The sequence below is a fragment of the Ceratotherium simum genome, chromosome 22 (assembly GCF_057802395.1).
Source record: "Ceratotherium simum simum isolate JZ-2026a chromosome 22, ASM5780239v1, whole genome shotgun sequence".
Classification (NCBI taxonomy): Eukaryota; Metazoa; Chordata; class Mammalia; order Perissodactyla; family Rhinocerotidae; genus Ceratotherium; species Ceratotherium simum.
The window spans coordinates 12,285,748-12,568,495 of record NC_141921.1 but is presented as its reverse complement, the minus strand read 5'-3'; the positions used below and the strand labels follow the sequence as shown (position 1 = coordinate 12,568,495).

Here is a 282,748-nt window from a genome sequence, read left to right as displayed (position 1 = left end):
CTCCCTCGCTTGTCCTGGCCCTGGCCCTGACTCTCCTGCTTGCTGGAAACGTGTCTGAGCCTGAGCCCTCAGGCAGGGCAGGTCCCCAGCTTCCTGGCCTACTTCAAATTCCTTTCAGGGCGATCTGCCTTCCCCAGGCCGCCTCCCTCCCGATTTTCCTACTCCTCCAGAGGGGCTTTCCTTCTGGTTGCACGCCCAGTGGCACCTGCACTCTGTACCAATGGTGTCCCTACCTCGGTGGGGCCAGTCTCAGGGCAGACGTGAGGCCCCACACCGCAGGGCTGACTAGAGGGCCCAAACCACATGGACACCCAGTTTGGGATGACCGCGTAGAAGCTGCACTTTGCCATGATTCCCTGTAACTGCTGTGTCCTTTTGCCTCATATCGTTCATAAAACTACCCGCCATCTGCCCCAGCTTCCTCCCTCTCCTGCCCCTTTTCTCTTTTTGGTGACTGATATTCTTGTGCTTTGAGACGTGAGGCTGCAGGGTGGGGTGCCTCTCTTTCATTCCTTCACTGGCTCATTGATTCACTCTTGGAGCTCCAGCGTGGACAGCCCAGCCCTGTGCTGAGCGGTGCTGGAGCTCCGCCAAGCCTGGCTCCCGTCCGGAGGCTCCTGGGCTTGTGGGTGGTGGACATCGACACAAACACATCTACTCTCCAGGTGGTCAGGGCTGGGGGCAACGGCAGACAAGGGGGCCAGATGCTGCCGAGGGGCAGGGGAGGTGGTCACTGTGGCAAGTAAGTACCCACTGCGTCCACTTCCACCACTGTGCTCTAGCCCAGGCCACTGCCTCTCGTCTGGACACTGCAAAAACCTAACTGGGCTCCCTGCTTCCATCCTCACCTATCCCCCAGTCCCTTCTCTATACAAAGTGTAAATCAGATCGAGTCACTTCTCTCCTTAAGACCTTCCAATGGCTTCCCACCCCACTGAGAATAAAAGCCTGTCTCCTCGTGTCTTGCAAGGCCCTGTGGGGAGTGGCCCTTGCCCACCTCTCCAGCCTCCTCTTGGGTGTCTTCCTCATTCATCGTGCTCCAGACACATAAGCACCTTGTGGTTTCTTGATCATCTCAAGCTGGTCCCTGCTTCAGAGCTTGTGTGTTAGCTGTTCTCTGCTTAGAACACAGGCTCCTGTGTCACCTTCCCTGATCACCACTTGTAAAACAGCTCCCCTGACACTTTCTAACATGTCACCCTTTGTACTCTATAGTGTTGTCACTATCTGGAATCATATGTTTTTTTGTCTCCTCCACTCAAACAAGCTTCCTGAGAGCCGTACTTTGTCTTGCTCATCACTACGTTCTTGGCATTTGGAATGGTACCTATAAGGTGCTCAGTTAATTCCGCAAACATTAATGAGCATCTGCTAGGACGAGGCTCTGTGTTGGTGCTGGAACTGCAGTGATGAAGGAGACGGACTAGGTTCTTGTCTTCTTGGAGCTTACGTTCTGGAGGATGTGAATGAAAGGAGGCAAGGAGGCAGGCAGGTGTGCTAGTGAAGACCCTAAACATGTAATGCTTGGAGTGATAAGGTGACTTTTGATCAGGAAAAAGGGGGAAGGGCATTCTGAATGACATTTACCAAATACTATGAGCCGTCTATCTTCTGGCACTTTATAGTCATTATGTCATTCCCCTGTTAACCCTGTAGGCATTTTTGTCCCCATTTTACAGAAAGTTTATGTACCTTGCCCAAGGTCGCACAGCTAGAAGTGAGGGAATTAGAATCGAAAGCTGGGTCAGTCTACGTTAGAGCCTATGCAGCGAGCTCTTCCTGGGGTTCCATGATGCTGAGGCACAGAGGAGTGACAGCATAAGCCAGCCCGCTCCTCTTCCCTGTCTGACCACTGGTCCCGTGGCCTCAACACCCTCTAAGTCATGTGGCTACTGCCTGTTCTCAGCCTTTCCCCCAGCCCTGGGTCCACTGCCACAGCTTCTTGCCTGGCCTCCCCTGCCTCCAGACTGGTCCTCTCCAGTTGTCCTTCCTGTGGCAGTTGGGTGACCTTTCTAAATGCAAATGTGATTTACACCTAAAACCTTTAGTTTCTAGTATCGCTGTGCTCAGTCCAGACTCCTGCTATGACCTACAAGGCTGTGCTTGACCTGACGTGCTGCTGGCCACCCTGATCTCCTCCCCTTCCTGAGCGTCCACATCCTGGGCATGTGGCCCTCGGGCAGTGCTCTGGACGTTGTACCCGCCTCCCATCGCCATGCCCTCTGTTCATGGTGCCTGGAATGCTCTTGCTCATGTCTCCACCTAAGCACCTCCCCCTTATCCAGGGCAAGAGTTGTCTTTCAACTGTCAGGCTGTGTTGAAAGGGCTTCTTTGTGCTTCTGTTTGTGCTCAAAAGCAGGGACTGTGTCTTAATAATAGAATCCAACATCTCCTAGGCTGTAGAGTTGATAATCCATTATCTCATTGGGAAAAATGGGCATTATTACTAACATTTTATAGATGGCAAAACAAGTTCAGAGAAGGTTGCTGATTGGTCCAAGGCCAAAGACTTGAACCCACACGCCCAACTCCAAACTCAGTGTACTTTCCTCGTTTGCACAATCATCTCAAGAACCCTCTGGATGCCAGATTCTGTGCTATGTGACCACGAACACTGGACACAGAAGCAATGTCCATGCACTGTGCTCCTCTGCTGGTGTCTGTTTACAGCAGGTGTCTATTTACAGCAGGTGTCTGTTATGTCCCTGTCCACCCTCCCTTCCTCTCCCTGGGGTTGTGATATTGGAGTTTAGGGCACATCCAGAGAACCATTTGCCATTTGCCCCTCTTAGACACCATCTTTTAGGGTTGCCCCAGGGCTCCAGCCTGTTGAGAGCCTTTGAGATCCTGGCTCTGTTGCCCACTCTTTCTGCTCTGCCTCCCAGCTTGTCCACCCACAAGTCTGAGCACTGGACCTCTCCAACTTCATCCAAGCCACCAATAAATATAATGATATATATAGTGATGAGATCAGGGCCAAGAAAGGAGCCCTGGGATGTGTCATTCCAGACCGCGTGCTTGAGAAACCTGATCTGCACTCCTAAGAGACCCACGTAATTGGGGGCTGGCCCCGTGGCATAACGGTTAAGTGCATGCGCTCTGCTGCTGGCAGCCCAGGTTCAGGTCTGGGCCCGCAGCGACATACTGCTTGTCAGGCCATGCTGTGCCCACATAAAGTGGAAGATCAGCGTGGATGTGAGCCCAGGGCCAGTCTTCCTCAGCAAAAAGAGGAGGATCGGCATGGATGTTAGCTCAGGGCTGATCTTCCTCACACACACACAAAAAAGAGACCCACGTAATCAAGTCTTGAGCCCCCCAACCAGCCTTGCCTGGGCCCTCCCAAGTTTCCCACACATAGATTGGGAGTGGCAGCCCTTAGGCAGGTGAGGTCACTTGGGGTCAGGGCTCTGTGAAGTTTGCCCTTATATGTCCAGCACCCAGCATGATGCCTAGTACTCAGTGAGTACCCAGCTAAGGCTTGCTGAATGGAGGAGTGGGTGACTTGTTATTAGTGAACCCATTTTGGCTCCCCTGATCACTTCCTTCTCTTGTCCCCAATAGGAAGTCTCCCAATCAGTCCCTGCCCTTTTCACGGTTGTCTTATTTACTGCCATGATCTTAATTAGTGCCCATTAGGACAAATACATTGCAGTCTATATTCAACCTGTAGCTTTCTGCTGGTCTGTGAGTCCTCATCCATCCACTTCCCCCATCTCCCTACTCCTTACCCCTCCATCCCTCCAATAAATACATTGAATTCCTCCCACAGTATGCTCAGGGTAAACAATCAGAAATAAGAAATAGTCCCTTCCTAAATGGAGCTTTCGTTTTGCTAGCAAACAGACATCAAATTACACAAAAACACTTGTTAGAAGTGCAATAAAACAGAAGCACTGCTTTATTTTATGAGCATAAACCAACTGGGACCTGATCCGGCCTGGGCTGCGTGTGTGTCAGGGAATGCTTCCTGGAGGAAGTGACATTTAAGCCAAGAACTGCATTGTCACAGAAGCCTGATCTAATTGGACTTCCAGTCCAGAGAAGGTCAGCTTGAGCTAGCAGAAGGTTCCAGCTGGAACCTAAGCCCCTAGCCCTTGGTTCAGTCTGTAGTTCCATTTGTTAGGTCTGCTGGTTCAGTCCGCAGTTCCACGTTGGGACTACTGGTAGTTTAGTCTGCAATTCCCCATTTTTGAGTGAAAAACCCCAGCCCTTGGTTTTGTCCCCAAATTCTACATTGGGAACTGCTGGTGGGAGCTGCAGTTCCCCCATTTGTTTGGAATCAGTCCTAAGTCCCCATTCTTTGGGGTCTGCTGGTTCAGTCCTTTCCCCAATCCTCAGCTCCACATTGGGAGTTGCTGGTGGTATGCACAAGGCCTTCTGTTGGCCAGTTCACAGTAACATCTCATTGGTTACCACTGGCATGTTAATGTGCACATGAGCTAAAGGCTATTGTTAATGGGGATCTCGGAAGCCAAAAGCTGCAAAAATTGGTGGGCATAGGTTGAGCATTTATTTATTTATTTTTTGTGAGGAGGGCTAGCCCTGAGCTAACATCCAATGCCAATCCTCCGCTTTTTAAAATTTCTTGAGGAAGACTGGCCCTGGGCTAACATCCGTGCCCATCTTCCTCCACTTTTTTTATATGGGACGCCGCCACAGCATGGCCCAACAAGTGGTGCGTCGGTGCGCGCCCAGGAACGGAACCTGCGATCCCCAGGCCGCCGCAGCGGAGCGTGCGCGCCCAAGTGCTGCACCACCAAAGCTGTGAAAGCACTCACCACCTGACCCAAAGACTCCCGTGTTAGGATAAGTTGGTCACAGAATGGGTTAGATTGACACTGTATCATCCACTAGCCTCAAGAAAATTTCGGTGCAACGAGGTGCACTGTAAACACGACACAATATCCAGCCCAGCAGCATGTCCCCCTTAGGCATTAGTTTGGCTCCGAGAGACCCAGAGACTTAATTAAAAAAGAATGGGATCCTTAAATTCCAAAGAGTTGAGCATGTGACTTGGCACACCTGCTTATTTTATGTCTAAGAACTGTGGTCCTGGAAGCTATAAATATCTATAAAAATGGAAAAATTTTACTAAAAACAACCTAGAATTACAATGGCCATTATGAGGAAGGTTCCAATTAGATTAGATCATTTAAGAAACGCACTTGAAAGCAAGGGTTCCCAATTCAAACAAACAGAATGGGATGCCTATTTTAATTGACATGCAGAAGCTTCCAAAAGGTTTCAAAATTCCAAAACAACTTCATTGAAACATTCATTGCAAAAGGCTAATGAAAAAGCTATAAAAGGTACCCAAAACAAAAAACTGTAAGACTGATGTAACTCCTGCTGCTCCCACTATCCTCCTTTATTTGAGTACCCACTCTAGTAGTCCCTTGTCTGAATTTCCTTTCCACTCTAAAGAAATTATTAGTCAGTTACCTCTTAAAATAAGACCACCTGAGGCTGCAGTCAATCCTTTTCAGGTATCTTTTACTCCTTGGTCAAAGGCCAAACTAAGGGCCATAGTTAGAGAATCTCCTAAACCTGGGGAGGATCCTCAAAAGTTTTTATAAATGGATTATCTCCTGAGATTATTCGATTGAAAAAAAGGCAGAAAATAGGATGGGAAGCCACCAGCCTGAGCACTTTGAAAGGACTTTGGAACAAGACCTTAAATAAAGTCTGTCAAGTTAGTGGCCTTATATCTACCTGCAAAGGGCGCCCCCCCCCCCCCCCGTATGGGCCCCTCCCAGAATTGATGGGACTCTGAGAGATCTTCTGGTAAACTGCTACGTTATTCCCTTAAACAGCCAAGGCAAGCTAAAATTAAAATTAATAGAAAACCTCACCAAATTTTGGTAAATACCAGAGCGACACTGTCTAAACCTCACTTGGAGCCTGTAGATGGGATCCTGGGAAAACTGGCAGAAGCCAGCTAAGAGTGAGAATTCTTACCAGCAACAGCTCTCCCAGATCTCTGTCTGTAGTACCTGGTAGAGAGAGGAAAATAAAATATCTTTTGCACCCTCATTGGAGATGCCTCTTAAATCCAAGGGGTTGTTCAGTACTGCCAGAAATAATTACTGTTTGTCCTGGCTGAAAACTGACAAGATATTTGAAAGGATTTACTAAAGCTTTCCAAAGACAAACAAGCTCTAAATCCAGAACATAAAAATCTTTTGATTTCTATCTTAGTTGGAAATCTCCCTGATATAAAAATGCAAATTGAAGATAACGTGGCGGGATGAGTGGATGAACCTATGATGTCATTCAAGTTGCACCCAATTCTTGGAGAAACTAAAAACAACCATCCGTGTCTTATAAATCAAGTCTTTACAGGACCAGAAGTGTGACTCCAGAAACAACTCAAAGTCCACTTATTCTTATTCTTCACTCTCCAAACCTCCACTATTTATCTCAAAAGGCTTGTATGTATGATGGAAATTATGGCCTTAGGGAACAAAAGTCCTTCTTGAAGAAGCTTGCAGTATTTCCCTGTGCCTTTGAGATATAAATGTTCTACCTGATCTTCTCTAAGAAACTCTTATCTTCTTATCTAGGCCATCTCCTTGAAATGCAAACTTCAGGGAGGTAATTCTTAATAGAAGGGGAAAAAAAGGGAAAAGAGGATTTTTGTGTGTGTGTGTGTGTGTGTGTGAGGAAGATTAGCCCTGAGCTAACATCTGAGGCCAATCCTCCTCTTTTTGCTGAGGAAGATTGGCCCTGGGCTAACATCCGTGCCCATTTTCCTCTACTTTATATGGGACGCTGCCACAGCATGGCTTGACAAGTGGTGCACCTGTGCACGCCCAGGATCAGATCTTGTGAACCCTGGGCCACCCAAGCGGAGCACGTGCACTTAACCGCTGCGCCACGGGGCCGGCCCCGGGAAAAGAGGGTTTTTAAAATACAAACGCTAGGGCCGCCCCGTGGCGTAGCGGTTACGTGTGCGCGCTCCGCTGCTGGCGGCCCGGGTTCGGATCCCGGGCGTGCACCGACGCACTGCTCCTCCGGCTATGCTGAGGCCGTGTCCCACATACAGCAACTAGGAGGATGTGCAACTATGACATACAACTATCTACTGGGGCTTTGAGGGAAAAATAAATAAATAAAAATATAAAATACAAATGCTATAGAAGCTCCTTTGCCCCAAATCTAGTCCACAGTCTCCATATGATTAGTTATTGAGGACAAATACAAATCTTAACAGCCTTCTCCACAAATATTACTAAAAAGCTTTAACCATCTGAGCAGTAACCTTAATTATTCCAACTTCCAGAAACAAAATTTAGATCCAACTTCTTTTATTGTACCTGACTCATGGCTAAAATTTTAAAACAGAAACCATAAGGTCTCTGCCTGTGTCTGGCTGTATGTTTATGTGTGTCTATATGTATGTGTTATAGATGTGTGGTATTATCTACCTCTGGATGGTATTGCCAAAATTAATTTGCAAAGAGCTCTATTTAATTGGCTAAAGAAAATTAAGTGCTTATATGAATTAAGAATTCCTAAAACTCTTGGAAATATAAAAACTTAACCCAAATGTTTTTCAAGTTCACATGATTTAAGATTAATCTTTAGTAAATAAAAGCTAGTTTAAGATTGTTGGTGTAATTAATAATTTCATTTATTTATTTATTTTTTCCCCCAAAGCCCCAGTAGATAGTTGTATGTCATAGCTGCACATCCTTCTAGTTGCTGTATGTGGGATGCGGCCTCAGCATGGCCCGAGGAGCAGTGCATTGGTGCGCTCCCGGGATCCGAACCCGGACCGCCAGCCGTGGAGCGCGTGCACTTAACCTCTAAGCCACGGGGCCGGCCCTGTTGGTTTAATTAAAATAGGCATGTCATTAGAGTTATCAGCACTAAATATAATACTTTCATTCTACCTGTGTTTACTAATCAAATAAGTCATGTTATCTCTGTTACAAAATTTGTCAGCCAGAGAAATAACTTAAGATGATGGCTGACTTTGTCTAATGAAGTTGTTGTAGATAATCTAAACATAACTGTTAAGAACAAATGATTTAGGGCTGGTCCCGTGGCTTAGCGGTTACATGCGTGCACTCCGCTGCTGGCGGCCCGGGTTCAGATCCCAGGCGCGCACCAACGCACCGCTTCTCTGGCCATGCTGAGGCCGTGTCCCACATACAGCAACTAGAAGGATGTGCACCTATGACATACAACTATCTACTGGGGCTTTGGGGAAAAAATAAATAAATAAATAAAAAATAAAATGATAAGCTACATGATTTAAAAAAAAAAAAAAAACAAATGATTTAAATAGATGTTAATGGCATAACAGTTTCTAGGTGAACTTTTCAGCAAATAGTTTCCAAAACCTTTTGGTTACTCAAACCTTAAAGTTTTGCTAAGTTAAGTCAAATGATGAGTTAAGTCAAATTCATTGAATATCTAGATCATCTCCAAATAAAATAAAATACTGAAACAATACTAAAAATAGATTGGCTTCCATTTATAGAGGAACTAAAGATATTTGGGTCTATTGGTAAACATGTTTTGTGTCACATTGGACAATTTACTATAAGGAAAATATATTTTTAGGAATTATGAAATGTATTCATCAATTTGTCAGTAACAGGCCATTCACAATTGTTTAAAGCTATGAGAAATAATGAGGGAAGAAACATCTCTGTATGCAAGGAAAATATGATGTGTGTTTTTGGTAAGAGAAGGTTGAGGAATGGAGCTGCATTTTGGTGAGGGAAAAGGACGTAATTTTGCCCTAAAGTGGGGCTGGTTATTTCAGAATGGGAAAGAGGAAAAACAGGACAAAATTTGAAAGTAAAAAAGAAAGTTGTAGAAGGTATGTGAAAAAGGAATCTTGGGAAAGGAATTTTACGTGTGGTCCAGCTGGCTAAAATTAAAATGAATTTACTTGAGTAAAAAAAATATGAGTTTTAATATCAGAAATACACTAGTGTAAAATTAAAAATAGCTTTTCTCTCTGTTAAAAGGACAAAGTTTTCTTGGACTTTTGGTCTGCTTTTGATAATAGATCACGAAAGGTTTTTCTTTATCTTTTAAGTAATCTGCCTAGAGAACAAAGATTCTGTGTTATCAAAAATACAAATAGTCCCGACTGACTTACCATGTTTCAACTTACAATTTTTCGACTTTAGGATGGTGTGAAAGTGATACATGTTCAGTAGAAATCATAATTTGAGTTTTTTTGTGTGTGTGTGAGGAAGATCAGCCCTGAGCTAACATACAATGCCAATCCTCCTTTTTTTGCTGACGAAGATTGGCCCCAGGCTAATATCCATGCCCATCTTCCTCTACTTTATATGTAGGATGCCACCGCCGCATGGCTTGATAAGTTGTGCGTAGGTCCATGCCTGGGATCCAAATCTGTGAACCCCGGGCTGCTGAAGCAGAGTGTGTGAACTTAACCACTATGCCACTGGGCGGCCCCGCATACTTTGAATTTTGATCTTTTCCCATGCTAGAGTTATGTGGCATGACACTCTCTTGTGTGGGCACTGGCAGCGAGCCACAACTCCCAATCAGCCATGCAATCACGAGGGTAAATAGCCAATGCACTTACAATCGTTCTGTACCCCTACAACCATTCTGTTTTTCACTTTCAGTATAGTAGTCAATAAATTACATGAGATATTCAACATCTTATTATAAATTAGGCTTTGTGTTAGATGATTTTGCACAACTATAGGCTAATATAAGTGTTCTGAGCATGTTTAAGGTAGGCTAGGCTAAGCTATTATATTCAATAGGTTAGGTGTATTAAATGCATTTGTGACTTATGATAGTTTTGGCTTAACAATGGGTTTATTGGGATGTAACCCCACTGTAAGTTGAGGAAGATCTGTAGTTTCCTGTGCTTCCTGTCATCTTTATTAGGTCTTTGAGTACTTAGGAAAACTGAGACTTTTCTTTATTAAAAGAGCTAAGGTTTTTACAACTATGTAACTTTTTGTATTTGCCTGGAATTCTTTAATTGTCACTTTGGTTAAATAGATAACTGGGTGTCGTTTCACAGTGACCTATGATCCTATTTGACCAAGGGTTTAAAATCTTTTGATATCTTAGACAAACTTCCCCCCAAAATCAAATTCTAAATGATGTCTTTTTGACCTGGAAGTAACTTTGGAATTTTCCAAGGGTCCCTAGAACCTCTCAAAAGAATTGTTCTCTCTTCTTATAAAAAGAGAAATGTTAAACTAATTAGGCTTATTCGATATGTTAAATTTACATGGGAAGCATTGCCAAATAAGAAGTATTCTTTATGTTGTATTTGTATAGGTATGTGTTATAAGGGTTCCAGAAATTGTATGAAATTCTTGGAAATCTCATATGTCCTGTTTTAATGTTGTCAGTCATAATTCAAATTACTATCTTAAAATGTGTGTCACAGGGCTGGCCCAGTGGCGTAGCAGTTAAGTTCGCATGCTCCACTTCGGCAGCCCGGGGTTTTCAGGTTTGGATCCTGGGCGCAGACCTACTCATCGCTTGTCAAGCCATGCTGTGGTGGTGTCCCACATAAAGTAGAGGAAGATGGGCGTGGATGTTAGCCCAGGGCCAATCTTCCTCAACAAAAAGAGGAAGATTGGCAACAGATGTTAGCTCAGGGCTAATCTTCCTCACACATACAAAAAAATATGTCACAAAAATAACCAAATTTCCTTGTCAATTCTGTTATAATGAACTCTCATCTGAACCTTAACTATGGCCATTTTTAAGTCTTTGTCATTCACAGAGAGTTATTGTTTTACACTGATGCTTTTACAAAAGTGTTCCTATAAAGTACTTCTTCAAGGAGATGCATGGAAAGGACTTTGATGAGTATAGGTTTCTGATAACTTTAAGATCATAAAACTGATGTGGGTAAGAATTTCCAGAACTAATGGAAAAACTGGATCCAAGCAGAACAAGTATTAATTACATGGGACTAAATGAGCTGAGAAGGATGATTATAATTTTTATAACTTCTTGTTTGAAACATTTCAGGTTCCTTAATGTTTTGTTTTTCCGGATTTAAGGAAAACTTTTCTCTTAAGCTATCTATGACTTACAGCAGTTTGGTAAAGTACACATTTATAAACAAAGATGAAACATTTACTTTTTCTCCCTACCTAATCCCTCCAGAATTTGGGAATTTTTGAGTATTCTTTTCATGGCAACATAGTTAGTTACTTGCATAAGTTCAGTGAGAGTCTGTTCACCTTGTAACAGGACACAATTGGAAACATTGGCTATATTACGAAGGCTTTGACTGGAATGTATAGTTGAGAGAAATGAGCATAGACTCAGATATGACCAGACATTTTTAAGGAGCTAAAATTGATTTAATAAAGGCCCTTGGAAAAATCGGCTTGGTACCTTGCTTATAGGGTTCCTGGCAGCCTTACCAGGTAAAATCTGATAGCCAGTCCTTGGCTTGGTTTCCTGGCCTCAGAGGCTTTTAAGAGTTCAATCTGAGATTCCTTATGAAAAGTTCTAGCAAAGCCGTCTTAAAAAGAGCTTATATGGTCAATCACTATTCTTACTCCACTTATGTAAATAATTGAGCCAAGTTTAATGCAAACAAATTAGTTTTATGTGACTATCTATGGTAAAAAATGAGGGTAATCGTAGAGAGAAAAATTATGTTTGCACCTTTGTAGATATTAGATTCTAATCTTTTTTTTTTTTGCTGAGAAATTTTCGCCCTGAGCTAACATCTGTTGCCAATCTTCCTCTCTCCCCCCACCACCCAAAGCCCCAGTATGTAGTTGTCTATTCTAGTTGTAAGTCCTTCTATGTGAGCTGCTGCCACAGCATGGCTACTGATAGACAAGTGGTGTGGTTCTGTGCCTAGGAACCACTGCCAAAGTGGAGCATGCCGAACTTTAACCACTAGGCCATCAGGGCTGGCTCTCTAATCCTATTAATTGACTTTGAGGCTTTGTTATATACCTGTAAACTGGACTAGATCCTGAATTCTTCTAGTTTCCTCAAATATCTGGCTACAACTCTCCACTAACATTTCTAATTGTCTTCCACCCTTCTGATTTGGAACCACTGAGAATAAAGAATACCCTGAATCTCCTTGGGGCTATACCAGGTCCTCCTCACTACCCAGATGGCAGCCAAACTTCAGGGACTCGAGCCTTGGCTACACATCTCACAGCAAAAGAAGGCTGCACCTGACATCTTGTCCTGTGCAGATGCTGGAGAAGAGGAAGAGAAAGAGCTGACATTGATGTAGGCTGCTTCTACCCGAGATGCCGGATCAAGACTTCCTACTTTAAAGATGAAACCCTTTCTTCTTTTCTTTCTTTACTCTGGCATTGGCGTGGAAAGATAATGCCATCATCCATATCTCCCAGGCCATTGCTAAGGGGGATGAACTTTCAGACTGCTGGATTTGTCCTCAAAACCTCTGATCTGTCCATTAACAGTGCCACCTTAGCAGAAGTGGTTTGTGCCCTGACAGGATTTATCTTTGTCTGTGGCGGTTATCATTCTCCTTGGGCCTATAAATGCCTAGATGGCTGGTGTATAACTGAGTAATGCCTCTTAGTTTATCTAACTGTGCCCCTAACTGTGTGCAAATGAACTGAGACACTTCATTGGTCAGCTCCCCTGAATTTACACTGTCGAGTTAGAAAGGACCTATCAGGAGGCACTCATGATTCAGAATTCACTTGCTTTGGCAGGTCCCTACTTCCCTGGTTAGGAGTGAGTACAAATGAGGTTATGATCAGAAATCTCTCCTTCACTTTCAAAAATATTGCAGGATCTGCTGCCAAAGTGACAGCTGCCCAACAAAAATCCTTGGACTCTCTGGCCAAAGATGTTCCTTTTTTTTTTTTTTTTTTTAGTGAGGAAGATCAGCCCTGAGCTAACATCCGTCGCCAATCCTCCTCTTTTTGCTGAGGAAGACTGGCCCTGGGCTAATATCCGTGCCCGTCTTCCTCCACTTTATATGGGACGCCACCACAGCATGGCTTGACAAGCAGTGCGTCTGTGCACACCCAGGATCCGAACCTGTGAACCCCGGGCTGCCGACGCGGAGCACGCACACTTAACCGCTATGCCACCAGGCCGGCCCCCAAAGATGTTCTTAATAATAAGATAGCCCTTGATTATCTTTTCGCTGAACAAAGAGATGTCTGTGCTGTGGTCAACACCACTTGCTGCACCTGGATTAACACTTCTGAGGAAGCTGAAATTCAGTTACATAAGATCACTGAACAAGCCACCTGGCTTAAGAAAGTGACTTCTTCAGTAGGGCCTTTCTTTGACTTCTTTGATTCTGATTGGTTTGGGTCTTGGGGACCATGGCTCTAAAGTGCACTCCAAAGATTGAGAATTATTCTACTTATAATAATCATAGTAGTCTCCCTGGTGCACTGTATTCTCAAAAGCTTTATATGCGTGTTTGCAGCCACTAACCATCAAGCAAATGATCTCCCTAAGACCGGAACGTCAGAAAAGGAATGAAGAGGATGACCGACTTAAAAACGTGAATCTGAAGTTGTGACCTGTGAACATCACACAGATTCAGCAAAAAAACCGTCATGAGGGCTGGCCCCGTGGCTTAGCGGTTAAGTGTGCGCGCTCTGCTGCTGGCGGCCCGGGTTCGGATCCCAGGTGTGCACCGACGCACCGCTTCTCTGGCCATGCTGAGGCCGCGTCACACATACAGCAACTAGAAGGATGTGCAACTATGACATAGAACTCTCTACTGGGGCTTTGGGGGGAAAAATAAATAAATACAATTATAAAAAAAAAAAAAAACCGTCATGACCTGTGAATACCACACAGAGGATCAGCAAAACTGCGAGAACTACAGAGCAGTAGCTGGAAGTGACGCTAATGCCTTAAATTTTGATCACATCCCTCACTTAAGCTGAGAGTCTGATCAAAAGAGGAGAATCGTTACAAAAAGAAACAACAGATCCAAAATGGAGTCATTTGTGCTAAGCCCCATGTCAGCAAACCAAGACTTAATAGCTAACCTAACTGCAGTCTCAGCCTCTCCCAGGAATGTAACCTCTAACCAGTCAATCTGGAATTACCAGGCCAGCACTAGTGAAGTAATCTGCCTGATGATAGATCTTTGTTGCCTCCCAAAAGAAGGTGACCTTGCCTGAAACAGTCCACTCTTTTCTAGAAACTTCCTTTTTCTGCCCTCTTCTCCTATAAAAGCCTTCCATTTTGTATGGCTCCTTGGAGATCCTTCCTATCTGCTAAGATGGGATGCTGCCCAATTCATGAATCATTAAATAAAGCAGTTAGGGCCAGCCCCGTGGCTTAGAGGTTAAGTGCACGTGCTCTGCTACTGGCGGCCCGGGTTCGGATCCTGGGCGCGCACTGATGCACCGCTTCTGCGGCCATGCTGAGGCCGCGTCCCACATACAGCAACTAGGATGTACAACTATGACATACAACTATCTACTGGGGCTTTGGGGGCAAAAAAAGGAGGAGGATTGGCAATAGATGTTAGCTTAGAGCTGGTCTTCCTCAGCAAAAAGAGGAGGATTAGCATGGATGTTAGCTCAGGGCTGATCTTCCTCACAAAAAAAATAAATAAATTAAATAAAGCAGTTAGACCTTCAAATTAACTCAGTTAGACTTTGTTTTTCAATAAGGCCCCAGATGTGGGAGGGTGTTCTAGCAGTGTAGCTGACAAATAAGCAGGCATTCTTGAGGAAGTATTCTTGAGGAGGCAGGTGATGCATCCACACAGGCCCCACGATGCCTGGGGTGGCTTGGCTGTTTTATTGCCTGGTGTTGCTACTCCTGCTGGCCCTGCTGGAGGCTGTTCTGCTGGGGGCCGCCCTGCCCTTCTGGCAGCATGCTCCAGCATGGAACAAGATCTCCAGGGCACAGAAGTGGAGGGAGGTGGCGCTGCAGCAGATGGAGGCCCTGGCACAGGGCCTCCGGCAGCAGATGAGTGGACATCAACCCCTGAGGCTCCCAGCCTCAATCCCAAAAGGTGGATCTCACCTCAGGACAGGGCCCCTCCCATTGTCCCATCCCCTTCAGAAGACAGGGAGCCCAGGTAGGCAGTCTCCCACCCCAGGTCTCCCCACATTGGCTCCTCGTGTCGCTGTCCATTCCTCCTCCATCCACGTCCTTTGAGCCCCTTGAGGTCCGGGGCAGTGTGTTTCCTCTGTTCTCCCAGTGCCTGGCACATGGCTCAGTAACCTGGTGGGTGTTCACTTGGGTGATTTGTTGAAATAAAATAAACCAATGGAGGCAATTGGAGGCAGGAGGCCAGGCCTCTTTCAGCCCCTGCGCACCCCCAACCGCACTGAGACAAGAACCCTGGTCTAGTGTCCCTCCCATCCCCCACCCCATTGGGTTCTGCAAATGTTTGCTGAGCACCTGACAGACGCAAAGCACCGGGAGTCCCTAGAGGTGGGGGTCCTCCCAGGAGGCTATGTGTCTTAAAAGGGGGCTTTGACAGCTTGGATGGGGATATTTCAAGGCCTTGAGACAGTCATTGTGGCTTGGCTGGGATTTGCAGGTGAAGTGACTGAGCCATGGGTGTGTCAGCAAAGCCTGCCCAGAGTGGCAGAGAGAAGGGTGGGAAGGAGGGGCATGGAGACAAAATTACACTGTGCCTGGGGATTGCTGTGTGGCCTGGAGGATGTGACAGCCCCTTTCTGGGCCTTGGGTTCCCCAACTGCCCAAGGAGGGGTGGGCTCACAGTATCTTAGGGTCCCCATCTTTGGTTGATGGTGGCAGACTCCCTCTGGGGGCCCCGGGGGTGGGGTGGGGGACAGTGCCTGAGGTGCTGTGCCCATGCTCTGGAGCTCATGAGTGTCCTCTGCCGTCCACTGGATGGTGATTGATGGCCCCCATGGGCAGCTTCTCTGCCCATGCTGCTGCAGTTCCTGAGAATGTGTATTAATATTAATTGGGGCTAATTAGTTGGATAAATCAATCTGCCCCCAGAGAGCAGCTGCCCCTCCCTGGTTGATGAGGAGGAAATCTGGGCTACCGGGGTTGCCGTGGAGAATCAGCGTGATGGAGAGGACTCCTGCGCTTGTGGAGGCCCCGTCTGTGTGCAGTGGGGGGTTGAGTTTCCTTTCCTGCAAACACCAGGGCTGCTTGTGTGTGCCTCTTGCTAGTGTTTCATTGTGTGCTGGTTGAGTGTGTGTTTGGTTATGTGCCTGTGGTATGTGCACCTGGCTGGGTGTGTATGTGTTGTGTTACTGGTTAGAGTGTATGCAGCCAGATATGTGTGGCTGGTTTGGGTCTGAATGTTTGGTTGAGTGTGTACGTGTGTGGTCGTGTGTCTGATGTGTGAGGACGTCTGGTCCTGTGTGTGTTTGGGCGTCTGGTGGTATACCTGTGGGTGTCTGGGATATGGAGCTATTGGGCTGGGTCCCTGGTGGGGGCATGTGTGTCTGATTGGCTGGAGGAGTGGAAGGGGTTTGGAGTGAGGCCACCCGCGGTGTCTCCAGCCTCCCCTCAAGGCTACGGGCCTCTTGGCTCTCAGCGCCTTATTCTCTCCCCAACAAAGCTACACAGGTCTATCCTGGGCACCTTCCCAGTGCGGTCACTCCTCCGCCAGGGATACCCTCAAGGCCTCAGGTGTCCAGCTTTATGTCCCAGGGAAATGGCAGGCTGAGACACAGGTCAAACCCGTGCAGGGTTCAAACAAATCCAATTCAGTTCAGTTTAGCAAAATTTCACAGAGGGCTCCTCTGGGTCTTGCCTTCTGCTGGACCCTGAGGACAAATTCATTATAAGGATGAATCTGACATCTGACTCAGACTTGCCTTAAAGATGGTCCCAATCTGGGTGAGGTGTGGTGGAAACAGAGCTTTGCAAACCATGACAGGAGGCAGTTCAGCGGAGTGTGGTGAAGGCCAGATGCCCACCGGGCTATAGGACTTGGCAGAAGGGGTGATTTGTTCTGTTTTGGAGAGGGTCATGTGGTGACAGCTTCACAGAGAGGTGGTGCCGGAGCTGAGACTTGCAGGATGTGTAGGAGTTTTCCAAAACAAGGAAGGAACAAGAAAGGCAGTACCAGACAGAGAAAAGCCTGAGATAAGGCAGTGTTTCTATAGAACACATAGAAAACAGTATTCGGAGGATCCACTGGGGAGAGCAGACAAGCCACTCACGGCTGAAGGCTGCTGGCCAGGAGGCTCTGGGCACCTCAGGTGGAAACTGGCCATCATGAGAGTTGAGGGTTTTTATGATATTAAATTATTTTACAACCACTTTGGAAATATTAATAATAAATCAATTTACTAACAACTTTACTATATATTTTCTTTGATTTTCACACCATGATAGGAGGCAGCCCCACTTGAGCGTGGAGAAGACAAGATGTCCATGGGGCTACGGGACTTGGCAGGAGGGGGTGATTTGTTTTAAATTAAACCATATATTAAAACGGCTTAAAAGGGATATAAGTTGAGGCTCAATTCTTTCATCAAATTATTCTAATAATTTCCAAACAATTTGTTGATTTTTAAAAAACTGTGGGGACCTTTTGATGCGGCTATCGTTTTTGAAGATGTCTCTATCTTTCAAAGCTCTCCCAAGAGCTTCCCCTGGCCTCCTCTCCCCAGCTCCCAGAGAGGCTGCCATTTCACAAGTGGCCATATAAAGACAGCTACAGGGGAGCGCCAGCCTCGGGGCTTCAGACGGACACTGGGCACTTGCCCACAGGGGCGCCATCACGGGTGTCATCTCTCCAGGTGGATATGTAGGAATCGGGGCTGGCATGCAGTCTTGGTGGTGTGCCTGTGGCCCGGTGAGTGCTGGGATGGTCCCTGGCAAGGCCTACTGAGGGGTCGTTAGGGCTGGGGGGAGCAGGGCAAGGGATGGGCACAGGCTGGCTGTTCATAGTCCCTGAGGGAGTCAAAGGCTGTGCCTGGAGGGTCCCTGCTGGCCTGAGCATTAACCTTTTATTTGCTGGACTGTGAGGAGAGGGTGGAGTCCCAGGGGAGGGGCTAGGGGAACTGAGGCGGTGGGGTGCTCAGGAGAGTGGCTTTTTGCTAAGTGATTCAGAAGGATTTCAGTATTTTAGCTACGGTGCAGCTGTTCAAGTGCATTCTAGCTGAATGCCCGCCTGTCCTAGGGGATCTATGTCTGGGCCCTCCTGAAGGTCCTCATGGCACACAAGCTGGGAAGTTCTGAGCCGAGGCACCAAGATGGCAAAACGGCACAGCGAGTAGAGCAATTGGGCAGTGTGGCTAGAGCGGCAGGATGTTGGGGGGGCGCAGAGGAGGAGGAAGCTGGTGAGATGGGCCCACTGGGACCCGGGCAGGGGAACAGCTAGTGCAGTGCCTGGCACCCAGGAAATGCTTCATCAAAGAAGCTTCCTTCCCCCACCCCCCAAGATCCATTAGAAAATGGCAATGAAGATACAGAGGACCTGGGTTTAAGTCTCCCCATGGTTATAACCTTGGGCAAGAGAGTTAACTTCTCTGTGACTCAGTTGCCCTCATTGATGAAATGGATATGGTCATAAGAACGCTTATCCAAGGGTTTTTGTGAGGATTTAATGAGATGGTGCAGGCAAAGTACTCAACGTAGTTCCCAGCCACACAGTAAGTACTCAGGAAAAGTGACTATTGGTGTATCTACATATGACACATTACATGTTTATGGTGAAAGCCTTGTAAGCCATACTGAGGACAATGGTGTCGCAACTTTATTCTTGGGGCAATTGGGTCAAGATGGTCAGATTTAGTTTTATAAGATCTTAAAAGGATCACCCAGGCTATAGTGAAGAGATTGGGCTGGAGGCATAGAGACTAGAGCCAAGGAGGCTGGCGAGAAGGCTGCTGAGAAAACTGAGAGACAAAGAAGGTTCTAGGCAGAAAGGAGGCTGGAGAGGCAGAGGTGGGATATATGAAGGAGGCAGAACCACCTATCGGCAGTGTGTGTGGGTAAGAACATGGTCACTGGGGCTGGACTGCCTGGTATGGATCCAGGCTCTGCCACTTACTAGCTGTGTGTCCTTGGGCAAATAGCTCTCTGTGCCTCAGTGTTTTCTTCTTCTGAGAAAATAATATGATCTACCTCCTAGCGTTATTGTAAGGAGTAATATGAGCTGTTCTACGTAAAATGCTTGGAATGGGGCCTGGCACATATTAAGTGCTATAACACATCTTACTTGTGATTAAGTGTTAGCTATAATGACTATTATCAGAACTTGGCTGTGAGGGAGGGATGCAGGAGGATTCTGAGATTTATTGTTTTGGTGACACGAGTATCACCAATTGGAAATTTCATGAAGAAAAACAGCTTTGACAGAAAAATGATGAGTTCTGGGGTGTTTGTGGATATGTGGGTGGGTAAATGGGTCTGAGGCCTGGCAGGAGATAGGCCTGGGCTGGAGAAACAGGGTGATCTGGGCATCCTTACGACACATCTGGCCACTGAGGTCACCCAGAGAAGTGGGCAGATGGGGAGAGAGGAGGCCAAGCCCTGAGGAACACCAACATTTACAGGAGGGAAGAAGGGCAGAGGAAACTGAGAAGGAGCCACCAGAGGGCAGGAGGAAGCCAGGAGAGTTGAGGGCACAGAGAGTTTCCAGAAGTAAAGTGTCTAAGAGTCAGATGCTGCTGAGAAGGAGAGTAAGATGAGGACTGAGAAGAATCCAAGAGATTTAACAACCAAGAAGCCCCCAACCTCCCAGGGAAATCTCTTTGTCTCCCACCCCTCCCCTCCAGGACCAAGAAAAGCCCACCATGTTTTCTTCTCCCCCAACCCTCATGCCAGCTTGTAGGCACCAGGGGCTCAACTGGGGTTGAGGAGGATGAAGGGAAGACAACTTCGCCTTCCTGAATGCCTGCCGTGTGCTAGGTCATTGTCATGTCACACTTGCCCCTGACAGAATTCCTGAGGGGCTGGTGTCAGGCCTCCCCTCATGCCCTAAAGGACTGGGCTCAGAGCAACTGGGGGCCTTGTCTGTGGTCACCTCACATGGCTGACTCATGATTGACTTCCAGTCCTTTCCTCTCTGAGGAGATCCAGGCCATGGGAGGGGAAGGGATCCACCCCGGGTTCCCAGCTGAGTCGCGGTGTGGTCAAGGCTGGGTTCCAGCTCTCCTGCCACCCATGCTAGACTCTTGTCCTTCCCCAAGGTCAGACCAGTAGGGGTGGGGGGGCTGGATAGGAAGGAAAGGTCGGATGCTGGGGTGCCCCTTGAAGGCAAACCACACAGAGCTGAACTTCCTTATAGAGTCACTCCCGCTCCAGCTGTGTCCTTTCTGGGTAGCAACACGAGGGGCAGGCCCTCCTCTGTGCCAGGCCCTGGCTGGGCACTGGGGAGGCAGAGACACAAGGGAACATCTGTGCCCTGTAGGGCTTTCATGCCAACCTGGAGACAGACCAGGAAATGTTTCTAATGCTAAGGATGAGCATAGGGACATGTGCTGAGCACACAGATGTGTGTGCAATGCAGTGTGAGTGTGCGGGAGTGGGCCTGAGTGCATGAGCCTTTGTTCCTGCTCGTCCACCCCATTTCTGCGGGAGCCACACCCGGACCCCAAGCCCATCCCGGAGCTGCCTCTGGTGAAGCTGGTCCAGAAGCTGCCAGCTGAAGAGCTGAGTCTGGAGAGCGTCCTCTGTGGCTACTTAGAGGAGGTGGGGGTCAGGGCTCAGGATCCAAACCTGGGGCTCTGGGCTGGAGTGGGGGATGTCACCTGTCACTGTTCCACGGAGAGCAGCTGGGGGGGAGGTGTAACCCTGTGGTGCTGCAGCTAGCTTGGGAGGGGTCTCATGTCACAGTCATCTGTCACTTCTATTCTGCTGTCAGTCAGGCTGGGGTGCCTGAGTGCCCTATCCCTGGCCTTGCCCTGGGCTCTTTTTCTGGTCTCCCTCGATGTCGCTCAGGCACTGAAGGTGCACCAGGAGGTGAATCACCTGACGGATTTCCCGGGGGAATGTGAAGAGCAGCTGCAGGCACTGAAAAACCTCAAGAAGAGCGAGAGAGGCCTTCTCTATGGGGTGCCCATCAGCCACAAGGACACCTACGACTGCATGGTGAGCCCTGTGGTGTACATGCACATGTGTACATGTATATGCGTGTGCACACAGCCACTGGGCCTGTGAGCATCTGAGGGTGTGACATTGGGCAAGTTACTTAATCAAGGATACAGGGCTAGAAAGTGGCCAGCGGGGATCTGAACCCAGCAATCGGGTGCCCAAACGCAAACTCTTAACCACCAAGTTCTTCTAGAAGCCACCCAGGAACCCTCCTAACGGTGCAGCGCTTGTATCTCAGAGGGTATGAGAATGTATGTGACTGGGAGTGGAGTGGGGGTGAGAGTCTGTCCACTTGGTGATTCCGCCCTGACCCCCATGGACTGGAGTTAATGTCACTTCCCTGCTGGGCCATGACTCTACATGTGGCCCGGCTCAGTTCCTAGAGAAGCCAGCGGCCAAGGACCGGGTCATTGTGACAGTGCTCAAGGCCCAGGGATCTATTCCCTTCATTAAGACCAACATCCCCCAGACGCAGTTCAGGTCTCTGAAGTGGGCAGGCTGGGGCTAGGGCTGGAACTGGGCCCAGGGCTGAACCAGCAACTTAAAGTCCCGATTTAGGGCAAAGAGTGAGGTCGGGGCCGGTTATGCAGACCTCAAGGACCCAGGTTCTTGGGCAAGTCTTTTCTGCTCTCTGAGCCTCGGTTTCCTCATCTTATACTGTGTGGGTGGATTCCATGACCTCTAAAGGCCCTCAGGCTCCGAGGTTCTGAAAAGTTCCGTCTCTGTTTCTATCCCAGCTTCTCTCTCTAATTGTTCTTCTCCCCACCTATTCGCTCTCTTCCCCACTCAGCCTTTAGTCTGTCCATTTTGGTGAGGAACCTGTTCCCTTCTGACAGCAGAGCTGTGGGCTCCTTGGTCCTTATTCTAGGAGCCGTAGTTGGTGTCTGCTCTCAGCTTTGCCTTGCAGCAGCAGCCCCTCACCTCAGCCGGAGGTCTCAGCCCCAGGGAGGAGCTTCTGAGCTGAAGCGGCCCTGGGGCTGACTCCTGAAGATGGCCAGCCTCTATGGGGGGAGGGCAGTCTTCCTCATTTAAACTTCCATCGCCCAGCCCCTTTGCTTCTGCTTCCCTCAGCTTTGAAAGCAGCAACGCCATCTATGGACAGACTCTGAACCCTTTGAACTTAAAGAAGATCCCTGGGGGCTCCTCAGGGGGTGAGGGAGCTCTGCTGGCAGAAAGAGCTTCCATCCTGGGCATGGTTCCTGACACAGGTGGCAGTGCCTGCACATCAGCCAGCTGTTGTGGTGTCCATGGCCTCAGGTACTCATTGGTGGTAGTGGGGTAGACTCAGCCCAGCCTAGAGGAACCAAGGGGCTGGGAGTAGAGGGGCCTGCTCCACACATCAACTCTCATCCACTCAGCTCAGTCCTAAGGGAAGTGAGTGAAGGTAGGAGGGCTTCAAATAACTCCTGCCTCAGCCACAGCTCAACACACCATGACTGGTACAGGTGGCAGTGGAACAGACCTTCCACTCATTCACTAATTCATTCTTCTGTACATCTATCCATCTACGTACCCTTTCCCTTATTCATTCATCAATCCATCCGCCTATCCATATATCCATCCTTCATTCATTCCTCTACCTATGCAGTCATCATCCCAGTCTCTATCCATCAAACAATTTCACCATTCATCCACGACTTAGTTTATTTAACATATATTTATTGAGTGTTTACTCTGTGCCGGACACTGTACTAGGTACTTGGGATACATCAGTGAACAAAATGGACAAATATCCCAGCCCTTGAAAAACTTACACACATCCTTCCTTCCATTTGTTTATTCATTCATTCATCTCTCCATCCATCCACTCATCTAGCCATCCATCTATCAATCCATATTTGCCTCCATTCATCCATGCACCCATTCATCCATCCATATTTCTACTAATCTTTCCATTGATCTTGCATTCATCCATGCATCTACCATTCATCCACCCACCTTCAACCCCACTCTGAGTACCTACACTGTGGTGGCCCCTGTACTGGGGACACAGAGCAATCTCAGACCCAGACCCTGCCTCTGTTGTACTCTTAGACATCCAAATGGCTTAGTCAGAAAGTGATTGGGGCTCTAAGACAGGGTCAAAGCTTGTGGGAACTCACAGGATGAAGCTGACATTTTCTTCAACAGAGATTTATTAAAAGTCTAGACTTTAAACTTTCAGAGGCAGGGCAAGGGAAGGGAAGGCTTCTTGGAGGAGGCAGCATTGGAGCTTGGTTTTGAAGGATGAACATGCAGAGATGATGTGGCATCTAGAAGGCTGTAATTGTAAGCAGTTTACTTTGCCTGGAGCAATATGTGTGTGCAGAAGGGCTAGAAGGGGAAGCTTTGGAAGGAGTTGGTACTTTAGATCCTTGATGGCAGTCAAAGAGATCAGACTTTATGCTGTAGGCAGTAGAGAGTCATGGGAGGTTGAAGCAGCTCCTATTCCTGTGTGTTGGGCCTTGGAGGAGTGCATTGGCTGGGGGCTCAAGCCTCCTTTGTACCCTAGCCCTTCCCTTCAGGTGCTGAGCTGGGCCCTGTGTGGGTGGGGTTTTGCAGCTACTCTGGCATCGTCTCTGCTGTCAAGGGCAAGAAATCAGGTAAGCTCCCGTCTGTGCCTGTGGCCACACCCATTCAAAGACAAACCTATCAGCCTTTCTCCCAAGGATATTTCACTCAGCCCCTATCTCAGACAGAGCAACCCCACTGGTGATCAAGGCTTCTGGGAGAAGGGACTGCATGGCTCCCACCTGGCCTCCCCTAGTCCAGTGACTCTTGCCCCACTGAGAAGTGCTTCTTGCTATCTAGCTTTAATCTCTCCTGCTCTCTTGATGTTCTGCCCGAGATGAGATTCTCCCTTCAGGCACCAGAGCTGCTTTGGCTGGGCTACCGACTCCACCTGTCCTCAACCCCTGACCTGGGATGGCTCCAGGGCCTCTTCCTTTGGCCGTGGGCTCCATCCTATGAGGCCAGGCAGTGGGGGTCCCCAGAGCAGAAAGGATGAGAGATGTCTGCCTTCCTCCCCTTGATTTGTGCAGTGACCACAGTGGCTGGCCCCATGGCCCAGGATGTGGAGAGCCTGGTTCTGTGCCTGCGAGCCCTGCTGAGTGAAGACATGCACCGGCTGGACCCCACTGTGCCTCCCTGCCGTTCAGAGAGGAGGAGAGCTGGGTGGGGGAGCAGGCCTGGAGGGCTCCTTCCCCTCCTCTGCCCTCATTCCTCGTTGACCTGTCTGCTGCCTGACAATCCCCTGTGAAGACCTCCTTTCTCAGTCCAAGATGCAATGAGCAAGAAGCCCACATGCTCAGTCATGTTTGACTCCCACCCCTGCTGGATGCCAGCTGCTTTGGCCTCTCGACTACCTGGAGCCATAGCTGATATTTTCCCTGGAGATGGACTCCATCACCACATACCCAACACACACAGGCAGAACACTCAGCAGGAATGTGGCTTAGAGATCTTGGTGTCTAGTTAAGCTGGACTTCTAGGGAACCCTGGCCAAGTTGCATCTGTTCTCTGGGCCTCAGTCTCCCCATCAGGACAATAAAGAAGTTGGACTGGAAGATTGCTCCAGGCCCTTCCAGCTCTGGCTGTCCTCATTTATTCATTAATTCATTTGACAACATTTACTGGTACCTACTAGGTGCAGGCTCTGTGTAGTTTGTCCTAATGTCACTCTATAGAATGAGCATTGCTTTTCCCTCTTATAGGCGAGGAACTGAGGGGAAATGAAATGACTTGCCTATGATCATATAGCTAGTAACTGGCAGGGTTGGGCTTTGTACCTAGCCCCGTCTGGCTCCAGAACCCTCGCATAAGGAGAGTCTCTGTCTACCATTCAGCCAGTGTCTGTTCATCTGGTTCCCTACACACATCCCAGTACAATCAACCTGTGATCACTGTCTGTCTCCATCATTTGCGTCTGTTGATCTCTCCACCTTCATCTTCTCCTGACAGTTCTTTAGCTTACAGATATTTGTGTCTATTCATCTATATACTTACCTGACCACCAACTCAACTCCAACCATCCATTCATCCACCCACCTATCTATCCATTCAACCTTCTGCCCACCCACTCATTCACCATCTCATCCATACACCCATCCACTCATTCATGAATCTATCTACTATCTGTCTACCTATCCACCCCAACCACCCAGTCTCTCATGTCCTCATCCATTTATTTTTCTTCCAGGGGTTTCTCCAGAGGACCTAGAGCTTGGAAAGTATATAAGGAGACTCCAAAGGGCTCTTGGGGAGCCCCTGTGGATTCCCCCGGGTGAGGACAGCTGTGGCCCAAGGCCCCAGCCTACAAGTCTGGCTCATGGAGAGAGTGAGCCTACCTTGTCCCCAGCCCAATCTCCCCTCAGAGCCCCACCCAGCCCCTGTTGCCCCCAGGTATATTCCAGTAACGGGCCCCTTCAAATTGGCTTCTATGAATCAGACAGCTTCACCCAGCCATCTCTGAGCACGGCCAGGGCTGTGAGGCTTACCTCCAGGCTGCTCCAGGATGCAGGACACCAGGGTAGGCTTACTTAACCCTGGGAAGGGAAGGAGTCCAACTGGTGAGGATGCTGGGCTGGGTCATTCTTGGAAAGAAAGGAAGTTATATCTGAGTTTGGGCTGTGACATCATTGCGTTTCCTCTAAGCTTCCTGGAGAAGACTGATGGGGTGGAAGTCAGGGCAGGCTGGGCCCACCCTGTGAGTAAGGCATCAAGATTTTGTGCCTTCCCGCCTCAGTGGTGGGGACTCAGGGACTCACTCCTACAGCTCCTACGGCCTGGGTTTCTGTTGCCTCCATCAAATGGCTGCGGGAGCTCTCTGTCCTCAAAATCACCCTCTCCCTTGTCCCCAAGCCCCCCACCCCTGGTGGCTTGTCCTGGCTCTGCCTCCCCTTTGAGAATTGCTATTGGCCACACATGTACTGTGTGATCTTGGGCCAGTCTCTTAACCCCGCTGAGCCTCAGTTTTCTACCAGATGGGCGGCTGTGAAGACTAACTAAGCTCACCGATGTAAAGCTCTTGGTGAGCCTGGGGCTGGACCCCAGTGAAGCAGGCAGGAAAGGAAGACTCCTGAACTCCGCCATATCTTGGTGTGGGGTGAACGAGTGGGCATGGCAGCACAGGGCCAGCCACACAGGCCTCCCCGCCCTGCTGAGCAGCTGAGGTGGACAGAGACGAGCCGTCATGTGGGATCTGCCCTTCAAATTCTGGGGAGGGACACCGAGAGAAAACAGCATAGCGGGGGAGGAGCTCCAGGCCCTGACTCAGCCTCTGTCCCCCAGGTCATCCCCTTCTCCATCCCCCGCCTCCAGTATGCTCTGGAACACCTGCTCATGGGGGTCTGTATGCAGACGGAGGGGCCACCGTTCTGCAGAAGCTGTATGTTTGTGGGGACTCAGACACGGGAGATGGTAGAAATGGGATGGGGGAGGGGGCTGGAGGCAACCTTAGCCCTGGGGGGACCTGTGGGCCTGGGCTGGTGGGATGCCTCTGGCTAATTGTGTGACCTTAAGCAGCAAGTCACCCATCAGGCCCCGTCTTCAGGATGCACCTGTTCCAGGGATGGTGGTGGTGGGAACAGAAGTGTTTCTTTGGGTCTGACCTCCCTCTGCGGCTTATGTTTGGAGAGTGTGGGAGCCAGCCGAGGGCTGAAAGGCTGTAACTGACCAGATATGTGACTGTGGTTTCTCAGTGAGGGGGACATTGTGGACCCCTGCATAAAGGGGTGTCAGCCAGCTCCACCTGCCGGACCTACTCAAGTGTTTCTTGGCCTGGATCCTGAAGTACATAGTGAGTGTGGGCCCAGGGTGGGGAGGGATTCAGAGTCGGAGGGACACAGAGAGAAGAAGGGGCTCAGAAAGGGGAGGAGGGCTCACACGGGGGTAGGGCAGGGCCAGAGAGGAGGATGAGGCCCAGAGAATGGTGGTGGCTCAGAGATGGGTTAAAGAGGAAAAGGAACTGAAAGAGAAGGACGGGGGCTTCAGAGAGGCCCTGAGAGGGGGAGGGCATCTCAGAGAGAGGAAGAAGTTTCAGAGAGAGGGAAGGGGATTTAGAGAGGGCGGGGAGGCTGAGAAGGGGCTCCGGGCTTGGTGAGGTGGTGGGGGCTTGGGGAGGAGCAGAGGGCTCCATGTCAGTGTGCCAAGCAGTATCACTCTTCCTGGACCCCTGTCCTGGGCAGGCTGGTGTTGCCCTGCAGTTCTGAAGTTGGTTTCCCCTCTCTCCCCACCTCTAGGAGCCCTGAGCCAGCCAGAATTTGGAAGAGATTCATGGAGTGGGATGAGTGACCAAGTCTCCTTAGGTCCAGCTCACAAGAGTTTTCCATGGGGTGGTAGGAATTGAGTGAGGGGCATGTGGCTAGAGTTGGTGTCCACTGGGGGTGAGGGCTATTTAGACTTTGGGATTTAATTAGGGTTTTAGGATCATGCCTGACATTGGGTTAAATTTAGACTTTTGAGTGGGGTTGGGATTGGGGCTGGTTTGGGGCTGGGGTTTGATTTGGAGTTAAGCTGTGAGTTCAGGCTAGGATTGGGTTAGGTTGGGGTAAAGGTTGGGCCTGAGTCGAGGTTAGATTTGGGCTGGGGGTGAGTTTAAGACTGGGGCTGGGGTTGGAGTTGGTTTGAGTTGGGGTTGGGTTAAGGTTGGGATTGAGGTGGGGATGTGGTTGGGGAGGATTCTGGTTTGGGCTTGGGTTTGCTGTTGGGCTTGGCCTGGTGGGGTTTGGAGTTGAGCTGCTGGTTGGAATTGGGGCTGGAGTAGCCAGAGGGCTGACCTGGGCCCTCACAGGTTGGGGGAAGGAAACTGTGGTTCTAGGGGGAGCCTGTCAGTCCCTGTGGCTGGTAGGGGGGCCACTGACCAGAGGACGTATACTCTTGGGAACATTGGACAGGCAAGGTGTCTTGACCAGGGGACAATACATGATGTTGTTTCCAGCCCTTCAGCTGATTTGCAGCCTGCATCGAGGCCAGGCCCTGCCTCTTGGGTGTCAGGTCCCCTTTGTATAAAAAGGGGTCCTCCCGTGCTGACCTTTAGACTTCTCAGAGTCTTCCTCATTCCCCAGGACCCCCAAGAAACTGGGGGAGCAGCACACAGCACTGGAGATGATGTGAGCCTGGGAAGACCTCAAGGGACTGCCAGGGCAGGGGCAGCAGAGTCCTCAGTGGTGACACGAGTGGCCAGACAGGGTGTAGAGTTCTGTCCTGGCCTGCAGAGGAGGCCCGGCTGGACCTGGATGGAGAGGCCTGGTGAACTAGGAGGTTAATCTAGTCGATCTCCCTAGGGCCAGGACAACACGTTGTCCCCAAATCACTGCAGCCTGAGACTCCCCTTCCTATCCCTTCACCTTGGCTCTGGGGAAGACTCTGCCCCTCCCCGGATATCTCAGTCTGCATCTCCTAGTCTGGGAAGTCTTCCTGGCCTCTAACTGGACTTGGCCTGGCAGCACCCGACCTTGTCCTGCAAACAGTGACTTCTGCCAGTCTTATCTCTCCGGCCTCCCACCGTCCCGACAGGAAAATCAGCAAGAGTTCATAGCCAAGTGGCAGTCCCTGGATCTGGACGCGCTGCTGGCACTGGCTCCGGACCCTGCCTTTTACACAGGCTATTCTGCCAAAGCACTAGGTGAGAGGGCACTGGGTCTTGGTGGGGCTGAGACTGGGGGTCCAGGACTTCTGAGTCCTGCCACAACCTTTATGGCCTTGACCTCTTCTCCATTCACTACTTTTTTTGAATTTCTTTTTCTTTCTTTTTTTTTTTTTTGTGAGGAAGATCAGCCCTGAGCTAACATCTGATGCCAATCTTCCTCTTTTTGCTGAGGAAGATTGGCCCTGGGCTAACATCCATGCCCATCTTCCTCTACTTTATATGGGATGCTGCCACGGCATGGCGTGACAAGCGGTGCATCAGTGCGCGCCTGGGATCCGAACCCGTGAACCCTCGGCCGCCACAGTGGAGCCCGCGCACTTAACCGCTATGACACTGGGCCGGCCACTTTTGAATTTCTTAAATTGAGATACAAGTCAGATAACACAAATTCACCATTTTAAAGGGTACAATTTAGTGGTTTTTAGTATATTCAGAAAGTTGTGAAACCACCACTACTATCTAATTCTAGAACATTTCCGTCACCCTGAAAAGAAACCCTGTAGCTGTTAGCAGACAGTCCCAATTTCCATTCATTTTTTATATGAACTTTATTGAAGTATAATTTACATGCAATAAAATTCACCAATTTTCAGAGTGTAATTTGATGAATTTTAACAAATATATATAGTTGTATCACCACCCCATAATCAAAATATAGAATATTTCCATCACCCGCCAAAGTTCCCTCAGGTCCTTTTGCAGCCCCCCTCTCCCTCCCCCTCCCCCTGGCACCCACTGATCTATCTGTCATGATAGTTTTGCCTTTTCTAGGATTTCATACAAATGGAATCATAAGGTATGCAGCTTTTACGTCTAGCTTCTTTCACTTAGCACATCCATTCACTTTTAAGATGCTTTCTGCTGCCCCACTTTAAAAGGTGTCTTTGGCCCAGCCCCCCTGAAATGCAGGCCTCAGCACAGGGCGGGGTCGGAGGCATCACTGGGTCCCATGCCCAGCATAGGTGGAGGACTCAGAGGTGATGTCACCGCAGAATGAAAACCTGCCTCAAGCCTAGCCTCCTCTCCCCTGGGCCCCACAGTGGCTGCCCAAAGGGGCATCCCCGCCCCTGGCTCTGCTTGGATGTCCTCCGGTGACATCCCTGCCCCTTCTTTGATGCTTGCTCCCTGCACATAGGTGGCTGCTGCTGAGGAGCTGTTGCACTGCACACCCCAGCCATATTGGAGCCCAGTGCACTGGGGGGCATGGGCTGAATCCTCTGCCACCCATTAGCTAGCTGTGTAGCCTGTGACAAGCCACCTAACCTGTCTGCCACCTGGAGTTCCTCATTTGTACACAAGGAATAGCAATCCCAACCTCACCGGGGTGGAGAGGATTTGGAGAATCAGCAGTGTAGAGCAGCTAGCACAGTGCCTGGCACTGAGTAAGGCTTCGATGATGCTGACTCTCCTTCCCTCCACTGGGGGGAGGGCCAGAGGCCGTTTAGGTCCACTCAGGCACTGAACCTGCTATTCCAAGCTCAGAGGGCTGCAGTTTCGAGAAGGACCCCAAGGGGGCGCTCCCCACACATTCTTCCTCACCTGAGTCTTTCCCAGCTGATAATTTCCTGGGCTTACCTGGATCTTCCTGCAGGGAGCTCCTCCCGCACGGGCCTGTACAACATCCTGCACTCCCCTGTTGGCGTGGTGCCGGTCACCACCGTGACGCTACAGGACGAGGAGGAACTGGCCTTCTACAAGGGGTACTTCAGAGAGAGTGCCAACAAAAGTTTCCAGGAGGTCAGTTTCCCTCTCCGTGCCTCTCCCCCAGGGCACAAACCAGGATCAATTCTTGCCTCAGTCCCCACTGGGGAGGGTGGGTGGGGCTGGTCATTCCTAGTGTTTGTCCTTTATCACTTTTTTATTTTTTTATTTTTTTTTTGTGAGGAAGATCAGCCCTGAGCTAACATCCATGCTAATCCTCCTCTTTTTGCTGAGGAAGACCGGCTCTGAGCTAACATCTATTGCCAATCCTCCTCCTTTTTTTCCCCAAAGCCCCAGTAGATAGTTGTATGTCATAGTTGCACATCCTTCTAGTTGCTGTATGTGGGACGCGGCCTCAGCATGGCCAGAGGAGCGGTGCGACGGTGCGCGCCCGGGATCCGAACCTGGGCCGCCAGCAGCGGAGCACGCGCATTTAACTGCTAAGCCACGGGGGCTGGCCCTGTCCTTAATCACTTCTGCTGTGGTTTCACCCCATCCCTGAGGACACACCATTTGACCTCCAAATCAGCCTTTGTCCTTGTCAGAGGAGAATGCTTTGCAAAACCAGTGCTCTCCTTGACAGTTCTGTAGGGAAAGTTGATCCCAGAGGCAGGGAAGGTGGAGCAGGGGAAAGGCCCCTGGTTAGGTGCTTACTGTGTAGCTGGACTAGACACTGCCCCTCTCTGGGCCTCCGTTTCTTCTCCAGGAAAATGGGAATTCAAACATCTACCTTGCAGGGTTGTGCCAAAGGTTAAACCAAAAAAGAGTGAAGCAATTAGCATAATGCTTTGTATGTAGAAGCCTTCAAGAAATGCTACTATTACTAATTCAGAGGTGGCTTCACAAAAGGAAATATTTCCACGGGCCTATTTAATGCATGGTCTAAAATAACAACCCTGACTTGGGTGAGAGAGGGAAATAGAGAGGCAGAGACTGACTCACAAGTATGCATGTGTCTGAGTCAGACATTAAGTAACTTACTTTTTCTGGAAATTGATTTTAGTGCTAGAGTTACCCAGTGGAACTGCTGACCTGAATTCTGAGAAAATAACAATCATGATATTATCTAATGTGTTTTGAGCTCTTACTCTGTTCCAAGAGCTGTTTAAAAGTGCTGTATATATATTAAATCATTAAATCCCATAACTGTCCTGTGAGGTTTTGCAAATGAGGAAATGGAGGCACAGACAGATTAAGGGACTTGACCAAAGCCACATAGCCAGTTGAAGTAGAGGAGCCACGAATTGAAGCCATGTGACCTGGCTCAAGAGACAAAGGCAAACAAGGACTTATATGATATCATCATAAAGCAATGAAAACATGTTTGAATTCTTACAAGTATGTCTGGATTTCATGGCAGGGACTCAGGCTCGGCCCCCATGTTCGTGGGCCTGTGTTGGGGGTCAAGGCACCCCTTTCACTACACAAGTGTAACCAGGCTCTGGATCAGGGAATTGCACACTCTTCTTTCCTTGCTGAGAACGTTGGGTGGATACTCAGTTTTATATTTCATCATTATAGTCAGCCCTCTGGACAGGGAGCAAGTTTTACATCTTAACCCTGGAGAATCGTAGACAAAATCAGAATAGTTTTTCCAAGTTTCACTGAGAGCTGAGGAAGCCTGGGACTCTGAGATCCAGGACAGCTCTACCTTAGTATAGATTGGGGATGAGATATCTGGATTAATGCATACCTGCGGGTGGTGAGGAAGGTGCCTGTGAGCAGGAAGCAGGCTGAGTCCACAGACCCTCTCTCTGTGGGAGGCTGTGGGAGGATCTGTGGGACTTCCGGTGGCTGTGTGGTGCATCGCTTTGCCGTGGGAAGAAGAGCTATGTCTCCAGTCCATGGAGGTGGAGACCTTGGCAAAGAACCAGAGGGGACCCAAGTGACAGGCCACTCCTTCTCCTGGAGGCCTTCTTAGATCCTCATCCAAGTCTACTTCCTTCCTTCTCATGAATACCATATCTGACTCATGCCTCCTCCTCCCAGAAGCCCACCGGATTCCTTTTCTTTGTAGTCCCTCCTTCTGAGTGCTCAATTCATGAACTCCTCAGATCAGCCCAAGATGGGGAGCAGGAGGAAGGGCTCAATAAACATTTTCTGACTGGCTGGCCTCATGATCTCTGGTCTAGGTGTGGCTGTAGCCTCCTGGTGGCCTTCTGCCTCCAGCTGCTCTCCTCCAGCTCAGTCCCCAGATGCTATTCCAGACTGCAGCAGAAGGGAAAGAACCCCAAATTGAGAGGCTGGAGACCTGTGTCCAAGTCCTGGCTCTGCCACTGGCTTGCTGTGTGATGTTGGGCAAGTTACTTCCCCTCTCTGGATCTCAGTTTTCTCATTTACAAATTGAGGTGGTTAGATCTGATAAGATCCATGGTACCTGCCAGCTTGACTATTCCATGAGCTGTGATTCCTAGGCACTTCCCTGATCAAGAACGTGCTATGGCTCCTACTGCTGTCTAGAGAAAGTTCCAGAGAGCAAGGAGGGAGTGAAACCCAGTCACAGCAGACCCCGGATTGGCATCCAGACCCCGGCTCACAGTCCAGTGCTTTGCCCACAAAGTGCTAATTTCGGCCTGACACTTGGCAGCTCCTGAGATCCTCCACAGCCTCCTGCCATGGCTCCACCACAGCACAGCCTCTGTTCATTCCCTCAGACTGAAGCCTTCTTGCTACCACGAGCACACCTTGCGCTTCTGCCCCTGTGCCTCTGTTCATGCTGTTCCCTCCACCTGAATATCATCACTATCTTCTCTGTCCTTCAAGCCCTATGTCAAATGCCACTTCCTCCAGGAAGCCTTCTTTGATCCCTCCAACTCCCCCATGACCTTCTCTTCATCTGAACTCTCTTGAGGTCCTCTCCTGTCAAAACTTACCCTTCCTCTATCCCATTTCTCTTCGTAGCCCTGCTTCCAGTCAATGAGGCAAACTAATGAACTTATTGCTCCCTGTGCTTGACAGCACAGACCTTCTGGATCTAATATCTCAATGCAAAGGAATGGAATTCATCCATTCATCCATCCTTCCATCCATCCACCCATCCACCCATCCACTCATCTATCCATCCATCCATCCATCCATCCGTCCATCCTACATTTGTGGAGTACCTCCTCTGAACACAAACGATGGAATTTTGGGCCGAAAAAGGCCTGAGGTTGACTAGGATGAAGACCTCAGGAATCACACCGGAAGGGCAGCCCTGACTCCATCTACAACAGAAAGAACTATCTGGGGTGTCCACATGCAGGCTGGGCAGGGCTATTGCTGACCTCACTGTGGCCTCCACTTCTCTCCAGGCTCTACCACCGAGTCTGAGATCTCTGCTGGAGAAGGAGCCTCATGGTTTCCCCTCAGTCAAGGTTAGGAGGGTTCCTGCTGTGTCCTCCCTCATACGCTGTCGGCCTAAGAGGCTCCAAGAAGGTGGGGCAGAGAGGTTTTCCACGCCTCCTGTCTCCTCTTGTGCCTCCCACAGGCTGCAACAGTCTGGGCACCAGGGGGCAGCATTGAGCTTCACACAGCCCAGACATTTCTGTGCCTTCTGCTCTCAGACCCACTGTCACCAGGACTTTCCCAGTCTAAACTCCACTGCAGATGGGAAAACTAGAGGGTGGGGAGAGGGACATAGGGGGACTAGGAATAAGCTGGGTCCTTTGGCTGTGGGTTAAACATTTGCAGATTTTAGGAGATGGGGGTGGACTTCTGTTTTTGGCAGAAATTAGCCCGGGGAAAGGGAGGGAGCAGCAGATACCAGCCCAAGGGGCAGAGTAGATGGGAAGCCCCATCCTGGGGCCAGGCCTCCTTCCCTCCTTCCCTGATATTTGGGGTCAACAACTGCCTTCCTCCCCACCTTCAGCTCCAGCTCTTGCGCTGACCTCTAACCTCTCACTGCCTGCCAGCACCATCTTCAGCTGAAGTCACTCCCTGGTCTGTGGGACTGTGGGCAGGTCACTGGCTCCCTCAGAGCCCCTTGCTATAGAGGGCTCTCTGAGGGCTGTGTCTGGGGTGTATATCGGACGTCCAGGGCCAGGTGTCACCACCTTCTCCCCTTCCCACTCCTAGTTCTTCCTCCATGGAGGACATGATCTGGGCCTGCACACATCCAGCTCTGGCTCTGCCTCCTCTGTGGCCTTGGGCAAGTCGCCCAGCTTCTCCAAGCCTGCTTCTTCTATATGATGGAAATAATGATTACTCCTGCCACAGCCTCAGGGTGAGACATCCACAGAAGGTGAAGGCCAGGTGGGAGAGGACTGGGGCTGCCCCTCCTCAGCCTGGGGGCTGCTGCGGGTTGAGAGGCCAGTCCAGGTCTGGGAGTCTGTGTCCAGAATTCACAGGGCAGAGCCAGCTCCTCACGGGGGAGCCTATCTGAGAGCAATAGGGCGGGTCACTCTGTGGGAGGAATTTAGCTCAGAAACAGGAGAAGGGGGGACGGTTCTGAGGCCCCTGACTAGGATCCTTTGGGAAGGGGGCGCCTTGAGTTCTGGCCTTGTTCCTACACTGTGGCATGCAGGTAAGACCTATTCCCTTTCTGGGCCTGTTTCCCCTTTGGCTGCACGGGGAAGGGGTGTCCGCGTGTCCCCCTCAGGCCCCCATGCATTTCGAAGGCTCTACCAGTCCCCCGCTTCGCCCCCCACCGGCCCAGGAACTGTCCCGGCCTCACCTTATCGACCACACTCCAACGTCGTCACCCTGCCCGGTCTCGGGTGGGCGGGACAGACAGGCCCCGGTGGAGGCGCCCCCTTCTCTCTGTGCACGGATGGACTGACGGACAGACGGCCCTGGACGCCACCAGCCCAGAGTCCGGCTCCCTCCCCGGCCGCTCAGCTGCCCGCCTGGGCCGCCCCCCCCGCCGCGCCTCCCCGGGCGCCCGCATTAAAGCGCATATGCAAGCCATGAATTATCAACTGAAAGGAGTCAATTACCGGCTCTAAAAACGAGTGTCTGCGCCCGGAGCGCCCGGGGCCATCCGCCTATTTACGGAGCGATTTCCTCCGCCCCCCTCGAGAGGGAGAGAGACAGGGAGAGACGGAGCCCGAGACCGGGAGGGAGAGAGCCATGGGGAGAGAGACCGGGAGAAAGAGAGCCAGAGACTCCCAGAGACTGGGAGACGTGGAAGGGAAGAGAAGGAGAGACGGAGAGGAACACACAGAGTCTCAGACGAGGCAAAGGCAGATTGGGTCCCACGTCTCCGCAGAGCAGGGGGGAGAGGTGGAGCCCCCAGGACCTCAAAGGCCCTGTTCGCCCTCCCCCCGTGTGGGGGAGGCTGGACTGCTGGCTGGGGCACTGGAGGATAGATCTGGGGCTCGGAGTGATAGGGTGGGGAGGGGCCTGTCCTGGCTGGAAACTGGGGAGCCGGCTGCAGCATTGTCCAGTGTGAGGTGAGCTGGACAGCACGACCTTGAGAAGAGGGAGGAGGGGGTGAGGAACAGGAACCAAGTGAGGATAGAGCCTGATGTGGGGTGTCTGTGGGGCCCCTCACATTGAGAGAAAAGTGATGAAACCAACCCCAGTGGGCTGGGGAAGTCCTGTCTGCCCCTCAGGCTCTCACCCAAGCTGTTCCTTCTAATGGAAGTGCTTTTCATGCTGTGCTCCTACTCATTCTTTGACTCCAGGCCTCCCCAACTGTTGTGCCTGCCTTAGCCTCAGCACACACCCCACCCTATTCCATGAAGGCCTAACTCCTCCACCTGGCGGTGAGTACCACAGGGGTAGGGCTGCCCAGGTCAGTATTGTGCCTTTCAGAGGGAGCTATGTAAGTATTTGCTGAAGGAAGGAAGGGAGGGAGGCAGGCAGGCAGGCAGGCAGGCTGGCCCAGAGTCTGGAGGGAAAGGCCGAGTGTGAAGCACACTGTGCAGATCACATGGAAGGCTTCAAGAACCTCAGTGCTGGGGTGAGGTCACAGTACCTGAGGGCAGCCCTTGCTAAGCAGGGAGTGCGGGAGAGGAGGGGAAGAGCAGGACAGGGAGGTAGGGGTTGGGGGAGCTGAGGCCTAGCTCACTAGCACCAGCAAGTTGCTGCCAGACCCCCAGGGCTCGGGGTCTGCCCTGAGTGCTTCAGGGCCTTGGAATCCTAGGCCTCTTCTTGAAGGGGTGGGGACATGGAAACCCCAGGAACTCTGAGGAAGGGACAGGGTGGAAACTAGGATAGAAGGAAGAGTCTGGGCTTGGGAATCTGAGCCTCTGGTTCCTTATCTATAAAATGGGGCCAATGCTATCCACTTTTATGTGACTGTTCTCACAGCTGCATAGCACTTTCTCCAAGAGGGAAAGACCCTGCCCAAAGAATAAGAATAGCTACTATTTATTGAGGCTTACAAGGTGCCGAGCACTATGACTAGTGGATTTTCTCTCTCTTCCTCCCAACAGCTTTCCGAGGCTGTGAAGTCTCTTTGCAGACGAGGAAACCTAAAGGGGCAGGGATTGGGAAGCGCAGCATCAAGTTTTGAAGCCAGGTCTGACTCCGGAGCCCCCTTAACCCCTGTACCGTGGGGCCTCCCAGACTTGGCCCTCGTCCCCTCAGCCCTTCCAGTCTGGCTGAGCCCAGATCTACTGATGGGGCAGCTGCACAGTGGGCAGGACAGCTCAGGTCCAGCAGAGGCAGCCCCTGGGGTCTTGTTCCCACCATGGTGTGGGCCGGGCATCGGCCTGACAGATCTGCAGCCCCGCCATGCCATTAGTGGGCAGCCAGAGGGGGTGTCTGCAAGCACCAATGCTGGGGTTCCTGTGGCCGCTCGCCTATTAGTGGCTGGTGGCTTCACAGTGATTTATTGGGGCTTCTTCATTTCCCCTTGGTCTGCTATAAACATATTTATACCACCAGAGTGACCGATAAATTTCCCTTATGAATCCCGTTATCTCCCCCATTAACCATCCGTCACCTTTTATGCAGCCACAATGGGCTGGGCCAGGGCACGGGGGCTGGGTGGGAGGCTGGTGGCCCGCGCAGCCCGTGGGCCCAGTGAACTCTTCACCTCCCCCACTGCTCCCCACACAGAGCAGCTGCTGCTGCCTCAGCTGCCTCTAGGATGAGGATATGGGCCTCGGAACAGACTGGACCAGGCGGGCCCTTTCAAATGTGGCTTCCTCCTGGGTCTCAGAATAGGGAAGTCCCTCTTGGGGCTAACTTGTGTCTCTCCCACTGTAGCTCTGGCTTCATCTCTTCTAAGGGAGCAGGGGTCTTCTGAAGCTGCTGCTCTTCCTCCTCTCCCCACTCTCAGCTCTCACCTTCATCCCTCTAAGTGCAGCAGAAAGCCAAGACAGTTAAATGTGGTACCAGGGGGCCAGATGCGAGCTGGCATTAGCCGAGCACCTCTGTGCCAGTCACTTTACATCCGTGATCTCATGTGATACTCCCCACAATCCTGGAGCCAGACATTTATAGCTCCATTTGCCAGGTGAGGAAATAAGGCTCAGAGACATTAAATGAAGAGCCCAAGGTCACCCAGCCAAGGGGCAGAGCTGTGATTTGGGGCCTTTCTGGCCCTAAAGCTTGTGCTTTCAACTGCTGCATCCTACCACCTCTTCAGATGCTCTGGGCTAGGAGCGGCTAATCCAAGAATGTTCCAGCAGAGAGGGCTACAGGGCAGGGGAGCAAGGCGAGGGAGGGGAGAGGAGGGGGCCTCAATGGGCTATGGGCAGGGAGAAGGGGCAGGGCTGTGGAGTGGGGGGGTGACCTCTTTCCTTCCATTTGCGGAATCTTGGACACCTGTTCAGAGTCAGGCCCCAAGCTACTGGGGATGGGGGGCAAGGTCTCTAAGAGCCCTAAGGTACCTGTCCTGCCCACATCTGGCAGGACAAGGGGCCCAGTACATGGCCTGGGCTAGTGGACAGGGCCTGGCTCAGACCTTCTCAGCTGGGACACTGTGGTGAGGCCCCTCCCTTCTCGAGGCCTCAGCCCTCTGCCTGTACCTGGGCATGGAGGGTTCTGCCCTTTGAGTACCTGATAGATCAGCTTCCTCAGGAGAGGGCTGTATGTATGTGGGACACCTGGGAGTCCTATCTCCTCTACCTTCACCCAAAAGTTGGTCAGAACTGCCGAGAGCTCTCCTGGAAGTAAGATGACCCACACTCTCCAATGGAGAAGAACCTTAGACTTAGACCAAAATTCACCCTGAGCCCTGGCATTGCTTCTCTGGCCCAAGGAAGATGGGCATAGGTGGGTGTTACTATGCCCATTTTACAGACAAGGAAACTTAGGCCCAGAAAGGGAAGGAATCTGAGCAAAGAACTGAGCCCTGGGTTAAGGAATGGTGACTGGGAGGGGACTCAGCAGCATTTGAGCCAAGAGGTGGCAGAGTGGGGCTGAGAAGGGGAGTGGAGTGTAGTCTGCTGGGTCTGGGGTGGCCACAGGTGGGGTCCTGGTGGGGGCTCAGCTCTCGAAAGGATGCCTACTCCTGTCTCCAGTAGTGCATTCTGGGTGGTCCAAGGGTGGCTAGAGCAGAGAGGATTATAGGCTTAACACCCCAAGGAAACAGATTCTCCTCTGACTTCAAGAGGATATGGACAGGTGATTCTGGCCATTCTTCTGCCTCCCGTGGTCCAGAGGGAGGAGCTGTTGGGGGTGGTTACAAGATCTAGTCCGTCTGCTTGCTGGCTCCCCACACCTCAGCACCTGCGGGGACACAGCCATGCTAGGAGGAAGGAGACCTGCTGTGCAACCTGGAGCATGTTCTGGCCCTTTCTGAGCCTCATCCCTTAGAAAATCTCCAGCCTAGACTCCAGACTCCATGCTACCATATGCCATGGGGACACTACTCCCCTCAGACCAGAGCTCGTGAAGTGGGGACCAGGATGGAGACCAGCAGGCACCACAGCCAGACACTCTGGTCATTTCTCCCACACTGGTTCTCAGCCTTTCTCTGTCTCCTGTCTCACCTGCTCTGCTCCTTCCCCTCCTTCTGTTTGCCCTCTCAGTCCTACCAGCTGTCTGTCTGTCTGTCTGTCTGTTTCTCTTTGGATTGGCAGCCCCCTCCCCCATGTCCTTGCCTCTCTGCAAGGTTGGAGGGAGGGATAGGGCGGGGAGAGTGTGTGTGTGTGTGTGTGTGTATTTGAGAGAGAGCACAAGAGCTCCCTCCCTCTCCCTTTCCGCCTCCTCCTGCTCTCTCCTCTCCCACACTCACACACACACTCTCTCTCTCAGTCATTTTCAATGTCATAAATTTCCACGTCTCTCTCCTCCACTCGGCTATTACCTGCGCCTCCGTCACCAGCCATGCTCTGGCTCCCAGATGGGCTAGGCCATCTCTGCTCTGCAAATGACTCAGAGAGAGAGGCAGGGAAGGAGGGAGAGAAAGGAGCAGAGAGACACGAAGCGAGATTGAGAGAGAAAGCGAGTGAGCAGAAGACAAGAGACTGAAGCAGAGAGGGAGAGAGAGCAGCAGCCCTGAGAGGCCTCAGCCCCCTCCTCCCTACTCCTCCAAATACAAAAGTTATCACCAACAGGGAGCCTGCCTGCCAGGGTCTCCAGGCACCAGGGCAGGAGAGGGTGGTGCTGAGCCTGGGGGTGGAGTCGAGTCACCCAGCTCTGCACCCACCCCCACCCCGTCCCCCCTCTGTGGGACTTGTTGCAAGTCCTTCCCCTCCTCATGTTTCCCACGGGCCTCCACGTGCCAGCTCTGTGCTAGTGGTGAGTGGGACACCCAGTATTCCTCCCTCCAGCGGCTCACAGCCTGGGGCAGACAGACTGGGAGGTGAGCCCCCTGCTGTACAATGTGCTAGGATCCCATCGGGACAGTTGCGGATGGAGGTGGTGTGCAGACTTCCCACAGTTGAGAACGGGCTGCCCTGGGAGCTATGCCTCACCCTGCAGAACTGGAGCTCCTCCGGGCCCAGAGGCTCTCGCCTAGACCTGGGCAGCTCACTGCCAGTGTGCACTGCCTCCTCCTCGCCTATCCTCACAGGAGCTCTTAGCTTTCTCAAGACTGGTTCTTCAGATGAGAGCAGGGCTGGGAAAACTTGGGTGGTCTTGGGAAGCGAGCATTTCCAGGAGACCCCATAGGATGGAGAGGGAGGCAGAGGGAGGTCCGGGCGGGAGCAGAAGGATTGGGGAGAGTGTGGACAGGGAACCTAAGGCCCCAAGATGCTGCCAGGAGTGACTCGATGGAGCGCCAGCTGCTGCTGCTGCTGGGATTAATAATGCATGTGTGGGAGCTGCTGGTGGCGCTGGGAGGACATGGACTGGGCCTGATGCTGATACCAGGACCTCTTGAAAGGTTTCCTGCATATATTCTCAATACCTCTAATTTCCTTTAAAAATGCAGATAGGATCATGTCCCTCTCTTGGTTCAACCCTCCAGTGGCTCCACATCCCACTGAAAACAAAACCTAAACTCACTCTGGTTTGAGGCCCAGGCCGTGCTGGCCCCACCCTCCCCTCCTGCCTCTCCCCTTACTTCTCTCCTGACAGGGCCTAGGATGCCCAGGGCCTTTGCATGCTCTGTTCTCCTCTTTCCATAGGGCTGGCTCCTCATCCCTCAGCTCAGATGTCAGCTGCACAGAGGAGCCAACCCTGACCACCCCATCTCATGATGGGTCACCCCATTAACTCTGTTGTGGCCTTCTGAATATTTATTTTGTGGCACTGTTTACACTCTGTCGTTATTTGTTTACTTGTCTGTTTACTTGTTTAGTGTCTGTCTCGTCTGATGGATTGCACCTTTTATGAAGTCAGAACCATATTTGTCCTGTTCATCAAAGATGGTATCTGCCACATAATGAGCCCTCAAGAAGTACTTGTGGAATGAAGGAATGAATGAAGGGTGTTGATGTAGGCGCATCCTCCTCACCTTGGCTTGGATTGGGCCTGATGTTGGGATGGATGTTGATGCTGGGCCGATGGTCTCAGGGTTGCTGTCCATCTGGCAAATTTGAAATCCGGTGTGATAGATCCCATTGCAACAGAGAGAGGCATCTTGCGCTGATGGTGGGAACTTAGCCTGTGACCAGGGTCAGGCCTCTTAACGAGTTTTCTTCAACTAAAGCCCACATACTGGAGTCCCTCCCTCTGTGGGTAAACATACATATACCTCACAGGCACACACACTCACCATGGGCACACTCATACCCCTGCACAGAGTGGCCTAAGATAAGCCACACTCACATGCAAACCCAGAATCCCCCATAGAAGCCTGTACACACTAAGGCCCACAGAGGGACAAGCCACACAGAGGGAATTACCCACATTCTTGCACATGCCAGACACAACCCACAGCTATATTTGTGAACAGATGTACACAGATACACACCTACAAATATGTACATATGTGTGCAGACACAGTCATAAAAACCAACATAATTAAACACCAAAAATGACATCAATGGAGAATACACCTGGTCACTTGCTCACTGACTCAGAAGTCCACTCCCTGGAGCAGCACCTGGTTCTGAGCTGCCCTCCAGCAGGGGATGCACACGCTGAGTGATCCACCCTCTCCTGCCTCAGCCCTGCACCTCCGCCTGCCCACAGCCCAGCCCTCGGGGGCTGTGAGAGGCTCAGGCTCCAGCAGACTCAGTCAGCGGCCAGAGGCACGGCTCAGCTGGAACTGGGGTCAGGGTTTGGTCTGTGGCCAAGGTCAAGGTTCACTGGGTGACTGGGATCAGGCTCATTGGGGACCAAGGTCAAGGGTCAGTCAGAGGCTGAGATTTCCTTGATGCCCCGTGCCCTGCTCACAGGTGCATCCCCCATATGTGCCATCCCAAGGAGCTGCTGGCGGGAACGAGATGCAGGGTCTTCATCACGCGTGGGCCTCTGTGGCAGGCAGAGGTGGGGGGGCAGGTGGGGGGCCGGGCTGGGCAGATAGCTGTGAGGGACGTTTCCATCTCTGCGGGTCGGGCGGGCGAAGCCATTTCCAATCTGCTCTCTATCATTTTCAATATCATTAATCCCAGACACTCTATTTTCCATGCCTGCGCAGCCAGGCCCCCGAGTGTGCGCCGTGTAAAGTGACACATATTCATCACCAGCTCGTGGCGCCGGCGCCGACGCTGATACAATATTAGTGTTGCCCCCCCTGCTCGGGGCCCGCTCCGCCCGGCTCCCCGATGGCACGAATCCATCACCTGGACCCCGTGTCACTTTCCCCAGCAGCCACATTTGTTTGGGCACTTAGGAGGTAATTGTGGCACATTAGCCAGGACGGGGAAGGACGCTGGGCCCCCGGGACAAGGGAGGCCGAGGCATCTTTTGCCACAGCCCCAGCCCATCCTGGCCTGGTGCTGCTCCTGGGCTTGCTTCCAGAAACCTGGGTTCTTGCTCAGCCTTGGCGGGGGTAGCTCGAGGAAGGACTCTAGATGGGGGAGGTCAACTCAGGCCCCAACAGGAAGTCTCAGAAGCGTTCCCCGGCTCCCCTGTGATCCCCAGCATTGGAGCTTGGTCTAGATGGGGCCCCAAGCGTGGAGACAATGGCTTTGAAACCTTCTTGCTAACAGTCCGTATCCCAGCACTGAAACCCAGGACGTGGCAATGCCAGCCCTCCTGGCTCCATTTCAAGTCCCATAGGCGACGGGCCGGCCCCGTGGCTTAGCGGTTAGGTGCGCGCGCTCCGCTGCTGGCGGCCCGGGTTCGGATCCCGGGCGCGCACCGACGCGCTTCTCCGGCCACGCTGAGGCCGCGTCCCACATACAGCAACTAGAAGAATGTGCAGCTGTGACATGCAACTATCTACTGGGGCTTTGGGGGAAAAAATAAATAAATAAAATAAAATAAGAAAACACTTTGTTTAAAAAAAAAAAAAAAAAGTCCCATAGGGGATAGGGAGGTGGGAGGGAGGCAGGAGGCAGAAGACACTGCCCAGCCCTTGGGAGCTCAACTGTGAGGGAAAACCTGGCCCTGCCTGGGGACGCTGGGTCTGAGAGGGGAGGCTTCTAGTCTGAGGGTGGTGACATGGCCCAGCCCTCAGGAGCCTGGTCAGTCCAGGCGGAGGAGGATGTCACCTAGCCTGAGCAGTAGACAGTGGCCCAGGGCAGGTGCTTTTGGGAAGACTGCCTGGAGGCGGTGAGCCAGACACAGGGACAGCCTCTGGACACTGGGAGGCCTAGAGTGGCTGCAGGGGAGGGAGGGGCGGCAGTGGGGTCATTGATCTGGGCAGAGGCCAGACTGTGCCTGGGCAGGGTTCTCCCTCCTCAGTCAGTAGGGCTAACACCCATTAACCTCGTCAGCAGACAAATTGCCCGTCTTGTCAAATCCCCATTTAAAATGCAAACTCGATTTGACAGAGTAAACTGAGCGGAGGTGGGAGCGGATAATCCAGTGGAAGCTCATTAGCAGGGCCCAATGAGAGGGGCCTGCTGGGACGGCCTAACGAACCTGCCGTGATGGACCTCCCAGCCTTTTAACATCCCACCACCCGCTCAATACCCTTTCTCGCCTGCCCTCCTGCTCACCCGCCTCAAGGAGTCTGGGGACCCCAGCTGGCTATCACCACCTCTGGGAAGGTGCATCCAAGAGCTTTGGAAGCAGACAGAGCTGGGAACCAGCCTCTGCCCCTCTTCCTGTCCACTCAGTGGCCTTGGGCAGTGACAACAGCAACTGTGTCCCCCACCCCCACCCCCACCCCAGAGTTCCCACTGGGGTAAGGAGAATTTAAGTAAGTACTTGGTTTAATAAATACTAATAACTACCCAAGAAATATCTGCAGATAACTTAGCCCCTGGAGGGGAGGTGTCCTGGGGCAGGTGAAGGTCCTGCCCACCCAGTCACTCCTGTCCTGTGCTGCAGCCAGGCTGCGGCTACCTATTTCTAATTGCTGGAATAACAGATGATTAAGAGGCCCAGGAGGGCTGTCACTTCACCTCACTCCCCCCTCCTCCCCGGCACCCCCAGCTTGCTCCCTCACAGGTGCACGTGACTCCCCCCACCCCACCAGGCTGGGGCTGCACCTGGCCCTGCCGCCACATGGGGCGCTGTGCTGCCCAGCTGTGCTGGGAGCCGGAGATGGGTGACCTTGGGTGAATGTCCTCTTTGAGTCTCATGGCCTGTTCCTGGCATCACAGCAAGAGCCTCTTACCTCCAGCCTCTGCACTCCCCCCTAGTCCTTCACCGGCACAAAGGCAATTGCTCTGAATCCCACCACTTTCCCTCCATGACTCCTTACTACTCCCAAAGTAAAGTCCAAATTCTTCAGCTGGCATTCAAGGCCCTACACAATCCGGCCTCAGTTTACCCTTCCAGTCGCTCTCATGGCACAGCGTCTCCTGAGCTCTCCTGGGTCTCTGCCTTTGCAAGGCTGTGAGTTACCCTCATATCCTTGTCTGGCACCACCTCTGGACTCCACACCCACCCTAGGGGATCTTCTTCCTCTTCAGCCCCTCCCTGCCCCCATCCTTGCCTGGTTCCATCAGTGACCTGGAAGAGACCCCTGTGAGACCCTGGACCCTGTCAAGGGTGGGGATGGGTTGCAGAGGAGGAGAGGCTGGGGTGGAGGGTTCTCGGCCTCCCTCCAATTGTCTGCAGAGCAGTCCTCTTTGGCTGGCCTAATTCCCTTCAGAGCCCAGCTCCCATCTTCAGGGTGGTGCTTAGGGATCTGAGAGCCCAACTTTAATGCCTAAGAAAGTCGTGGGTGGATTAGAAAGCGAGGGGGATTAGGGCCAGAGCTGGTGGCTGATGCAGAAGTGGAGCCCCTCCTCCTGAGGAAGAGGAGGCTAATCCTGCTTAGCGACTGAGGAGCTGGCAGTGCTGAGGGGGGCCTTCTTCCCTTCCACTCAGGCTGCCTAGACCTGCCCGGCCCACCAGGCCCCGGCCCGGGCCCAGGCAGAAGCAGCATGGAGAAGACCCACCCACCCCCTCTCTCTTCCGAACTTTTGGTCCACTGGTGTCCCCCCAAACCACCTTGGCCTTTTCCCCCACACTGCCCCAGCCTTCCATGTGACCCCAAACCCTCTCATCCTGCTGTGCCCATCCCAGCTACCCTGTCTAGCCACCACCCCAACTTTATTTATTTTTTTTGTGAGGAGATCAGCCCTGTGCTAACATCTGCCAATCCTCCTCTTTTTTTTGCTGAGGAAGACTGGCCCTGGGCTAACATCCGTACGCATCTTCCTCCACTTTATATGGGACGCCGCCACAGCATGGCTTGCCAAGCAGTGCGTTGGTGCACACCGGGGATCCGAACTGGCGAACCTCAGGCCGCTGCAGCGGAACGCGCGCACTTAACGGCTTGCGCCACCAGGCCAGCCCCCCACCCAAACTTTTATAACTACCCACATCTCCATGAACTGAGCCACCCACTGAGACTCCTAGTGCCCCATCCGTCCGTGCTGCCCAGAAGGTCTGTAGTGGATGCTGCAGTGCTTCCTGGATCCCCCTCATTCCTGCAGCTGCTGGAGTGTTGGCTACTGATGGCTCACGGTCAAGTTCCTCCCCGGGGAGCTGCCCTCAGCTGCCTCACCCAAGGTTCTGTCCTTTCCCTGGGGCAGTTCCCAGAATGCCCGGTCAGTGCAAGAGTGTGAAGGTCTGGCCCCTCACCTCAAGTTTCCTGTGGGATTGGCTGAGGCCGTACCACATTTCATCCCCTCCCTCTGTCCAGTCCTGCTCCCCCACTGCTCCATCGGCCTCGTTCCCCAGAGCTCTGCCCCATAAACCTCCTGCACACTGTCCCCATCTCTGCAAGAAGTCTCACCCTTCACTTCCTTTTTAAAGTCCCAAGGTCGAGGATAGACGAGTAGGTCGGTCAGCAAAGAGCCTGGATTTAGGAGCTCCTGACCTAGATGTCCACAACTCAGCTGGGCGAGGACTGGCAGTGCCTTTCCGGGGGACTAATCTGGGCCCTTTGGTTTCAATGGTGCAGGCAGTCCCGTGGACTGAGGGGGGAGGCAGGTCCTGCCCTGGAGACCCAGTCTGGCATCCTGGCCTGAAAGGGGAGGCAGATTCCGTGTGGGGAGCTCATATTTGAAAGAGAAAGAATCGTGGTCTGACAGCTTAATTTGAGGGGGAAGGCAGGTCACTCATGTGAGCCTGGTCTGAGAGGAGGAGCGGAACTCTGGTTTGGGAGCCTAGTCTGAGGGGGAGGAAGGACCTACATTAAGAGCTGCATCTGAGCCGGCCCCATGGCTTAGCAGTTAAGTTCGCGCGCTCCGCTGCTGGCGGCCTGGGTTCGGATCCCGGGCGCGCACCAACTCACCGCTTCTCCGGCCATGCTAAGGCCGCGTCCCACATACAGAAACTAGAAGGACGTGCAGCTATGACATACAACTATCTACTGGGGCTTTGGGGGAAAAATAAATAAATAAATAAAATTATAAAAAAACAAACAAACAAAAAAACTGCATCTGAGGAAGCAGACTGGGCTCTGGACCAAGAGAAGAGGCAGAACCCTACCCAGACTGCCTGCTCAGTGCGGCCCTCCACCCCACTGTCCATCCAGGTCTTCCCTTCTCCAGGGATCAGCCAGCTAGCATGATGCCTGAATGTGGGAGGACTGGATTTCTAAGTTAATGACTGGGTGTGTGTGAGAACAGGAGGGATGCCCACCACCTGGCTCCTTAGCTCCTCTTGGCTTGAAGCTGTGGCACGTGGGGCTAGAGAACGTTCTAGATGCAGGACCTCTGAGAAATTCTGGTCCTACCGTAACTTGAGAGAGCAGGGGCAGGGAACTGGACGGATTGACCTTTGAGAGTCAATTTGGGATGTGGGGGTCAGTCGAGGGGGACCACTTCCACTCTGTTCCCTACCTTTGATGGACAAACGCTAATGACATTACCCGCGATTGACCAGAAACGAATAAATAATTCAGTCTGGCCTGAAAATGGGAGAAAAGTACTTAAATGCTATTGACAAGCCAGTCCTTGGCCTCATTATCCATGCAGACTCAGGCCTCCACATCGACCATGCCCCCCGATTCCTTCAAACCCCACTGTGGGCAGCCCCAGGCCTCCCTCCCACCCACCTGGCCCAAGCTGAGTGTGTGGAGGGAGGCCTGAGGAGACCAGGTGGAGGGTTGAGGCTTGAGGCTAGCGGTACCCCCAGAAGGGACAGCAGTCCCCCCAAGTCCTTCCCTTTTTCCCAAACACTGGCAGCGGCTTCTACGAACAGGAAGGGTGTCCTGGCTGGTGTCTCTCCAGCCCAGCCCCAGGTGCGCAGACACGGGGGACACAGGCGCGCACTCACACAGCCCAGCAGCTGCTGCATCCTCTTCCCGGACAAGAAGAGTAGAGACCCCGGGGGTGGCTGTCAGTCACTGTGCAATCGGGGAATACAAACTCATTAAACGTTTCCCTGCCTTGTCACAGGGGCCCGAGTCCCCGAGTCAGGCCTGAGGAGGAGGAGGAGGAGGAAGAGGAGGAGGAGGAGGAGGAAACCAATGTGCAGCTGATCCTTTAAAAGCACATCCTGTATCTCTAACCCCAGGAGAAGAGGAGGGGATTATCGAGCGGGGGGATTATCCGTGGACGGGCCTCAACGTGGGCTCCTCAGGACTTGGGATTTCCGGCTCCTGCAGCACACGGGGCTCCCCAAGCAGCAACTCTGCAGGATGAACCCTCTTTATGTTCTCTACGAGTCTCCCTCTCTCTTCCTTAGCTGCCTAGGCCTGACCCCCTTTAGGGTGCCTCCTCGGGCATCATCTGGTCTCGTCAGGGAAAACTGGAGAGCCCATTGATCCTCTGGCCCCTTCCCTGCTGCCAACACGGTTATGCCAGAGTCATGGAGCCTCCACAAGGTTTGAGAGTCAGAAGCCAACAATGCCCACTGGTCAGAGAACAGGGAGCCTCAGAGACCCGCCAGCTCAGCGGGCGAGATGCCTCCTTGCTGGATGGCTCCTGAGCAGGACTCAGTGGTGGAGAACTTGGGACGGAGGGCTGTGACCTGGGTCTGGAGTGCAGGATGCCTCAGTGGGTATGAAGGGCCTGGGCCATAAGGCCCCCTTCAGCACAGCCCAAACACTAGTTCCAAGAGGGACCCCATCCCTTTGTAAGCCAAATAACCTGCTCCTGGATGTGGGCAGAGGCAATGGGGAGCTAGCGAGACTTATCTCCTCACTCCTTTTGGAGACCAGACCACCACCCTGCAGTCTGTAGGGTTTGGGCTGGGGTCACCAGTCCTGGCCTCCCTCCTGGTCTCCTCCCTGCGGCCTGCTAGAATCCTGCCCCACTAGGGCTTGGTCTCAGAAATTCCCTGGCTCAGCTTCTCCTTCCACTTCCCCCACCCCACAGAAGTCCAAGAGCTCCTCAGCTTTCCGCCCCCCCCCCCGCCCTCACTGGACTGGGCTTATAAAACTCTGCATCCCTGCTCATCCTCCATTAGGCCCTTCCTCCTCGGTGGCTCGTCCCCCCTTGAGTCCCACGGGGAGTCATTTATCGGATCAACTGGCTCTCCTCAGTGCAAACATTCGCAGGAGCATTAACAAGCCTAAAACCCAATTAGGCTTCAATTACTCAGGCCTCAGCCAGATTTTCTGTGATGGGGACGGGGTAAGGAATGTGTTTGGGCTCTTGGGGACACTGCCTGGGTGATGGCTCCCCTCCCTCTTATGGGCCTAACACCCCCTACCATGCACCACTACTCCTGCCCCAGCCAGTCTGCTCCCCAGTTTCCTTCCTGCCCTGATCCACCTTCTTTCCTTCCTTCTTACTTGTCTCTCCTGTCTTCCCTTCCTTCCTCATGCCTGGTAAAAATATATATATATATTATTCTTAAATGTACATAACTAATATGTGGTTCGAAAAAACCTCATTGTCATGCAGAAGAATACAAAGTGACAAGCTAAATCCCCCTGCTGCCCCATAAATCCCACTGTCAGTAATTGGGAGTTCTCCTTCCTTCCAGATATTTGATTCTATACATTTACACACACACCCCACATAGTTTTTTGTTTCTTTTTTTTTGAGGAAGATCAGCCCTGAGCTAACATCCATGCTAATCCTCCTCTTTTTCCTGAGGAAGACCGGCTCTGAGCTAACATCTACTGCCAGTCCTCCTCCTTTTTTTTCCCCAAAGCTTCAGTAGATAGTTGTATGTCATAATTGCACATCCTTCTACTTGCTGTATGTGGGACGCGGCCTCAGCATGGCCGGAGAAGCGGTGCGTCGGTGCGCACCTGGGATCCGAACCCGGGCCGCCAGTAGCGGGGCGCACGCACTTAACCGCTAAGCCACGGGGCCAGCCCCCCCACATAGTTTTAAGTGTTTTTTTTTTAACATTTCAAATTGGGACCCTACTATTCATATTTCTCAATGACCTACTCTATTCACTGAACAATATATCGGCTGCATCTTTCCACGTCAGCAGGCACAGCTCTATCTCCTCCTTCTTCCTGGGTGCATAGTATTCCACGGGAGGGCTGCACCATGCTGTATTTAGCTAGGCCTTTCTTGATGGACACTGAGCTGTTTCCAATGTGCGGCAATGACGAGCATCGTTGCAGTGGCCACCTCTGTCCTTCCACTGCTGTGCACAGAGGCCGCTGTTGCTGTGGGACGGATGCCTAGAAGTGGGATTGTTCAGCTCCAGGGGACGCACAGTTAAACCTTGGATAATGATTGCCAAAAAGTCCTCTACCTCCAGAACCCCCAAAGTTATGCCAATCTGTCCTCCTGAGGCTCTATGTCCTCACCAACCCTGGGGAGTATCTTTTTTAAAATTATTTTTTTCAACCAAATAGGGAAAATGACCTCTGTTCCTTAATTTGTACTTCTCTTTTTCCTCATCCACTGTCTCCCTTCACCTCTCCCTTACTTCCACGTCTCACTCCCTCCTCTTCCTCATTCGCCTTTCTCTCCCTCCCTCTCCTCCTCGCCTCCTTCTCCCCTTCCACACCACCCTTCTGCTCTCTTCCTCACATCTTTTCCCTGCCTCTGGTCTCCTTCTCCTCCTCCCCTGGGGACTCCAGTCCTGTGGGGAGGGGCATCCAGAGAAGCTATTAGCTCTGCCCCCCTAATACTCTGAGTCCCACTCGCCTCTTAACACCTCCCTGAGCCAGGGCCTCTAAGCCTCATCTCACTCTCGTCTCCCTCTAATCACTAAGGCTTATTTCTGATTTTCTGAAGTGACAAGGAGCTGGGTTTGGGGGGAGGGAGGGCTGTCAGCTTGCATCTCCCAGGACTGAGGGAGGGAAGGATGCAGGGAGGGAGGCCTGGCTGGTGGGATGCTGCAGCAGAGACTGCAGCTAGGCCCTCCTCACTCTCTAGGCCCCTGTTCTGCAGCCCCTTCTACCTTGGCCCATGGTGCACATACTTCCAGCCTCAGGGTGTTCCTTCAGGCTATTTTCTCTTATTTCTTTTGTGAAATGGAAAGTGACTCCCCACCTTCCCCCAAGAGAGCTCCTGTGGACAGAGCCTTAGTCCTCTATTGTCCCCCCTCTTCTCCCTCCCCTGCCACCACCCTGCTGCAAACATCTCCCTCTGCCCTGCTCCTTGACCCTGAAGGTGGGCAATGCCTCCATGTTGCAAACCCCTTGTCTTCTGCTTCCTACCCTGTGGAAATCCGGGTCTCCCCTCCCCTATTCCCTATCCCAAATCCATCCCTCCAAAAGCTCAGTGCATTGACATAAATTTAATTAAGGACAGCAGCAAATCTCTTGTCATTTTAAAAACACTTAAGGTTTAAAATATGTACTGAGTAGCGGTCTCAAGAGAGGAGGGATGAGGGGGCCAGAACCAATTTCAGGAAGTTACACCTGGGCCCAGTTCTAGACCCACTGTGTGATTCTGGATGTTCCCCTTGGTGTCTCTGAGCCTTTCCTCATCAGTCCCCGGAACTTCTAAGAGGCTGGGTGGAACTCCCTCACTCCTGCCTGGAGTCTTCGCCCTGCGCTAATTTAAAGATTTTATTTATTTATTTTTTCCCCCCAAAGCCCCAGTAGATAGTTGTGTGTCATAGCTGCACATCCTTCTAGTTGCTGTATGTGGGACGCGGCCTCAGCATGGCCAGAGAAGCAGCGCGTCGGTGCGAGCCCGGGATCCGAACCCGGGTCGCCAGCAGTGGAGCGCGCTCACTTAACCACCAAGCCACGGGGCCGGCCCGCCCTGCGCTAATTTAATTACGTGGCCTAACCGGGCCCAGGCTGGGGAGGTGGTTAATGGCAGCTGCAGAGACAGTGAGTAATCAAGAATTAATTAAGCATTTCTGGGGATTCCCAAGTCTTGGCCAGCGATTCCTGGGAGCGTGGCTATGGCTGGGCAGGGTGTGGGGCCCCTCCAGCTTCCCCCCTGCCCTGCCCCTACCCCTGCCTCCTCAGGAGTGGGTGAAGCAACAGGCCCTTGGTGCAGCAAGGCGCTGGGCACACCACTGCTGGGTAAGGCAGTCTCTGATCAGCGGGACATGGAACCACACAGGCGCCAGCCCTGACAGGCCAATCCAGGAGCCAGCAGTGGAGTGGGCTGTGCGGAGCTGGACAGGTGCCTGTGCCAGGGGCTCTGGACGTTTCTGCTAAGGGCTCTGTCTGTGCTGAGGTTGGTTGATCTAGGCCAGCAGGTGAAGGGGAAATGTGGGGCCTCAGCCTCTGGGCTTCAGACTCCGGTGGCCCTGAAGTCTCACTCTCAGCTTTGCTACTTGCTAAGGGCTGCGTTGCACAGGGGCCTTCCCACCTGCCTTCCCTAGGCCCAGGGCCGGGCCCAGCTTCACGGAGCAGGTTCCTTCACAGCCTTGGAGTTTCAGCTAACAGCTCACCTCCTTCAGAAGCCTTCCTTGACCAGCGGTCTACTTTACGCCCCCCTCCCCCGCCCAGGCTCTAGCCCATCACGTGGCCTTGTTTCACTAGAATCAAGTTCCATGGAGCCATGGCCGCATCCCCTAAAACAGCGCTGGGCCCAGAGAAGCTGTTCGGAGAAGGAGATCTCTGAACCTGTTTCCTCACCTGTAAAATGGGGCTATCCATACTCCGCCGGCTCTAAGGTTGGGAGGGGGACTTAAAGCGAGGGCTCAGGAAGCGCAGAGCACGGTGCCTGGCCCAGACCTGCCTCAGGAACGGCGGTCGTGACAGGATCTCCCCGTCAGCGTCGCCGTCGTCACCAACATCATCAGGGGCGAATTTCACGCTCCGCCCTCCGGGCCCGGGACACCGCCGGGGTGAGGGCGCCCGCCGCCCCGCTCCTTCCCAGGCGCCCCGCGCCGCCGGCGCTTTGAAGTCCCAATCCGGCAAATAGAGTCAATCAATTATGAAGGGAACAATCTGGCGGCCCCTCGGGGAGCGGCGGCCGAGCGATCCCGAGGGATTAGGCCGCAAATCGCGCTGAGCCTCCCTAAGTGACAGCGAGAGAATCGCGCGCGGCGGCGGCGCGGAGCGGGAGGGAGCGCGGCGCTAACCCGATTATGCAGATCGGCGGGGGGCGCGGATTAGGCCGCGGGGGCGGCTTCGCCCTAAGCGGCTCGGGGATTTGGGAAAACTTTCCTCCGGCGGGCGGGTGGGCGGCCGGACTGCGCCCAGCGCTGAATGGAGAGACGCAGTCACAGCCACACTTTTCCAGGCACACAGTCACACACACACACAAACAGGCTAAGGGTCACACACCGGGGCCCACAATAACTGTACGTACACAAGCTCACAAACACACACACGCACTGGCTCATACTCTCCCAAGCCGCAGAAACACTTGAGAACACACAGGGGGGCACACGCGCACACACACCGAGGCTCAGCGTCACACATAGGCCAGGCCACGATCGCTCACACACTCATGCAACACTGGCTCACACGAGCATGCACACACACTCACAGACACAGACACTCTCTACCACTCACATACATGCAACCCTGCATTCAGATGCAGGGCCTCCCACAGGGACACAGCTCTATGAGGTCAGCCACACAACCGCTGTGCCATGCTGTGCCGTGCAGTGCAGACCACCGCCAGGGGCACGTCCTGGCCCTTGCGCTCTCACAGACCTCCCTGCCGCTCTCCTCTGGAAGGACCCTGAAGACAAGTGTGTGTTAGTATCTGTGAGCGAGCATGTGTGTTTTTGAGTGTGAGCCTGCCAGGATGGCCCCTGTCTCTGGAATCTGGGCCTACTGTTGGGCTTCTGCAAAGGGGGCCTTCTCAGAGCAGGTGGGAGGGATGGAGGCATGGCACTGTGTTGGAAAGTAGCCTGAGTCCCCCTGGTGACTCTGGCTGGGGAGTCCTCTCTGCTGGGCTGGGGGTCTAAGACTTTCCTCACAGGTCTGCTAGGCCTGCTGCTTGAGGTGCGGAGGCTGGGGAGAGAGGGCGCAGCTTCCCCTTACCTGTCTGGGAAGAGGGCACAGAGCCCAGCTACAAGCCAACCCAGGGCAGGATGTCAGGCAGGAAAGCCGCAGCCTCTTCTCATCTGTAAAGTGTTGAGGGTGTGTGATCCATGTGTCCGGGGAACATTCATGCTTTCATGCTCATGTGTGTCCACAGTCTGTGTGTGCCCAGGGTAATACGGATGCTTTTGGACGGTGTGTGTGGTCACTGGTATGTGTATCCGTAGCTTCACACTCTTCACACAAACATCACAGCCACACATAATGACTGTGAACACACACTGACCACAGACTAGACACATGAAATGACCACGAACACACACACAACACACACATGCACACTGAGCCCCTCAGAGAGGCCAATCATTTCCAGGGATAGACTGTGGACACTAAATGCAGTCACCACCTCAGTCCGCACAGCTGCTGCCAGGGTGGCAGAGGGCAGCTGCTGTGGCATGGAGGATACCCACCCTGAGCCCTAGGCAGTGCTACAGTGACCCTGGGGCTGACTCAGTCAGTGGGAGAAGAGGTCAGGGTTAATGAGTCTTTAGCAAGCAGGGCACTGGCTGCTTGCCCCTGTGCTGTGTGCATGTGTGTGCCTGTGTGTCCATCACATCCACTGTTGTTGTCACTGGGAAGAGGGTGCCTGTGTGTGCATGTGAGAGAGAGAGAGAGAGAGAGAGAGAGAGAGAGAGAGAGAGAGTTATCCTCAGAATCTGGGATCGACCTTGAGGTGGTCTGGGCTGACCCCTGGACCCTGGTCAATGCGTGGAGAGGGGGTTCTATGGTAGGGTGAAGATGTGCTCTGGTATTTCAGGCTGCTGGGGTGTTAGGGGGATATTCCCCTCCCTGTGCAACCATAGCTAAGCCCTGACCCTCTCTGGGCCTGGTTCCTTCATTGGCCTTCCCTGCTGCAGCCTTTCTGGTCCTGAATCCCTCAGAGGAGGAGCTGGAGGAGTCAGACCCCCAGGAAGAAATTCTCCTGGGCATCCCTTGCCCATTGGACAGGACTGGCCGGTTGGCCTGGTCCCTCACTCCCATCAAGGTGCCTGGCCCCCCGTGGGGCAATCAGGCCTGATTTCACGCTCAGGAAGGATTCCTCTGGCAGCCAGTGGGGCAGATCTGATTAGTTGGCTGCAGGGAGGGCTCAATCACAATCAATCAGCAGCCAGGCTGTGGAGAGGAGCCCTAGGCAGGGGCCCAACTCAAGGGTGCACAGGGGGAGGCCTGTGGGACTAGACGGAATGAGGATGGGAAAAGCACCCCTATACACCCAGGGAGGCTCCGGGTGGGGGCTCAGCAGCATCTCAGCGGTCCTTAGCTGGGCTGGGCCCTACTTCCCCCCAGGCCTGCCCTGGTCTAAATCCTGCTGCACCATTTAATGGAGGTGTATCCTTGGGTGAGGCCCTTAACCTTTGTATGCCTCAGGCCCCATCTTTAAAAAGGAGACAAAATAATACCTTCTTTATAGGATTTATATAAAGGAAATGTAAAGCCTGTAGCAGAGTAGCTGGCAGGTAGTAGGTGCTCAAGCTGTGGGAACTTCTATTGTTACTATTATTAGTTCAGAAGAGGCAGACTGCAGAGAGTCCAAGAGCCAGTGATACTTGACAGGAGGGAGGCTGGGGAGCAGGCAGACCCCTGGGATACACTCCAATTTCCCCTCCCCCCTTCAGGCTCATTACCTAGGAGAGCACAGAGGGGACGGGGAGCCAGCCTGGGCAGCCAGCCCTGAGGTGGGGGGGCCTGACCGCTCCCCCTCTCCGCTAGCCCCAAGGACGAGCGTATGAGGAGCGGCTGGGGAGAGGAGCCCACAGTCTGAAGTGGCTCAGCGGCGGCTCAGTTGTTTCAGGCCAGAAGCCATTGCCTTCCTGGAGAGAGGAGGCCACGGCCCACCTGAGGCTGCGGGCAGGGGTGAGCGGGGCCAGACTGGAGTGAGAGTCCAGACCTGCCTGGGGCCTCCTTGCCTCCCCTTTCCCCTCCTCAGACCAAGTGAAGCGCCAAGTCCGACCCGCTCCTCTCCAGTTTGGGCAGGTTCCACACTGGCCCTGGGGGTGGGAGTGGGGACAGCAAAGAGCAAGGGGGCCCTGCCCACAGCACCTCCAACATTGATCGCACCTACTGTGCACCAGGCCCCCAAGCATCTCCTGTATACTTTGTACCCTTGACACAGCTGGAAACCAGCAGGGACCTTTTCAAGAAATTCATTCAATGATCTAGGCTGGGAGGCACAGCTTGGCAGTGGGAATCAGAGGATTTTCATATAGCGGGGTGCAGGGGTGGCTGACTGGAGGGAAGGGAGGCTTGAGACCTTGCCTGCTGGGTTTACACAGGAAGCATGCTGTTTTATGAAGATTGCCTGCCTATGTGGGATGGCTCGGGACTGCTGGTGACTGAGGAGAGGGCTAAAGTGTTAAGCCCAGGGAAAGCATTCATCTGCCAAATTCCAGGCTCAGAACTCACTCGAGCTCAAGGTGGTGATCTCTTGAGTCACCCCCAAGGTGTAAAGGGGGATAAAGATGGGCTTAGGGCCGGCCCCGTGGCTTAGTGGTTGAGTGCGCGCGCTCCGCTACTGGTGGCCCGGGTTCGGATCCCGGGCGCGCACCGACGCACCTCTTCTCCGGCCATGCTGAGGCCGCGTCCCACATACAGCAGCTAGGAGGATGTGCAGCTCTGACATGCAGCTATCTACTGGGGCTTTGGGGGAAAAAAATAAATAAATAAAATCTTTAAAAAAAAAGAAGGGCTTAAACCCTGCGCTTGGGCTGTGTGCACATTCTTACCCAGGAACAGGATCCTGTCCAGCAGATTCTTTCACAGCCCGCATCCAGCGCATTCTGGAAGGGCTTCTTTTGCCTCTTCAGGAAGAGCCTCCCACACCTTTGCCAGGTGCTATGGACCCTCTGAGTTGCGCCTGATCAGGTGCTTTTCCCAGCTGCTACCACTGAGTCCTCTTCCACTTCATGCCCTTCCAGCTCCTATCCCTGCCTCTGCTGTTTTTTGGTCTCTCTGTGCCTCTATTTCTCTCTCAGTTTCCCCATGTCTGACTCTGTCTCTCCATGGGCCTCTGAGTCTGTGTCTCTGTCTCTGTCTGACTCCATATCTCTCTCTGCCTATTTCTGTGACTCTCTTTGGCTCTTGCTTGTCTCTGATTCTCTGTCTCTGAATCCTGGTGTTTCTCAGTCTGTGTCTCTCTGTCTCTGTCTCCAGGCTTGTCTTTCACTGGATAAGACTCCACGTGGCTCTCTGAGGTCTTTATGCTCAGATTCAAAGGCACTGTAGCTGAAGAGCTGGATGGACAGGGGAAGCTGGCCTATCCTGAGGCTGGGAGACAGGGCATCCTGGATGCTCAATGTCCCCACTGGGGGGCTTTATCCTCCAAAGTCTGCACTTGGACTCAGTCTAGGTCAGGCCAGGGACACTCTGAAAGCTTTCAAAGGCTTGGCCTCCCCCTTTACAATGTTGCAAGGGCACAGCTTTGTCTCTATTCAGAGTGGTAGCCAATCTCTCTGTACCCTCCCACCTCCCTTTTCCTCTATTTTTACCCCATGAGAAGCAGTAGAGATGGTTTGCGGAATCAGACAAACCCAGGTCCAAGTTCTGGACCTGCTATTAACAAGTTCTTTGATAATGGGTAAGTTATTTGATCTCTCCCAGTCAGAGACAGCCTCCTCATTTGCAAAATGGGAGTACGAACATTTCCTATGTCTCTGGATTGTGGTGAAGATAAAATGGGATCATGACAGTAGAGCACTTAACACAGAGCCTGACTCAAGAACTGGAAATCATTTTTATTGCATTTCCCTGTGTATTTGGTTACAGAACCCAACACAGGCCTAGGCCCATAAGAGTCTTGTTGAATGAATATAGATTTCTCTGTTATTCATTTCTTTTCTTTCCTTCTATCTTCTCTATCTCTATGCTTGCAGAGGATGGGTCATAAGAGCCTCTTGAGCACCCTCCATGTACTCAGCCTTGATCCTGGCTCTGCAAATGGTGACAGCTCTATAAACGACAAGGATCTAAATGTGTAGTTTGGCTCTGCAAATAGGAACAGTTTTTGTGAAGTCTTGGGCTCTGAAAAGAGTAACGTACTCTGTAAATTGTGGTGGTATCTGTAAAAGTGACAGGCTCAGAAATCAGTGATGGGATGTGCTCTGCAGATGGTAATGGGCTTTGCAGACACTAATGAGCTTGGCATATGACTTAAGGCTCTGCAAACAATAATGGGCCTTGTAAATAGGAACAGGCTCTGCAAATGGTAATGGGCTTTGTAAACAGTGATGGGTGTGGCAAGTTGCTATGGGCCCTGGAAAAATTGGAGACTAGCTCTTACTCTAAAGGACAAGAGTGGACCTGTGGGTCCCTAAAGAGCAAGGCTCTGTCTCAGTACCATGGACAGCAAGATTCTTCGCTTCCTTCCGGCCCCAACTAGTGCTCATCTGTCCATTTATTCATTGGTATTGGGTGTGTGTTGGGGAGTGGGGGTGGAGGATGTACTGGAGAAGAAATGCGACAAGGATAAGAATGATGCTGTGTCCCTCCCCTCAAGGCTTTCAGTAGGTTGAGAAGACAGACTTCTTTTTTTTTTTTAATAATTTTATTTATTTATTTTTCCCCCAAAGCCCCAGTAGATAGTTGTATGTCATAGTTGCACATCCTTCTAGTTGCTGTATGTGGGACACAGCCTCAGCATGGCCGGAGAAGCGGTGTGTCGGTGCACGCCCGGGATCCGAACCTGGGCTGCCAGCAGCAGAGCGTGCACTCTCAACCACTAAGCCACGGGCCGGCCCTGAAGACAGACTTGTAAGTAGCCGAATGGAGGGATTGTGTCTGTGTTGACATATCTGTTCTCAGCTCAGCTATTTGTGAGGTAGAAGGTGTCTTTCCACATCAGAGGCTCTCAGAATGCTAAAAGAGTGTTTAAACCATACTGGCCTCCCGAGGGAACTGAGAAGTCAGCTTTGCAAAGCACGTCTTGCAGGCTCCAGTCGACCTTAAATTCTAGCTTTGTAGCAATTTAAATTTCTCTGTCTGTCCTTTCCAGGTCTGGCCACATTAATGGGTCTGTATCACAGGGAACATTCACACATCTCAGAGCACAGGGCCTAGGGAGGGCAGAAGCAAGAATCTCTTCAGGGTGGGCTGTGAGTAACAGTGCTGAGGATCTGATGGAGGTTGAGATTGGCATGGGGATGATGATCATGGAAGTGGTGGTGGTGCTAATGTACTAATGAAGGTGGGGAGAGGGCTGGGGTGTTGATAATGGTGGAAGTGATGGAGAAGTGACGGCAACAGTCAAAAGGTAGCAAAGAGTTAGCCCTACTGTAGGCTACAGTAGGCAAAGAAGTGGCCCCTAATGGGAGATAGCTTGGCATAGCAGCTAAGAACACGTGCTGGATTCGACTTCTGGTTCTGACATTTGTTAGCTGTGCGACCTTAGGCAAGTTATTTAACTTTTCTGTGCCTCAGTTTCCTCATCTGTAAAACAGAGATAATAGTAGTGCCTACCTCATAGAGTTGTCATGAGGATTAACTGAGTTAATATGTGTAAAATACTGAGAACAGTGCCTGGCACATGGTGAACACTATGTAAGTGATGGCTGCTATTACTATTAAGGAGGGCAGTGGAGGTGGTGGTGATGAGGGTGGAGATGGTGGTAATGAAGTTGATAATGGTGAGAACAGGGATTAGAGTAACAATGATACGATTTATGGAGTACTAACTACGTGCATTGCACTATTCTAAGCACCTTATATGTCATAACTTGTTCAGTTCTTTTAACCCCATGAGGTAGCCAATATTATTCCCATTTTATAGACGATAAAACTTAGGCACAGAGGGATTGAAACATGTGATCGAAGGTAACACAGCTAGTAATTGGAGGAGCTCCAGAGCCTGTAGACCACTTGCTGAGTGGTGACGATGATGGAGGTGGGGACAGCAAGAGTGAGTGCTGGGTACATGTGGAAGATAGTAATGGAGGGGGCCTGGGCAGTGGTGGTGGTCCTGGAGGAGGTGCAGGGGCAGTGAAGTCCCGCCCTTAGAACATCCAATGCTCCCAGTGGGGCCCACAACTGCTGAGGGCAGGCTCTGCCAGGTTTCTCTGGGCAGGTGTGAGGGTTACTGGCCTTCTGTACTGTTCTGCTCTGAAAGCAGGTAGCAGAGTGGGGACCTCCCTTTCTGCTCAGCAGCCTGGTCCCAGGCAGTGAAGTGGGATGGAAACAGGCAGACTCTCGGCGCACTGTGTGGCAAAGGGGTGGACTAGGGCTTCCCATTTGTCCTCCACCCCCTTCCTGGGATTTGGCATCCTCTGACCCATAACCACCCACTCGTGCTGCCTGCCAGTGCCTGGTCTGCGCTAATAGAGCAGAAAGCAAGAGGAAAGCCTCCCAGCCCATCACAGAGCTCTCTGGGCCTTGCCTGCCCAGTGCTGACTCTGGCCTGCCTCCTGCTTGCTGCTGCGCTGAGAGGGGATGCCTTAATAGAGAATCCGCCTCTGCGCCACCGCTCCCCGCCCGCCAGCCCATCCCTATTATCAGCACCATCAACGGCGGCAAATGACACTCTCGGAATCTTGACTCCAATCTGATGCCTGGTCCCCGGGGCCGTGGAGAGGCGCAGGCCAGCCAGGCTGGGGGGCTCGGGAGGGGCTGCGCGGTAATAGGATGTGGCCAAGGATGGTCTATTAGCAGTGCTGCAACTGCTGAGGACCTCCCTCCCTGGCCCCTTGGCGTTCCCATCCCCGCTCAGCCAGGCACTGCAAGAGGCCTGCGTGGGGGCAGGGAGGAAGGCTGCTGGGGGCGGTGGGCTGACTCATCTTTAAGCCCGGACACCAGGCTCCCTTGGGGAACCTGGGGGTGGAGGGAGGGACGTTGGAGAAACGTGGCCACTCAGATACTTCTTTCTGACTGTGTGTCTGGGGCGGAAGAGCAGTAGGGAGCAAGGGGTCCGTCAGAGGGTGGGTGACTGTTCCCATTCCTACCTGGGAGCATCCAGGGTCTCCAAGGAGCATCCCATCCAGCCTCCCTTCTCCAGCCTCTTCTTGTACTCCCTCAGGCACCGGACGTTCAGCATCCTGGCCACTTGTCTCATTGCTTAGTGTTTCCTCATTTGGTGTCACGATTGACTTTTCTTGACTCGAGGGCCCTGAGAACCCTTAGGGGCATCACCCCAAAACCAAGACAACCTCACAGAACTTGGAGCAGAAGATAGGTTTTTGTTTTTTTTGTGTGTGAGGAAGATCAGCCCTGTGCTAACATCTGCCAATCCTCCTCTTGTTTTGCTGAGGAAGACTGGCCCTGGGCTAACATCCGTGCCCATCTTCCTCCACTTTACATGGGACGCCGCCACAGCATGGCTTGACAAGCGGTGCATCGGTGCCGGCCTGGGATCCGAACCAGCGAACCCCGGCCGCCGCAGCAGAACCCGCGCACTTAACCACTTGCGCCACCCGGCCGGCCCCCCAGAAAACAGGTCTTAAGTCTGTTTACATGGGTCCTCACCCTCCTCGTGGCCACAGATCTTCTGGCCTTTGTGTAATGTGTGTGTGGAAAGATCCGAGAGGCTGGGGGCAGATGGATGGACCCACCACAGGGCCCTGGAGAGGAAGGGGAGATGGTGGGCAGAGCCCTGGGTGACTGCACAACAGCCAGGTCCTAGCCCAGCTCATCTGCTGGGTGACCATGAGAGAGTTACACACTGCCCACTGTAGCCGGCCTCTTCCTGTCCCCCTGCCACCCCCCACAAGGACCCTTGCTGAGAAAGGAGGTAATGAAGTCAGCTTTTCTCAGGAGGCTGGGCAGGTGAATGCTTTGGGAGGCAGAAATCATGAATGTGAGGCTGGACAATCTGTAAGTGTGGTCTAATTAACACCCCTCCACCCATGCAGACACAGCACCAAGGGGATGGAGGAAGATGAGGCTAAGAGTAGACAGTGAGCTTGCCCCTCCCCTTCTGTGGGCCTGGTGGTCTGTGCTGGGAGACACCTTGGGGAGGGGGCTGGAAAACAGGGTTCTGTCCCACCCTGAAGGGCACTCTGGACGGCAGGCGAGCTGGACAGGGCTCCCTTCTGGGCTTCGCAACAGGAGAGTGGGGCTGGGCCTGCCTGAGCAAGGACTCCTGGCCCAGGCAGATGCTGAGGAGTGGGAAGGAGAGGAGCCCAAGGCCGGGCTCACAACCCCAGCCCCCTGCAGGTCCGTGCCTCTGACCACAGCACTGAACTCAATCTGTTCTGCCCACTGCCCCCACCATGCCCCATAGTCCAGAACCCACAGACGTCCAAGCTATTTGGCTCTGCTGAGTGCCTGCCCTCAGTGCCCCACTGGGGGCCTGGCCATCAGTCACAGGGCTGACTGGACATGCAGTGCTAGATGTGGACGAGCGGCTGGCAGGCGGCAGGGGGCACGGACTCCTGCTCACGAGCCCCTTGGTGGCCTCCGTTCACGCTGTACCTTCCCTGCTCCTTTGCTTGTCCCCAGTTCACCTGTGTCCTCACCTGTGCCCATTTCTCCTCCCCCATCACCTGTGTCCATCTCACCTGTCCTGTTCACTACGTCCTCTCATTTGTGCCCCTCTGATCTGTCCCCTCTCTTCTCCTCCATCAGATTCCTCTCCCCTGGGCCCTCCCCAGCCTCTGGGTCACAGTCTTCCTCTCTCTTAAGTGGTTTCCTGTGTGAGTCTCTCCTCCCCCTCAGCTCTTTAGGGGATAAAAGTCAAGATTCAGCCTGTGAAACTCCATCGCCTCCACAACCAACAACTGTCCCTACCTCAGCCGGGCCATCCCCTTTTCCAGTTAGCTGCCAGTGTGGAATTGGGACCCCAAGTTTCTTTGACCCAACCAACGGCATCTGGAGGTGGAGTTGTGAGGAGGGGGCCAAGTGTGATTGGGGGATGCATAAGGATCCTGGCTGGGGCACTGGCGGGGGGGGGGGGGCGGAGGGGGGGCGGAGAGCACACTTCTGAATATCAGACAGCAGGGGGCGACCAATCCTTTCTCTATTCTCAGAACCCATAGGTGTAATTACTGGTAGCTGAAATAACCCACAGGGGTAAGTGTTGAGTACACTATGGGTGGGAACCCTAGAGGGCCTTCAGGAGAGGGTGAGCTTTGTCCTAGTCTGAATTTGGCCTTGCATTGTTAGCTTTTGTTTTTTGGTGAGGAAGATGGGCCCCGAGCTAACATCTGTTGCCAATCCTCCTCTTCTTTTTGCTGCGGAAGATTGGCCCTGAGCTAACGTCTGTGCCCATCTTCCTCTATTTTGTATGTGGGATGCCACTGCAGCATGGCTTGATGAGCAGTGTGTAGGTCCGCTCCCAGGATCTGGACCTGCGAATCCTGGGCCGCTGAAGCAGATTGTGTGAACTTAACCACTAAGCCACCGGGCTGGCCGCAGCATTGTTACCTGTTTAAAGAAACTCTTACCTGTTCCCCAGAATAACTTCTCTATTTGAAATCCTGCAAGGGATGAATGAGCTTGGGCTAGAGGGAGCTGGAAGAGGTGCTGTCGAACCCCTGCGGAGGGCCACCTCCACTGTCCTCAACCCTCAGCGAGACTGGCATTCTGCCTTTTAAAGCGTCCCATTTGGAGGCAAGAAGGAGTAAGAGTCTCCCCTCCAGCCCCTCTAAGATCTCTCATCTACAAGCAGTGTCCTCCCTCTACTGGACTCTCGCAACTACAGCAGCTGGAGGAGGCAGCAAGTCAGCCCTTGGTGTCCCCACAGACTGTGGTGGGACAGAGAGAGGGAGGGCGCTGGGAGGGATGGACCTTCCCTGTGTGACAGTATGAGCGTGTCTGTGACACATTAATAAATTGTGTGTGTGTGTGTGTGTGTGTGTATGAGAGAGAGAGTGCGAGGTTTGTCTGTTCTTTTTCTCAGTGAAATCTGAGGCAGGTGCTGCAGTGCCGCTGTACACACACACACACACACACACACACACACACACACCCTCCCACACTTTGGGAAGGGGCTGAGCCTGGGTGTGAGGTCAAAGCAAGTGTGTGTGACATTGACTCTAACTAGGTGGAGCAGCCCCTGGGAGCCTGCACCACCACCCTCTTTGTCCTCAGTGCTCACCATTCAAGTTTGATCCTTAGGAAGGGAGGCACTGCCCCAGACTTGTATAATATCATAATAATTATGGATCTGGGATGGGACAGCATGAGGGGCCCAGAGTGGCTCAGAGAGGACCGAGGTTCTGGAGACAGAGGGGGCCAGGGAGGAGAGACTTCCTGAAGACTGCTAAACCCGATGGAGAGGCTCTTTCAGATAGCCCTGTGCCCTGGGCCAGGCAGGAGGGATGGCCCGGTGAGCTCATTTCAGGGCCCATAAACACCTTTCTGGGCCTCCCATTATGCTGGGAACTGGAACCGAGAACCTCAGTGCAACACCCCCTCCTCCCCGCGGCCATGGGAGGTTGGTAAATATCGTAATCAGATTAGTGGAATGGAGATGGCAGAAGCTATGGTGGGAAAATGCTCTGGGCTAGTCTGGCCCCCACCCCTCTCCTGGGAATCCAACCCTCTTGCCCTGCCCAACCCCTCCCCCATGGGCTCCAAAGCCATCCTGACTCCTCAGTGGCCTCCGACGGCCTGGGTGACCCCACCTGGCACCTGGCTCTCTCTGGGTCTGGTGGAGATTTCCGCATCCTGGATCTCCTCAGCCTAGGGAGAAAGCCCAGCCCTGCTGACACCCCCTCCCCCAGGAAGCTAGCCCCCTGCGCTGCTTTTCTCAGACCACTGAGCCCAGCAGGGACCCTGCCTCTTCCTCTGGCCATGATGTACTCACCTGTGAGACTGGAATGAGGCCTCAGGATTCCAGGGTGAACACAGCTGGAGGGAGTATCTGGTGGGAGGCTCAGGTTTAATCAGGGTTGAGTCAGACTCATTTCCCTCTTTAGTCTTCTCCATGGCCAAGCTAAGTACAGGTGTGGGCACATGGGTGCTGGGAAGCCTGGGCAGACAGAATGGAATGGGGCAAAGATAGCCGAATGTATTCCGTGGAACAGTAGGAGCATCAGGTCAGACGGAGAAGGGAAGGGCTGGGAGAACAGGGGTTGGTGTTTTATGGAAGTGGGGAACTGGGGGATGGGAGCTGGAGGTCTGGAAGGTTGGAGAGTTGAGGATTAGGGGCTGAGAATCTGGAGAGTAGAGATTGGGAACCTGAGACTTTGGGAGTCTGGGGCTTGGGACTGGCGGTGAGAAATTAGGAGACAGAAGATTGGGAGCTAAAGGATTTGGGTCTGGGATACTGAGGATTGGGATGTCGGAGGGCCAAGGATTTGAGATATAGGGGAAATTAGGGGCTGAAGGTTAAGAACTGGGGTGTTGGGGGACTAGGGTATCAGGGCCTGGAAAGAGGTTGAGGTGTTTGGGGCTGAGGAACTAGGCGGCCAGTGGAGCTGAACATGAAGAGAAAGGAGTGGAGAAACACATCCCAGGGGACAGGGAGAGGTATCCACGAGTGGACACAGGAGGAACCGTGGAAGGACCCGGGCCAGGCCTCTTTCAGCCCCTATGGCCGAGCTGGGGCCACTGGGGCGGGTAGCGGCCTCTCCTTTTCGGGCTGTCAGAGTGGGTTAGGCTTGAGGAATTGGTTCTCTGGATCATCTCCTGGGAGCCAGCCCCTCCTGGCAGCTTTGTTTGGCAAAAGCGCAGGGATTAGTGGGGCTGCCCCCACACTACCTCCCGACCGCCAGCTCCTGGCGCTTTCATCCCTGAAGGTCGCTAAAGCCGCAGTGCTTTGACATTAGGCCCCACAAAGGGGCCCCTTGTGCTCCAGCCAAGCCTTGGGGGCAGGGAGGGGAGGGAGTCTGGAGAACTCCGTGGAGACCGAGCCCCTGAGACAAATCCTTCTCTCCTTCCCTGGTGCATCATGAAGGTCCCTCTGGCCAACGGCTGAAGACCCCTCCTGTCTCCCTGCCCCCAGCTCAGAGACTGTGTCTCCAATGGACCCCGGCAAAGGGACATTTCAGGCTGGTTAGAGGTGACTCCCAGGCCTGCCTGGGAGGCCTGCCTCCCCCAGTGGTCATCAGCTTCCACCTGTGGTCATCTCAGGGTGGAGGTGGGTGGGGGAGTAGGGCAGGGATGGGGGAGTGGGCCCAGGGTAGAGGTCAGGGCTGGTCTAGATCATAGACTAAGAGGGCCGGCCCCATGGCGTAGCGGTTAAGTGCACGCGCTCTGTTGCTGGAGGCCTGGGTTCAGATCCCGGGCGAGCACCGATGCGCCGCTTGTCAGGCCATGCTGTGGCGGGGTCCCATATAAAAAAAAAAAAGTAGAGGAAGATGGGTATGGATGTTGGCCCAGGGCCAGTCTTCCTCAGCAAAAAGAGGAAGATTGGCATGGATGTTAGCTCAGGGCTGATCTTCTGCACAAAAAAAAAAAAAAAGAAAGAAAAGATCATAGACTAAGAAAGAAGATCTGTCCAACCTGCTCACTGAGCAGATGGGGAGACCAACCAGAGCTGGGGAGAAGAAGGGGCTCGTCCTGGGTCACACCAGGTTGCTGTGCTGGCAGAGGTGGCACAGGAGTGTGGTGAGCTGCCCCTGTCACCCAGGGTCTGAGTCCAAGCTCGCAGTCATCAGGTGCTCTTGATGAAGTGCTTCCTGCATAGAAGAGAGTGATATTTTAAAATGTAGGTTCCAGTATCAAGTTGCCAGCTATTAGTTTTGCCATTTAAGGGCACCGAGGGAAAACTACCAACTGCTGTCAGCATCATTTCCTAAAAGAAAGGATATTTTAGCATCAAGAAAGTTGAAAAGACATAATCCCAGAATAGAGAGGATGGAGCTTCATATTGAATAGGTGTAGGTTTAAGAACAATTTTCTACGAAAACCTTATTTTTCTCTTTTCACGGTGTTTGGGTGAAATGCCTCGGGACCAGGTGACTTCAGTCGGGGTGCCAGCTCCCAGGGGCTGAGGCTTTTAGGTCCAATGCATGCAGGTCTCCTAGATCCTGGTCTGCCTACCTCTCCACCCCAGGGCTGGGTGGGCCATCATCATTTGGGGCTGGCCCTGGGGAGCTTGGAGGAAGAGGCCCTGAGACTGGGCTGCTCCTCAGGGGCCCTGCTGAGAGGGCAGTCTTTGCCTTGTCCCCCTCATTGCCAAGGAGACACGAGAAGAGGAGGGGGAGGGAGCAGGCCTGACCGAGGTCGATAGGGGAAAATTTCTTCCTGTCCTCTTGCTCATAAAATGTTTGCGGCCCACAGATTGCACAACATTCCCAGAGAGGCCACAAAAGGCAGTGCTGGGCTGGCAGAGTCAGCTGGAGCTCATGGAGCCCAGCCTGTCTGCTCAGCCTCCACCGGGCCAGCCTGTAGGGCTGTGGGAAGCAGGGGCCCAGGTGATTGAGGTGGTGGTGGTGGGTATATGGGGTTAGCTTGAGGAACACCAAAGGTGCTCAATAAATCTCTTGACGAAAGTGTCCACAGGGAGGGGCTGCCAGGGAGAGGGAGGAACTGATAGTGTCAGCTGATACTTAGGTGGCATTTACCACATCCCAGGCACTATGCTAAGTGTTGACTCACTTAGTCCTTATGACAACTCTAGGGGGTAAGCACTCTTATTTCCCCCATTTTACAAATAAGAAAACTGAGACACAGAGGTTAGGTGACTTGCCCAAGGTTACACGGCCAGTGGCAGATCCTGGATTTGAACCCAGGGAGTCTGGTTCTGGGGTCCATGCATTTAATTACTGTGCATGTTATATTGCTATACTGTGGTGCTGAGCAAGGGTTACCACCGAGTCCCCACCATCACCTGGCCATGACCCCCCCCCTTCAGGACGCTCCATGGTTGTCCTGGGGTTTGGAACCATTCAGAGGTGCTTGTCAGGGGGCCGGCCCTGTGGTGTAGTGGTTAAGTGCATGTGCTCCGCTGCTGGCAGCCCAGGTTCGGATCCCAGGCGCACACAGACTCACCGCTTGTCAGGCCATGCTATGGCAGTGTCCCATATAAAGCAAAGGAAGATAGGCATAGATGTTAGCCCAGAACCAGTCTTCTTCAGCAAAAAGAGGAGGATTGGCATGGATGTTAGCTCAGGGCTGATCTCCTCACAAAAAAAAAAAAAAAAAAGAGGTGCTTGTCATTTTGCAGACACTGCAAGTGTCCCCTTGCCTACTTGTGGTAGTTTTAAAAATATGTCCACAAATTCTTTGATGCTTCTTCCTTTGAGTGGTGGAGCTTAATTCTCCTCTTCTTGAGTGTGGGTTGGACTTAATGACTTGCTTACAATGACTAGAACATAGCATAAGTGATGGGATGTCACTTTTGAGGTTGGGTTATAAAAGACTACAGCTTCCATTTTGACCTCCCTCTGTCTCTCGGATCCCAGCCACCACATAAAGAAGTCCAGGCTATCCTGCTGAAGAGGCCGCATGGAGGAGAACTGAGGCACCCTAGCTAACAGCCAGCACCAACTGCCAGCCATGTAAATGAGCCTGTTTGGAAGAGGACTCTCCAGCCCCAGCTGAGCCTTTGACGATGCAGCCCTGACCAATATACCTGCAAGCCATGAGGGACCCCAGGCCAGAACCACCCAGCTAAGCTGCTCCTGGACTCCTGACCCTGAGAAACTGTGATATAATAAATGTTTGTTTTAGGCCACTTAAGTTTAGGGGTAATTTGTTGTGCAGCCATGGATAACTGATACACTTGGCCAGTCTCATTGTCTGGAATGTCACCACCAGAGGTTCACCTACGGGCGGGTTAAGTCACTATCTCCTCCATGTCTCTCCCCAGCCCTGAGATAAATAACAACTGGTAATGCTGATTTGCTGAATCAGATAATGGCTAGAGAACACCTCCAATCTGGTTAGGTGACGTCATTCTGGGAATAGTGTGTGGCCACTTAATCATTCTGAACCCACCCAGGCCAAGGGTGGTCACTGAGGTTAGGTTTTGACAGAGTTGTGTGACTTCACAGCTTTCCTATATGGCAGCTTCCAGAAAAACCACCTCCTGCTTTAGTTGACAGCAAAGGGGCAGGGCTGTCACAGGGATGAGGACTTGAGGAGAGTGGGGCTCTGACCAGAGTAGGGCCCAGTTTCCACAGATGCCATCTTTGGGTCCTTACATTCCTGGGCTCTCTCTACTCCTTGCCCTGTAGTGGCCATAGCTGCATGAGACCCCCTCAGCATCTTCCAACCCCCATTCAGAGTCCCCACCCTTGACTGGCCACTGACCTGGAGTCAGAAGTTAGCACCATGTGACTGCACATCTCAGTGTCATGGCAGGTATGTGTGAGTTTGTGAGGGCGTGAGGTGGGAGATATTTATGTGCAGAAGTGTGTCTGGGGCCGGCCGGTGGCACAGCGGTTTAGTGGGCGCACTCCACTTTGGCAGCCCGGGGTTTGCAGGTTCGGATCCCGGGAGCGCACCAACGCACCACTTGTCAAGCCATGCTGAGGCAGCGTCCCATAGAAAGTAGAGGAAGATGGACATGGATGTTAGCTCAGGGCCAATCTTCCTCACCAAAAAAAAAAAAAAAAGAAGTGTGTGCTAGTGGCTTTTATGTAGCATGGGTTTGTGCACAGGTGCACTTGATTTGTGGTTTTCTGGGTGGGAAGGCGTGTATGGGGCACTATATTTCTGTGTGTGCCTGGGAGAGTGTACGTATACATGTGTGAGAATCTGTGTATCTGCATGAGAGCTTTATCAGAGTGGGGCCTCTATCAGCCAGTGTGTCTGTGTTTGCTGCAACTGGGATTTGTGTTGGTGTGTCTGGCTTTCCACTGGCAGGTAGCAGCAGTAGCAGGGCTCGGGCTGTGGTCCTTAAAGGGTTAAAGGAAACAGGCGCTGCCATAACTCTTAATCATAGCTTTGCAAGCTTAGCCAGTGCCCCTGTTGAAAAATGTTTCAAAAAGCAAAATAAATGATCTTTTAGTTACAGAAGTATTGATTTTGCCCACATCTAGTAATAAAGAGCAAGTCACCTGTAGCTAAAACTCTTGTAAAATATATTTTATACTCTAATAGTCTGCAGATAGAGTCACCCGCTGAGCACAGATGACAAATCTCCCCAACGCGGCCTGCGCCCCCCATATTTCACGTCAGGGACGCAGTGGTGGCGCAGGCAGCGACAGAGCTGGGCCTCCCCGCGGGTGAAGACATGGCCTGGTTGGCCAGAGGAAAAGAAAAAAGCCAGGTTCATGGCACATGGCCCATTCCCCTGCCCCCACCTGGGCGCTCAGCACCAACCTGAGGTTCGAGACTGCCTACTCTGCAGATGGAGCGCCCCCTCCTATATCCAGATCCCTCAGAAGGAGCTCCCCCAGGCTCTCAGAGCAGGCCCACAGTCTCTCCCCTCCACCCAGCCTCGGAGGCTAGCAGGGTGGGAACGCTGAGGCTGGATCTAAGAGAAAAGTGAACAACGGGGTGGGGGCACCTTTCTGGTTTGAAGTCCAGTTACTCTAGGTATGCACAGACACGTTCAAACGTGTGCCACATGCTGGCTCCTCCCAGGCCTCTATGTAGACACAAAGGGACACACTTAACCCCCAATGCACACACACACAGAATAACCCCCACATATATTCAGAGGGACACACTTGACACAGCCCCACCTGTGCAAGCACACCTGTACAGCACTTGGCTTTATCCATGCACCCAGACACACACCTAGGAGCCACCTAGTGCACATCCAGTCCCTTCACACACACCTGCCACATACCTCAACAACCAGAACCACTGTACCCAGAGAATTCTTTCAGGAAATAGCCTTTTGTCTGAAATGACCACATAGTTACTTTGCTTTTGGGGATGTGAATGCATCTCCTCTCCCTCATTATATATATTATATCTGAGTAAATCTAGCGAAACACATCCCCACTTGCATATATACCCCCCCACTGCAGGCGGGAGGGGAGCTGCTTAAAGCAGTACCCTGGTCTCTTGGCCTCCTTGACTTCCCAGAGAGGGTGCAGCCAGGGATGACGCCTGCAGGGGAGGCCACACATCTAGTTCCAGTCCCTCTTCCGCCCTCTCCTGCTGTGTGACCCTAAACAAGTCCCTGCAGTTCTCTGAGCCCCTATTTGGACCAGGCCCAACATTTTCCCCTGACCTTCATGGCCTCCCCTCAGAGAAAGTCCATGCAACTCACCTTGTCCCTGGTTCCTTGGAGAAGCCAGAGTGTCCCCCCACCTCCACAGCGACCCAGCTGGCCTTGGGCCACCCCACTCCCCACAGTAAGGTTACCTGGGGCAGAAGTGGTCAAAGGAAGCTCAAAGACACAGTAGGAGAGCCCCGTCCCCCCAAAGCTGGGAGAACATAGGGTTTTCCAATCCCTGACGGCAAGGAGTTGGGTGGAGGAAGGGAGGAGGGTGGACAGAAGTGGTGGAGTGACCTCTGGGAGTAACAAGGTGAGGGGATAAGTCAGGTAGTACGGGGAAAAGGCTGAGTGATGGTGGGAAGGGGCCAGGAGCACGTGGGGCATTTGGGGAGCAGCGCGGGGCAGGAGCCAGTCGGAGGGAGAGGACGGAACAGGTAGCGACCCAGCTAGGGGAGGAAGGAACGCACGGAGCAACTAACAGGGTGTGCGTACTTTGGGCGGTCGGAGAGGGCCAGGAATACGCCGGGTATCTTTGCGCGACGAGGGGCAGCATCCCGTCGAGGGCGGGGACCGAATGCGGAGCTGCCCGCACGGGGTTGGGGCGGGGGGAGGGCTCTTTAAGCGGCGGCCGCGCTAATAACCTGTCCAGGAGATGGCTCGTGGCAAATTGCTTTGTTAGTCTTGTCAGCGCGGCCGGGGCCGCCGTCAGCGCGCGCCATGGATCAAGATGATGAATCGCCGCGGACCGCGCAGATGCGGGCGGCCGGCGGCCCTGCCCGGGGCCGGGGGAGGGGGCCGCGGGGGGCCGGCCGCCGCCATTAACTCTCGAATTAGCTCTAAGCCGCCCACCCCCTAGCCACCGCCCCGGGAGCGCCAGCAGAGGGGGCGGGAGCGGGCCCGGCGCCCCCACCCCGAGCCAGGACTCGGCCTCCGGCCTCCCGGCTCCCTGGACGCGGAGGAGAGCCGGACCCCGGGGAAGGAGCGCCGAGGGGCCGGTCTCAGTCTCCCGGGCGAGCCTCTTCCATCAAATTGCGAGCCTTCCGAAATTTGAGGGTATCCCCTGCCCGTCTGGGAGCGCCTGGAGAGTGGCCCCATGGGGCATCTGCCCGGGAGGCTTCGAGTTCTCTCTCAGAGCATCTGTATGGGGCGCGGGGGGTAAGAAGGGGGTTGGTTTGGTATTGCTACTCTAAACGGAGACGGGAGCCAGAGACGGCAGGGCTGGGGCCTGCCCTGGGACTCTAGGGGCACCTCGGACCTTCACTGCCCAGATCTTTCTGCACTGACGGCTGGGACAAGTTACCAGGCCTGCCTGAAGCCCTGTGAGCACCCTGTTTTCTCAAGGTCCCACGTTAACCATCCCTGGCTTACCGACCACCTTGGTTCAATTTAGAAACATCTGCCCCGATACCCATGCACACAATCCACATAGTCTACACTCACATGTTACACACAAATGTAGGCGTGCATATGTGAATGTACTCATCACGAGATAAGGAATGTGCGCAAACATGCAACTGCTGCTGCCTCCACTGCCGGCCCCAGCAGCCCAGGAAAGTCTATCAGAGCGGGTCCCCGGCCAGTCTGGGGACGCCTTCCATTTAAACCCCTTGAAGGTGTCAGCCACAGCCCAGGGGCTGCGGGTGGGGAGGCTCCAGGAGCAGGTTAGGGAGGGAGGCCCTGAATCTTTTTCCATTTGTTAGCTCCTGTCTAGACGGTGGCACTTTCAGAATCATTTTGTTAAATTAGTAAAACCCACCCACATTGTGGCATGCCCAGCTCCCCATTGCCCCAGGCCTCCCTAAAGGATGCCTTCCCCTCACCCCTCCTACCTGGTTTCCCCTTGACTTTCTGTCACAGCTTGTGCGAGGGGTGGGGGTGGGGGTGGGGGTGGTGGGGGTGGTGGTGTTTGTGCCCCTTCCCCATAAGAATCCACAATCAACCCAGAGCCCAGCACTGTGCTGCAGTGTCTGTGGAAGCGCACGTGCTGGGAGTGCTGGGAATGTGACTGAGAGACGGCACTCTGCCCACGGTGTCCCCCTGTGTGGAGGCCTGTGCATCCCTGCGAGGGTGGGTCTGGCCTCCTAGTGTGGGCTTCTCCAGGTGTCTGGGAATTCCAGTCTGTGGAGGCCCAGTGTGCTCCATGAGGCTCAAGGCGTACTGGCCACCTAGCCACTACCTCCAGACCTCTGGGACTGGGACTGCTGGCATTGGTGGGGTCTTGGGATAGGAGGCAAGCAAGGATTTCCCCAGCTGGGCTCAGAGTCTGTGTGGCAGACAAGTTCCTTCAAAAGGGAGGTGCCTAGTTGGGCCTATTCCCCACCACCTGGAGCCCTCAGCCCTCAGCTCACCAGCAGAACCTGCACTATCCTCGACAGCCCTGCCCCCCAGAGTCTGTGCCTGGCACACCTGGCCCCAAGTCAGGCCCAGGCTGGGTTGAGGTCCTCACCCCTCCAGTCTGCCCAGCAGCCTGTCCAGTCTGAGGCAGGAACTAGGGAGGGATGGGTTGGAGTTGGGTCCCTGGGCAAAGAAAGATGAAGCTCCCTCCTGCTGGAAGGGGAGCCCCAGTTGAAGCCCCAATTCCTCTTGTGGGGAGTGCCCTCAGCAAACCCTCCAGGCACCACCAAGTGGGGATGGCTAGGGGCAGGAGGGACTCCCCATCTGTGCTACCATGGAAATGACTTCCGTGATCCCCCTTTGTGTGTCTCTAAATGTGACCCACCATATGTGCACCTGCATCCAGGTCTGTGTGTGTGACTGAATGACTGTAAGTGTGTGTAGGGGGTTACAGTTTTCTCCAGGACGATCTGTGTGCCTGTGTTTGTGTGTGGAGGGCAGCCAGATGGGGGCGCAGAGTCCTTCCCACCATTTCTCCGGCGCGTGGAGTGCCTGGCCGCTGTCCTGATCACCTAAGCCAGAGTCAGCCTTTGCTCCCCTTTCCTTCCCTCCCCTCCTCTCTCCTCCCTCACAGGGCCAGATCCCTGAAGGGAAATTAAAAGGTTATTTAAAGCCCCCCGCCTCCACCCTTCTTGTCCCTTTAAATGGAGCCTAAACGGTTTTGCTTTGGCAGAAGAAATCTTTTCTGGAGCTTTGGGGTGGGGGTGGGGGATCCTGGTGGGAGAGAAGGGTCTAAGCAGCCTAATCCTCTTACCGCCCCCTCCTCTCCCCTCCCTTCTGAGGCCCACCACTCCACCCCCCTGAGGCGCTCAGCCCCTAACTTTGCCTGGGGATGGACCCTCAAATCTGTCTGTGGACCTTTCTGCCCCGCCCAGGCCAAAATTCCTGAGCTCCTTGACCCAGGCCAGGACTAAAATCTATTGGCAGCATCTGTCAGCCAACACCTCCTGTCCTCCAGGCCTTTGCCCCCAAGCAAACAGCCCAGCTCCTAGGAGCCAGACCCAGGAGCTTCACTTACAGACCAGAGGGAATGCCAGGACCAGGGTCCAGCTGCTCCAGCCCCAATTGTCAGACCAGTGCCTACCCTGTGTCTGTTCTGCACCCAGCCACCTGGATTCACAACCACGCTTGAACTCACAGTTGCACAAGGATTGGTTATACACACAAAAAGGACTTATGGCCATATGAGACTCCACAGTTACACATGGACTTGTGGTCACAGGAGCACTGATCACAAGGACATGCTCCACATGCGACTCACAGTCGCTGCCACTGTGGCCAATGGCTGGCCTCACAGAATCCCAGCCATACAGGGACACACACCATACCCACTCCACACCCTACACACACTTGGACAACCGCCTCTCCAGCCTCCTCCACACAGCCACACGCAGAGCCTCAGTACAGTCACTGGCCACTCCAGCACTGCCAGTGGTGTGGGCGTTCATCTGCCCCTCTGGTGCACACCTGGACACACCTTTCAGGAGGCCGGCCTCCTGGCCAGAGCCAGCTCCAGAACGTCTTCTTCCTGTGAACCCGTGCTGCTTGGAGGGAGTGGGGTACTGGCAGGAGCGGGAGGGCCCTGGACCCAGGATTTTCCTCATGTGGGCCAGGCACCGTTTGTCTTTCCCCCTTGAGGCAGGCGCCTGTGCTGCGTGTGAAGCCGAGTCCCACGTCTGCTGCCTCCAGCTGCCGGGTGACCGGCTGCTACGAGCGCCATCCTGTGTATGGGCCGAGTGTGTGGGCGGTGAGTTCTGATTGCGGGTTGTGGGGTGGTGTGGTGGCGCGAGGGTGGTGTGGGACTGACACGGAGAGGGTGGGTGTGTGTGTGTGTGCGCGCGCGCAGCTCGGGACCAATCTTGGAGGGACGGTGGGGGTGGGAGTCAGTCAGGGCCGCTGAGAACCTAGTGCTAGGTGTCAGCCACGCCATGGCTGCTGACCCTAGTGCTAAGTCCCCAGCGGCGAGTGAGGCCTCGGAAGGGGAAGGTTTCTCAAGACCCCTTCTCGCCCCAGGGATTGGCCTGTGGCTTCTGTAGACCCGAGAGAAGCAGAGATCCCGGGACCGGGAGACCGAGAGACGGAGATTCAGAGCAGGTGACGGACGCTGGCCGGGCCCACAGACCCACCGACGGGTCGGACCGGGGCAGCCTAGGTTGAGTGCAGCTTTGCTGCACCGGCGGGGCGGGGCGGGGGCGGGAGCGGCGCGTGATTGGCAGCCATTGGGGCCATTAGGAAGCGCGTGGGCCCGCACCAGGCGCCCGGGAAACGCCGTTTAAAAATCCAGCTCCGGCCGTGGCGCGCGTAGATGGCAGCGGCGGCAGCGGCGCGGGCCGCGGAGACCAGGTGCGAGCGGGTGGGGCCGGCGGGGCCGAGCCGGGAAGGGCGCCGGGGCGAGGAGGACGTGGGCAGAGAACTCTGGGGCCCGCCTCCCCTCTTGTGGTCCTGCAGTCCCGACCCGCTAGGAGGACTGGAAAGTTGGCCTGGGCCAGGGACTTGGAGATAGACGGCGCAGGGACAGAGGAAGCGGAGGGGAAGGCCAGAGAGACAGAGTCAGGTAGAGACAGAGGGAGACACACGGTGAGACGGAGGGAGAGATACCTAGGGCTGAAAACGGAGTCAGAGCGAGCGATCAACCCAGGGAGACAGAAAGAGCGCAAAACTCGAAATTCCGAAGCAGAAAGAGAAGAGAGAGCCGCGGGCAGAAACGCGCCGAGGCAGAGACGGAAGCTCGGCCCGCGGAGACGCAGGCACCCGCAGAGAACGCTTGGGATCCGTCACGGTTTTGCCTCATTTGGAAGATATTACTTCGCCCCTGAAAAAAAATAAATATAAAAAGGTTTGGATATTAAGCGGAGACAAATCCTTCTCAGTTTGGAGGGAGTGGGGCGGAGGTGGCCGGGGTAATGCGGAGCAGATGCGGCCCGGGGCGTCGCGGAGCCCGGGGCCGGGGCTGGGAGGGGGCGCGGCCAGCAGCCCAGGTCCCTGAAGGGGGAGCGCAGGGGCCGCCCACGCCTCCCCAGCTTCCGGGCCCGCGCGGCGCGGCGACCCCCGTGGTGCTCCGGGCATTGCTCTGGACCCGGGTCTGGTCCCGCCCGCGCGGTTCCCGCTCAGTCTCCGCGGCTGGCGAGTGCGCCTTTTCTTTGCGATTCTGCACGAATTCTCCAGTTGGGGGTGTTTCGGCGCTCGATCGGTCTCTGTCCCGGTAAACGCGGCCTCGGGCTACGGTCCCCCAGGTGGGTGTTTGGGGCGCAGCGGGCCTAGTCCGCTGGGGTTCGTTGTGCCTTCCGCGGCCTTGGCTGGCGTGGGTCGGGTGAGCTCCGGTGGGGAACCGCAGGTTGGGCCAGCCCCTGGAGCGGCTCTCGCGGTGCATCGCGCGGAGCAGTCGAGGGGCTGGGGAACTGCAGGGTCTCTCCTCTCTGGGCCTCCCACTCCGGGTGGCCGTGACCCGGTCCTGAACGGGAACAGGCGGTTTCCCGGACACCGCCAGCTGAACTTTCTTCCCTGTCACAAGTTCCCCGACTCGCGCAGGGGCCGCCGCAGCCCTGGTGGTGCGCACAGGGGGCCTGAGCGGACTCTCACCTCCTCCACATTCGCCCTAGTCTGGGGCCCGAACTTTTCTCGGGTTCCGGTGTGTGTGTATGGGGGGCGGGCTGCTCAGGCTTGTGGTTTGTCTGATGAGGGGGTCCCAGACTGGGGAGTGGGAGGAGGCTGGGATCCGCGGCCTTTTCGCTCTCTGCCTCGGCTGGGAATCCCCCAAGCAGGGAACCTGCGGAGCCTCGAGCTCAGCCTCAGGGCCGGTTCCTCCCGGGGCACGGGACGGTCTTTTTCGTTTTAGAGAAGTCTGCAGAGGCCCTGGGCCGGCCGGCTGGTGCTGGTTTTCTGAGGCGGCTCGGGTTTAAGGACGTCGAGGAGAGAGGAGCACTTTACTGACTCGATAGGCCTTGCGGGGAAAGAGGCTTTTCGCACCGCGGAAGTTGTTTGCGCCGCAGCCTCAGAAATTGTTCAAGTTTCCAGTTCGCCGCCGCGCCGGCGAGGTGGCGGGTGTCTCTTCCTCTCCCGGGAGCTCGGGATCCTGTGCGCTGCAGGCGGGTTGGCCGGGCCCAGCATCTTCCTAGGAGGTCCTGTCATCTACTAGTGTTAGGTGGGGGGGAGTGTTTTCAATTTTGCGGGGATTTGTGTTTCCCTTCTCCGCATCCTCAGTCCTCCCCACAAAGGGGAAGGCACTCCGACTTAAGGATCGGTGAGTTAATTCCCTACTTCCCCTCTCTGCGAACCAGCTGTGCTGTGTGTGTAGGCGGTCAGAAAAAAAATCGAATTTACTGCCTAGTGAGAGCAAATTATCCGGATAATTGGCTCAAATTTCTCTCCTCTGTGGCCAGGGTAGACAGTTTTTGGACAAGAAGCAGGGAATCGCTACTCAGGATGGGGGTAAACACCTTTCCCCACCCCCGCAGACCGTATGCGCGCGGACTCCTGGAAAGACTCGGGAACCTGTGCGGCCGGCCGCACAGACACTGCGTGGAAATCAGAACACAAGGGCAAAGGTGCAGAGGAGTGGAAACCCGCCCTGGGCGAAGGCAGCCGCGAAGGCAGCACTCGGGGCCTGGGTATGGGCTCCGTCCCACGGCAGACTCGCAGGTCAGCTTCAAGGGCGATGGGTGAGTGTCTGGGGGACTCCTGCACCCCCGTCCCCGCTACTTTCATACGAGCCATCCCGTGTGGTCCGATACAAACATAATTTGCACTGGGAACCCGGTTTGCACACACTCGCTCACACGCTGCCTAGCGGATCTTAAGCAGGAAACAGTTTTCAGAGGACCCCGGGTCAACAGTACTCGCTGGGTCGGGCCTGGAATGGGGGATCGCCCACGGCCCTCCGCTCCAGCTTTCCCGAAGCCTGGATTCTGGGAGATATCCGATCGGAGCACCCGGAACCCTCCCTGGGGCAAGGGGAGAACCTGACCGAGGGGCGCAGCCCCCTTCTCTGAAGCTAATCCTACCCACACCGACACATTTTCGGGCGGTCTGGATTGACGCAGACACAAGGACACACATAGACACACGTGCTGACCGCCACACAGAGTCGGCCGCATGAGTTAGAGGCACCTGGGCTTTGGGTAGCTCAGCAGACACACCCGGGGAAAAGTCACACAGTTGGAGGTACACACACACATGGGCGCACACAAGCAGATCTGCTGGACGGACACTCACAAACTCCAATGACAGACACAGTTATATACACACAGTTTAAACTCAGACACTGACGGTATCACACGCAGACACCCCCCAGGGCAACGCTCGGAGGCGCAACAGCCCCACCTCCGGCACTCGCCCCTTTGGCGCGTGTACAACTCCCCCGGCCTCTGCGTTCCCTGTTCCCCCTGCTCTCCCCAGGCCTCGCCGCTCACTCCCCCTGCCGGGTCTCCGGTCCTCGAGGAGCCAGCCCCCCTCCCCCCACGTTCCTATTCCTCTCCCGCCTCCCCCGCCCCTTCCCCACGGTCCCACTCGGCCGCCCCGCAGTGCCCATGTAAATGACAGCAATAAATATCTAATCAAGGCCCCGGGCGACGCCACTGCCGCCCGCCCGCCAAAGCCCATTACCAAGCGGGCGCACGGGGTAGGGAGGGGCGCTGGGCGCGGGTGAGCTTCGAGCGGAGCGTGTGGTCCGGTCTGGACATTCGTCCTGCACTGAGTACCCCTCATCTCTGACCTTGGGCGAGTCATTGCTCCTGCCGGCGCCTCAGTTTCCCCTTTGGTAAGAAGGGCGCTGAGCTGGGCCCTCCCGCCATCCAGCGATCTCACTTTCCGTGTAGTCCCCCGTCCATTCTTTGGACAACTGATTTGACTGGGCCCAATGCTGCCGGATGGGCGGACGTCCCAGCTCGCACAGACCGGGATCCCAGCTCTGGCCCCGACTGTTCTTCGGCCTTCATTAGGGTTTCCGGTAGCGGCAAAGGGAAGAGTCCCTGGATCCGCGGTCGCCAGGCCGGAGCGCACTTCTCAGACGGGGTGACTTCTTGTGGTTAGTCTGCCGCCGCTGCGGGCGCTGCTTCAGTGTGCCCCGGGGTCACCGGAGCCCCCCGGGTCACGCGGGTCCTTCTGGCCTCTGCAGCTGTCTCCGCCCGGGTTTGTTTGCGTCCCTGCGGCCGGCGGCCCTCAGTCTATCCGTACGTCTGTCCGCGCGCAGAGCGGGAGCCGGCTCTCTGAGCCGGCACGACACACCCTCCCCGAGAGCCTCCAGCCATCCGAGGCCCACCCCTGGGCCTGGAGCAGCGGCTCCGCAGGGACCCTGCAGTCCCTGCTTCCGACCCCCGGTCCTGGCCTGGGTCTGGACGAGCCTGGAGTGGCCCGGCTCATCACCGCGGGACTCCCGGCCCGGGCGAGCCAGGCGAGCGAGCCCGCCCTCTCTGCGCCGCTGGGCGAGAGGCCAGGAACGTGCTGGTGGCCGACCCTGTCCGCTGCTCCACCGCGGCTCCATCCAAGTCTCCGCAGTCTTCATCTCCAGAGCTCTAGCAGCATCTACGCTGGAAAGGAAGCAGAGAATCAAGCAATTATCCGACAGTTCTACTCTCAGGGCCTGCGGTCAGGTCTCCCCGGGACAGCCTGCCCTCAAGAGTCGATGCTGGACGGGATTCGAGAAAAAAACAACAGAAACTGGCCTCTCTCATCTTCCCTCCCTCCCCCTGCCACATTAAGCTGCCTGGAAAAAAAATTAACCCCAGCCGCCTGATTTCTTTGCATCCCCCAACATTAAGCACCTCAGAAGACCCGAGGACGGTAGGCAGCAGGGCCTCCCTCAGTCTCAGCCCATTAGCCTGCGGGGGGCTAATTACCCCAATTAGCGGCTGATTTATAATTAATGGCTCGGACCGAGGCATAATTGGATGTTAATGGATAACGGTTTGTGTAGGGAACTAAGCCCTGGGCTCCTCTGGAGGGCCACGGGGCGGGGTCTGGCCTGAGACCCACCCCGGCCCTGGAGCGATCCTCTGGCGCCCCTCCCCCTTCAAGAGGGAGGTGAGAACCTCTTTTGCGGAGTTGATGAGCTCGAGGTACGCCGAGTCCAGCACCCCATCTGATCTGACCCTTGTAAAGCCACACAGCTGTCTGAGGTCCTTGGCGCCAACTCCAAGACCACTTTGGGGGCCCTTGGCTGAGCTGGTAGGGGAATTCTGAAGATTCTGGACCTCACCAGCAGCCCATTCCCTCCCTACAGGGATCAGGCAGTGTGAAGTTAATGGTAGCAATGTGGGGGCGTTGTGCCTGTATCAAATGCCACTGGGGGATGGGTCATGGCCTGGGTGAGGGCAGCGGCCAGAGATGTGTGTGCCACAGGGCCAGGGCTTAGTGTGTGGCAAGGTTAGGACTGCAGCTATGGCTGGGAGGTGGCTTGGCTTCTGGTGGGGACATGGGGTCTTCCCTGCTGGGGCAGGGCAGGGCAGACAGGGTGAGAAGGAGACTCTGGGCCTTGGCTCACTCTGTTCTGGGCTCTGCTGCCCTTCTCATATCTCCCAGAGCTGGTCTCCCCTCATCCAGGGCATCTGACCCTCTGCATTTCCCCTAGAATCTGAGCCCCTGGAGCTGGAACTCATTACACGACCCCAGAGTCCACTGCCTGACAAACAGTGGCTCTGTCTTTACTTGTGGAGTGAATGTCTGATGTCCCCTGTGCTGGGTACTGACTACTGGCTCTGGAGCCAGACCCTGCCCAGCCTATCAGGATAGGCTGAGGGCTCTTGGTGAGCACTGAGTTCACACTTCAGAGTTAGACTCCCTGATTCCATCCTGGCTAAACTGCTTAGCTGTGTGGCTTTGGGCAAGTGATTTTACCTCTCTGGGTCTCAGCTTCCTTATCAGTCAAATGGGAATTATGAGATTGTCATGAGGATTAAATGAGATGCTGCCTGTCAGGTCTCTATCAGGATGGCTGGTAAAAATAGTTATTATTATAGCTCGGGTGACGGGCAGCCAAATGGGCAACTATAATTTGGTGAGGTAATGCTGTGATGGGAGTTCAAAGAAGTCACCTGACCCAGCCTGGGCTGTCAGGAGAGGCTTCCTGGAGAAGGGGGTGCCTAAGTCTAGAGTGAGGGATCAGGAGTTCTTCAGGTAATGCTGGTGGAGGGACAGGCTTCTCAGAGGAGGAGGCAGCAACACGGTGACTTGGGAGAGCTGTGTCTCCATGGTGGGTGGGAGGGGGATGGTGCAGGGGGTTAGGAGTGAGCAGGAGGGGAGGAAGTGGAGATGACAAACTTGGAAATGCCTTTCAAGAAATTTGGATTGGAAGATCGGAGATAATTGGTCTGAGAGATGAGTTCATTTGTTTTAAATGGGGGAGATGGAAACAGGTTTAAATGTGCTCTGAAAGGAGCAGTGGGGCAGAAGTTTGCAACTCAGGGGCATGAGGATCTGAGGGAGGTGGATGTGCCCCAGATTCCCCAGCTCTTAGACACCCAGAAGCAAATTATGCCACATTTTCAGCCGTTAGCCCTTATATGCGTCTCTAGAACGTGTCCTTGGCCATTCCCTGTGGCCTTGCTGGCCACACTGAATCACTGAATTGTTGGTGCCCTGGCCCTGCCCTCTGGGGGGCCTGGCTGGGGGGAATCTGGCCCCTGGCAACTGGAGGAAGAGGCTGGTTCCTGGGCTTTCTGCACCTTTGAGGGCCTGATACTGACAGTGGAGTTTTAGGGAGCTTGGAGGGGTCAGGAGTGACCTGAGAATGGATCTGGGGCTCTTGGAGCTTCTGAAACATAAACAGCACCTGAGAGGGAACAGCTGGGGATATCCTCATCTCAAGTCTGCCCCAGATCTTGTGCCAGCAGGGTCCTTGGGCAGAGCAGGGCAGGGGTCTGGGTGCCCCCTTACATCATATGCTCCCATTGCTGATTCCTGGCAACCCAGGACTAAGGAAGATGTGGGAATAGAGGTACTTATTGGGAGGGGGGCTCTGCCTTCCCAATTCCCAAACAAATTAGCCAAGAGTGACTTACCTTCCTTGAGCCTCAGTTCCTCATCTGTAAAGTGGAGATAATGGTAGTATCTTCCTCATAGAGCTGGGGTAAGAAATTAATGAGGGTCCATAGTTGTGTATTTGGCATGAACCAGGCACAGAGCTTCTCCAAAAATCTTGGACCCACTAGCTCAGAGCTGGAAGACTTCTAGATCACCTTTTTCAGCTACCCCCCAACATACACATGTGTGTGCACACACATGTACGCACATGAAAGAATCTTTCCTTCTCAGCCTCCCTCAGGTGGCTGGCCAGCCCTGGGTTACACTCTTCTCACGACCGAGATTTCTCTCCCTCCTGGGGCAGTCACTGGGTCGGTGTCATATCAGAAGAGGTCAGAGATGGTGGGACCCTAGCCAAGGTCACATAGCAGCCTGGGGCTGGGGCAGGAGCCCTGGCCTGGTGCTCTTGGTTTTGTGTATTTCATGTTCTTCTGCCTGCCAAGTGAAAACACTGCTGCTCTCCAAACTGCTAGGTAGGAGGGACAGCTGCAGGGGCCTCTTCCCCCAGAGGGTCACCAGGGAACCCGGGGCTGAAGGGGCAGCAGCATTTTTCAGAGAAGGAAGTCCATGGCAGCAGTCTACCTTCCATCCCTCCCACTGCCGTTGATACCCAGGGCTAGTCCTCAGCAGGTCCTGTCTCTTGGCCATACTCTGGAAATAAATACCACATAGATCCTCAGCAAGCCGGGCTTCCTTTCCTGCCTCTACCACTTACTAACTGTGGGACCTTTACCTCCCTGAGTCTCGGTTTTCTCATTCATATAATGGGGATAATAATTCCAACCTAGTAGGGTTGTGTTGAAGCTTGCTAGAGTGGGTAGAAGAGGGCTTGGCCCGTGGTAAGTGTTTGGTAAAAGGTAGCCATCACTGTAATGAGATAATGTGTCTACTGAGCTTGGAACAGAGGAGGCAAGTAGCTCAGAGAACATTGGTTCCTCCCCCCTGCTTTCTTCCCTTTCTTTTAAACAACGTTGTTCTGCCTTGTTCCCCACTGTGTGTTGGAATGAGAAGAAACAGAGAATTAGAAGTTTAGGAAAGGAGAGGGAGAGATGAGGAGAGATGGGGTAGGCCTGTGGGGTTGCTGAGCCAGGTGTGACCGAAGGAAGAGTCCACTTTCCTTTTAATCAAAGATGCCTTGCATGCGGTTCCCCAGTAGTGCTGCTGTTAATTTATAAAAAATGCCCCCTAATAAAATTCTGCTTGATTCTTCGATTGGCTGGGCATTAGGCCGCAGCCAGCAGCGACGTGGGGACATAACGGATGCATTTGCAGATTTGGAAAATTAAAGCCATCTATATGGCGCCTGTGGCGGGAGATCCGCCGATCTGCTTGCTTAATGAAATATAAAGATTCTTTTAACCAATGTAAGCACAATTCGACAGCTTGTGAAACGCGGCCTCGCCATGATGGATGGCTCTCCTGACTCGCCAGGAATTGCGGGGCGGCACCTTTTAAATATATAATTGATTCTGTTTGGAGTGTGCAGTGGGCTGAGCCCACGCCTGGCCGGCCTGGGGCCAGGAGTGCAGGGCCCTGCTTAGAGGCTCCCGCAGGCCCTGTAGGACTTCAGCCTGGGCGGCTCTTGGCCTCCCTGTGGGACCCACAGCACTCAGAACTGGATGTGGATGGGGTTCCAGCTGCTGGGCCTGGCTGAGGACTCCAGGGGGCAGGTCCGGGCTGCCCCTATTGCTGAAAAACGGCCCACTGGGCAAGATTCCCCCCAAACCCAGGGTGACAGTCCCAGGGACAGAGGAGGTGGTGGGGGCGGGGCGCTGAGTGTCCACTCTGTCCTGAGGACTGTACTGGGCTGTGGTGGCCCTGCCTCCCTCACTATCTCTTAGCCTGTGGTTCTTTCTCATCCACTCAATATTTATCACTTACTAAGCACCGACTGTGTATAAGGCTCTGTGCTAGGTGTTGCAGAAACAAAAAATGGATAAGACAAATCTATTTATTTTCTATATGTTGATCGGTCTTTCTGTCTCTCCGCATCAACTCCATCTCTTTGGTTTTTTTCTTTCTTTCTCTTTGTATTTCTCTCTCAGAGCCCTGTTTAGGGCCACATGACTTCTGAGGGTACTGTTTAGTGTAGCTTCCTCTGGTCATACACACACACATACATATACACATTTATTCACCCCACACTGGCCCACAGACATGCATACCCACAGACACGTGAAATAACCACAGATACCCACGTAAATACAGATGCACACAATTATGTGGCTGATCGCAATCAGGCTGTGTACAGACATGGCCACACATGAACATTGAGATGAGCTGCTGACATGTGACTGTGTGGTACCACAGGTGTGCAGCTCAGATAGTAAGTAGCATCCACAGACAAGGGCCCCCTGTGGCCTCAGAGGAGACCTGGGGCCTGATGTCCAGCTGGAGTGAGAAGAGAAGGGTGAGGCTGGGGAGAGAGGAGCTCAGCTGGGAAGATTTGGGCCCACCCTGAGCTTCATCCCACAACACGCGTGCATACACACACGTGCACACACGAGCATACACACCGGGGGAAATGTGCTTTTTCTCTGCTGTTGTCCTATTGCCTTGGATCAGATCAGAGATGCTAGCAGTCAGGGAATGGAACGTGCTGCAGTAAGAGCCTGCGTGATTGGCGTTAGGAAACACTAGCTGGTGGGAAGAACCTCACCTGTGGAAACCTGTTCCACCACTTCCTAGCTGCGTGGCCTTTAACAAATTATCCAGTCTTTCTCACCTTCCATTTCCGCATCTGTGAGATGGGATGATAACAGTCCCTACCTCCTCCCGTGCATTGGGAGGATTGATGGCGATGTCTGATGTCTCTGAGCACTTAATAAATAGTTGTGGTTTTTTGTTGTTGTTTTTTTTTTGGTGAGGAAGATTAGCCCTGAGATAACATCTGTTGCCAATCCTCCTCTTTTTGCTGAGGAAGACTGGCCCTGGGCTAACAGCCATGCCCATCTCCCACTACTTTATATGGGACGCCGCCACAGCATGGCTTGACAAGCGGTGCGTTGGTGCGCACCGGTGATCCGAACCTGCGAACCCTCGGGCCGCCGAAGTGGAGCGCGCACACTTAACTGCTGCGCCACTGGGCTGGCCCCAATAGTTGTTATTCTTAATTCATTCATCCGATCCTCATCTCCTGAGCCTGCCTCTGTACCAGCCCCTCTGATTTGGGCTGGGCTGGGGAGCCCAGAAATGCATGAGATACACTCTCTGCACTCAAGGAGCTCAGTCTAGTGGGGGAGATGGAAGTAGCACACTACTCTGATCCAGGCACTAGAATCTAGAAAATCCATGTAAGGTGCTTTGTGTGGTGAGCTAGAGCTCAGAGAGTGTGTTCAGTAAATGGTAGCTATTATTATTCTTGTTGTTGTTGTTATCATCATTTCTGGGACGTGAGCTTAGTTATCTGGAGCCTGGAGAGGGGAGAGAGGCCTTCTCAGGGATGAGTTGGGGAAGGCCCTATTTTCTCGAGGGTATCACTTGAACTAGGCATTGATGGAGAGGAGGAATTTCTTGGGCGAAGGGAGAGAAGGGGGAGAAGGGGAGAGGTGTTTCAGGAGCAAAGGCAAGAGGGAGTGGCAGGTAATCTGATAATTCCGCTGCTGGGGAGGGGAGGGCCTCAGGCTGGAGGGGTGGGCAGAGGCCAGACTGGGAAGGTCTTGGAGACCTTTAGAGGGCCCATGGGTTGGGGCAGTTGTGGGGCTGAGAGAGGTACCTCTTCTGGCTTCAGTTAATAAAGACTTGTGCGTCAAAAACTGTGAGATCAGCAATTATTAAGTCAATTAAAATGTCACCACATTAATAGCAGTGAGTTTTAAAGCAACAAAGTCTCTGAGTTTGGTGGAGGATTCCAGCCCAGCAGTTGGGGGGAAGGGATGGATAAAATTACTTCTACTCTGTTCTCTCTTCCCCACCTGGAGCTTGTGACACATTTTGGAGCCTGGCTCCATCCCCACATCCGTTGGAACACAAGGATAACCCTCCCCATCCCCACCCTCAAAAAAGGAAAGAAAGAAAGAATATGAATGTGAAAATCACCTGTAATCCCATCTGCTATCTCCTAGAGATAACCTCTGTTAACATTTCAAGGTGTAAGCGTCCAGACTTTTTTCTATGCATATTTATACATACATTACAAAGATGGGCTCACATCATGCGTGCCATACCTATTTCTCCCGCTCAATGGTGTATTGTGAGCATCAGCACATACAGACACACAGCATTGTTTGAAACTGTGGCACCATATTCCACTGCAGGCACGACTGTCCCGTCATTTGCTGAACTGAACCTCTCTTGATGGACAGCGAGGTCTCCAGTTGTTTGCCATCGTAAGCAGAGCTGTGATGAACACTCCTGCACACACATCTCTGCACCCTTGAAGGATAAGTTTCTGGAAATGGAATTGTTGTGTCAAATGGTGCTCTCTCTAAAGGCTGTTGACGCAGGGACTAAAGAGCTGTTCTGTCAAGGAGGTGGGAGAAGGACCATTTCCCACTGCCCTGGATAGCCCTGGGTAATGATATTCCCTCATATTTGCTAATCTGGTGAAACATGGTGTTCACTGTTTCTAGTTTTATGTTTTTGGTTACAAGTAAGGCTGAGCTTTTTGTCCTGTGTCAGACGGCTACTTGTGTTTCTTCCTCAAGAAGTTGCTCTAACTTCCTTAGCCCATCTTTCATTAAGGTGACCATCTTTTTTGTTTCTATATAAGAGCTCTTTATATATTATGGATATTCTCTTTTATTTGTTTAATTTAATTTAATTTCTTTTTTTGTGAGGAGGACCAGCCCTGAGCTAACATCTGCCAATCCTCCTCTTTTTGCCGAGGAAGACTGGCCCTGGGCTAACATCCATGCCCATCTTCCTCCACTTTATATGGGACGCCGCCACAGCATGGCTTAACAAGCGGTGCATCGGGGGCTGGCCTGGTGGCACAAGCAGTTAAGTGCGTGTGCTCCGCTGCGGCGGCCCAGGGTTCGCCAGTTCGGATCCCGGGTGCGCAGCGACACACCACTTGTCAAGCCATGCTGTGGCGGCGTCCCATATAAAGTGGAGGAAGACGAGCATGGATGTTAGCCCAGGGCCAGTCTTCTCCAGTGGAAAAAAAAAAAAAAAAGAGGAGGATTGACAGATGTTATGTCAGGGCCGATCTTCCTCACAAATAAAATAAAATAAAATAAAAACAAAAAAACAACAAGCTATGCGTCAGTGCGCGCCCGGGATCCAAACCGGTGAACCCTGGGCCGTCGCAGCAGAGCATGCGCACCCAACCACTTGCGCCATGGGGCCAGCCCCTCTCTTTTATTTTTATTTGTGCTATTTATTTTTATCAATTTTGCTATGTCGTATATATATGGTAGATATTTTTCCAGGTTTGTTATTTGCCTTTTTGCTTTGTTAATGGTACATTCTGTTATACAAATGTTTAAACACTTGATGTGCCACATCATTCTCTTAGCTCTCTGCCTTTGGGGTCATGTTTATGGTGCACAGAGTGGGCTTCTGTAAGTGTTGTCGGTAGGTGTCATGTGTGAGTACCGACTCAGAAATCTGTAAACCCAGCCCTCAGCTTCCGACTCGTACATCCGACTGCCAATTCTTACTTGGAAGTTGGATCCATATTTCACGCTTTCCATGTCGCCCCAAAACCTTGATTTCCAATCCCCCCTTCTGCAGACCCGCTTCTTCCCCAATGCTCCCAATTCAAGAAAAGACCCATCTTCACTCAGTTGCTCAGACCAAAACCCTGAGTCATCCTTTTTTGCCCTCTTTTCCTCACATCTCATAACTAACCCCTCAGCAATCATGTCGATTCTACTTTTAAACTATGCCCTGAATCTGAGCCCTTCTCACCCTCTCCACTCCTACAGCCATAGTGGAAAGCACCTCGGTTCCTGGCCTGGATTCCGCAGTGGACTGGTCTCTCCTCTTCTTGATCCTCTGTGGTCTGTTCTCTGTACAGCAGCCAAAGTGAGCTTTTAACAGCAAATCATATGGTTACTCCCCTATCGAAGACCCTCCAGGAGCTTCCCTTCTCACTCAGGATATAATTCAAACTCCTTATAATGGGCCGTGGAGCCCTCGGGATCTGGCCCCTCCTCTCCCCCCAACTTCATCTCCCCCGCTCGCTCCCTCTCTGTGCTCCAGCTACCCTGGTTTCTCGCTATTCCACACACATACCAAGCTTGTTCGCTGTTGTTCCTTCTGCCTGGAAAGCCTTTCCCCGAGAGCTTTGCATGGCTTACTTAAAATATCAGAGAGCCCTTTCCTGACCACATGTTCTAAAATAATTCTTTTTCCTCTTGTTATTATTCTCCTCTGCTTTATTTTTCTTGAGAGCACTTACTCCTGTCTGACGTTATTACACATATTTATTTCTTGTTTTATCGCCTTGGAATGTAAATTACATGAAGGCAAGAACTTTGTTTGGTACTTAGTAGGTGGGTGCTGAATGAATGTTTGTTGAATGAATATGTGTGATATACAAATGTGTGTGAGTGTAATGTTTGTGTGGAGATATATCTGCTGCACAGATAGATATCTGTGAGAGTGTCTGTGCGCGGAACTGTGGGAATAATGACATTGAATTTGTGAATATGGATGAGTTTGTGTGTGAATGTGGCTGCTTCTGTGAATGCCTTGCAGAGAATGTCTACGTATGTGTGTTTGTGCATGAAATGTCTGTGCTTGTCTGCGTGTGTGCGTGCGTGCGCTCTGTGGATGTTTGGTTACGTATAGCCTGTGTCTATTTCGGGGGGGGTGGGGCGCTGAGATACCTGGGCATGTTCTTCCTCTTATCAAATGGACCTGCCGTTGCCCCAACCTCCCCACCCCCGCACCTGCCGAGGAAACAGGAAACACCTGTATGTCTTTGGGAGCCTGCAAACATCAGACCACATTTCAAAAATGACATTTCAGGCTGATAACATGGTGGGTGCTTGGATGAGGACTCTGAGGGTCCGGAGGAGACCAGGGCCTGATAGTATCCTGGCAGCCTTGTGCTGATCTGAGCCATCTCTGTAGGAGGGCTGTGTTCTCTGATGAATTGGCCACCAAAGAATGAGGCTGAAGCAATGTGGGGTGGGGCTGAATTGGCTGTGTGGCCTCAACATGTTGCTGCTCTTTAAGCCTCAGTAGACTCGTCTATGAATGGGGTTCACTGCTCTCGGCCTGCTTGCTTCTTGGGAATATGGTAAGAATAGAGGGAGGTAATGGCACTGAATGTGTAACAGTCATGACAATAGTGTTCTTATGTCTGAAAGCACATTAGGGTTTTAATCTATTATCTCATCAGAGCAAATGCCTCAATGTCCCCACGTGGGCCTCAATGGGTATTTGTTGGATAAGTAATAAGTGTGTGAGTGAATCAATGAATGGATAAATGAGTAGGTGTCTGGGTGATTATGTGAAGAGATGATGCATAAAGGAGCCAGTGGATTGATAAATCACTATGACCAACATTTTGAGCACATACTATGGGCCAGGCCCTATTGAAAGGCTTCTCGTAATCCTTGCAACAGCCCCAGAGATAAGTACTATTATTAACCCCATTTTGCAGATGGAGAAACTGAGGGTCAGAGAAGTTAAGCAACTTGCCCAAAGCTACAAATCTCCTAAGTGGCAGAGTTGGGATTCTAGCCCAGGCAGTCTGACTCCAGATCCCAGAGCATTAAAGCTTACACAAGGCCTGCTGGATGGACCTGTGAATGAGAGAGTGAATGAATGGATAAATGCAGGAGCCTTCACACTCTTAGCAATGGGCAAGACAGGCCACTTTCTGATGGGGAGGCAGAAGCTCTAGGGGTGAGGTGGGCATCCAAGATCTGGGTTGGGGGTGGTGTCTCCCCGGGGTAGAGCGTGATGCCCTGCCCCCTGTCCCCTCTCTCTCTGCCCTGTCTGCAGGCGCACGCCGCGATGCAGCACTACGGGGTGAACAGCTACTCGCTGCACGCTGTCAACTCGCTCAGCGCCATGTACAACCTGCACCAGCAGGCGGCGCAGCAGGCCCAGCACGCCCCCGACTACCGGCCGTCGGTGCACGCGCTTACGCTGGCTGAGCGCCTGGCTGGTAAGGGCCGTGGGGACGGGACCTTGGGGACAGGACCTTGGGGGCTCGGGGTGGAGGAGAGGTCTGGGAGAGGAGGCTCTGGAAGGCAGAGATAGGAGGAGCATGGGGAAAGTTTACTTTGGGAGACTTGGGAAGACCCAGGTCACTTAGCAACACAGAGAGGTGTCCATTCAAAATCTCTGTGTGACTCTCTGCAGCGCCCCTTGTTCACCAGCACCGCTCGGCACTGGAGCTGCCCCGTGCCTTCAACTTCCCATAACAACCCTCTGGGGGCGGTTCATTAGCCTGTCTCGCAAATGAAGAGACTGAGGTAGGAGGGTAAGGGACTAGCCCGGGGTATTACAGCTAAGAAGTCGCGGGAGTGCCCAGGGGATGATGTTTCAGGCAGAGGGAGTCAAATAAATAGTAATGGCTCCCATGTTATGAACAGGCCTGTGTGCCATGCCCTGTGGGAGGCTCTCTGTGCATCAAACCATTCAACTCTGATAAGGAGAGGTTATTACCTCCATCTTACAGATGATGAAACTGAGGCTCAAAGAGGTTAAATCGAGGCAGGGTGGGGCAGGGGATTGGAATGTGACATTATGGCTAAAAATATGAGCTTCAAAGCACAGATTTGCAGTCACTGCAGGGGCTGCCCACTCACCTCTCTTCTCTGAGCCTCAGTTTCCCCTTTTATAAACGGGGCAATGGCAGTGCCCACTCCAAAGGAAGGTTTGGGAGTTATTTGAGATAACAGGTGATATTCAGCAGAGACTGGTAGGTGCTCAGAGGTCATATTACTCACATCCCAAGGTAAGTGCCCACGAGGGAGCTGCAGCCTTCCCCCACTCCTGGTTCATTGTGTACCTGCCCCGACAGCCTCTCACTGGACGTGGGAGGGATTTGACAGCATAGGTGGGGAGCTTGGTTTCCTGGGAGGTGATACCACCTACCCTATCCTGTCCCAGGCCAAACCTCAAGCAGCTGGTGAACCCGTGTAGGCCCACACCTGTGCCAGGTGGTCATCAGAGGACTTCAGGGCACACCTAGGGGGTGCCTTAAAAGGGCAAGGAGGGGGGACTAGCATGAGCCAAGGCACAGAAATGGTTTGGGGTGTGAGGACCCTGCGTGGGTAGAGGTGTTGGCCTGGAAGAGAGGGTGGGGCAGCCACTCCCACTCCTTTAGACCCTGCCAGGCCTCTGGGCAGGGCTCAGTGGGTAAAACTGAGCCCTGGTCACCTTCTGTAGATCAGCTTGGGGGAGCTAGTGTGGGAATGTGGGTGTAGTCCTGCCCTGGCTGTGACTGCTTCCCCGGTTTGGAGTGAATTCCCTGTGCTCAGCCTAGTGGTGACACCAGCTCCTGACTGTGTTCCAGACCCAGAGAGTAGGGGTCAAGGATAGAGGCTTACCTCCGCTGGCCTGGTGGGGGCAGAGGCACTGGGATATTGAGTACTCCACCCTAATTCTCTAATTCTTAAGAAGGAGGGACACGAGCTCCCGGTCGGCCTTTGTATGGAGGCCTCGCCTTCCAGCAGGAGGTTTTGCTGATGGTACAGACAGCCCGGCCACCCCTTTGACCACCCCTACTCCAGGCCCCTGAGCCACCAGCAGGACGCTAAGCTGCTGCTCCCTCTACCAGGCTTCTGCTACCTGAGGGGCCCCCGCTCCCTCCTACCCCAGGGTGACCAGCATGAGCTCGGGCTCAGTCTGGGCCAGGGTTAGCGCCAGTTGTGAGGGTTCAGGGCTCCCTCTGTAAACTTAAGAAGGAGCAACCTGATATCTGAGGCTTCCTGGACACCCAGTTGCCTCCTTCTTCCTCGTTTAGAGTGCTGTGGATGATTGATTCCCAGTCCCGGAGTCTGACACAGACCATGCAGAAGCTGACACCGCTCGGTTCTCTTTGGCATAGACCGTTCAGGATCCACTTATGGGTGAGGGGAGGCAGGGGGAGAGAGGTTACTGTCCATCCTTCAGGGACTAGTGAAGCAGAAGGGCTGGAGGCTAGACACCAGCTGTAGGCAGACATCTGTCCTGGGTGGTTTTCATGTTACTGACATGTGGAGAGGACCGTGGAATCAGTGGTCCACCAGCCCTGTCTCCCCTCCAAGCCTGTGATGGTTAGAACCTGGCCTCTTTGTCCTTTCCTCCTTGAGGAAGCAGCCAGAAGGGTCAAGACTGGATGCAACAAGCCTTTCCTGTGCTCCGAGGGCCCTGCCAAAGCTAGGCTTTCTGTTGTGGAGACAGGAGAGCAGGAGCCTCAGGTCCTGCCATCCGAGACTCATAGGCCAACAGGGATGACAGGATTCATACCCAGAGGACATGGAAGCAAGTGCCAGTGAATTCTGTCTACCCAGTCAGACCTCTCCTAACTAGACCTTGCAGATAAGTCCCAGCTCACAGCCTGGCTTCTCATGGTCAGGAGCTAGTATTCTGGTCACATCCAGAGTCTAAGGGTCATAGGGTATTAGAACCTTTGTGACATGGATTTACAGATTATTAGCATCAATCATGTAATCTCATAATATTATATTCATAGTACCCTAGGACTTTAAGAATCATACGGCAATGCCCACCCACCTACCCACCCATCCCCAAACCAAATAAGGAAGACCCCCCTCAATCACATTCCTGACAGCTGTTCATGGAGATGAGTTAGATCTCTGTGGTCCTGATGGTGAATGATGGGGTGAAGAGATCTGAAAACCCAGCCATGTGGAGAGGGGATGGGTGATTTCCAAGGGGGAAAGGGCCAGGGTCCAGCTCTGGCTGGAGCCGGGGTGTCTGCAGTGGGTCAGCGCAGGGTGAAATTCAAAACCTATTTCCCATAATTAAATGGGCCCCCTCTCCTTGCCCTCCAACGGCTGTACATTTCAAGACATCATCTTGGAGGCCCGCTATGGCTCCCAGCATCGCAAACAGCGTCGCAGCCGTACCGCATTCACTGCTCAGCAGCTCGAGGCCCTGGAAAAGACCTTCCAGAAGACTCACTACCCGGATGTGGTGATGCGTGAGAGGCTGGCCATGTGCACCAACCTGCCTGAGGCCCGGGTGCAGGTAGGGCCCCGCTCCTCTGACTAGACCTTGCAGACAAGCACCAGCCCATCAGTCTGGCTTCCCATTGTCCAGGAGCCAGCGTTTCAGCCCTCAGTGCCAAAGTGCACTCATGTCTCCACGAATGCCGTCAGTGATAGGAGGGAAGTTTGGGAAAGGATTGAGGGTGTGTGTTTCCTAGAGGGGCAGGGGCAGTGTTATCATGCACACCCCCTCCCGGAGCACCCAGCTCCACAACTCCACTTCTTTCCCTCCCACTCCTCCTGCTCCTCTCCCCGCCCCCAGGTGTGGTTCAAGAACCGCAGGGCCAAGTTCCGGAAGAAGCAGCGCAGCCTGCAGAAAGAGCAGCTCCAGAAGCAGAAGGAGGCTGAGGGCTCCCGCGGGGAAGGCAAGACCGAGGCCTCAATCCCAGACACCCAGCTGGAGACTGACCAGCCCCCCAGCCTGCCCAGCGGCGACCCCCCTGCTGAGCTTCACCTGAGCTTGTCTGAGCAGTCAGCCAGTGAGTCAGCCCCCGAGGACCAGCCAGACCGGGAGGAGGACCCCCGGGCAGGGGCTGAGGATTCCAAAACTGAGAAGAGCCCTGGGGCTGAGAGCAAGGGGCTGGGCTGCAAGAGGGGCAGCCCCAAGGCAGGTGAGGCTTGGCAGGTGCTGTGGGTGCTGGGGGAGAATGGCCAACCCGGGGAGAATGGCCAGGTGCAGCCGATAGGTGCCTGGGTATGCGAGGAGGGTCAGAGCAGGGGGTAGAGTTGGCCATGAACACATGGTGCTCAGGCATGACCCATTAGAAAGGACTCAGCCATAGCAGGCCTGGGCCAGATGGTCACCTGTTAGTTGCTGAATCCTGGGAAGGTTTTGGGGGTTCTGAGGGAGAGTCTGGGTGGCAGGGGAGGGATGCTTGGGGAGTTCAGGGCAAAAGCTATTCATCAACCATTATGGAAATATTCCAGTATTTTAACAACCGGTACAGGCGTACCAGTACATAAATACTGATACCAGAGGTTCCCAAATGCAGCAGAGACTCGGAGCCGTGTTTTAGCAGGAACAGAGCTGTGGCATGAGGTGCATCTCAGACACAAAGCCTGGGCCCAGGCAGGGAGGGGGTGGGGCTGTGAGCTGAGAGCTGGAGGGGGAGGGGAGCCATGGACAGGAGAGGGGATGGGGAGGAGACAGCCCTTGGAAAGGCAAGGGGTCTCCTCAAGAAGTCAGAAATGGGGACCTTGGCAGGGTCCCTGGGGCCCCTGCAGGAAGCCTGGGTCCCTCCCTCCCAGGATTCTGAGGCATGCTTCAGGGGATGCCCTGACTGAGTTGGGTGGATATGGTTTCAGCCAAAGCCTGTCTTGTCTGCAGCCGTAAGAGGGTGGGAAGGCTGAGGGAGCCCCTGCTGGTGGACCACTGTCCTTGTCCTGAGCCCTTGGTACTTGATTCTCTGCTTGCAGATTCCCCGGGCAGCCTGGCCCTGGCTCCTGCAGCCCCCGGGGGAGGCCTCCTGGGCCCCTCCCACTCCTACTCCTCATCCCCGCTGAGCCTCTTCCGTCTGCAGGAGCAGTTCCGTCAGCACATGGCAGCCACCAACAACCTGGTGCACTACTCATCCTTTGAAGTGGGGGGCCCGGCCCCCGCTGCTGCTGCTGCTGCCGCTGCGGTGCCCTACCTGGGCGTCAACATGGCCCCGCTGGGCTCACTGCACTGCCAGTCCTATTACCAGTCCCTGTCAGCAGCCGCCGCTGCTCACCAGGGTGTGTGGGGGGCCCCACTGCTGCCCGCGCCCCCCGCAGGCCTGGCACCTGCCTCAGCTGCCCTGAACAGTAAAACTACGAGCATCGAGAACCTGCGGCTTCGGGCCAAGCAACACGCAGCCTCCTTGGGACTCGATACACTGCCCAACTGACTGCTGGCCTCCAACCCAGCCAGGGGTCTTGAGTGCCCCCCTCCCAGCCCATGGTTATCCCCAGACGGCTCTCAAGGAGTTAACTCTATGGGTCCAGGGATCCTGGGCCTGGAGTCCTGCCCCCTGTGCCCTCCCCGAGAGCCCCAGCCCTAGATGAGGCCCACCCCTGCACACCCTCTGCATGGCCCTGCTTGGATCCGTGGAGGCCAAATGGGGAGGAGGGGAGAGGCTGGGTGGCCCCTCCGCTTTCCACTGGGGAGTGAGAGGCTCTCACTGGCTAGATCCCCACCTCAGTGTCGCCTCCTCCCCTCCCTTTCTTCCGTCCCCTTCTGCCCCCTAGTATGTTTCTGTGTGGAATGTGAGGTATAACTATCCATATATAAAGCTATATTTTCAGGCCCCCGCCTGCCCCAGGCCCCTGCCCTGCTGCTACTTCACTGCCGCCCTGGCCTCCACCTGCAGCTTCTGCATCTCACTCTGGCTTTCCCTTCTCTCTGCCTCTCTCTCCCCTTCCCTTCTTCCCTGACCTCCCTCTCCCTGCCTCTGTCCTGTTCCCTACCCCTCTTCCCCCACCTCTGTTTTCCCCACTCTGGATCTTTCCCCCATGTCTCTTCTCCCTGCTCCTGCTTTCTTTCTTTGGTGCTGGTTGTGTTAGTGTCGTCAGTTCCCAAGCTATGTTTTGTTTGGGGTTGTGGCTTTTTAGTTTTAGTAATTTTGCTTCTTCCTCTTCCTCTCCTTCTGCTTCTTCCCTGCCTGCCTGTCTCCTCCCCACACTGGCACTCTCTCTTGGCCGCTGTTCCTTTCCATCCCCAATAGAGGTGAGAAGGCCCTAGCTGGAGACCCTGGAGCCACTGGAGCTGCAGGCAGGAGGTGGCATTGGCACTGGCCCCCACACCCACCTTCCCCCAGGCCTGGCGTCTAGAAGGTGTTGTGAGCACGTTCTCTTCTCTCTCTCTTCTCAGCGGTGAGGCCCCATTCCCAAAATTGAGGAGGAGGGGAGTGGAGGCAGGAGTTAGATGGGGCAGGCGGTAGACGGCAGCACCGTGCCTGTAAGACCTCGTGCTGCCAGCGTGTGTTCAGGACTGACCACAGGGCTCTAGACCCCTCTCTGGTGAGGGAGGCAGCAGGGGAAGGGAGCTCTCAGAGAGAGGTGTCTTCAGAGGAATGCGGCGGGTGCTGCTCTCCCGCAGCCCAGCCCCCCACCCCCCCCACCCCGGTCCAGGAGGTAGTGTCCATGGTGGGGGCGCCTCGAGTCAAGAAGGAAGGTTGAACTCCAGCTCCTGATCCCAGTGAGGGCAAACCACGCAGCACTGTGCAGTCTCGGGCTTCTGTTGGCGTCCTGTCCTAGGGCCAAGTGCTGAAGGAAGGGCTTCTGTCCGGCTAGTCACTGGCGTGGCGAGATATGTTCCTGTTTATGGCCAGGAATCCAGCTCCCTTTCAAAGCCGTGTGACCTTGAATCAGCCCGTAGCCCCTCTGGGCCTGTTTCCCCTAGCCCAGGTCTGGATTAGATGGCCTTTGGTGTCCTGTCCAGCTCTAACCTTCTGCATGTCTGTGCTCACAACCTTGCAGCGCAGCAGTTTTTAGTTAACTAACAACAACCACAAAAAGGCTCTCAAAAGTACAATGTATGAATTAGAAAATTACCCTTGCCTTGCTGTGGAGCAATGGGTGTTGCTCGCACAAGCCTCTCTGTGGGCATAGCCACAGTCTCTGGGCCTCAGTTTCCCGATAAGTATAATGGGTCCCTTCTAGTTGAGACAATCTGGATTTGATCCTGCTTTTCTTGAGTTCCAGTGCCAGCCTTTGTGGTCATCCCATCTCCATGTCTTCACATGGCCTCAGGAGCTCAGGGCAGGGGGAGGGGGATGGCCTGCACAAATTCTGGGTCATGATCCCCAACCCTCTGTGGCTCACCACTGAACCCTCCAGCCCCTGCTTAGAGAATTTGCATCTGAAAACTGGGGTAAAGATTCCTAAGGCTTGTCTCCTCTCCCAGTGGAAAGAGAGGGGGGTCTATTGGTGCCTTGGTAGGATTGGTTTGCAGAGCAGTCAGTGCCCATCATCTTTGGGGGGATCCATTTGGGCTGGGGCAGATGGAGAAGGTTTTGGATGGGAAAAAAGTGAGGGGAATGGTAACCTGGACCAAGAAAGCTGTTTGAACAAAGCAGTGGACTGAGATTAAGTGGATGATGGGGAAGGGGTGGCTGGCTTCATGAGAGGGAGGCTGAGGACCTCGCGTTCAGGCTAAAGACCTCACCTCTATGTGGCACCAAGATAGGCAGGTGAGGGTTTCTGAACAGGGGGATCAGGTGAACCAGGATCTGGGATCTGGGATTTGGAAGGTGAGTCCAACAGCCACAGGAGCCTCAGAGGAGGAGAGACTTAGGCAGGGGGATGGGAGGGTGGCAGAGACTGTAGGAGACAGAAGGGATTTTTGGTTTGTCCTCTGGGATCAGCTCGAGAAAGGTCTGTCTCTGAAACGAAAACAATCTGATCTAGACCAGGCCTGGGGACTGAAGCTTTCTGCCTGTCCCGGGATGCAAATGACTGTCACTGGGCCTTGGAATCCAACAGCTCCAGACATCACCACCTCCTCCAGGAAGCCTCCCTTGTCCTCCTAAAGGGCAAGTCCACCCCAAAGTCATATTCTGTCATGGCTGGAGCCAGGCCCACCTCAGGCTCAGCCCAGCTTCCCTCAGCTCTGTCAACACTTCCTCATTCAATTACCTAATTCCCCCAGCCCAGGGAAGGCAGGGAAAGTGTATGGGGTCCCCGCCCCCGGGCAGCTCTCAACCTCCTTTAGAGCACCAGCCTCAGTTCCTGAGAGCAGCTGGAGAGCAAGAAGAGGGTGTGCCAGGCGTCTCCAGCGGGAGCAGAGGGCCTGGGCAGGCCCACCGCACCTGAGACTGAAGCTGCAGCCGTCCAGGCCTGCTGGTCACCCTGAGGCCTGAGCTCTGACTGTCCCTTCCAGGAAAGCCTTGTACCCCCATCCCCCTCCTGTCTGAGGCCTCCATTTCCCTGCTTCCTCATTTCCCAGAGCATGTCCAGGGGTCTGGACTCCACGGCCGCGGGCCATACAGACTGCTTTCCAAACCAGCTGTTTTGTGACCATTTGTGCTTAGAAATTGTGCCAGCCGTGGCAAAAACACTGTGTACTGTATTTATTTATTCTGTTAGTTGAAAAAACAAGACGCAAACCTCCCCCTCCCCTGCCCCACCTCCTGTGTAGTGCAGCATGACACCCTGTCCTGTGTATCCGTCCGTCTGTCTGACTTCCTGTGACGTTGTGACCTGTTCTCTGTCCTACTTGGCTAATAAAAGAGAATCCGGCAGCACAGCCCTTGGCCCAGGTTCATTCCCAGAGATGCCCGCAGTGGGCTGAGCAGGCGGCGTCTCAGGTCTGCTCACTGCCTGTCCCGCACTGTGGTCAGTGGGGGAGGAAGCAGGCCTGCCTCAAGGTTGGCCACTCCCGCGCCAGCCTCATAGCTCTCTGCACGGCCCTTACTGATCTGTGGCTGGTGTGCTACTCTCCAGTGGTCATGGGGAGCAGAGCAACCAGGGTGGGGAAGGGTTCCATTCTCCCTGAGCTGCTTAGACCTCACCCAGGCACATGTGGCAGGGCAGCCTGGGGCAGGGACACCTGGGGTATGCAGGGTAGCCTGGGGGATGGGTCTGTCAGATGGAGAGGAGCAGGGGATTCTGTGGGAGCAAGTAAGCCAGGGCTAAAGGGGAAGGACAGGAAGGCACATTTGGATCTCAAGCCAGAGCTGTTCTCCAATGGGATGGGCGGCCTCTGGAAGGAGTGAGCTCTTTGTCCTCAGAGATGAGCAAGGAGAGAATGAAGAACGGATTTCTGCTATGGGTGGCAGGATGGATTCAAGATTTATGAGGGTCCTTCCAGCTCAGGGTGAGGGGTATGTGTGTGTGTGATTATAGCCTGTAAGTCTATATGTAGATGTGAGAACCTGTGCCCTGAATTCGTGTCTGTTTGCATTTGTGTGTGTGTGTGTGTGCGCGCGCTCCTGCACGAGCAAGGGAGAGAGGGAGACCTCGAGACTGAATATATAGGCAACAACTGCTGAAAAAGTACACAAATAACAAGTTCTTGCTGTGAAATCTTGGCCCCCTCTGCTGCATTTCAAGAAAAAGATGACGGGTGATCTCCCCTACTCTGCCTTCACCGCCCTTCCCTGGGGTTCCAGGGTGTCCGCACAGGCTCCTGAGCCAGAGGGGTGCTGCAAGCTTGGGGCCAGGGTTTGGGAGGGGGTGAGAGTCCCCTCTGGGGATTTCCTGGTAGGAGAACCCCAGCAGGACTGAATAGGGTGCAGGGCTTCCCAGGGGCGGGCCCTGACCTCCCCATTTCCCAGGTCGCCAGGAGACACATTCCTCTCTCCCCACTGGGGCTGAGGATTAGGGCGGGGATCATCCCCCCCTTCACTCTGCCTCCCTACCTCCCTGGGAGGGGCTGGCAGATCAAATGTCTCCCAAATCTCCCGCTGCTCCCTCCCAGACCTGAGCCACCACGTGCCTGCTACATGCCTCAGCCCCACAGTACACACCTTCCCTGGCGTAGCTGGTGCCCTGGTAACCCTGCAATTCGAATCACTCATTCCCTCAGCACTTCCTGAGCACCTGCTGTATGCCTGGCCCTGTGCTGGGCACTGGGTACATAGAAGCAAGTAAGGAAAACATGCTCCCTGCTTTCAAAACAGTTATGACACAGGGTGATTTGCAGTTCAAAAAATAGAGAACTATGGGAGTACAGAGGAGGGGTCCCTAGCTCAGCCAGGGAAGGCCAGGAAGGCCCGTTGGGAGGGAGACTTTTGAGCAGAGTCTCATAGGTCCTGGGAGGTCCGGTGTTCACTAGAAGGGCAAGGGAGAAGGGTGTCCTGGGAGAGGCACAGCACATGCGGAGCTGCGGGGCCGAGCTGGCGGGTGAGCACTGCGCCCTGGAGGAGCCCCGGCCTGGCCTGGTGGGGCTCGAGGACGGAAAGGGAAGCCGGGAGCTTGGACCCAAGCCCAAGGGCCATGGGGGCATTGGAAGCTATGCCCAGGGGGGAGTGGGGCGATCAGACTCGCATTTTAGTAAATCCTGTCCCCCCCCCAACCTCCACTGCATGGTGGTTCGTGAGGAGGCGAGGAGACCAGAGAAGGGGCAGCTGTCATGTCCTGGTGAGAGGAGGGTGGCGTCGACTTTTGGGGGAGGAGGGGGGCCGAAGTGGTCAGATTGATGAGAGATTTGGGGGTAGAATTACTGCGGCAACTGCAGCCACGGGAGGGTCAAGGGTGATTCTGCATCTCTGGCTTGACCACAGGGTGGAGGGGCCCTGGGCTAGGGTGGGAGTGGGGGATGAGCCTGAGCTCATCTGAGGAGCCTTCAATTTATTCAAGGGAAGATGTTGGGTTGTACTGTATCACGGCTCAAGAGAGGGGTCTGTCCGTGCTGCTGACTTAGACTTTAATTTATTTAACACATACCTATATAGCACCTTGTCTGTGCCTGGCACTTTACAAATATTAAGTCGCTTAATCCTGACACAACTCTGTGGCGTAGATACTATTTTTTTATTTTTTGTGAGGAAGATCGGCCCTGAGCTAACATCTGCCAATCCTCCTCTTTTTGCTGAGGAAGACTGGCCCTGGGCTAACATCCATGCCCATCTTCCTCTACTTTATATGGGACGCCGCCACAGCATGGCTTGACAAGCGGTGCGTCAGTGCATGCCCGAGATCTGAACCGGCGAACCCCGGGCTGCCACAGCGGAGCAAGCGCACTGAACCGCTTGCGCCACCGGGCCAGCCCCTGGGGTAGGTACTGTTATTATCCCCATTTTACAGATGAGGAAACTGAGGCACGGAGAGGCTAAATAACTTGCCCATGACCACACAGGAGTAACGGGCGAACCAAGGTATGAAGCTGGCTAACCTCAGAATCCATGCTCTTAACCTTGGTGGTTGTCAACAGATATGTGGCGAATGAGACCACACAGGGAGAGGCCGAGGATGGGGCCACAGGGCAACACTGACTATGAAGCAAAGAGGATTCTGTTGTGGAGTTGGGACAAGCTACTCCCGGCTTGCTGTTTACTGTGGGCAAATAACTGTCCGTTTCTGGTCCTCAGCTTCCTCTTCTGTTGAATGGGAATCTTTAAACATGGCCAGCCTGCTTCCTGGGGGGCTCAGATGAGATAAAGAGAAGGGCCAGGAGGAGGCCGAGGAGCTGAGTGGCCGTGTGCCCAGCACACAGTAGGTGCTCAGGCAGCCCATGGTGGGTGAGCTGAGAAAGGCAGGGGGTCTCCCTGAAGCTTCTCCCCAAATCCTCCTGTTCTTAGGCCTTGGCTGCAGTGTTCTTTCAGTCCAGGTGTCTGGTTCCTTAGGGGCCCTTGTGGAAGGGGCACCTGCTGAGAGGGTCCTAGAGGATGGATCTTGTTAGGGCCAGTGGGGCTGGGTCCACCCCTCCGCCCTCTTTCTCACAGAGCTGCCTGGGGCTGGAGGCCCCCTACCCCCCATCTCTCATTCTCCTCTCCCTTCTGGGAAAGCCGATTAGGAGGTGGCCTCCTGCCTGCCGCCCTGACAAGTTTGTCTGAACTTCCAACAAAGGCCCTCAGAGGGCTGCAGAGGGAGGGCCCGGCACTGGGAACCTGACACCACTGGCCCAGGATCACCCCAGCAGCCTGGGAGGTGGCTCTGTGGCTCTGCCCACCCTGTGGCAGGCAGGAATGTCTCTGAGAGGGGACCTGGCCCCACAAAGGCCTGGGGGCTGGGCTGGGGCGGGCTGGGGGACATCTCCACCTGGGAGCCTCTCAAAACGGGGAAGGCAGCACAGGCCAGTGCCCCGGAGGGCGGGTGGGATATGCCACACTCAGTCACACACACTGACAATTACACACACACACACACACACACACACACCCTCATTCACACGGGACATGCTGACTTTTACACTGGACCACACAACCTCAGGGTGTCTGTCCATCTGTCTCTCCTACTCATGTGTACACCCCCAACATAAGCCCTCAGACACACAGTGTGACCCTGGACGCTCCACAAAACCGGCCCCCCCCACCCCGACATGCATTCTTCCCAGTTTACTCACATTCCAGGTGGACGCAATCACTCAGATAGGGGCACAACTCCCTCTACATACGGGCCTCCAGAACCACAATGCCAGCTTGGTGCCCACAGATACTCGATGACTGATCCCCTGGGCCTGCTGGAAGATGCTGCCCAAATGCCCACCTGAGAGTCAGACCCAGTCCTCACTGCCACTGTCACACCCATGTCCTCTGACCCACCCATCCGTCCTCACACACTGTCCTCCCTCTCAGTGCTGCCTTCACGGGGGTACGGCCTGTGCAGTCACACACAGCCCTGGGCTCAAGCCCCACAATGTTCTGATGTTGCCATCTTGAAATCCTTACTTTTTAACAAAGGTCCCTGTATTTTCATTTTGCACTGGACTCCATGAAGTGTGCAGCTGGTCTCACTCCCTCACAGTCTCCCTCAGTCTGACTCACCCTGGGCCTTCTGTGGCTTCAGAGTCTCAGAGTCTCCAGAAAGCCCTCAGCTTCTCCCCCCTTCCCAGATGCCTCCACTTCCTCTTACAGCTGAGGCTTCCCTTCCCCCGCATCCCTCCCCGGGGCAGTGATCGGTCTGGAACAGGGGCAAGGATCCGTCTGAGGCTAGGATCAGGGATCTGTCTGGGGCAGGCTCTGTTAGGGGCCAGAGTTGGGGCTCACAATGGGGCCAGGGTCAAAGCTTTGTGTGTGAGACTGGGATCAGGGATCATCTGGGGCCAGAAGTAGGGCTCAGTCTGGGGAAAGTCACAGCTCAATTAGAGGTCAGAGTTGGGGCTCAGAATGGGGCCAGGGCAGGGCCGAGCTAAGTCCGTGACTGGTGCCAAGTCAGTTTTATATCTAGCGTTAACTCACTGTGGGGCGTTTAATAAGCTGCTAGGCTTCTGCGAACCTCTGTTTTATCATCTGTAACATGGGGAGATCTCTGCCTACCCCCAGGCCTGTGGGAATTGAGTGAGCCAATAATGGAAGTGAAGGATTTAACCACTGCCACTGCAGCTCATAAGTCCAAGCCTGGCCCCCTGGGGCACCCCTGCTGCCAGGCCGGGGAGGCTGTGCCATCCTCTCCCACGTCTCCAGCCGAGGGAAACCGCCACCTCAGCCCGGGATCCTTTCCAAGACAAGTCTGGAGATTTCACAAAGCCCTTTGAACAACAAAGGCCACAGGAGCGATATTTCCTCCTGGGGGCCAACCGCCCAGTGGCTCCTTTATGTTGGCAGCCAGGCTGGAAGAGCTGTTCTTGGAAAGAGCTTGTGTGGGACGTGTGCGGGTGTGTGTGAGTGTGAGCGTGTACGCACAAAGCCGCTCTTTGTTGCCGTCCCCACCTGAGCAGGCTGGCAGACCTGGAAGCCTGGGTCCTTCATAGGTCACCTCATCTATCCCCTCACCTCCGCACAGATGTGCTGGGCAGCCAGGAGGGAGGGGACACTCTTTTTTTTTATCTTAAGATTCTCCTGGGGCTTGCCCGGTGGCGCAAGTGGTTAAGTGCGTGCGCTCCCCTTTGCTGGCCCGGGATTCGCAGGTTCAGATCCCGGGGGCGCACCCATGCACCCCGTGTCGCACCACGCTGTGGTGGCATCCCATATAAAGTAGAGGAAGATGGGCACGGATTTTAGCTCAGGGCCAGTCTTCCTCCGCAAAAAAGAGGAGGATCGGCATCTGATGTTAGCTCAGGGCTGATCTCCCTCACCAAAAAAAAAAAAAAAAGAAAAAGATTCTCCTGGAGGAGAGAACTCCAGGAAGCAGGAGCCCCAATGCCTCAGGGAGAATGCAGGTTAGGCTGAGGCGGGTGCTTGTCAACACGGGAGAGATGAAAGGGAGCTTTGGTTCTTTTAGAAGGTGCCAGGCACCTCCCCAGCATACAGAGCCCCTTCTAGAGGCAGGGCCAACAAGATGGCCTGAAAGGCTGCCTCATCAGCTTACCCTTCAGTCTGCTCTTGATGAGCCACCTAGCGAAAGACTGCGCAGCTGGTAAGCCCCGACCTGCCTCTCGGACTGTGGGATATGGGAAAAGTCCCTCTCTGGGCCTCAGTCCCTATTTTTAAGTTGGGCTTGGACTTAAGTGCCTCAGACTGGACTGGGTAGAAGCCACAATGTACAGGCGGGACCCTGAGTAGCTGGAACTGCAAATGGAGTCCTTCTGCCTGCCTTCTCCTCTGCCTCTCCCCTGTTCCAGCCACCAGGACCCCGTCAGGCCCAAGCGAATGGACAAGGGTGGGAGTGAGTGGTTACCCACTGGAGGGCCAGGCCCGTGGATGGTCTGGGGATTCCTGCTACAGGTTCTTGTAACAGACATCCTCAGGGGTCAGTCTGCATTTGGACAGGAGTCACTAACACCAGGCCCTGCCCACAAGCCTGCAGGGATGGGGAGCTCATTACCTTGCAGGGCAGCCTGCTCCAGGTTTGACTGTTGGGAAGTTCTTCCTCATATTGAGCTGAGACCTGCCCCCTCGTCATCACGCCTGGCCTGGGGGCGGGCACACAAAGCATGTCTATTCACACTGTTCTGGGCGCCCAACCACACTGGACCGTGTGGTACCTCACACACTCATTGTACCTTTTCCCCCCGTCTTTGCTCCTGCTGACCCCTCCTTCTGGGGAAAGCCTAGTCACTCCTCAGAACCCGTCCGCGTGCCACCCTCTCCAGGAAGGCTTGCCTGATTACTCCAGGGAAGCCCCCTCCCTCTCTTGACCCCTCTTGGCCACCATGTACAGTTCTTCTCACACCCAGATGGAGCTCCCTGAGTAGGACTTGGCATGGCCCAGAGCCTGGCTCAGAGCTGGTGTTCAACCAACACCGTACTTGTCGAATGGAACTGGAGGAGCGGTGTGAGGGACATGCTCTGCCTAGGACCTCGGGAACCTGGTTCCTGTCTGGCCTTGCTGTGGAGCCCTGGCTTTTTCTGGGCCTCTGTTTCCTGTGTAGAAGGTAGAGGGTAGTCTCTACTGGCGGCCTGCCTGCCTCAGACAGACTGGGTTTCTGAAGTCCTGCTGGGTTTTCTCTCCCGTGTGATACCCACCCCCTAGTCTCCTCAGCTGTTCTGTCAGGACCCCTTCCCATGCTGGGTATGCCCAGCTGTGGGGGCAGATGGGGCTTAGAGGCACTCGCATGGCAAAGGCCCAGCAGCGGCCTAAGGAAGTAGGGCGAAAGCGTCTCCAGGGATGCACCCAAGGACGAGTGAGCCCCCCTGGCCATGCAGGGCCTCTCCCTTTGCTGGTCTGGCTCACTCACGGCATCCTTAAGAGATGAGGCTGGGCCTGAGGCAGAGGCCAGAGCACAGCCCCCTGTCTCCTCCTGAGGACATGGCCGTGTCCTGGCACAAGCTTCAGCTCCCTCCTCTGTCTTGAGCACCAATGTCCAGAGTTTAGGGACCACACCCTAGTCTTTTCGAGGTGGATGGGAGGGGCCTCAGTCAACTAGTGTTTATGCAGCACCATCTATGTGCCAGACACAGCCGGTCACTGGGGTACAGGGCTGAAGGAGACAGTCCCTGCTACCAAGACACTTAGTGCTGGTGGGGAGATAGACAGCAAATAGATAAGCAATGAGACAAATACATTTGGGGTGCTGATTAGAGGTTATGAAGAAGCTAAAATAGGGAGTGGGCTCAGAGCTCAGCACATGGCTGGGGTCAGGATTTGGCTGAGGAGACAGATGGAATCACCAGACCAAGAGTGAGGCCGGATCGACAGCCAGGTGGACAGCCGGTGAGGAAAGAGGTTGGTGTAGGCCTGGAGGCAGCAGTAAAGTCTCCCTGGGGAGATAGGGTGGGGAGGGGAGGTGGGATCTATTAAGCTGATGACTCCAGGCCCTAATCCTGTGCCAGGCCTTGGAGGGAGTGTGTGTCTGGGGGGGAGGGGGAGGGGAGCACCCCCGCTGGGGTGTAATTTCACGCTGAAGGGCCTGATGGGGCGTCCCAGGGACTGATCCTTTCTGGATCAGAAACCCACTTCCCTTTGCCGCATGCAGGGCGATTAACACCTTAACCCTTTGTGGACTGGCCTAGGGCCAGCCCCGCCCCAGCTCACCTCCAGTCCCTTGGGACCCAGCCCAGAGCCCCTGGCCTCCAGCCCAGCCAACTCCTGGACCTGGTCATGTCTGCAAGGAGGGAGAAGCTGTAACCCAGGAAAGCCAGGGGATGGATCCCAAAACAACTTGTCCATGCCCTGTTTCCTGCACACAGTCCCCCCAGGCCCTTGTGTCCCCAGAGAAGTGAGCTCTATCTGCAGGTTCTCTCACAGCTCAGTTCAAGTCCAGTCTCCTCCAGGAAGCCTGGAATCTAGTCTAATCCACCACCCTGCTCTCAGGCTGGAAACTCCAGTTCACAGCCTTCCCACGTGTCCTGTGATGGGGCGCTCACTGCCTCCCAGGGGAGCCCCGCCCACTGGCAATAAGCAAGAAAGCCAACACCTCCTAGCCTCACTGACCTGTCAATGAGGAATGTACATTGGCTGCCGCAGGAGGCCAGGTGCCCTGAACACAAGCCATGCCTCCAGGAACACCCAGAGACATCCCTGGCCATTTTGTCCAGTGGTGGCATTCCAGGCCTGGGCGGGTCATCACAGTCAGCCCCTCCCTCTATGCCCGTTCCTGCTTTGTCCCCGTTCTCTGTCTCTGTTCAAAGAGCCACCAGGGAGCGGTCTCACCCTCCCCGGCCCCTCCCCTCGCTCCTCGCAGCCTAACTTCACTGCATCCTTGGCAGCTCGGTAGGCTCTCCCCTGAGGTCGCGGAGAGGGGCAGAAACCGGGCTGGGCCTCCTCTAAGCATCCTGGGTCTCTAAAACCCCAGCCCCATTAAAAGAAAACCCCTAAATGTTATTTACACTTCGGAGTCTTAAAAACCATTAACAAAAGCCACTTAATTCAATTATCTTCCCGGCTGGCTCGGTTCTCAGCGCTGCGCGCGGGCCTCCCGTCGCCGCCCCCTCTCCCGCCCCCACCCCCCGTCATTGTGTCGGGCTAATGAGGTAAACTGAAGCGAGCCCTGTCCCCCCTGACAGGTTTATGAGAATTTAATAAAGCGTGGCCGGGACCAAATGAGTTGCCTCAGCCTCGGAGAGCTCATTGTCTTCGGCGTCAGCGTTTTTGACTCGAGCCGCCCCGCCCCCGCCCCGGCTCCTGCCCCGCTCGGCCCCACCCCCGCCTGGGGGCTCCCCAGGTGAGCCGAGGGCGGGCCGCAGGGACAGGGCACCGCGCGGAACCCCGGGAAGGGCAGACGCTGCCCTGGTCAGTGTGCCCCGGGGGGCTGTGTGGTGCCTTGCAGCCGTCTGGCCCTTCACACACACCAGAGCGCAGGAATGTGCAGGGACCTCGCGGACTTCCTGATCCGCCACCTCCGCGCCCCTGTCTCACCGGCCGCTGCCAACCTGAGGCTGAGGCCCGGCGGGCGCCACCTCCAGCGCGATTCCCTTTTTCTTGCCTGTTTGGAGTGACCAGCCAGAGTGAGGGCCCAGAATGAGGGGGCTTCTCTGCCAGCTAGGGCACAGGGTGGCGACACGGGACTCTCAGTCACGGCCTGGTCCCACTCTCTTACGTGGAAGGTCACCTTCTCCTCACATTTTCCCTGAAAGGTAACAAGGGGTGGAGCACAGCCCAGTGAGCAGAAGGGACTGGCCCAAGGTCCCAAGGGAGTCAGAAGTGCAGATGCAAGAGGCTCCCAGCCTTGAGGCCCCCAGACACCCAGGCAGGCAGGAAGGCCCACCCCGGAGCTCCAGGGGTATTTCCAGAAGGCCCGGCTGTCCTTCCTCCCTCATGTCCTGGACAGTCTAGAACTGGCCTTTCTCTGCCTGGCCTCTCAGGGATCCAATGTCCAGGAGTTTCTGGGCCATTCAGAGACCCAGAATTCCTTCTCTCTCCCTCAAAATTGTTTCCAGGTTACTTCCTTCTGGGGCTGAAGCCTGGCCTGAGAGGTTCATCTGGAAGGTCCTTAAGTCAATGGGTATTGGAGGAGCAAGTCTTAGGGATCAAGGGTCAGTCCATGACCGTGATGAAAGCTCAGTCTTTGTCCAGGGTCAGGGTTCAATATATGGATGAGAGTCAGAGTTCAGGTTGGGAGTTCAGGTCAGGTCAGAGTTCAGGGTCAGTCTCAGTCTGTTATCACAGCTCAGTGTATGGATCAGGGTCAGGGCTCAGACTGTGACCAGATAAGGGCTTAATGTGTGTCTATGATCAAGGCTCAGTCTGTGTCCAGGTCAGGGTTCAATCTTTGATAAAAGTCGGGGTTCAGTGTCTGGACTGAGTCAGAACTCAGGGTTCAGGGTTCTGAGTAAGATCAAGATCAGGGTTCAGTATGTGGACCAGACGGGGTCAAGGCTCAGAGTGTGACCAGGATCAAGCTCAGGTCAGGACTCGGTATGGACTGGGATGAGGGCTCAGTCTAAGATCAGGGTGAGGGTTTAGTCTATGACCAGACTCAAGTCTTACCTGTGACCTTGATAAAGGCTAAGTCTACCTCCAGGGTCAGGGCTTCCTCTGCGATAAGGTCAGGTTCTAGGATTCGAGGTGTCACAGTAAATTTGAGTGACTTAACTCCCCCCACAACCTCCCCATGTGCACCCAACTCCCCACTGCCCCCATCTTCGGGGCCTGGGCCCTCAGAAGAGGAAAAGGCAAAGTTGTGCAGTCTGACTGGGCTGAGGCGCTTCTATCCCCTGTCATGTGCCCAGGGTGCCCTCTGGTGGCATTCCCTGGCAGTGCCAAGTCTCTGAGGCTTGGCCCGTCTGTCTGGCCATCTCCTGCTTTGGGGATCCTCGCTCTCAGGCATGTCCATCGTCCATCAATGCCTATCCAGACAGCTCTATCTTCCTGCATGACCCCCTTCCTCACAAAGAAGTAGAAAACAGGAGAACTCCCACACACATAAGGAGCTTTCCTCTCTTCCTGCCCAGAACCAGGCATCTTGATATTTCCCTATTCCTGGGGACCTGGAGGCTTAGCTGTGTGATAAGATTCACACCTTTTACTCATTCAGCCATTCCACAATGATTTATTGAGCACCTGCCTTGTCCCAGGGAGGCACTGAGTGCACAGCAGTGAACAAGATGGAAGTCCCAACCTCTGGGAGCTTACATTCTACCTACTTCTCCCTAATCCCCAACTCCTGGTCCACAGACCTCATCAGAAAGGCACTGGCATCCACAGAAGGTTGGGCGAGATTCGGAACTGGGCAGCTTAGGGCCCCTTCTCTCCCCTAGACTCAGAGGTTAGACACTTCTAGGGTTTGGGTTCTGTCTTATCTCTCCTCATACACCTCACCTGGACTCATGGCTTAACTACCCACCACCCATATGCCAACAGCTTCTCGATCTGCACCCCCAGTGCAGTTCTCTTTCCAGAACTCAGGGCTGTGGCTCCAGCTCCTATGGGACAGCTCCACTGGGCTACCAGACCTTCCATGTTAACACAGCCCTTGGCTTTCCTCCACCATGCGCCCAGCTGCTCAAACCAAAATTTTAGAACTTTCCCCTGGATTCCTCTCTTTCACTCCCCTTAAACTCTGCCAAAAGGGGGACCTCAAAAATGGGCGTAGAACCTGCCCACTTCACAGCCACACTCCAGGCCCAGCCCCTGGCCTATCTCACTGCAGTAACCTTCTAACCCACCCCGTTTTACCTCTTGCTCCTCAACACTCTATTTTCCACACACAGGCAGAGCGATCTTTACAATCATAAATCGGATCATGTCACTTCCTTGCTTAAAACCCTCCAGTGGCTCCCATCTCACCGAGCAGAACACCCTAACTCCTCATCCTGGCTTACTAAGCTTTATGTGAGCTGAGCAACATGCCCCTCCCCACCCTCTCCAACTTCATCTCCCACCCGTCTCTACAGCCTTCTCTTTGGCCTGAGACATGAAGGCCAAGTTCATTCTTACCTTAGGCCTTTCGCCCTGGCCGTTTCCTGAGTTTGAAATGTTCTTGCTCTAGACTTTTGCATGGCTGACTCTTGTCAGTCAGAGCTCAGCTTAAATGTCACCTCTCAGAGAAGATCTCCCTACCCATCCAACAGGTCCCTCTATCGCACCTTGCTATTGTGATTTTCTGCATCGCACTGTCCACTAGCTAATATTTTTTGTCTTGTTTGCTTACTTATCCAATTCTTTATTGTCTGTCTCCTCCAAGGAGAATGTGAGCCCCCCCCCCGAGCTTGTTCACCACTGTATTCCCAGCGCTGGGCACACAGAAGGCTCAGGAATTATTTGTTGAATTAATTAGTAAAAAGTAGTCCTAAGTGGCTGCCCTCATTTCTTCTAGTGGGAACAAGGGGAGAGGATCCGAGTTCCCGCCCCACCTTGGCCAGGCCGTCAGTAGTTCCCTGTGGGAGACCACTGTGCCACCCCCAATCTCCCTCAGGCCCTAGGAGCACCTGTCCTTTCAGAAGGACATGCTGTGTGTCCTGCACTGTAGTCCCTGGACCTCTGAGGCGGGCCCGGGTGCCTGAGTTCCCAGAGTCTCAGGGCCAGGAGTCGAGGTGGGACGTTTGGCCCTCATCCCAGGGCCCCTCTGCAGTGTCCCTGCAGGAGTCACCAGTCCTGGCTCAAATTCCTCAGGGTCAGGGAGCTTGATGCCCCATGCTGTCAGAATCAAGTCCTCACCTTCAACAGAAACCTGCCCTTCTATATTGGCCCCCGGGAGCCCTAGATCTGTCCTCAAAGCCTGGAACCTGCCTGGGAGGGGCCTGCAGAGGGGACAGAACAATCCTCCAGCCTCTGTGTATGTAGGAGAGTGGGGCTGCTCTCGGGCCTCGGTGGCCGTACTGCCCTAAAGAGACCTGTCCCTCAGCTCCTGCCTGGGGAAGGAGTGTGAGGGGAGGAATCCCCTGGCATGGCAGGTCTGGAGAGATAATATTGGGGGGGGGCGGCTTTGCTGGGGCTGGCTGGTTGGAAAGTGGGCCTTGGGGCACTGGGATATAGACAGTTCCTCCTAGTGTGCTTGTGGAGGGGGCACAGATGGGACAAATGATGTTCTTCAGCTGGGAGTGGCAGTGGAAGGGAGACTCCAGGGAGCCAATATCCCCCCACTCCCCTCCCATTCTACTCACTCCCACCTGGATCTGTGGCCCACTGCCTTGAACCCTTATCACATGCTTACTTCCTCCCCAGCAGCCAGGCTCCCAGGATCTGGAAGTCTTCTTGTAGTGGGAGAAGAGAAAGGAGCCCTGACGGTATAATTCCAGGCCTCTGCCAGCAGGTGGGAGAGGGGTTTGGGCTGGGCCTAGCATTCCATGGCTAGAATCTGGGGGTGCCTCCTCCTAAGAAGGTGGGGAGAATGGTAGTCCAGCCTACACCCCGAGGCAGCATCAGCAGTGGCCCCTCTCACCTTCTACTCTACCAAGGCAGCAGGTGGCGTCTGAGGCTGCAGACCAATGAACCAGAAGAGACAGGACTGGAGCCTGGAGAGGTGGCCTCCCTTACATACACACACACACACACACACACACACACACACACACACGCATGCATGTGTGTGTGGTAGAGGTGAGGAAGTGCTCTGAGAAGAGGTCATCAGCTCCAGGGGCTAGATGCTTCAAAGGTTAGGGCCCATCGACCCATGTGAATTAATAGAGATGACCTGCTCAGCACCTACTGAGATAGATTCACTGTGCTCCAGGGCCATGGGAGGAGGAGACATCAGGAGAGACAGGGTAGAAGAGGGGGTCAGAGGAAGGGAGACAGAGCCCCAGGGCTGGTGGGAAGTGCCTAGGCTAGGGCAGAAGAGCAGCACAGCCCACCCTGGAAAGAAAAAGGGAGGCTGATGAAGCCAAGGGTGGATAGGCAGGGAGTCACGGCCAGTAAGGGGTAGTGGGCCAGTGTGCCACCACCAGTGGACACTGCTTGCCTGGGTCCCTGCAGTGAGAGGAGGGGCTGGCCCAGGGTTTCAGTGTCTTCCCCCCAGCCCCAGCCCCCTTGTTGCTTCTTGCAAGGCAGCCTCCATCCTTCTACCAGATGCCCTTACCCACCTGGACAGAATATAGGCTGAGCTCAGACTCAGCAAGACAAACTAGGCCAGGAGAAAGGTCCAGGCCTTGCATAGCCCCAGGGAGCCCTTCTTCTCTCACCACTGCTGCTGGGTAACCCAGCCCTCAACACCTCCCCCACCCCCCGCACACACTTCCACATGCATATGTGACAGGAGACAGCGTCACCCCAATACTCCCACATTGCCCATCTCATACACAGAGCCAGGCTATCTGACCCACAGGCACACTCATATATTCATCCAGCTCCCCAATCTGACACACCTGTTCCCACGGGCATTCACAGGTACCCACTGTCTCAGACAGCCTTTTGTTTACAATCACACACTCCTCTTCCCTGGGCCCCCTTCTAGGTCTCCAAGAGGGGCTGCTGCTAGGATGATGAAGCACTCGGCCACAGGCTGGGAGGACCCCAGAATCCAGGGCGCTCAGCCAGAGGCCTGGCAGGCGGGCCCTCCCTCCCAGACTGCACCATCGCAGAGGACTTGACTCCAAACGTTCTTTATTGATGACTGAGGCACAGCAGGAATGCACAGTGTGGATCACACGGAGACCTTCAGGGTGGGAGGATTCCCCTCACCACTCCTCCCTCTTGGGGCCCTAGCCCCAGCTCCCCTGCTCTGGTCAGGCAGAAAGGCTGGAGTGTGCTCAACCCAGCTCTGCCTTAGGGACTATCCTGGCTCAAATCAGGACGCCCCCACTTAATCTCAAAAGGTCATATTGGGGTAGAGACAAGGAGGGCGGTAGGGGCAGGAGGGGAGCTGGTGGCCTTTCACAGCATGCAGGGACAGGAGACAGCCCAGGCTCACCTTCCTCACCCCTGGCGGCACGGGGGCCTTGCTGGTAGTTAGTCCCTCTCAGAGTGACTCTGTTCATGGGGCCCAAATGCCATGGGTGGTGGTGGTGGTGGCAGGGCTCAAAGGTCCAGGAGCCCAGTTTCATCAAGTCTGGGGAGTGAGGTAAAGGAGGCCCCGGCAGACTCCAGCTAAGGGGCCAAGGCGCTGCTCCCTCCTTTGGGGGCTGTCCCTCGACACCATCACCACATTCTCCCCACCAGAAGTTCCGGAGATGGGACAGATGAGGCCACCTATGCCGAGCGCCGGACCCTTATGAAAATTTTCTTCTTGTCTTCTCTTTCTCCTCCTTTTTTTTTTCTTAAATGGCACTGAACGGAGGGACACGGACAGGGGAGACAGGGCCGGGGACCCGGTCCGCTAGGGGGCGACGCGCTCCCGGGGCGGGTTGAGCTGGAGCCCTTCGGTGCGCGGCGCGTAGACGGCCGCGGGCTCGGGGGCGTCCAGGGCGGAGGGGCCGGGGCCGGGGCTGGAGCGGCCCGAGGACGCGGCCGAGGCGGCGGGGCTGAGCGGCACGGCCGTGGTGTCCTGCGCCGTGCGCTCGCTGCTCTCCATCTCCAGCGCCACCGGCCCGGAGCCGCCGGCGCCCTGGCCCCGGCCCGCGGCCGCCCCCGAGCGCGCGTGGGGCGCGGAGCCCCGGCGGCTACACACGCAGCAGGCGACAAAGAAGCCGAGCGCCAGCACGAGCAGCGCCGGTCCCACGATGAGCGGCGCGTTGTGCCTGGGCAGGAAGGAGGCGAAGGCGCCCACCAGTGTCACGTTCACGCCCGCCAGCAGCATGCACAGCCCGCAGGCGCAGAAGAGCGCCGGCGACGGCAGGCCGGGCAGCCAGCCCAGAGCGCGGCCGGCGGGCGCCCGGGCCAAGGGTCTCTGGCTCTTCTCCGGGGGCGACATCGGCCTGGGGACGCCGGGCACTCATCAAGCTCCCTCCTGCTGCCGGCCCAGACCAGCCCCCAAGGAGATCCCAGTCGTCCTGTGGGCACAGAGCAAGAGGGAGGGGTCGGTCAGTAGGGCATCTTAGCTTCCAACCCCACCCTCGGCTCTGTGGCTACATTCAGTGCCTGGGAGTGCAGAGGTCATCTTGGCCAGCCTCCTGCCTCTGCCCCTGCCTCTGGGAAGCAACAACCCAAGGCACTTGGGAAGAGTCCGCCCAGTATTTCCCCACCCAGTCGCTGGAGTCCCTAGTGGCTAATCTTGCCATCCTCCTTCCCTCCCCACTTCCTCTTGTCCTCCAGCCAGGCACAGCCCCTCCAGGTCCTCTCCTCCGGAAGCCTTCTTGGGCTATTAAATTAAGGGAGTGAATGGCTGTGAAGTGCTCAGCACAGTGCCTAGGTGTGCATTAAATGATCACCATCATCATCAGTAGTCCTAATTAGAGGGCAGGTGGCAGCTCTTGGGATTTAGACTAGCTCCCGCCCTGAGTGAGAGAGGCCTTAGAAATCATCTGGTCTAGCCCCTCCTTGTCCAGATGAAGAAACTGAAGCCCAGAGAGGTCTAGCAGTTTACCCAGGATCCAGGAGCAGGACCAAATGACCTGCCGCCTGGCCTAGGCATCTCCACCCTAGGATGTGGTAGGCATAGATGTGACATTAACTTTCCTGAATGTCAGTTGAGGCTCTGGAGTGAGTGACCATGTAAGAGTGAGGAGCTCCTGATGTTTCTGATGGCCAGTGAGAAGGGACAGTCCCTATACCAGCTGGGGCAGACCCAAGGTCTCTGGTCCTTTCCAGACTGGGCTTTCTATTAGATTCCAATCCTGCCCCTATCCCACCCCCCAGGATTCTACTGTTGAGCCTGGATTCAAAAGCCAGATCACTGGATGCTAGAATTCCTTTCTAGGATTCTCTAGTTGTATCTGGTTCTGGGATCTATCACTGGATTCTAGAATTCTGGGAATGCATGCAGAAGCAAGGGAAATGTAATCCGAGTCTAGAGATTTATGACTTCTATTTGAGAATTCTGTTCTATAACATGAAATCACAGGTATAAATGCCCTCAAAAGATGACATCATAGCGATGGAGCTGTGTTAGAATTGTGAAAATGTGTTAGAAAAGAGCCCCAAGTGGGGATGAGAGAGGAGCAATCGGATGGCACCACAGGTGGGAGCAGAGCACGCAGGACGAGTAACGGAGCATGACCTGGACAGGTGGCCTAGCTCTCTATGCTTCAGTGTTAACATCTGTAATGTGCGGCTAATAATAGAACCTCCCTCACAGGGTGTAGTGATAATTAAATGCTTTAAGCTAAATCAAGTACTTAGAACAGTGCCTGGAACAGTGAGCATTCAGTGAGTGTTAGCTATGTTGTGGTTGACAGAGAAGGGGGCTATAAGGTCTCAGATCTGGGAGGTTGGTCATGTTGGGTCTGGAGACAGAACAGTTGGTCTGTCCCTCAGGTGGAAGTGCCTCAGGGACAGGTCCTGAGTTGTCCTTCCTGAGTGTCCAAAGCCTGCACACAGTGGAGTTAGAGAGAATTTGTTGACTGGGTGGAAATTAGGGCTAGTGCAGCTCCTCACTCCAGACACAGGTTGGAGTCAGCCAGGCCCAAGCAGGTCAGAGGGTCTGGAGGGCTGCCTCCCTGTCTGCCCAGATCTGATGACTTCAGGGCTCCCTCCGCTGGCACCACAGTGAGAGGTGGGAGTTCTACTGGGACTCCAGCCAGAAGCACCTTGCTGACACACCCAGCTGGCAGGAAGTCAGAAATCCCCAAATACTGGCAAAGCAAGCATGTGTTGACCCTTGAGGGCATTTACAGATCACAGATTCCTCAGGAAGCTCCACATTTGCCTGAGCCATCTGCTCTCTTTAACCTGCAGCTGTTGGTTCTGCCAGGCAGAAACAGCAACCGCTGAAGGGGTACAGCAATGTATAGTTGCCAAAGCACATTCACCTCCATGACATCACTGAATCCCTACAGTATCCCTGCTTGATACTTATTAACAGCCACATTTTACAACGAGGAGATTGAGGCTGGTGGAGGGAAGTGGATCTGGGCTCTTGTGGCTCGACTAAAAGAAGACAAGACGTCCTGAGACCGGAGTCAGAGAACACTTGATCTGGTTCACACCTTATGCAATCTCGCTTCATTTTAGAGAAGAGTTTGATCCCTTTGGGGTTGATGTGGAGGTAAATATCAACAGATTCTTCCTGTTGCCTCAGGAAGGGCTGTGAGATTCCCAAATTTTCCCCCCTTTTCAAGCCCCTCTCCACATCATCAACATCGGACATCATCTGACAAAGGCAGGTTCTTCCCTCCTGCAGGGAAGGCTCATTCTGAGGGACGAGGGAGCCCCAGATGGAGAGGATGGAGCCTGGCCCTTCACCTCACCCCACAACAGACTCCTGAAGGCTGACAGCGGCAAGGGTCGAGGAGGCCCTGGGTTGCTGGAGGGGCAAGGCTCTCCTTTCTTTCCCTTATAGGGAAGACCCTCTTTGTCTTTGGTTTTAGCAGTTTTACTGTGATGTGCCTTGGTGTGATTTTCTTTGTATTTATCTTTCTTGGGCTTTCTGGTACTTCTACAATCTATGGCTTGATCCCTCCCCGACCCAGTTTTGGAAAAATTTCAGCCATTTTTGTTTTCCCCATTCTCTCTCTCCTTTCCTTCTGAGACCCTGACTGTGCACATGTTCAACCATCTGACATTGTCCTACACGTCTCTAACATTCTATTTGGTATTTTCTAGCCTTTTTTTCTCTCTCTCGTTTCTATCTGGACATTTTTCTATTCATTCATCATCTGGTTCACTAATCCTCTCTTTACCTGTGTCTTCTCTGCTGTAAAATCCATCCATTCAGGTCTTAATTTCAAATGTTATAACTTTTCAATTCTAGAATTTCCACTTGATTCTTTTTCATAGATTCCAGTTTTCTCTTGAAAGAATCCTTCTTTTTTCTTGTACATATTAAACCCTCTAAAGTCCATGTCTGAAAACTCCAACATCTGGATCTCCTGTTTGTATTGTCTCTTTAATTGCTCTTGATTTTTGGTCATTTAGTCTTATCTCCTGGGATGCTAGATAATTTTCTATTGAATGCCCAACATTGTGTATGAAAAACTGTAGAGATAGCGTGAGGCTCTGGATGATATTATCTTCCTCCAGAGAAGATTTACTTTTGCTTCTGACAGGCAGTTAAAGAAGGGACAGGCCATCTTGACCCAACCTGGGATTGCACTGACTGGGAGCTATGTTTCTGTCTTCCTGAGTTGGGTCTATATCTGGTTAACCAGTATTCCCAGAGGATAGCCCTTTGGGCCCCTCAACTAAAAGCTAGAGGTAGTTAACAAGGCTTTTCCCCTTTTTTAGCCCTAAATTCCAATTTTGACTTCTCAACTCCATGGCCACTGTCCCCTACCAACTGGAAAATGCCTTAAGGGAAAAAGTGAAAGCAAATATTACTTCTCTTCTCTCCAAGATCTTGGCCCCTCAGGTCCTTACTGCCTTGGCAGCTCTCCCATGCCTTTAAACAGATTCCTTAAATGTTCAATCCAGCCTTTTTAGTTATGCTCAGTGAGGGAACTGGTCTGATATAAGCTAGTCTATCTTAGCCAGAAACAAATCTAGATGAGAATCGGAAATTAGCACTTTCAGATTGCTAACTAAGTTAGTTGTGCTATGCTGAGCACAATATCTAATTTAATTTTCACAACAGAGATTGAGATTACTGTTACATTCCCATTTCATAGATGAGGACATTGAAGCATAGAAAGATTAACTAAGACCTCACCCAAGACCACTGAGTGGCAGCGGTGGTGCCAGGATTTGAAACCTGGTGTTCTGACCCTGAAGCCTGAGCTCTCAACCTAGCACAGTGCTAGGTTTGCTAAATGCTGGTTGAATGACTGAAGCACAGGGCATAGGCTCTCCTCATGGCCCTATAGATAAGCTCCTGTAATTAACACTTACACTGCTCAAATGTCAACCACAGAGGAGGGCAGGGTGTATTTTGTGTGTCTCTCAAGGAAGGTAAACTCACCTTGCTCCTTACTTGGCTCAGCACACTTAGTCCAACAAAAGCAAATGCTTGCCCAGGTCCTGAGCTTCCAAGTGCTAATTACCAGTGAATGATTCTTACCTGCTCCTGGGAGGCACAGCTGACTTTGGAAGACAAAACCGTTCCCAGAGTCTCCACCCCAGACAGAGAAAGGGCTAATGGCAGATGGGTGCCTCCACCCTGGTTAACTGGGATCTGGGGTGCACAGGGGTGAGGTGTTGAGGTCGCTCAGCTCTTCCAATTCAATTTGTACCACCATTTCCAGCTGGTGGACTTTGGCCCTCCAGTTGGGGCTTTTGCAGTATTGGGTACTGTTTTGTTGTGGATGCTCTGGCTATCTCTTTTGTGGGGTGTCACTGGTGCTATTTACTAAATATTTTTCGGTTCTCCCTTCTTTTGAACACATGTTAAGGTTGAACTTCCTGGCCAATTTGTCATTAGGTGGGGCTGTGGGACTAGTTCTGGTCAATGAATGGTGACTTGTGTCACTTCCAGGCTGCAGTATTTAATTGCAGAAGCAGGGTGCTCAAAGTTAATGCTATTTGGGATGTTATTGCTGTTATAACCCCAAATCCTTCAAGCCCTTGCTGCTTCATCCTAAACTCAGCCCTCAACCCCATTGCCTGAGCAGAAGGGAAGGTCATTGCTCTGAATCTTGAGTTTGAGGATTGGAACAGACTTTCTCTCTAGCGAGCATTCTAAGCTGCTGAGCCCATGGAGATCACCTACTTCAATCCCTTCATCTACAGGTTGGGGAAACTGAGGCTTGGAGTGGGGAAGGTCATGGAGGGAGTCTGTGGCCAAGCCAAACCAGAACCAGGCCTTTCCCCACGCAGCCAGGGCTCTGATCACTGCTGTTCAGCTGCCCATGACCCCAGTCAAGCAGTTCCCTCTCTGCTGCCCCGCCTCTGGCCGGGGAGGCCCTGTGGTGTCTATTTGGGAGTCCAGGCCAGAAGCAAGTTGGGGCAGAGGCAGATGCTAGGGCCAGGCCTCAGACGACCAGGGTTCTTGATTTTGGTCTGGTTGGGGCCCAACTCTGGGCCTCAGCTGTCTGAATGTAAAGGGAAAGGTTTAACCAGGTTATTGTTTCCACACTGGTCAACCTGCAACCCACCCTCACCCCCTTGTGGTTTGTGAAGGTGGATATGGAAACCCATTCAGAAAATACTGCCAATATATCAAAAGGTCTCAAAAAACCGTGCATTTACCTGTAAGATGGCTGTTCTTTGCTTTGGGCTGGGATTAAGTCACTCCCCTGAGAAGGCACCTGCTGCACATGGGTGCCAATTACGGGGGAGGGGCTCACACTGCACAGGGACACTGTGCTCAGCACTTGCCCTGTGCGAACACAGTTAATTTTACCACAACCCTGTGAGCTGTTGCAGTCCCGAACCCAGTTCGCAGTGAGGAAACCGAGGCTCAGAGAGGTGAAAGAACTTTCCCCCATTTACTCAGTTGTCATAGGTAAAGCTGAGATTCCAACCCAGTTCTGTCAGATTGAAAAGCCCATGTTGTTTCTGCTACATCAGAATTTCTGCTGACTGGAAGGTATAGAGATGTTTGATTACTAAAAGAATATAGTCATTGATTAATCATCAACAAGCTTGGGGGCCAAGGAGGGTGGTCTTCAGCAGGTGGAGGCAAGAGCTCCCGGGGAGGGGGGTCTCTGTCTGAAACCCCTTCAGGTCAACCTGTCCCCCGCCCCCACTGGCCCAGTCCATGGATCTGGGGGTCCTGTGTTGTACAAGAGCAGTTGCTTGACCAGGGGCAGCTGCCAAGCCTCCTGGCCCCACGTTCCTGCTCCAAGGGCCCAAGAACCTCTGGGCAAGGGGACTGGGGCTTTGGTCCAGATGTCAGCCACTGGTCCCAGCCCCCCAACCTCCATATGAGACTGAGTCCCTCATTTGCTCAGTCCGAGCTCTTTACCCCTCACTGTGAACCCCTCTGTTCCCCTTAGTCTTAGCCCTATGGTTCCTCTTCAGTCCCTGAGTCTAGGCCAGCCCCCTCCCCTGGCTGCCCCCGGGCCTAGCGCTCTATCCCCAACCTCCTCCCCTCCACTACACCCCCACCCTCAGGGAACCTCCCACGTCACCATTACTCATAGCCGGCTATTCACTACCCTGGAAGCTCTCAGCTTCTGCCGACTGAATTTTGCCTCCCCGGAGCTCCAGAGAGCTGCCACCACCCCACCCCTGCCAGTCACACACACACACTCACATGGATTCCCCAAGCTGGAAACAAGGTTTAAGAATGAAGTCTGAAGGTGTGGCTTCCCAGCTCCTGTGTCTGACACCTGGGCCCCATGATCCTCATCCCTGAGTGTATGTACACACACATACACACACACACACACACACACACACGTACATTCAGTGACCAGACACATCCAGACATACAAACACAGATACAATAAACACTGACAGTTGCAGACACAAGCCAACACGTAGCCAGGCAGACAGACACTCGCTCAACTGCTTGCCTATCTGGTGGAGATGAGCTTCTGCAGCAGGTGCCTCTGGAGACTTCCTTTTGCCTGGGACTGTGGAGGTGGAGGGAGGTAATTTGGTGGTGAGGAGAGCTGGAGCCCCTGGGAGGGGTGATGAGGGTAGGGGTTCCGTTCCAGCTGCTCTGCTGGTGCCCTCCCATTTACAATGGGCCCCACGCCTGCAACAGGTGAGCACTCGCAGTTCCCCGCACTGGGGCGCAGTTTTCTATGGGTAAAGAGGGAGTTTGGTCTAGCCGGTCTCTGTAGGCCCTGCAGGTTCTGGGTTCCGGCACAGCTGAGGGACCCGGTGACATGGGACTCTGCAGCAATCAAGGCTCTGTGTTCTCCTGCCGTCAGCCAGGAGAAGGTGACCCCGGCTGCCCCGGGCCTCCTGCTCTCTTCTGGTCCTCCCTGGCGCTCTCAGACTTGCCCACCAGCCTCCTTGGGCCACAGCCCCCAGCAGGGCCATGTCTGTGGCCAGACTTGGTTCTCCAGCCTCAGCCTGGGCCTCTGCCTCCACTCCACCCATCTCAGCTGCCTGGAGCCAGAGGGAGGGCTGGAGGGCAGGGACTGGAGACTGGCTGGGGTGGAACTGCCCTTCCTGCCCACCTTCTTCCGAGGCTTTGGGACGAGCTCTCTCCCTCCAGCCCTAGTCCTACCCTCCCTGAGGGACTTTAGCATCCTTTGCACAAGTGCAGCACCCTGTGCCCTCCTTGGCTCCTCATCGCCAATGCCCAATTCTTCCATTCTACTTCAGCTTCCCTCCTCCCCCCACCGTCACTCCGGGACTTCATCACTCTCGTCATCAGCCTGAACCATTCCACCTCTGAGAAGCCTAGACATCCTGCTCTCGACAATAACCCCATTGCTACCACTGCAGAAACACTTGTACAGCGCTCCTGTGTGCCAAACACTGCGCTAAGCCCTTTATATTACTAACTCATTTAGGCCCTGTGACAACTCTATAGCTAGATGCTACTGCCACCTCTATTTTCAGATGGTGACACAGAGGCTCAGAAAGGTTGCATCACTTGCCCAAGGTCACAGACAAGGTGATAATATGTGGCAGAGCTGGGATTCAAACGTAGGCTGTGTATCTTCTAAATCTGTGCTCTGCACCACGACTCCGCAGCGCCTGCTGTAACTGTTCTCTGATCTGCTGCGATCCTGGAACTCCGCTAGCCTCTTGCCTCTGCTGCTTTCGGCCTCCACCTGGGAACCCGCACTGCCTTACTTCAGCTATTCTCTTGCAATTTACCTTGTCTGGCAACTTAACTTGTTCCTTTGTCCTTCTGCCAAAGCTGCCCAGGAAACTGCCAACCTTGCCCCAGTCCAGCTTTCTGCCTCCTCCAAGTTTGTGCCCAAACTGCTAAGCCTCGTAGGTGAAAAGAAAACCAGCAGCTGGGCAGCATCAGCCCTCTGTGCATCCCTGTCTCCGGCCGGCCTTAGGCCCACAGGGCTCCCAGGAAAGCTCCTCCTTCCTAGTCAGTGCTCAACAACCCTCCCCACCGTGCAGGCACCTCCTCCTGGAGGCACTTCAGCCTCTCCCTCTTACAACAAAAAAAACCCCTCCTTCAACCCCACGCCTGCCTCCGTTTAACACTCTCTCCCCTTCTTGAAAGCACTGTCTACACTCCCTACTTTATCTCCTTCTCAAGAGTCAATCCACTCCAATCTGGTTTCTGCCCCGTTACGCTCCAACTCTGCTCTCTCCAGGGCCACCAGCTGCCTCCTTGTTGCTGAATTCAATGGCCACTGTTCAGTCCTTAGCTAACTTGACCTCTCCATAGCTTGGGCCCACTGAACCCTTGCTCCTGGAAACAGGCTCCTTAAACTTCATCTTCTCCCGCAAAGCCCAGACTCCCAGCCAGAAACCCCGGCTTCATCCTTGCTCCTCCTTCTCCCTCAGGCTTTCCTCCACACACTTCCAATCCCATTCTTCACCCAGCCCTGCAGAGTCTTCCCTCCAGATTCTCTAGAATCCATCCCTTCCCCTCTAGCCTCTCTGCTAACCCACTCCTCTCCTTCCCCCATCTCTCCCTACTGGTTAAAATCCCTCCTGGGCTGTCCCAGCCCTGGCTCCCTCAGGTGGCCCTCTGGATTTTGCTGGCGTGGAGCTGAACTCACCAGATGTGGTTGGGTGAACACTTTCCCTTCACCTGTTCAACTCCAGGTCATCCATCAGACTGCTGCTGGGACCGCACTTCCTTCAGGAAGCCTTCCTTAATTCCCCAAATCAGCACAGTGATTGGTGATGCCTGTGTCCAGGTCTGCATCCTGCAATGGTCTTCCTTAAGGACCAGGATTATACCCACCTCGTTTGCTGCCACATCCACCCGGAGTGCCTGAGTCTCCCCAGGTGCCCAGGGGATAGTGGTGACACAGACGGTGAAGGAGGAATTGTCACAGGGGCCACTGATGTGTCTCCTGCCTTCCTCGCTTCATCTGTCTCTTGGATTTGAAGTCGCTGGTGCCCACTTCTCTCTGATTGCCTCCTCACTTTGGGCCTTGGGCAGTGCAGTGGGCATCTGGGTGGGGACTGGAGGTGGATTCTAGAGCACATTCTTTGTGAGTTAAAGAGGGAAAAGGGATCAGGAGCCACTCCCTGCTGTGTGTTTCCCTGTCTGTGTTTCTCATCTCTTTTCGGAGACTCTGTCTCAAGGCTACAGGTTCCTGACCCCTTGTCTCGGCACCCTGGGGTTTACAGCTGGATGGCTGGATGGAGTATCCCCTCCATTCCTTAAAGCATCCCCTCCTCGCCTGCCCCCTCCCGTCTCCTCTCATCCCCCTGCCCTCCCTCCAGCCTCTCCCAGCCCGTGTAGCTTTCACTTGCCTGAGCCGCTCCGTGGACACTTCTCTGCCGGTCCTGCCCGGCTGCCCCCTGAGCCCCCAGGGCCAGCAGGCGGGAAGGATCCGGAGAGGGCGGGGATCCGACTTGGCGGGCGGGTGGGGCAGCCGGTAGGCTGGTCCCCCTCGCTCACCGGCCTGGCGGCTTGAGATCCCGGGGCGCAGTGGGCGGGCCCAGGAGGCGCGCGAGGGTAGAGCCCGCGGCTCTGGCGCCCCGGAGACCCCGGCGGGTCCCCGCCCCTGGCGGGCGCGGGGGGAGGGGCCGAGCGCCGGCGGTGGGCGGCGGCCGGGCCTCCTCTCGGGGGCGCGGGATTGCGGCCGCTGGGCTCGTCTGACCCGGCAGGCGCTGGCTCCCACGAGGTGTCCTCCTCCCTCCGGCTCCGCGCGGCCTTCTCCCTTTCCCTCCTCCAGGTTTCGCGGGTTTCAAGCACCTGGCAGTGAACTCCCCGCCCGCTCACACCGTCTCCAGGCTGGACTTTTCCGGGGCGGATGCACAGCCACTCACTCTAGAGCGAGGGGCGCAGGTCGCACTGGCTGTGTCTTCAGTCTCACGCGGATTCCCCACCCTCTCTGGAAGGGGAGACGAGCTGTGGAGGCAGGGAGATTTTTCCAGGGATGGGGCTCGTTTTCAGCACCCCTTCCCCAGTCACCTTCCACCAACCCTGCACCCTAGAAGGAGGTGTGGCCACGAGCCCCTTCTACAGATGACTGCAGGTCCTGGGGGGATTTGTAAGGGCCTGGGGGTGAGGGATGGGGAGGGAGCGCTAGGCTCAAGGCCCCCCTCCAGGCTGGGATGTGTCAGAGAGAGGCCTGGCTGACTTCTCAGAACCTGGAGGAGTTCAGCTGGAAGAACATCTCCTCCAGCCTCGCTCTTCCTTCGCTCACTCATCCATTTATGAACTCGAGGTCAGGTGGACGCGTGCCAGGCAACCTTCATCCTGGCAGTGTTCTGAGGGGGACCTCCCATTCTCCATCTGCAGGTGATGAAATAAGGCTCAAGGCCCACAGCCTTTTGCCCAGCCCCTGGGGGCAGAACCAGGATGTGAGTCTTATCCCTAGACTCCAGCTCCAGCCTGCTCAGTCCTCCAGGTTGGCCAGCAGGGATGGGACTTCCAGGGGGCTACCTGGACCAAGCGCTCCCAGCCTTCCGTGTGTTCTCAGCGCCCAGCGGGGGCTGGCGGGGTACAGCCGCAGTCAAGGTCAGAACAGGGCTATTGGACAGAACTGATTTCACTTATGGAGCAGACTCTGGAGGAACTGGGTCCAGTGACCTGTTCCTGTCTGCACGCCCTCCCGTGCCGAAATATTGGAGGGTTCTGGAGCTGCTCAGAGGTGAGACGGCACTTCCTCCTATACTCCCCAGCCCTCCACCCCACCAGCTTGGCCCAACCTCACCTTCTTCCAAAGCATGGACGGGGAGAGGGTAGGTGTCTCCACATGGACCGCTGCTATGACCAGGTTGAGGGGGTGGAGGGTGGGTAGAGATATACTTAGGGAGGAAGTATCTGGACATTCACCTGGACTGGGGGAAGGAGGTCTCAGGAAGCCCATGGCAGGGGAAAGAGGAACAGAGGCCCAGGCCTGGAGGATTCCCATAGTTTCAAGGGTTCTTTGCACCCCCACCCAGTTCTTCCCCAATGTACATAGCTCTTGCCTTTTTATGTGTTCATTCCTTAATTTATTCCACTCTGTTCCCTAGTAGCACTCTGTGCCTGGCCCTGCCAGGCATCAGGGATACCACAGACCTGCCTTGGGGAGATCATGGCTAGGAAGTGTTGATGGTGGGCAAGGGGGTGGGGGACCACTCTCCCCACAGCTCAGGCTCCACTTTCCCCCTCCCACTCCCTCCAGCCTTGGCCATCTCTTTGGGGTGCTGCAAGTGAGGACTGAAGATGGATAGGAGGAAGGGTTTCCTTATTGATCAAGGAGGGGCCACTAGGCCCGAGTTATTGTTGATGATAATGATGTTGAGGGAAAGGAGAAGGGGCAGGGAGCAGGCAGGAGGGAGGTAGAGAGGAGGGAAATGCAACGAGAGGGGAAGTTGACTTCTCTCAGGCTGGAGGAACCAAAGGCTCCACGACTGGCCAGCATTTGTGAAACGGAGCCCCTTCATGAAAGTCTGTCCCACTGTGGTCAGGGAGCTTGTCCCTGTGGCATGTGCAGAGGACAGCAGAGGGTTGAGCCTTGGATGGGGAGAGAGAGGAGAGCTGGATGCAAGGCTTGGCTCCACGACCTCTCAATGTGGGACTCGATGAGGCCTTTCCTGCTTTCCCATCTGTACGATGAGATGGTCTTTCCCACTTTTGATTGGGTTTTCCAACATCCACTGGGTACCTTCTGTGTGCCTGGCCCACTGCCCCCCACTCTCGAGAGGAAGAACTAGACAAGGGCCACTCAGAGAGATGTGGGCTATCATGGGGGAAGCCCTGGGGCTGTGGGAGAACAGTGAAGTCAAGGGAGGTTTCTGAGAGGAGGTGTCATCTGTACTGATCCTTGGAGAATAAGATTCTCCCTTGCTTGTCTTCTGCTCACCAAACCAGGATAGAGGCCAATGGAACATATGTTTCCATAGAGGTCAAATAACTCTGCTTCATCTTGAGGGTGCGAGTGTGTGAGGAGTGGTGTGAAGGAGAATGTTTTCTGCACAGCCACACACAACTTGGCCAGGTTTTCCTGACCCTAAACCCTGTGCATACATTGGGCCTTGAAGTGGCTCTCTAGGGAAAGCCAAGGGAATTGTTTTTTCCATTAAATTTAAGCCATTAACATTTATTGAGCACCTACTGTGTGCCCTGATGGTGACTGGAAAAGGGTCACATACAGTAGGTTTAAATAGGATTAATAATTGTTTTGTGAAAAAGAAGACTGCAACCTGCCTGGAGGGTGTTGAGAGAGGGAGACACAGGTTGGTGGAAGAGGACGAGGAGGGCATTGTGGTTGTGGGGATTCTTGGAACTGGGCCTTTAAAGGTGGGGGTTTTGATAGGGAGTCAGGTGGGGAGGGGGCCCCCAGGGGCACACAAGCCAAGGCTTGGAGGCCAGAATGTGTTCAGATTGCTCAGGAGCGGTGAGAGGGTCGGGGAGAAGAGGGAAGGCTAGAGGTCTTGTCTGGAGGCAGATCACGAAAAGCCTTGAATGGTGAAGTCAAACAGAGTCTCAGCTCAAGAGCCACCTCCTCCTGGAAGCCTCCAGGCCCGTGCCTCACCTTGCTTCTGTCATGGCAGTGACCATCTTGTTTGTCTAGGGTATGCCTCCGTCTGGTTCACTGCTGCTCAGGGCCTGTCTCTGAGTTGCCTGGAATTTTTAACATTCTGGAAAGATTCTGGTCCAGTCCCTCTGTCCAGCCAGTGAGCTCTAGAGACCCAGGGCCAGGCCTTGGGGGCTGAGGGGCTCAGCCAGGACCCCATTTGTGGCTCCTGTAGGCCTGTGGTTCACTTCTGTGGCCAGGCTGGTATCCCTGGGCCCCAAATTCCAGAGAAATCAGTCAGTAGATCAAAAAGGGAAAGAAGCTGAGCTACAGTCCAGAGAGAAAATCCAGGCAAGAGCCTGAAACAAAGGCCCCCAAGGTGGCGGGGACCTCCAGGGACTCCTTGCTTCAGGCCCCACCCTGCCACATGGAATCCATTTCCAATAGCCTTGGCCCAGGAATGCAGGTCTGGCGTCTCCAGGGCCTGGTTCACCTCTGGTTTGGCCCTAGGAGGGTTCTGAGATCAGGGTAGCGGGCAGGAAGGGAGGTCAGGGTGGGGGCAGCCCCTCAGCCCTCCCCAGCCCCCCAGGCCCCTGGCTTCAGCTTCTCCAAGGTCCTGCTCACGGTGGACAGGCTGCTGCGGGCTCCTGGGGGAGAGACCAGGACAGGGCTGCCTGAGTAGACAGCCCCAGGTCAGAGTAACCCAGAGGGACCCAGGGGCAGAGGGGGATGGAATGGGGAGAGAGGGGAGTCCCAGGGGGCAGTTTCAGCTGAGTTTAAAGAGGCACAGATGGTCAACAGGGCCCTTCAAGAGGATGGCAGCACAGTGTTGGGGTGAGAGGCAGGACTCCGGGGCTGATTGCCTGGTGTTGGTTCTGGACCCACCACTTCCCTGCTGCATGACTTAATCTCCCTGTGCCTCAGTTGCCCCATATATAAAGTGAGCTGTTTCTAGTACCTCCCTTGTACGGTTGTTCTGAGGAAGGAACAAGTTAATATATGTAAGGTGCTTGGGACAGTGTCTGGAACGGGACCTTTTGCTGAGTATTAGGTATCCTGGTGGCAGACACTGTGGGCTGGGCCATCTTTGAGGGACTCCTGCCCTGGAATTTTCCAGTGTGTGGGGTGGGGGAGGAGGAAGATTCCCAGTTTCAGGTACAAGCTCTGAGAGTTGGATTCTGCAATGGGAGAAGAGAGGGAGAAAATACTCTTGGCCACGGGACCCAGGGGAGAGGAAGGGGCAGCGTGGTGTCCTCTGTCCATGCAGGGCACGACAGAGAAGCCCTGAGGATAAACAGGAGCTCAGCTCAGCTTGGAGCAAGAAGGGTTTTGACTGAGCTCATGGAAGAACTCCCAGCTCTACCGGCTCCCTGTGACTGGGGAAGCCCCTTCTGTGTGTCTCTCAAGGCTTCTCCTGGGTTACACAGAGCTGCTTACTCAGAGAGGGAAGAGGGAAGAGGGATTCTAGAATTTCTGGAACTTACCCTCTTTATTGCCATTGGCACTGGATCTTCTCTCCCCATGGTCTGGCCCTGGGTGGGGGTGGATTCTCAGGCTCCCTGTAGGATGAGACCACCCCAATCCCCTGGTTACTAAGCCATTCTCAAGTCAATCCAGCTTTGGGAAGAGAAGTCCTTGCTGCTGCCCAATCTCCATCCCTGCTGCTGTCTGTACTCCACTGCAGTCCTTTAGGTCTCCCACATGATCTGGGCTGATTTCAGAAGAGGGTGGGGGTGGAAGAAATGGACCCTTGAAAGAGAAGATGGCAGGTTTTTAAGGAGGTGGGAGTTCTGGGGAGAGCTAGGGTCCTGTGTGTAAAGCCCCACAGGATTGATGGAGGTGGGAGCATGAATGTGGGAAGCTGAGATGAGGTGGGAGCTGTACAAGAGTCCTAAGGTCTTTATGGGGGCTCAGGGATAAAGTGGGGTGATCTGGAGATCTTGGAGGCTTTGGGGGAGACGGAAAATCCCTCGGGGGAGATAGGAGTTCTCGGTGCTCTGAGCTGGCTCAGGCATTTTTGCCGCAGGCTGGAGTCTGCTGCACTGTAGTCATGGCAACCTCTGTACGAGGCACACACACGCACTCACATGCAGCAACTCCAACACACATAGCCAGGAGCAGTCACACATGTGGGCTCAGCTCCACCGCACAGCGGGCCACAGACTTACACGCAAAGGGTCTCACACAGTCCTGAGCAGAGAGGTCCTCTGGGGCTGGGGGAGAGGACTCACCTATCATAGGCAGGATGTGGTCCAGGTTGAACCGAGCCTTCAGGAAGGGGTAGGCCAAGATGAGGAGCCCTGAGAAGAGAGACACAGAGGGGTTCTGTGATGGGGAGGGGGCCTGGTTAGTTTGAGCTGCATGGAGCTGTGGATGGGCTGTGAGCCTGGGGGGGTGGTTTATGAAGGTTGTATGGATGTGCATGGGAGGAGCATGAGTGGGCAGAGTTTGGACTATGGGTGTGTAAATGAGCCTGTGAGTGTGTGTGTGGGGCAGCTCCCCAACACTCAGCCCCAGGAGGGGGCAGGGAGCAGTGCCTTTCTGGGCAAGGGGCTGCAGGCTGTAAAGGCCCAGGCTCCTGACTCCACCCTGCCCAGGTGATGAGCAGGTTGGCTTCCTTACTTCTCCACTGGCTGGAAATGGGCCCAGCTGATACCACCACCACCAACTCTCCCCTGCCTCACCCTTCCCTAGAACCCCCAGGGCAGGACTGGGTGGCTCCTCAGCATGTTTCTTTCTACTCAGACCTGGGGAGGGAGGTTCAGAAGAGCAGGTCCTGCCCTGCCCACTCCCACTTCATCCCCAGACCAAGTGTCTGTGGCCCTTGGCTGGAGTTCATAGGTACAGGTGCCCAGAGCCCACCAGCCCCATGCTTCTGGTTCTGCTTTGGCCCAGGGTAGTGGAGTGGGGTAAGGGATGGTACTCAGCATCACTGTGGGGATGTCAGCAGGACTAGCCCAGATAGAGAGATGGACAGATACCTGAACAGACAGATCTGCTGCTGAGACATACAGGAAAAGAAAAGGAAACCCTTTGAGCTGTCTTGGCTCAAAGAGGGTCCTGCTGGGAACTCTGTTCTCTTTCACCTACCATCCATCAACCCACCCCCAACAGGCTTATGAATCCCACCACAAACCCACGAGCCTGGGGCTTGGGACTGGAGAGCCAGAGGGGTAGCAGCCAGAGAGGAGTGTGACAGCCAACTCCCTCTTCCATGTCTCCTTGCGCCCGGCAGTCCACAGAGGGAACATCACCCCAACCTTCCTCTCCCTCCCTGTACACCCATGGCTGCCTTGCTCACACCTCCTCCCCAACCAATTCCTGATGAGCCAGCCGTTCCCTCCATTTCTCGTTCACCTGGCCATGCCCCTGCCCCCTCTCTGAGCCCAGCACCTGCTCACCCAGACCAGCAGCGCCAATAAAAATACCACCCACGGCAGCTGCAGCTTTGGACACGGAGACACCGATGATGATGCTGCCGGCCAACAGGCCGAGGGCCACACAGGCCAGCTGCAGGCAGCGGAAGTCTCTGCTGCTGATGGGGATGTCCATGCAGGCCTACCCAGGGCACTGCCTCCAGCCAGTGGGGCCTGTCTCCAGAAAAGCCCTGGAGGTCTCGATCCTCTTGGATGTCTCCTTTTTGGAGCTCCACCTTCAGGGAAGGAGTTTCTGGGCAGTAAGGTTCTGGGCTGGTAACCCTTAGATTTATCTGCAACCCTATCCCGCAGCTTCCTAGGGGCCCCTGCCCCACCTTCACCTAGGATCTCTGCCAGGTCACCCCAGCTTACTCTTCCTCCTCTACAGGCCCCTGAAGCTGGAGATCACTTTCAGGACTCCTGCCTGGCCACATCCTGCCCTGGCTGCCAGAGCTCTGGAGAGCTGGGCCTGCCCCACGGGGTCCTCCCCTGCCAGCCTCCTCTTGGGAAAGCTCAGCCCGAGCTCCCCTGCCCAGGACATCCTGCCCCACTCCCTGGAGCCTGTTCAGCTGCCACTGAGACTCAGCCTATTAAAGTTTAAAGCACTGGGGAGGCTGGTCCAGGGCACACGGTTCCTCGGAGATGTAGGCAGCAGGGAGGTGCTGAGTTATTCATGAGGTTGCAATGTGAGCTGCTGCCTGGGTCCCAGAGGCCCACTAGGGCACTCAGCCGAGCTTCCACTCTTGGTCCCTGAGGGGGCAGGATGAGCCGGGGGTTAAGCAGCCAGGGATGTGAGAAGACTCTTTGGCCACGTGCTCAGGGTCCACTCTGCTGTCCCTTTGGCTTGGAGGTGCACCTGGGGCCTCTGCTTGGGGACTCGGGGACAAAAGCATGGAAGGAGACCTTGACGAGGCTCAAGAGACAGGAACAGTGACTGGGACAGGAGGAGGAGAGGGCGAGGTGTCCCTCCAAGTCCACTCTGTGCCGCTGTCGCTCCCTCCCCTCCCCCCACCGTCCCATCAACTCTGGGCTCCCAGGCAGGGCTGAGGGGTCCTAGTTTGAGGCCGATTTCAGGGGACCCCCTTTTCCTCAGGTAGGCTTGGTGCCCACCCCCCTTTTAGTTGCCAGTGGGCTGAGAGGGTGAGTCTTTCCCACCGCCCTGGGATCCCTGGTGGGGGGCTGACAGGGAAGAGTGGTGGTGGGGGCATGGGCAGGAGGAAACGCATGTGGGCTAGGGTTGGGAAGAGGAATCAGCAGGGGCTGGGTGGGCGGCCAGTGTCAAGAGACTGGGACATGGCTGGCGCCTCCTGACCTCTGGACTGAGCTCCTCTGCCCAGCCTGTCTGACCTACTTGTGGGATCCATCAACTCATGGCCAGACGGCGGTAACCCAGCCCAGCCCAGCCCTGTCCCACCCCCGGTTCTAGCCCTCATCACTAGTTGCTTTCTCTGGCCCTTTAGGGATCAGGGCCTCTCTGATCCCAGAATATGGCCTTGGCCCTAGCCCTGCACCTAGGCCGCTGGCACAGTTTTCAGGATCCCATCGCTGGCCCCACTGGCCTGTCTTTGGATCACCCCCGTCTCTTCCCACCACATTAGCAGTCCAACATAGCCAGGCCCAAGGTCCCCTGCCTCCATCTGCCTTCCCAGCTGCCCCCTGCTCCTTGCCCCTCCCCTTCTCCTCTGCTGCCCTTCTGCTGAGTGTCTGCCTGGCCTCTACCATGTGGAGAATGCCTCCTCATCCTGCAGGAGCCTGCTCAGCCACCCCGACTCTGTGAAACCATTCCTGATGGTGGGTGAGTTGGTGGGCTGCCTACCACTGCTGCCGTGTCCCCGCTCCGAAGTGCCTACCATGTGTCCTTGTTCTCTCTGTCTCCCCTGCAAACTCCCCTTGAGGGCAGGTTCAGGGAGTGAGCGCCACAGAGTGCTGTGGCTGGAGGGACCTGGGCTAGGCTTCTGGACACAGGACAGAGTTCAGGGAGGCCTTGGGCCTGCACGACCACCTCGGGCCGGCAGAGGAGGCCCAGGCACCATGGACTTCTGTCTCTAACAGAGGCTTTCCTTGGGTGGGAATGAGGGCCTAGGAAGGCCAGGGTCACCTGACTGAACTTCAGCTGAGGGAAGGCACTGCCAGGAAGCTGGAGAGAGGCCTGGGTGGGAACAGGTGTGAACTCAAAGGTGTGTAGAGAGGAGAAGTGACTGCAGAGCACTGAAGGGCCCCTGGGCCGTGTTCCTGGCCCCTATAAGAGGAAGCCCCTGGAGGTAGGCATTCCCCAGCCACAGCCACTGCTGCCAGGATCCCCTGTGCCTTTCGCCAGGATGAGGTCTGATTATTCCTCTAATTAGGCATCAAATGACAGCCGATGTCTCTGTCACACGTAATTGATCCCCCACTGACTAGTTTTAGAAGGAGCCGTCAAAATAATTCTCCGTGGAAACATGTTCCCAAGATGTTGAGCTTTTGGAATCTGAACACCCTCCACAATACCCCCCTCCCCCGTTCAGTGTTTGCATAACTCTGGACAGGCAGAGCGTGTGCCGCTCCTCTCATGGTGGAAGGCTGAGGGTGGCACTCCCACTATCAGCAAGACAGGGACTCCCAGGCCACATCTCCCACCTCACACTGTGGGACGTGGATCCGCCACTCTACCTCCCTGAGCCTCACTTTGCTCATCTGGTGAATGGGGATAGGGATGACAGTGGCTGGAGTCAGGGATGCCTGTGCATTGTGAGTTTCAGATTCCAGAAGAACACTCTGACCTCTAAAAACTGGAGACCAAATTCTAAATTGGAGTTTTTCTTTGACATTGTAAATCCCTCAGGGCATAGAGTCAGAGGGGGAAATATGGAGGAGAGACACATGAAGCCATTCTCAGCTACAAGATGAGAGAACCACAGAACCATCCCAGCTCCTTTCTAGAACAGATGGAGAAACCGAGACACAGGGAAGTGGAAGGATTGCCCCAGAGTCCTTGATAGAACCCGAGTGTTCATATTCCCTGCTCAGCTGGGAAGTACTCGAGCATATCTCTGCCCCTGGATTTCTAAAGCGTCTTCTTTGAGGAGGGAAGAATTGGCAACTCCACCATCAGAGGGAGACATTGTGTTCAAAAGAATCAGTCAAGGCTCACATCTCTTCTCTCATGACAGGAGAGTGTCATTAAAGGCCACTCGAAACTTGTGCGATGCCCGCTCCTCCGCTGATTACAGATGTGGAGAGGGAGACTTGCCAGTTCTTTCCTCAATGTAGGCTTATCATCTCTGCAGAAGACAACACGTGCTTGTCCTTGGGGGCTATGTGCACTATAATGGGTAAGTAAGATGCACGGCCAAGGTGCTAGAGCCCAGCACCCCACCCGTCCCCACCCCACGCGCAGCGGAGCACTCCTCGCTGAGGCCTGGGTCCTCCAGCCCGGACTCAGGGTGTGGCTAGGCCATGGTCACTGCTGAGCTCCCTCACAAAATCTCTCCTCTTTGTCTCCTGGGCTGGGGGGGTGCCTGCCTGTGCTCTTTCCTTCCCAGAGGCGCCAAGTGCAAGGGTGGCGTGGGGTTGGGAGGAAAAGTGGGCGAAAAGGCCTCAGCTTGGTTTCGTTCTGTTTATTTTCCTGGAGGGGTGAGGACCCTGGAAAAGAGCATGATTAATTCACGGATCCCCTGGGGGATGGGCAGCTTTCCTGGACTGTTTGGAAGCTGAAATCGCAGAAGCAGCTTCCAAGGCAACTGCTACCATGGCAACATGAGTGCCAGCTGGGGGGACCTTGCTCCTCACTTCCCTCCAGACCTAAGCAGCTGGAGCAGCTGGCACAAGACCAGGGCACTGCTGTTCACGGAGCTGGGTCTGGGGAGGGCAGTCGTTCAGGAGGGAGGAGGGGCCCCCAGAGCTCAGGCAGGTGGACACTGGAGGGAGAAAGACTTGAGCCCTGTGTCCCGGTCCCTAGATGGGGCTCAGACAGGGGTCCTCAGGGTCCACTTGAACCAGACGAGCTGGGGCCGAGGCCTGTTAACTGGATTTGAGGCAAGAGGCCTGAGGTCCAGGACCCTCTGGCTGGCTGGAACCAGTTCTCACCTAAGGCTCAGCCCAGGCATGAGGCCCAGAGCTGGGGACCTGGCTGCCACAGTTCCAGGTCCCAGAGCCTCCCTCAGTGTGTCTCCCGTATCTGCCTCGGCCCAGCAGAGCCAGGCACACGGCCTGGTCCTCAGAAAGGGCAAGGGGCTTCCCAAGGTCACCTAGTGAACAGTGGCAGACGAAGGACTAGAACCCAGGGCCCCTGGCCCCCAACCTCAGACTCTTCCCCTGGTACCACAGCTGCCCCTCGGGGACAGGGACCCCAGGCCAGAGAGGCAGAGCAGTGTGTCAGAAGAAGGATCCCGCAAAGGGCCAGAGGCCAGGGCCATCTGGAAAGGCCAGATCCATCTCCACCCACACAAGCCCAGGAAAGGCAGAAAGCTCATCTCCATCACTGGGACCCAGTGAGTAATTCCACCCCAGGAGACAATACAAATAATTACAATTATCATAGCTAACGTTAATGAGCACTGTGTATGCCTGGAACTGCTCTAAACACTTTACATTTATTAATTTGTAACTTTCACAATAGCACCGGGAGGTAAGCACTGGCGTCCCTAATTTTTGGTTGAAGAAACTGAGACCCTTGGAGGTAAAATAAGTTGCCCAAGGCCCAAAGCTGGGAAGTGGCAGAGCCGGCATTTGAACTGGGGCAGCACACCTCTGGGTCCTGAGTCTCTTTGGGAAGAATTCAGTTCCACTTTCCCAGCTGTACAGCCCCAGGCAAGCTATTTTTTCCTTTCTCTCCTTGGTTTTTCATGTTCAGTGGGATAAAATAATAGTACCTTACCTCATCTGACTGCTGTGAGAATTAAATAACGCCTGTAAACTTCTCAGACAGTACCTGTTAGTAAGTGCACAATAACGCCAGCAAAACCAAAGTAGGCACAGTAGCGTTTGAGCAGAGCCGCGGAGGAAGAGAGGGGCCTTGCCGGGTGGACTAGGGTGGGGAGGCCGGGTGGTAGGGGGCACAGCCTAAGCAAAGGCACAGGGGGAGGAGAGCCGGCTGGAGCCGCATGGAGGTCAGGGGGAGTGGGGGTGGGGAGCGGGGAGTGCTTGATCCGGGAAATCCTTGGAAGTCACATCCCTGCTGGGCCAACCTGGAGGACTGACCAGGCTGGGGCTAGAGTCAGAGACGAAACTCATACCCTGCGTTCAAGTCCCCACGGACTGGGAGACTTTGGGCCAAAAGGCTCAGATTCTGCAGGCCTGTTTTCCCAGCCCATCCCACTCCAGGTGGATGAAGAAGGGATGTGAGGGTGGTAAGGGTTACTGCAAAGGGAAGACCACTGTCAACAGAAGTCATCAACATGGAGGCATGCATGGTGCAGGACAGCTGGTAGTCTGGCCATTACCTGCCCCCAGAGAGAAGAGCCCCTGATCCCACCTCCTCTCTGCTGACCCCAGGGAGAAAAGCCACCAGCAGCACCCAGCATACTGCCCTGACGCTCAGACCTCCCTCTTACCACCTCTTGGGAACTTATAAAGGCCCTCCCCCTGCCCCCTAGTCCTCTCCAGTCCAGTTCTGAGGATTATACAGGACAACGCACATGAAGCCCCCTGCATGATACACACGAGGGCTGCGGAGGTGAGGCACCACTGTTCTTTGTTGCCAACTCTGGCAGGACCAGCCCAGCACTGGGCACACAATGGAGCCTCAAGAAAGGTGAAGTACTGCTTCAGACACAGGGGCGCTTTGTTCCCACTGGGCGGGTGGGCTGGCCTGGGGACAGGGCACACCTATGAAAGCACTGTTTGAAGCCAGCTTGTGTGATGGCCACTGACACTCCCTCTTCCACTAGATGGGGAGATCCTAAAAGGCAGAGGCTGTTTCTCACTCATCTCTGGGTCCTGGCACATAATAGGAGATTGACAATGGTTGATGAATTTCGTTTCCTCACCTGAAAAAGAAAAGCGATGATGTTTTATGGATCCAATGAGTTGCTATATTTGAAGGTCCTGACAAGGGGCACTTTCTCCTCCCCACCCTGGCTGGACTCAGCCCCTCTCCAGAAGGCCTGTCTCCTCCTCAGGCTTGCAGCTGAAGAAAGGACCACCAGGAAGGCCACAGTGAGAATTTAAAAGTTTTATTAAAACAAGCACAATGTATAATAGCGTCGTGTTGTAGAAACGTCTGTCTGACATACGCAAATCGATTTTCTTAAGGTAACTCAGCAGCTCAGCGTATCTGACACTGGATGTTCCTCTGTGCTCGCGGCAGCAGTACCACATGGCTCAGACCAAGGCGGCCAGGCCGCCTCCAATCCGGCTCCACATCAGGCACAGAGCTCCTTCTAACTGCCCTCACACCAGGCCGGAGGGACCAGCAGACGTGGGCTCTAAGTAGCTCATCATCCGAACAGCTTAAAACCAGTTAGAATAAAAGGAAACAGCTGATTAAAACCTTTCAAATGCACGGACATTCAGGAGAGAAGAACGAGCCCTTACAGCTCTGAAAGTCCATGGGCTTCCAGTGGGAGTTTCAAGTCCCATCTTTGCTGGAAGAGCATGGTTAAAAAAACAAACATTTTTTTTTAAAAGAAATAATACTGACTTTAGCAGCAATCTCAAACAAGGAAGAAGATGATAAATGAGGGACACACTTCGGTCATGGCAAAGAAAGATTAAATGCTTCTCTGTGCTACAGACTGGAAGACTGATCTGGCTTCCCGAATGCAGAAGGCTCCCTGCCCTTCCCTGAATTGAGGGGACGGCTTTGCTCAGCCGAGGGGGAGGATGTCCAGAGGACAGAGGAAGGTGGAAGGACTGCCAGAGAGGGGTGACAGTGCAGAGAGGGAAGAGCTTCTGTCAACTGACACTTCTCAAGCCTGGCTCCCTGAAGGCTGCAGCCCCAGCCCCACCGCTGCCTGCCCATGAGAGCAGGCTGGATCCTGGATCCGCAGGCGGGTGAGCAGGTGGGCAGGAGACCAGCAAAGAGATGTCCCTGCCGCAGGCGATTATGCAAAGTGACGAGTGATTGCTTTCCTTTTCAAAGACAACCCTTTCGGAAAAAGCTTTTTCCTTGAGGACTCTGGGGATGGGGGGTTAGGTGGGAACCCAGGGCCTTCATGGATGAAAAGGCCTGCATGGAGCCGCAGAGCAGGTCCCTCTGCCTGCTCTGCAGACTTTGGCCTCACAGGTTTGCAGGGGGGCAATGCCTGGACAGGCCTAGGGCCTGGAGGGTGTGACTGGAGTGGGTCAGCGTGCTGTGGGTGTCGGGCATGGTCCTGCATCTCCACTGCGGCCTGCCTGAGCCAGGGCCCTCCGGCGAGCCAGGCGCGACTTGGAGGGAGGAGAAAGCCTCACAGAGCAGAAGCCCTCGGCCAGTGCCTCTGACTCCTTTGCCAGTTCATTCTCCTCGTGCTGAGACAGCTGGCGGTTAAGGGCGATGGCTTCGGCTGCGAAGAGGGTCAGGTCCATTGTGCTGCTATTTCTGCAGGGATGGGGGAAAGAACGGAAAAGAGGGAGGCAGGGCTCAGTGGGGTCACCCGGGCCAGCTCCTCGACACCCCCACCAGTTGCTTGGTTCTATACTCCCACTGGGTGTTTCTGAGCCGGCGTTTTCCCAGCCCAAAGCAGTTCTTGCATGAGTTTGGAATCTGACTTCACTGAGGCTGGAATGGCTTTGAGCCTCAAGTACAGTCCCTGGATGTAAGAATCGGGACAAACGCCCCCTTCTATTCAGAGCTCCCTCCTCTGAGCTGGGCACACAGCTCTACCAGAGCAGCCGCAGCACAGGAAACTCACCCATGTGTATCCCTTTTCCCTGTCAGAGCAGGGGGCTCCAAAAGCAGGAGCCCTGCCTTTATGTCTGTGTCCCCAGAACCCAGCTCAGGGCTAGCACATAATGGGCACTTTGGGTTTGCTGAATAAATCTTCTAAGGTGGATCTGAAGTTTGGAGCCTCAAGATATCTGGATGCAGCTCTAGAAAATCAGGTAGGAACCCAAGCTGGGCAGCAGCATTCTGGATCAAATGAATGAGACTATAAAGGAGTAAGACTTCCCTGTGTAACTCTGAGAAACTGACTATGAGGTTGGTTCCCACAGTGCTTTGGCCCCGGCCCTTTAGGAACAGGGCGGTGCTCACTAGGAATGGGATCTAGTGTTAAAAGGCACCAGAGTCAAACAGATCAGGTTCAAAATCCAACTTCCAAGGCTACTGTGTGGCCTTGAGTAAGTTAACTTGATCTCTCTATTGCTCAGTTTTCTTATCTATAAAATGGGGTAATAGGAACACTCTCTTTTAAATTTATCGTAAAGATTATGGATATAATATATGTAAAGCCCTTAGCACCAGATCTGGCAGTGGCCATTATGATTACCATTTGTCTAGTAGTACATGTGACAACTGGTTCCACTGCCTTACAGTGCCCTGATTCCTGCCACTATCAGCAACCCACAGCAGCAGAAGGAAACTTGGTGAGAATAACCCATAGAAAAGGTCTCTCTCTGGGCTGTAAATGGTGATTTCTAGTTAGGATTCAAGTGGATATGCAAAACAGGCTTTTCTCCTGCAAACAGCACAAGGAGGGGCCTTCAAGGTGCTGGAGGGCAGGGGAAGCCCTCCAGGTGGAGGAAGAGACAGAGGGAGATGGACCTACTGTAGAGGGCAAGAGAAGAAGAGAAGTGGGGAGAAGGGCCAGGGAGCCCCTTCAGGAGGAGGACACTTGAGCCTAGAGATGGGCTCCCCAACCCCACCTCCACCCCAGTGGGGCTGAGAGCTTGAGGGAAAGTCAAAGCCAAAGAAGGGAGGGCGCTGGGTGTGGTCGAGAGAGCATTTACCTCTGGAGGACTTGCGGCGTGGGGAGTCCCCTTTCTGGAGCTTGCTAGAATGGGAAGGACAGACGTGTGGGTAAGTGCTGCCCCTCCTTCAAGAGCTAGCCCCACCGATGCCAGCACTGAGTGGACAAGTTACCACAGGCTCTGGCCCAGCACAGGGACTTGGCCATGCTTGCCTGCAGGGTCAGACCTTCCAAGGAGAGAGCAAGCGAAGTATGGCCCCTCCCCTGCTGCCTCTGCGTGGAGAGCCTTCTGTCTGAAAAAGTCCTAATCATCCCCCAAGAGCCAGCTCTAGGGTCACTGCCCCTGTGAGACATTCCCCTGCCCTGCCATGTCTCAATCCCATCTCAAGCAGAGGTGGGTGCTTGTCCTTCAGCGTCCTTAGCACTTTTGATACACATTTGTCACAATCTCCTGTCATTTATTCCCTTGTCTCCGTCTCCCCATCAGAACACGCAGACAGGGACTGGGTCTCACTCATCCCACTACTGCCAGGGTCTGGCACATGGCAGGCACTCAGGAAAGAGCACAACTCTTGTGTGGCTGTGAATTAGCCACTCAGAGACTCTTGGATTGGGTCTCGCCCTGTACCATGGGGGTGGCAATGCTTGCTTCCTTCCACTGTCAGGGTCACTGAGGCTGGCTAGGGCCTGGCAGACCAAGGATAGACAGTAAATCACAGGAGGTCTGGCAGACCCCTTGGAGGGGCAGAGGTCAGGAATGGTGACTAACTGAGGAGGATGATTAAAAATGTTTCCTAGTGAAGATGTGGATCCTTAGTTTGGGGCAAATACCACCATCTGCCTTCCAGGCAAGCTGCACACAGACGCCCAGGACCACAAGGAGAACCAATGTGCCCCAATGGAGCCACACAGCACGCAGGGCAGCAAGGTCCCGCTTATGGGTGCTCTCAGCTAACGAAATTTTTGCATGAGGGGATGGTACTACAGGTCTGAATGCCAATACTCGGCTGCTTCCTGGGCTGTGTGCCTCTGTGTGCCTCTACCAATAGTGGGATGCGTGTGCTGAATCCCCCAGAGGCCTTTGTCCCTTCCAGAGAGGCATGCGTCAGGTAGGGGCTTAGTTTGTGGCCAAGGTTAGAGCCAAGTCTGTGATCAGTAAGGGGCTCAGTCTGGGGTTAGGTTAGGAGTCAATTCACTCTACGTGCACAGGGACTGAAGCTCCATACGATCTCCCTCCAGCTGAGGTCGGCCACCTGGGTATGAGAGCTTCCTCACGGCCATGCTGCAGGCCTGAAGAGGAGGAATGCCACCCCTCCCAGTTCACTCACCCCCTGTACCCATGGGTGCTGCAGAACTTGGGCAGCGCTCAGTCTCTGCTTTGCATCTCGAACCAGGAGCTTGGAGATGAGGTCTTTGGCCTCACTGGAGATGTGTGCCCAGTCCTTGTCAGGAAACTCATACTTGCCTTCCTGGATGCTCTCGAACAGCTTGTTCTAGGTAAAGAAGATTCCTTCTGAGGCCACACTGGCCAGGGGATGGGCAGGATGTGCCTGCCATTGATCTGATCGCCCTGGGTCTAATCGAGCTCAGCTGAAGCTGTAGCTCATGGCTTGGGTATGCCACAGACCAGGGCCCCTTCCCAAACCGCCCCCGTCCCCTAACTCATCCAGCCACACAGAAAACCCTTGGCAGGCTGGGATGGCTATCGAGGAACATCAACTAGAGAACAAAACCCATGTTCCCCGGCCCTTCACACAAGGCCCTTCATGAACAGGCTCCCAGCAACCTCTCAGGTCTCATCTACCCCCACAGTCAGCCTTATACTCCACTCTTCTTCCCTCGACACAAGTAGCTGCTTCAAACCTCCATGTCCTTGCTTGTGCTGTTCCTCCTACTTGTATTTCTTGCCCCTCTTCCCCTGGGGCAAGACTCATCCTTTAAGACTCAGCTCAGGGATGATGTTCTCTAACCATCCTACCCTGAACTCCTCGCTAGGCTGAGTGCCTGATTAGCATTATCTCACCTTGTGGCTGCCCTTGGACAGAAGAGGGAGGGGGCACTATAAAACCCCTTCCAGATCAGGAACAATCCCCAAGCCCAGCCCTGCTTGGCATCCCACAGCCACACTGAACCCCCAGCAGGCCCCATGCAGTGGGTCCTGGGGCTGTGCTCACCTGGCACACCCTGCAGACCTCTCCCCGGTCCCAGCCACAGTCGGCCCCACAGTGACCTACAAAGGGGGGGTAGCCACTCAGCATGATGTAGAGGACCACGCCCAGGCTCCACAGGTCACAGCGCTTGTCGTAAAATGTGGCCTCGTCCGTGAAGACCTCCACCACCTCGGGGGCCATGTATTCTGCAGAACCGCACTGTGGGGGCCAGGGTTGGGGAGGGGGAAATGGCAGAGAAGGGAGAAGCTTAGTCACAGGGAGAGGGGATGGCAAAGAGCAGAATATAATGGGACTTGAGCAAGAGGATGGAGTTGCAGAGCAAGAAGCTGGCAGGAAAGCCAGCTAGAGAGCTTGCCTGATGCCACCAAGGCACTGAGGAAAGCCGGGCCAAGTGAACATTTGTAAACTGAGTCCTACCATTCCCCACGAACCACATGACCATTCCAGGTCACCTTCTTATCTTTTCAGGTCCTTCTCCAGTAGGCAGAGACCCTTGGTCAGAAGCTCCAGGAATCTCTCCCTGCCTCAGCGCTCTGTAAACAGTCACTTTATGTACAGGTACTTCCATGTACCAGGAACATGGCTCTGGGAGGGAGATCTGTGGAGATCTAATTCCATAAAGCAAGGATTTCTTACTCCTTAAAGTGAAGTCCTGCCAAGCTTCCCTGCTAGCTTAGAGCAAGGAAGTATAATAATTTAGAATTAAGAGACCATCAAAGCTAGGAGAGCTCTTAGAACAAACCCAATCTCCTAGCTTCTCCCATTTACAGTTGGGAAAACCAAGGACTAGACTGGGACAAGGATCTGTTCAAGCACATCAGTGGCAAACCCAGGACAAGAATTCAGGATTCCTTCCTGCTGTCCTTGCACAGAAAACTGCTGATAAAAACAAAAATTCTTTTTGCTCTCCTCTTCATTATTTCAGGCTCACCAAGAGACAACCTCCCCCCACAACACACAACTAATTTGATGGGAAGATGGTAAGTGGAGAAACAACATTTTCTGTGTTATTGGCAATTAGAGTTAATGACTTTGAGAACAAGGTAGCTCAGTGTAGTAGAAGCTAATACAGAAACATTTCTAATAATGTTGCTCAGAATAAGACATAAGCATATTTAAATGCATGCCTTAAAAGAAGGTTATTAGGAAAATTCACTTATGAAGCATGCAAATCTCAAAAGAATCGTAATAATTATAGTATACTGAGTATGTATAAGAGATGTCTTAGGAAGAAGCAGCTGCCAGCAGCACCATCTGGGCATGAAATGTGGAGTGAGGGAAGCAACAGAATAATTTAGCCAGTAATCCTACGTGCAGAGAGCCCGGGACCTCTTGGTTCCCGCCACAGAGACCACACTCCCCGTCCTCCATCACAAGGTGGATGCGCCATGACCCGGGCAGTGGGAATGGGACTCACAGAGCTCTCCACGTGCTCATACGCAAAAGCGCTGGCCTGGGAGTAGTCTCTATCTTTACCTGGGTCAAAAGTTAGAGTTCAGCCTGTTCTTATAGAAACAGTTTGTCTGGTTATTGGCAGAGGACCCACCCCAAACTAAAAGCTCTAATGTCAGTTTCATTAGCAACTAAGCACTAGTGGTAGGGGAATGGGGGCAGTTATCAACACAAAGCAGTGAGTCAAATGACAACTCAGGGGCAGGAAGTGGTGTTGCTACACTCAGTCGTCCTTCCTTAGCCCTCTGTTCTGGATTCCAGAGCTTTGGGTCAGGTGCACACCAAATGTACAGGAGCTCAGAAGGAGGTGGCACAGGGTGCCCGGCCACACGTACTGGAGTAGTCAGCTCTGGTGTGGTTATAGGAGTGCAGGAGTTGTTCACTTTCACCCCACTGCCCAAGTCAAAGTCACAGATTTTCACTGGAGACACCTGAAAAGAAAAGCAGAAAGCAAAGGTTACAAATCTAAGAAAACAAAGGGCGTGAGGATCCCAACACGACTATGGGTGTACAGCTGTGTGGCTGCCACACTGAAGCCCAGCTTTATCTGTCAGGTCACGTTTACTCTCCTTGGGTTAACTAGAAATCACCTGAGGATTTATCCTAAGGTGTCTTCTTCCGCATGCTCTCTCCTATTTCCTGACTAAGAGAAAAGGTGCGCATTCCATGGTGTCAGACCGTTGTGAACTTAGTACAAAACAAGTAGCAAACCTACAGAACTCTTGCTGACAAATGATGGTGTAGGTTGCAACACAGAAGTTAGAGAAGTTAGCATGCATTCCTGAAAGACTCTTTGCAGCCCATTCAGTGGAGGGAAAAGGAGTTTTGAGTAAAACCCTTGACCCCCTCAGGTGGCTGAGGGTGACCAACCTGACTTTGCTTGCTTGGGACTTTGTTGGTTTAAGCACTGAAAATCCTGTGTTCTGGGAAACCCCTCAGGCCTGAGCAAACTGGGATGGCTGGTCACTCTAGGTGGCATTGACACAGCAGCCAAGCCCCCCAGAAGTGGATGCTTCACCTGAGACCAGAAACAGCATGGGTCACCTCTGGAGCCAACCAGGAGGGCAGTTTGTATGCACGCATGAGAACGGCCTGCGTGGTGGAAGCAGCACGGTAAGCAAGTCAAAAAGGCTGGTTCTGTTAGTCCCAGCTCAGCCATTTACCTGCTGGGGAAGCCTGGACAAGTCTCTCAACTGCTTTTTCTTTCTTTCCTTCTTTCCTCCCTCCCCTCCTACCTCCCTCCCTTTTTCTCTCTCGGACAGTCTATGTTTCTTCTTTTTTTTCGCTGGGGAAGATTCGCCCTGAGCTAACATCTGTTGCCAATCTTGCTCTCTCTTTTTTTTTCTCCGTCCCCAAAGCCCCAGTACATAGTTGTATATTCTAGCTGTAAGTCCTTCTAGTTCTTCTATGTGAGCTGCCGCCACAGCATGGCTACTGACAGACGAGTGGTGGGGTTCTGTGCCGAGGAACGAAACCTGGGCTGCCGAAGCAGAGCGCGCCGAACTTTAACCTCTAGGCCATCAGGGCTGGCTCTCTCTTTCTTCTTTTCTTTTTCACTTAGCCTCTTTTTTTTTATTGTGGTAAAATATACATAACATAAAATATGCCTCTTTTTTTTTTTTTTGTGAGGAAGACCAGCCCTGAGCTAACATCTATTGCCTATCCTTTTCCTTTTTTTCCCTTTTTCTCCCCAAAGCCCCAGTAGATAGTTGTATGTTGTAGTTGCACATCCTTCTAGTTGCTGTATGTGGGACGCCGCCTCAGCATGGCCGGAGAAGCGGTGCGTCAGTGCGCACCCAGGATCCGAACCCAGGCCGCCAGTAGCGGAGCGTGCTCACTTAACCGCTAAGCCACGGGGTTGGCCCCTAAAATATGCCATTTTAACCATTTTTAAGTGTACAATTCAGTGACATTAATTACATTCACACTGTTGTACAACCATTACCAGTATCTGTTTCCAAAACTGTTCCATCATCCCAAACAGAAATTCTGTACTCATTAAGCAATAACTCCCCATTTCCCCCCTCCCAGCCCCAGTAACATCAATCTACTTTCCATCTCTATGAATTTGTCTATTCTAGATATTTCATATAAATGGAATCACATAATATTTGTCCTTTTGTGTCTGGCTTATTTCACTTAGCATACTGTTTTTAAGGTTCATCCATATTCTAGCATGTATCAGAATTCCATTCTGTTTTATGGCTGAACAATATTCCACTGTGTGTATATACCACGTTTATCCATTCACCTGCTGATGGACACTTGGGTTGTTTCCAGCTTGTGCTTATTGTGAATAATAGTGCAATGAACATTGGCATTCAAGTTCAAGTCTCTGTTTTCAATTCTTTTGGGTATATACATAGGTGTGGAATTGCTGAGTGGTATGGTAATTCTATGTTTAGCTTTTTGAGGAACTGCCAAACTGTCTTCCACAGTGGCTGCACCATTTTTACATTGCCACCAGCAATGTACAAGGGTTCCAATTTCTCCACATCCTCATCAACACTTGTTATTTTCCGTTTTTGTTTTGTTTTTTATAACCATCCCAGTAGATATGAGGTGGTATCTCATCGTGGTTTTGACTTGCATTTCCCTAATGACTAAGAATGTTGAGCATCTTTTCATGTGCTTATTGGCCATTTGTATACCTCCTTTGGAGAAATGTCTATTCAAGTCCTTTGCCTATTTTTTAACTGGGTTGACATTCTGATGTTGAGTTTTAGAAGTTCTTTATATATTTTGGATATTAAACCCTGATCAAATATATGATTTGTAAATATTTTCTCTCATTCTATGGGTTGTCTTTTCATTTTCTTGGTAATGTCTTTTGACACTCAGCCTCTCTTAATTTTAGTTTTTCAACCATAAAAAAGGGTCAACAAACCTTTGCCATGAAGATCACATGAAACAAAGGACATGAAAGTACACTGTAAACCAGAGACAGTATAACAGAGTAGTTCAGAGCACCCATGGAGTTCTGGGGTCAGACTACCTTAGTTTTAATCTGTACTCTACCACATATCAACCAAGTGACTTTGGGCAAGTTTCTTAACCTAAGCTTCAGTTCCTCATCCATAAGATGAAGATCATACTAGTATCTACCTCATGAGATTTTATAAGTACTAAATAAAATAAGTGCCTGGCACAATGTAAGCACTCAAGAAATGTTAACTATAATTATGATAACAATGATAAATTATAAAGTTTTATGCCAGATAGGAAGTCACAAGATCTTATTTGAGCTAATACATTACTATTCCCCAGAAAAAGAGTTGTATGGAGCAGGCTGACCATATATTCACTCACAGCCATTCCTTATTTATGAGCTATCCCTTAATTCAGAGCAAGATACATGTGTTCATGCATATGCACACGTATACACACACAGAGCTATCAAAACCACCAGGGCCTAAATCTTTCCTAACAAACACAGAATTTGTCAAATTCATACATGTTTATGGAAATGCAAACACTAGAAGATTGAGTTAAGATAAAGTTTAAAATAGGTCACATTTGCTCAACACCAAGTATAAATGTTTTCTTTTTAATGGGCACTTTTGGAAATAAAAATGGAAACAGAAACCCTTTTCAAGAACTTGCTTTCTAATTATTACTTCCTAATTATTACTTCTAGTGGTGGATACCAGCTGGGCATATATGCCATAACAGAAACATCATTTATAGGCAGAGATTTGCTTCATATAAGATAGAGCTGTTCTTTATGAGTCACATCAACTGCTCTAAAGGTAGGTGCATTGCACTAGAAAACACTCATTTTGTGCAGGTCTCATATTTTACAAACTCTCAGGCTTAAGCCAATCACACTGCTGATAAAGAGCAAAGAAGGGACAAGGATTAAGCTACTTGGATTGTAGAAACACTACACATCAGGTATAACATTCTCACGTGGCCATAGTAATCAGTTCAAGTTGGTACCTGAGATGGAGAGAACTGCTAATGACCTATATTGAAAGCAAGGGTGGCTTCCCTGCATCAGTGTCAACTGTGACATCCCAAGTCAGGCCCTAAGTACCTTTTCTGGAGATTCACACAATATATTTTCCGGCTTCAGATCCCGGTGAGCAATGCCTGAAATGACAAAGAGCAAAGAAATGGTTACCATATGCACATAATTATCAAACATTCCACACCCAATTAATTTTTTCCAAATGCTGTTGTTCGCAGATTAATTCCCAATTATGGTACATTAAAAAATCAACGAGCTGCAGGAGGCACAAGTAACCAGAGACACAAACCAAAAACACAGTTGATTCTGCAAGTTCTTTTGAAGCAGAAGCTTTAGAAGTCTGGCAGGGATAAGAAGGGCTCAATGAATCCCAGCCAGCCTACCTCTCAGCACTCGAGTGACAACCAAGAATAAGGAGCCTAATACGAAGCAGAGCAAAGAGCTCTGCAAATGGCCATGCTTGGAACAGCAGTGCAGAAATGATTAGTGCCTTGTTTAAGAGCATCTCAGGGGGCTGAGACTGCTCTACCTCATTTCTTCTTGTGTGGCCGATTAAAAAAAAAAAACAAAGATTCCTTTAGTGGGACTCCCTGAATGTTCAGAGGATCAAGTGTTAGTTAACAAATCTCCCCGAGTATGTCCCATTCCCTCCTCACCTGCTCTGCATGTCCAAGGCAGTCTTGCCAGAAGCACAGCAAGGACTGCTTTGGCCTGAGGATGCTGCTCTTAATAGACACCTCCCCTGCATTTTGGCCAGACCTCCTGAAGGAGACTGCAGATAGCAGCTTACCCCATGAGGGGCTGAAAGCTGCTGACCTGGCCAAGAAGGGACCTGGAGGAAAACCACCTTCTAGCCAAAGATAGAGACAAAGCAGCAGCTCACAGGGCCATGGTGTTCTGGTGGCAGACGCAGAAACCTCCCATTCCTCTTTCCTCCTGCAGAATGTGTGGCGCAGAGACAGGAGGGCTGGAAGGTGGAACAAAAACCACAGCTACTGCTCGGAAGTACTGGGAAGCGGCAGAGGATTCTTGGGGTAACGGGGAAAGCAGAACCTGCTTTCCTAAAACTCCCTTGATGACCAACTTCTCAGGCAGCCCACTGGAGGCACCACACTAGAGAGTAAAAACCTGAGCTCCAGCAGGCTCAGGAACTTCATCAGCTGCCTAATTAAATGAGAACCCAGAGCAACTCAGTCCAGGCTGCACAAACTGAGTCAGGCTACAGCTCACCCCACTAAAAGTGAAAGATATTTTCTATTACAGCAAGTGTTCCCACAGAAGGATCACGAGCCACACATGGAGCCCTGATCTCCAAATAGGTGCCCATGGCCCAGAGGGGCCTGAGAACTGAGAGCCCTGCTGTAATAATGGGCCTGCCTCTGTGAGCACACCAGCCATAGAGCTGCTCTGGTTCATTTCCCAGAGGTTAAGTAGCAGTGTGTCTGGTATTTAAAAGTATGGAACTTGTTTCGGGGCAGACCCATTCTTGCCCAATTCATCTTCCCAGCGTGAAGTTATTCAGAAAACAGCCAAGTTCAGGTGGAAATCGTTTTTCATCCCCTCCAACTTCTAGTCATGTGGGCAGCTAGCCAGCTAGATGTTAACAAGCACTTCAGAACTCCTAAGACACCACTAGCCACTGTTTCCCTTAGTGCATTCTTGTAAAATAAATAAATAAAAAATAAAACCGCCTTTACCCGCCTCCAAGGTATGGATCTTGTAAAAAGCGTGACCCAGTTTTTGCAATCTACAGAGGCAGCTCAGGGAGTAGTTGTAAATCTTTGTCAAGCAGGTGTTACCCACATGCACCCCAGCTTTCAGAAATAGAACTACTGCTATTCATCATGCTATGGAAAGTAGAGACACCCCCTTCTAGGAACTTTCATCCCATGTGCAAGTCAGGCCCCCAACACAGGTACTGTCATACTGTCAGTATGGAGATCTCTCTTCAGTCACTGGAGGAAACGATGTGGAATCAATGAACCTGAACTTCTGCACACGTGCCACACCAGTCTGCACTGCATTGCTGGCACAAGGTGGGATGGGTGAATGGCATGCCTACAATTGGTCCTGAGCACTCACAACCGATGTGGCTGTGTCCACAAAAGTGAAGGGAACAGAGCTAAGTCACAAATTATTCACTCCACCCCTAAAGTAAAGCAGAATGCTTTACTTTAAGGGAATTAATATTAGGATTAAAAATGCTTTCTGCCTGGTGAGGGACAAGGGTGGAGGAAGTAACATTCTTGAAGGACCACTATGTGCCAGGCACTATGCTCCAACTATGTTTTACCTATACAATACATACATAAGATACACACAATTATGTAAGCGAGTTTATATAAAAGGCTTAGAACAGTGTCTAGCACATAACAAGTGCTAAGTGTTAACTACTGTTGATGATATTATCTCTCTTAATTCTCTCCATAGCTCTGTGAGGTAGGCTTATACTACTAAGAGAGCACATAGGTGGTAAAAAGGTGAAGCCAGAATTCATTTTTTTCATGGCACTGCTGTTAGACAAATTTAAAAAATGTATGTAATAGTCAAACATATTTATGGAAATACAAAAACATTTAATTTTCAAAAAGATTTAATATATTACCAAAGTTCTTAAATAATTAGTCCTAGATAACAGACTATAAACTAAACTGTAATTCAAACAACAGCAACCTGCTATTTACCATCATGATGTTCAACAGATACCTCAAATGTACCATGTTAATATCAAAATGAATTTTCCATTTATTGTGAGCAAGATATAAAACTACATATATACTATCACGCCAATTTTTAATTTTTATTTATTTTTATTGCAGTAACACTGGTTTATAACATTATATAAATTTCGGTTGTACATCATTATATTTCGATTTCTGTGTAGATTACATAATGTTCACCACCCAAAGACTAATTAAAATCCATCACCACACACATGTGCCTAATCACCCCTTTTGCCCTCCTCCCTCCCTGATCATGCCAATTTTGGAAAGAGAGATACAGGTGATATATTTTTTTTTTTTTTTTTTAAAGATTTTATTTATTTATTTTTTCCCCCCAAAGCCCCAGTAGATAGTTGTATGTCATAGCTGCACATCCTTCTAGTTGCTGTATGTGGGACGCGGCCTCAGCGTGGCCAGAGAAGCAGCGCGCCGGTGGGAGCCCGGGATCCGAACCCGGGTCGCCAGCAGTGGAGCGCGCTCACTTAACCACCAAGCCACGGGGCCGGCCCAGGTGATATATTTTAAAAGACTAGGAAGAATAACACTCAAATATTGATACTGGAAAGATTGTATTATGCATGCGTTTTGTATTCTTCATCAGGAAAGGAAAGATCATCCACATGCACACACTCACACATACCTGTTCAACATGACATTTATTCTTTTTCTTCCCTGCTCTTTCTCCTGTATCCCTAGCCTGCTTAATAGCTCCACATGTACCCACCATCCACGCCAGAAGCCCAGGAGCCATCTGGCCTGCACCCTCACCCTCACGGCTGGGCCTGCCAGCTGCACCTGCTCCTGGCCTGGCCCTCTGCCCGGCCTGCCCCTCCCCTTGCTCCCCAGAGGCTGGCCAGCCCAACCCACCTGCCAAGGAAAGCAAAGGCTTGGCTCACCTTTGGTGTGCAGAAAGTCAAGGGCAGCAGCAACATCCTGCACCACTCGGCTGGCATCTCGCTCATTGAAGTGCTTCCGCTTCTGGATGTGGGCCAGGATGGAGCCTGGGGAGCAGAGGGGACACAGAGGAATGCCTTTTCAGCCTCTGCTAAGTATAACTTCTCAGAAGCCAAGTTTTCACAAGTTTGGGGTGGTGACAGAAGCTTATTCATTGCTAAATGTCCAGCAAGTGTGGTGCCTGGCACAGAGGAGGTACCAGCACAAAACTGGACTAAACAGAACTGGACTGCCATCTTATGTAGCTGACTCTGATGAGCACAGAAGGGAGAGAGAAAAAGTATTTAAATGAGCAAAAAATATTAATGCCATTGGGGCAGATTTGGCTTCTGAAATCAAAAAGAACTAAAAGTGAATCCAAATAGGACTGGAGGCCTCTCTATAGGAACTTTGACTCCTTTGCATCTGATCTCAACCCAAACAAGAGCACAAGCCTTCCAATGGAAACACCACACTCTCACTGATATGTAAAGGTCTAGAAAAAACTGCTTTTTCCCTTGAACTTTCCCATTTATTATCATTATTTTATTGGTAATGGCTAACATTTATTGAGTAGTTATCATGTGCCAAGGACTATGTAATACTCTTTAAATAGATTACCTTATACTCATTTGTTAACAGTACAAAATGTACCAAGTATAGTTATCTCCATTTTATAGATGGGGAACCTAAAGCCAAGGATGGTTAAGCAACTTGCTCAAGATCACACACCAGTAAGTGTGTGTGGACTTCTTAAGCCCAGTAAGTCTGGCTTCAGAGCCTTGCAGACTTCCCCTCAGCAGGACTTGTGGTCTGACTGCTGGGGGGCTCGGTTGCCCTGAGCCAACCGCACTCTCTTTACTTACTGGGTCTGGCCTCAGTAGAGCTGTACTCTCAGTGATATGGTTACCGTTGACCCTGCTGCATCTAGCATTTCATTTGGAGTTAATTTTTGTGTATGGTGTAAGGTAAGGGTCTACTTTCATTTTTTTGCATATGGCTATCCAGTTTTCCCAACACCATTTGTTGAAGAGACTTTCTTTTCCCCATTGTATGTTCTTGCATCTAGCATTTCAGACATGCAATTCACAGTCCTCGTGTGCTGGGTGGCGCAGGGGCAGGGGCAGGCACAGGCATAAACATACAGCTTGGCTCCATGTGGTCTATGCTCACTACTGGAAGCCAGTATTTCTGGGCTGAAGGTGTCATCTCTGTGTCCTAAAAATGGCACATGTTTACTTATTATCTCTGGTTTCAGGCATGGGGAGGGGATCAAAGATCTTTTATTTGTCAGATTAAACAATCAAAGGATCTCAATATCCTAGGGAACGTTCTGAGAAAACTGGCTCCTGGCTAAGTCTCAGGCTTGCTCTACTGTAGTGGGTCTCTTGTTTCCAAATTTATTAAAAGGGAAGGAGGAGGGCCGGCCCTGTGGCTTAGTGGTTGAGTGCGTGTGCTCCACTACTGGCGGCCCGGGTTCAGATCCCAGGCGAGCACCGACACGCCACTTGTCCGGCCATGCTGAGGCCGCGTCCCACATACAGCAACTAGAAGGATGTGCAACTACGACAGACAACTATCTACTGGGGCTTTGGGGGGCGGGGGAAGGAGGAGGATTGGCAATCGATGTTAGCTCAGAGCCGGTCTTCCTCAGCAAAAAGAGGAGGATGTTAGCTCAGGGCTGATCTGCCTCACAAAAAAAAAAAGCGGGGGAAGGAAGAGAGTTCCATTCTACATACTTCCAAGCTAGCCCTCAGCATACCTACTTGTTTTATTAACAGCTGACATTCATTGAACCCTTAGTGCCTACTGGGCACTGTGCTAAGCATTTCACATGAATTATTTCATTTAATCTTCACAGCATCCCAAGGAGGTAGGTGCTGTCATTATCGCTGTTTTACAGATAAGAATACTGTTTGGAAATGTTATGTGACTTTCCCAAGGTCACACAGCTAGTAAGTGATGGAGTCAGACTTAAACTTAGCTTTGCTGGTTTCTAAAACACACTCTCTTACCCAGCAAGCCCCTCTGTGTAGCTGTCCACTCAGCTCTGGACATTCTCCCTAACCTTCACCTTGCAAATGTGTCCTAGGGTTGGGTGAGTCATGGGTAGGGAGAGGGCTTCTCTATCTCCTTCTCTATGTCAGAAAAGCAACTTGAACATACATCGCAGTGATTATGTGTGTGGGTGATAGCAGTAGTGGTGATGGTCAAGACTGGCATCTTTCCATCTGAAGGATGGCACATTCTCAGGCCTCCTCTCTATCTGGGTCTGTGTCCTAAACAATGGAACCCTCCTCTCCCTCAGTGAGCCTTTCTGGGCTTCACAATGTATGCAAGAGCTTCCACCCCATAATTAATTTAAATAGTGAATGTGTCAAAACAATGGATTGATAAATCAATGACTAAATGTATCTATATATGAGTTCTGTTGTAATGAGGAGGCATTTATAGAATGCCCACACAGGTGACATTCTAAGCTCTGCAAAATGCTAATTATCATCCTTCCCTCCGGCCTCCCTTCTCCCAAATCAAGGGCAGTTTTAAGTCCTTCATCCTTTTTATTAGCTTGACTCATTTTAGAAGTCTCTGGGATTCGTGATGAATGATCACCACCCTGGGTCTTAATCAGAAGTCCAAACACATACTCAATAGTAAGTACCTCCTTGCAATTTCTCAAAGACCAAGTAAAACCTTGTGTCATCTTCAAAGAATTCAATCAGCTCCAAAATGTTCCTTAAATAGGGAAAAATAGGAGAAAAGGGAAAAAAAGGGGAAATGGCATTATATATTAAAGCCCACTTACAAATATAAAATGAAAAACAAATACAATGCCCTGTAGCAAGGCAGAAATCAATTTGAAATCAGAATGCTTATTAAAGACCCATGTTCGAGAAGTAGCCAATGGTGTTAGTAAGATTCAGGTCACCTTATCTTTCCATAATGTTTAGTCTCTGGTGTTTTCACCAAGTCTGTGCTGTCAAACCCCAACCCTAAAACCCACTAGGTAGAGTTATAAAAAAGTCCCAGTCACATTAAACTGAATAAAATCTGCAGCCGACTGGAAGCAATTGCGGCTAATAACACTGAATGGTAGGTGTGTGTCCTGGAGGCAAGCAGCAAATAATTACTTGCCCTCCCTCTTGCCCATAAATCATGGGGCAGTATTTACATTGCCTGGAGAAAATAGAAACATCTGTCAAATAGACTTGGGGCCTAACGTGGGCACCGCTAGACCCTAACTGCTAAGTGCTGCTTAATGAAACAGCCGTGTTCCCGCCACCATAGCACTTGTGGCCTTCCCCGGTGAGCACTCTCTGCCTGCCTGAGCATTACCGTGCTCTGCCAACAAGGTCGTCTTGTAACTCAGTAGGGAAGCCACCAGCCTGGATATCGGAGGTGTTGGGGGCTTTTTTTCTTTTAAAGAATGAAATAAACCAAGTAGAGTCTCTAATGCTGAACTCAGAAGCTGCAGGGCTGAAAATAAAAATCTGTCCCTCATAAAAAAATGCTGACCACTTTGGGAGAGACCAGGCTTTTACTAGTGTGAAGTCGTCCAAATAAGATGGCCAAAATGGCCTAATTTGAAAGAAGATTGTAGAGGCAGTGGCTGGAGTTAAATCAACAGCAGCCCCCATCCTCCAGGCTTAATGACACAGCCATCAATACTGGGCCACTGGTTCCCTGCTGACCCTGCCATGGAGGGAGAGAGGGGGAAGTGGAGTCTTAGAGGTGACCCTGATTTAAAGCCATGGTGGGAGAGCCACTCTTTTGGAGCTGGTGGTGAGCAGACTAAGATGGGGCTGGAGACCACCTTGGCCCAGTTATCAAGCAGAGTGTTAGACCAGGTTTCAGGGTCCTCAGTAGCAGCTGCACATATGTAAATAAGCTAGGAACAGAAAGCAGCGAATATTCCGAATAGTCCTCGTCATCCTCATCTATTAATTAAAGCAGGTCCCTAAAAATTTCCACTAGGTGACACTCAGTCAGCCTAGTTTCCACAGGTGCTTGAAAGAAATAAAACCCCATTTTTTCCCAAACAGCCACTGATTCAAATTGCTCACTCTCCTAACTTGCCTGAATTGCTGATATTTTTACAGTATTTCAGCCTAAATGGAAGACAGCTTCTTTGCTGCTGCTGCCTCTCCTTTCTCCCTTTTTAAACATTGAAAGATGGAAGGAGTTATACGCAGTTATGGCGGAAGGAGTGTGAGCTAAATGCTGGGTCAGGGATGGTAAGAAATAACCTCCTTTTCTGTGGCCAAGCATCCCCCCAGAGAAGCAGCAAGTAACCCAACCCTGTACTCACTTGTTTCCTTGACACTGATAGAGCGTCTCCACCTCTCGAAATACCCTACTCCGACTGTGCCCTGCTTGTTTTTCGATGATCTGTGGGAAGAATAAAATGTGTCATATACACCCACCTGACCTCAGCAGGAGTCCCCTGGGAGAATGCAAGGCCAAATTCAGCCCAAATCCAGTTTCAAGCACAAGTCTGGAGAAGGCCTTGGTGACAGGCACTGTGGCTCTGTCAGCCAAGCACTAGACTGCGCCTAAGGGCTTTCCAGTCTGGCTGGGCCTGTTCCCACTCTGCGAAGTACACCACCAAGAAAGCATATGAGGTCACTGCCCCCCAGCTGCCCCTCAGTTGCCCAGGGGAGACTGAAGCAGCCAGCAAGACAAAGAGCTATCTTTACCCATTCCTACCCAGAGGGCATCTCTTTCTGCCTTAAGGGTAAGAATTTACAACCTCTACTGAAGGATCTTCTGGTGCTGGAGGAAGAGCCAGGGGATGAAGGACACAGTAGAGAGGGACTAAAGCTCCAAGGCCAGCTCAGATGCCGCCTCTGCAGTTCTTCTGAGAAATTACCCTTGGGCAGGCACTGTATTAAGTCATTTAGGTACATAATCTCAGCTAACCCTCACAACACAATCCCAAAAGATAGAAAGAGGTAAAATATTTTGCTCACAGCTCTGATAAGTGACAGGGCTGGAATTTCAGCCCAGAGTTACCTCCAAAGCCCTTGCTATCTATCCTCTATCTGCCTATATCCTATACAGCTTCTCTCAGGGAACCTAGAGGCTTTGTCTCTCCTGCGACACTGTGGGCAGCTCCCCCTCCCCACCTACACCAGGAGATGCTTGGCAAATACTGACTGAACGAATGGATGAGCCAACAGAGAAGCAGGTGGTTTACACAGGGCCTGGCTGACTCGGAACATCTCTACAGACCCATCCAGAGCCCCAAACCATTGTAAGTAGAGCCTGCGGGCAAGTCTCCTGCAGAGCTGGCTCTGCCGTACAGTCCCAGGTGCAGAGTGGGCAGCACAGACAATGACATGCTGTTCTTTCATTCCAAGACTGCTGTGTAGAACACTTCAAACTTCTCCAACATGTTGCAGCACAAACATGCATGACCAAGTGTAATTTTCTAAGTAAGTCCATGTCTGTTAGTGAACCACTGTGGACACATTTTCTGAGCCGTCAGAGAGGTGCAATACTGGAGCACAGAAGCTATTCAACTTGTTTTTTTTTTACCAAGCATTTCAGATCAAACTCAGGAAGAACTTTCCAGCAGGCAAGCTATCCAGCAATAGCATAATTTTCTCTGAGAAGGAAATGGGCTCCTGCTATCAGAGAAGGGGGAGCAAAACATGGACAACTATGTGAGGAGTTACAGAAGAAATTCAGGACCAGATTATCTTGAAATTCCATTTCAACCCTGAGACTCGAGGATTCATCAGTGGGATGCCTGTAGGGAAAGCCCTAATAAAACCAAGAATTGTGGAGCCATGCTGCGAGAAGTAGCCCATCTCTAGGGAGCTTTCAAAGAACAGATGAGACATGAGACATGAGCAAAGCTGCTGAAACCAAAGAATTGCCAGGCCAGGGTCCAGTCGTTGCCCAAAATGCCAGGGGGCATGGAGGAAGGGCCAGGTTTTCCTTTTGTGATCCAACCTTGAAGAAATAGGGCTTTCATCCATAAATGTATTCAAACATTTGAAAATCAATTTACATTTGTAGTTTTTACCATACTTAGGCATATCTTTAAAAAATTACTTATAATTTATACTGATCCGTTTCCAAAAAGGAATCGAGGTAGTGCTTTTGTTACCATATGAAGCAACACTGCAGCAAAAAGGAATACGGCTTAGCAGAAGTGTTCGCCTTTATAAATCCACAGCTGGGACTATGGCCAGTTGGTTAAAAGAAGAAACATTTCTTTCGGGAGCCAGTTTGGCTGGGTTTGCCTGTATGAGGCAGCACTTGGGCCTGGTGGCTCAGGTGCTGTCAGATGATTTGAAATAAGCTTGGCTTGCCTCCTTGGATTTAATAAGACCTTATTTCTAGATCAGTGGTTCTCAAACTTTGGTGAATATCAGAATCACCTGGGGAACTTAGTAAACATACAAAGACCCTACCCTCTATCAGGAGACCTGGGTCTATGTGCTCTTTGTTAGCTCTCCGGGTGATTCTGATACACGCTAAAGTTTAAAACTGCCCTACATCAGGGCTTCTCAAACTTTAGTGAGTATCAGAATCACCCGGAGAGCTTGTTAAAATTCAGATTGCTGGGTCCCACTCCTAGTTTCTGATTCAGTAGATCTGGGATGGGGCAGATAATCTGTATTTCTAACAAGTTCCAGTCAGTGCTGATGCTGCTGGTGCAGGGACCACACTATGAGAACCACTGCTCTGGATCCATCTCTTCTTCCATGGGGAGTTGGCAAATGGAAGCATGAGGGGTGAAGTGAGCCACTCCAAGGTCACTCAGGTAGAAGCCACCTCTCCTGCCCCAAAGCTGAGTGCTCAGTCCTCATTATCATGATACTGTACATCACTTGTCCAGCATTTCATAATTTGTAAAGTGTTTCTACTTCTACAAGTTCATTTTTATTTTCATCTTCATAACCACTCCATGAGACAGGAAGGGCAAGTAGCATTGTCTTCATTTTAGAGATGTGGGAACTGAGGCTCAAGGAGGTTCAGTGACTTGACCAAAGTCAAATAGTAGTAGTTTGTCAAAACAGAGATTCAGGTAGGCCTTCTAATTCCAAATCTGATTGTCTGCTCCCTACAGCTAATGTCATTTGTCAGAATAAGAAGCAGCAGCTTACCAAGAGCCATTGTTCTAAGCACTTTACACATATTAACTTGTTTAATCCTCACAATAATACCAAATAGGTTCTGTGATTACACCCATTTTACAGAGGAGGAAACTGAAGGACAGAGAGGTTAAGTAACCTGCCCAATGTCACACAGCAAGTAAGTAGAGAAACCAAGATTTGAATCCAGTGACTACAGCTTTGGAGCTCCCATTCCTACTGAGCCACTGTATTGGGGAATATAAAATGTATTTATTTTAGGACAAGCTAGGACTGACTATTTGCAAAGTAAAGCCTGGCATCCAGATAAGACACTCACTTTGACAGCATACTCTTTGCCATTCTGCAGGCTCACGGCACCTTGAACTTTGGCATAGGCTCCCTCTCCAAGCAATTCAGAGGTCAGCTTGTACGTATCTAGAGGTGAAATTGACGAGACAAATAACAAGGTGAGTCACCCCTGTGCAAGCTAAGGTGGAAAGAAGTGCTTCTGTCACTCGGCTTCCCGGGTCTGATAACAAAGGCACATGATGACCCCATAGTGCTCAGGGACGAGGAAGACCATTAGCTTTCCCGGCCATCTCAGAGCTCAGATTCTCAACAACCAGACCACATCGAAGGCATCCTGTTCCTCATTTTAGAGATGAGGTCAGTGAAAGGGTTTCAACTCGGCGCACATTTCCTGAGCACCAACCATGTGCCAGATAGCATATTAGACTCCTAATAGGGACAGAGTGAGGAATAAATATAGTCCCTGCCCTTTGAGGGTCACAGTCCAGTGGCGAGGACAGACACGTACAGAAGTGACCCCAGAATAACCCAGGCAGTGGTGAATACTATCACAGAGGGACAACACACAGTAAAAAGAGCAGGGGAAGGGAAACAGTAACTGTCCAGGGACTCTGCGGGACGCTCACAAAAGGGGTGTGATTTGAATGGACATCATCCATTCATTTACTCATTTGCCAAGCACCTACTATGCACCCAGCTCTGTGCTAGGCACTGGTGACACAAAGGGGAGTAAAGCACTGTTTTATTTTATACCACACACAAACGAGGTCATCGGAGGTTTTTAAGACGTTTCCAGGAGTCACCCACAAGAAATAGGAGACAGAAGCAGGATGCAAACAGATGCCTTGAGGTTTTTAGGGTACTGAGTCTAACAGAGTAATAGGCCTGGGTTGAAAGAACATTTAGTTGACCTGCCCATGGTCACAAATAGCACAACCTCTTTGAGCCCCTTCCAAAAGAAGCTACAGCTCCATCACGGCCTCTGCCAAGCTGACCTCCTCCTCCCTTGGCCCCCATTCTTCAGCTTTTTCCTCTTGAGGAAGCCTAGCATTTAAACCCAGAGAATGAGCAAAATACTTTTTAACCATGAAATTAGATTTTATCATTCTTAGTCATGAGAAGTCCTATAATTGCACAAATTATCCGTGAATAACAGGAAATACTCTCATGTTCATCAAAAGAGCAAGACCTGTTGATTTGGAAACTACTGTAAAAACCTTGGGACTTTTGTGCATCCCTCCTCCCTCCCCCCATACACACACATCTACTGTTTGAGTTAAAAACAGACAAAACCCCGCACTAAGTACCTTCCTGGTTCCATCACAGTTTGGTCTTGCAGCTATGTAGACGAATGCACACTGTTGTTTGTAAGTATTTTAAATGATGTGCTTCTCTCACAATGGACACTTTGGTATTAGCCTTTTACACATGTCAGGCTAGGTCAGTGGTTTGAGGTCCAATACTCCTCACCCATAAAGGGCTTGTTCTTAGAACCACTCTACAAAACAATCCATTCACTACTGTATCTGCAATGTTGGAAAGAGGGACCACAAGGAGAAGCTATTTCAGGTCTCATAATGAAAGAAACAAAATAGATAAAGGGGGCATGTCACTCCTAGGAGCAGCTACTGATCCTTTCAGTCCTTTGCACAAGTGTCCAATATTCACTTCATCCCATCACATGCCCAGTGATAACAGGACCAGCACTGAGCCTGGTGCCTCACACATAGAGTATTTTCAAAATGTTTGATGACCCAACATTGCATCCCCTGAATATAACATGCATTCTCAAAATGGAGTCAAACTCATATAGCACAAGCAGCTGCAATCTCTAGGAGTCAAATTCTCTGCTTATAGAAGATTGAAGTTTCCTTTGCAGCATGGCCCTTAGTGTTCTCCCATCCTCTTACATGGTTGTTCTGCCTCTCAGTAGCCCCTCTAGCCCCAACAGCTGAGGGAAAGATCACATCTGAGAAGGGGCTGAAACACACCAGGCAATCTCACTCCATGTACAACTCTGACAGGTTGGTCTCTCTGTACACTGATGCAATGCTTGAACCATTCAGAGGAGGCCAGTGCACCATCTGCGAGTTTTTCCATCTCTGCTCTCTCTCTCTCACTCCTTTGCGTAAATACTCTCACCCCTGTCTTTTATTCCTATCACACAGATAACCATGAGCTGGCTCTAAGGTGATGCAGCCTGTGATCGAGACCCATGGGCTTCCAGGATGCTCCTCCTCCCTTGGGGAGCCACAGGCCTAGATCTAAGAGAGTTGTGTGACCAACCTTCAAACCTTCCTGGCAAGGAGTCAGTGGCCCGGGCCTTCCGCTTCTTCTTCTTCCTCTTGTCACTTTCTGCAATGGGAAGGAGTTCACTGCTGCCCATCTCTGGAGAAAAGAGGAGATGTAAGGGAAATATCACTGTACTGATCAAGCCATAAGTTCACCCAGAAGAAAAAGGTTGGGGGGCAGGAGCTTTACACTGATGTTTTTTAAATATCTGTGAGGACTATTGATTTGTTTTGACCCAGGAGGCAAAACTAAAGGCAAAACCATTACAGGAGATCACTAACTGTAGAGAGGAACTCAGGCAGACGGGCTGGATTAAAGGAGGACAGCAGAAGCCTGCTTTAACCAAGCTTATTAGCACATGGATTTAGATCTGTCGCCAGTTAAACTACAGTCCCCAAACAGAACAATGAATCCATGAGCAGAATCCCACCCGTAACATCCTCCAGCCTCAGCATCAGAAAGGCAGGACTGAGGGAGCTAAGCAAGAAGAGGGGTGTGGTTGGGAGGGGTCCACGCAAACGAAATCATATGCTCAGTAACCTCCCTGTGGATGTGCCTGGGGATTCAAAAGGCCTTCAGTGGAGATTGCTTCTGTGAAGGTACAGCAGGGCAAGGGATGGGTTTGAGGATGGCCCTAAGTTACTTCATGTCCAAGAGTACAGACCTGAGTGCCTGTGGAGCCCAGAGCTTGCATACTCTCCCCTCCTCAGCTCCTTATTTGAAAGGATGCAGGTAGGGCCCATTCAGGAGTCTGCTGTCGACAGGCTCTACATCAGACTGCTGGATGAGGTCATTTATTGCAAAAACATTATTCTCTCTCCCTGGCAAGCACCTGGCTCCCCATGTTAAAGGGAGGATTTGTGAGGCAGACCTTCAGACACTGGACTGATCGGGCAGAAAAGGGTAGGGACAGAAAGAATAAGCAGGAGACTGAGAGGGGGAAGAAAAAAGGAGGAATAATGAGCCAGTGCCCAATCACAGTACTGTTTCTAAGACACTCTAGATAGGGCCTTCCCCTGTTAAAGATAAATTACTTATAGAACATGTCATGCCCCTGATCCAGAGCACAGCCTTAATACTCTTTGCCTGCAGTTAGAAATAATAAGATTTCTCTGAAGTCTCTGGGTCTAAATCCCCACCAGGGTGATTAAACCTTTACATCCTTCTCAAATAGAGGCACTCCAGTGCTGATGGGGCATATGATGTGAGAGACTTTTAGACCAACTGAGCGATTTTGAAATGGAAGCTGGCTCTTTGCTTACTGAGGGGAAAGGCCCATTCTCTTCTCAGAGGACCCTGGCTGAATGTGATCAGAGAAATGGCAAGTCTGCTCAGGAAGATTGATTGGAGTTGATGCATGTCTTCTATACACTGTGCTCAGAAGCAAGTACACAACAGTCATTAGGAGGAAGCACACAGAACAATGGCACTTTTCAACATCACAATCCAGAAAGCATGGTTAAGCAGCCAAGTGTCTGACAGCTCAATTTAGGTGCAGTCTTCCTTCCATTTTTAGGATCTGAGGACAGCAGATTTTCAATTATACTTTAGAGAACAGACAAACACACGGATAAAAGGAATCCACAGAGGATCTCAAAATATTACTCTAGCCAACAGCTTCAAGGACAAGATATATCTGGGGACTGCAACACGCTATGAATTCAAAGAACTGAACTTAAATATCAGCACCCAAATATCCATTCTTACCAAGGTAAATTACAAGGAAAGAAGCTGCCCAACACAGCGAGAAACTCCACGGAAATAAAACACAGGGTCACTCATCTTCAGGAGCTCAGGGAGGGGGCACTGGCCATTGGGACAGCAGGCTGAGAAGGAGGGACCACAGTCCCTCTTGCCCTGCCCTTATGTGCAGTCCAGTGTCAACCCTTGTTCTCATCTATTTTCTCAAGAGTACTGCGAGCCAAGTGCAGAGTGGACGGATTTCGGATTCACTTCTCTTTCTCCTTCCCCTGCCCACACTCTGATGGAGGGCCTAAGGACAAGCAAAATAGCCAAAAGGCAGGCAATGTAGAGGAGCAGCAAGAGAGCTGGTGGCATTATAATTCACAGGGGATGCTCAGACATGCTTATGGCTCTAGCTGAAAACCCTGTTAGCAGCAATTTATACTTGGTTTTTACCACAGCAGGGCTGAGGGAGCCTCTTGTGGAAGAAGCATACCTCTGAGCACCGCCGCACACACAATATTAGATTTTATGGCTTCACACACACGAAAGATAGAGTACCTGGTCTATTCTGCATGGATTTCAATGGAAGAGGGTACACCAGAAGGGACAAATGGTTAAGACTTTCCTTGGAAATAGAACTTGTTGAAGGAGAGTTGTTTTTGAAACTAGGAAGAAAAAATGTAGGAAGACAGTGAAGTGGAAAAACATGCTTAACTTCCCTATTTACACTGGGGGTGGGGAGGAGAGGTATCATAATCTTACCAAGGGGTTGATAGTTCCCCATCTGGAGCCTGTCCATACACTCTATTTTATCACAGACAGTCCACTAGCAGGGTCTGTGGGACCTTAATTTATTATGCATGCAGTCATTCAATAAAAGCTTCCTCAGGGTGCAAGCCTCCACAATCAAGCTGGTCCTTGGCTCACCTCCTTCCCTTGGCCTGAGAATGCTTCTCAGCCATCAAAACCCAGCTCAAAAGTCTCCTGCTCTTTGAATGAGTTAAGGTTTGTGTAAACACTGTGGACATCAGACACTATGCAAATAGATAGTATGACTACACAGAACTAGTAGTTAGTGCTTCATCCTTAGCTCCCAAACACCCTGCTAGAAGCTCTATTAGAGCACTGATTTTATTTGGCCTTGAGCTCTCCCCAGTGTTCCTCAAGGCCAGGACTGTTGCCTGTTCATCTCCGCATCTCCTGTAAGTCATGGAACAGTGTCAGACACATGTCAGCCTTCAAAAAACATGCACTGAAGTGAAAATATGAAATGATGCACATACAGTCATGTATCACTTAACGACGGGAATATGTTCTGAGAAATGCGTCATTAGGTGATTTCGTCATTGTGTGAACACCACAGAGTGTACTTACACAAACTTAGATGTTATAGCCTACTACACACCTAGGCTATATGGTACTAATCTTATGGGACCACCATCGTATGTGGTCTGCCGTTGACCGAAATGTCATTCTGTGGTGCATGACTGTAGTTAATGTTTGGTGCGGTGCATGTCACCCAGGCCCTTTAACTGAAAGAAATGTGGGTACACCTGTGCCCTGCAGACAATGCAGAGTAATGCTATTCAGTTCTATGACTTCCCTGCCAAATTCCCTCTAAAAAAAAGCCCCATGATCCAAAAGGTTCTTAACTTTCTAGCCAGAAGTCTGGTCCTTGCTATAGGATTGGGCAATATGTCTTGTTATTTCAGAGGAGGAAGTAAGCACTTCTTTTAAATTTTCAGGCAGACACCGGCTACTGTGGAGGCTCCCAGCACTTTCACTGCCTCTAGCCCTTGCCTTCCTCTTGGACAGGGCTTGGTGATCTACCATTTGTGTGTTGGTGGAGGTAGAGCTGGAGAGGAGGCACACTGTGGACAGGCAAGGCACATGGGCTTCGCATCAGGAGACCAAGGTGAAAGTCCTGGTTCCAATATTACCAGACATTGCACCAATGCCAAGTCACTTTGCCTCTTAGAGTCTCAGTTTCCTCATCTACAGAATAGGTTTAAAAATAATACCTGCCCTTTCCAGCAACCTGTGAGGACCCAGTGAAATACTTAATATAAATGCATGTCAAAAAACATGTGTATGCAGACACAACAGAGAGAACACTAGACAGAAATACACAAAAATGTTAATATTACTACAATTTGAAAGAGTGCCTACTATGTGCCAGGCACCATGCTAGGTATTTTACATACATTATCTCTAATTTTTACAATAATCCCAAAAGGTAAATATTTCACCATATTTCAGGTGAGGAAACTGAGGCTCAGAGCTTAAATAATCTACTGACCTCCAAACATCTAGTTAGTGGTTTAATTGGAATTCAAACTCAATGCTGTCCTTTCAAGTCCAGGCCATTTCTAACCTATTAGTTTTCTCTGTGTGATGGGGTGATTTTTATTTTCTTCTGTATATTTTTTAGTATTCTCCAAATTGTATACAATGAAATTTATTACTCTTTTATGCTATTATTGTTTTAGTCAAGTTTTACACACAATAATTTTTCTCCAATACATGTTGGAATTTAGAATCTGATTATACAGTATTTAAAATTATATCTAGATTTCTCTGTATTGAAATTTGACATTCAGTGAGGAAAAAACATTTCAGGAATATTGGTGCCTTGAAGATATTATTTTTATAATTTTTAAAAATAAAAAATACTATTGTAATTTTCATCTTTTTTAAATGCTATTTTTTAAAACAAAAAACTTTCTAAAAACAAAACAATGCATTGAACATTCAAGCCTGAGAGACACCAGTTTAAATCCTGGCTTTCCACCACTGCATGAGCTTTGGCAAGGTGCTTAGCTTCTCTAAGTATCAGTTTCTTCACACACAAAATGAGGGCAGAGTAAGGCCTGGGCTGCCTACATCATCAGGCTGTTGACTTATTCATTCAACAAACACTAGAGTTTTTGGGCACCTACTGATTGTCCAGTGCTACACAGTGAGAATACAAGAGAAGAGAGTCTCTGTCCTTAAGGAATTTAAATCCACTGACACGTAAAACAATTCCAATCCAGTGGGACAAGTGCTGTGACAAGGAAGTCCCAGGTGCTGTGGGGCAGAAGACAGGCATCTAACTCAGTTTGGTAACTAGAGGAGGAGACGGCTAAGCTGACACCTGAAGGATAAGTGGGAACTGGCCAGGGTAGGGGCTGGGGAGGGAGTCAGAGGAAGGGCATTTGCCAAGCCTGAAGGAGAAGCAGCCTTGCCAGTTAGTGTGAGTTAGAGAGAACTCACAGATGAGGAGGGCCGAAGACTCTCACTCAGTGGGACTTCAATGGCAACAGATATTCCTGACATGCAAGTACCAATCCATATCTGGTTTCCCCCCGAAGGTGACCCCAAGTCCTGCCTTCTGAAAGAACTGTGTCATTTCTCCATGAAGTCTCTGAGCCACACTGTCCCCAAAGTCACTGGATCTGCTTTCCGTATTTTGGTAGAGTCTATAGAGAACTAACCAGCTCCTACATCTGGTATGTGATACCAAAGATCATCATTTTTCCCCTAAGAGCATGACTTCGCTGGCTGACTCAGCTCCGCCAACCTAGCTCATGCTCCTCTGCTAACCACTCTAGCACTCTCCTCAAGATCTGTGATTCACTCCTCTTCCTAACCTGTACGAGTTACTTCCCTCAGTCACAAGAGCTTTCTAGAGACAGAGCAGCAGTCAGAGCAAGCTCATGAGTATAATTAGCAATTCAGCTGCCTTCTCAGTCATCAACTGGCTGAGGGCACCCAAACTAATGGAGAACTGAGAAAACGAAAGGAAAGTGAAGAAATGAAAGGAAGGGGGATGGACACTCTTAAGGAAGAGGCCAAGACTAAGAAATGTGAGGCAGAGGAGGCACCTGGGGAGACTGAGCCTGAACACTTCCTTTTCTAAAGTGGTAGTAGTAGTTACAGTATACACTACTACTACTAGGGACAGTACACACACACACGTACGTGGTGCTTACCATATGCCAGGCAATGTTCCAAGCACTTTACAAATACCACATTTTTACATATCCTTATTTAACTTTATTATAACATAATTTATTTAACTTACTTAATCTTCACAACTCTATGAGGTAAGCATAATTATTATCCACATTTTTTTTTTTTTGGTGAGGAAGATTGGCCCTGAGCTAACATCTGTTGCCAATCCTCCTCTTTTTGCTTGAGAAGATTGTCTCTGAGCTAACATCTGTGCCAATCTTCCCCTATTTTGTATGTGGGACGCTGCCAAAGCATGGCTTGATGAGTGGTGCGTAGGTCCCTGCTGGGGATCTGAACACACGAACCCTGGGCCACGAAAGCAGAGTTTGCCAAACTTAACCATTACACCACTGGGCTGGCCCCTATTATCCACATTTTACAGATGAAGAAACTGAGGTACAAAGAGATTAAGTAATTTGCCCATGGTCACATAGCTAGTAAGTGGCAGAGATGGGATTTAAATCTAGACAGTCTGGCTCAGAATTCAAGCTTTTAACTAAGGCAGAGGGGGTAGCCAGTCAGACTTAGTCAGGCACCAACAAGAATACTTTTATTTAGAAACCTTAGCACAGAGCTTCCCTACTGATGTGCTGTGAATTAGACAGTGATCCTCTCATCAGGCTGAACGATATCATGTTCTGTGCATGCTGTGATGTCAAAAAGGTTAGGCAGGGGGCCGGCCCCGTGGTGTAGCGGTTAAGTGCACGCGCTCCGCTGCTGGCGGCCGGGGTTCGGATCCCGGGCACGCACCGATGCACCGCTTGTCAGGCCATGCTGTGGCGGCGTCCCATATAAAACGGAGGAAGATGGGCACAGATGTTAGCCCAGGGCCAGTCTTCCTTAGCAAAAAGAGGATTGGCATGGATGTTAGCTCAGGGCTGATCTTCCTCACCAAAAAACAAAAAAACATTAGGCAGCACTGCTCTAGCTTACATAATACAAGGGCATTATTACCACATTATCATTATTATATTAATCTAAAGCCTAATTTATCAGAAGTTCCTTCTTCCTGCTCTGAGATAGTTTTGTATTTTGTGTTTTGGCATATTACATATGATGAGCTACAAACCAGTCCACCACATTATCTCATGGCAGTTCTGGTATCAGGGACAAGGCTACATTGTTCTATCTGACCTATTAGTTGGTTGATTTGGTTTCTGATGATATCATTACTATGCAAGGGACAAGGTCAAGGAAAGCGTACACTCAAACAGAAGCTAGTCAAATTTAACGCATGATGGATGAAAGGAGCCACCTGTGAAATCAGCTTGATCAAAGGATCGTCTGTCTGCGGGTGTGATTCCAGAGGGCTAAGGTATTTCACAGGTTTTTCCCAGGAGTCCTGTGTGTGGTGAGGCTGGGCAGTATTATGCAGATTTCAGTGTCTCATTCAACTGCAGTGAAGGCAGTTTGAGGCCTGCTAAGGTGCCAGGAGGGTGATGATTCACAACATGCCTCAAACTGGGCTGGGATAGTAGGATTCCCAGAGGCAAAAGGTCTAGATTCAGGCCCATCTTCTTCCTCTGTTCTGATTCTGGGATCACAAGCAGCCTTCAGAGCTGTCATTGCATCTCCTGGTGGAAGGAATGACATGAGGAAGGGTTGAGGGGGTGAAGGAAGTAAGTGCTTAAGAAATGGCAAACAGGAGTAAAGGACTGGATTTGTGTGAGCAGGACAGTGTAAAAAGCTGAAAAAGGTAGGCTGAAGTCAGATCATCCAAGCTTATTAATATGGCCTACAGGGCCCTCCAATATCTGGTCCCCATCTACTTTCCAGCCTCACCAACCAACAGTCAGCAATTCTTTCAAGTAAAAACGAAAACAGGGGCTAGTTCAGCCTGCAATTCAAAGAATCCCACAAGTGCATTTCCTGAGACAGCCAGTGTCCTTTGGTACGCAGCAGAAGTGCTTTATGAGCATTGCCATTTTGTCACACAGCATATTAAAAAGATGTTTACTCAAGGGTTGAGATTCAATAAAATTAATAATTTTTACTGCTTCATCAAAGACATTCTTGAGTGAAAATGGCACTTTTTGAAAAACTGAGTGTGTGGCAGTGAAGAACACAACGATTGCTAGTACAGCTCAGTGCCACTGCCTTGTTTCGTGCTAAGGCACCAGCATTTTGCCTACTGTTGCTTTGCAACAACAAATGACACCTTAGCACTATTATGAAAATAGTTTTGACCTTGCAGATACCCTGAAAGGGTTTCAAGGACCCCCAAGGTCTGCAGAGCACACTCGTGAACCGCTGTTCTAGGCAATGGGGAGGGACTGGGGACGACTGGAGCTTGCTTTAGGGCCATCGAACTAGCTGTGATGTGCAGAACAAGCTGGAGGCTGGAGAGGGACTGGAGGGCAGAGTGAGGCTCTGGCAACTACCCGGAGGAAGGCCAGGAAGGCCTATAACTGAGGCAGGGATAGAACGGAAGAGAAAGAAGCGAGGGAATGAAGCCAGAGAGGGAGAGCTGGTGCTGGTCCTGCCAAACAACTGGAGATGGTGGAGGAATCCAAGACGCCTACGCCCCTTGAAGGAAGGGACAGGGTCTAATTTCTCTCTCTCCCCACTGCCCAGTATGGAGCCAGGCACAGAGGGGGACCTCAGTATACGTTCATTAACCAAAGTCGGGTAACCATAAGGGCAGTAGTACCACCAAAGGAGAGGAGAATTCAGGAAGGGAAGCTGGCTGGGGATGGGGGACAGGGGAAGACAGTGTGCCAACGGGAAGCTTCAGATGACGAAGGGTGACCACAGAGCAGCAAAGTATGAAAACTCACAGATCATGCTAAAACCCGTCTCACACAGCCCTCATCTGACCCAATCTACAAATGATGCATCATTTATAACCTGCCAGGCATGATGAAACCTCAGGTTAGAGTGTCATACAGAACACTTCAAAACGTCATCATATGTCACCTATAAATTTAATAAATATGAAAAAAAAAACCCTGAAAAAACCCTGAAAACCCAAGCCATTATTAACAATGGTTACTTTGGGAGAATGAAAATGGGTGGTTACAGAATTTTACTTTTTATACTTCTGTTGTATTTGATTTTGTTATGATACAGCTGTTTTACTTTTTATAATTAAAAATAAATATGTTTTACTGCATGGTTTTCCTTATGACCCTCTCTGCCATTTTATTCTGGTAGAAATGTGCTCCTCCCTACTAAGTAACTGTCTTAGGCATGCCAGGCAGCCCAGCTAATCCTAGCTGCCCAGCTGAATACTGAAATCTCTGACTCACTTCTTCCTCTGGAAATATCAGGTAATTTCAACCTGAAGCAATCTAAAAGGCTAAGTAAAATGTACATCCAATCTTAGCTATAGTTTGTCCAAATTTGAGAAGCGAGTCCTCTGTAAACTTGAAATTCCAAATAAAATAATGCTCCTGTCAGTGGGTTGCTGTCTTCCAGCTACAGGAAGTATTTCAATGGCCTCTGTATGTAGCAGACATTCCTTAATTCTCCATCAGCCTCCGCTTCATCATATCTGCCATGAAAATATTCAAAAAGCACAAATAGAAAGGATACCGAAATGCTGACTTCTTTAAAAGGACCAGAGAAGATAAAGATCAACCAGAGAAGATAAAGATCAACCTAAGTGTTCCCCAAACCTATGCATTACACCAATAAGTAGATATACACAAGCCAATCACAGATTTCCCCAGTCTATAAAATCAGACATTTGAGCATTTGAAAATGCTGACACTAAGCATTTGAAGATTTGACAAGGGTCTGCGTAAAAATTTTCAGATTCTGTTTCCACTGCAGGATTCCAGGCATAAAAAGACACAACTGGACCTGGATGACAGATATGGATACCTCTGTTTGCTGAGCAGTCTCATGGGGAAGGTAAAAACTAACACTTCTCTGTTGTCCACTTTTCTAGAGATGAATGAGCTCTTGCTCCATCTCCTAGTGGCCAGGTCCAAGTCTCACAGGCAGGAGGCAATAGAACCAGAAAGATAAAGTAGATGCAGAGAGCAGCAGGTGGCATGAACGGGAACAAGGTTTTATGCCAAATGCACAATTATTGCTAGTTTTCCATCTCATGCAACTTCATTTCTGTATGTCCACTGTTATTTTTCATCTTGTGGCTCTAGCTATCATGTAACAAAGTTGATTTGTCAATTTCTCTACAAAATGAATATATACTTCCCCTTTTCCCACTGGAAAAGCTCTGAAAATGCAGTTTAAATCCAAATTACTAGTCCTTGTGCCAACATTCTAAAATGGTTTTCTAACTGGAGGCCGGATGTGTGTCACCATTACCTCAAATCACGTGTCCCAAACTGGACTCATCCCCAACCCCCACCCACCACCTCCTTCCTCCTTTCTCTTCTTCTCTATCAGATTATATCATACTGCCAGTTTCCTAGCCACAGAACCTTCATATCATTTCTAATATCAAGTCTCTTTCTCCTCCAATCTCGTAAGCTCCATATACTCACAATGTCAGGCTTTCCCTGTCTGGCATGTAGGTCCTTGAAAAAGAACACCTATTCACCCTTCAAGGCCCATCACAAATTACTGAAAGTAGTCCCACAAACTACAGAAGCAGTCCCAGACTCTTTTTTCTACTTCATCCAGCATTTAATCAAACCCACAGTATGCTATTATACTTAGAGTTGGCTATACACATGCATATGTGGCTCTCCCACGAGGCCATAAGCTCTTCAAAGGCAGGGACGTAATCTTTTTCATCTTTGTATTTCCAGCATCTAACATAGTATCTGGCACAAAAAAGGGCTCCAGTAAATATCTGAATGAAATACTTCATCCACAAAGCATTTCTTTATTGTCTCATAGGGAATGTTAGCACATAGAATAATCCTTCCTATTGTGCTTTTTACTCCCAGACAAATCTCTGTGGCCCAAGGAAACTATTTCCAGGGCCCAAAGATGCTCAGGTTACACTCTCCTTATGGCCACAACACTTCCAGGGACAACTCTGAACATCCTTGAACTTCAACTCTTTGGCTTTAGTCCTACCACAGGTTTAAACCCCTTGGTCCCTTCGTGTTGCCTATAATAGGGGTTGGCAAATTTGTTCTGTAAAGGGACAGATAGCAAATATTTTAGGCTTTGTGTGTCACATGGTCTCTGTTGCAACTACTCAATTTTGCCTTTGTAGAGCGAAAGCAGCCACAGACAATACACAGTAAATGAATGATTGTGGCTATATTTCAATAAAACTTTATTTATGGATACTGAAATTTGAATTTTCACACCACAAAGTATTAATCTTCTTTTGATTTTTTTCCCGCCAACCATTTAAAAAGGTAAAAAGCAGTCTTAGCTTGCAGTCCATACAAAAACTGGTCGTGAGCCAGATATGGCCTGTAGACAATGGTTTGCCAACCCAGCTTATTTCCCCTCCTCACCAACTCCATTCCTCTCCCCAACACACACATACACACACGCACACACACACACACTCGCACTCCTCTTCATTTCCACCTCTAGCAGGCCTACAGTAAAACAACCCTCAGACCTCCTTTATGGACTTCGGGTTATTCTGCTGTTTGGAGCCACTCCAGGGCTGGGGAGGTAGAAATTTCACAGGCTTTCAAGCCATTGGAGCCTAGATTCAGATTCTAGCCTTACCATCTACTAATGAGGTAGCCTTGGACATAATACTTAACATCTCTATGCTTCATTGTCATCACCTATAAAATGGGGCAATAACACCTACATCACAGGGTTGCTGTGAGAATTAAATGAGCTAATGTATGTCATGTTCATAGCACAATGCCTGGCATATAGTAGGTGCTCAATAAATAGTAACTATTATTCTAGCTTGGGATACAGCTTCCCAAGATCAGCTGTGGCCCTAGAAAGCAATCCAGCCACTCTGTAAACTACAACTGGGCAGCAGGAGGGAATAAACTGACAGTCAAGTACAAAGGCAGAGAAAGAATTTGGAGGTATTCAGATACACGAGCCAGGATCCTAAGTGCCTGGTTAGTTCTGATTCCTCTGGCACCATTCTAAATTCCTTTGGGCCTCTTTTCTTCCCCAGCAAGAACTTCTGACTCTCACTCTGCATGAATCTTCTTAGCATTCCTTACCAAATACCCAGATAAGCCCTGGAACCCTCTCCTCATTCCTGCAGCTCTTCCTGGTTTAGGGCTGGGGAAGGGTGAATGTGGCCAGACCAAACCTACACAAATTGGCCTGCCACTGGGTCTTCTACAGGCTGGGCACCCACTTCTCTCTCAGTTCTTCATGAATTGCCTGCTGTATATGGAATGAAATTTTTCCAGAGCTCAAGAACTAATCTTTCTACAGAAGTTTTAGAGCAAAAAAACCAAGTATACAAAGAATCCATCATACCACTTTCAAGACAGAAAACATCAGTTGGGGACAGATAAGACTAAGGCTTGTGGTATCTCTGTCCTCGGTCCAAAAAGCCAGATTTGAGCCTGTCATTTTCTTGTTCCAACATCTCTAATGGGTGTCCCTTGCCTCTGGAATAACCAAGCTCCTGGGCTGTGTCTCAGAGCCTCCACAATCTTGCCCCAGACTACCTCTCTTGCATTATGTCTTACCACTCCTCTACAGAAGTCTTGACCTGCAGTCCAGGCAAAACAGACTATCTGTTTCTACCTAATTGTCCTAAACAATTTCCAGCTTCCCACACTTGTGCATAATTCAGTCATAGGACCAGTAACATTTTATTGCACATCTCCCCCTAGACTGTGAGCTAGGGACAGGGTACAGACTATGTCTGATTCATCTCTGGGGTCCTACACCTTGCACAGGCTTGGCGCAGGGCAAACACTCAATAAATGTTTGTGAATGAATGGAAACATATGAAGTTATTCTTCCCTGAAACTGTTTTAGTTGGACTCTTATTAGCAGACAAAGCACAGTCTGGGTCACTGCCAAGAAGTAGAAAAACTGAAGAGAAAGAAAAGAAGCATGACCAATGTGATCCAAGCAATGGAAAATAGGTTTTAAGAGTGAGGTAAAAGAAACCAGGGCTGTTTAGCCTGGAGAAGAGAAGATGAGGCCTAACTCGATTCTGGCTTTAAGTACACAAAAGGATCTCATGAGAAAATCTTGATCTCATCCTCCCTTTATAATCAGAAGGAACATTTCCATATTCACGGAAAATGGAACAAGAAGAAATGGCTTAAGTTCCAGCCAGAGTGGTTTAAGCTGGAGAGAAAGAAGAATCAAATTAGGCACCACTTTCCAGAGATACTGTTATTGTACTTTTTGGCAAGTGAATTGGAGGGGTCTTGCTTAGCACTTTTGTTGAAGGCTGTGCAAAAGGGAATAAATATGCTGCTCTGCTCCTGTTTACTGGGGAGAGAGCTGAGGGAAAACACAAGTCAGGTAAGATTTTCTAATGAGCCACTGACTTTGACCCTTTTCCTATAGGCACTTTCTGTCATGTTATGCTTTGCAACCCTGTGATGGAAGAATCTAGTATTTCAAAGTTTCCTGATGGGGCAATGGAAAGAAAGAGAAGGCAGCAATGTCAGAGTAAGACAGTAGGGAAAATGGCCCTAATAAATATACTTTGTATAAAATCAATACCTAACTGGACATTAATAATAATTGCTAATATTATTACTATTAAAGCTAACATTCATTGAGCACCTACTATGTGCCAGGCCCTGTGCTAAGTGTTTAACATAAATTATCTCAATCCTCATGACAACCCCATGAGGTAGGCAATATTTGTGTCCCCATTTTACAGATGAAGAAACTGAGACGCAGAAGGTTAAATAACTTACCCAAGTCACACAGCTAGCAAGTGACAGAGCCAGGACTCAAACCCAGGCAGCCCAACTCTAGAGTCTATACACCTAACCACCCTCTCCCTACAAGAAGGACGAGAGCCTGGAATCTAAACCCTAGTCTCCCTGAATCCAGGTTCATTTTCTCAGCTGCTTCCTTCTACTGCCCCAAGCCAGGAAGAGCAGAGCAACACATGACACTAGCAAGAGAAGAGATCTCAAAGTGAACTCAAAGAGCCAGTATATAATAAAGAAGCTGAGATTGAGGACTCACAGATGATAAGGAGCAGAAGCAGGACCTGAATGTCAACCTCCTGACTCCAAGTGTCATCCTCTTTCCTCCATTATAGATTCTTGTTGAATTTGAGGGTGAGAAAATGAAGGAACAGTGTGTCCCAACGGGTTCTCTCCCCAGATATTGTTGTAATGAACTGCTAATCTCACCTTAGAACCTATGCCTGAAAACAAGAGTGCCAGCAGCCTCTGTAAACTGATCCTAAGATTCTACTAGCTAAGGATGGCAATGCACTGATTTATGGTACTACAGTAGCTGCCAAAATGCTCACATATTAAACCAATCAAGCAGACCTAGACCAGGCAGCTTCCATACTAGGTCAGTGGTTCACAGTTTAAGCCTGAATTGGACTATTCCAACAGCCTCCTCATTGATGTCCCCATTCTGGGATCTTCTTTGGTCCAGACTAGCCTCCATTCTGCAGCCAGAGTACACAGAGCCCTAGTCATGGCATTCGGAGCCTTGCAGCATAATGGAAAGAACAAGGGTCTTTGAATCCAACACTCAGTTTGGACCGAGCTCTGCCACTTACCTGACCTCGGGCAAGTCACTTTAATCTTTCTGAGGTCTGGTTTCTTCATCTTTAAATTGGGGATAGATATCCTCATATTAAAGGAGTGTGAGGATTAAATAAATTATAGTGTGTAGAGCATCTAACATATTGTAAGCTGCAGAACAGACACTCAATAAATGTTAGTGTCCTTCTCCCTACTCCCTTCTATATGTTTTGGCCACAACCCATCATTTCAGCTTATTTCCCCTCCTCGCCAACCCCATTCCTCTCCCCAACACACACACGTACACACACGCACACCCCTGTTCATTTCTACCTCTAGACCACTGCTCAAGCTGCTCCTTCTCACAGGAATGAACTTCCTCCAAGGCCCAGCATAAATTTTCCACCTTCAGGAATCCTTCTCTGGACCCCCTTTGGTCACATTGGGATTGACTTCTCCTTTTCCCAAGCTCCCACTTTGTGTACATTCCTTACTACATTTACCATAGTCAGTCTGATTTCAGTTATTTATGTACTTCTCTGTCTTCCCAACTACCCTGAAGGGACAAGGCTCTGAGAAGACAATTACATACAGGAGGGCGGGAAATGTGTTTTCCTCTCTGCATATTTCTCAATGTCAGGGTCTTGTACACAGCAAGAGCTCCATATGTGTTTACTGAACTGAATCTTGCCACCTTTGACTGGTAATCTTTACAGAAAGATCATGGACTGAGTTTATTCTAAATCTCTGCATTTGCAGCCTGAATTGATAAACATGTAATTTTTCAAGTATACTAATATTCCTAAACTAAGATCCACTGACACGCATGTTGGCTGTTTCATTCCTTCATCCATTCTTTCAACATACTGTGGACTCCTTGCAAGGCACCGCTCCAGGATATAGGAGACATTGCTGGGAGGATGACTCTCACTCACAGTGGTAGAATAATCTGGGAGCATGCTCTTTGGAGAACTGTTCCATCCCACTGGTTAGGAGATGACTGCCATTAAAACCACACTGGGGGGCCAGCCCGGTGGCGCAGTGGTTAAGTTCGCATGTTCCGCTTCAGTGGCCTGGGGTTCACGGGTTTGGCTCCTGGGTGCAGACCTACACACCACTCATCAAGCCATGCTATGGTGGCGTCCCACATACACAACAGAGGAAGACTGGCACAGATGTTAGCTCAGGGACAATCTTCCTCAAGCAAAAAGAGGAAGATTGGCAACAGATGTTACCTCAGGGCCCACCTTCCTCACCAAAAAAACAACAAAAAAAAACCCAAACCACATTAGGCCCAGCCCCGTGGTGTAGTGGTTAAGTTCATGTGCTCCGCTTCGGCAGCCTGGGGTTCACAGGTCTGGATCCCAGGCACAGACCTACGCACCACTCATCAAGCCATGCTGTAGTGGCATCCCACATACAAAACAGAGGAAGATGGGACAGATGTTAGTTCAGGGCTAATCTTCCTCAGCAAAAAGAGGAGGATTGGCAATGGATGTTAGCTCAGAGCCAGTCTTCCTCACACACACACACACACACACACACAAACATTAAAAACCAGAGTTGTGGAATCAGAAAGTAGATCGGAATGATTCCTATCTACCCAGTTTCCAAATTTATAAAATAGAGTTTTGAGATGTTACATATAAAGCATTTAAAACAGTATACGCCATATAGTAAGCGCTCAATAAATAATTATATTAACAACGTAGTACACTGGAAAAAATCAAAGAGTCAGGACTTTTCACTTCTAGTACCATCTCCACCAATGACTGGTTCCTTGTGCAATCTTAATCAAGTCCTTTCCCCTCTCTGGGCCTTTCCCCATGTGAAAAATTAAGGAAGTAGAACCAGATGGTTCCCAAGCTCCTTCTACCTTCAACAATATATATTTTTCTGTGATCAACAAAGAGCCTTCTGTTTCATATGCTGAAGCTGTTGGCAGGGAAAAACGTGAACTTGTAGCTGCTGGTTCCCCAGATAGAAGGGGCCAGGGCCAAGGCCAACAGCAGGACAACTGATCAGTAAACCATCTGTGTGCTTTCCCCTGCGTGAACTATATCACACTAAGTGCAGGTCCCTGAACAGAGCACCACTTCCCTTCCAACTAAACTCACAGCAAAGGCAAGACAAGAGCTTGAAAACAATAGCAACAATGAAGAATCCTGCCTTGTGCAGAATTCCTGTACTGTCTTGCATTTGATGCCTGTAATTAGGGCATCATTAACCTAAACTAGGGCTCTCCTTAGGCACACAGAGAAGGAAAAACACAAAGGCCCACTCTGAACCTGAAAGCTCATAAAACAAAGACCAAAGCAAATAAATAAAAAATGTCACTGACTCATTCAGCCACAAACACTGCAGTGCCCTACTATGTGCCAGGTAGAGGAGGGATGAAACAGACCTGGTCCCTTGCCACCAATGTACTCAGAGTATATACGGGGTGACATACCCCAAGGCAAATTGTGATCAGAGCTATATTCGAAGAGCAGCCTCTGCTAGAGAAGATGGGAGGGTGGCAACTAATCCAGCAGGGGGATCAGAGAAGCTTCACTGATGAGGTCACGGGCCTTGAAAGATGAGAAGGAGGAGGGAACTCCAGGAAGAGGGAACACAAGCAAAGGAACACATGCAAGGAGTGTGAGGAACGAAAACTAGTTTATTTTGACTGGGGTGCAGGGTGCAGGTTTGAAAGAACAAATGGAAACACGGCAGATGACAGGTTTGGGAACAGATTATGGAGGAACTTGTCTATGAGACTGAGGAGTCCAAACTCTATATAGCAGACGACAAAGCCCGCCAAGGTTTCTGAGCAGAGATATAACATGATGAGAACATTGTCTCAGGAAGATCACATAGGTACCATAAAGAGGATGCAAAAGGAACCAAGTTACTAGATTACTATGGGAACACATTACAGGGGACCACAAGTGCTTCCTAAGCATGTGCTGGAATCCAACTGCTCCTGTTGACAGAGCTTCTCTCTCCCACGGCTCAGCTTCATGCAACCGGAGTTTAAGAGGTGCTCACTTGCCAGGCCCTCTAACCATCAAAATCTGCTAGGGAACAGGCCTCCCAGACAAAGTCAAGAACCCAATTAACTCTCTGGATCACAGAAAGAGAAGCCCGAAGGTGGAGAAGCTGGGGGGTGGGATGAGGATCAAAGTCTCCAGCTGGCCCAGCCCATATAAAAACCCAACCCTGGGTCTCCTCTTTACATCACTTCCAGCCTAGCCCTCTTGAGAGGGCTGAAGTGAAGGGTAGTGGGGCTGAAAGCACCTGGCTGCTGGCCAAGGATCCAGTGAGACAATGTACACCGACTGCCCAGCACAGTGCTTGGCACACGGACAATGGTCAATATGCATTAGCTCCCTTCCCATCCTGCAAGGTCAGTTCCACCTATAAATCCCACTGAGGCTTCAAGAGCTACCTCACCTCAACTGTTCCCCCAGGGCCTCTCTACAGTACCCCAGTCCAAAATCACCTAGTTCCTAGGAATCACAGCTGCCATGTATTCAGCACCCATTTTGTGACAGGTGCCATACCAGGTGACACATGTAAATCCTATTCAAACTTCACAAGGACCCTACTATGCCATTTTACAGGAGAAACCAAAGCTGAGAGAGGAAATGACTTACCCGAGGACACACAGCTAAGAAGTGGCAGAGGGGAGATCCGAACCCAGGCCTGCCTGTTCCAAAGCCAAGCACTTCCAGCACCTCACTCCTGTCACCCGCCTGACCTCGGATCTGCTACTGGCCATCTGACAGGTGGCCTGGAAACTCCCACGGAGAGAGACTGCGCCTGACACTATGACTTCTCTCCACTCTACGGCCACCCGCGCATGTCAGGAGCTTCTAAAGGAAAACAGTTAACTTTAAAATAACGTAGTACACAGAATAAATTCCTCACATGAAATACTATTCATGATGTTGGACTTCCTGAGCCCTGAGCCCAGCCATACAACCCGGTAGGGACTGAGTCTCAAACCGGCCACAGGCTGAGCTGCGACCTCGGACACCTGTCACAACCCACGCCCGACCCCAGGCACGGGCTGAGCCGGGACGGGGGACACACGCTGCGCCCTGAGCTCGTCAGAGACGGAGCCCTGAAGACAGCCCTAAAAAAGTGTCTCCTTCGGCGGTCCCCTCGCAGCAGAATCGGGTCGTGACCGCGGGCCGGTCTGAAGGCCGAGACCGCCCCGTCCCGGGCACACCGACTCCTTCAGACCCCCGCCCCATTGTGCTCGGAGGGATACCTCGCCGTTCTGCCTTCACTTCAGCTGACTCTCCACGTCCCGGTTGGCGCGCACCCCCACCTGCAGATCGCTCCGCCGAGAACGCGGAAGAGGCGGTACCAGACCCAGGGGGCGGGCCCGACTGGAGAGGGGCGTGAGGGGGCGGAGCTGCGCATGCGCCTTGATGGCTACTCAGGGAGAGGGTGGGGCGGGCTAAGTAAATTGCGCAGGCGTGATAGAAAGGGGCGGGGAGATTGCTGGGGTAGGGGGTGGGGCTTAGCTCCGTTCGACGCTGCCGTTTCCGAGTGAAGTCGTGGACGCCAGGGAAGCGTCCCGGGGAGGAGGCCTGGCAGCTGCAGGTGTAATTAACATTTACCGAGAGCTTCTGCATGCCAGGAAGGCATTTTTAAATGCCTTTTACTTATGGGGAAATGCTGCCGGTCTTTTCTAATAAAAGAGCTAATTCTGTAAAAACTCTTAATATAAAATTACATGCCTGTAATTTCACCATGAGAGTTTCTCCTTGAGTAAATAAAGCATTACCCCCAGTAGTTTAAAATAAAAAACTTAAAAGTTCATTTCTTGGAGAAAACCAACTGCAAATAAGGTAGTATTTCAACCATGCCCCGTCCCTCCCCCAGGCTGCAAGTGTGATGAGAGAACGAGAGCGCTGACTTAGGTTTAATTCAGATCCTGACTCGAGTGTTTCCTCCGCTGTGAAATGGAAGTCAGCATCCCTTCCCTGCTTGTCTCAGGATTGTTGTGAGGGTCTGGTGAGCAATGCTAGTTAAAGAGCCTCCTGGACTTCCTTCCCATCATCCACCTGACAACCGTTTGTTGCCTTTCCCCCTCTGGGCTCAGTTTCCTCATCCTTTTGATGGAAGGAGGTCGGGAACATTCAGGGCTTTGCTAGATTGCTCAGTCTGGGTGAAGACTGAAGAGGGAGACCTTCTTCCAGGCTTCCAGAATCCCTCAGTCTGACCTGAAGGCCCGTGTATATCCTGACCTCTCTCACCATCATCTTCCAGGCTCACCCAAGCTTCATGTCCTCAGAGGCCATGCTGGTCTGTTCCCCTCTCTGTTCCCTGAATGTCTCAATAGCTAGCTGGCCCTGAGTCACTCAGGCCTGTGTTCCAATCCAGGTTCTCAAAATTTTTATGTCCCCCACATGGCAACCAAGTTCAGTTAACGCCAGAGATGAGGGCTCAGGCAGGGATCCCCCAAATCAGGCAGAGCTCCACATAGCTCACAGAAGTAGGGATGGGAGTGGCAGCAGGAAACCTCGAAGAAGCTGCAGTGTTCTTGAGGGCCAAGGGGGGTGGCAGCCTTGACTCAACAGGTGGATGCTCTGCCCCAAGGTGGGAGAATGGTTTGCTTCCTTGTTCCCTGCTCCAAATATTTTTATGGATCCTGAGCCAATGAGAAAACAAAGCCTTCCACAGCCTGGCTGCCCCCACTGTCCCTCTATTCCCAATACACTGCTTCTCCTAGCACCCTCTCCTGCCAAGTTTTGCCCTACAAGGGGCTCTTTTCTCTGTGTTGCTGAGAACCCCGGCTCTCCCTGCTGTCTCCTCCTTTCTCTCTGATCTCTCAGACCAGATCTGTCTGGTCTTCTCCAAGCATCCCTCTCTGAATTTTTCCAAGCAGTTTTGTGATGGCTTCCTAATGTACTCAGAAATTCCCTTGTAAGGTGCAGGGCTTGGCCACACGGTTCTGAGATAAATCTATCCTCACTGCCATGGTGTATTTCAAAACAACTATGGGCCCAGAGCTGGAACTCTCTAAGAGTCTGAGCTGTCCAGTAATTGAAGAGGTAATAAGTGACCCGTCATAGGAGGTGTGCAAGCAGAGCCACCTTTTAGAATGCTGGACCCGGCCTCCTCTGGTGAGCCAGAAGAAGGGGCAGCAGAGTGGAGGGCCTTAGAGATCCTAGAGCAGTGAAGGGAGGGATACTGGGAGCCAGGAAGGGAGCCAGGCAACTAGCCCAAGACAAACTTGATTCAACAAGCTATTATATGTCAAGCATTTAGCACTGTACCTGACACATAGTGAGTATTAGCAATTATTGTTATCATTGTGAATGATCCACAGACTGTGAGTAATCAAGTTTAGAGATCAATCAGTTCCTCACTCCCACACCTGGTCAAGAAATAGATGAGGAAATTGAGGTCTAGAGGGGAAAGGGCCGGCCCTGGTACCTCAGGGGCTGCGCGGGGACTGAAACCCTGGCCTCTGCCTCCCAGGAGGGCATGAAGTCAGGCTGTCTCCCCAGGTAGAGGAGAGAGCTCTAGGTGGGCCTTTGCTGAGTCTTAAGAACCAAGCTGGGCCAGCCCCGTGGCTTAGCTGTTGAGTGTGCGCGCTCCGCTACTGGCTGCCCAGGTTCGGATCCCGGGCACGCACCGACGCACTGCTTGTCCGGCCATGCTGAGGCCGCGTCCCACATACAGCAACTAGAAGGATGTGCAACTATGACATACAACTATCTATTGGGGCTTTGGGGAGGAAAAGGGGGGAAAAAAAAAAAAGAACCAAGCTGTTTTTCAACTCTTGTCTGGGCACTGGATGGTAACCGGCAGTGGAATGACAGCAAGTGTCTCCCGGGAATAAGCTCAGGAGTCAGCCCCGTGTCCTGCCACCCCCACTTTGAGCTCTGGCCAGCACCCAACAAATAGCCTTTTCTTGAGAAGGGCTTCCTCTGCTGTGATTAGGATTAAGACTATTTCTGTTGTCGCTTAACCCATTAGCTCCAATAAACCACCCAGATTAAGGGGGTTGGGTAGGAATAGCCAGTGCCAGGTGACCTGAGCTGAAACAAGGAGACTCTCCCAAGAGACTGAGTTCCCTGAAGGCAAGGGCCAGCCCTCCCTACTCTGAGGGTCCTAGCCTAGCCCAGGAGTTCTGGGTCCAGAATTCCCAGAGGCCTGGGAAAACCTTGCTGTCTCCACCCAGGAGAGCTAGGCCAGACCAGACCACACTAGCCAGCCCTCCACATGGCCGAGGATCTCAGGACAAAAAGCCCTCCCTGCCCCATTTGGCCCAGTTCCTTCCACAGCCTGCCCAGGAGCCATGTGGCACTCAGACCACAGCTTCCCACCAGTGCCGCTTTAGTTTGCCTCCTTTATTTTACCAAAAATAACAATAATAAAGTCTTCCCTCTATTTCACAAAAATAGATTTCGCCCCTACCCCCGTCTGCAATCAGCAATGGCCACAGCCTAGAATTCATCTCCCAGTGCAGTCCTCCCTGGGGGAATCTCTGACCCACGCCCTCACCCGAGAGTCTCTGGCAAAGCTGCTGGGCCAGTGTGTTTCCAGGGAAACTTCTCCAGAGGCAGCAGTCCCAGGTGCAGCTGGCTGGCCCCAGGAGCCCCATCTGCTTCCCCAGAGATCAGGCAGCTGCTGGGCCACGGAGACAGGCATGATTTTGGAGGTTTGGCTCAGCTGACAACCTCAGCAGACCCGAGAGGTAGTAGGGCACTCTGGCATCAGACTAGACATCCTTGCTCAAAGCAGGAACAGCTGTGTCCTGGAGACAGCCTGTCAAACCCTCTTTCCACGTGCATCTCATCTTCCTATGTAGCAATCCACAGGCCCTGGGTGGGAGTCAGGACCCCTGGTTTCTACTCCAGCTCCACAAAAACTTTGCTGTGAGGCCTTGTACAGCTTCTCCCTCCTTTCCTCCTGGCTTCAGTTTCCTCCTGTGTACGTGGATGATTCTGTGAGTGAGACTGGATGATCCTCAGGTCCTTTCTGGCTCTCCATCTGGCCTCCCAGTGTGGAGGCTCTGGGAGGGGAGAGCCCTGTCTCTGCCTCAGTTTCCCCACCTGTGGGTCTGGGCACAGGGCTGGGCAGGGGCCTGCTGAGTAATGGAGTGCTGAATGAACACCCCAGTTTCTCTGTGGACAGCTATGCTCTGAGATCCAACCAGCTGGAATGTCTCAAGAATGGTTGGGAAGGAGGCAGGATCTTGCAGAATAAGGACTCTCCAAGCCTGGAAGAATCCACTCACTAGCTACACGGTCCTCGATGTCCCACGATGGGAGACAAGTCTCCAGATTTCCCAGTTCAAGTTCCACTAGCTCCTTGGGTTGGAGGATTATCTTGTGCTGGGCTTCAGATCCTGGGAGCCAAGTCTATAGATTCTAGGAGCTAGACTGGAGCATGATTCCCAATTTAAGGACCAGGAGACCTTTGTAAACATGACAGATCACTCCCAATCCCCAGGAGGCTGTCTATAATCAAGCCTTCCTACAGGCAGAGGGATGAGTGAAAGGATAGCTGATGAGCATTTCCGGCTGAGCAAATCAGAACCTGTGACTGTGGTGGGCCAGGGGTTTAGGTACCCAGGGCAAGGCTCCCCTTCCTACCTCCCTGCAGCTCCCCAGAACTCATGCTTACGGAAGACAGTAGCCTGGAAGGTTCAAACATAGAGCTACATCTACAGCCACATTTTGTGTACTTACACACATGGTCAGACACACTGAGTGGGGACACTGACCTGTCATCACTCCTACAGTGGTCATGGTCTGATGGTCCCAATCCCTGCTCACTTTCTTCTTTCCTTCCTTCCTTCCATGTACCTAGTATTTATGGAGGGCCTACTGTGTGCCAGGGAGGGTCAAGGGAGCTAGCTGTCACAGACATACCCCACAGTCAAAATCATACACACACACACACACACAGTTATCTGTGCTTACTCACACACAGGCTGCTTTCTTGTATCTTTCTTGCCATCACCTCAGCCACATCCACATTTTCCAAATACACTTGGGAACCACCATGGAAGGGTCAAGTATCAGAGCAGAAACTCTCTAGCCTACCCCGCCCCTAGACTTCATGCCAGAGGGTTAGCTGTTCCTTCCCTTCTCCTTGCCCACCTCTAAGCTCTCCCCTTCCCCATTCATAAGCAGTCGGGGAGACATGTGGGCAGACTTTTGAGAACCAGAAGTCCAGGGGCTTTGGGTGTGTGGAGGGGTCCCAGGGCCTGCAGGTTCCTCTGCCACCAGACTCCTGAGGGTCCTCTCCCCTAGCCACTCTGTACAGAGATAATCCATCTGACGGGCAACAACGTCCAGGCTTGGGCTCAGTGACAGATCCGCTCTGTCATCTCCCTCTGCAGAGACACAAGGTGAGAAGTGGTCAGTCAGAGCTCACCCTACCAGACAGCCCCTTCCCAAACCATAGGGCCTGCTTGCTCTCCTGCTTCAGCCTGGCGCCTCCCTGCCCCGCTCCCAACTCCAGGCTGCAGATCTGGGTTTGTAAGCTGACACTTGAATGAATTCTCTATTAAAGTGCAGAATCCATGGTTAAAAGAGTTGCCTTCCCCTAATTTATCCACCTGGGTACTGGATTTTCTTAAAGCAGGTAGCCTTTGGATCTGAAGACACAAAGGCTAGCCCTGCTTGGGGAAGGCAGTGGGGGCCTGGCCTCACCAGTGGCTCCAGCTCCCGCTGGTCCACCAGGCTGAACTCGCGGATGAAGTAGTAGAAGTGCTTGTAGCAGGTGTTGACATGCGCCTCAGCCCCCATGCTGAGGATGCTGTCGAAGTGGTGGATGTAGACGTGGACAAAGACACGGAAGAGGCGGGTCAGGATCTTGGTGCAGACCTGCTGGAAGTTCTTGGGGAAGGGAACTCCTAGGAGCGGGGATGGAGAGAAGTGGGGGGATCAGCACCCTGATGATGAAACTCTGCCCAGCCCTGCCCTCCCCGACACAGGCAGCCTTGGCCCAGGATGCCCTCCTCCCTAGCACACTTCCCTGTGAGAGACAGAGAGAGATCATGACCACTTTCTCCCATCCTTCCCTTTTCAATGAAGCACAAATTTGACTGTGCCTCTCCCCTGCTGAAATACAAATCTTCTTCCACATTTTCCCCTCACCCCGAGCAGGACTCTGCAACCTTGTTGGGGTCACTGACCGACCAACCCTTCTTAGACTATGATGAAAGTTATGTCCAAATTCTCCCCAGAAACATGTGCATCTGCAGATGTTCTCAAATGATGCCCTTGGATACAATTCCAAGGGGAGTTCATCAACATCTGGGGTCCACTTTTAAAACCATGAGCCTCAGGATTAAGTCCTGACTTCCCAGCGTGGCGCCTGCACAAGGCCTTTCATGATCTGATCCTGACCTCCCTCTCCAACCCCACCTGGCTCCTTCCTCTTCACAACATTCACACAGCAGGCCTCAGATCCCAATCCTGAGAATTACTAAATCTTCAAAAACTAGTTCAGACATCTCTCATTCATTCATCTATCCAATCACACTTAGAAAGAACCCTCCATCTACGAGCCAGGCCCTCTGCTGGGCCCTCTGTACCTTCTGCCTGGTATGGTAGCCATTCTACATATGATAAGATGGAGGTGCATAAAGGTGGAGCCACTTGCCCAAGGCCTCATAAGTATTCATCAGTATGGACTGGAGGCAGGATTCAAACCCTCCTTGCACTGCACTGCAGCACCCCTCAGAGATAAATGCCACACACCTTGCCTGAGAGAAGCTCCAGGAACCTGTGAAAAAGGCACAATTTCTACACAGCCCCCGACACTCAAGGTGGAGATCTTGGTGGCTATGCCCGCTTCTCTGCTGTGGCAGAGCCATCCCAAGGTTAAGGCACAGGCAGCTGGGGTCTCACCAGCCCGGGGAGTCAAGGCTAGAAGGGAATAAGAGCCCAGACACAGCCCCACACTGGCCCACCCCACTCCATGGTGCTCTTCTCCTTAGGTGGGGTTGGGTGGAGTTGAGCCCTGCCTCCCTGTGAGCCCTTCCAGGCCCAGCCCAGGTCCCTCAGACTTGTCCTGCCCATCTAGACTTGGGCCTGGACCCTAAGAGACCTGAGCTGCAGTTCTGAATCCCTCCTGATTCAGTGTGCTGTCCCTCTCTTGGCCTCGGTTTCCTCCCATGTGAAATGAAGATTCCCATTGTTGGGCATGATAGTGCAGGAAATGGCAGGACCCCAGCTGCGGAGGGGCCGTGGGCACTGAATTGTGACTCAGTGCCCAGCTTCCCTCTACATTCAGACTTCTGCCCTCTGGGCTTGACCACCCTGCCCCACCCATCTCTGATTCCCATAGCCTTCACAAGGATGAACATGAGGCCAGGTGGGGGTGGGGCTGCTGTGATGAACACAGTGTCATGCCTGCTCAGCTCCTGGGCCAACACCCCCTCTTGTTGCCCTTGGGTGGTGAAGCCTGGCCAGGGTGACATCACTCATTTCTCCTTCCCACCCGTACCTGCCCAGGCTGCCCAGCTGAGATAAGAGAAGGCCCCATGGCTTGGGCCTAACAAGGGAAAATTCTGCCCTCAGAGCCCTCTGAGGAGATACCACCTGGCCCACCCAGTCCCCAGCCCCTTCCCTTTCCTGGGGCCAGGAGTCAGAGGGAACTTCCAGGAGGCTGCAAGTCAGATCAGCCCAAGCTTGGCAACCTACTAGGAGCACTCTGAGCCACCTGTTTTGGAAGGTTCTGAGAATCACAGTGGCCCTGCCAGGTGGTCCCTAGAGGGACATTCAAGTTTCAGACAAGAAGAGCCCCAAACTGGGAGTCAGTCAGTCCCAGCTCAAGATGCCTGATCTTGAGCAGACACTTAACCTCTTTGAGCCTCAGTTTTCTCCTCTATAAAATAGGGATGAGGGGCCAACCCGGGGTTCGCAGGTTTGGATTCCCGGCACCAACCTACACACCACTCATTTAAGCCATGCTGTGGCGGCATCCCACATACAAAACAGAGGAAGACTGGCACAGATGTTAGCTCAGGGACAATCTTCCTCACCAAAAAAAAAGATAGGGATGAAAATCACCCCCCGACCCCGAATTGCTGTATCAAACTCCATGCCTCATCTGTGAAATGGATTCCAGTGGCTCTGTCCCTCCCTGGCCAGGCCTGACCTGCCCATCAGGTGGCACTCACCAATGCGTGTGGGAAAGACATCCTCGTCATTGATGAGGCCCTCGATCCAGTCCATGAGCAAGGCCATATAGCGTGGCGCTGAGAGCTTGGCAGGCCGCCGGTACTGGCGCTCGTCCTGCCAGCGGTACTCGTAGCGGGGCCCTCCGGCCATGACCGGGCAGCTGGTCTCGCTGCAGCGCTCCGCCATGGTGCCGTAGATGAGGTTGATGCGGTTGAAGAAGTCCACCACGTGCACGGCGATCCAGTCATCGATGTTCTCGCCAGGGGGCAGCCTCACCACGCTGCGCAGGTCCAGGCCTGACTTAAGTGATGCCTGTGCCTTCTTATACAGCTCAAAGCGCTGTGTGCCAGGCTCGAAGCGCTTCCGCGGCCGGAATGTCTTGTCTTTGGCGAACACCTGCTTCAGGCACAGCGCCATGGCCAGGCTGGGTCGGGGGCCAGGGGTCCAGGGGCAGGACCTGTGGATGACCCGCTGAGGCCAAGGGCACAGGGGAGCACGGTGGTCAGATCCTTACCAAAAGGGCTTTGACTTCCCAACACATCATCTCCCTCTCACTTCTGAGCTTTTGGCCAACCTCTGCAGCCTCTGTCCGCAATCTAAATCTTCCTCATGCCCTTGGTCCAGCACCCCTGCCCTATTTCCAGGCTACCCTAGCCCCTGCTGCCAAGCGCCCACAGCCCTCCCATCTTGTTTTGTTTCCTCTCCACTTTCATTGCATCTTACAGAGGGCTGGGCCTGGGCTCTAAACAGGTGCTCCTCAGACTTGCGGTTGACCATTAGAGAGGTGGCAGAGGCTTCCTGCAGGCCCCTCAGGAGGCAGGGGCCTGGACGTGACAACCTCTGGGGGCCTCATAGGCCAGCTGGTGCAGCGTGGGAGAGCTTGGCCGCATTGTGCTAGGCAGAGGGGATGGGGGAGGGCCCCGCCTTTGGCTTCCTCTGGGATATCCCGTAGTCCATCCGGCCACCGGGGATTCCCAGGGAGCAGGAGAGACTTTTCTACCAAAAATGTCCTTTCCTTTCATTACCCTGAAAGAGGAAAGAGCTCTCATATGGCCAGCTGTGTGGCCTCTGAGTGTGGCCACAGGCACTGGAGGAGAGGGGAAGGGTGGCAGGTCTAGAAGGGTGCCACTTCCTCCAACAGTGGCTGGAGATCCTGCCCCCAAAGCTAGCCTCCTCCAGCCTGAAACCCAAACCCAAACCCAAACAAGCCACTGGCCCCTGCCACAGCCCCTGCCATTCAGGAGACGTTCTAGAGCACCTACTATGTGCCTAGCACCGGGAGGTAGGAGAATGCAGTCAGATCCACCCAGCTGGGCCCATCTAGAATTCAGACAAATTTGCTTTGCCTTTTAGAATTGAAGGATCTCAGACTCAGAACAGACTTTGGGGACAACAATGAGAGCCCGAGGCTTGGAGGCAGGAGTCCTGGGTTCTAGTCCCAGCTCTACCATGGCTGGGTGACCTCTGTAGCAGGCATGGAATTGGCTCATGCAACTTCCTGGGTCACTCTGATACCTCCTGGGTCACTCTGGTACAGGCGAGGTTTCTGGGACTCCTGGGGCAGTCATCTCACATCTCATCGCCCCTGTGAGTGTGTGAGCTCTTGGGAAATGCAGACCTAGGTACCTGCTGAGACTGGAACTTAGGCACAAACTGAGCACTGGCCCTAACCCCAGACTGAGAACCGAGCTCTGGCTCCAGGCTGAACTCTGACCTTGCCCTGACCCTGGTCAATGTGAGTCCTGGACTCTAGCCCTGGACTGAGGCTTGAATACAGCCAAAAGCCTGGCCTTGGCCTCAGAGCTGACACTGGAGCCTTTTCCCTTCTCATATCTCTAGTAATGCTGCGACAGGACTGGGGAAGGAATGATGGGAACAGGGTGACGACTGTGTATAACCAAAGACACAGCACATATGGGTGGGGGGGGAGGTGTCACAGCAGGTAACAAGTCAAGGTAGTAGAGGAGAAGTTTGGAATGAGGGTTCTTCCTTGTACCCACATCAGGCAGGCCAGGAGGGGAGAGTTAAGTAAAATGAGAGGAGTTTGGAGAGTAGGGGCAGGTCTCCCAGCAGAATCTTGTCTTTTTGAAAAAAACCTCAAAGATGTGGCAGGTCATCTTATCCATCCTCTGCCCCTTGACTTCTCACCCAAAGAAGTCCCCAGAGTGGGACCTGAGCTTCCTGACCCAAGAGGAGATTTCCACGCTTTACTTGCCGCCTGCGTTCTAAATTCTGCTTGGGCAGGTGGTTCCAAAATCGCTCACACTAAATTCAGGTGAGGTTCCTGGGTCTCCACATTCACACAGCCCCCTTGACTGAAAGTTACCAATAGACTCTCACCCTGGCATTCAATACCGCACCCTACCTTTCCTGCCCCACTTCCCTACACCCACCACCCTGGGCTTCCTCCTGATCCCTGAACATGCCCCCCACCCTCCTGCCTCTGTGTGTTTTCTTACATTGGTCCCTTTGTCTGACTACACATGGTCAGGTGGAAGGCTACCTCCTCCCACAGGCCCCTCTTCTGAACCCAGAGCTCCTTCTCCTTGGGTGGACGCTGCTCCTTGGCCATTGCTGTCCCCCAGCCTAGGTCAGAGCCTGCGACACAGTTGATGCTCAGGCTTCAAGGAAAGCTTAGAATAAAGAATCTCGGGGTTGAAATAGGCCTGAGAGATAATTGGTCCAACCCACTTCTTGTACAGATAGGGAAACTGAGGCCCAGAAAGGGGACTTGAGGAGACTGTGTTCACATAGCAAGTTACAGGCAGGGGATCTTCAACGGCAGAAGAGGGAACTGGGAAAAGGTAGGGCTCAGCCCATGACAACGAGCAAAGGGCCATTTTCCTGCACTGACTTGTCGCTGGTCTGGTGGAGATAAGGGAAAAGGATGGGAGTGCAGGAAGAGGGGACACATCTTCCCACCGACTAGACCAACCTAATTCCTGCTCCTCCAACACACTAAGCACCCCTCCTCTTCCCCCACAAGCAGCTTGGGTGTCCTGACCAGTGAGCCAGAGTCCCACCTTCCTGCTGCAGAATTTCAAGGTCTGGGCCCTTCTCCAGGAAAATGTAAGCTTGGGTGTGGGGGGATTGATAGGTGCCCTTCCATCCATGCCACTTGTTTCTTCACTTTCCACTCCCATGCCCTTACTGAGTTTCCCTCACAGAGCCTCTGTCCCCTCCCTGAACCCTGGCAATTCCCCCTCCTAGCCAGTTTCCTAACTCTGGGTGTCCTTTTACTCCTAAAGTGGCCAGTGATGGCTCACACCCTGAGGGGGGATCTGGGCTTCCCAAATGAAGACCACAAAGTGGCCCTGACTGTTTCTAACAGTTAGCCCCCTGCCAGGGCCACACCTGCACTCCCCAGGCCTGGCCCAGGATCTTGGCCAGGGGATGGCCCCAGTTTGAACCCAGAATCCAGCCTAGGGCAGTGCCATGTGGCGGGCGCCCTGCAGGGCAGAGATCCAAGAGAAAAGCAGAGGCAGAGACTCCATGCTCTTCCCTGGCGCTCGGCCTCCCCCGGGACCCCCCGACCCCCACCCCTCTCCCTCGCCCAGCTGCCAGGACAGACCGGTCGTAGGACCCATAGGGGCAGGCCTGACATTTCCGCTCCGAAAGACACGCCCCTTTCAAACACCGCCACCCCCTCAACCCCGACTTTCGTAGCTTTGAGCCTCAGACCCCGGACCGAGGACTGCGGCCAGCCTGCCTTCGGGCGGAGGTCGCCTCCGGACAGTGCCACGCCGGGGGCAGTCGAAGAAATGAAAGTGGAAGTAAGGCTGGGCCGCGTGCGCGGCGGGGGCGCTGGGGCGCGGGCGCTCACTCACGGGGTCCTCGTCTGGCCGCGGGGTCACATCCCCAGCGCCGTGGGTCGCCTTCTTCTGCCAGTCCTCCCGCCCTGCCGGTTCTCTCGCCTGTCCGCCGGCCTGCCCTGCCGGGTCGCTCTCGCCCTCCCGCCCCCGAGGCGACGCCGGCTCCGCCCCGGTCCTCCCCGGCCCCGCCACGCCGCGGTCCAGGGGCGGGGAAGGGGCGGGGAAAGGCCCCCCTCCCCCCCCCCCCCCCATGCACAGACACACTCTCTGTCGCTTTTCCGTAAAGTCCATATCGCACTTCCAGCTTCCCTAGGTGGCACTCTCAGTGTCTCAGACTTTTTTACCAAGGAGGCAGCCTCAGCTTTCTCGACTGTAAAATGGGGACAAGCTCAGCTTCTGTCTGGAGCAGAAACAAAAGATTTGCTAGATAATGGTGGTTTCCTTTCCCTCCTAGAATCAAGTGTGTCTCACTTGTCCCTGAGTTCAATAAGGGATCAGGTCTGCCCTATACACTTCCATGCCCTCAGCTCCTGGCAGAGTGCCTGGCACATAGCAGGCACTTAGTACCCATTTACTGAATGAATGAATGTCTTGGGAATCATGAGTGAGTCCCTCACCCCAGCACTTGGCAGTGAAGAGTGCTCAAATCACAGACTTTCACCTCCTCCACCAGGGCTGGCGTCACTGCTCAGACTGGGCTGATTCTCCTCACTCCTCACCCAGAGTCACCCCATTTCCCACCACCTTCAGTTCCTGCTGTTCTCACTTTGGAATATCTTCTTTTTCTCCTTCCTTCCAACCAAATCCAAACCCTTCAAGACCTGATCCCCTCTCCTTACTTGTCTACCTAGGTTCCTCCCCTGAGGGCAGACAGATATCCTACACCAGCTCAATGCACACTGTGGGCCCCAGGCCCAGGGACCAGTTGGCTGGTTCTGTCCTGGGATGGGAGGGAAGGTTGGAGATTTTCTAGGGTAGAAGGGCCAAGACAGACAGATGGGCTGCTGAAGTCACCCTGGAGGGGTGTGGGAGGTGAGCAGGAGGAGGTAGGGGAGAGCTGGAGGCTGGAGGTGGGCATTTATTGTGGTGCAGATGCCTCACTGGGCTCCCCTTGTGTCTGGATCTTCTGCTTGCTAGATGGCATGAGAATACACTGGATCCTTAAGAATCCCAGCTCACAGAACCGAGGATTTATTCTTTTGTTGAGCATCTACTTTTGTCCCCGTATAAAGTTTTCTTTTTTTTTGCTGTCTGAGTCTTAACTCTGCCCCAAATCCCCTATAAACAAACATTTGCGTGCTCTAGTGTATGCAGAAGGAATTCAAACTTAGTCTTTCATTTGTTTGATATCCTAATCAACACCCGTTACTGAGCATGACTCTGCACTGAGAGCAGGGGATCAGGTGATGAAGCTGCCTCAGCCCCTGACCTCAGCTGACCACAGGTCCTCAGTGGGGGACGACACACAGAGATAACACAAAGTCAGAGCTCAGTCTTCTATAAGTGAGAACACTGATGGCTAGCACTTTCTAAGAGTGAGGTTATCTACAGGAAACATGTGGAACACCCAAATTGGGCACTTTGAGGAGAGTTTCAAGAAGGCATCATTTAGAGGTGTAGTCAGGGTATATGTAGACCACACAAAGGGCTAGCAAGAGCAGCCCTTTGCTGTCTACCCTAGCCTGAAGGGGTGCTGGGAGGGAGTGGTAAAAGTGGGAGCTATGAGGAGGGGGCTACTGATAGGAGCTGTGGCCTAAGCTCGAGGGGCATACCCAGCCCACAGCAATCATACTGTGAAGGACTGGGGGAAAAAGGGGCCTCACTTCTCTCCCTCGCTCTGATCTCTGGCCTGGTTTCCCCACTGGCCAGATCCTACCCTTGAAGCCAAAGACAAGGGAACCTGTTGATGCAGCACATAGAGGTCGGCCTCCTGGGGCCTAGAGCTGGGGGGAGGAGGGAGAAGTGTGCATCTGGGTACAATGGAAGGCACGTAGCACATGGGCTCAGGGACTTGACTTTACAAAGGAAATAGAAACTGCTTGTGCTTTCTTTATCATTCAGTTCTAAATATTTCATAATTTTATTGTCATTTCCTCTTTAACCCATGGATGATTTAGAAGTGTGTTTTTTAGTTTCTCAGCCTATGGGAGGTTTATGTTTTTCTTGTTGACTTCTAATTATGTTGCATTGTGGTTGGAGATCATGGTCTGTAAGATTCTTTGGAATGTGATGTGACTCCCTCTGTGGCCTTGTCTGTGGTCATTTGCTGTAGCTCCGAGCTGGGTTTTATAGGATGGGCAGGAGTTTGCCTGGTGAAGAGTGAAAAGCACAGAATCTTACATTGTGGGAAATATAGATGATCCATTTTGAAGGAACTTCAGAAGTTCCCAGCTCATCCACAGAGCCCCTGGGTGTCAGTAAAAGTGGACAGACAGGTGGAAAGGAAGCCAGGTGGAAGGCTGGGAGAAGCCAAAGATAGTCCAGATCTCTCAAGCACCTGTACCCCTTCCTGCAGCTCTCAGTCTGGGCTCGAGAGACCGTGTTCTTTCAGGAGGCTCTGCTGGGGCTGAGAAGACCCAGACCATGGAGAACAAGGTTCTGGCTTTATCATGTATTAGCCGTGTCATCTTGGTTACTCCTGCCCTCTCTGATGGCATGCTGTTCCCTGCCACTGTGTCCTGAGTATAAGTGGCTCCAATAAGGCCCTGTCTCTGAAGGTTGGTAGGAGCCAGCGAGAAGCTAGTTGAGGACATACCCTCTCCCACTGCACAGCCCAGGCTCCTCGATGGGAGCTCTAAGTGGCACCAGAGTGGTCTCCAGACCCGTGCTCCTGCCCTGCTGTGTGTCTCTGGGAAAGCCTCTGCCCCCCTCTGGACCTCAACTGGCCCATCTGCATCACAAAAGCATCTTCCAGCCATACCATTCCAAGTGCCTTATTGGGACCAGCTTCCTGCTCCTGCCCCTGTGGGCCTGTACAGTGACTCCACTGATACAGGGTGGCCTCTCCCTGGGGGCTCCCCAGCCCTTCCTTTGCCAGGAAAAGTCCTCCAGCCCCACTCCTCTCAGAATGAGCTACAATATCCCCAGCTCACTCCACCAGGCACTGGCAGGTCCTGTAGCCTGATGGGGCCTGCCTCTCTTCACTCTCTCTCCCAAGAAAAAGTTTCTATTCAGCTTCTGCCCCGCCCTGCCCAGAAGACAGGATCTCCCATCCTGGGTCTCCCATGCTGGCACATGGAGGAAGAAGCGAAGGACACCCTCATGGCAGTAAGAGGAATTGAGGTTCGACTTCCTTTACCTTGAAGAAGACAATGTTCAAGGGAATGTGACGGGGAAGACAAGGTTGAAAAGGATATACATTAAATTTCTGTGTGACCTTGGGCAAGGCCTTTATTCTCTCTGAGCCTATTTCCCCTTCTGTAAAACAGAAACAATAACAACAACAATAATATGTGCCCCACGGAAGAGCTGTGAGGATCAAATGTGAGAGCCCTTGTAAGCAGCAGAAGGCTGTGGCCAATCTTTTGGGGGTGCTGCCTTCAAGCACCCAGAGGCTTTTGCGTAAAAGAGGGATTGCACTGTTCCTGTGGTCCTGGAGGACAGGGGCAGAGACCTAGGACAACACAGGAGGAGACAATCAGCACACCAGAGCTGTCTAACCACGCAGCCTGGATGGCTGTACTCATTTCTCGGGAGGGAAGTGTGCACACTCAAGTGGCACAGCCCCCTGTGACACGGGCTTCAGAGGGTTTCAGTCTCTTTGAAGAGCAGGAGGACCCTCCTGACCCTGAGAACCTCAGACTCCAGTCTCTGTGCTTCAAGGTCCTCCTCCCCCCCAGCTCCCCATCCACCCCTTGATTTGGAGGCTTTGCCCTCACCTATCCAGGTCTCAGGTCTTCCATCCTGGGAACGAGACCTCAAGAGACTGCGGTGGAAGCCTGGTGTGCATAAGGGCCTTAGGATAATTTCACAGTCTCCGCCTGACCTGACCTCCAACATGTCCTGATAGGCCATGCCCCCTCCTCCAGGTACATACTCTCCAACCACTTAGGTTAGTTCCCAGGTCAGGGGTGTCCCAGGAGTGGAGGGGATAGTTGGGGAGTGTGGTTCACCAGTGTCTCAGGCTCAGTCTTCCATGGAACCCACCGCAAAGCCTGCACAGAAGTTCTGTCCAACTCTACCCCTTCTTCTGCCACGTTCACCTCCGGGGCTGCCTGCCTGGAGCACCACCCAAGTTCAAAGCCCTTCTGCTACAGGAAGCCTCCTCAGACTGCCCCAGTTCCCACGGCGCTTTCTTCCTTCTTCCACAGCATCCTTTCTCCAAGTGTCTTCAGTAACACCTGCCTCAGAGTCACCAGCGGACTATCTAATTCTGACCAAGCCTGGCAATCTAACTCTCAGTTATAGGAAGGACTGGAAATAGAGGAACAAGTGAAATGACATTGTCGGGGGGGATGAAATCAGCACAATCCGGAATGAGGAAAATGCTATAGGACAGATTCTCAACAAATAAACGGCAAGAAAACAAAAGAGATGAGGGGACATCAGTAAGTTAAAAGTGACTTAATATGGAATACTGCTCAGCAATAAACAAAGCAACTATTGATACTTGTAACAACTTGGATGGACTTCAAGGGCATTATGCTGAGTGAAAAAATTCAATCTTAAAAGGTTATATACTATATGATTTCATTTATGTAAGTTCTCAAAATGACAATATTATAGTGAAGAACAGATCAGCAGTTGCCAGGAGTTAGAGTTGGGGAGGACAGTGACTATAAAGACAGAGAACAAGGGACTTTCTTTGGGTGACAATTTTGTATCCTGATTGTGGTTCCACAAACCTACACATGTGATAAAATTTCATAGAACTATATACAAAAGGAAAAAATTTAAAAATGAGTACATATAAAAACTAGTGAAATCCAAATAAAGTCTGTAGTTTTAATAGTATTGTACTAATGTCAATTTCCTGGTTTCAATAATTATACTATGATTATGTAAGATATCATTGGGGGAAGCTGGGGGAAGGGTACACAGAAACTGTATTATTTTTGCAACTTCTATGTGAGTCTAAAATTATTAAAAAATAGAAGTTTTTTTAAAAAACTGATTTAAAAGACATATCCAGTTGCAAGGTGTGGATCTTGTTTAGATCCTGATTTGAATAAATCAACTGTTAAAAAAAGTTATGAGATAACTGGGGAAATTTGAATATGACTGTACATTTGATAATATTAAGGAATTGTTATTTATTTTAGGAATTTTTTTTTTTTCAAGTACTTGTCGTTTAGAAATATAAACAGAAGTATGTGTGGATGAAACAATATGATGTCCAGGATTTGGAGGGAAAGTGGGTTGGGGTATAAATGAAACCAGATTGTCATATGTCGAAAATTTTTTATGTTCAGTGATAAGGACTTGGGGTTCGTTATACTATTGGCTCTACTTTTGCATATGTTTGAAAATGTCAACAAAAAGTTTAAAAAAGAAAACACACAAGTGGATTTCTGGGCCTCTCTCACAGAGATTTTGTTTCAGTGTCTCTAGGGTGGGCTCAGGAATCTATTTAGCAAGCTCCCCAGGTGATGTTTATATAGCAGACTAAGGTTGGAGAACTTTTGCTATAGACTAAATGTGTTCCCCCCAAATCACATGTTGAAACCTAATCCCTAGTGTGATGGTATTTGGGGGTGGGGCCTTTGGGAGGTGATGATGTCATGAGGGTGGAGCCCTCAGGAATGGGGTTAATGCCCTCATAAAAGAGACCAGAGAGCTCCCTTCCCTTTCTAACATGTGAGGACATAGTGAAGAGATGGCCCTCTATGAACCAGGAAGCAGGTCCTCACCAGATACCAAATCTGTGGGTGTCTTGGTCTTGGACTTCTCAGCCTCCAGAACTGTGAGAAATAAATTTCTGTTGTTTATAAGCCACCCAGTCTATGGTATTCTGTTATAGCAGCCTGAACCGACTAAGACAACCTCTTTTTGTTCCACATATGACTTGTGGGGTGGGATAAAAATGGGGGACCTCCCAGAGGGGTGGGATGATGTCTTCTAGTAATAACAGTAGTAAATTAGTATAGTTTTAACATCTTAGAGAGACAGCATGGTGGGGTGGAAACAGCACCTCTGTTTCATTCATTTGTTCATTCATTCCTTCATTCTGTCAGTATTTACTGAGGGCTCACTAGATGTCAGGCACTGTTTCCGGGCCAGGTGCTGACCTTGCTCTTGCTTTGTGGGTGATGACAAAGGCCTCAGTCTTCTGAGGAACTTCCACCAGGCCCAGGTGTGGCACTTCATAGCTCACAAGACTGAGGCTGCAGAAGATCATTAGCAAACAACAGGTCAAGGAGAGGGTAGCTCCAAAGGGGAAGGGTCCTTGGCTATCAGTCTAATCTCAGAGTACATGGGAAAACTAAGGCACAGGGAGCAAAAGGGATCAGTAATGATAATAAAACCATTCCATGAACCTTCTATATACCTGTGCTTGAGACGCCTTGTCTCATTTCTTCCTCTCATCAACCCTGGGAGGGAGGGAGGTTTGTCTTTCTATAGCTAAGTTGTCCTTCCCTCCAGAGGGAAGGATGGAGGGGCGGGAAAGAAAAAGACAGTTCCACTAAGGGGGAAGCAGGGATTGGACATGTTAGGATGACACTGCAAACTCTGCCCTGCGGTTCTCCCAGGAGGACCCTTAGGCCCCATCTTGGCTTCATTTCCTGGAAGTGGGAAAACTGTGTCCCCTATAGCCAGGAAGCAGCAATTCAGGCAGTGGGCAGGCTCGCTTTTTGGTGGAGCCTCACATTGTACCCTGTGGATCTGGATTCCACAGCAAGTACAGCCTGTGACTTCCCGCCTGTCATGGGGCTGCATTTGGGGCTTTTTCAAGAAGTGGTTACAGGAGCGCAGCTTTGCCCAAGGCTAAGGGAACTAAGGGTGTGCTCTTCTTTTCCAGGAAGTCTTCCTAAAATATACCAGCTGCCTGGAACCAACCCTCCTCAGGGGGGAGCCCTTGGCATAGAAAGTTCTTAGTGCTTGCAGATATGCTCGTTTGGTTAAGCACATGAAATTCCGTCTTCTCTTTTGGACTGCAAACCCTGAAAAGTGGGCTCTTATTTATTTTACCTCCTCCCACGGAAACTTGTAGCAACAACTGACAGTTGTAAGGAACTTTCTGGTTTACAGAGGGCTTTCACCACTCTGGTCACTTCTGAGTCATGCAACAACCCTCAGAGACAAGCATATGCTCCAAAAGGTGAAATGACTTGGCCAAGAGGCACAGCCTGAAAATAGCAGAGTTGGAACTCAAACCCTCCTAACTCCAATCACAGGCCCCCCGCACCCACCCCACACTGCCTGAGCACTTAGCAGATGTTCTGTTTAGGAGCTATCTCATATGACCCACCCAGTAAGTTAGGGAAAGGAGAACAAATCAGTTTGAAAAGCTGATCTCATCCCAGAAATCTTCCCTAGAAGTAAACAATAATCAAATCCTTGTTTTTCAGATATTTTCCAGTTGGGTTGCCTGGGACCAAAGTGCAGAGAAAATTTGCAACAAAGAGACAGAAGAATGTTGCCACCAACACTAGACACTTTTCTAAAAATGTTCTCCTGGGAAAAAAATAGATGATAACACAGACACTTGTGCCTGATCCATATTAAAGCAATTAGCATTAAGTTCATTGACCATCCTCAATAACCTTGACACCACCTTAGATTTCTCACTCTTTCAATACCCTTGCAAAATCTGCTGAGGTAGGTCATATTCCACACAGATAGAGAATATTCTACATAGAGAGAAAGTCATTTAATGTGAGCTAAGGGTAGAAAAGGAGAAAGAAACAGGAAAGAGACTAAGTACAGTGAAGAGAAGGGGTTCAGGAAACAGAAGGCTATCTGAGGGTCACTTGGTTTTTAATGTAGAGGGTCGCCTGCCTCTGGGAAGAAGGCACACGGTAGACCACCACTGAGATACCAGAGCTTCCCTGAGAACTTGACAGCATTTCCCTCTCCACAGGGGCGTCCAGCGGACACAGTGCAGGCTGCTGGCTCTGAGACAAACTGAGAAGGGCAAGAAAGTTCCAGCTAATCAATCCCAGCTCCAATGGGGTGTGAGTCTCCCAGCCAAGCTCTGTAGTGAGTTCCCATCCATCTCCCATCATCATGCCCTGCCCAGCTCTCTATACATCATCCCCCTCTGCTCCCTCACCACAGGCAAGAAAGAATGCACACAGGATAGATGGAGAACTTCAGTCTACACAGGCAACACACAATTCTCCAAGTAGCCGATGGGCCAGGCACAAATAATCCAGTGCAACAGATAATCCAGCATTTGGCTTCAGGAGTCACGAGCCTGGGGAATTCTCAGCTCTCACAATCAAACAAGGAAGCCGTCTGGACTCCAAGAGTCTGGGAAGGCCTCTGCTCTCCTCTGTTGTCCCTCAAGGTTGTCACCTGAGACATGCTAGGAACAGCTAGTCTCATTCCAGAAATCTTCCCTAGAAGCAGACAATAATCAAATCCTTGTTTTTCAGATATTTTGAAAATATCTGAGTTACCTGGGACCAAAGTACAGAGAAAATCTGCAACAAAGAGATAGAAGGAATGTTGCCACCAACACCTCATGTGATGTTGGGGAAGTGATTTTGCCTGGTTTGGGGCTTTTCTCCTCATCTGTAAAATGACCAACTTATTGCAGGGGTTCCCAAATCAGGCTGAGCCTCAGAATTACCCAGAAAATTTTTTTTTAATAAATAGTTTCCCAGGCCCCACCCTAGACCAAAAGAATCCATATTTCAGTGGTGGGGCCCAAGAATGCACATCTTTGACAAGTTTTCAGGTGTTTCCGATGCCCAGCCAGATGGGAAAATTACAGGCGTTGGTTTCTGTAAGCTGTAAACTGTTCTGTCTAATGAGTTGACAAGGAATTAAATAAGAAGAGGTCTACAATCAGGAGTACCTTGCTCACAGATAAGCCATCCACAAATAATCAGGCAGGCCCTGCACTTTGGCCTGGAACTTCAAGTGTCACCAGGCTCCTGACCCAGCTGTCACTCCCAGGCTCTGGGTCTGCCTACTTGCCCGCCCTCACTCCCCGCTCCCCTTGCCCAGGCATGGGCATGGGTTTAGCCAGCTGGTGATTAAGGAGAGAGAAATAGTGCTCACTCTAACCTATATGCTCTGGTCTGGGCTTAACCCAGCCTTCCCCTCCTTGCTCCTACCTGCCAGTTTGTGAGTCCACCCTTGAGAGTCCCAAATTCCTATTGCCATGCCAGAATTTTTGAAAATGTCAACATAGTAGAGGAAAAATAGCGCAACAGAAACTTGTGTTCTAGAAGCAGAAGGTCTATGTTCTAGAAGTAGAAGATCTACATTCCAGAAGGTCCCACCTCCTCTATATAGATGTGTGCTGCAAAAAGGTAAAGTACTTAATGTAGTGGCTACTATTTTGCACTTTTATTCTGTGTGAAGCATAGTGCTAAGCACTCTACATGTACTGTATCATTTAATCTTTTTAACTTTTCAGATAGGACTATCTTTTTTGTGTGTGTGTGTGAGGAAGACTAGCCCTGAGCTAACAGCCGTTGCCAATCCTCCTCTTTTTTTTCTGAGGAAGATTGGCCCATCTACTTTATATGGGACGCTGCCACAGCATGACTTGATAAGCAGTGCGTAGGTCCGTGCCCAGGATCTGAACCTGCGAACCCCCGGCTGTGGAGCAGGCGAACTTAACTGCTATGCCACTGGGCCGGCCCCAGGACTATCATTTTTTATTCACAGATGAGAACACAAAGGCTCAAAGAGGTTGAGTAACTTGCCCAAAGGCAGAGCTGGGATTCTAATTTAGAACTTACTCTTAACATCTATGATGCTGTCTCCCCAGTGACCTCATTTATAAAATGGGAGTAATGCTATCCTCATAGCATTGTTAAGAAAGATAAAATGGAAGAAACTTAGGTAGTGGAAGGAAACATCTCAGAGAGTCCACTGGGAGTCATGCACCAAGTGAGGCTCAGGAAAACACCTCTGTTTTTCCTCCCATCCCTTGCAAAACCAATGTCAAAATATAAGATCTGTTAGGGGCCGGCCCGTGGCGTGGCGGTTAAGTGCGCACGCTCCGCTGCTGGCGGCCCGGGTTCGGATCCTGGGTGCGCACCGGCACACTGCTTGTCAGGCCATGCTGTGGTGGAGTCCCACATAAAGTGGAGGAAGATCAGCACCGATGTTAGCTCAGGACCAGTCTTCCTCAGTAAAAAAAGGAGGATTGGCAACGGATATTAGCTCAGGGCTAATATTCCTCATACACACACACAAAAGAGTCAAACATGACCCAGTAGTGATATTTCAAACCAAGGCAAGGATTATTTTGGAGGGGTAAGTAAAACACTTAAGGGGACACCATTTACCTCTGATTATTGCCATGGCAGATGTAGAAGAGGACTAAACAAAAGTGAGTATCACATCTGTTGGGAGGGACATAGGTTCTGGGCAACAGTCAAGATTCAAGTCAAGATGTGATGGCAACCCTGAGCTGAGACCAGTCAAATGAAATGAAATAAGGATATGCATAGAGGCCAAAAGTCAATAGTTCCAGATAGGAAAAGCCATGTTTGACAGTTTGATCACAGGAAGACAGCTGAGGGTGGGAGTGGGGATGAGGGTGAGGAAAGGGCAAGGTGGAGGAGTCAGTAAGGTGACCTTAGTGAGTGATAATGTGGGGAGATGACTGCTGGGTGGGCCATGCCAACTCCCAAAGGACTGCCATCCTAAATCTACTCTGGTCACCCCACCAGGCTATGTTGGGCTCAACTCCAGGCCCCAACTGTGAGGCTGACACTGGTGAGTTAGTCTACCCAGAAGCAGGGGCTGGGGTTTTGGGTCATATAAGGCAAGACAGAAGGTTGTTTAATCTGCTGAAAAGACTCCAAGGCAACCTGAGAGCTGTCTTCACATATCAACAGGAGAGGCTATGAGGTAGAAAAGTGAACAGACTTTTCTGGGAGGCTCCAGCTGGCAGGCAGAACAAAGCCCAGTGAGGGGAGTGAAAGGCAGCTCAATTTCAATGCAGGGTAGCCAAGAACTTGCTGTCACTCAAAGCTGTCTCAGCAGGGCGCAGGTCAGCCAGCAGGGTAGAGAGCTCCCAGTCCCTGCAAGTTTTCAGACAGTTTCCCAGTGGCTTGGGGATGATGTAGAGAGGGCTGTGGCGGGAGAGAGGTTAAACTAGACCAGGGTTTTTTCAATCTTTCTTGGAAAGCGTTTCTTCAAATGACAGCTTACGGGAAGCCCAGTAAATAACACACTGCTTCTCTGGTTGAGTTAGGGGTAAGGGCTCCCAGGGCCCCTACCTCTAAGGAACTGTTGGGATTTCTTGAAATACACTTGAAAACTAGTGACTGGGCAGTCTCTAAGATCCTTTTTAATGTTAAGACTTGGTAAGCCAAGACAGGAGCTTGAACATGCCAGGCTAGTACTTTAAAACAATTGTCTTGCTCCAAAAGTTTGTTCATTTTCTCTCTGTTCTTTCTGCTTACAAACCCTGGACCTGGCTGCCTCCTCTGATGGCCCCTTGTTTTCCACATGCAGCCTGTGCAATAAGGGCAAGCAAAGTGGCCACTCTCTGGGGCTGGGACATAAGCACAATGCGTTTGCCAGGGCTGGTCTCATTGTGCACGGGATGTTTGTAGACACAGTGGCCTGAGTTGAGCAGTCATCCAAGAGGAGTTTATTCAACATTCACTGAGTATCTTTTCTTTCTGTGTCAGGCTTCGTGCTGGACACTGGGAATATAATATCCAGTGAGGGAAGACCCAGGAGCTTGAACATGCCAGGCTAGTACTTTAAAACAATTGTCTTGCTCCAAAAGTTTGTTCATTTTCTCTCTGTTCTTTCTGAAGAGTGTCCAGTCTATGGGAGAAACAGCCTTGTAAAAGGCGGAGCACAATACACTGGGGAGGAACAGAGGAGCACACCGGGCAGGGGCAGTGTGGGTTGGGGGAGGTGTCAGGGACGGCTCTGGTAGAGACGTTTCAGTGGAGCTTTGAAAGACAAGTAAGAATTAACTTGATGAAGGAGGAATGGGCATTTGAGGCAAGCAAAAGTATTCAACAAGATCAGAACAAAGGTAAGAAGAGCAGTGTGTTCAGGGAACTGTCACTCATCCAGAATGACTGGCGCTAAGGAAGTGGGTGAGGGCCTAGAAAGAGATGAGGCTAGAGGTCACCACGGGCCAGATTCTAAAGCTCTTGTGAGCAGATCCAAAGGGACTTTGTTTTGAAAGCTCTGGGGAGCCTGGGAGGATTCCTAAGTGGTTCGAACAAATTTTTCTTATAGCTCTTCCAGTTCCTGAGGCCCGAAGAGCTCAGAAGTGGCTCTGTGAATGCGAGGGATGAGCCTGATCAGTGGACATTACAAATGATCCCATTAAGTCTGGGGCATGGGTAGTCCGCTTTCTATTCCTGGCTTGGCTCCTGATGTAGGCAGTGACCTTCAAGTCATCTCTTTCTCTTTTGTGGACCAAGTCTCTCCTTCAGCAGCATAGGGATAAAAATGCTGCCACCAACCTACTACATTAGGAGAATTGCCAAGACCAAAGTGCTCCATGGAGCATAAAACAGAGCACAAAATAGTCTTCCTCAGGTAGAACATGCTGTCTTTTGAAACAGGGTTTGGAGGAATCAGAAACGTGTAACGTGTGCATTTTTTTCTTGAGTTGCCAGCAAGGAAACTGGCACACCAGTTTCTCAGAGAAAGGGCTTGTTCAAGAGCAACCCATGACTTCTTAAGGCCTGAGTTGGCTGCTGGAGCTGGGGTTAGGGGTGATCGGGAGGTTGCCCTCTCTTCCGAGCTGGAGGTGGCGGAGGGCAGGGGAGCGTAAGGAGAGCAGTAGCACATCTCACCAACCAGCAGGTTCCTGCCGACCTCACAGGGTTATGGGAAAGACTGAGATAATCCAAGTAAAGGGCTTAGCACAGTGCCTGGCACATGGTAAGCCCCCAGTAATAATGTTAGTGGTTAGTGTTAACGAGTATATATTGTGAGGCCAACTCTCAACTCATAGGGCCTCCTGTCTCTTGAATAGAACACATTCTTTGAGACTTTATATTGTCTGCTTTTTATTCTCTATTAAGCCATAAGCGCTTCACAGTGGGTACGACGATCTGGCAAGATTTGCATTCCCCACAGCATCCAGCAGCTTTCGTTAGCCCTTTGCCCCTCATCTGAGATGGCACTCAGGCGCTCTGAGATGCCTTGTACTGTAATTATTCACGTCAGTGTCTCACCTTGCTGAACTGTGAGCTCCTCAAGGGCAGGGAATGAACCTTTATTAAAGATTTTTTTTTTTTATTTATTCAGTTTTTCCCCCCAAAGCCCCAGTAGATAGTTGTACGTCATAGGTTCACATCCTTCTAGTTGCTGTACGTGGGACTCGGCCTCGCGTTGGACGGAGAAGTGGTGCCTCGGGGCGCTCCCGGGATCCGAACCCGGGCCGCCAGCATCAGAGCGCGCGCACTTAACCGCTAAGCCACGGGGCCGGCCCATGGGAATGAACCTTTAAATCTTTGCCCAGAAACAAGCATGCTCAGCTTGGCCCTGCTTCAAGGCCTCAGCACCTGCTGTTGTCTTTATCTGGTACTTTTCCCCAACTCAAGCATCAGCTGTCACCTCTACAGAGATGGCGCTCCTCACCATTAAGTTATTGTCTCCACTACACCTTCTATCACATTTTTAAAAATTTTCATAGCACTACCAGTATTTGAAATACTCTTATTGGTTTACTTGTCTTGTCCACACGAATATAAGCTCCATGAGAAAAGGGGCTTTGTCTGTCCTGTTCATTGCTGCATTCCCCAGTTTCCTATAACCGTGCTTGGCAAATAAGAGGTGCTCAATAAATATGAATGAATGCTGAATCGATGCGAAATGAAATGACGGGGAGTGGGCATTGTACCTCTTCTCCAAGACTGAACAAAAGGTCAGTTTTGTAGAGACTGCAAAAAACACATGTGGCTCCTACTTCCAAAGTGGATGGAGAAGAAAGAAGTAGCGTATTCACATCCTCAGAACAAGACAAGGCAAACTACGACCAAGTTCTAGACATGAGGCCCAGAATCAGAGGCAAGAGAGACATAGATGGTGGCTGGAACAGAGCTTGAGAGCAGGGATCATCCTACTCATCTTCCTGTGTCAGCACCTTACATGGCGGTTGCAGAGTTGGTGCTCTGTGAGTGATTGTTGAATTGCACTGAGCAGACAGCCCACCAACATAATGCAGGAGATGAGGTGAGATACAGAGACTCTGGGTATAAACTGGTATCTTGGTTTGCAAATATTCCTTCTCAGTAAGTTCTTGATCTATGTGTGTTAAGAGATTCTCTTAAATTCAGACTATTTAAATATAGGCACCAACAACAAGATAATGTTTTGGCTAAAATCCATGTCATTTATTTATTCAACAAACAACTGAGTATCTCGTATGTTCTAGGCCATGTCCTTGGCACTAGGAAGAAAGATAAACCCTGGCCCTCAAGGAGCTCACAGTCTAGCTGGGGAAAAAAGATGCATACATAAATAAATATAATGTAGAGTATGCAAAGGAGACCACTGTGGGAAGGAAAGAGCAGGGGAATCTGATCCTCTGGCTAATGTCCAAACGAAAGAAAGACCTGACTAATGGGCATTTTTTGTGAAGAATAGATAAGGCAATGGTTTGCAAAGTGTGGCTGGCTAATTACCCACATCAGAATCACCTGGAGCACATATTAAAATGTAGATTCCCAGCACCTTCTGCAAAGATTAAGATTCAGCAGATTGGAGTTTGGGACCTGGGAATCTGCATTTAAAGTACTCTAAGTAATTCTACTGCAACTTAAAGTGTGAGAACCTGTGAGATAAGGTTTGCTTTTTAAACTGGAATGAAGAATGATCTGCACATCTGAAATGCTAACTTGTGTTGGTCTTTAATGAGAGGCAGGGGAAGTAGAGAAGAGGAGGAGAGTGGGCATTTATTAAGCTCTACTGTAGTCTATATTTAAGTTAATCTAATTCTTACAATCATCCTGTGAGGTAGATATTATCCCCATTTTACAGATGAAGAAACAGAATTAGAGAGTTTAAATAATTGGTTCAACATTACAGAGCTAATGAATCACAACACTGAACCCAGATTCACTTAACTCTAAAGCCTGTCCACTTTCTATAACACCATGTCGCACCAGGGGACAAATTTACTGATTAATGTTACAATTTTCTTTTAGTTCTTTGCCAGATCTCGCTAGGTAAATGTAAAGAACAGCCACATGACACTTTGATCACGTCCAATGTAATTGATGATGGATACACCCTTTTTCAGCAAGTGGGGATTTAGGGCAAAGCTGGGAGAAACAACAAAATCAGCAGCCAGTTCATATTTCTTTTCCCATTATTTTCTCATCCTCTGGTGGAGGTTATGAAAATGTACTATGGCTAAGAACCAGGTCCATCTGGAGGGAAAAGCAAACATACCCACGAAAGTAACTCCACCTGATGTCAAAGATTCCTGGGACTCAAAACATCCAGATTCAAGTTTCTCAAAATATGAACTGTCAGAGTTAGGTCCAGAATTTGCATTAGGAAACAGCTCAACCTTTAGAGAAATTGTGAAAGGCTAGCAGCTTTTCCAGGTTAAACAAACACTGTCTCTTTCTACACACAGACTCAGAAGTACAACACAATAGACACAGCTCAAAAAATAATGGGAAGTCCAATCCCATTTAAAGAGCTTGGGGACAGGCCCAACCTATAAAAATTCTTCTGTAACAAACAAACACACACACAAACTGCAAATCCTGGTCACACTCCCACTCACCATATTCAGTGTCATAAACCAGATCTTAGGCAGGAGCAGCAGAGTGGAGCATGTTAGATCAAGAAAAGGAAAGGCATAGTAAAGACGGTCAACAGCAATACTGGGGACCCCTGGCCTTGGGTCCAGAAGGCTCGTGTGTAATCACCACCGTCTTCTATCACTGAGCTCGGAGCCACAGCAGTGACACCACAAACCAAATGTGAGTTTCCAGCACTGGAGAGCTCCTTTCTTATTTTTGACATTTCAAATGACTGCTGAGTCCAAAGATGAGTTTTGATCCAATCAGGCCACAGCACTGACACCATGGACAGCATAGAGCTTAGATTTCACTATTTAGCATAACAAAGATTGTAAGCCAGACTTTATTTTATTGCTACATTTTCTCCACACCCAATCTGGGAACATTTGCTTCCACTCACTTTTTCACATAATACTGGCACGGCTTAGAGTTGTTTCAAACAAACAAACATGCAAATCTGGGTTGATCCTCTCCTTACAAAAGTGTTGATTTATTTACACTGCACTGATTTACACCTTCCAAATACATAGCTTCTAACAGGCAGAGTTAGAGGAGCAGGTACCACAAACTATGGTTTAAAAATATGCAGGCACTGTACCTGTGTGTTTAACTACATCTGAAATCTACTGATACTCCAAACCAGCTACACTAGAGGCAACTCTGGGGCATCTAGATGAAGTCTTAATCCTGATGGCAATATCTGGTTGTTCTAGAGTCTGAACAGGATATTTGGGTTATGCTTTGGCCAGCCAAGTGGTGCATGGGAAGAGGATGTAAAGCCCACATCTAACTACAGCAGGTCTTCAAGCTTATTATCCCATCAAGAGTTTATAAAGATGAGGAACTAACCATTTGGGAGCTGTGCAGTCAAAACTGTCAAAATGAAAACACACTGTTAACACCGTGTAAAATCAAGTCAACCACCTTGCAGATCCTTAGCTGTCTCTGGTTATGATCTCAAACACTTAAAAATGAAAACTCAAGTATACTGGGAGATAATTATCAGAATGTTTGGGTACCTTCATTCCTGAATATCAAGTAATAGGGCTCACCTCCATATTACTTCTTATAATAAGCATATAGGGCAACTCATTAGAGACTGCTTATTAAAGATGCTGAGCTCCCGAGAGTTCAAGCGGGTGGGTGGGCTCTAGACGGTGGGCTCTAGAGCAGACTCTGTAAGCCAACCCTTACAGCTCTAAGTCTTATCCTGGTTCTGCACACATTTCAGTTCTGCTCCAAGTCCGCTTTGCTCCAATTCAGCGATGACAGACATATATTTGAACTCATTTGGTCTGAAGTTAAAGGTCTCCACTAACCCGTAGGTCTCTTTCCGATCAGTGGCATAGAAGAGCTGAACTTGGTTGGCAATGCACTGTGCCTCAGCAACGTTCTGTAAGGGAAAAAGAATAGTGAGGTCCTTCCTTCCACAGGGCCACAAAGCTCTGTGTCTGAGTCCTGTGGCGGGTGGGGGCTCTCACCGATTCCAGAAAGCTTCCCTGACTCCCTGACATCGCAGGTCTTGGTTAGGCCCCTTCTCTGTGTACCTAAATTACCCCATGCTTACCTCTATATCATACTGTATTGTATCTGTCCTTTTTTCTCTTTTGTCTGTCTTCCTGGTATGAATTCCTCAAAGTACATGCTTGTTTTACATCCTTGCACATAGTGATATTTGGTGAATGTTTGCTGAATAAATTAATGCATGTTCAAAATTCCCTCTTCATTCAGTTCTTTAGTAACTGTTAAGTATATCTCAAGGGGGAAAAAGAGGAGCAAGTTACCCAGCTCCAAGAACCAGTTTGTGAGTACTAAGTTCTTGACTAACCAGACATACTTTTCAATAAAACCTGTTCCTGATACCACCTCAGTCAGAAAACTAGTGCCAAAGTCACCTGTGTAGTTTTACAATTTGTCCACAAATTCTATGACACTCATCCCTTTGATGGGGGCTAATTTCCCTTTCCTTGAGTGCACGCTGTACTTAGTGACTTGCTTCCAACCAAAGGACTATGGTGGAATGATGGAGAATGACTTCTACTCTTAAGTCACAAAAGACACTGTAGCTTCTGTCTCGCTATCTCTCTTGAATCACTTGCTCTGGGGAAAGTCAGCTGCCACGTCATGAGGACATTCAAGTAGCCCTATGGAGAAGCCAAAGTGGCAAGGAAATGAAGCCACCTGCCAACAGCCATGCAAGTAGGGTCGGAGGTGGATCCTCAAGTCCAATCCAACCTTCAAATGACCGTAGCCCTAGCCGACATCTTGACAGCGACTTCAGAGAAACTCTGAGCTAGAACCACCCAGCTATGCTGCTCCTGAATTCCTGACTCCCAGAAATTGTGAGGTAATAAATGTGTGTTGTTTTAAGCCACTAAGTTTTAGAGTAATTTGCTATGTGGCCTTTTATAACTAACCCAATAGTAAAGCCACAGGGAAGAGAAGGGGCCAACTTCTCTAAAGCTCAATAGCAGAGAAATGGTGACCAGACCACTCTATAACAGAGTGGGGTCAGGACAAAGGCTACATTCTTGAAACCTTACAAAAGAATTATCTCAAACAACTCTTACTTTTCTTCCTATACATTCTCTAGTTCTAGCTGGTCAGAGGGACTTATTCATTATCACTGTGTTCCTATGGCCAAAACTCAACCCCTAAAGATAATGGAGAATTCCCACTAAAACTGTCTGTCAAAAGTGTGCTATGTCTAGGGGCTGGCCTGGTGGTGTAGTGGTTAAGTTCAGGCACTCCGCTTCGGCGGCCAGGGGTTCGCGGGTTCGGATCCTGGGCACGCACCTATGCGCTGCTTATCAAGTCATGCTGTGGCAGGCGTCCCACATATAAAATAGAGGAAGATGGGCACAGATGTTAGCTCAGGGCCAATCTTCCTCACCAGAAAGCAGAGGATTGGCAACAGATGTTAGCTCAGGGCTAATCTTCCTCACCAAAAAAAAAGTGTGCTATGTCTAGCTACAGAATGATGAAAACGGTTTATAAATACCATAGGCTGCTTTACCTCCATTCCCTCCTATGGGGCTTTCAGGTCATTTCTCACAAGCAGGCACTAATCTCTGAGACTGGATCTTCAATCAAAAGCTTTTTTCCAAAATGCTGGCTATTTCAAATTAATAGACTTTTAGAGCTGGAAGGGGCCTCACAGATCACCCAGTCCTCATTTAACAGGCCAGGAAACCAAAGCAGATGAGGTTCAGGGATGGGACCAAGGTCATATGGGCTAGCAAGTGGCAGAGCCAAGACCAGACCTCTCGACTTCCAGGCTGGTACTCCCTCCACTTCACCCTGATTCTGTTTCTGGTGTGCAAGATAATTAAGACTGATCAAGGTTGATAACTACTTTATCAATTTTACCTTTCTTATACTCAAACATGCCTCAAGAGCAAATCATTTCTTTTTTTTTTTTTAATAATTTTATTTATTTGTTTTTCCCCCAAAGCCCCAGTAGATAGTTGTATGTCATAGCTGCACATCCTTCTAGTTGCTGTATGTGGGACGCGGCCTCAGCATGGCCGGAGAAGCAGCGCGTCGGTGCGAGCCCAGGATCTGAACCCGGGCTGCCAGTAGCGGAGCGCGTGCACTTAACCGCTAAGCCACGGGGCCGGCCCAAGAGCAAACCATTTCTAAAGCAAGTGCAGGGCCGGCTCCGTGGCTTAGCGGTTAAGTGCGTGCGCTCTGATGCTGGTGGCCCGGGTTCGGATCCCGGGAGCGCCCCGAGGCACCACTTCTCCGTCCAACGCGAGGCCGAGTCCCACGTACAGCAACTAGAAGGATGTGAACCTATGACATACAGCTATCTACTGGGGCTTTGGGGGGAAAAAACTGAATAAATAAAATCTTTAAAAAAAAAAAAAAATAAAAAAAAAAAAAATAAAGCAAGTGCACTGCCATAATCCGAGGCAGATACCACCACTCGCTGAGCACCTGAACTGTAGGGCCTCTGACAACCAACTTTTGTTTCAGGCTTAGGATGGTGGAGGTAGCGGTAATTTTGGCTGTGTTCATTCTAGAACAGTGCTGTTCAAACTGCAGAGCCCTAGGGGTCCTGTGGAGGTGCCTCAGGTCCCTTCACCTCTGTCTCAGCTGTTATATCCTGGGGTTTTACATAGTAAGATTTTCTTTGGATAAAGGGTTCTGACCACTAGTTTGAAGACCACTAGTATAGTGGGTAGGGAGGTAAGACACAGGCAGATATGGGCATCTGTCTCTCATGGAGGATTATGGAAGCCCCCCCACCCCCCCTTATTCACCCCCTGCCTTTTGTTCTCTTAAAGTCTCAACATGAAGCAGTAGTCGCCTCCCTTTCCAAGACCCAAGAAGATAAACATATTAATTCCCTGTGCAGCTCAATAAGGAAGTATAGTAACAAACCTGATTCCTCCCCCTCTTTCAATCTTCATAGCTAATCAATTTACCAAGTCCTGCCCATTTACTCCCTATATATTTCTGGGGTCATTCTCTCTCCTCCATCCCTACTACCACTGCTCTAGTTCAGGTCTTCACTACCTCTTGCCCAGATTATTGCAACTGTCTTCTAAATGATCACACTGACGAGGCTAGAACTAAAAAATGTTTAGGAAGCAAATAATTAAGGTTAATGGTCTTGAAATTCAACTCTTTATGGGTCACTCCCTGTTCAAAACCTTTTAATGACTCGCGTCCTCAGGATAAAGCCAAACCTCTAAACACAACCCACCAAATCTCCTTTTTTATATACCAGTGATACCAAACTGTCTGTAACACCCCAAGTCACTTTATGCCACCTAGCATTTACGTATGCCATTCCCTCTGTCTGGAACATTTGCCTCCCCCTTCCCCCTTTCTTTATCTGGCTAAAGTCCTGCTCATCTTTGAGGTTCAGCCCAGGTGTCTTCCCCAGAACACTGTGCGTGTCTCTATCCTAGCACTTACTGCATTCTAAGGAAATCATCTATTGACACAGACATGGAACCAAATAAGTTTTTTGAATATTCTACTAAATTTTCAGCATTAAAGTTAATTAGTTCAGAAGAAACCTCTAGTTTCCATGTATTTCTATTCATTTGCTTTACTGTATTTGGAAATACCATGACTAAAATGCAAACTCATGCCTGAGTATGTAGGGGATCATATATTTATATTACGTTTCTAGGTTTCCCATCTCTGATTCCTGTATCTCTACAATAAATTCTAACATGTCTAGTTCTGTACTACATTGGAAACTCACAGTCAAGTTGACTTACACAAGGCAAACGTATGTTGTCTGGTATGCTGTTGAATGTTATAAGGCCAGGAGGCAAATTTTAATGATGATGAGAACTGTGCAGCAGTTTGAGACCACTAGAGTGAGGCAGTAAAAATGCCAAAGCAGAAAGGGTCTCTTCTGATCTCTAGAGTCCACTTTTAATAAGGTTTCATGTTGTGCTTTGCTGAAGATCAGAAAATAAAGTACAACTTCTATGCCACTCACTCCTGTGGTCAAATCTTAAACCTCATCATTATCGGTAACTATATCGCCTCCAAATCTCAATTTGAAATAGCCACATTTTTTCTACTACTTCCTGTCTTTTAAGCTCACTCCCATTCAAAAATCCTTTAACTCCACTAGGACTCACAATTCTTACTGTCTCTAACCTTCCTTATGTTTTTACTTCTCTCTTTATCCAGCTTGCATTCCATGGTCAATAATTATAATCATTCCTTTGCATTCACCTTTAAGTTCCTGGCCCTTGTCTTACTTCATTATACCACTTGGCTAAACCATAATCCTAGTTAAATCCAACTCTCAGTCTTCTCTCTCTGTGCCTGTACCCAGACAGCCATTCTCTGCCATATTCCTAGATTACAAGTTGGCAAACACTTTTTATAAAGGGATAGACAGTCAATATTTTAGGCTCTGTGGGCCCTATACTCTCTGTTGCAACTATTCAACTCTCTGTTGTAGAGCTGAAGCAACCACAGATAATATGTAAATGATAAGCATGGCTGTGTTCCAATAAAACTTTATTTACAGACATTGAAATCTGAATTTCATACACTTTTCACAGGCCATGAAATATTCTTCTTTAGTTTCACCTCCCTCCCAAACAGTTAAAGATGTAGAACAGATTCTTAACTCTTGGGCCTTCTAAAAACAGCCAGTGGACTGGATTTGGCCCACAGGCTGTAGTGTGCTGACTCCTGACCTAGATAAGAATTTCACATTTTCTCTTTTCCACTCAAACATCCAACACCTATTCTTCCATCCTCACTCTCAGCTGATCACCTTTCTTTCTTTTCACTAAGCGATCTGGAGAGAACTTCTATAAGCTATCACCACCTCTATCCATTTAACTGTATTTGTGTCCTTATATCCTGGCTTCTCTCCTCTTGTTCTATTTCTGGCAAAGATCAACCCCTCATTCTCAGACTCATCCACTCAAAAATACCACTTTTCTCCCGTTTCTCCTCTATTGTTAGCATTTCCCTCTCCACCGGATCTTTCCATCAGCATACAAATATGTTATTTCTTTCATATTTGTAACAAAAAACACCCTTGTCCCCACTTCTCCCCCTTCAGGTAACACCCCATTCTCTCCCTCCCTTCACTAAAACATCTCTTGAAAAACTGGTTTATGCTTACTCTAATTTCTCTTCCCCTCCTCTCTTCATTGTACTCCAATCATGCTTTTATCCTACCACTCCTTTGAAACTGTCCTTATAAAGGTCTCCAATGACTTCAGTGTTGTGACATCTAGTAAATTCTCAGTCCTCATCTCATTTGCCCTACCAGCAAGTGAGATGTGGCCAGTTGAGTACTCCCTATTCCTTGAAACATTTTATCTTAGCTTCCAGGGCATTCTATCATCTTTCTTTTCCTCCCACTTCATTGACTGTTTCTTTCACATCTTCTTTGTTGACGCTTCCTCATCTCTCCAGGGATTAGTTCTTAAGACTTCTTCTCTTTTTTATCTTCATTTATTTCCTCGGTGATTTTATTCAGTCTCATGGTTTTATTTTTTTATTTTTATTTTTTTTGTGAGGAAGATCAGCCCTGAGCTAACATCCATGCCAATCCTCCTCCTTTTGCTGAGGAAGACCGGCCCTGAGCTAACATCTATTGCCAATCCTCCTCTTTTTTTTTCCCTTTTTCTCCCCAAAGCCACAGTAGATAGTTGTATGTCATAGCTGCACATTCTTCTAGTTGCTGTATGTGGGACGCCGCCTCAGCATGGCTGGACAAGTGGTGCCTCAGTGCGCGCCCAGGATCCGAACCCGGGCCGCCAGTAGCAGAGCGCGCGCACTCAACTGCTAAGCCATGGCGCCGGCCCCTAGTCTCATGGCTTTAAATAAGAATCTGTATGCTGACAATTCTCACATTTATATCTCCAGCCTGGACCTCTCCCTTGAACTCCAGGCTCATATATCTAACTGCCTACTACTTGGATATCTAACAGACATCTCAGATTTAACGTGTCCAAAACTGAGTTCCCGATTTTCTTCCTAAACCTGTTTATTCCTCCTACAATCTTGTCTATTTCAGCTAATGCCCACTCCATTCTTCTGGATAGGATTTTGGGTGACTTCCAGTTAAGTGTGATGGGTGGAAGAATGAGAGAAATGGGGCTGAACAATTTCAGGAATAGAAGACAGGGAAGTAGAGGCCCAAACGTGTCCTAGACTTGAGGCTTACTGCTACTGTGAGATATTAGCTGAATGCCATCACTTTTTTATTCCCAATATGCAGCTGGTAAGGGAGAGAGAAAAAATAAGTGGGTGTTGTAACGAAGAATCTCAGGGGGAAGAGGTACTAAAGTGCCCACTATCTTGAGGACATCCTGAACCTAAACCCTGCCAGATAATGAGACTGAAATAAGCAAGGACTAGACAAACAGGTTGTACAGTAATCATAAAACTGCTCCTGGCCGTGGAGATGCAGAGAGAACAAACCAATGGACATCATTACCTATGGGCATATGGTCAATGCTCTATCTCACGGAATGGGAAAAGGAGGAAGGGAAATCACCATGGATGATGAATGCTGTACACGTGAACAGTGTGAAGGAAGATTAAAAGATGGATAACTATTGTAGACTTTGAACTTTTCCCTATACTTAAGAAGCCATTTACTTGTCCACAGTTTCTTACCTAAAACCTCTAGGGCCAGATGTGTCTTAAGAGTCAGAATTGTTGGATTTTAGAAAGGTAATAGGGCCGGCCCCGTGGCTTAGCAGTTAAGTGCACGCGCTCCACTGCTGGCGGCCAGGGTTCAGATCCCGGGCGCGCACCGACGCACCGCTTCTCTGGCCGTGCTGAGGCCGAGTCCCACATACAGCAACTAGAAGGATGTGCAACTATGACATACAACTATCTACTGGGGCTTTGGGGGGAAAAATAAATAAATGAAGTTAAAAAAAAAAAAAGAAAGGTAATAAGTGCAGATACTGTAAAACTGTGTATTATGCCACTCCCTATAATCAAACACATAATATTTCCCTAGTAAAATGCATGAACATTCCACACCAAGTCGGATTAATGACTGTAAGTGGCCTAACATCAGTTGAAGGGAAGATTTAGCTACCAAATGAATTCAAGTCAGATGAGGTTTTGTGATAAATTCAGTTATGAAAAAACTTTGTTTTCAGAGCTTTTAGACTTCAAAACTGTGAATAAGTGATTGAAGATCTGTATTAATTTCAACTTGGAAGAGCTTGAACAAGACAAAATTATTGTCAACTTTAAGTAAGAAACAAGTACATGTAGGTCTTGAATTACACCTTTCATGAGCTTTGGCAGAAGAATAATACCTCAGGGCCACATGGTAAATCCAGGGAGGTAAAAGTTGATTCTTACCAGAAATGTGGAATCCCTTTCTGCAGTCATCAGCACTATGCCCTTTTCTTCCTTAAGTTCAGGGTAGTGATATAAAATCAGCTGACTGGCTGCAGCATCCCCTCGGGTCTGTAAGGAGGAACACTTATCAAGGCTCCATAAGGTACCACCACAACAAAACTACAGCTGCAGAGCAATAGAGAGTCTGGAGGAAATTCTGGCTCTTAACAGCCACTTGGGTGGCTAGTGAGTGGGAGGACTGGTTATGTGGGGGGATGGTCAGGCCTGCCAAGGCATGGTGAAACTGACGGTTTGCAGTGTTATTTGTGTCTTCAATTGAAAAAGGTTTGGCTTTTTTCCCAGAAAATGTTTACAGTAGGCAGTGAATCCTTCATCATGGCCATATATTTAAAAACAAAACTGCACAAGAAGCTACCAAATCCAGTTCTAAAAAAGCAATATGCCTGTGTAATTGCTACTTTTATGGACTAGTGCATTTCACAGATGAAATCTACCTCCCTTGGCTGGCTCTGAAGACTGAGCTCTTTTAAGCTGTAGCAAACAGCTGGCAGGTTTGCACATGGGCCAGATTTGTAATGTGCAGTTTTAAAATATAATTGGGGTGGGAGGTAGGGGGAAAAGAAGAATGGGAACATGATAATTTCAGGAAGAATGGACAAGGCAGTGGTTACCAGATCTCAGTTCAGACTAAGAAGAGAGGCTGGGTTCAAGGCTATGGCCTCCATGTAGTGTAGGAGGAAACAACTATACATTCAAAAAAGATCTCTGGGGGGCCGGCCCGGTGGCACAAGCGGTTGGGTGTGCACGCTCCGCTGCGGCGGCCCGGGGTTCGCCGGTTCGGATCCTGGGCGCGCACCAACGCACCGCTTGTCAGGCCATGCTGTGGCGGCGTCCCATATAAAGTGGAGGAAGATGGGCACGGATGTTAGCCCAGGGCCAGTCTTCCTCAGCAAAAAAGAGGAGGATTGGCATTGGATGTTAGCTCAGGGCTGGTCCTCCTCATAAAAAAAAAAAAAAAAAAAAAAAAGATCTCTGGGTTTCATCTCTAAAATTTCAGGAAGAGTCCTTTTAATTTATCAATACTTAATTATTGCTAGGGTACTCTTAATAGTTCAGCCTCTTAATTCTCCCGAACGTACTTCAAATATATTGATCATTTTGATCATAATTATGTTTCTGGATCTTTTTCCTATACTTGTATGTGAGCTTCACAAGGGCAGGGACCTTGTCTAATAGATTTCCAAGTCCTAGCATAGGGCTTTCCAACACAATACCATAATGGTTAAATTCACAGACTTTAGAATCAATAACCTGGAGTCAATCAATCCCAGCTCTACCACTTATTAGCAGTGTGAAGTAACTTCTCTGAGCCCACTTTCTTCTCTGTAAATAGAAATAATAATAGTATCTATCTCAGGAGATACTTGTGAGGATTAAATGGCATAATGTATATAAAACATCTGGCACATAGTAAGTCTATCAAATGGTTATTATAGTATGTGCCCCATAAATGACTGTTGGATGAATTATAAAATAAAGTGAAAGCTGCCTCCTCATTCTTTCTTTCTTTTTAAGAAACATTTTACAATTTTTGGATACAATCACAAGGATATTGTCACGAGCAAACCCTCATTCTATTTTGCACTCCCTTTACCCCAACTTTAAAGCCATTATAATAATGCTTGTTTTTTTGCCAGATTTGGCCTCCAAATAAAAAATGTCAATTCTAGTGATGACCTAATTTAAAATACTGACTTATTTTAAAAGCTTCAAATGCTTTGGATTGAACTTCTTAATCTAATATTTGAGAATAAAACAAAGAAAAAGAAAGGAAGGAGAGAAGCAAACAAAACATCTATAGATCGGAAACTATACATGTAGCATCCTGGAAAGTGCTGACCTGGTTAATAAGACACAGGTAAGACATGGAGCTTACCTTAAGGTTAAAAAAGATAACCATCATAACTCACTCATGTTTGTTAAGTGAGACACATGCAGTAAATATCTGGAGAAGAGACAGGAGAGATCCAGAAGTAGTGTGAGAATGTGTTTTGGGGTCTTTTCCAATTTTTAGGTATTGAGTAGGGCCTGGAAAGCTAGCCCAACCATCAAAGTATGATCATTCACAGCAAATACTGCTGGGAGTTAGTAGATATTCTGTGTCCTCAAGCCTCAGCAGGGGCTCACAGTCCCACAAAGGGGCAGGCCTCTTTCCTCTAGGAGATGAGCACAAGCCACCTACCTGAATATTTATAAGTGCAGTGAAGTGGAGTTCAGTACCTGTCCACTGTCCAACAAAGAACTCATAACCTTCCCTTCTTGGTAGTGCACAAAGAAACTGTGGGAAACAAACACACAAGGAGATAGATGAATAAATAAAATCATTTGCTCTATGTCCAACCACCTGTATCATTCACTCTATTTCTTCAATGTTTGGTTTTTAACACATTTTTTAAAATTACGAATTCCTACGTGATAATATAACAAACACACAAATACTTCCCAATCCATCTAAGAAAGAAAGCATTAGCGATCCAATTGAAGCTCTCTGTAACCCATTCTAATCCCATTCCAGAGTAACATCTATCCTGCATTTGGTGTCTGTCATTGTCTTTCAGGTTTTTATACATTTAATGTATAGTATGTGTATATCCATAAACACGAAATAGTACTGGGTTTTTTTTGGTTTTTTTTTTTTTTTGGTGAGGAAGATCGGCCCTGAGCTAACATCCAAGCCAATCCTCTTCTTTTTTGCTGAGGAAGACCGGCCCTGAGCTAACATCTATTGCCAATCCTCCTCCTTTTTTTTTTCCCCTTTTTTCTCCTCAAAGCCCCAGTAGATAGTTGTATGTCATAGTTGCACATCCTTCTAGTTGCTGTATGTGGGACGTGGCCTCAGCATGGCCGGACAAACGGTGCGTCGGTGCGCGCCCGGGATCGAACCTGGGCCGCCAGCAGCAGAGCGCGTGCACTTAACCGCTAAGCCGCGGGGCCGGCCCGAATTAACTTTTGTTCCAATTATTGTAATCACTTCATATTCTATCATCCGAGGCTGATACTGGAGCATGGTTCTAAACACTAAGAAATAATGAGTTTTATGCTTGAGATGTTTGGAATTGGGGATGAGTGGTGGAGAAGAGAATGTGCCAGAACAAAACAAAGTAAAATCAGTCCAATACGCATTAGTCATGGAATTGTCTTCTTGCCAACCACTCAGGCTCTGTTTTATCATTAGATGAGATAACTTCAGTGCCTATCTCAGAGCTGATCTCTTATCAGGGAAAAAAATTTTCTTTAGAGCTTTATTGAGGTATACTTGAAGTACAATAAGTCGCACATATTTAAAGTGTACAATTAGGGGCCAGCCTGGTGGCGTAGTGGTTAAGTTCACATGCTCCACTTTGGTGGCCCGGGGTTCGCAGGTTTGGATCCTGGGCACAGACCTACGTACCGCTCATCAAGCCATCCTGTGGCTGCATCCCATATACAAAATAGAGGAAGATGAGCACAGATGTTAGCTCAGGGCTAATCTTCCTCAGCAAAAAGAGGAAGACTGGCAACAGATGTTAGCTCAGGGCCACGCTTCCTCACTCCCCCCCCCCCCGCAAAAGTGTACAATTAGATGAGTTTTGACATCTGTATACTGTGAAACCATTACCACAATCAACATAATGAACATATCGATCATTCCCAGAAGTTTCTCCAAAAGTCACTTTGTAATTCATACTTCCCTCTCCGCAACTGTCCCTAAGCAACCACTGATTTGGTTTCTGTCACTACCGGTCAGTCTGCATTTTCTAGAATTTTGTATAAAGGGATCCATAAAATCTGTTACTTCTTTTTGGTTTGGCTTCTTTCACCCAGCATAATTGTTTTGTGATCTATCCATGTTGGTGCATATATCAATAGTTCATTTCTGAACTATTCAGCAATAGTTCATTGCTGAGTATTATTCCATTGTGTATGTATATGTACACAGACACACACACACCACAATTTCTTTATTCATTCACCTGTGATAGATCTGGATATTTTTCAGTATTTGGTTATCACAAATAAAGCTGTTATGAACTTTTGTGTACAAGGCATTGTATGGACATACACTTTCAGTTCTCTTGGGAAAATATCTAGGAGTAGAATGGCTGGGTAGTATGGTACGTGCTTAACTTTTAAAGAAACTGCCAGACTGTTTTCTAAAGTGGTTGTGCCATTTTACATTATTACCAGCAGTATATCAGAGTTCCAGTTGCTCCATATCCTCACCAATATTTGGTATGCTAGTCTTTTTAATTTTAGTAATTCTAGTAGTATCTCACTGTGGTTTTAATTTGCATTCCCATTATGACTAATGACGTCGAGCATATTTTCAGGTGCTTATCTGCCATTCCACTTCGTGGGTGAATTGTCTGAATCTTTTGTCCATTTTTTAATTGGGTAGCCTGCCCTCTTATTATTAAGTTTTAAGAGTTTTTAATATATTCTAGATACAAGTTACTTGTCAATATATGTCTTGCAAATATTTTCTTCCAGTTTGTAGCTTGTTTTTTCATTTTCATAACAATGTCTTTCGAAAAGTAGAAAATTTTAATTTTTTTTATTGTGGTAAAATATACATAACATAAAAGTTACCATTTTAACTTCTTTTTTTTTTTTTCTGTGAGGAAAATTGGCCCTGAGCTAACATCTGTTGCCAATCCTCCTCTTTTTGCTTGAGGAAGATTGTCCCTGAGCTACATCCATGCCAATCTTCCCCTATTTTGTTATGTGGGATGCCACCACAGCATGGCTTGATGAGCAGTGTGTAGGTCCGTGCCTGGGATCCAAACCCGTGAACCCTGGGCCGCCGAAGTGCGAACTTAACCACTACGCCACCAAGCCGGCCCCCCATTTTAATTATTTTAAGGGTACAATTCAGTGGCATTAAGGACATTCCCAGTGTTGTACAACCATCACCGCTATCCATCTCCAGAACTTTTTTCATCTTCCCAAACTGAAAATCCATACCCATCAAACAATAACTCCCTATTCCCCTTCCTCCCAGCCCGACAACCCCCATTCTACTTTGTCTATGAATTTGACTACTTTAAGTACCTCATATAAATGGAATCATACAGTACTTGTCTTTTTGTGACTGGTTTATTTCACCTAGCATAATGTCTTCAAGGTTCAGCCATGTTGTAGCATGTGTCAGAATTTCCTTCCTTTTTAAGGCTGAATAATAATTTCTTGTGTTTATACCACATTTTGTTTATCCATTCATCTATCAGTGGACACTTGGTTACTTCCAACTTTTGGCTATTGGGGCTAATGCTGCTATGAACATGAGTATACAAATAGAAAAATTTAATTTTGATGAAATCCAATTTATTGATTTTTTTTCTTTCATAGTTTGTGTTTTGTGATGTACTTAAGAAATCTTTGCCAAACCCAAGATCACTAAGATTCAATCTAATATTGTTTTTTCTACAAGTTACATTTACATCTATGATCTATTTTGAGTTAATTTTTAGATCCAGTGTAAGAGTGGAGGTTCATTTTTTTGCATATAGATATCCAATTTTTTTGCACCATTTGTTGAAGATTATCCTTTTCCAATTTAATTATCTTGTCACCTTTGCTGAAAAACAACTGACCACACATATGTTGGTCTATTTCTGGATTCTCTATTCTGTTCACTGATCTATATGTCTATCTTTCTGTCAATACCACACTGTCTTCATCATTGTAGCTTTATAATAAGTCTTGAAATCAGTTAGTGTAAGTTCTCTTTGTTTTTTTCAAAATTGTTTTGTTATTTTAGGTCCTTTGGATATCCAAATAAATTTTTATAATCAGCTTGTCAATTTCTTTTTTTTTTTTTTTGTGAAGAAGATCAGCCCTGAGCTAACATCCATGCTATTCCTCCTCTTTTTGCTGAGGAAGACCGGCTCTGAGCTAACATCTATTGCCAATCCTCCTCCTTTTTTTTTTTTTTTTCCCCTCCAAAGCCCCAGTAGATAGTTGTATGTCATAGTTGCGCATCCTTCTAGTTGCTGTATGTAGGATGCAGCCTCAGCATGGCCAGAGAAGCGGTACGTCGGTGCACACCCGGGATCCGAACCCGGGCCGCCAGTAGCGGAGCGCGTGCACTTAACCACTAAGCCACTGGGCCAGCCCAGCTTGTCAATTTCTTAAAAAGAAATCCTATTGGGATTTTGATTGGGATTATAGTTAATCTAGAGATCAACTGGGGAGAAATGACAACAATATTGAGTCATCCAATCCATGAACACCATTTCTCTCTCCATTTACTTAGATTTTATTTTCTCTCAGCAATGTGTGGAAAATTCTTTTGAGAATCCTAGAAATTATTACTGACACCAAGTCAGCTGGTCTACCTCACCTATCCCCTTTCCCTTAGATCTTTTGGCAGCTCATTACTCCAGCAACAATCTCATAATTCCTTTTAGGCACATAATAAACAGGATAGCATGGCCAAAACTGAAAAGAAAACTGCCAATAAAAGAGAAACTTCAAGGAGCTTGAAAATATTAAGGTCTGGGCCGGCCCCGTGGCTTGGTGGTTAAGTGCGTGCACTCCACTGCTTGCGGCCCGGGTTAGATCCCGGGCGTGCACCGACGTACCGCTTCTACGGCCATGCTGATGCCGCATCCCACATACAGCAACTAGAAGCATGTGCAGCTATGACCTACAACTATCTGCTGGGGCTTTGGGGGAAAAAATAAATAAATAAAATTGAAAAAAAAAAAAATTAAGGTCTCAGGTGCTGCTTCCAACATTCACTTATACTGATAGATTAAGATCCAGATCAGAAAAGGCTGAGATGTGTCAGAGAGCTAAAAAGCCAGAGACATACCGGGCCAAACCCACATGATTTCATAAGGCTGAAAATCTCACTTATCAGTACAATCAACAAATAAGCATCTTTGTTAAATAAACAGAGCACTATAACATGTGAGATAGTATGGAGCATGAAGAGATTGGTTAGAGAACATCCTTGTTTGGCAGCATTGATAAGCAATCCTCATGGTCACTGGAAACTTACTGTTGGACAGGACTGAGCCCGGTTCCAGATCAAATCAAACTTCTCTTGCTATAGGTCAGAAAAGAATAAAATCCACAGATAAGAAAACACAAAAGGCCACAATTACATTTAAATTCACCAAGACTGAACTCTATAACTAAAATACAACTAAAACAATCTCTTAAGTTCCATCATTTACAAATCCCTCATATGACAGAGAGGAAAAACCAGACGTATGCTTTGCTGTTCAGTGTCAGAATTATGTGTGAAGAGTAGATACTCCAAATATTCCCAACTCTCCAGGGGACTCTGCCAAGTGTCAGAGACGCCAGGTTAGTTAAGTCTGTCAGAGGGAGAGCTAACAAGCCCTGTTCAAATAATGAGTCAATATCAGAGATCTAAAATATCATGAAAAATGCAAATCCCTTTGGCTGTTGAACTCATGAAGGGCAAGGGTATATATGTATAAGAGGCAAAAAAACAAGATAGCAATATTCTCACAACAACCAAAGGGCCTGGCTTTATTTTTCCGTCTATAAGTTTTCCTCCTTAATCTTACACTTACACATGTAGGCTCAGTATATATTTGTATATATTTACATATTTGCTTGATTTAAATTAATCTAAGCTACTTCCTCTTCAGGGAAGAAGAAAAATTAAAGAATTAGCTGATAACCCAGTACATCAAATGCTTTCTTATGGTAGAAGTCAGTAGAAGGACATTAAACCAGAAGAAAATAGCAGCACCCCTTCCCAGTCACAGATCTCAATGGTCAAGCAGCGGCCAGTGACTATCTCTAAGACAGCAATTTCAAGAAAGGGAAAAAAACCAAGAAAATGCCACTTGCTAAGGGGAAATGCCAGACAGAGACTAGGAGAAGGCTCCAAGTCAGCTCAGGTATAGGTCACTTACGGACAAGAAGGGAAGAAAGCTATGCTAGAGGCCCTGTCTTAAATTCCAACAGCTCAGTTGGAAAACACCAAAAAGAAATAAAAGACTTGGAAATTGGAAGCTTGGAAATTGCTCAGCACATGAACTTACACCATGTTCCCTTATCAGAGACTTGACTCAAAGCTACATTTCTAAACCAGAGAGAGGGAAAATAAGAACCATAAATACACCATATGGAACATCCAATCTTTGGTACTTAGGGTACAATAAAACCCCTCAGAGCTATAAAGGCAAGTTCTCAAGAGGCAATAAACATAGGAAAAGTAAAGGCAACTGCCTGCTAAGGTTAGAGACCTGACCTTCATATTACAACACTTCCATTTTCCCCTCCAAACTACTTACAGGAATAACCGCATAGACTGTATCTTTTGCTGCAAAATACTGCTGCCAAATCTGTACAAAAAAGAGGGTGTCTATGACATGTGGGTAATCTTTTCAACCTGTGACAAGAAATGGTGACAGCTTTCATTGCTCAGAGTAATATGCTATTTGTTAACAGGGAGGAAAACCCAATGTAATGCTTTTATTACTAGTACATGATTACAAAAAAGATTTAATAGCATCTACTCTTCTAGATGATTAAACTGTAACTCTTAATAACAAATTCCTGTCAGAGAAATGGATTCTATGACCTTGTTAATCATTTTGCTCAAGATGTGCCTTTGGTATAACAGATAAGTTCTTTTTTTCATATCTTCTCTCTTCCCTCCCCAAACCCATACTCCCCAGCCAACTGTGGGCATTCTCAGAAAGCCTGGACATCAGTCATTCAGAACCCAGGGTCTGGAGTCAGGCAGACCTAGATGCAATCCCAGGTCTAATCATTTGCTGGCCACGCGACTTTGGGAAAATTACTGAAAATCTCTAAATAATATCAATATAATCATCAATAAAATAGCAATAATATCAACCTCACAGGACTATTGTGAAGACTAGTTGAATTAATGTAGGTTTGTGCTTAGCACAACAGAATTATAATGCAAACCAGAGCCCAGGTGCTCTGAGAGCAACAAAAAGGCACTTAACCCAAGTAAGGCAACAAGAGCCAGAGGAGGAAGCTGTATCCTGAAGAATGATCAGGAGTCAACTAGATGAACAGAGGCTGGGGAGATAAACAGGTAGAAGATAAGAGAGACATTCTAAACAGAGAATTACAGCATTAGCAAAGGCACAGAAGTTGGGGAAGGCATCATACCCAAGGTGGCACCTGAGTGAGCTGGTGTTAAAGAATGGGTCACCCTCCTTTGGAGTTGCTCTGCTTTGTCAGCATTCCCATTAAAATGGGGGACCCCAACTGGAGACACTAATCAATGTGTGATCTAACCAAAACAGAACACAGAAGGACTGTTATCTCCTAAGACCTGGGCAGATCACTCTATCACTGCCAATATAAGGTTGCTTTGCCTTTTTTTTGTTTTTTTGCATATCAAAACACTGTCTTCTCATTTTAAGGACAGCATATTCTATTTACTTTTATTTAATTTATATTAGTACATAGTTTATGAATCAACACTGAAATATATAAGACTAAGATATTTCCTAAGATAGTTGACCTTGGTTACTCAAAATTATTTTAACAAACACAAATTTGTATCTAAAATTAGAGGTCTAAATAACATTTGTCATATGATTAGGCCTCCCGGGCCTGGCTTCTCTCTCCCCTAAAGGACGTGCTTGGTCTCCACTTTCCAGTGGCATTTCTTCCCAAAGGCACAGTTTGAGGTCTTCCTGAGACTTTGCATAAGCCTCTATTAACAGAAGTTAGAACCCTCTGCTGTCTTTGTTTTTGTGTCTGTCCTTCGACTGGGCTAAAACTCCTTGAGAGTAGGGGATTCTCTCATTTATTCTGTGTCTGGCACAGAGCCTGACATTTAATAGGTATTCAGTAAACGCTTGCTGAATCGAATGATGAAGGATCCAAAGAAAACCCATGGCAAGTGGCACAACTTCCTGTAAAGGAGTATGATGCAGAGTCAAACAGACATGGGTTGAGTCCTAGCTCTACCACTCACTAAGTTACTTAATCTCTAAGTTAGCTTCCTCAGTTGTAAATGGGAAATAATAGCACCTACAAGATGATTATAAGAATTTAATGAAACAGTGCATATGAAGCAGTAAGTCAGTATCTGACACATAGTATACTGCTTTTATTATACTTTGATTCTCTCAATATACCTAAAATATAATTCATGGAACTATAAGGAAAGCCAATAAATAGCTTATTATAGTCTAATTAGAGAGATAAGATTCATAGACATGAAAATTTAAATACCAAAGCAAAGCAAGATATATGGAATGACCAAACAGGCAGGATTTGAATGCTTTGAAGGAAGGTGTCCAGGAAGCTTCCTGCAGAAGGTCTTATAATAATGGAGGACTCTGAATGCCAAGCAAAGGAATATGGGAAATCACTGAACATTTGCAAGCAGGTTTCTTACATAATATTTATTTATTTATTTATTTATTATTTTTTTTTTGTGAGGGGATCAGGCCTGTGCTAAGACCTGCCAATCCTCCTCTTTTTTTTTTTGCTGAGGAAGACTGGCCCTGGGCTAACATTCGTGCCCATCTTCCTCTACTTTATATGGGACACCACCACAGCATGGCTTGCCAAGCAGTGCATCGGTGTGGGCCCGGGATCCGAACCAGCAAAGCCCGGGCTGCCACAGTGGAGGGCGCGTACTTAACCGCTTGCGCCACTGGGCCGGCCCCCATATTTATTTTTATTCACTTATTTAAAAACACAAATATAGTACTTACTCTGTGGCAGGCACTATTCTAAGTGCTTTACAAATATTAACTTGTTTAATTCCCCAAATAACTCTATGAGGTAAGTATTATTATCATCTCCACTTTACAGACAGGGAAACTAAAGGCCCAGAGAGGTTAACTAACTTATCAAAGTCATACAGCTAGTAAGTGGCAGAGCTAGGACTTAAAACAGGCTACTTGGTTCTAGAGTCTGCGTTCTTAACCAATACACTCTGCTTCTCCAAAATGAAAGCACAACTTTAAGACCTCTCAACTGGTAAGGCTATGATAGGGGGAGTGGGAGAAATGAGAGCAGGGAAACCTGTCTAGAAAGGTAATGCAGTAATCCTGGTATAGAGTAGTGATGATTTCAAATAAGATGTGGGCAACAGGAATGAAAAAGAAAGGGGAAATGTGAGTTGATTAGACATACAGGAGTGAGACCAAGGAAGACAAGTTTTCTTATGCCACTGTTTTTCATTTAATTCATCACTTTTGCTTTCTCTTTCTAGAAAGAAGTGTCAGGAAATGTATGCTCCTTTCTACTTTCAGATTTGGCTCACAGAGCACACATTTTCATGAAGTATGCCAACCCATTTTCATTCATTACCTGTTTTATTTCTTCTGCAGTTTTGTCTTTTACCATCTCAATGTTAAAGATTGAACTGAGAGTCTGAAAGAGAAAATAAAAAGCAATTAACACCCACAATTAAAAAAATAAAACAGCTTAACTCTATCTGTAAGCCTTGTGGGAAGAAGCATGTCAGGACAGTGAAGCAGATCTTTAATAAGCAGAGAACAAGTATAAGAAAACCTGCATGCTCAGAGAAGGGAGCCCCCAGTCCAGGCAGGGTTTCACAGTTCTATTCCCCGGGAGTATCTATAGGTACTTCCCAAATGCTTCACCTTCACTAATGAGCATTGGTAAGAGGAGAAAGTTTGGTTGTTTACTTCAACTGCTATTCTAGCAGGGGTGGCTCCTTATTTGCAAATTAAATGACAAAGTAAATATGCTTTTATTTGATTTTTTTAAACTACTTCCTATGGAAAGGAAGGGTATCTCTATATTTCCTTCATATTCCCTCTAGCACTCCCAGAACCCATACTATGCTAGGGGTCAAATCAAGGACACAAAAATTCATAGAAATATTTCTCATCTCCACAGCTGGAAAATCAAAGAGTCACAGTAAATATGTTCAAATTTGCAGCCTCTTGTTATAGATGTTCCATATGACTTCAGACTTGGATATTTAATAGAAACCTACCTTGTCCTTAGTGAATCCTCTGCTCACAGGCTGTTTCCCCAAAGTGTCTGTCTGAAATACATGATGAGAAAAGATATTAATCTATACTTTACTCATAAGAAAAAGACCACCAAGCTAGGTAAGGTGCCCAATTATCTCATTTAGTAATTCTGTACCTGAGAACTCACTTTTCTCCACTCTATATAGTAACTATACACATTGTTCTAAGAGTTATTGTTTGTGAGACAACTTTTCTTTGACTAACTTTTTCTTTTTTTTTGTGAGGAAGATCAGCCCTGAGCTAACATCCATGCTAATCTTCCTCTTTTTGCTAAGGAAGACCGGCTCTGTGCTAACATCTATTGCCAATCCTCCTCCTTTTTTTCCCCCAAAGCCCCAGTAGATAGTTGTATGTCACAGTTGCACATCATTCTAGATGCTGTATGTGGGATATGGCTTAGCATGGCCGGAGAAGTGGTGCGTCGGTGCGTGCCCGGGGTCCGAACACGGGCTGCCAGTAGCGGAGTGTGCGTTAACTGCTAAGCCACGGGGCCGGCCCTGACTAACCTTCTGAGATACAAAAATGAGAAAGGATTTCTTTGTTAGTAACCACCACTACTACTACTGAGAATCCATTCTATACCTGCCACTATGGATAGGAGGGACTCCTTCCTAGAATGAGGCCTGCTTGGGTTTCCTGTGCTCCGCCCTCTGATCTACTCCACAGTGAGCCACAGAGGAGGTGAGAAATGGAAAGACATATTTTCTAAGGCTGCTTCTTATCTGTGACAGCACTTCTGACAGCACACATCCTCAGCAGACTATAGAGTCTTTCCCAGTACCAGGTCTTAATATTCCCTCCATCAAACTAGACTCTCCCTCAAAAAAGGCCAAGAATAACTGAAAGTGATTCTTTTCTCTCCTAGCCCACCTATCTGAAAAGGCCACAGTCAGGAAATCCTATTTCAAGTTGTTTCCGATAGTAGGGATGGGTTGTTCTGAGTCTTCCTCAGACTCAATCTTAGTTCAAGACCAAGCCTTTCAGAGGGAAGGAGTACAATCTACACCTGGGATTCTGAGGCTGAAAAACACTTTCTGCATAAAACCCTGCCTTTCATTACTCTGTGCTTTAATGAATCCAAATCTTTCATAAATGATGCCCATAGAACTCTTACTCACAAATTAGACAAAAGCCTGGTGTAGAAAAACCTACCAGATACACTGTTCTTTTTTTTAAATATTTTTTTATATATTTTTTTTTGTGAGGAAGATCAGCCCTGAGCTAACATCCAAGCCAATCCTCCTCTTTTTTTGCTGAGGAAGACTGGCCCTGAGCTAACATCCGTGCCCATCTTCCTCCACTTTATATGGGACACCGCCACAGCATGGCTTGGCAAGCAGTGCGTCGGTGTGCGCCCGGGATCCGAACCTGTGAACCCCAGGACGCGGAAGCAGAGCACGCACGCTTAACCACTTGTGCCACCAGGCCGGCCCCGACTCTGTTCTTTTTGGTCATAATCCTACACATTGGCAGCATCCTAATGCAGCCTTTCCTTCATATGTAAACTGTCTGGAAAAGAAAATGTTGATTTCATTTTCACACCCCTCACCTTCAGGTATATCGCGAAAACAAAACAAAACCCTCCATTCATGCAGCTGCATTCACCTTTCAATCACTAAGCTGGGTGTATTCTTTTCCCACAATGTCCCTCCAATGCATTCTTTGTTTCCATTTTCACTTACAGAAATAAAAAATTTAAGCTCCAAATATAAGCTTATTGCATTTTATCTAATTTAAGACATCACTGATCTTAAGAAGTACCATTATTTTATCTATCAGAAAATGATGCCAATTAAATGACATAATACTTTCATATCACATCAATTTTAAGACAATTTTGGAGACATTAAAATATTAAAAAAATGCGGGCTTTAGAACCAATGAAATAAAGTAATTAAAATTATAGTTGAAACTATGTGCCAAAAGTCTCAAGAGCATTTAATAAGAAATTTAAAAGGATACTTTACTACTTCTCTATGGATGCTTAGGAAATCTATGGGGACAACTTTTTTGTTATCACAATAATTGATTGGATGGTGACACCTGCATTTATAGGAGTGGCAGAAGTGCCAAATGAGCTGTATTTTGCAGATGAGTTTTATGTAATGAAGAATTTTCCCTCACCCTACACCACTTTTCCATGTCTAGCCAGATAGCCCTGTAGGTGAAAAACCTTTTTATAATTACCTGGGCCTAGAATCTAACTCTGTTTTTTTTTTTTAATACAACTTTAATAAACACTGAATTTTTCAGAAATGCAACTACCACATAACTTGGAGAGAAGACTGTACATTGTGGAATCTCATGAGGGTCAGTGATAACAACACTGTTCACGGTTTGGAAGTTTTTATAATTACCAACACAACACCTGTGTACCAGGCAGCATTTGCTGCTTATGTATTCATGGTGATTTCACATATAGGTGAAAGCATCTGATGACTGCATTAGGTCTCACAGGATAGTGTGCCTAAGAACTTACATACTAAAATATGTATTTTATTAAAAAATACTTTCCTTTATATTACTGTTACGGCATTACATTGACTTTCCCCCCTGAAATTATGTGTGTAGGTGGGTTATACTGTCTACATTTCATTTCAGGGTAGAAAAGGGAGAATTAAAAAAAAAATTATTATAAAAAGGGGATGTTAGGTCTCACGTGATAGGGAACCAACGACCCAAAGTAAAGAAAAGGCTTCGGGAACGGAGCTATTAGCCATTAGCCTTCCTCTACCTGGCTAGATGAGAAGGACAGTAAGTGAGTATTTACCTAAGAGTTGCCATAATTTAAATTAAATCTTTACTTATTCTGCATCTTGTCATCATAAAGCTGAATTTCTAAGTCTGTTTACAAAAAGGGGCAAGGAGCTTTCCCATATAATATTGAATGTTTATAATACAGTAATATTTCCAAGAGCTACTGATTTGTAACCTTGATACTATAAATGTTTATTATAGGAAATTACATTTGTTAAAATATTTGTAGTAGAGTTGTTCGTTCACATAAAGTTAGTTGTAAACTATGTTTGTCACAAGAGGTTGAATTTGCTCCCCAACGTTGTGATGATTAGCACACTGACTATTGTTTTTGTTCTAATTAACTTGACTAGTCATTAAAAGAGTGAATAGATGCTCTTAAAATTTAGGATACCCAAGGCAAAAAAAGTCATTTGCCAAGTATAAAATAAACATTTCTCATTTTAAAACACAATATAGAATCTCAATTTTCCACTGTAACTGTCTTATTTCAGGCCTATACAGCTCACACCTGGATTACTGCATATTCTCCCTGGTTTTGTCCTCTCCCACTCTAATTTGTCCTGTGTGCCACCCTAGATTAGCATTTTTCAAATCACAGGTTGTGAAATCAATTTAGTGGATTGTGGCCAGAGTTTTTTAAAAGATGAAAAAAATAATAAGTGTGAATTGCATGTAGTAAAAGTAAGCATTGTTTCGTAAAAATTTTGTTTCAGTTATAATCATATACATAGGTGCGAACCGAAGTGCAATGTAAAATATATTTCTTAATGTAGGTCACGGTCAAAGTTTGAAAAGCACTGTGTTAGATTAGTTTTCCTATATACAGCTTTCAACATGCTTTTCCCCAGCTTTGATTCTTGTTTAAGGATAATAATAGCTATTAAGCACTTTTCTGCCCCCTGATCTCTATAGCCCACTGCCATGTTGCCTTGCCTTGACCACTTGACTTCACCCCCTGGGAGGAGGGACTACCCTTTTCATCTCTCTATCTCCACCATGACCACGTACCTTGCCGGAAAGAACAGGATACGATTTATGGATGGAGACTGAGCTGAGTAGAGAGAGGCTATGTTCAGTTCATCCAGCTGACCCATCAGTGAGCCCACTCTCAGGATTAGGATCAGGAGTGAGGGTGTAGAGCACTGGTGAGCCAACACACAGAAAGGGGCAGGTCTTACCTTCTCTTCCACACATCTGATAAAGTCACCTTGCCTGGAATGTCCCACTGGCTGCTTCCGAAACTCACTCCGCTTCTCCAGTCGGAACTCAAAAGCAGCTGGGTCAGACCTGCTCAAAGGTAAACCAAAAGTTAAACCACCTGGACCTTTTCAGATTTGGAAATAACAAAGCATCATGTTCCACTTCTGCAAAGAGAGGATGCAGGCATTTAGAGGCTGAAGGATCTGCCTACAGTTAAGTTAGGCCTAAGCACAGGCCTACAAAAGTGGAAAAAGAAATCCAGTTATTCAACTAATGTTAACCCTCAAAAGGCCTGTCTAACATTTCTCTCCTGCAGGATATTCCCTAGTGGTGACACAGAGCTTGGTCCCTTGGGTACTTACACTCTGGGTACTTGGAATTCAAATCCTCAGAATGGGAAGGGGACTTGGCGGTCATCTAGCTGGGTCACTTCCTCAGGCAGGAATCCAACAGCATTCCTACTAGGTGTCAAGCTTTTACTTGAACACATCTAGTTCTTGTCCATCTCCTTCTCCCCCTACCCAGGTTAAACATCTGTTTATTCAGATGCAGGCGATTCAGAGGCTTCAGGCAGCCTATTTTGCAGAAGATTTAGCACCTGAATATCTCCCTGACCCAAAGAATCTGCTCCTGTAGACGGAACATCAGAACCTGTCCTGTATGTCAAATGGGCTGGTCTTTAGGCCTAAAGTCCAGGTTGGGGCTGCTGCCCTTGTTAAGAATTCTTCAGGCCGTATAGCTGACACTGTGATATCTGGCTCTGTACACTTTGGTGAAGACATTATACAGGGACTCCAGCTCCTTAACGATGAGACCTGTAGTGTTATGGGTGAGGTCTGCAGGATCCAAGGACATCTTGGTCACCTCTCTGGTTGGGTCCTTCCTGGTCAAGGCACTGTAGGGGCTCCTTTTCCATAAAACTCTTTTCTGGAGGTGACATCAAAACACCACTCCCTTCACTGCCATGTATATGGGCAGATCTTTTTCCTCCCCTCTATAGCAGGCCGGCTCCTGGGGACCGAGTTGCTCCAGGAGTCCTACTTGGTGGGGTGTGGCACCTGTGCGGCCAGGGCTTGCAAGTGCCAGGACCGGGGTCAGTGCTGCCAACATTTACATCTGTACCTGGGCCTGCCATGGTGAGTGGATAGAGAGAGCAAGGGTGGCCTAGCAAGTGGAGTCTGTGCACTCCCACTCTGGACATCTTTTATTATAAAAACATTCAAAACCTAAATCTGTCTCTCTGTATCTTTCACCCTCAGGAACAAGAGAAAATGGCTAATTCCTTTTATATGAGTACTGGAAAATCACTATTATATCACACTCTAAATTTCTCTTCCCTAGGTTAAATTTCCTTAGGTTTTTTTGGCTCCCTTCTATATACGTGATTTGTGAATCTCTCCTCACTGAGGACCTGCCTCTCTGGACATTCTCCAGTTTGTCCACACTCTAGAATAGAGTGGGCCTGGAACTAGACCAAATCCTTCCAATTCACCAATGCAACGTGCACTTTGGTGAAGACACTACACAGGGACTCCAGCTCCTTGGCAATGAGATGATGCAAAAACCCAGACACTGGGCTAGAATGGGGTCAGCACGGCACACAGCCTTGTCCTGCGGTTGGCTCACACCAAACTTGCAGTTGGTGCTCCAAGAGCCCAGGTTTTAGTGCCTATGCCCCAGCACTAACCCAGGACTGTAATTCCTTTTAAAGCATCTCATGATATCCTACCTGTTTGGTCCTGGGCCCTAAGGCCAGGCCCTGTTTTGACTCTTCCCTTAACTTGGTCTAGGTTTTACTGACCCTTTTTTGGTCCTGCTTTCATATCTCCCTTTTCATCTACCTCAACCTCATGTTCTTTTCTTTTTTTGTATCCACACAGCTTTCCCTCCCAGCTCTTGTCTCACTCAGCTTCTTCTAGGACTTACCTTTTCCCTTCTCCTTTTCATTCATTTAACGAACTTTACTTGTTGTCTCTTGCCTGTTGGTTACTTTGCTGGACTCTGGGGATACAAAAGTAAATACGCCCGAGTCCCTACCTCAAGGAGCTTAGTATCTAGTGAGAGGGACAGACATGTAAATAAGTACATTAAAGGACTACAGGTATTATGACGAAAATTTGCTCAAACATTCCCAAATGGTTGAGGTGGTTTCATGCCTCTGTACCTTTGCTGCTGCTGCTGCCCCTACCTGGAACATCCTCTCCCAACCCCATTCCTTTACTCCTTTGTGACAGATCACAGTACTCAAAGGAGGTTTTGGTAACAGATAAAGCTAGAGAGACAAGGATCAAAGCCTGTGTGGAACATTAAGGAATATGGACATTATCCAGAGGTCAATGGGGTGCCTTGAAAGCACACTCTTCAGGAGATAGCAGTATGCATAAATGCTGATGGGAATGACCTAGCAGGGAAGGAGAGTAAAACCAGGTATTCATTTGTTCATGAGTAAGGATGAATGAGAGCTGTGAAATACTCAGAGGATGAGTAGACAACTCTTCTGAGATGCTTGTCCGTGAAAGGGATCCATAAGAAATGGCTGAAGGGGTATGCAGATCAATGAAAGGTTTTTAAGATGACAAATACTTGGGTATATCTGAATGCTGTTAGAAGGAGAGCCAAAATACTCATTCATTTATTCCATCATTCTTTCAAAAAGAGAAGAAAGATCACCACAGTAGCAGTGAGATGGATGGGGGTGGAGGGTCTAGGACTGGAAGTGGGAAGACTAGCTGGAGTATGACTGCAAGAGTCCCAGGTGAAGCTGATGGGGGAGCGAATTAAGGCATGGAAGCACAGATGAGAGAGAACTCAAAGCTATATTACTCACTTTTTGGTTTCCTTTCATGAGACAACTGCCTGCCTACCCTGCCAAATTCTCTCCCAAGTCCCTTTTAATTTCACCTTTGATCTCCTTCAGCTCGTTCCACTTGAACTCGTCAGACCTTCCCATAACCCTCTTACACCCACCTCAACTCCCTCTAATCTCCAGGTCCTTTCCCCTAGAAGCTGAGGGGCAGTGTTAACTCGGATTCCAAGTCAGATGAATCCCAACCAGCTGTGTGACCTTTGGAAGGTCTCTTACTCTCCCTGACCCTCAGTTTCCTCATCTTAATAAAAGGATTCACTCCTAACCCTTTTATTAAGATGATCCAACTGTGACACTGTCAAGTCTTTGATGCCCTGCTCCCACCCCCAGTCTCCTTTCCTTGCAGTCAGGACTCTAGCTAGGAGCCTGGGAACCCGAGTTCTAGACCAGGCCTTGGCTTACTCAATACGTGACCTTGAGCAAGTCCAGTCCCTTCTCTGGAAGGCTCCATTTTCCCATTTCCATGATGAGGACAGGTCTCTTGGAGCTGCCTGCTTCATAAGGGCTGTCATACGAGTCCAGCTCAGCGTTTGGCGAACTAAAGCATACAGACAGACAACTGGGGAAAGAGCCAGAGCTTTGCAGAGACTCTCAGCTCGGACACTAGCTGTGTGATCTTAAGCAAGTGACCTGCCTGAGCCCAGTGACATCATCTACAGCGTGGGGACAGTAACAGTGCCCGCCTCGCAGGGCTGTGCTAAGCACTGACCGCGTCCGAGACACCGGAAACGCGGGCCGCGCCGCCCTCCTCCCGCCCGCTGCCGGCCGGTGCCGCACCTTCGCAGTTGCTGGATCTTGTCGCGGTAGCGGTCGTAGAAGGGGTTGGCCTCGAGCTCGGCCCCGGCCCCGGCCCCGGCCCCGGCCCGGCTGCCGTCGGCGCCCCCCGCCGGGCCGCGGCGCACCGGGAACACGCGCAGCTGCGCGGGGGACACGAGCCCCAGGCCCACCGCGCGACTGCGCACCGCGCACAGCCCCCGGTAGAGGCCGGCCACCTGGAGGACGGCCGGGCCCGCGCCGCCCGCAGCCGCCACCACAGCCGCCATGGCCACCCCCGCCTCCTCCTCCTCCTCCTCCTCCTTCTCCTCCTCCTCCTCCTCCTCAGGCGCGTCGGCCTCGGCCCGCCGCCCGCGCGCCCGCTCCATCGCGCTCCGGGTCCGCCGCGCCCGCGCTCCGGCACCGAGGTTCCGCGCGCCCAAGGTTCCGGGCGCCGGGGCGGGGGCGGGGGCGGGGGCGGGGGCGAGGAGGAGGCGCGCTGGAGGGGCCTCGCTGCTCCGGCCCCGGCCCCGGTCCCGTGCGCCCGGCCGCTGGGTGTGCCGCCGCTCGCCTCCTCCCCCGAGCCTGCCGGGATTCACGCCCTCGCGCTCGGGACCAGCAGCCTCTGCGCTCAAGTCTCCTTTGAAAGCCGTTCGGACCTGCTGATCCTCGAGGCTCCGTTTTAAACTCTGCACACTCGCTGTAGTAGTCGCCTTTCAGCATCCAAGGGCCTTTCGTCAACTATAATCACAGGAGCGGCTTCTCTTTACTGAGCGTTTCTACGTGCAGGACGCTATCTGCTTCACACCGTGTGAGACAGGTTTTATCCCTCACTTTACAGATGAGGAAACTGAGGCTGAGGCATGAAGAGACTTGTTCAACGGCTGAACTCTTTTCAAGATGCCGGCTGCCTCGGAAGCCGTGTCTCCCTCTGCTTCCTGACATCCGCCTTTAACTCCAGCCAAACCGAACTCCTCTCCTCCCCAAAGAAACACCTTGATTTGTCCTTGACAAGTCTTTATTCAGGCTATTTTTGATCCTTGGAATGCTCTCTCCCCCGTCTCCCGCCACCCAATGCCACCATCATCTTCACTCCCCTGAACCTGGTGTGAGCTCCTGGGGTCAGGGACGGTGATATCAACATCTCTGTGGCTCACCTGCTCCCAGCACAGGGCCAGGCCTGGAGCAGGCCCTCTGTGTGGGACTGATCAGTTCTCCTTCATGGAAGTCCTTTCTGGATGGGTCTTACCTGATAGAAACCCCTCCTCAATGGTGGACCCCTCAGGGGCAGGGACAGAGCCTTCAACTCTGCTCAGTCTGAAACCAGCAAACAGCCATTGATGATTAAGCAGCTAGTAACTGTGGGGGATTGGAATTGGCCACCTCAAAATATGTCTCTTCCTGAATGACACTCTGGCCTCCAGCCCCACTAACTAACCAAAGGAGTTTGGGATGGGAGGCCTGTCTTCAGAACAGGCCATTACCATAGACATCGCTGGGTATCTGGGTGGGTCTGTGCTAAGCCCGTTATAGTTCTGGTTGCCCTTTATAAGAGACATTTATGTTTATAAAGAAAATCTCCATTTGTAAAGGTACCTTCTTCCTTGTACCAGGAAGAAGGGGGGATGGCCTTACCTAGAAACTTATCAGAATGGAAGGCGAGGACTTAAATCTGCATGATAAACTTACCCATTGTTAACTGTGCTGTTTAGGCAATATGCTCTCTGACTCCCACTAGGTCCTATAGGTCACGTCCCCCTGGAGCCTGGGTCACCATGGTAATGGATGTTTGAGCTATTTTTTTCAGGAACTGAACCCCTTGTCCACTTCAGGCCAGATTGACTACCAACCCATCAACTGGGCCCATGCAGACATGTATCCAATAAGTGACCTTTTGACGGCAAGAGGTTGGAACTCCACCCTGAGGGCATGCTAATGCTGCCATTCTGTGAACGTGCCACCTATGAAGAGGCATGAAGCCTGACTACGCTTGCGCAGATCATCAATTACCTCATCTCTCCTCAACTCCAATCATTTCAGACCACCTTGCCCCTTACCCCATAAATAACCCTGAGTCCCTGTTTTTGGGGAACTGGATTTGAGATTCATTCTCCCATTTCCACACTTGGCTGCCTTGTGATTAATAAACCCTCTCTCTCTCTGCCATCTCGTGGTCTCGGTGATTGGCCTTCTGGGCGGCGGGCAAAAAACGGACCTGGTGCTGGTGCGGTAACAAGTCCAACCTACACTCGTGGAGATAGGCCCTGAGCCCTGGCCTGTGCTGGGAGTGGTGTGGTGGACTCTGAGATTAGTAAATCCTTCCAGTGTGCTGGCCTGTACCTGCCTCAGGATCCTTGCACTGGCTGATCCCTCTGCTTGGACCTGCATGTGGCTGCCTCCTCATCATTTAGGGCTCACTTTACAAGTCAGCACCTCAAAGGGACTTTTCTCGATGTATCTCACATCCCTTTATATTCTTTATCCCATTACCTTATTTTATTCTCTTCATAGCAGTTATGACTGTCTGAAATTCTTAGGTATTTATTTCCTTGTTGACATTAATTCATGGAGCTTACATTCTAGTGGAGTGAGACAGACAATAAATAAACATATAATGTTTGGTGATGATACGTGCTATGCAGAAAAACAAAGCAGGCTAAGAGAGCTAGAGATAAGGGGACACTTGAGCAGCGACCTGAAGGAAATGAGGGAATGATCTGTATGGATATCTGGGGGAAGAGCCTTCCAGATAGAGGGAACAGCAAGTGCAAAAGCCTTGATGTAGAAGCTTGCTTGCCCTACTTGTGGAACAGCAAGGAGGTTATTGTGTGAAGGAGATATGGAGAGGGGCAGTTAGATCCCTCAGGGCTTTGTAGGCCTTGGTTAAGGACTTGGGTTTTAAATCTGAGTGAGAGGGGAAGTCACCTGTAAGATTTGAGTGGTGAAGTAACACGATCTACTTTTAAAAAGGATCATTCTGGCTCCTGGTGGAACATAGGGCATGAGGGGCAAGGATGGAAGCTCTCCCAAGGTGACCAATTTGTCCCAGTTTACCTGAGACTTTCCTGGTGTTAGCACTGAAAGTCCTATGTCCTGAAAACCTTCTCAGTTCCAGGCAAACTGGGATGGTTGGTCACCCTACAGTGAGACCAATAATCCAAGCGTGAGATGGTGGTGCTTAGAATAAAGTGATAGTGTTGGGAAGGCAGTCAGATTCTGGGTGTGTTTTGAAAGCAGAGCCTAAAGATTCTGCTAATGGAGTGAATGTGAGTGTGAGAGAGAATGAAAGGAGTCAAGCAAGACAGGCTTTTGGCCTGAACAACTGGAAGGACAGAGTTGCCATTTACGGACAGGAGGACGGCTGGAGTAGGTTTTGAAGGATAGACGATCAAGAGTTTGGTTTTGGACATGTTGGTTTGAGACAACTTAATAGACTGGCAAGTAGGGATGTCAACCAGGCTGTTGGGTGAAAGAGTCCAAAGTTCTGAGGAGCAGTCTGGGCCGGAGATATAAAGTTGTGAGTTGTCAGTGTATATATGAAATTTAAAGCTACGAGTCTGGATGAGATCACTGAGGGAATGACTATAGACAGAGGGATAAGGACTGAGCCCTAGGGCACATTAACATTTAGAGATCAAGGAAAAGAGGAGAAACCAGCAAAGGAGACAGAGAGGTAGGAGGAGAGCCAAGGATAAGCAGAACCAGGAGAAAAATCTGTGCTAAACAGGGCCCCAAGTCACATACTGGGTGACCATAAAGAGGGAAGTAATTAAATGGTGCCAAGAAGCTGGGTTAGCCCCAGGGGTGCAACCTACAGAAAGGCTGACTTGGGCTTAATTAAGGAAGGGCTTTCTAACTGAGCTGCCCATAAATGGATCGAGCTGCCTCAGGAGGTGTGAGCAGGCCCCTGACCCAAGCGTGTCCTGGGGGATTGGTTGTCGGGTGGGGGAGATGTACATCCAGGGTTCAAATATCTGATAGGAGTTGGACTGGACAACTCTTAAAGTCCCTTCAAACTGGAGATGATGTGATTCTGGGAAGCCAGCTGAAACAACTGCCTGTCATAGAGTTGAGCTGAGCCTTGTAGGTTAAGCAGGTGTTCAGTTGGGGGGAAAAGCGCAGAGGGGCACTCCTAGGTGGAGGAGCGATGTGAGCAAAACTCCAGAGATGTGAACAAGCAGGGTCTGTTAAGGAGTCTGGCCTGGTCAGAAGAGAAAGGTGTGTGAAGGATGGGGAGGAAGCTGAGGCTGGAAAGAGATGTAGGGCCGGAAGGCGGGGAGCTCCTACAGGGCCTGTTGCCCAGGAAACACTTGTCAACGCTTGTTGAAGGAAGGCAACGAAACAAAAGGGAGATTGTAAGAGCCAAGGAAGAAGGCGTTGATCGCTTAGTTCTCTTGAGGAGGTTTTCTTCTGACAACTTGGTCATAGACGTCTTGAGGGCAGGGCTGCCCAAAGCTGTGTGTTCCCTGCCCCACTCCCCACTGGGAGCAGGTATCCATCAACTATTCCTTAGAGCCCAGCAACATGGACAAGCCCCTGAGGGACCTAGAGCCCTTTCCTGGGGGTCTCTGTGGGTCCACCATGAAGGGGTAGGGGGCACACAATTCAATGGGTGGATCAGTCCCTGATAGAAGAAGTAGAGATACACTATGCCCGTGAGATGCCATTGGATGGAGTCCCTTCCCTTCCTTCCATTAACCTAAGACTTCACAAGCATCACCCCTGGAATACTCAAAGCTCAGAACCCAGTGACTTCGCCTTTAGGGAACAATGGGGCCTGGGCATTCCGGGAACTCTATTGGCCGGACAGATGAGTAGGTGAGCTCCCTCTCTCTAGAGCCATCAATTGGGTACCAAAGCTTGAGCCTATGGATTCCCAATGGGAGGACCTGAGCCTCCCTGGTGGTAAATGTCCCTCCCATTCCTGCCCCTTGCTTTGTGCCCTTAGCTTGGGGGCAGATAGTCAGGGAAGACCTTTTCAATGGATGGGGTGGTGGCTGCCTGCATGGAGGAGTGCTAAGCAGTTGGGATATGGTTTCCTCTAGAAAACTAAGGATTCCTTGAGGGCAGAGACCACGTCTTTCTGCCCAACCAGTGGGAGAACACAGAGGGGTACTATGAATACCTCAGGACCATCACAGCTGGATGGTTAGGGGGTGTGGTGGAATGGGATGGGACATTGGTGTCCCTGTTAACTGGTAAACTTTTACTTCCTTGATGGGCCTTGCCTGTAGTGAGGCTTCTCCATCTGATGGGTCAGATGTGTCCAGGGTTGGGAACCAGAGGCTTGACTAAGCCTGGGCAGGTCACGCACCCTTTAGACCTTGCTTTCTTTATCTGTAAAGGGCTAAAGGTGGCATCTTTAGCTCCCTGGAAATCTAGCTTTGACCTAATAAGAGAACGATGAGGCAAGTCAATGAGGAAGGAAGGAAGGAATGGAGAGAGTGGTTAAGTGGATGGAATGATTGATGAATGGGTTAAGGAGAGGAATGAGAAATAGCTCAGGCCCCAAGCTAGAGCTGTCAGCCAGCTTGCCTCGTTTTCTTTCTTACTGCCTTAGTGTGGGTCTCACTGTACTTTGGATTCCTGGGACTGTGTTCTGTGGTAACCGGCGGCTGCATTCTCTTTCTGCACTGGAGGAAGAACTTGCGGCGGGAAGAGCGTGCCCAGGAGTGGGTGGAGGTGATGAGAGCCGGTGCGTTCACCTACAGCCCGCTGTTGTACTGGATTAACAAGAGACAGCAATACGGCATGAATGCAGCCATCAACACAGGCCCTCCCCCTGCTGTCATCAAGACTGAGACCGAGATCCAGAACGCAGATCCTCTGTGGGAGTTGGACATCCCCAAGAGCTGGAGCTATGCTGCTCAAGACAGCAGCTCCAAGGTAGAGGCCCCTGTGCCCCTGCAACCTGCATTGCAGGTGGGCCCGCAGCAGCCTCTACCTACCCCAATGCCGCAGTCCCAGGCTAGCTCCCCATTCCCGATTCTCATCTTCCAGGAGGTGCCCTTTGCCTTCTCTCTGTGTAACCTACCCCCAATGCTGAACCACTCAGCCTCCTACCCTTTGGCCACCTGTCCTGAAAGGAACGTCCACTTCCCTTCCCTCCCCACACTGGCCCATGGGGACCACTGCTTCAATGCCAAGCCTTTTGCTTCAGAATTGTAGCCTCTTCTCACTGAAGCTGGGAGCTGGAGGTATCAGGGGCAGAACAGGAAAGGAGCTAACCTCAGGGAGGCAGTATTGACACAGAGGCCAGGGCCCATCTGGATGTCACATTATGAAAGATTAAAAAAAGTTCAAAGCTCCCTTGTGTCTCATTTGTTGTTAGGAGGGCAATGTTCTTCCCGTTTGATGGGGGCACTTTGCAAACCAAGCTGAAGGTTGCTGAGTCACAAATGGCAACTGGAGGGTTAGCTGTGGGGAGACACACTGAACCAGTACTTGTGATGGGCTCAACATGTCTAGTATTTATGACCAAAACATGTGCCAGACCCTGGGCTAGGTACCCAAAGGCACTGCCCTTCTGTGGGATGTTAAGCACAGCTGCAACAAGAGTGATAGCTCCTGAGGGTGCATGAGCTATGGTCATTCATAGTGGCCATGTTGCAGGCAAAACAAGTCATCATGAGACCCGTGAGCCATGCTGCACTGCTGGCTGAATCACATTCTTTAACATCTGTGATGTATTGAGTTCTTATGTGGCTGTCTCTGTACATTATTCCTAACAGTCACGAGAACACTGCCAAATGGCTATCACCATCCCCCTCTCACAGATGAAGAGACAAGGTTCCAAGGGCATTTGCCATATTGCTTTTATGTTACAGAGCCAGGTCTCAAATTTATGTCTGCCTGGCTTCAAACTTCCTGATCTTCCCACCATACACCATGGTGTCCCTTCCCCAATGATACGTCTTGCTAGAAAACACTTGGCAAATGATTGTGTGTGTGTAGGGTGTAATTAACTTGGTCCATGGATTGGCTTGGGGGGAAGGGCTGGTCAGTGAACACCCTAAAATCACACAGAAATACATCCACAGTTTTCAAAATCTTTCTCAAAGGAATTCATGGCCCCTCCAAGTTAAGTTCCACTATATGGGAATATTAATTTTTGGACCTTCTGGAAATAATCCTAAAAGGAAAGATAGATAATACTGGCTATTTGGTCTTAGTTTAAAGAAAAGAAAGTCCAGCTGTGCCCCAGGATATAAATTTTTCCCTTTCCCTTTGGAAATGTGAGGAATGAGGACATCACCTCACCATACGGTAGATGAGCTAAGCTTTACGTATAGTCATCGGAGGAGAAAAGCCACCCAGATTCTGTGTGTGTAATCCCAGAATCTAGCAAACAGGGAGAGCTAAGCCCCAGCCCCCATAGGACTCCTCTCTTGCAATGGATTTCAAGCCTTTTTCTTTTTTTTAAAAGGCAGTGGAACATTTCTTGTAAACATGTTCTTACATTGAATCTCAAAATATAAAGCATGCCTAAGTGGAGCTTGACTGGTTGATACAAGGGCAGGGGCTCAGTCTTCCCTCAGCCCACCCACTCCCACCCTGCAGATGTGGAACCAGTGGACTTCACTTCTTCAGGCCAAATCCTGTGGTTCTTTAGGCACATTCTTCAACATTACTTTGCGCCCACCATCTGTTAGTCCCTACTTTCAAAAGGAGGAAGGAATCCATAAAAATAGAGATCAAAGCAGGTATGTTTTTTTCTTAGTAATGGTCGGGGGAAGCCCTTAGTCATAGACACAGTGGGAGAAAAAGAAAATGTTTTATTTAGATAAATTAAAATGGCTGTATTACTGATATGAAATAAGCAAAGCTCAAATCAATTCATGGAAACCTTGAATTCACTCCCTAAACAGAACCAAAATTGCTTATATGTTACCCAAATAGCTCCACTAAAGCAAAGTAGATTTACATTTCTTAATATGAGAAAACAACAAGGTAGGTTAGGTTCGTATAACAAACAATACACGCTCTGTAAAATCTCAGGAAGACCCAAATGTGTTCTGGTTTGGATATGAGAGAAGGAACCACATCTAGCTGGTGTTGGAAAGCAAGCCAATGAGGTGTGTAGCAAACAAAAGCTGTCACTAAAAACAACTCAACAGCAGGTCATTATGAGTGTAAGCCCATCACAGTCAAAATCTTCAACTGTGACCGGCAAGACCAACGGCGGGGGGCTGGGGGGGGCGCGGGCGGCTGATGGGGTTAGTCCAGCAACATAAAAGCGAGGAACCACCAATGGAAGGGAAGGTAGCCAGCAGCAGGTGAAGGGCGTCCACTCTTCAGTGTTGCTGTATCAGACACATTCCTAAGTACCAGGCCCCTCTCTGCCCTTAAGATGACACTAAACCAGGTTCTCTCTTCTTTAGTTCTTCTCTTCCTTTTTGCCTCTCTGATTTATGAGAAGGCTCTTTAAGTAAACATTATACCAGATAGTACAAGGCAAAAGAAAAAAGGACCCAGAAGCAGTGCTTGGGGTAACTTAGGAAATCAGCAGCAGGAGCTGCCAGAGTGAAAAGGTGAAAGTATGTGAAACAGGAGCCGGCCCCGTGGCACAGTGGTTAAGTGTGCGCGCTCCGCTGCTGGCGGCCCGGGGTTTAGATCCTGGGCATGCACTGACGCACCGCTTGTCAGGCCATGCTTTGGCGGTACCCCATGTAAAGTGGAGGAAGATGGGCATGGATGTTAGCCCAGGGCCAGTCTTCCTCAGCAAAAAGAGGAGGATTGGCACGGATGTTAGCTCAGGGCCGATCTGCCTCACACACACACAAAAAAAGTATTTGAAACAAAAACCAAAACCAAACTCACCACCACGACCCAACCTTCCTCTTAGAGCTGAGATGTGGCAGGTGAGGCTTGACTACAGCTCAGGTCACAGGTTGGGTAAGTTAAGCCATATACAAATAAAGATCCCAAATTAACACTGAATAATAGGCTTATGAAGCTCTTTTCTTAAGCCAACAAGTCTGCTCAACTTAGAACAAAGGAGTTCAAGATGCCCTATTTCTGCCTGGGAGATAGGACACTTTCTCAGGCAGTATGACAGAGGTATTCACAGGTCTAAGAGTGTAGCATGAACACCTCTGCCAAATTTGGTAGGGGGAGAGGATGGTACTATACAGCTGGCTCAGGGATGAGGCTAGCCAGACAAGCTCAAGGTGGAAAGAAAAGATGATAAACTAAAGAACAAAACTGACTTCTCCATGTGTAGACCTGAAGCAAAAGAAAAGTACATACAACGAAGAGTTAAGGTGTTCTCAAAGTATCTGCCTATGAATAAGAATTTGAAAGTAAAAAGGACAAGCTACATTACCCTCAAGCATATTTCACATAAATCAGTTCTCAAAAAAATACCTTCTAGGTACAGACATACTATTTATGGTACAGTATATACAAATATAGCAGTATAATTCAATTTATTGCTAGAATTTTATTTGGTTGTTACAAAATCTGTAAGGGTATATATATTAAAAAAAGGAGGGGCATGGAAGGCAGCCAGAAGAGTAAGAGTTATCTTCAAGTTACCTAAAGTGCCAGGCTAATTTTACACTAAATGTTAACCTTTCCAAGAAAGTAAAATAGCTCAGGTGGGACAGGAAATGTTTTTTTTTTTTTTTTTAAAAAGAGAGAGAAGCATAAGCCATAATGAGGTAAGCAGATATATTCATGGGAAAAGACTTCATCTTGCTTTAACTAAATTTTAATACTATTAGAAAAAAAGCTTCTAAAAGCTTAGCCAACACCAAGCTGAACATCATATAAAGAAAAAAATCAGCCCTTAAATGTTTAAGGGTGCTTGACTGCATCCATGGCTAAGAGGACAACTTGGGTAAAGTTAAAACGGAAATGAGCTCTACTAAAGAAGTCTGTGCCATGAGAGCTTTTCTAGTTTCTCCCTGACTTGGCCTCCAGCACAGTTAAGTCTTGCCAACCTTTTTCCTTTTGTGATGCCCAAAGACCGCTTCTAAGAGCAACACAGCACACGCACAGGTGACATGGAGGTATAATTCCTTCCAGCCCAGGGACCTTTAGTACCGGGCCTACAGAAGTGTTTAAAGGGAGAAGTATTGCACTTGCTTGTATGAGATTTGAAAAAACTTGCTACCATCCTATGAAGCCCCTGGCTCCAAGCCCGCCCGCTATCATTTGGCATCCTCTGGACGGAAAGCCTCCAGCTACTCCTGAGCTGGTAATTGTAAGGAAACCTAACATGATTTCCTGTGTTTCATTTCACAACGTTTTTGGCCTTAGCCCAAAGAGGGACACATTAGGTTCTTGGTCAGTCTCCAGGTAAAATCTCAAGGAGTTTCCTGGGTCAAAATTAGAGGCATAGCTCTCCTTTAAAGCTCCTAGGTAGCCAGGCTGACAGTGACTGAGGGACTTCAGCCCTGCTGTTCAGAATGGAGACAGTATCAGAGATGGAAGTCAGCTACAGCTTTAAGATAGGATTGGGTGGGTGGGTGGGAGAAGATAATGCAGCTCACTCAGGGGGGAAATGTAGCTCCCTGCTAGATAACTTTCTATGCTCATAAACACTGAAATAGGATTAAAAATCCCCAACAAGACTTCTCTGGTTCATAGGTTGGAATTAGCTGAGGGGACAGGGACAAAGAGCCAGAATCTTACTTTCCTCAGCCTGGAAGCGGCATTGTCTTCACAGGGTCCACTCTCTAAATCTGTTCCCCCAGCCACCAGGCCAAACCCCATGGCAGCACCTAACAGAGATGCCTTAGGGAGAAGTGGACAGAGTTTCAGCTGCTACCACCTCAGATTAGTGATTTTTAATAACAAGTCATTTGTTTGCATCCTGTTTCAAACCATTCTTCCTACTTCCCACAAAATATGCACGATTCTTCCTTTCATTTTAAATATTCACAAACAGAAAAGGTCTATCTTTTAAATGAAAGACATTTTCTGAGTTTGTATAAAGTGCAGCTAATTTAAGGCAAATTTACGTGAAATACAAAAGGTGGCTTAGTCTCTCTATATACATGCTTTCCAGTTTTAAAAGATAAGGTCTCCTCCTCTCAAAAAAAGGAAAGAAAAAAAGAGGACTTGACTTTTTTTCTGGCAATTTTAAAATTAAGATCTTGGTTTCAAGAAATCATATATTTCTGAATATCATAAGTAAAATGGTCTTCTTCTTTAAAAAAATAACTTTTATACAGCTTTTTCAAACAAGTTAAAAGGTGGCAATGTGTCTGCTATAGTAGTTTGGAGGACTCATGGGTAAGTAAAAGGGCTGTTTTTGTTAGGTGAGTAGATATTAGGTAGTCCAGGGTATATATCCATTTCTAAAATACACCTGATGAAGCTAGACACCTAAAGCTACTCTTAGCTCCAGGAATGAGTATCTTCCATCTCCATCGGAATCATATGCTCTCAAGCTCTCTGGTTCTGGCAGAGCAGAACCTAAGGAGTTAGAGATTTCCTGGTAGGTCAGCTTCTCATCCACGTCCTGGTCAGTCTTGTGGAATAAATCCTGAAGATCTGTTAAAAAGGAATAACAAAAAATGTATATGTCTATACATATAGCTAAATTTAGTTACCAGTTAAAAAAAGTAGTCTCAGCTGAATTTAAAAAAGCCACTTTGTAAACTTTGTTTCCACAAGGTAAAGTTTAGGGTCTCACTAAATCAGAAAGACTAATTCTTGATCCTTTAAAGAATGCAAGGAATACTGTATGGCATTATCCTCTCAAAACAGAAGCAGTGACAGAGAATCACAAGAAAAGTCAATGGACTGGCTTTCTCTCTGCCCAGGGCCAACCTTTTAGATTTTCCAGATTTTATTCTTTTTTTTTTTTTTTGTAAGGAAGATCAGCCCTGAGCTAACATCCATGCCAATCCTCCTCTTTTTGCTGAGGAAGACCAGCCCTGAGCTAACATTTATTGCCGATCCTCCTCCTTTTTTTCCCCTTTTTCTCCCCAAAGCCCCAGTAGATAGTTGTTATGTCATAGTTGCATATCCTTCTAGATGCTGCATGTGGGATGCGACCTCAGTATGGCCGGACAAGCGGTGCGTCGGTGCACGCCCGGGATCCGAACCTGGGCCACCAGTAGCAGAGAGCGTGCACTTAACCGCTAAGCCATGGGGCCGGCCCCCAGATTTATTCTTATGTTGAAGGGGTGAAAAGGATTGCAGAGGCCTAAAGAGCCACTTGATAGGGGCTGAGCCCATAAAACTGACTATGGCATATTGTCAGTTAAACAGAGTTATCATATGACCCAGCAATTCCATTCCTAGGTATATACTCAAGAGAAATGAAAGCACATATCCACACAAAAACTTATACACGAATATTCATGGCTGCATTATTCCTAACAGCCGAAAAGTGGAAACAAGCCAAACATTCATCAACTGAAGAATGAATAAACACAATGTAGTATATCCATACAACAGAATATTATTCAGCCATAATAAGGAAAGAAACCCTGCTACACACTACAAGACAGGGGGACCTTGAAAACATTATGCTAAATGAAAGAAGCATATTGAAAGAAAGGAGCACACATGAGGTCACGTATTGTATGATTCCATTTACATGAGACACTCAGAATAGGCAAATCCAAAGAGACAGTGGTTGAGAGATTAGTGGTTCCCAGGGACTAGGGGAAGGGGGAATAGGGAGTGACTGTTTAATGGATACAGGGTTTCTTTTGGGGATGATAAAAATGTTCTGGAATTAGATAGTGGTGATGATTGCTCAACCTTGTGAATATACTAAAAACCACTGAATTATACATTTTAAAAGGGTGACTATTATGTGAATTATATCTCAATTAAAAAAAAAGAACCAGAGAACTATATCTCTTCAAAGCTATATATATACACACACACACCGAGGCTAGCTAGCTTTTTCCCCAGCTAAGAGAGACAGCAATAACATCAGTTGACCTGTATCTTCTTTTTCATTTTTAAGATATTATGTAAGCCAACAGAATTGGAGAATTTCTATCAATAGTCTCTTCTGGTATTTTCTCAAGGGCCCTATAATAAACACTTAGGAGAGCTGATTATCTACATAACATTTAAAAAGGATTTGATTGTGTCCCCACAGAACGACTTAGTAGATTTAGTCTCTAATACCAGAATATGGTCAATGAGTCTTATGTTTTTCTTTTCTTTTTTTTTTTGTGAGGAAGATTAGCCCTGAGCTAACATCCATTGCCAATCCTTCTCTTTTTTGCTGAGGAAGACTGGCCCTGGGCTAACATCCATGCCCATCTTTTTTTTTTTTCCCCCCAAAGCCCCAGTAGATAGTTGTATGTTATAGCTGCACACCCTTCTACTTGCGGTATGTGGGACGCAGCCTCAGCATGGCCTGACCAGGGGTGTGTCGGTGCGCGCCTGGGATCCGAACCCGGGCCGCCAGCTGCGGAGCACGTGCACTTAACCGCTAAGCCATGGGGCCGGCCCCATGCCCATCTTCCTCTACTTTAAAGATTTTATTTATTTATTTTTTCCCCCCAAAGCCCCAGTAGATAGCTGTGTGTCATAGCTGCACATCCTCTAGTTGCTGCATGTGGGACGCGGCCTCAGCATGGCCGGAGAAGCAGCGCGTCGGTGGGAGCCCGGGATCCGAACCCGGGTCGCCAGCAGTGGAGCGCGCTCACTTAACCACCAAGCCACGGGGCCGGCCCCATCTTCCTCTACTTTATATGGGACGCCACCACAGCATGGCTTGACAAGTGGTACGTCAGTCCATGCCTGGGACCTGAACCTGCGATCCCCGGGCCGGCTGAAGCACAGCGCACGAACTTAACCCCTATGCTCCCAGGCTGGCCCCAGAGTCTTATGGTTTCTTTAAAAATCTTCCTAATTCCTTTCCTTTCTTCATTTATTCAACTCCACACCTAGATTCAATAGGCCTCCTGCTGTTTGGTACTCAGGAAGAAGGAAATGGCTGAAGGCAGAGGAAATAGTAAGCGTGCAAGGTCCAGTCCAGCTAGGAGTTTTGCAGACAAGGTTCTGAATAGCGCCCTACTTGCACTCCTAAGATAGCCCCAAGCCAAAGCAGCCAAATAGTCTCAAGAACTCTCTGCAAGGGAGAAAAGCAGGTGGGACGCTTGTTCCCAAAGCCTGCCACCAAGTGGCTAGCTGGAAAATGTTTTTTTGTGTATATATGGGGCATGAGTTTATAAAATGTGCTATGCACTTGGCAGCAGCATTCAAATAAAAATCTGATTGCTGTTTCAGGTCATTTCAAAGTGTAGTCATTCAAAAGTGTGTAAGGCCCATGTTAGGGACTAAAGTACAAATGTTAACATGGCTATTTCTTTTTCTGTTCTCACAGTCTGTCTTCCATTCTTTCTCATCAATTCCTGATGTGACAATGGAGAGTGGGAGGAGGCAACTGTGTTCCCAATAAACACAACCCAACACTCTCTCGCCTCCCCAGAAAATAGAAAGAAAAAATTGCAGATAGGGAAAAACAGTAATTGCATTTAAATGGCAATATAAATTCAAATCCTCTATGCTTTAAGCATTAATTGTAGCCTGTAAATAACTCATTCACTTAACAAATATTCAAGCATACTGGGCACTATGCCAGGGGCTGGGAGTACAGTTAAATTTTATATCTCCCCAGGAAATTACAACAGAGTCACATGTGCTAAACAGGGGCAAACACAAAATATTATAAGAGTACAGACACAGGAGGAACCTAATCCAGTCCTCAGAGGTCAGGAAATGTTTCCTGGTGGAATGGTACCTAAGCTGAGGTGAAGAGTCAGGCAGAGGTAGGTGGACAGGGATGGGGTGATTTTCCAGGCAAAATCAGGAGGCTCTAAACATCACAAGGAGGGAGAGAAGACACACTGTTGGAAGCAAGGCAAACACAGTTTTCTAGGAACGATATCTTTTCTACCAATGTTTAGCTTGCTAATTTTCAGCCAAAGGACCTCTCATTTTTGGAGGGCCCTGACAAACAGAGTCAAATTTTCCTTTATGTTGTTAATCTCCACTAGTGTGCATTCTCCACTAGACTGTTACATCCATGAGCAAAGTGAGACCAGATCTTATACTGTATTCTTATTGCTTAGCACTGGGTCTAATTAGGCACACAGTGAATGAATGAAGACTCTAAAAACATTAATAGAGAGAAAATATAGTGCATTGGTTAAGAGTGCAAACTCTCGTGTCAAACTGCCTTGGTATGAATTTTACCTCAACAAATTATTGGCTGTGTGGACTTAGGCAGTTTCCCTCTCAGTAAAATGGGTGTAATATATGAATACTGATGTCCTCAGGATTGTTACCAGGATTATATGATATAATGCATATCAAATATCCAGCCCAAAGGAAGGGCTCAATAAATGTTAGATATAATTCTTTTTCTTACTAGTTAAAAAACATTAAAAAGTTATAACTTTGAACATTTCTCCTACTACTTCATGGTATAAAAAGTTACCTTTGACGCTTGAAATTCCTGGTAGGGAGATAGGTCTTAGCTGGGCAGCTTTCTCAATTTGGTCTCCAAGAGACTGTGGAAATTTTGGCAATGCTGATGGCTTTGATGTGAAACTCTGTACTTGCTCTGTAACAAACATATACAATTTTAGTATTATCGAATCCGACACCAAATTAAACCAGTATTGAAGGCCACCTTTTAGGGCAATTACATTTGTACTTAATTTAAGAGAAACAGCTGAGAATTAAGTAGCAGAGTGACTACTGTGAGGTTGAAGGCTTGGACTGACATATGTTTTGTGGGTAAGTGAAGATCAATCAGTAGTATATAACATTAAGATTTGAAGCTGTGGTCCCACTGGAAGATCTTATGCATAAGTTAGCATTATACATGTTTAGATGGTAAGAGTTTAAGCTGCAAGTGGGAACAGAATTGGATATCTGACATCCTAGGAACCATGCTATAAGCCCGATCTGGGGGTAGTTGCCCCAGACCAGCTGGTGCTGAAAGAGGGCTACCATACGATTATGTAATATTAAGATAAGGCCTCCCGCTGTAGTCTGTCTCCCACTCAAAAAAGAATAAGAAAGGTTGTACTGCTTTCCCCAAAATGAAAAATACTTGTGGGGGGCAGAGGTCAAAGCCAATAGAGTCCAGTGCCTTGGTTATGTCTTCACAGAGCTTAAACCAGTAGAGGCTGATGCATCTGCTAATATTGATTAGGTGTGTCCCTATCTAAAGCCAAGGGCCCTTCCAACCAATACCATCATTATTTGTTAATGGTTTTTCACAAGGACTAATATTTATTTTTAAGTAAATTCTATGCACTTACAGAAATGAAAAGATGCCCATAAACAACATTTAGGGCTAGTTTAATATACACTATGACAGTAACATTTTCGCCTATAATTGGATGCAGACAGCATGGAGAAGTCTATTTCCAGCTAAACATTACCCATTCTTCCCTTAATAGACTGGAGTACAAATCATGTATAAAATGAGCTTTTTCTAAATGAAAGCAAAGTGTATCAGCTTCATCTCGGTGTGCTCAGGCATCATTCACTCAGTTCAATCAGTCCTGCTAGAACACCTTCCCCACTCCTGTGTGGGAGGCAAGCTGCCCAAGCCTGTGTGAAATATTCAGAAGCCAGCCCTGAATATCTCACCCTCACTGGCGGTCTCTGGAGGCCTGTTGCTCTCAGGTTTGCTGGTGAGAGCACTGATGAGCTGCAGTTTCTCTCTTAGCTTGGATACCTGAGAATCTGAACTATCTTCTTTCTGCTCAAAACAAAGATCACAGAAGGTTTAAGGTGGAAGTCAGAACTCATCTGATTCTTCATTATATTCCCAGAGCCTGTTTAGCATGTGGTGCTTGACCCCCAGTAGATTCCCTATAAAGGCAATGAAAGCATGAACCAACAAATACTAGAGAGATCTTTGGTATCAGTGCCGATGAGGGCCTAGCTGGATTTGAGGCTAGGCCATTAAGGGAACATTATGCTACACATGATCTGATTCACCATGAACATTTGGCTGATGGAGAAGGCATGCATGTGTCAGCAGTAAAGGAAATGTACCCTTGCTCAGGTGCCTATGTGAGTAGGACGTTGTTTTCTAGGAACTATTTCACACTAAATAATGTTCCACACTAAATAATGTTTCTGAATATCTCACTTCACCTGTGACTATTTCAGGTAAAGTTTTATATTCTTATCACCTTAAAAAAAAAAAGCAATCAAACCGGAAGTGTTCCCTGATCCTCCTTCTTTGTCCCCATGGTGATGACGAAACTGGTGGCAGGAACATGAAGAAGGAGCTGGAATATTTCTAATTCAAAGTCTTACTTACTTAAGTCTTTTTAAAAAGTTTTCTTCCCTATACCTTGCCTCACTCCTGGGATGATACAGAGTGGCATATAAAAAATACATTTAATTATAAAATGAGAGAAGTCTGGTTTTTATGAGGCCAGTTTCTAACTACCTAGGCTAGGGTGAAAGATCCTGATCCTATGTTTAATTAGAACAACAACTCATTACACATTTATTTTATTCAACATATATTTACTTACTTGTCTCCTATCTTTAGTTCTACTCTAACAGTTACTGTACAGTAGATCACTTTTGGTTTATTTAGGAAGGTAAAATACAAGCATATGTAACTAAAACTAGGTACTAAACGCTTGAAGAATGTATGGTAAGGAGAAATTACATCTGGTTACGATGCTTTGATGAGGTAGGACAAAGGGACTAATACATTGGGATGACAGTTAAAAACACAGAGAGTCTGAAAGTAAAGCCAAGAAATTCAGGCTTTCTGTGTACTAGCTGTATTTTATTTTGATATTTACTGTCAAAATCTGAACTGTTGCTGAAATCACTAGTACTTCCCAATAGTAACCACCCGTTACTTTTTTGTGCTCAACATTTATACCTGGATCTTAAATTTTTTAAAAAATTATTTATTTATTTATTTATTTTTCCCCCTAAAGCCCCAGTAGATAGTTGTATGTCATAGCTGCACATCCTTTCAGCTGCTGTACGTGGGACGCGGAGAAGCATGGCCGGAGAAGTGGTGCGTCGGTGCGCGCCCGGGATTAGAACCCGGACCGCCAGCAGCGGAGCGCGTGCACTTAACTGCTAAGCCACGGGGCCGGCCCCAAGGATCTTAAATTTTTTTTGTCATTCCCCAGGTGAGGTTTTTTTTAAAAAAACTTCTTTGCAGAAGCAGTTAGAAAACTCAACAAAAGCCTAGCTTATAAAGAATTAAAATCTTAATATATATGATTTTTATCTAGACAATACAAAACTGTTAAGGAAGAACAAATATAGATAGAAAACACTACATTGAAAACTGCCTCTACTGTGGTTCATTTCCAAGTTCATTTCCTCTGAACCTCACATCCTCGAACTTCTCAAATGCAATGTGCATCTGACATGATGCATTAGCCACTCAGTCACAGTCTTTCTGGCTTTTCCTTTATCTTAGCCCAGGTCTTATAATATTAAACAACACTCTGATCACAGAAAATGTTGCAAATGAACTCTTTCCTGGGATATCAAAGTATATCACAGATTGCTTATCTTATCTTGACAATATATGTCTGGGAAGGACAAAAAAACAGGAAGGTACAAGGTGAAGGGAACTGGCTGAGGCATAAAGGGACTATGTATGTACTGAGACTACAATCTTTTTCTCCCCTCCATCACCCAAGAGACTGCAATCTTAAAAATAAATAATTTTTAGGTTAGATACCATTGTTAGATCATCTATGCCTCCGTTCCCCATCATTAGTACAGATAACTTACTGTCTTAGCTTAAAAGTCACTTTCTCAGGGATGCCTTCCTGATCTTGTTAATGCCCTCATCATACCCTACATTTTTCCTTGTAGCACTTATCATACTTGTGATTAATTATCTGCTCAATTATGTGTTAATCGTTTTCTGACTGATGGACTTTGAGCTCCACCAGAACAGGGGTCATGTGTCTTTCCTGCTCACTGTGGTCACCCTAGCTCCTGCAAAATGCTTCGCACAGGGTAGGGCCTAATAAAGTATTCACTTATTCACTAATATACTAATTTACTAATTACTTCATCTTGAAGTTTTAGCAAATGAGACCAAAGTGCTCCTTTTAAGAAAGAAGCAGTAGCTTAAAAGCACAAAGATGCTGATGCATTTATTTTTACTTCAGAGTAAGCCTCCTATCATTTACCTTTATGCTTTGGATTTTTACTGTATCTGTTCTGTTGGTCACTTGACGCAAAGACTCTCTTTTCAGAGTGGCAGCTCTATCACCCATCTTAAAGGGTAAAAAGAACAACAAGAAAAGATTAAAGGCAAATATTAAAACTTGAACATCTAGCACTTCTTAAATAAATTGGTCAAACTTATTTAAAAGGTCTCAAAACATTTTCAACAGAAATACCAGTAGGAGAGAGGGAGAAAGGCCACCGAGATACAAAGCCGAAACTGGTGCTTCTAGTGGTTTCAGTCACAAATGTTAAAACTTTGAAGTATGAAAGGGAGAGAACTTTTACCCAGAACCATGCTGGCTATGATGCTGTTGGAAAGAGACAGTAGGACAGATGGTACTATTAACAATTTCCTCTTCTGGAGAAAAAATAAAGTGGAGAGCGAAGGGACAGTACAGGGTGTTTGGGGGTGGTAAGTTTTCACAATAAGCCTTGAAAACCTTCAAGGCCTACTACTCATCAAATCATCCCAAATTCCTAGTCTGTACTTAGTTTAGCTGAGTTCAAAAGGGCTTTTTACAATAAAGCTCCTTTAATCTTCACAGCTTTGTGGTAAATTACACACCCCTGTAAAGCAGGAGGAGGAACAGGTCTTCTTACTCCATCCTCAAAGCCAAGTCGAGGCATCTTGCCAAAGCTCCACTGTGGCAGAGCCAGTTCAAACGCTGCTTTCTATGTGCCAGAGCTGGACTTTACTTGCGGGCTTGCTTCCAGCTTTGGTGGTTACTTGAATTTATAGTACAATGCCTGTATTTGGTTTCCATTTCTTTATATATGCCGGTCTTTGATGTATGAAATCTTTAAGGGTAAGGCTGCAGCTATTAAAAAATAATCCACATGGATTCCAGCATCATGTACATGTGAAAGGTGATTAAAAAAAAAACTCCCACATTTTATTCACAATAACATGAAAACAAATAAATCATATGGTCAGCCGGTGTTAGTGACTTACTAGGTCATTCAGTTTCCTCATATGTAAAATGAGAGGATGGATTCAATGGTCTCTTAAGTTTGGGAGCTGTTCTGACCTGATCTATTTTAAATGGCTTTCCTGACATTAATGCAAAAGGATCCCCCTAATATGCAGATGAATCAGGATAAATCTGAAAGCCAAGTTCAAGCTTTAAGAAATAGCAGATGATTCTTCAGCTATTGTCACTGTCATTGCTCCCACTCTTAACAAATTAAAAAAGAAAAGCTCAAGAAGACCTCACTTGGAAATACGTGCCACAGCTTCCCTACCAGATGGGTCACTGGTAACATAATAGGAGGCTTGTCATCTTTGCCAACAACTTGTGGTGAGGCCTTGGCAAGCAACTGAACTTCTCTACATCTCCCTTCCAAATCAGGACTAACACCGCCTGTGCCATTCACATCACAGAGCCAGTGCAGGGATTAAAGGAGACAAGGATTAAGCCCTTGTCTTAACAAAGTTGTAGCCTCTCAAATATGCCAGAAGACTGTCTGAAAGGTTGTGGCATGTCACCTACATACAGACAAAACACACTGTAACACAGAACACGTTACAGAAGATGGGAAAAGGCTTACCATGCTGGGGGACAGGTTTGCTCGCTTTTCTACCTTGCTCATAGCAACCAGATCTCTATCAAATTGACTCTCTGGGAAAGATTACTGACTGTCTCATTTATCCCCTCGAGTTTAAGATCACTCTGTCTCTGGTACCCCACTAGGGCAGTGTTTGCCTCCTCTGAAGAGTTATGAAAGTACAGGACATCCTGGAGTGGAAATAAATCAAGTTGTGGAATCCAGCTAAAGACGTGTACTAGATAAGCAGGCCAGCAGCACTGAACAACCCTAATTACATCAAGTTACTGAAGTAAACTCCTTTCCCTGGTTTAGACCATCGATTGTCTGTCTCTGCTTTGTCCCTCCACTCTAAATTGCTCCCAGTTTACTCCCTCTGGAATTGTTTGACCTCAGCTAGACAGGAGGGGGCAAGAGGGAGGACTAACCTACATGATTCACTCTCTGGTCCCAGAAGACTGAGAGCTTCGGAATTGATTTCCCAAGGTTTACCTCACCTGCTGGCGGGAAAGCTGGCTGGGTTATTAACTGAAACGCCCATTAACCTAATTTGTCAGAACAAAACTACCTTAGGAACAATACCAATTACTGAATTGGCTCATGTGGCAAAACCATAACAAGTAGTGCATTATTTAGTACAAGATTCAATTATTTTTATTGACATCCTCTAGCACTGATTGCTACTTAAAAAGGAATGATGACTATAGGTTTTAAAGGGCATCAAACTCAGGACAGGAATTCTAGTGAAGATTTTCTTTATTCTCCTTAATGTGATTTTGAATTCAATATCCTTTTCCTCCCTCCCTCCCTCAAGACTTCCTCTCTAAAGTCTTTAGACTTTAGAAAATCCTGATTTTCAAGGGTATGCTTTCTAATATTCTTAGAATTTACTGTGGCTCAAAATAGCCATCACTTTGAATTAATTTGCTATCCATCCATCTTTAACTTGCTCAGATGGCTATTTTTCATAAAGAGTTTCAGGATAATCTGGTTTTTCTATATCTTTCAAGAGGTGAAAAGGAATTTACTCCACTGATCAACATGCAGGGGAAAAAACCAGAGTGCCAAAGAAGAGACAGGACAGCATCTTGTTTCCTAAGATAGCAACACATAGCCCTTTCTGCTCAGTTCTCAGGCAGGCAAATATATGCATGAGAAGCCTGCCAAGGCACCACAACACTGAGCCCAAACTACTCAAGCGGCCTCCAGAGTCCACTGTGGTCACAGGGAGTTAAGCCAGAGACAAAAAGTACCTGTTTCAAATTCTCATTGTTGGTTTTATTGTCAAGTTCTGATGTAGCTGAAGGTGATGGAACGATCTGGTTGCTTCCACTGGTCTCCTTCAAGAAGTGCTGATGTGTTAACAGGAATGGAGGTTAGTACAGGCAACAAGTAATTACTAGTTCTATTTAACCATCTGGGATGGTCTGAGAACATTGCAGCCTCTCCCAGGGGGCATCCACAGGTTCATCAACAATTATTTCCCAGGAACCTGCAGTGTGACCAAATCTGTGCTAGGCTGCGAGGGCACTAGCTACTTTGGGGGATGCCCAGCCTGAAGCACGGGCTGGACAGCAGCACCCAGGCAACCTTGGAGAACTGAGATCCTCCTGGTCTCTTTCTCAGCCTCTGAATGGAATGAACTCCCCAGAAACCAGTCCTCCTCTTCTCCATTACCTGGACTCCTAGAGAAACTGCAGAATCACTACAACTTCCCAGGGACCAACTCAGTCTGAACCTGGCTAGCGTCATTATGTCCCCAAGACTAAAAGAGGTTTGGACATTCAAAGAGCAGACAGTCATGTAATCACTGGCTTTGGGCATTGAGCACAACCACCACTCATGCACATTATTAGCTTTTCAGTATGAACAGCACATGCCAAGATTTATATCTGATGGTCACCCTTCCTTTCCCATCCCCTCCTTACTGCTCAAGTTTCTCTTTGCTGAGACTGAAGTACAACATGTTTCTATACACTTTTTCCCTCTAGTGGAAAAAACTTTGAATGGCTTCATCTTTCAGAGCTCATAACTATGACTTATTAGGTATAATGTGTGCCAGTAAGAGGATTACCACCGGCAGCCATGGAAGTATAAAAGTGGTAGATTTAATTATAATAGAATGCAACTGGTGAAATTGTTTTCTTTGAATCTGAAATCCTAGACATTTACCAATCCTGCTTTTATAAGAAACAAAAGGCAACCATAAAGAGAAAAGGAGAGACGGGGAAAAAAACCCCGTGGTTTTTTAAGCTTAAATTTATAAAGCTTAAATTTTTGAGTTAGGAAAAAGTATTTTAGAAAATATTTAATTACTTGAGAAAATGCTCAAGATATTAAAAAAAAAATAATAAAATAATTGCTGAATTAGAGAGGTCTTTATTCTTATGGATCACACAGTTACTCAGCGGTAAAGGTGGAACTAGAATCCAGGGTGTCTGGACACCTAGGTCAATGTTTTTTCCTGTGGGTCAGTCCCACTAAATAGCCGTGAGGAACACTGGCTCTGAAGAAAATAAAAAACCCTCCCTTCCAGAGCTCTAATATAGCCCAGGTACCCTTGGTACAAATTATCCAGTTTAAACTTGAAACTCCAAAGCTTGAAAAGAGCATGTGGGGCAGATCTAGAAATCAGTGGAGAAGCCAGGGAACTTGCATGTGCCTTGAATAGTCCTGATTTCATGTACATATAACTCCTCTCCCAAGCAAGACAGCGAGGGCTGTGCCATCCTTTTTAAAAACCCTTCCTAGAGCCTTCACGGAGCTGAGTGCCCATCAGTGATTAATTAAGGCCTCTGACTGACTGACAGCTTACATCTGCGCAGCACTGAGAGACATTTGGAAACAACTCCTGGGCACTGCAGAGGTTTGCTCCTGTCTCAGTTATCCACTGGTACATAACAAATCATCCCCAAACTGTGGTTTACAACAACAACTTATTATTTCTCATGATTCTGTGGGTTGACAGGGCTTAGGGGGGTAGGGGTTTTCTTGTGTTCCACACGGTGTAGGCTGAGGTCACACATCCGGCTGCATTCAACTGGGAGCTTGGCTGGAGCTGAACATCCAAGAGGGCTTTTCTTCCTCTAGAGCTCCTGTTCACCTGGCCTCTCATCATTCCACAGTCTAAGGGCCCTGCCCAAACTCCTGGCCCACAGAATAGTGAGAAATCATAACGTGTTGTTTTAAGCCATTAAGTTTTGGCGTGATTTGTTACGTTGTAACAAATAACTGAGATACTTCCCCACTTCCCTTTCCTTCTTTTCCATTTTCCTTCCTACCCATTCCACCCTCAGGAACTGTGTCTTATTGCTGTATCTCTTCCAGCATGTCTGCAAGAGACTCAGCTTTTAATTCTATCCACCTCAACTGCTTAATTTACAGACTGTAGAAAAATCAATAAACTTTTGCTTATTCTATCTTTTAAAAAGAGGCATAGCTGGTTGGGTCTGTCTGGATAAATGGGATAAACGGGTATCACTACTATTACACAGAAAAGGGTGGGCAGGCGAATGCGGACTTTTGCAGCACTTGTGCATTTCCTCACCATATCACTCTGCAGCAACTCCATGGTTGTCTTGTGCTCGTCCACAGTTTTCTCTATCGCCTCCACAGCAAGATGTACGCTGTTTAAAGTATTGCCAATGGAAGCTACACTCTGAACAGAAACACGTAGTTAAGGTCAGTGTTTTTTCCTTTTTAAAAATTTTTAATAGCTTTATTAAGATATAAGTGATATACAATAAACTGCACGTATTCAAATATATAACTTGATAAGTTTTGACATCTATACACCTGTGAAACCGTTACCACAATCAAGATAATAAACATGCATCACCCCTAAGTTTCCTCACGCTCCTTTGTAATTCTTCCCTCACTGTCCCTAGGCAAGCACTGATCTGCTTTCTGTCACTATATATCAGTTTGCATTTTCTAGAATTTTATATAAATAGAACCAGTGAGTGATTATGTACTTGCTTGGGGGTATGGCTTCTTTCATACAGCATAACTGTTTTGAGATTTATCCATGTCGTAGCTACTCAGCATGTAGCTGAGTAGCATTCCTTAATGTGGATACATCACAGTTTGTTTATTCACCTGCTGATGGACATTTAGGTTGTTTTCAGTATTTGGCTATCACAAATAAAGCTGCTATAAACACCCATGTACAAATCTTTATGTGGGCATATGCTTTCATTTCCCTTCATCATAAGCTTTCTCATCATCACAATACCTAGGAGGTGAATGACTGATCATGTCGTAGATGTATGCTTAACTTTTTAAAAAACTGCCAAACCCGTGTTCTAAAATGATTATACCAATTTATATTACCGTTAGCAGTGTATGAGAGCCCAGTTACTCCATATTCTCATCAATACTGGTACCTTCAGTCTTTTCAGTTTTAGCCATTCCAACGGGAGTATAGTGGTATATCACTGTGATTTTACTTACATTAAACATTGATCTAATGGAGGTCAGTACTTTTAATTATTTCAAATATCTTCAAACTATGAATTCCATGTAGCTTATACTGACACAATTAACAGGAAATTATATATATATATATATATATATACATATATAGTCTGTCTGTCTGTCTGTCTATCTATCTATCTATCATCTATCTATCACAAGCCATTTTCCCAATTTAAAGAACTTTTCCTAGAGGAAAACCAAATCTTTCCTAAAAAGAAGATACTAGTTCATTAATCTGGGACCCACAGATAAGGTTCTTCTGCAGACTGCCTCTACCCACCCCTGCTGTAGGCCAGAGCTAACACTGCAGACTGCCACTATGTCAGGAGCAAATGATGCCTTTTGAGTGAAAATGGGTGGAAACATTTTTGGCTTTGGGAAACCCAGCATTGCAAAGAAGAAGGAAAAATTCACTTGGTAGCATTTTTTGTTCTTCTACTTTAGAATCCCATTAGCAACCACTGAGCAGAGTTAGACATGGATGGTAGCTCACTTTGCCTTCATTAGGCCCAAAGAGCTCAAGTGGATTGGGGCCTTGGGAATATGATTCAGAGACCATCTTTTAAAAAAGGCCTGTCCTAAGGGAACATCCAAAAGAGTATTACTAGTTGGTGGGTTTTGGCCTTTTATTAAGATATAATGACAGTTTTATAGTGTCACATTAGTATTTTTAACCACAGTCTTTTTTTACTATACTGATTGCCAAGAATTCAAGAGAATAAGAGATGACATTTTCAACATTTAAAAAAAATTACAAGAGATACACTGAAGTTAGCCAGCCCTGGTGGTCTAGTGGTTAAGATTCAGTGCTCTCACTGCGTGGCTTGGGTTCGTTTCCAGGTCAGGGAACTACTCATCTGTCAGGTGTCACTCTGTGGCGGCTGTGTGTTGCTGTGATGCTGAAGGCTATGCCACTGGTATTTCAAATACTAGCAGGGTCACTCATGGTGGACAGGTTTCAGCAGAGCTTCCAGACTAAGAGAGACTAGGAAGAAGGACCTGGCCACCCACTTCCAAAAAAGTTGGCCATGAAAACCCTATGAACAGCAGCAGAGCATTGTTTGATCCAGCGCCAGAAGATGAGAGGTTGGCGCAAAAAAAGATCAGGCAGCGTTCTCGGCAGGGTACACAGGGCTGCTAGGAGTCAGAATCGACTCAACAGCACTAACAATAGACAACAACACTGAAGTTAGGTAGTATCTGAGACGACTTACCACTTCAAAACTGAGCCACTTGTAATAAAACTAGTGCCTGACATTATAAACACACACATTTGCAAACAGACAACACACTTGGTAGAAGTCTCTAAGCTGGGATGTTATTTACGCAAGCTCTGTTGTTATAGAAGCTACAGGCATTCAAAGACAGCTACTGTTAGAGAATCCTCACTGGCTGTATGAGCCCACTGGGAGGCAAGAAGATAGTAAGCTCTTGTTTAAGATTTTTTTTAAGGAAGCAGCTGACAGAGGCATGTGAACTTGAGAGCAAAATCCTGAAACTAGTACTCTCACCAACTGCAAAGTGCCTGGCACATAGTGGAGGAAGCTCCACAAATGTTTACTGAATTAATGAATGCAAGAATAAACCCATTTCCTTTTCTAATGTGAGACTGCCAGGTTTGTTTCTGTACGAAAGGCTACACAGGGCTACCTTTCCCCATTTGGCCCTTGGGAACAATGGCAAGGAGAATCTGGCCTCACCAAAGTTGCCCCTACTGTTTTTTTTAAGTTGTAAGCAGATGACCATATTGGACAAATAGCAAACTACGGAGATGAGAACACACAGGTGGTGTGGCTATAAAATACAAAGTTTTGTTTCTGCTTGTGGCTTAGGAATTTCTTGCTCTTTTGTGGAAATAATTTATATGTTTATAGAGCCTGGCATATAATCAAATGAAATTTACCACACACTAACTTTTAAAAGTCAAAGATCCTGGATTTGATACCCATTGTTTGGGGTTTCCTTGCTCCAGAACCCTTCTTCCATTTCCTGCTGCAGGGGCTGATGTTGCCTGTGTCCCAGTTAGGCACCTTTTCCTTCCTACCCCTATCCACTCACCCCACTCAGCTCTGAAGATCCCTGTGTATTATTCTTCTGGTTGGTCACTGCCTCCTGCTCTAGGCCTGAATTCTAGGGATTAAGTAAACAGAAATTTCAGATTATTGTTTGCATAGGCCCTAGAGTCTAGGGTATATACCTAGGAGTGAATTGCCTAGAGGATGTGCACCTTTACCTTTATAAAATATATATTGTTTTCACATATGCTTTTTACTGATTTATACTCCTAGCAGGAGTGTTTGAGAGTTTCCTTTGCTCCACATCCTTGCCAACACTTATCATATCCTGAATTTTTAATTTCTGCATTCCTCAAATTATCTTTTTTTTTAAAAAAAACCTCTTTCTCAACCATGGTTGAGAAAGTTCTCATAATAGCAATTTAGAGAACTCTCATGTACAACTGGTCTGCTTTCATGAAGATATTGTGGATGATGAACTGCAAAGGCAAGTGATGAAAAGCAAACCTACCTATGTTACCATCCAGTCCCAGCAGAGCAATCCTGGGACTTGCAGAGCCAAAGAAAAAGGTGTGAACCCATCTAAACCATAGCTCAAGTCACCTGTTACAAGTTAAAGGCCCAACTAACCAGACTAAAACAGAGATGTTGCAAACTTTCTAGAACACAGTGATATGCTAAATTACTACCCTCTTGGAGCAGCTGATTTCAAATGCCAGGCTTGCAAAGAAAACTTGTAAGAAGCTGGAATTACAGCAGTAGGTTAATCTCACTGCCCACACGTATCACTTACCTTCTGGAGCCCCTCTACAGTGGCAGGCAGGCTAATTAAGTCTGCAGCTGACTTAACATTGGCTTTGAGGTGGTTTACTGCAGAAGTCAACAGAGAAATCTGAAAGGAAAAGAGTTAACAAACAATGAAAATAGAATTTGTAGAGTGAACGCTCCCTTCACAAAATCTACAGTTGATGATGATGTCAAGGCATCCTTGGCTTTTATGTGTTTCTGTGATTCAGACATTCTATCTGTCAGCTCACAGCAGTAGAGGAACTACAGTACCTTGGACAGACTTGAGATCTTGGAGGCAGCAATAATACCCCTTCTTTCCCTGCTCAATTTAAACACTAGTGCCCAAGAGGGAAAGGCAAGTATCATTCTTTACCCTACTCCTGGCAGCTACAAGATCCAAAAATCTTAAATTACCCAAAAGATGCAGTGATTACAACACAATCCTTCAACAATTGACAGGAAGAAAGCTAATGATCAAGGATCCCTGAAAGATTTCATTTTTGTAAAAAATAACACCTCAGTTATTGACTGAACTTTTGTTCCTGCCCAAGTGGGAACATATATTATAAAGTAAAAGCCTGTCATCACAAAATACAGGCTACAGGAACTGTATCCCGACAACCTGAACACCATTTTCAACTACTTGGGGATTTAGATTTGGTTTAACAATGTGATTAATATTTCAAACTCAACAGCTCAACCAAAGCACTACTTTGTACCCTGAAGGGGCTCAATAAATACCCATTGACTCGCTGACTGATGCACTGAATATATTAAAATAGGAATTGAATCAAAATAAAATGTGTCTTCCCTTCTGCTATTTAGGGGTAGAAGTCTAAATAGCTGGACTTCTCTCCTGAACGGGGACTGCGGGAACCTGTATAATACTCACTTTCAGGCTGCAGATCATATTCTAACAACCTTGCAGTGTGGTTCAAAACATGCCTGAAAGATGCTTAGTTCCAAACTGCTTTCTTGTCCCAAATTCTAGGATGAGGACACAGATCTGCCAACAGCAATTATATTCAGGGTGGCCTCACAGAGTAACCACTGAAGTTTCTGGGCACTTGTTACACACTGAACACTGTGGTAGGCACCAGACGGATATAAGACAAAGTCAACCTGACCCCCTGTTCTTTCCTTCAACAAATGCGTGGTGTCTTCCCTAGGCCAGGCACTGCTGCAGGCACTGAGGAGACAGTGACACAAAACCAGGAGGTTTTACTCTCGTGGAGCTTACATCCTAGCAGAAGGTGACAGAAAAACAAGGAAGAAAAGTATCGAGTAGTAATAAGTACTACGCAAAGAACTTAAACTGAGCTCCTAGAGCAGCAGCAGTGTGTTCTGAACAAGGGAGTCTGGTGATGAGCCCGGGGACTTGGGGACTCAGGTTCTCTTCTCTCTCTTTCCTTTTAGGAGGGATATGTTCAGGGGCTTCAGACCATTTTTCATTCATTCATTCATTCCTGCAACAAATATTTACTGAGCCCAATTTTATACCAGTGGTGAACACAGATGTCAGGGATCTTGTGACATTTACATTTTATTGCAAGGAGACAGACAATTTTATATAAGAAAAAATATCAGATAGTGGGATGTGTTAGAAGAAAATTAAAATTAGGTGACTTGATGAGTGACTGGGTAGCTACTTTAGATTGGATGGTCAGAGAAGGCCTCTATAAAGGAGATGAAATTTAAACTGAGATCTAAATAATAAGAAGGAATCAATTGAACAAAGATTGAAGTACATTTCAGGGCAGAGGGAATTGCTAGGGCAAAGGCCCCAGTGCAGGAAGAGCTTGGCATATCTGAAGAATAGAAAGAAGGCCTGGTGGCAGGAGCACATAATGTAAGTGAGGAGGGGGAGGGGGGAGGATGGAGGGGGAGGGGGGTAGAGGTAGGTGGGTAACTGTAAAGAAACAATTAAGTACTAAATGTGATACTGAATAAAGTTCTGAGAAAAGAATATTAGCGCAGGCTGAAACGGAGAAGTAAGAGTTTTATTTATTTATTTATTTTTTTGTGAGGAAGATGGGCCCTGAGCTAACATCTGCCAATCCTCCTCTTTTTGCTGAGGAAGACTGGCCGTGGGCTAACATCCATGCCCATCTTCCTCCACTTTATATGGGAGGCCGCCACAGCATGGCTTGCCAAGTGGTGCGTCGGCGCGTGCCCGGGGTCTGAACTGGCGAACCCCGGGCCGCCGCAGCGGAGCGTGCGCACTTAACCGCTCGTGCCACTGGGTCAGCCCCAAGTTTTAGACATAAAAATAAAGCAGGTATTCTTTCCAGGTTAGAAGGGTAAGTGTGGAATTGGGGAACAGGTAGGGAGCAACAGCATGAACAGGCCCAGGAATACTTTTTCTTCATAGTATTTCTCAAAGTGACAATAATTTACTTATTTATTTATTTTTTTTGGTGAGGAAGATCAGCCCTGAACTAACATCCATGCTAATCCTCCTCTTTTTGCTGAGGAAGACCGGCTCTGAGCCAACATCTATTGCCAATCCTCCTCCTTTTTTTTCCCCCCAAAGCCTCAGTAGATAGTTATATGTCATAGTCGCACATCCTTGTAGTCGCTGTATGTGGGGCGTGGCCTCAGCATGGCCGGAGAAGCAGTGTGTTGGTGCGCGCCCGGGATCCGAACCCGGGCCGCCAGTAGCCGAGCATGCACACTCAACCGCTAAGCCACGGGGCCGGCCCCTAATTTACTTATCTCTGTGATTAACAAGGTTTCTCTCCTCCACTAGACTGCAAGCTCCATGTCATTAAGGACCATATCTGTTTTATTTTCCATAAATATGCCTGCCACAAGGACAGCATTCAGTAAGTATTTACTGAATGAACGAATGGCCAAGAATGAACACTCTGTGTCTGGGATGGATACTGAGAGGGCCAATCCAAGCAGAGTAGAAGGCAGAGGCCACGAAGTAGGAAATAAGGCTAGATAAGTAGCGAACTCATTTTCCTCACCAGTAAAATGGCTAAAACAATAACAACTGTTTAACAACAACCATCTCATAGGAATGTGTGATCATTTAAAAATATGTCTACAGATTCTTTTTTTTTTTTTTTTTTTGTGAGGAGATCAGCCCTGTGCTAACATCCGCCAATCCTCCTGTTTTTTTTGCTGAGGAAGACGGCCCTGGGCTAACATCTGTGCCCATCTTCCTCCACTTTATATGGGACGCCGCCACAGCATGGGTTGCCAAGCAGTGCGTCGGTGCGCGCCCGGGATCCGAACCAGCGATCCCCGGGCCGCTGCAGCGGAGCGCGTGCACTTAACCGCTGGCCCCTACAGATTCTTTGATCGTCCTCCCTTCAAAGAGGTGGAAACATTTCCTTTTCCTTGAGAGTGGCCTATACTTAGTGACTCGCTTTTAGTCCACAGAATAGAATGGAAGTGACAATGGGCCACTCTGGAAAGCAGGTCATTAAAAAACACTATGGCTTCCTCTTTATCTCTCCCTGGGATCATTGCTCTGGGGAAGCCATCTGCGACGCTGTGAGAACACTCAAGCAGCCCCAGGGAGAAGCCCATGTTGGGAGAAACCAAGACCTCTTGCCAATAGCCCTGTGAGTGAGGATGCTCCAGTCTCAGTCAAGCCTTCAGATTATGCAGCCTTGGCCTATATCTTAGCTGCAACCTTACAGAGATCCTAGTCAGAACTACTCAATTAAGCTGCTCCCAAATTTCTAACCCACAGAAACTATGAGATAATAAATGTTTGTTGTTTTAAGTCATTAAGTTTTGGGAAAAATGTAACACAGCAACAGATGACTAATATAGCCTATGAGGATTAAATGAGATATCTAACTAAATCTCTTAGCACAGTACCTGGCACAAATAAAATACCAAATAGGTGTTAGCTCTTTGACAGTGAAATTTAATAAGAACTTAAACATGCAATTCTCCATAAGTGCTCCAAAATATTCAGACTAATCTTCAACATTCCAACTCTATCCACTTAAAAACAAAACGGGTGAGAAACCTCAGCCCAGAGAGACACTCTCAGCAAACTATAACTCTCTTAATAGCAATTACATCAAGGTTTTAACCTCCTTTTACCTTCAAAAAGATACAAATATCGAAGCTTGAAAAGGACATAAGGAAACAGGCATTCTCATGCATTGATCATGGGAATGTAAACTGGAGAAGACTTGTTAGAAGGTTATCTAGGAGTATTTGTCAAAATTTGAAATATTTGAATTGAATATATCCTTTAATTCAGCAATTTCATTTCTAGAAATTTATCCTAAAGATTACTTGCTCATGTGCACAAAGACGTATGCAGAAGACTATTCATTGCTTCCTTATTTGTAACAGCAAAACACTAGAAACAATCTAAATGTTTATCCCTAAGGATGTAGAAATATTCAGTGAACAAAGCGAGTTGTAGAACAATATATACGAATGACTCTATTTAGTTAGACACACACACATGCTATCCCATAAGCTAATTCATATTAAAAGCTACTATGATTTTGTAAATGCATAGAAAGGAGACTAAAAGAATGCAGCCCAGACTATTGACAGTGGACACCTGTGGGGACAGGGAATGTGTGTGTATATGTGTGCAATGGGGCACATACAGAGATGGGGGTTGAGGGGGAATTTTCATAAGAGTTCTATGTGTATTTCATTATTTAAATCTTATATAAGAATACATTCACATATTATTCATGAAATTTTAAAGATAAAAGATGGGAAAGAAATATACACATAGGAAAAACACATCACAAAATTTTAAAAAGGGTTTGACAGATTTCCTTGGCTGGTCTTTTCTTCCATGTCCCCCACTGGGTCTTCCAAGACTATGATAACATGCTCACTCTTAAAGTGCTAGGAAGGGGTTCCTCCCCCAGGTATGTTTTACTCAGTGTCCCAAAGTATGTACACAGTTGGCTCAAGACCAACTTGATGGGCGACAACACGGTTATTCCAAATGCCCTATCAATTGCATGGTTACCTTTTGGCCACCTGGGGGAAAATTCTTTTCACTGACAACTGGCCAGATCCTAAAGGGACAACAAACTGTTCTGGTGGAGCGATCTGGGCAGAAACTTTTCTCCCAGGCACTGCAATATCCTTAGGCTGTGGCAGAGACTGATGCTAATCAGAAGTATTAGTCTCAAGACTGGCCTCACATATGGCCAGTGTGGCTGGTTCGCAGCTACCATTTCACCCCAAATCAGAGGAACAGCTAAAAGCCAAAGCATGCAGGATAAGGTGAGGTCTGTTACACTTCTCCCCGTGCCCAACACTCCAGGCCTAGGGTATCAGCTGCCTGACTGAAAGAGTACACTCTGGAGAGCTGACCATTAACTCTCTAATTACCAAACATTACTCAGGACTTAGTCACTGCTAAGACCTGGACTGCACACTAGTCACTAGGACTCACCTACATTCCCATAAACTGCAAAGCTGGATTCCATCTTTCAGCATGCTTCTCTTAGGAATGGAATAATGCCAAAATCTGTGGAAAACTACAGCCAAGATACAAGTGTAACTAGAATGGAGAGACGAGGGGCACTCTCCCACTACTATCTCTGGGACTGCTCTGGTCTCTGATAGACACATTCTAGAATGTCAGATTGGATTCAAGCATTACAGGACTTACCTCTAAAAGTCACACACTGCAATTCAAAGAGTCTAAAAATTTGAATTAAGTAGAAACTATTATGAAAAAACCCCAGATTCCAGCCAAAAGATGAGTCATGACTTTTATGCATATTACATGACTTTTCATTAGCAAAATTAAAAATAGCTACTGTAGACCATTTGCTTATTAGACCGTTTTACACTATAAAGTCTGAAATGCTGCTTTTTTGCTTTGGCGTTAAATTAAGTCTTCTTTAAATAGTAAGTAAAAAAGTTACTAAAACAGACACTCATCAATGGTGAATGATGATGAGCCCTAGTAGAACCCTGACATCACATCCTTTCAAATTTATCTACTGAGCACATAATGCATCCTATAGAGGCTATAAAGATGGAAGGCAGAATGGAAAATTGAAAAGAAAACCAGGCCCCAGAACTTGTTAATGCTAGCACTGCTACACAGCTGTGTGACCTTGGGCAAACTACTTAACCTCTTTGAGCCTCAGTTTTTCTATCTGTAAAATGGGATACCATCTCCTACTTCATAGGACTATAGAAGCAAAAAAGGAGATCTCACATGTAGTGTATCTAATAGTGGCCTGCACAAAGAATGGCCTGCATTTAATGAATGGCAGTTATCATCTTAATTGCCATCATCATCATCATTGTTGCCACCATCAAGCTTAAAGCTCAGAGTACAGTGTACAACCTTCTAGTGTAATTAGATGCACACACAAATAACTATCACATAAGGTATCCAGACCAAGTGCCAAACAAGAGATACAGAGTGGACTGTAGGAGAAGGGCACTCAAAGTCCCTCTTGAAATGGCTCTTGCTGATATATCCTTACTTCTGGCCTCTTTCCAACAAACTCTAGCTATAATGAATTACTAAAATGCCCTGAACACGTGTTTTTCATTTGTCTATGCTTTTGCACATACAGTCAACTCTCACTACTCATAGTAGTTATGTTCTAGAAAGTCGCAGCAAACACTGAATCAGTGAATCCTAAACCATTGCTCCTAAGGGAAGTACAGGGTTACGTTCCTGAGAGCTCTTTGGCCACAACATTTTTGTTAACTGATCAGTTAATACATAATCTTGTTTTATGTCTGTCTCTGTTTAAAGATATCTTATTGAATATATATTGCTGAACTCATGCCTGAATAAAGTTTATCTAACACATGTATTTTCTCTGTAAGGCACATCACGGCCTTCTTGCACTTAGGAATACCAGATAGTAGCTCATTCAGCACTATGCTAGGGGGACATTTTACACAGTGAATTCACCAACAAAAAGAACAAAAGTGGGAAACATGGAACTAAACATATCGTGAAAAGGAAACCCGTTTACAGTATGAGAGCTGAAACAAGGCAGGGTGTTGCATTGTTTCACCTCAACTAGAAATGTTCCTGTTGGGTGACTCAAATTTTTCGCCACCGTACCCCGTCAGTGAATGACTTGGAAAGTGCTACAAGTATCGATTTTGGGGTTACAAACAAATTTTAGTGAGTAGGTGAATTCGCAAACATAGAATCTGCAAATGATGAGGATCAACTGTACTAATGTTTTACCTAGAACACCTTCTCTCCTTCTGCAGAATTCACCTGGCCTATCCTGTTTGCCCTTCAGGACTCAGCTCAAGATATCTGAGAAGCCTTGATGGGTTAGATATATACTTTTTTTTTTTTTTTTTGAGGAAGACTAGCCTTGAGCTAACATCCGATGCCAATCCTCCTCTTTTTGCTGAGGAAGATTGGCCCTGGGCTAACATCAGTGCCCATCTTCCTCTACTTTATATGGGACGCCACCAGAGCATGGCTTAACAAGTGGCGCATTGGTGCACGCCTGGGATCCGAACCTGCGAACCCAGAGCCGCGGAAGCAGAGTGCGCGCACTTAACCGCTATGCCACCAGGCCGGCCCCCACGTACATACTTAAAAATGCCCCTGTGGTGCTCACATGGACCTACTTCTTCTTCTTCTTTTTTTTAATGTGTGATTTTTTTTTATTGATGTCATAATAGTTTATAACATTGTGAGATTCCAGTTGTACATTATTATTTGTCAGTCACCATATAAATGCACCCCTTCACCCCTTGTGTCCACGCCCCAACTCGCTTCCCCCTGGTAACCACCAAACTGCTCTCTCTGTCCGTGTGTTAGTTTATATTCCACATGGACCTGCTTCTTATTGCTCATCAGGCTGTTTTACAATTGTTTACTTTTCTATCTCCTCCATTTGACTGTAAGAGCCTTGAGGAGGAATCACATCTTCTTTGATTTTGAATCCAAGGCCTAACTCCATAAAAGCAGCTCATTAAACATTTGTTGAGTTAATGGTTTTCAAAGAAGGGGGAGGAGAATCCCTATAATGGTCAAGAATGGGTAGGGGTATGAAATCAGAGGTTTCATGAAAAAAAGAGAAAAGCCAAAGAGATTTTAACTATTAGTTTAAAGATTTTCAATGTGAAATTTGATTTAACTTATTTCAAACTAATGGTTTTTTTTCCAGGCTGCATTAACTTCAACTCACCTTGTGATAAGGACAGTTCTTGTTAAGTGATACAATACATCTTCTTGTTTAGGCCACTCTGAATTGCTTTTTTTTGACAAAAATTTGCCACTAAAAGCATCTTAATTGACAGTTTCCCTTAGATACAGAAACATGGTTAAGTATTTATTTTTATACCTAGTTTGGTTTAGGACAAATGCCTCTTAACAGACCATCAGAGGTGTGTAATGTTAATTTTAGAAAATCACTCCGACAGAGTGATGAGCTCCCTTTGGACCAACATAAAGTTCTACTTCACCACCACCCGTCCTTCTGCGCCCACACCAGCACAGAATGCCTCAGCATCAGGCTGGTATCATCAATCAGTTCCATCATCTCTGAAGATCTACTGAAGCTAAAGTGGAAAGAGTTTCAGTTCAATCTCTCCCAGTTTATATATGAAACCTTAGCACTGAAGCAAACTTTCCTGTATAGCTGCTTTCCCAGATACTTCTTGCATTAAAATAACAGCCAGGCCAAGAAAAAAATGATTCGTTTGTTTCCAGATTCCTGGTTAAAGAGAACTCAAACCAAAATATGTAGCAAAGATTTGAAAACCTGTGTGTCCTCTCATATCAAGTACCAATTTACCCTTTGACTCTTCCCATAACGCTGATTTACAAGGAGATGGGAAACAGGTGACATTGCCTCTTCATCCTGAAAGATCTCATCCTTGCCTCAGAACGGTAAACTCCCTGACTATTTAAATGGAATCCACAGTCTGCCCCAGTGAGAGATGCTAATTATCTCTCAGTGTTTCACTGTGATCTATTTTCACTGATGTAATCTCTGGCCAAACTGCTCATTTGCTCTGTGAATACAAGAAAGGCCACAGTTCATCATATTCTTTTTGCAAAAAGGAGTGAATACTTGCTCTTCCCTAATTACTGAGAGTCCAAAGATAAATGATAATGAGTAAATACTAGGTGCTACAATCCGTCAATTATTTCATGAATAATTTAAAACAATGAATAGAACTGAATAGAAAATATCAAAAGGCATCATAATACTAAGGATAAGCTATTGTTTTCAGAAACTTTTATTTCAGTTACACATATATATGTATGTGTTTATTGGGTAACGATGTAAAACATTTCTTATTGTAGATTCCAGGCAAAAATTTGAAAGCCACTGCCCCCAGCCATTGATCTCTCCTCTTAAGTGCTGAACTGCCCCACTCCTGCACCACTGCTGGAAGGTAGAGGTAGCTTCAGAACTACATGTAAGCACTTGATTCTAGCACAGTGCTCCCTGCCACTGGCTGATTCTGAACTTCGTGACTCCCTTCCGAAGAAGAGAACATCCCCTTAGCCCCAACAAGGAAGGCATATCTATTTTTAAGCCCTATGCAAGTGTACCATTCATTTTGGTACTTGAGTTTTCTTTTCAATGCACGTCTTTTCTACTAAACTGCAAAAACTGAGGACAGCAGCTATAGTTACCCAGTGGCAACACAGCACCTTATACATATAAGATGCTTGACTTAACATCCTTTAAATAAGCCCTTGCCCTCTGGCAGATTCCCTCTTTTGGAATCAATAATTACTGAGCTCTGGCTAATTTAAGGACTGGAAAAGTTTTTGCTCTAGGCTTGCTTGCCTCGCCAAGGTATTTAACCAACTCTGTCACCTCCTCCTACCCTATTCTAGAATAACTATCATTAGCTGTTGATGGTTTCCAGATTTGTTTTAGTATAATGTATAGTAGTACACCTCAAGGCTGAGTCTGTGAGTTTGTAAACTACTAAACAGAATAAGCTCTCATTACCTAATAGAAATAAACTATCCATCTTTCTTGGGGGTTAGATGACACTTTTTATTTGATACATACATTGCTCCTTAGGGAGAGTTTACTCAAGAACTTCCAACTTCTTCTAAACTATTCTACTTGGTAAAATTGTTCCTTTGCAGAAAAGGTTAACATTTTAAATATTTGGTCAGTGTATAACTATCATCTTAATTTTATCTGATTTTAACGTGTTGGGATCACACTATGCAAAACACCATTTCAAAAAGTAAAACAATCTGAAGTGAGTTCCCTACAACTACAAATTCATACTAAACAAACAAAACTAAATATTCATAGCTTACACAGAAGTAAAATCACACTTTTGCTACCTGCTTATTCATTTCTGTGATGTTTATCCAGACTCTGTTCAAGCCCAGCTCTCCAGATTCAACCTTCTCAAGTTGTTTTTGTTTGCTGAGTAGCTCTTCATTAAGTTTGGGAATTTCTTGGAAGGAGCTTTTCTGATTAGATTCCACTAAAGGCAAAAAAAAGAACAATCATAAATAGCCATAAAGTTCCCTCATGGCTCCAAGATGAAAAAATGATCATGCAGTAGGCAGGAAGACAGAGTAATAAAAGTTAATTCTGGGAGGATAGTGACTGAATTCATATCAATCAACTACACTGTTCTTTTATTTAGAAGTATGTATCTTTAACACCTAAGCTCTATTTTAACTGGAGCTATTTCACTACTGGCAATACAACTTTTAAAAGTCAGATGGCTAAAAATGATAAAGAATATCAGCGGAAAGCTGGATTTGAATCTCAACTCTGTAACTTACTGTGATCTTGAGCAAATTACTCAAATTCTTTGAGCTCAGTTTCCTCATCTGTAATACAGAGTTAACTATAGTTTACAGGATTTTTAGAATTAAGTGAAAGAACGGCTGTAAAGTACTAAACACACCTGGCCGGGCATACAATAAGTGATAAATAAATGTTAAGTATTGACCAGCTCAATTAAGGAGCTTTTCGATTAGTCAATGAACATTTATAAATCTTACTCCATTGATACTCAAGGTGACATCATAAGTTATATTTCTAAATGCTTATATCTATTTCTCTCTATCTCAAATTGGTCAAATGCAAGGTGGGTTCCTACCACCTTTCAAGTACTGTTATGAAAACTAAGATTTTAACCTTTTTCATAAACAGCAGTGTTTTCTTAAATCTTAAAGCAACCCAAAAGCTCAAATTGAAATAGAAGATAAAGGAACATGTGGGTGAAGTATACGGCGATATCTGGCCTTTCCTTTGGGAAACAATATCTCCTGAATGGTTTGGAGATTTGATAGCTTGAAGGCAGAGGCCTGAAAGAGTGCTTTCTCTTCTTTCTTTAAAGACTATTTTTCTTTTTCATGGAAAATAAAATATTGAGAATGGCTGGTCCTCCAGAATAAAACCTACATCATTTTTCTGAAAGCCACAGACTGCCTGACTAGTTATATGCTTTCTTTAAAACCAAAAACTGGCATAAAGGACAGATACAAAACAATTTACTAATATGTAAGCTCCAAGACTTTTTTGTTCATTTCTGTATGGTCAGCACTTAGAACGTACTTGGCACATTTTGGGCACTCAGTATTACTGACTGAATAAATCTGGCCCTTGCTTACCTCCCAATCACGTTTCTCATCACTTTACCTACCTCTTCAATCTACTTTCTAGCCAAGTGGATTTTCCTGACACATCAGCCTCTTTAAGCCTCAGTGACCCTGCACAGGCTATTCTTTCTGCCTAGATGCCCTTGGCTTGACCCCTTTACATTTCTGCCACCTTAGCCTAGTTAATTCCTTTCAAGACTCAGCACAAATAGCTGAGCCCCAACCTTGGACCACCGCCACCTCGGACCACCGCCACCTCTTTACCACTCCTAACTTTACCAAGCATTTAACACACTGTGCTGTAATTAGGCGTTAGTCATCTGTCTCCTCCACCAGACTGACAGACAGCTGCGTGAGGACAGGGACCAGGTCTTATTTGGTTATGTATTCCCAGGGCCCAGCACAGTGCCAGGTACACAGAAGCATTCAAACGCTTGTCCAGTGAAATGACTTCAAGGTACGAAATGGAGTTAATGTTAACCTATTAAGTCAAACAAAGAAAGCTCAACAAATAAATAAACTCAACAACAAAAAAAATCCCCACCAGGGGTGGTAGTGGCATCCTTACTGCAAGCAAACTCACTATCTGAAAATTCAGCATTATTTAAAGAAATTAGATATTTTTATTCACTTTGCTAATATATGTGCCAAAGGATTTCTTTATAAATAGTAGACTTCCCTCAGTGCTTTTAATGTAACATTTGATATACACGTGGTTTGCAGGAATACATCCATCTCATTCAGTAAGAACATTTTACCAGTCTAAATTAATGTTACACTTAGCATTTCACTGAATTTCCTATACATTTTCAGTTAGGTTGTAAAGAAAAACTTATCCCACACGTGTCTGCCATTCTCAGGGGGTCAAACATCCCAAGGGGAGGGAGCGTCTCTCTCTTTCCTGCAGTGTATATGAATTAAGCAGAAGGTAGAAATGGAAGAGGAAGTAAGACAAATACATAAACAACTTGGGTTACAATTATTAACTAATAAACATATAAAGCTGATAAGCCCTGAAAACACTCTGGGATCCTGAGGATTGTATGAACCAAGCGGGGATCATAGTCATTACCTGATTGGGGCTTTTTAGGAGAGATAAGCCAAGTAAATGCACTTTGATTATATAAATGGGAGGAAGTGTAGCAAACAAAACAATGTAGGATTACTAATTCACGTTATTTCAACATGGAAAGCAACTCATTTAAAATTTAGCATATTAATACTCAAAAGAACTTACTTAGCTCTTTTCCTTATCTTTAAGATAAGGAAATGGAGATTTCTGCATACACCCTTCAGACAGAACATGGTGCCAACAGCAGTATTTTATATTTACACGTATTTATAGTTTGCAATAAACTTTTATGTAATTATTGCACTTGTTAGGGAACCCCTACCATGTGCCCAGCCCTGCAGCTGGCACTAGTGCATACAGAAGACCCTGAAGTGCTCAGTCTAGTGGGGAGCGAGGCATTGTCACACAATCACTATACAGTGTGACAGATGTTACGACAGAGGAATGCCCTAAGTGCTTTGGTAGCACAAATACATCTTTATGTTTTATGGATGGGAAAACAAAGGCACAGAAAGAATAAATGACTTGTCCAAGTTTTACAGCTAGCTAGGAGCAAGCCAGGATTTAACAGTCAAACCTTCTGCTTCTAGGACCAGCACTCTTTCTAGCATCCTCCAGGTGTCACGGACATGTACGTCCTAATGTCATCATTAGCAGAAGACCACTTTTAAATTCTGTACTAAATGACCCAACTGCTACTCTGCCTGTATAACCAGAAAAGGAGATGCCTGATTTATTAATACTTTCCTTCTCTTCCAAATTCTTTTCCTTCACTCTAGAATTTCATAGTTGAGTGACAGATAGATGGTTGGAAATAGAATCTTCCTTAGAATAACTGTGGAGGTCTTTTGAAGTACCTGGTTCTGGAAAAAGAATACTGAGCTAAGAGTTTCAAGGCCAGCCAGTACTTTTAGCTTAAGGATCAAGTTACTCTTGATCACAAGGAAAAATACCAAGCCTATCTGCTTTGTTTTCTATTTCACATATTTCAGCAATCCTGCCTGCTTTCCTCACAGTGACTTGGAGAATTTATTGAAATAAAGAACAAGGGGCTCTGAATTTCTTAAAAAAGAATTATTGCCAGATCAGCAGATGGTCTTATTTGAATCAGTGACTTCCACTGTCCTCTTGAAAAGCAAGAAATAAAAATTAACTTGTTGAAATATATTCAAAGCAGAAGCATAATTCAAAGAAAGACTATTTAAGCTTAACAAGACTGACCTCATTTAGTCAAGATAATGGTTTTCACAAAAAATTCTTGAGCAAGTAGTCCACAATGGTTCAGCCTATGGACTATGCCCCAGGCCCCACCCCCATCTTCCCTCAGGAAGTCCTGCTTTAGACATTATAGGTGCTGGCATTTCTACTGTAGCAAACCAAAGCCAAGAAAGCAGCTGGACTGACAACTCTAAATCTGCCTCATTCTGCTGGTTGACAAATGTAGTCAGGGTTTCAGGGGAATGCTGCTCACTGATAGAAAGCAGTTCTCACAGTCCAGGGTACAATTCCTGGCATCTCTTGAAGACAGTATTTCCAGGGACTGGTATTAACAAGTGGTCAGGGGCCGGCCTGGTGGCACAGCAGTTAAGCGCACGCTTCGGCAGCCTGGGGTTCTTAGGTTCAGATCCCAGGCGCACACCGATGCACCGCTTGTCAAGCCATGCTGTGGCAGCGTCCCATGTAAAGCAGAGGAAGATGGGCACAGCTGTTAGCCCAGGGCCAGTCTTCCTCAACAAACAAACAAACAAACAAAAAAAACAGAGGAGGATTGGCTTCAGATGTTAGCTCAGGGCTGATCTTCCTCACAAAAAACCCCCAAAAAAACCAAACAAAAAAAACAAGTGGTCAATAAATATTTGTTGACTGATTGCTTTCCAGGTCTATTACATGTATATATTTTAAATATGCATTTCTAAACAAAGAAATTTCCTGAAAAGCTCAGCTAAGGTATAAATTACATGAGTGTCCTGTAAATGCAGGCACAGAGCAGTTAGAGAAAGGAATCCCTGGAGGGTAGAACTGAGAAATGTTTTGAAATGTATAAATAAATAATTGCTATATGTGATCAAAACAAGCTGTAGCACAAACCTAGAAAGCGCAACTAATTATATAGAGATGATGGCACAGACGGGTGTCTTCAGTGGTTATTTACAATTGAACACTGTTTCTGAGAACTTCATTTCCAAATTATGATTACTGCTTACAAAGAAAACATTAGCCTTAAAAACACTTTGCAATACTGCTAAGGACAACCATTAAAGAGGGAAAATAACTAGAATGTAAATCTCATTCTTTATTATACTGAACTCTGATTCATCAATTAATAAAACATATAGGTCAGGATGATTCTGGCAGAGACTCATGGCTTACCCAATCCCATTCCGCGAATCAGAAGCTCAGAAGAAAACCAAAGTTAGTATTTCAACATTTCTTTTCAACTAACATCACTAGGAGTGTCATTAACACACTAAGGAGGATTAGCTGTCCCTAGGTCAGGTTTGGAACTTGAATAACTGCAGGCAGCCGAGAGAAGCTGGAGTGAAGGAAAGCTAGGATGTTGTGATCTCCGAAGGCTTAAGATGAGAAGTAAGGAAACAAGTCTAATTCCAGTTCTGGGGGCAGATTTCTTTACGACCTTGAGAAAGCCTGGTGGTCAGTTTCCTGGTGTGCTAATACTGCTAAGGTTAGGGTATTTGGGATTAACTTAAAGTGGTTCCTTAGCTTAGAAAATTAACCCTTGGGGGCCGGCCTGGTGGCATAGTGGTTAAGTTCGTGTGCTCTGCTTTGGTGGCCTGGGGTTAGCAGGTTCAGATCTTGGGCGCGGACCTACGCACCACTCATCAAGCCATGCTGTGGAGGCATCCCATATACAAAATAGAGGAAGATGGGCACAGATGATAGCTCAGGGCCAATCTTCCTCAGCAAAAAGAGGCAGATTGGCAATGGATGTAAGCTCATGGCCAAGCTTCCTCACAAAAAAAAAAAAAAAGAAAATTAACCCTTGAAACCTAGAACCAGAGATCTGTGTTGCTAAAGGAAAACAGTGAGGTTAAATCTGGTAGAAGTTACTATGCAAACACACCTTTCAGAAAAAGTACTTTGGACATGCAAAATACAACTTTATAATTTAGAATATATAAAACTCTTCAACTTAAAAAAAGTCTCAAACTTTAAAACTCACTCATGAGACAAATATTTATTTGTGACATGGTACACAGTAAGCATTCCATAAATGCTGGCTATTATTATTACTGCCCATTCCCATGTTCCTATAGTTTTCAAGGAGGAAACTGTTTGACAGACACCCCCACATTCTTTCTCAAAAGGTCCTGTGAAGAGGAAGGAAAGAGCCCAGCGTTGCTATTGCCACTTCACACACTTGGGGCAAGTGACAAGAGGCAGAGGTTAACCAAGGTTCTAAACTCCTGGGCCTTAGTGCTTCCCCTCTGTACCCTAAGCGTTGACTACAGGGCCATTATTTCAGATGCTATTTGTCCTGACGGTGCATAAGCACTGTTTTTTGTTTGTGCACTTAAAAATAAATAGCTGTTAGTGTGTTTAAAAACAAATAGCTGTTACCGTATTCCAACTGACAGCTAAAAAACAGCATAAAAATGCTGAAAAAATGTGTAATTGCTTCATTGCTGGGCAACTCTGAATTCAGCACGGTCCATTTTGTCCTAGAAATTGGAAAAGAATCCAAAATTATATTCTGAAATGGACAACCACTTACTTGTTCTAAATTTTTCTTTGAGGGCATCCAGATCGTCCTTCAGAGCAACTTGCATCCACACCAAGCCAACGCAGGCCACGACACAGGCGGCAAGGATGACAAAAGCACAGAGCGGATAACAAATCTTGCAGCATCGTAAATAGTCTCCCCTGGTCATAAGAACAAAGTCAACCAGGAATACAAACGTGATTATGAGTACAGCTTTATTAGAAATAGCATAAATGTGTTGCCAGGCAATTATCTTCTCTAATGAATAACCAGTTGATTTTCCAGGGAACACACTTACATACGAAAAGCATGTTGAAAATGACTACGTAATATGACCTATGAAGGGTTCATCTATTGGGTTCAAAGGTTTCAAAGTTCACGTGAAACAGAGGGAGCTCCTGTTGGCCACAGGAGGCACCTGTGGGCACCGCAGCTCACTGCCGTCATCATCAGTTCAGGTCTTTGGTAACAAGCTCAGATTAGGAAAGGGTAAGGAACACAGCTTCTCTGCAGTTCCATCACTGCACTGTGATTTACCTATCTATTTCTCTCTCTCAGATACATACTCACTGCAGGGGACCTTGCTTCAGTTTACAGAAACTGCATAAACTTTTGAGCAAATTTTAGCGCAAATGCAATGAAAGAAAGAGGAATTGTAGGTTTGAAGTGGACACCTGGTGACCTCTAGCTTTACTGGCTCAGAAGAAAGGAAACATAGAAAGGTGTTAGATTTCACAGCAAACTTCAACCACAACTCAAGGTTTTATTTAACCCAACAGGGTGACCATTCCAGTGGAACTCTTCCACTTCATCAGATCTTCACAACTAGGATTGCCCTTAACTACCTATCTGGCAAAGCTCATTAGAAGCTAACTCTTCCTTTAACAAAATAAAGGACACAGACACTCTAAACAAACAAACCTCAAACAAAGGATTCAAGCTGTTCAGCACCCCAACCTTCTGCCTAGACCTTGCTTTTACATCCTCAGCAGAATACTCTTTTCTTTTAATGTATTCCCTGAGAGGGTCCAAGGGCACCTTCAAGGTCCCTTCAGCCCTTTCCCACCTCGAGCCCCAAATCCCAATGTCCTCATTGCTCACTACTGGCTTTGTCTAGTGGTTGCACCACCTAAAAGTGGTTTGGGAAAAGGTTGCCTCTTCTTTCTGTCCCCCACCCTCCATGACTCTCAAGGACATACTTTCTACAGTATGTCCCTCACCATATTCTCCCATCACCAAGATTCAGACTCATCAAGAGTGCAAAAAATAAATAATTTGCAGTTCCTAAGGTCTCTGTATCTCTTAAACTTTAAAAAAAGGCTAGTTCCAAAAGGTTTTCTGCTCCTATGTCCCTATTCTTAGCTTCTTTGCTGCTCCCAACTTGGTCTCTCTGGGCTCTTGGCACATTCCTGAAGTGCACATTTCCACCTGAGATTCAGAGCTCTTCTTTGTACAGCTGGGGACAGAGCTCTAACTTACCCTTCACTCAGAACCTGAACTCATCTTCTCCCTAACATCTTTTCTCCCTCTTTGCATTCCAAGGTCTATACTTTTTTTTCTTCCCAAGAACTCCCTTCTCCTTCCGTTCAATTTGCCCCCTTGGTAGTGCAAGGAGATGCCTTTTCCCCACCCCGCTCTTCACATCACTTACTTGACAAAGCGGGAGCGATTTCCAGCTACACCGAATTCCTCTTCCTCCTCTGAGCTGGACTCAGAGTCTGAGTCAGGAGGCTCAGTGCGAAGCAGGCGGTGGCCTGAGCCCTTCTTGGGCTTCTTTCTTCGGCTGTCCCCAGCCAAGCCAATCAATGCATTGAGCTCCTTGCGCTTTTTCATCTTCTTGTGTGGGGTGAGTGGAGCACCCACTCCGGAGCTGCCAGGCTCGTACCCGAAGCCCAGTTCTCTCGCTGCCTTGGAGCTGCCTTCCAGGGTGGGGGATCCTGGGCCAGAGCCCACCGGTCACTCCCACCCAGGGGTGGGACTGACCAGATCCGCTGGGGGCTGGAGATTGGAGCTCAGAGGAAACTGGAACTCAGATGGGTAGGGGAAGTCACAGAGAGATGGCCAGGGAGCTGGTGATCGAAATGGATATGGTCCTGGGCATGGAGTGTCAGTTAAGAGGGTGTTAAGCCGGGGCAACCTTTGTCTCCTGAAGGGGATAAGAAGCCAAGTCAAAATGAGAGATTCTCAGCCTTGATAAGTAGATAATATTTCTAAGCGTGCTCCAGAAGCTGCGGAAGGACACACAGATGAGTGTTTTGGCGTCCCGGACAGGATTTCCAATGGATAGGGAAAAGAAACTTGTTCTTGAACGGGAGAAGAGAGGGAAGTGTACAGCGAAGACAGGGAACGCGCTAGTCCTTCCCTAGCTGGAGAGGTGGCATTAGGGGGAGGCTCCCAGTCGCTACAACCCCGACACAGCCTGGGCGCCGAGAAGATGCTCGGGTCTGGGGTGATAGCCGTCCTCCGGCCTCCGTCCTGAATTTGAAGGTAGCTTGAGACCGAAGAAGAACCAGAGCCCGGCTCAGAGGGCTCGGCCTGAAAGGAGCCAGTCCTGCGATTGGGGAGACCCCAGCCCTTCTGTCTGGGCCTGGGGGGCGAGGGGCGGAGGGGCGACGGCGGTTCAGCCACCTGAAGCGCTCCCTCCCAGAGTTGGAGGTGTTCCGGCACGGGCGACTCTCGGCAACTCACATACGCCGCCTGCACTCCAGCCGCGACTCCGGCCCCCGCTCCGGCTGCGGCCGCGGCTGCTCCTGACGCGCTGGCGGCGGCGGCTGCGCCGGCCGCGGGCTCCCGACCCGGGCCATCGCTCCAGCCCCAGCTCACTTCCCCGTTGGCAGCGGCCGCCGGCGGCGCCTGCCAGTAAGCCGCGCTCCCATTGGCCGCCTGACGAGTGACGTCACACCCGGGACGCGGGTGGTGGAGGGGAGGCTGTTGGGGAGGCACCGCCTCCAGAAGGCCTGCTGAGCCGCGCCGCTCACGTGAGCCCGGGCAGTTTCGTTTTCCGAGGGGCGGGGGCGAGGGCAGGCGGAGCAGCCAGCTGCTCGACCTGCTTGGAAAGTTCGTCGGCTGTCCGGGCCTCCAGTTGTGACCTGGCCTTAACCTGGCCTGGGTGCTGCGCCCCTCTGACTCACAAGCTGTTTATTAAAACTTTAGGCGTGTTACAGATTAATGATCCGGTTGAACACATTCATTCATGCCATAAATATTTATTGAGAGTTTACTCCGTGTCAGGAGCAGTTCTACGGCTGGGGATACAGCAATGGACAAAATAACTACTGTCCCTGCCTTCCTGCGTAGGGTGGCCAGATTTAACAAATAAAAATAGGGGATACCCAGTAAAGTTTGAATTTCAGATCAACAACGAATATTTTTTTAGTATAAGTATATCCTAAGCAGCATCTGAGACATCTTCATACTGAAAAGTTAATTCATTTCTTTAAATCTGCAATTCAAATTTAACTGGGTGTCCTGTATTTTGTCTGCCAACCGTTTTCCTGCAGCTTATATTCTAGTGGGAGGAGAGCAACGACAGGCAAGCGTATCAAATGTCCGGAGATGATAAGTGCTATCAGGAAAATTGAAACCTGATAAGGGGATGGGGAGTGCTTCTGTGATAAGGGGACATTTGGTTAGAGACTGGGAGGAAGTGAGGCAGTGAGTTGTGCAATGGCCTTGAGGAAGGAGTGACCTGGAAGACCTGGTGTGGCTGGACCTGAAGAGCAAAGAGGAGGAGAGCAGCAGGAAGTGAGGTCAGACTAGCATCAGGGGCCAGATTGTGAAGGGCCTTGTGGACCACCGTGAGGACTTGGGGAAACCACTGGTGCTTTAAGCTGAGAGGAGACATTCTCTGGCTTAGATTTTAGACAGATGGCTCTGGGCCAGCCTGCTGGTGCAGTGGTTAAGTGTGCGAGCTCTGCTGCGGTGGCCCTGGGTTTGCAGGTTCGGATTCCGGCCGTACACGGACGCACCGCTTGTTAAGCCATGCTGTGGCGGCATCCCATGTAACGTAGAGGAAGATGGGCACAGATGTTAGCCCAGGGCCAGTCTTCCTCAAGAAAAAAGGGGAGGATTGGCATCGGATGTTAGCTCAGGGCTAGTCCTCCTCACAAAAAAAAAAAAAAAAAGAAAGATGGCTCTGGCTGTGGTGTGGAAAAGAGAATTGGGAGAGAGTGAGGGACAGAGGAACCGTTTGTTCCAGTCAAGATAGAGAGGATGATGATAGACTAGGGTGGCAGGAGTGGAGACGGTGAGCATTCTGGATGCTTTTTGAAGATAGTGCTAACAATATTTGCTGATGGATTAGATCAAAGGTGTGGAAAAAAGAGGAGTAATGGATAACTCCAGGCTTTTAGGGTGGAACAACTAGCAGAAGGAAATTGCGATTTACTGAGAGGGGAAGAGTAGGTTTGGGGCAAAGTTGAGAAGCCA

The 282,748-nt window shown here is 49.4% G+C and overlaps 9 protein-coding genes and 1 pseudogene across 18 annotated transcripts in view; 4 read left to right on the top strand and 6 right to left on the bottom strand.

Moving 5' to 3' along the window:
- The window catches only part of LOC101401985 (fatty-acid amide hydrolase 1), a 19,831-nt gene extending 19,415 nt beyond the window's left edge, over window positions 1–416 (top strand). The window contains exon 15 of the mRNA XM_004442044.3: window positions 1–416. This exon is cut by the window's left edge and continues 1,572 nt beyond it. The gene's annotated coding sequence lies outside the window, so the exon portion shown is untranslated.
- A 14,314-nt stretch (window positions 417–14,730) lies between these two features.
- On the top strand, window positions 14,731–32,214 carry LOC147914057 (vitamin D3 hydroxylase-associated protein-like; annotated as a pseudogene).
- Window positions 32,215–89,829: 57,615 nt separating this feature from the next.
- On the top strand, window positions 89,830–98,242 carry DMBX1 (diencephalon/mesencephalon homeobox 1). Its single transcript, XM_014796417.2, has 4 exons — window positions 89,830–89,989; window positions 92,846–93,024; window positions 93,307–93,655; window positions 94,461–98,242. The coding sequence occupies exons 1-4, from the start codon at window positions 89,836–89,838 to the stop codon at window positions 94,910–94,912; spliced, it is 1,134 nt and encodes a 377-aa protein (XP_014651903.2). The 5' UTR covers window positions 89,830–89,835; the 3' UTR covers window positions 94,913–98,242.
- A 14,936-nt stretch (window positions 98,243–113,178) lies between these two features.
- TMEM275 (transmembrane protein 275) lies at window positions 113,179–122,557 on the bottom strand. Its single transcript, XM_087445788.1, has 2 exons — window positions 122,423–122,557; window positions 113,179–113,791 (listed from the first exon to the last, which is right to left on the bottom strand). Exon 2 carries the CDS (start codon window positions 113,710–113,712, stop codon window positions 113,179–113,181), a length of 534 nt encoding a protein of 177 aa, XP_087301914.1. The 5' UTR covers window positions 113,713–113,791; window positions 122,423–122,557.
- A 4,338-nt stretch (window positions 122,558–126,895) lies between these two features.
- KNCN (kinocilin) lies at window positions 126,896–129,880 on the bottom strand. The gene is made up of 4 exons (XM_004442047.3): window positions 129,730–129,880; window positions 128,560–128,628; window positions 127,813–127,887; window positions 126,896–126,975 (listed from the first exon to the last, which is right to left on the bottom strand). The coding sequence occupies exons 1-4, from the start codon at window positions 129,878–129,880 to the stop codon at window positions 126,896–126,898; spliced, it is 375 nt and encodes a 124-aa protein (XP_004442104.2).
- A 6,000-nt stretch (window positions 129,881–135,880) lies between these two features.
- Window positions 135,881–178,074, bottom strand: MKNK1 (MAPK interacting serine/threonine kinase 1). 8 transcript variants are annotated; one of them, XM_087445997.1, is made up of 14 exons: window positions 177,976–178,058; window positions 177,356–177,574; window positions 159,484–159,585; window positions 157,226–157,323; window positions 154,110–154,189; window positions 152,463–152,536; window positions 149,764–149,868; window positions 147,028–147,111; window positions 146,211–146,266; window positions 142,510–142,605; window positions 140,726–140,920; window positions 139,880–140,044; window positions 138,592–138,635; window positions 135,881–137,242 (listed from the first exon to the last, which is right to left on the bottom strand). In XM_087445997.1, the coding sequence occupies exons 3-14, from the start codon at window positions 159,581–159,583 to the stop codon at window positions 137,008–137,010; spliced, it is 1,332 nt and encodes a 443-aa protein (XP_087302123.1). In that variant the 5' UTR covers window positions 159,584–159,585; window positions 177,356–177,574; window positions 177,976–178,058; the 3' UTR covers window positions 135,881–137,007. The 8 variants fall into 8 exon arrangements, with proteins under 8 accessions (XP_087302123.1, XP_087302124.1, XP_087302129.1 ...); XM_087445998.1 differs by having other exon boundaries at window positions 177,356–177,571; window positions 177,976–178,029; XM_087446003.1 differs by lacking the exon at window positions 177,356–177,574 and having other exon boundaries at window positions 177,976–178,074.
- Window positions 178,075–181,051: 2,977 nt separating this feature from the next.
- Window positions 181,052–189,810, bottom strand: MOB3C (MOB kinase activator 3C). Its single transcript, XM_087445996.1, has 4 exons — window positions 189,691–189,810; window positions 185,863–186,334; window positions 183,386–183,588; window positions 181,052–183,066 (listed from the first exon to the last, which is right to left on the bottom strand). Exons 2-4 carry the CDS (start codon window positions 186,278–186,280, stop codon window positions 183,037–183,039), a joined length of 651 nt encoding a protein of 216 aa, XP_087302122.1. The 5' UTR covers window positions 186,281–186,334; window positions 189,691–189,810; the 3' UTR covers window positions 181,052–183,036.
- A 14,287-nt stretch (window positions 189,811–204,097) lies between these two features.
- On the bottom strand, window positions 204,098–234,406 carry ATPAF1 (ATP synthase mitochondrial F1 complex assembly factor 1). 2 transcript variants are annotated; one of them, XM_014796466.2, is made up of 9 exons: window positions 234,003–234,400; window positions 230,338–230,446; window positions 226,360–226,410; window positions 225,705–225,767; window positions 222,686–222,736; window positions 221,413–221,460; window positions 216,610–216,705; window positions 214,368–214,475; window positions 204,098–206,934 (listed from the first exon to the last, which is right to left on the bottom strand). In XM_014796466.2, exons 1-9 carry the CDS (start codon window positions 234,365–234,367, stop codon window positions 206,740–206,742), a joined length of 1,086 nt encoding a protein of 361 aa, XP_014651952.2. In that variant the 5' UTR covers window positions 234,368–234,400; the 3' UTR covers window positions 204,098–206,739. The 2 variants fall into 2 exon arrangements, with proteins under 2 accessions (XP_014651952.2, XP_087302121.1); XM_087445995.1 differs by lacking the exon at window positions 222,686–222,736 and having other exon boundaries at window positions 234,003–234,406.
- Window positions 234,407–238,846: 4,440 nt separating this feature from the next.
- Window positions 238,847–240,146, top strand: TEX38 (testis expressed 38). The gene is made up of 2 exons (XM_004442049.2): window positions 238,847–238,883; window positions 239,539–240,146. The coding sequence occupies exons 1-2, from the start codon at window positions 238,847–238,849 to the stop codon at window positions 240,144–240,146; spliced, it is 645 nt and encodes a 214-aa protein (XP_004442106.1).
- Window positions 240,147–241,738: 1,592 nt separating this feature from the next.
- On the bottom strand, window positions 241,739–281,068 carry EFCAB14 (EF-hand calcium binding domain 14). Of its 2 annotated transcripts, none has more exons than XM_087445994.1 (10): window positions 279,972–281,068; window positions 278,179–278,279; window positions 272,253–272,398; window positions 261,984–262,082; window positions 258,247–258,357; window positions 255,953–256,051; window positions 253,115–253,201; window positions 250,569–250,680; window positions 249,403–249,528; window positions 241,739–245,480 (listed from the first exon to the last, which is right to left on the bottom strand). In XM_087445994.1, the coding sequence occupies exons 1-10, from the start codon at window positions 280,151–280,153 to the stop codon at window positions 245,305–245,307; spliced, it is 1,239 nt and encodes a 412-aa protein (XP_087302120.1). In that variant the 5' UTR covers window positions 280,154–281,068; the 3' UTR covers window positions 241,739–245,304. The 2 variants fall into 2 exon arrangements, with proteins under 2 accessions (XP_087302120.1, XP_014651942.1); XM_014796456.2 differs by lacking the exon at window positions 278,179–278,279 and adding an exon at window positions 278,333–278,481 and having other exon boundaries at window positions 279,972–281,062.
- Between the last annotated feature and the right edge of the window lie 1,680 nt (window positions 281,069–282,748).

Excerpts from the sequence above, each read along its gene's own strand:
- TEX38 (XM_004442049.2), top strand. The coding sequence starts at position 238,847 with ATGGATTCCCAATGGGAGGACCTGAGCCTCCCTGGTG. Across the intron at positions 238,884-239,538 it reads GGACCTGAGCCTCCCTGGTG|TGTGGGTCTCACTGTACTTT; the intron begins GTAAATGTCCCT and ends TTACTGCCTTAG.
- DMBX1 (XM_014796417.2), top strand. The coding sequence starts at position 89,836 with ATGCAGCACTACGGGGTGAACAGCTACTCGCTGCACGCTGTCAACTCG. Across the intron at positions 89,990-92,845 it reads GCTGGCTGAGCGCCTGGCTG|ACATCATCTTGGAGGCCCGC; the intron begins GTAAGGGCCGTG and ends GTACATTTCAAG. Across the intron at positions 93,025-93,306 it reads TGCCTGAGGCCCGGGTGCAG|GTGTGGTTCAAGAACCGCAG; the intron begins GTAGGGCCCCGC and ends CCCCGCCCCCAG.
- MKNK1 (XM_087446003.1), bottom strand. The coding sequence starts at position 159,583 with ATGGGCAGCAGTGAACTCCTTCCCATTGCAGAAAGTGACAAGAGGAAG. Across the intron at positions 157,324-159,483 it reads CTTGCCAGGAAGGTTTGAAG|ATACGTACAAGCTGACCTCT; the intron begins GTTGGTCACACA and ends TTTCACCTCTAG. Across the intron at positions 149,869-152,462 it reads CTTTGAGAAATTGCAAGGAG|GCTCCATCCTGGCCCACATC; the intron begins GTACTTACTATT and ends TCTGCTCCCCAG.
- MOB3C (XM_087445996.1), bottom strand. The coding sequence starts at position 186,280 with ATGGCGCTGTGCCTGAAGCAGGTGTTCGCCAAAGACAAGACATTCCGG. Across the intron at positions 183,589-185,862 it reads TGTCTTTCCCACACGCATTG|GAGTTCCCTTCCCCAAGAAC; the intron begins GTGAGTGCCACC and ends CCCCGCTCCTAG. Across the intron at positions 183,067-183,385 it reads AGCGGGAGCTGGAGCCACTG|AGGGAGATGACAGAGCGGAT; the intron begins GTGAGGCCAGGC and ends GTGTCTCTGCAG.
- ATPAF1 (XM_014796466.2), bottom strand. The coding sequence starts at position 234,367 with ATGGAGCGGGCGCGCGGGCGGCGGGCCGAGGCCGACGCGCCTGAGGAG. Across the intron at positions 222,737-225,704 it reads CTGCAGAAGAAATAAAACAG|ATTTGGCAGCAGTATTTTGC; the intron begins GTAATGAATGAA and ends TTTTTTGTACAG. Across the intron at positions 216,706-221,412 it reads GGGCTCAGTCCTGTCCAACA|TTTCTTTGTGCACTACCAAG; the intron begins GTAAGTTTCCAG and ends TGTTTCCCACAG.
- KNCN (XM_004442047.3), bottom strand. The coding sequence starts at position 129,880 with ATGGACATCCCCATCAGCAGCAGAGACTTCCGCTGCCTGCAGCTGGCC. Across the intron at positions 128,629-129,729 it reads TATTGGCGCTGCTGGTCTGG|GGCTCCTCATCTTGGCCTAC; the intron begins GTGAGCAGGTGC and ends CTCTCTTCTCAG. Across the intron at positions 127,888-128,559 it reads CCACATCCTGCCTATGATAG|GGAGCCTGAGAATCCACCCC; the intron begins GTGAGTCCTCTC and ends CTCATCCTACAG.
- TMEM275 (XM_087445788.1), bottom strand. The coding sequence starts at position 113,712 with ATGTCGCCCCCGGAGAAGAGCCAGAGACCCTTGGCCCGGGCGCCCGCC.
- EFCAB14 (XM_014796456.2), bottom strand. The coding sequence starts at position 280,153 with ATGAAAAAGCGCAAGGAGCTCAATGCATTGATTGGCTTGGCTGGGGAC. Across the intron at positions 272,399-278,332 it reads CAAAGAAAAATTTAGAACAA|TGGAATCTAATCAGAAAAGC; the intron begins GTAAGTGGTTGT and ends TTTTGCCTTTAG. Across the intron at positions 249,529-250,568 it reads TCCAGAGACCGCCAGTGAGG|AGCAAGTACAGAGTTTCACA; the intron begins GTGAGATATTCA and ends TGTTTGTTACAG.